Here is a 288358-nt window from a genome sequence, read left to right on the forward strand (position 1 = left end):
CTTTTTACAAAAGTCTGCATACAAATCGGTAAAAAAGGAAAAAGCTGTGACAGCTTGAAATCTGCTGTGGTTCTAATGAGATAACATTGCTGTTGTGCCTACTGTAGTGCCAATTTATGTGCTGCTGCACTTGCAATGCCACTTGTATATTTTAAAAAAGAAGTCCATTATGTTTACTGCTGCTTCATAAGAAAAAAACCATTTTGCAATAACAATATGCATTTATATATCTCCTTTAAAGTAACTATTAAAAGCCCAAGACATTTCACTGAAGCATTTAACAGATAAAATATTGATGCCAAGCCCCATTTGAAGTCTTTTCACAGTTTTTGTCAGAATGCCCCAAGTTGAGGCAGTATTCACCATAGAAAGCAACTGAGTGAGTAGCAAGATAGTTGGAATACAGAAAGATGCAAGGCGAGTGCAGAGAAAATGGCAAGTTAGTAAAAAACAGGGGATATGTGGCAGAGGATGAGTGAATAAGGAGTGAGTACAAATAGAGGGTTTGAGGGAGTAAAGCAAGATAGAATAACCTTTGACAATGAGACAATGGAAACACAAGGGGAATGAAGTGTGAGGATGGATGAAAGCTCTCTTTTGTCATCTTCATGTCTCTGGACACATGAGGACAGAGATAGTGAGTTGTTCTAGCTTAACATAAGATCAACTATTGATCTAACATCCAGTAGGCAAACTAGAAAGACATGCTTCAGCCACCATATCATCTATTATTGATTCATGATTAACACAACAGGCACGTTTTTTTCTCATCATTGTGGATGAGACCACATAATAGAATCTTTCAAACATCAAATTCGATGGGATCTATGTAGTAGGCTCAAATAATTAGACACTGAGTGGTGATATTTTTCCATGGTAAAGGAGCTGTAAGAAAATTGACTCTATGAAATTAAAAGAAAAACATAAATACTTGGGACAAATTGCAGGTTAACGTTTCCTCCCCAGGTAGATTTGATTTTACAGGGATTTTGTCATTTAGGACAGAAATTGACCACTCAGCCCCTTGAGCCTACCCTTGAGGTAACTGTTTTGCACCCCTGGGAATGAACTGTTCTAGAACATTCTGGCCTTCCTTCCCAGAAATGATTTAATTTTAATTGTTCTTGACCATTGGATTTAGTTTTGATCTTGATAGATGGTGGAGACTGGAAAAGGAATGAAAGGGCAGAAGAGGAAGAAGTTTGCTCTTTCACCACCATATGTTTTTTTTCAAACCTTGCCAAGTAGCAATGAGCAGCCCTCAGTTAAGATGTTTCTGAAGAACTATGAAAGAGTTCCAGCACATTATCAGCTCCAGTATAATGTAAGATATGCAACCCAGTCCTGGTTTTGAAAAATTTGATTGACATCTCTTTGAATTGGACATTATTATACTTATTCCAGACACTGCTATCTGATGGAATGTCCTGAGTCCCTGTGTTCTGCCACAACACTTTCAGTTCCCAATCATGACTTTTATGAATAAGCTGTTCCAATTTGATTTGCTTTAACCTGTGGATTTATAGACAAGTTTTCCATAGTTCTGCTTAGACTAAACCGGTGACTATTGGACATCAAATATCATGTTTTATTCTATTAGCTGTTACTAGAAGATTTCTTAGTTGAATTTTATCCATTATTTGCAGGCTCTGAAGTCAAAGGCAACTTGCAAAAATAAAAATAACATAAATTTGCTGCAAATCTCATCTCTTACCCATAAATACATGTTCTTTTTAATAATCTGTATGACAGAGGAAGTTAATAATGCAGTCAGAAATTTGAAAGAAAGTGACAGAAATACAGAAAAGTAACATCAAAGAAGTACAGAAACTGAACAGAGAGGAATGAAAAATATGTAAAGGGAAAGACAAATGGAAGTGATCAGAGTGGAATCATGAACATCTGTTGGGACCAGAGCGTGATGAGGTGTGGATGTGTTTTCATCGAGAATCTTCACCCTTCATTGTTCTCCAATTTTGGTATGCCTCTGATCTACGTTACTTCACAGTCTGGCAATGACTCAGTTTTAAAGTTGTTATCCTTGTTTTCAAAACTCTCATGGCCTACACTTCCCCATCTCTGTAATTCCTCCAGCCATACAACTCTCCAAGGTATTTCTGCTCCTCCAGTTCCAATCTCTTGAGAATCCCCAATTTTAACTGTTCCCATGTTGGCCACAGTGTCTTCAGCTGCCTTTGCTGTAAGCTCAGGAATTTTTTTCCCTAAACCTCTTCACCTCTTTATTCTCTCTCTCCTCCACTAATGTAATCCTCAAAACCTATCTCTTTGACCAAGGTATTGGCCACCTGCCCTAACATTTTTTAATGGTTCAGTGTCAAATTTTGCTTGATAATACTCTTGTGGAACCCCTTGGGACGTTTACTAAGTTAAGGACACTATATAAAAACAAGTTGTTGCGTTGGGTGACAGATGAAATGTTCATTGTCCAGAAACATCCCGGGCACGTTTAGCCTCTGTCACTATCAGAATTATGATTAGGAAATGGTTATTGGCTGAAAGCTATTCATGCACAATTTATGAATTTGTAAGTTATGTCACTGCACTAATAATAATGATATTGTACCAGTGTTGACAGATTCATCATTTAAGGAGACTAGATAAGTACGAGGGAGAAAAGAGTAAAGGAAATTGCTGATAGGATGAGATGAAGTAGGTTTGGGTGATGCTATGTTCTTCTATTTGTCACAAATGTACCGATCCTACAAGGGTTGGTAAAACAATAATAAGTGTTCTTTATTTGAAGGTAAGACTGTACACAACTAATGGTAACTGGAAGGCTATGTAGGCACATCCAACCTATTTGACTGCTGCTTTGTTTCGTCTTCACATCGATGGGTTTATACATTAAATCCTGTCTTGTAATGGAAAATGATAGACAGCAGCTTGAGATATGGCTCCGTAAAGATACCTGTACATCTCGTTACTCCACACCCTATTTTTCTAAATTAAATTAAAAGTTAAATTATTCTTCTAAATTAAATTTTTCTAAACTAAATTTACATCAAAAGAAAGTTATGATATATTTAAAATACTTTTATACAAAGCAAGAAATGTATAAGTTTATGAAACATATTGGCAATTTACTTAAACATCCAAGCTTAGTTTTGGTAAACTTGGTTGCACAAGACTGGTTGTCAGGAGGGGTGCTGTGTTTGGATTGTGTCTTGGGTGTCGTTGGCTAAACCACCATTTTTATTGTCCATCCCTAATTGTTCTTGAGAAGGTGGTGACAAGCTGCTTTCTTGAACCGCTGCAGTGCATGTGGTTTAGTTACACCCACAGTGCTGATGGGAAGGGAATTTCAGAATTTTGACCCAGTGACAGTGAAGGAACTGTGATCTACTTCCAAGTCAGGATGATGTGTCGTTTGGAAGGGAACTTGGTGTTCCCATGCATCTGCTGCTCTTGTCTTCCTTCGTGATAGAGATTGTGGGTTTGGAAAGTGCTGTCTAAGGAGACTTGGTCAGTTTGTGCAGTGCACCTTGTAGTACACACTGCTACCATTGTGCATGTAGTGGATGAGGTACCATTCCAGTGGGCTGCTTTATCCTGGATGGTATCAAGCTTCTTCTAGCAATAGTGTTGCTCAGTGTTACTGGTTGTGGTATCAGTCTGATTTGACATCAGTTTCATTGCACTGTCATGCCACTTGCTGTTCGTGTTTGATTGTCTTGATCTGGGCATACACTAATTATTTCTACTAGATTCAAAGTGCCATTGGTTGGATGTTTTTATTCAGTATTAAAGTTAGGTAATTTGTTGCCTAATTGTCAGTCGTGGGCATCTTTCATCTTCCCCTTAATTTTGATCAAGGCATCTCATGCTTCTAAGAGCACTGATGTGTGATCACTGAGAAGTCTTATCCACACTTGCCTTCTGAATAATAATTCTGCATTTTTTTAAAAAATTCATTCGATCAGACGTGAGGGTTGCTGGCTGCACCAGCATTTATTGCTCATCCCTAGGGCATTATTCTGGGTCTCTTGATTAATACAACTGCCTCCCCTGCAGTGGTTGGAAGTAGTTTGTGAGGTTCCTGGTTAATGATGGTGAAGTGTTCTTTACATTTCCGTTTTGTATTTATTGAATGATGATTTTAAATTCACACTCCAGTGATTGTCTGAGCACTATACACAATGATTACTGCAGCAGAAATCCACAAAAAAACTTACATTTATATATCTTTATACGGCTTTAAAAAAATTTTTAAAACTCTTGGCACCTCAGAGGAGCATATTTGAGCAAAATTTGCCATTGGGTCACATAAGGGGATGAGGACAGGTGAACAAAAGCTGGATTCAGGAGCTTCTTAAAGGATCAAAAAGAAGTAAAGAGATTCAGGAAGGAATTGGCCAAGACAGCTGAAGGCACTGTTGCCAATAGTGCTGTGGTCTCAATTACCTGCTCGTTGTTACAGAACTAACAAATAAAAACAGAACAAATTAAGTACAGCATTGGGACATAACAGTAATGATATACTTTGGAGTTTGAGAAAATAAAATTGGAGATTCTCAAGAGACCAGAATTGGAGCAGCACAGAGATCTTTGAGGATTGAAGGATCAGAGGTGATTATTCAGAGAGGGATGGGAATAAAGACAGGGAGGGATTTGAACACAAGGATAAGAATTTTTAAAATTGAGGTACTATTGGACTGGGAGCCAGCGTAAGTCAGCAAGCACAAGAGAAAAGAATGAATGGGACTTGATGTGAGTTAGGAAAGCATTGCTTTGTTAAACTAAAGTTTATGGAAGGTCAGCCAGGAGAGCATTGGAGTAGTTGAGTCTGGAGGCAACAAAAGATTGGATGAGCCTTTCGGCAGCAGATGGATTGAGACAAGGATGGAGACTGGCGATGTGGTGGAAATGGAAATAGGTGGTTTTGGTAATGCAGAGGATATAGGTTGCAAAGTTCAACTCAGGGTTAAAAACACTGTTGAGGTAGCAAATAGTTTGGTTTGGCCTGAGTCAGGGAGAGGAATGGAATCCGTGACCAGGGAGTTGGTAAAGGTGGATGAAGATAGTGGCTTTGGCGGAAATTGGAACTCAGCCAAGACCAGGACTGATGTTAGACAAGCAGAGTGATAACACCTAGGTAATGTGGAGGTGAGGGGTGGAGGTTAACGTAAAAGCCACAGATATGAAATTAATCAGAACAATTTGAGTTCTAATTTATTTAGTGCTATAATCTGAATTACCTGCTCATTTATATTGAATTAACAAGTAAAAACAAAACAAATTAAAAACGAATCAAAGTACAGATCTGCACTGGGACATCACAGTAATGACAGAGTGACATATTTAGATGGAGTCTGAGTTCCTTTGAGAAAAGAAGTTAATTAAAAAACTCAGCTGTGTGAAATTTTAAAATATTTCCATTACGTAGAACCACACCTCTCTTGACGTTCCCTGGCTTTGGGCTAGTGATTTGCATTGGCATTATAATGTAGCTGGAGTTTGTAGCACCTCCTTGTAAAAGAAAGTTTGGGGTTGCGGGTGATTCTGATATGATTTGATTTGATTTATTATTGTCACATATATTAACATACAGTGAAAAGTATTGTTTCTTGCATGCTATACAGACAAAGAATACTATATATAGAGAATGAAACAAGAGAGTGCAGAATATAGTGTTACAATCATAGCTAGGGTGTAGAGAAAGATCAACTTAATGCTAGGTAGGTCCATTCATAAGTATGATGGCAGCAGGGAAGAAGCTGTTCTTGAGTCGGTTGTGTGTGATCTCAGACTTTTCTATCTTTTTCCTGACAGAAGAAGATGGAAGAGAGAATGTCCGAGATGCGTGGTGTCCTTAATTATGCTGGCTGCTTTGCCAAGACCGCGGGAAGTGTATGTAAACAGAGTCATTGGGAGGCTGGTTTGTGTGAAGGATTCAGGACCTTTTGTAGTTTCTTGCGGTCTTGGGCAGAGCAGGAGCCATTCCAAGCTGCGATATAACCAGAAAGGATGTTTTCTACGGTGCACCTGTAAAAGTTAGTGAGAATCTTCACAGACATGCCAAATCTCCTTAGTCTTCTGAGAAAGTCGAAGTGTTAGTGGGATTTCTTAACCATAGTGTCGCATTTGGGGTGGGGGGGAACCAGGACAGGTTGTTGGTGACCTGGACACCTAAAAACTTGAAGCTTTCGACGATTTCTACTTCATCCCCATTGACGTACCCAGGGTACGTTCTCCACTACGCTTCCTGAAGTCGATGACAATCTCCTTCATTTTCTTGACATTGAGGAAGAGATTATTGTCATTGCACCAGTTCACCAGATTCTCTATCTCATTCCTGCACTCCATCTCGTCATTGTTGGAGATCCAACCTACTACGGTGGTGTTGTCAGCAAACTTGAAAATCGAGTTGGTGGGGAACTTGGCCAGACGGTTATAGGAGTATAGTAGGGGGCTGAGAACACAGTCTTGTGGGGCAGTAGTGTTGAGGATGATCCTGGAGGAGGTGTTGTTGCCTAACCTTACTGTTTTGTGGTCTGTGGGAAAGGAAGTTCAGGATTCAGTCGCGGAGGGAGCGGCCCAGGCCATGGAGTTTGGAGATGAGTTTCGTAGGAATAATGGTGTTGTAGGCTGAGCTGTAATCAATGAATAGGAGTCCAGGGTTGAGTGCAGGGTCAGGAAAATGGCGTCTGCTGTGGACCTGTTGCGACGGTGGGTGAATTGTAGTGGATTCAGGAAGTCCGGGAGGCTGGAATTGATTCATGCCATGACTAACCTTTCAAAGCACTTCATAATGATTGATTCAGAGCCAATGGCCGATAGTCATTAAAGCACGCTGCTTGGCTTTTCTTTGGTGTGGGGTCGTGGGGGAGAAAGACTTCTGTTTTTCACATAGTATTTGTGTCTGTGTCTTTCCCCTTCTCCTTGTCTGTTTCACATACATCCACCCACTGTTCTTTTTTTTATTTCCAGCCCTTTTTTTTCCTCATTTTGTGCTTTCTTTCCCCCATTTTCCTCTCTCCAATTCTCTTTTCTTTCTCCTTTTCCCTTTTACACCCTTCTCATTTTCTTTTCTCTCCCCCTGCCTTTAATCTCTCCTTCACTTATAACATGACTTGCTTTTCTTTTCCCTTCTATTTTTCTAACCCTCCCCTTTTAAATTCATAGAATTACTGCAGCACAGAAGAAGGCCATTTGGCCCATTGAGCCCACACTGACTCTCTGATAACAATCTGACCCAGCCCCTATCCCCGTAACCTCATGTATTTACCCTGCTAATTCCCCTATTACTCAAGGGTAATTTAGCATGGCCAATCAACGTAACCTCTACTTCTTTGGACAGTGGGAGGAAACTGGAGCACCCGGAGGAAACCCATGTAGACACAGGGAGAACGTGCAAACTCCACAGAGGGAGCCACCCAGGCCGGAATTGAATCTGGATCCCTGGCGTTGTGAGACATCAGTGCTAATTACTGTGCCACCATGCCCCCCTTTATTGCCCCTTTTCCTTTTTCCATTTTTCCCAGTTATCTTCTCTCCAAATTTAGGTCAGGGAATCTAGCTGTTATACTGTTTTCTAGAATTGCTTTCCACTGATTTCTCTAGTCTTGTTACACATTAGTTATTTATGTTTTGATTTAATTTACAATGACATCAAATTAGAAGACATAGAGGGTACAATCCCAACCTAATCCTGCTGATCAATCAAGCCTTGGATTTTGTCAGTGTTAATAACTCTAGTCATTATAGAATATCTCAATGGGGATTGAAATACATAATCAGATCTCCGTACAAGTAGACCAGACAGTTGTCTTTGAGGATAGGGAGTAAGTCACCCCTCTCAGTCAGGCTGATATGGAATTCCAGTCCTATATCATATGGTTACTCTTAATGTCCTCAGAGGAATCAGATTTTTTTTAATTCATTCACAGGATGTGGGCATCACTGGCTAGGCCATCATTTATTACCCATTCCTAGTTGTCCTTGAGAAGGTAGTAGTGAGCTGCCTTCTTGAACCACTGCAGTCGATGTTGTGTAAGTACAACGTCAGTGCTGTTAGGAAGGGAGTTCCAGGATTTTGATCCATTGACAATGAAGACAATGGGACCTGGGGGTCCTTGTGCACAAATAGCAAAAACTCAGTCTGCAGGTGCAGCAGGTGATCAAGAAGGCGAATGGAATGTTGGCCTTTATAGTGAGAGAGATAGAATATAAAAGCAGGGAGGTCTTGCTGCAACTGTACAGGACACTGGTGAGGCCACAACTGGAGTACTGTGTGCAGTTTTGGTCCCCTTATTTGCGAAAGGATATGTTGGCCGTGGAGGGAGTACGGAGAAGGTTCACCAGGCTGATAACCGGAGATGAGGGGGTTAGCTTATGAAGAGAGATTGAATAGACTGGGTCTGTACTCATTGGAGTTTAGAAGGCTGAGGGGGGATCTTATAGACACTTACAAGATGATGAAGGGGCTAGATAGAGTAGAGGTAGAGAGATTCTTCCTGCTTAGAAAGGAAAGCAGAACTAGAGGGCACAGCCTCAAAATAAGAGGGGGGGGAGCAGTTTAGAACAGAGTTGAGGAGGAACTTCTTCACTCAAAGGGTGATGAATCTCTGCTGTTCTCTGCCTATTGAAGTGGTGGAGGCTACCTCGTTGAATATATTTAAGTCACGGGTAGATAGATTTCTGATAGACAAGGGAATTAAGGGTTATGGGGAGAAAGTGGGAAAGTGGAACTAATCCACTTCAGATCAGCCATGATCCTATTGAATGGCGGGGCAGGCTCAAAGGGCTAGATGGCCCACTCCTGCTCCTATTTCTTATGTTCTTATTGAAGGAATAGCATTACATACCAAGTCAGGATAATATGCGGCTGGGAGGGGAACTTGAAGGTGGTGGTATTCTGTGTATCTTCTGCTCTTGTCCTTCTAGATGGTAGAGGCCATTTGGTTTGGAAGGCACTGTCGATGGAGCTTTGGTGAGTTGCTGCAATGCATCATGTATATGTAAACATGGCTGCCACAATGCATTGGTGGTGGAGGGAATAACTGTTTAAGGTGACAGATGAGTTGCCAATCAAGCAAGCTACTTTGTCTGGATGGTGCCGAGCTTCTTGTGTTGTTGAAACTGCATTCATCCAGGCAAATGGGGATTATCCCATGACACTCCTTGTGCTTTGTAGATGGCTTTGGGAAGTCGGGAAGTGAGTTACCCACAGCAGAATTCCAGGCCTTTGGCCTGTTGTTATTGCCACAGTACTTATATGGCAGGCCAATGGTAACCCTCAGCATGTTGTTATTGGGGTTTCAGCAATGTTAATGCCAGTAATCAAGGGGAGTGGGTTAAGTGATGAATGTGGTCATTGCCCACTTGTGTGGCATGAATGTAACTTGCCACTTATCAGCCGAAGCCTGAATATTGGTCTAGATCTTGCTGCATCCAGATACAGACTGATTCCATATCTGAGAAGTTGCAAATAGTTCTGAACATTGTGAAATCGTCAGCAAATATCCCCAATCTGACCTTATGTTGGACGGAAGATCATTGATGAAGATGGTTGTGCTGAGGACACCACTCTGAGGAACTCCTGTCCTGGGACAATCCTAACCATTTTCCTTTGTGCTCATGTATTCATTCATGGGATGTGTGCATTGCTGTCTGGGCTGGCATTTGTTGCCCATCCCAAATTGTCACTGAACTGAGTGGCTTGCTGGGCCATTTCATGATAGTGTTTAAGAGTCACATATAGGCTCGACTAGGTAAGGATGGCAGATTTCCTTCCCTAAAGGACATTAGTGAATTAAACGTGTTTTTAATGACTATCAACAAATGATTTACAGTCATCATTAGACCTTTAATTCCAGATTTTTTATGGAATTCAAATTTCACTATCTGCTGTGGTGAGATTTGAACCCGGAGCTCCAAAGAATTACCCTGGGTTTCTGGATTACAAGATCAGTGACAGTATTACTTGGGGTGATTTCCCTGTGATTCCCATTGACTTCAGTTTTTATCAGGCAGCTTGATGCCATGCTTACTTAAATGCTGCTTTGATGTCTAGGGGAAATGGACAATAAATACAGTCTTGAAAATATTGTCCATGTCCCGAGAACAAATGTAAATAAAGAGATGAACGTCTTTATCTCACTCCAGCAGTATCTGATCATCACTCACTCCCATCAAAATTCTTCATTCATTCTGCATTATGAAATAGAGATTAACCTTCAGAATATGTTTCAAATGCTTCAATTTTGATGACTGGAAATGTTTCTAAACTGTAGTAGTTGTGGGTTAGAGAAGATTGTAAAATCCAACCTGGGCATTTTGAAAACCTCTTTTAAGGAAGTTTTGTCTTTAGATCTAGGGAGGAATATCAACTTGCAACATAACAATTGAATTTCCCTTGTTCTGAATTACAGAGTGTTGGCAATGTAACTGGACAGAAGGGTGTTATCACACAAACAGGACCTTAGCAACAAGGGATGCTGTTTCTGTTAGACAAAGATATGAATTATTTTGAAATCAATATGAATGGATGGAGTTGAGATGCAGATCAGTATGATTTAAATGAATAGTGGAACTGGCTCAAAGGACTCAGTGGCCTACTCCTGTTCCTATAAACTATGGCTTAGAGTTAGTTGTACATTGAAATTTGAAATATATGGATTATAATTAACAAATATTTTATATGAAACAACAAAAAATGCAGTTTGTTCCATCAGGCTACTTCTATAGAACATAGAACATTACAGCGCAGAACAGGCCCTTCAGCCCACGATGTTGCGCCAACCAGTTAAAAAGCAATGACCCTCTAACCTAAACCAAACCCTTTCCATCCATAAACCTATCCACGGATCTCTTAAACGCCCCCAAACTAGGTGCATTTACAACTGCAGCAGGCAGGGCATTCCAATCCCTCACCACCCTCTGGGTAAAGAACCTACCCCTGACATCTGTCCTATAACTACCACCCCTTAATTTAAAGTTATGCCCCCTCGTGCTAGCTTTCTCCATCCGAGAAAAAAGGCTATCACTGTCCACCCTATCTAAACCTCTAATCATCTTATATGTTTCAATAAGGTCCCCTCTTAGCCGCCTTCTTTCTAACGAAAACAACCTCAAATCCCTCAGTCTCTCCTCATAGGACCTCCCCTCCATACCAGGCAACATCCTGGTAAACCTCCTCTGCACCCTCTCCAAAGCCTCCACATCCTTCCTATAATGTGGGGACCAGAACTGCACACAATACTCCAAGTGCGGCCGCACCAGAGTCTTGTACAGTTGCAACGTGACGCTGCGGCTCCTAAATTCAATCCCCCTACCAATAAACGCCAGGACACCGTATGCCTTCCGAACAACCCTATCTACTTGATTCCCAATTTTCAGGGATCTATGTACACATACACCTAGATCCCTCTGTTCGTCCACACTATTCAGAGTCCTACCGTTAGCCCTATACGCTACACATCTGTTATTCCTGCCAAAGTGAATTACCTCACACTTTTCCACATTAAACTCCATCCGCCACCTCTCGGCCCAGCTCTGCAACTTGTCCAAGTCCCCTTGTAAACTAAGACACCCTTCCTCACTATCTACCACACCTCCAACTTTGGTGTCATCAGCAAATTTACTAATCCACCCAACTGTACCCTCATCCAGATCATTTATAAAAATTACAAACAGCAGTGGCCCCAAAACAGATCCCTGAGGCACACCACTCGTAACTGAACTCCATGACGAATACTTACCATCAACCACCACCCTCTGTCTCCTATCCGCCAGCCAATTCCTGATCCAATTACCTAAATCACCCTCAATCCCATACATCTGCATTTTCTGCAGAAGCCTTCCATGGTGAACCTTATCAAACGCCTTATCAAACACATAGATGTGAAATTTTCCCTTTTAAAGATTTAATCACATAATTGAAGGAGAACATTCTTTGTCAACAAAAAACAGAAAATGCTGGAAAATCTCAGTAGGCCTGACAGCATCTCTGGAGAGAGAAGGGTCATGCAGACTCGAAATGCTGGCTCTATTCTCTCTGTAAAAAGTCTGACAACACCAGGTTTTAGTCCAACCTATTTATTTGATAATATTCTCACAAGCTTTCGAGGGGACAGCCTCTTCGTCAGGTGAATGGAGAGTTCTGGCCTCAGACAGAGCATATAAAGCACAGACAGTTTAGAGATTACTGATTACTGATTACAGTAATCTCTAAGCTGTCTGTGCTTTATATGCTCTGTCTGAGGCCAGAACTCTCCATTCACCTGACGAAGAGGCTGTCCCCTCGAAAGCTTGTGAGAATATTATCAAATAAATAGGTTGGACTAAAACCTGGTGTTGTCAGACTTTTTACTGTGTTTACGCCAGTCCAACGCCGGCATACCCACATCATGTCTATTCTCTCTCCACAGATGCTGTCAGACCTGCTGAGATTTTTCAGCATTTTTTGTTTTTGTTGCAGGTTCCAGCATCCACAGTATTTTGCTTTTATTCTTCATTAATACTCTCTCACCCCCAAAAGTGGTCCAGAATTCTATTCTCACAGCTGCATCCTGGGCTGCTGCCCTCTGATAGGCTAAAAACTTGACTGCAACTAAAAAGCAGGCACTGAGCTACTGAATCACTCAGTCCTTATGTCTCTCCACCTTTTCTGTTGCTACTCTTGCTACTAAGACACATGAATTATTGGACAATCTCACTCCATGTTTGGGATAGTATGTTCCTAGTCAGGCGCTTATCCAACTTTCTTTTGAAGAGCTTAAATGGTTTGGCAGAAAATTTATGAAAAGTTTCATTTTAAACCTGTACACAGAAGTTTGTGTTCAGGGTCTTATTTCAAGGATCATGTGTTGTTCCTGTAAGTATAAACATGGAACTATTGGAGCTTATGGCTTAATTTAAGTTCTTGCCTTCATACTTTGGTCCACTCAGATAGATAACAAATTTCTAGATTGAGGGTAAATTATGTAAAATAGGGAGGGAAATGATTTGGAGAATAATTGAGAAATTTGCTTAACTGGTCATCTTAAATTGAACAGATTTATGATTGTAATTATCTTTTCTAAATTATTTCCTTGTGTTCGCTGGGATAACTGTTGTTTAATTACTGGTAGAATAAATTCATCTTCCAGTAATGTTTGTCAGGGAAAATTGCACCATCATTTAACCTCCTCCTTTAATATTCTTGAGAAGTAATTTTATTAACAACTACGCATGCAATTATAAATTGGAGTCACAATGGTATTCTGTACCAGAAGACATTAAAGATGAATCATTTGCTGGTGATAAAAAATATGTAGGATTGATGCCTATGTTTGGAATGTTCCAACTTTGAGGAATAGTCTTGCGGGAAATTAATCAATCTGTTGTCTAGCATTCAAGAGACACTGTATATTTTGTGCATGTATATACTTGTGAGCACAATTTGTTTTGCCTACAATTCACAGGAGTAGGATCTGGCCTTTTTTTTTCTTGCTCTCTTTGCCCATTCAGTTGTCACTGAGGCCACTTGTACTCATCCACTGATCATTTCAAAAAGTGCTTCATCAGCTGTAAATTATTTTGGGCGTCCTAAAATCATGAATCCTCAATTCTCTTGTCTTCAAGAATTTTCTTGGCTGTTCCTGCAGTCTACTTCCAGCAGGAGTCTGATGCAATGGCTAAAAGTCTCACTGGAATGTGGATATGCAGATTAGCAACAGAAGATTTACTGCACAGAAGAAGGCCATTTGGCCCATCATATGAGTGTCATCTAAAAGGGAACTATCCAGCCTAATCCCAGCGTCCAGGTCTTGGTCCGTAGCCTTATAATTTATGGCACTTCAAGTGCTTATCCAAATTTCTTTTCAATGCAATAACGGTTTCTACTTCTAAGACTCTTTTAGACAGTGAGTTCAAGTGCTCTACAACCCTCTTCCTCCTCAACTCCGTTTTACCAATTTTATAATTATTTTAAATCTGTGGGCTCTGATTATTGACTTCTCTGTTAAAGGGAGTGGGCCCTTCCAATATACAAGACAATTAAATCTCTTCATAGCCTCCACTGTTCAAGAGAAAACAACCACGGCCTATCCAATCTTTCCTCAAACTGAATTTCTCAATTTTTGGAAACATCCTCGTAGATCTCCTCTGTGCCCTTTCTATTGTAACCATATCCTCCTCATAATGTAGTAACCAGAATTGTACATAGTACTCTAGCTGAGGCCTAACTAGTATTTTATACAGTTCTAATACAATTTTGTTGCTCTGAATTCAGTGCCTTGACTAATAAAGGAAAATATGCCATGTGCCTTTTTATGCATTCTTATCTCCTTGTCCTGTTATCTTCAGGGATCAGTGGGCATACAGTCCAAGGTCCCTCTATTCCTCCACATTTCTCGGTATCCTACACTTACTATGTATTTCCTTGTCTTGTTCATTCTCCCTGAATGCATTACCTTCTCAAGGGCAACTAGGGATCGATAATAAAATTTTGGCCTAGCCAGCAATGCCCACATCCCAAAAAATACTTCATACTTCTCCAGATTGAATTTTACCCACTTGACTAATCCTTTGATACCTTCCTGTTGTTTACAGCTTGCTGCCTCACCATCATCCACATGACCAATTTATGTATCATCTGCAAACTTCCTAATCATGGACCCTACTATATTCAATTCACTATCATTGATAATAAAACTAAAAGGAAGAGATCCAGTGTTAAGCCCTGCATCAGAAACAGTATTCCAGTCACAAAAACACCTGTCAACCATTACCTTTTACTTGCTGCCATTGAACAAATTTTGGATCCAACTCACCAGGGGTGTACAGATCGCTGAGGAAGGGGGGCGGTGCCAGGGGTAGGCCCTCTGTGGAGCTCCATTAGGGGGTCCCCTTATGTGTTGGGGGGATTCACTTATCCTTTAAAAATAGCGCCCTCATCTGTAGCCCTGCCCAGAATGTAATGGCAAAAGCCAAGCCTCCAGTTTTTTTTGCACAGAGTGCATTCTTTCTGGTTATATCAAAGCTTGGTATGGCTTTGCCTAAGACCGCGAGGAACTACAAAATGTCGTGAATGTAGCCCAATCCATCACGCAAACCAGCTTCCCATCCATTGACTCTGATTACACTTCCCGCTGCCTCAGGAAAGCAGCCAGCATAATTAAGGGCCCCATGCACACTGGATATTCTCCCTTCCACCTTCTTCCTTTGGGAAAAAGATACAAAAGTCTGAGCTGACATACCAACTGACTTAAGAACAGCTTCTTCCCTGCTGCTGTCAGACTTTTGAATGGACTTAGCTTGCATTAAGTTGATCTTTCTCTACACCCTAGCTATGATTGTAACACTACATTCTGCACTCTCTCGTTTCCTTCTCTATGAATAGTATGTTTTGTCTGTACAGTGCGCAAGAAACAATACTTTTCACTGTACACTAATACATGTGACAATAATAAATCAAATCAATTCAAAATCTGGAAAGAAAACTCCGCTGTGCAGCTGGAGAGTTGTATGATGGTTTTCTCACTTAGCCAGCATTCTGTGCACAGAGTGCAAAATTCTGCACATTGTATGAGCTCATCCTATGGACTACCTTTGCCAATTTTATTTCTCCAATCATTGTGAAGATTAAAGTCACTCATAGTTATTGCAGTCTTTTTTGCAAGCCCATGTGATTTCTGGATGTATACTCTGTCATACTGTGTACCTACCATGAGAGGACCTATAAAGTGCTTTGACCAGAAACTTATTTCCTTTGCTATTTCTTTTCTCCACCCAAGCTAATTCTACATGTTGATCTTCGGAACCAAGATAAATTCTCACTATTATCTTCACCTCATCAGTTATTAACAGAGCAAAACCATCTTGTTTCCTTTCAAAATGTCAAATATTCTCGACTGTTCAGGTGCCAACATTGGTCTGCAGTCATGTCTTTGTAATGTCTATCATGTAATATTCATTTATTTTTATTTGGGCTACCAATTTATCTTGTTATGAATGTTAGGGTAGTGCAGTGGTTAGCACTGCTCTTCATAGCGCCAGGGACCCAATTCTGGGCCTTGGATGACTGGCTTGGGTAAAATGCTGAGTCAGTGCAGACTCGATGGGCCAAATGCACAATGGAGATTCTGTGATTCAGTGAATGCTGTGAGCATTCAGAAAAAGAGCCTTTTTTCCCCTTTTGTTGCCTATTCTGATCTTATTTGATAATACACATTTCTGATTGAATACCCTGCCCCTACCTATCACACTCTGGTTATCATTACCCGAATCAATACTGTGCACTATTGCTTTGACATTTCTCATTAACTTTTCCGAACTCTCTCTCACATGAACCCTCGCCCAACCAGTTGATATCCTCTCTTCAAAGCCTTAGTTTAACATTTCATTCGTACACTAGTTCCAACATAATTTAAGTGAAGGCATTCCCAATGGTACACTTTCCTCTTGCTCCAGTATTCGTGCCAATGCTCCATTAATTGAAGCCCATTTCTCCCTTTGAGCTTCACATTCAATTTTTTGATCTTGTTTACCTTTTGCCAACTTGCTTATTGCTCAGGTAGAAATCCAGAGTCCATTTACCTTTGTGATTCTCATTTTTTAATTTAGCCTCAAGCTCGTCATATTCTAAGCAGAACCTCTTCCTTAGTCCTCTCTGTGTCACTGATGCCCACATGAATCACGAAAACAGGATTCCTTCCTTCTCATTCCAATTTCCTCTATTGTACTAAGGAGGTGTCTTTAATCCAGACACGAAGCAGGCAACATAGCCTCCGTAACCCAAGCTCTTAGCTCCAGCATACTGTATCTATCCCCCTAATTATAATGCCCCCTATTACAACTGCATTCCTTCTAACTCTCCCTTCCTCGCTTGAATGGCCCCCTGCACCATAGTGCCATGATTGGTTTGCTCATCCTCCCAGCTCTTGTCCACATAAGCTGCAAGAACCTTGATTGGTTGGACAATTGCAAGGGCTGAGGCTCCTCTAATGCTGCATTTTTGGATTTGTGGAGAGGGTTACTTGGCACTTTGGCTTGTCAGTTGGTCTTGTATTGTTTTTGCTTTTCTCTCACATCTTACTGAAGTGTGCAGCTGTTCTGAATGAAGTTCCTGTGTGTGTTACAGTGAGTCAGCTCCTTGAGAAGATGTATGGACCTTTGCGAACTCACCTCACACACCCACACGTTGCACTTATCAATGGAGAGAAAAAAACCCTGTATTATTTTCAGCATGCAGTAATGTCCTGAGATTGCATATGGTTTTTGTAATAGAATTTTTCTGTGATACCAAAGATGTGAGAAATTATCGATGCACACATGGAATCCCAGGGATCTTTCAGTCCAAACCACCTTCTTTCAAATCCCTCCTGTTCTACTTGTATTTCAGTCTCCTCTACTTCTATTGAAAGGAAGTTAAAGTGCCAAAGAAAAACTAGCTTAACCTGCCAGCACCTTTTGTGTCATGATGCAAGAAATTTTCACGCAGCAAGAATCCACAGACAGCAATGAGTTATTGATTAGTTTATCTGTTTGGAAGAGTGGACTGTGGGAGGAATGTTGACCAAAGCACCAGGAGAATAGTGTAAAATGGGCAATGCTGATTTAGCCATCTGTCATTCACCTCTCCTGATTTTCAGTTCCACTATAAATGACAAAAGTTCCATTATTTAGTATGTATGTCTTCTCCTTATCTTTCCTCCCAAAATGTATCACCTTGCATTTCTCCACGATAGGTTTCATCAGCTATCTACCTACACAGCACAGGTTGGCATACTAGTGGAATGTTGCAGGGATCAGTGCTGGGGCCTCGACTATTTACAAATTATATTAATGACTTGAATGAAGGGGCTGAATGTATTTGAAGTAAATTTTTGTTGATGCAAAAATAGGTAGGAAAGCAAGTTGTGAAGAGGACACAAAGAGCAGACAAAGGGATACACATAGATTAAGTGTATGGGCACAAATTTGGCAGACACATTATAATGTGGGAAAACGTGAGAAATATAAAGTCACGTTGAAGTTCAAGCTGAGAAACAAAAGCGTGTTTGCAGATATGCCCCTATTTGGACAGATAGATCCTTTTGATGCTTCTGTGGAGGATTGGACACAATACATTGAATGCTTGAGCTACTGTTTTCAGGCCATTGGGATAGAGAAGGGGAGGAAGAGAAAGGCAATCTTTCTGAGTGCGTGTGGGACCCAGGCCAACAATTTAGTAGAATTTAATACGCAGCCTCACACCACCAATTCATTCATTGAGATAGTTGAATTGGTGTAAACACCCTATCATCCAAAACCATTGGTAATATTGTAGTGATTTAACTTTAACTCAATTAGGAGAGCACCTGGGGAAACTATTGCAACCTATATTACCAGGTCAAGCTAGATGTCAGAGCACTACAATTTTGGAGCCATTCTTAATGATATGTTGTGGAACTGTTCAATCTGAGGGGTAAATAATGAGGTCACCAAAAGCAAGCTATTAGCAGAGGCAGATATAAGTTGTAAGAAGACACTGGACTGCACTGAGAAGCTCGCATAGGAGCTTCAGAGCACGCAAAATGGCACTGTTCACTAATTAGGGTGGGAAGCTGCGGTCAGCTGTGGCACCAAAAATGAATATGTAATTTTAAAACAGGAAGCAAATGCAGCCACAAATAGAGTGAGAATATTTAAAAGAGCCAATTGTTCGACATGGTACCTCACAAAAGTTAAGTCATAAGATATGAGTGCACGGTATTGGAGGTAATATATTGGCATATATAGAGAATTGGCTAGCTGCCAGGAAACAGTGAATGGGGATAATGTGTTATTTTTTAAGTTGGCCACCTGTAACTAGTGGGGTCCCACAGGGATCGGTGCTGGGACTGCAACTGTTTATAATATATATTAATAACTTGGAGGAAGAAAGTGAATGTAGTGTTAGCCAAATTTGCAGACAACACAAAAATAGGTGAAAAGGCAAATTGTGAGAGGGATGCAAACAGTTTACAAAGTGATATTGACAGGTTAAGTAATCAAAAAGTTGGCAAATGGAATAAAATGTGGGAAAGTGTGAAGTTCATTTTGGCAGGGAGAACAAAAGAACACAGTATTATTTAAATGGAAAAAAACTGCAGAAAGCTGCAACACAAAGGAACTTGGGGGTACTTGTGCACAAAACACGGAAAGCTAGCACACAGGTACAGCAGGTAATCAGAAATAGAATGCTGGCCTTGACTTCAAAGGGATTGGAGTATAAGAGTAGGGAAGTCTTGCTGCAACTGTACAAGACTGTGAGCAGTTTTAGACCTGTAATTTATGGAAAGATATTGGCCGCAATTCTCCTGAACTGGGATTAAGTGCCCATGCCAGGTTAAAGTGACCCAGCCACTTCAAAATTTGCACAGCTTACATGCAGCAGTGCGGATGTTGATCACAGGGTCTGCCTGAAATCGCCATGCCCAAGGTGCCATGCCAGGGTGTTAGTGCTAGAGAGCATTGCACTATTAGCGTTGTCAAGGTGCTTGGCCTGAAGGGAAGTTGTGTGTGAGATCTGGTAGGGGGAGGAGGGTGAGCCTGAGGGGTAAAGTGGGGTGATTGGTGGGGGGTCTGAGGCGGAAAAGGGGCTGTGTAGGGGGGTCAGGTTGGATAAACCTCATGTCTGCATTGAGGGTGGGAAGGATGCCTCTCATTGCTGAGGGGTTGGTGGTGCTTCCTTGACCCTCAGGGTCCAAGACAGCACTTGTGAGGACCTATATGAAAGCCTGCCTGCTGCATATCCTGCTGGGGAGGTGGGTGAATAGCGAGAACAATTTGACTCGGGCTGCAAGCCCACTAATTATATTTAAATCTGTGGTTTTGATCATGCATCGGGTTCCCACCTTCCATTGGCAAGAACCTGAATGGGGCCAGTAGTGCAGCCTGGGAGGGTTGCAGCAGGTTTGGCACCTGGCCAAAACCTGTTTTTCTGCTGACTCCCAATTCTCTGGGCCATTGCGATTTGTGATCAGAGCTAGCAGACCCGGAGAATCCCCCACATTATTTCATTGGAGACAGTTCAGAGCAGGTTCACAAGGATGATCCTTGGTGTAGAGGGATTGCCTTATGGGGAAAGATTAAACAAGTTGGGACTGTACTCAAGGAATTTAGAGGTGAAACACATTGAAACACATAAGATTCTTCAGGGGTTTAACAGGGTAAATGCTGAGAGGATATTTTACGTCATGGGAGAGTCTAGGACCAGAAGGGCATGGTCTGAGAATAAAGGAGTGCCAATTTAAGACTGAGATGAGGAGGAATTTCTTAAAACAGTGAGTTGTGAGTCTTTGGAACTCCTTGTCACAGATAGCTGTGGGGCAGAGTCATTGTGTATGTTCGAGGCTGAAATAGATAGATTTTTGATTAGTAAGGGAATCAAGAGTTATGGGCAAAGGGCATGAAAGTGAATGTGAGGAAAATTGGATCAGCCATGATTCGTTTGAATGGTAGAGTAGGCTCAAGGGGCCAAATGGCCTACTTCTGTTTCTATTTCTGATGGTCAGTCAATTGCCTCAGATTGAAGTAGAGTGCTACCTATGCGGGATTATCACTCCCTTGAAGCCTACAGGTATAAAGAGGCCGAATGTTTTTTTTGTCACCGGAAAAATCACCGAAGGAACTGGTGTAAAGGTAAGTCAATTTTATCCTGTAACAGAGTTAGTAATACAACGCAAGTGCAAGATATGGAAGAGTCTAGTACTAATGATCTAAATATTCATTCATTGTTCAACGTGAAAGTGGGAAAGGTAGCCCACATCACTGTGATGCCTTTGATAAACAACAGGCCCTTAAAGATGGAAGTTGATACAGGAGCTTCTACCATAGTAATAGGAGAACACATTTCGATATTTACAAGAAGGAATCGGCATTGCGTTTGAGAGGTGCCACAGCAAAACTAACTACTTACACAGGAGAAGTCATCTAGATAAAGATACTACCAAAGTACCTGTGAGCTGTCGGCAGCAGTCTGGTCAGCTCCCAGTAATAATAGTGTCAGGCCAAGGGCCAAGTCTTTTGAGTTGTGATTAGCTCAAGATAATCATGTTAAACTGGATGGAGTTTTCCAAGTGCTGGAAGAGGGACTGCAAGAGTTATTGAGGAAGTATGAGAATGTTTTTTGGGGCAGATAGGTAAAATAAGGGCTCTCCAGGTAAAGATCTATGTAGATGCAGAAACAATCTCTTTTTTTTACACACCAGTACCTTGGAGAAAAATGGACACAGTATTGAAAAGATATGAAGAACTAGTTTTCATCCAACCAGTTCAATTTACAGAGTGGGTGATAAAGCCTGACAAGATTGGCTGCACCTTTGCAGACTACAAATTGATAATTAATCAGGCTGCCAAATTAAATAAATATCCAATCCCAAAGGTTGAAGACCTGTATGCAAAGCTGTTCAGAGGTCACTCACAATAAACACACACAAAGCTTTCTTCCAATGTTCGTGCCTGCCCCTTTGATGTGTCGTCAACATGTGCTATTTTCCAGAGAACTGTGGAAAGTCTGTTGCAAGGACTGCCATGAGTTGCAGTATACCTGGATGATGTATTGATAAGTGGATCAACAGAAGCTTAGCATCTCGCTAAGCCATCGAAGTAGCCTATCTGGGGTATCATGTAGATGCACAAGGATTACACTCCATGAAAGACAAGGTCAGAGCAATCAAATACACCTGAGCTCAAGTCATTCTTCAGAATGGTGAATTACTATATAAATTTTCTATCAAGTTTGTTGACATTATTGACCCTCTTCATTATGTGCTAAAGAAACACAAGCCTTGGTTTGGGAGAATACCCCAGAAAGAAGCTTTTAACAGAGTGAAGCAACTGTTACATTCATCGATTTTATTGGTGCATTTTGACCTGTGTCAGGAATTGGTATTAGCCTTTGATGCCTCTCCATATGGTATCAGTACACTGTTGCCCATGAGATAGATAATAGATCTGAATGGCCAATAAGGTATGTCTCAAGAACCCTCTCAGAAGCCAAAAAAGGCTATGGTCAGATTAAAAAAGGAGCATCAATAGTTTTTTGTGTCAAGAAATTACATCAGTATTTGTACAGTCGGCACATTAGCATTGTTTCTGATCATAAACTGCATTTGGGTCTTTTTAAATAGGGCTAAAAAGTGTTTATGCTGTGCAAAAGAGTCTAGAGAAACAAAGCAACTTGCAGTCTGAAGATGAAATATTACTGAATGTGCTAGCCGTTGCTGGTGCTGCAAATAGATACTGGGTTACTTCACTGCTGGATTGACAGCCAGTAAAGATGAAAGTTGACACTGGATGTCGTCTTTGGGAATTCAGAGTAATTATTCCATCACCATTGAGGAGGTGAGTGTAGAAAAAGTTGCCTGAGGGCCATTGATGAATTTTGAGAAGGAACAAAATAGTGAGAAGCTATTTCCGGTGCCCTGCGTTGGATGCAGAAATAGAAATGAAGACTGGAATGTGTTCTTCATGCACTAAGTACAAAACCTGCCACCATTATTGCCACAGCATCCTTGGAAATAGCTAGAAGAGGCTTGCAATGTGTTCATGTTGACTATCCAGGAACTTTTGAAGGATGCATGTTCCTAGTCACAGTGACTGCTCATTCAAAGTAGCCAGAAATCATTACAATGAAGTCGACTTCATTAGAAAAGACGATCGAGAGGCTAGGAGAAATCTTTAGTACATTTGGATTTCCTGATCAATTAGTGACTGATAATTCATCTCTCAAGAATTTAAAAGATTCTTTTAACAGAACGGCATACAACATATTAGGTCTGCACCATACCATCCTGTTACAAATGGACTATCAGAATGTTTTGTGCAAACAATGAAACACATTAAAGACAACTAGGGAACATTAGCCAAATATCTAAACCATTTCCTACTCATGTGTAGGAATACTGCTCATTCAACGACCAAAGTTTCTCCAGCATTACTGATGAAGTGATAATTACGTTTAGCGTTCAACTTATTGAAACCTCCAAAGATGAAAGAAATCTTTCAAAAGAAACAACAAGCTAAGATTGAACAGTGGAAAAACGAAGTTAAACATTGTGTCTTCCACCAAGGACAAGAGAACTACCCTCTGAATCATAGAATCCCAAGAGTGAAGCTGAAGGCCATTCGGCCCATCAGGCCTGCACCAACAACAATCCCATTCAGGCCCCATCCCCAAAACCCCACATATTTACCCAGCTAACCCGCAAACATAAGGGGCAATTAAGCATGGCCAATCAGCCGAACCTGCACATCATTCTGCGAAGGAATTTCATAGAACATAGAACATAGAACATTACAGCGCAGAACAGGCCCTTCGGCCCACGATGTTGCGCCGACCAGTTACAAAAACAATGACCCACTAGCCTATACCAATCCCTTTTCGTCCATAAACCTATCCAGAGATCTCTTAAACGCCCCCAAACTAGACGCATTTACAACTGCAGCAGGCAGGGCATTCCAATCCCTCACCACCCGCTGGGTAAAGAACCTACCCCTGACATCCGTCCTGTAGCTACCCCCCCTTAATTTAAAGCCATGCCCCCTCGTGCTAGCTTTCTCCATCCGAGGAAAAAGGCTATCACTATCCACCCTATCTAAACCTCTAATCATCTTATATGTTTCAATAAGATCCCCTCTTAGCCGCCTTCTTTCCAACGAAAACAACCCTAGATCCCTCAGTCTCTCCTCATAGGACCTCCCCACCATACCAGGCAACATCCTAGTAAACCTCCTCTGCACCCTCTCCAACGCCTCCACATCCTTCTTGTAATGCGGGGACCAGAACTGCACACAGTACTCCAAGTGCGGCCGCACTAGAGTAGTGTACAGTTGCAACATTACACTGCGACTCCTAAATTCAATCCCCCTACCAATAAACGCCAAGACACCGTACGCCTTCTTGACAACCTTATCTACTTGATTCCCAACTTTCAGGGATCTATGTACACACACACCTAGATCCCTCTGTTCATCCACACTATTCAAAGTCCTCCCGTTAGCCCTATACTCGACACATCTGTTGCTCCTACCAAAGTGAATTACCTCACACTTCTCCGCATTAAATTCCATCCGCCACCTCTCGGCCCAGCTCTGCAACCTATCTAAGTCTCCCTGCAGACTATGACACCCTTCCTCACAATCTACCACACCTCCAACTTTGGTGTCATCAGCAAATTTACTAATCCACCCAACTATACCCTCATCCAGATCATTAATAAAAATTACAAACAACAGTGGCCCCAAAACAGATCCCTGAGGCACACCACTCGTAACTGCACTCCATGATGAATATTTACCATCCACCACCACCCTCTGTCTCCTATCTGATAGCCAATTCCTGATCCAACTTCCTAGATTACCCACAATCCCATACATCTGCATTTTCTGCAGAAGCCTACCATGGTGAACCTTATCGAACGCCTTACTAAAATCCATGTATACCACGTCAACTGCCTTACCCCCATCCACCTCTTTGGTCACCTTCTCAAAAAACTCAATAAGGTTAGTAAGGCACGACCTACCCGCTACAAAACCATGCTGACTATTTCTAATCAATTCATTACACTCCAAATAACTATAAATCCTATCCCTAATAATTTTTTCTAAAACCTTGCCCACAACAGAAGTAAGACTCACCGGTCTATAATTCCCGGCAAAGTCTCTGTTCCCCTTCTTAAACAATGGGACAACATTCGCTATCCTCCAATCCTCCGGGACTACACCAGAGACCAATGATGACCTGAAGATCTGAGCCAGAGGCTCTGCAATCACCTCTCTAGCCTCCCAGAGAATCCTAGGGTAGATCCCATCCGGACCAGGGGACTTATCTATTTTCAGCCCCTCAAGAATTTCCAGCACATCCTCTTTATCAACCGTAATACTGTCTATTTTACACCCCTGCAACCCAATGTCCTCCTCAGCTATATTCATGTCCCCCTGCGTGAACACCGAAGAGAAATATTGGTTCAATACTTCTCCAATCTCCTCCGGTTCCACACACAACTTCCCCCTGCTGTCTGTAACTGGCCCTAATCTTGCCCTGACCAACCTTCTGTTCTTGACATACCTATAGAACGCCTTAGGATTCTCCTTAATCCTATCAGCCAAAGTCTTCTCATGTCCTCTTTTAGCCCTTCTCAACTCACTCTTCAACTCCCTCCTAGCCAATCTAAAGCTAATCTAATCTAAATCCAAGGATTCTCCTTAATCCTATCAGCCAAAGTCTTCTCATGTCCTCTTTTAGCCCTTCTCAACTCACTCTTCAACTCCCTCCTAGCCAATCTAAAGCTAATCCAATCTAAATCTTTCTGCTAATTTCAGTTTTAAATGGGCAATCTCTTAATCTGAGATTATGTTCCCTCATTCTAGGCTGTCCCACAAAGGGAAACAATTTCTCAGTATCTACCCTGTCAAGCCCCCTAATATTATGTTCCAAGATCTGTGAACAGATTTAGGGTGGAGGGGCTTGGGACGAATCTGCAACAGATTGGACCCTTTCACTCTTACCTATGAACATGTCGGGTTTCACACTCCTGGTATACCAAAATCCCACTTTAGCAGAGTCAGCTGCCTTTGTAAATACACATGTACAATCCTGGCCCAACTCCATTCCTGTCCTGCAAAAGTAAAAGTGCACTGTTTGGGGGCAGGATTTATCTCTGGACTTCCACCATTTTTTGCCATGACAGAGGGCACTCCATCATGGTGAAAATCTGGACCAAAGTCTCCCAAAGTTAACATTTGAATTTAATTCAATAATGAATAATAGACAAATATAAACATTATCTGACAAAAATAGCATGAAATATCTTCGCTGATCTGTCTTCTTTGAAAGAAGATAGAAGATAGAATGAACACAACTCTCAAAAGTAGAATAAAATTGAGAAAATTCTATTAGTGGTAATTTCACATACTCGGTGATCCCTTGAAATTGAGGATGACATCTGCAGGCTTGATGATTTTGTTTTATTCATTTATGGGATGTGGGCGTCACTGGTGCGTCAGCATTTATTACCCAGCCTTAATTGCTCTTTGAACTCTGTGGCACAGGGCAATTAAGGGTCAGCCACATTGCTGTGAATCTGGAGTCATGTGTAGGCTAGACCATAGAAACTAAAAGCAGGAGTAGGCCATTGGACCCTTTGAACCTGCTCAGCCATTCATTATGATCATGGCTGATCATCAAGTTCAATGTCCTGATTCCCTTTCCCCTCATATCCCTTGATCCCTTTAGCTCCAAGAGCTATATCTGATTTCTTTTTGAAATCACACAACATTATGGCCTCAACTACTTCCTGTGGTAGTGAATTCCACACATTCATCACTCTCTGGATGAAGAAATTTCTCCGCACCTCAGTTTTAAAAGGTCCTCAAACTATGATCTCTAGTTTTGGACTTCTCCAGTTTTGGGAACATTCTTTCTGAATTTACCCTGTCTAACCCTGTTAGAGTTTTATAACTTCCTTTGAGGTGCCCTCTCTCACTCTTGTAAACTCCAATGGGTACAATCCTAATTGACATTGTCTCTTCTCATATGTCAGACCTGTCATCTGAGGAATCAGCCCGGTAAACCCTCGCTGTACTCCCTCTTATAGCAACAACATCCTTCTTCAGATAAGGACACCAAAACTGCACACAATACTCCAGGTGTGACCTCACCAATGCTATATACAATTGCAGCAAACATCCCTATCTCTATACTCAAATCCTCTTGCTGTGAAGGCCAACATTCCATTTCTTTCTTTACTGCCTGCTGTACCTGTGCACTTATTTTTAGCAACTGACACATGGGAACTCCAAGGTTTTGCTGAGTATCCACCTCTCTCGATTTACACCCATTCAAGTAATAATCTGCCTTCCTATTATTGCTACCAAAGTGGATAGCCCCTCATTTATCTACTTTATACTGCACCTGTCTGTCTAAATCACACTGAAGCATCTCTGCATCCTCCTCACAGCTCACTATCCCACCCAATTTTGTATCATCTGCAAATTTGAAGATAATACATTTCATTCCCTCTTCCAAATAATTAGTATATAATGTGAACAGTGGGGACCTAGCACAGATTCCTGTGGAACCCCATTAGTCATTGCTTGCCAATCAGAAAAAGACCCATTTATGCCAACTCTTTGTTTCCTATCTGCTAACCAGTTTTCTATCCATCTCAAGACATTACCTGCAATCCCATACGCTTTAACTTTACATAATAGTCTGTAATGTGAGACTTTGTCAAAAGCCTTCTGAAAGTCTAAATAAATCACATTCACACGTTCTCCTCACTCAACTCAACTAGTTACATTTTCAAAGAATTCCAATAGAACCGTCGAGCATGACAAAGGCGGCAGATTTCCTTCCATAAAGGACATTAGAGAACCAGATGGGTTTTTACAACAAAGAATGGTTTCATGGTCAACATTAGATTTTTAATTCCAGATTTTTATTGCATTCAAATTTCATCATTTGCCACAGTGGGATTCAGCCCAAGTTCCTGGAGCATTGCCCTGGGTCTCTGATTTACTAGTTCAGAGACGATACCCTGTGTCACTGCTCCCAAATGATCCTTCCATTGCTGACGTATGGTGTTGTCTTCCTGAGGAGCCAGAAGCTGTTCGGTGATTAGAGAGCGTATTATCTAGTCAAGTGAGATCCATAGACCATCTTGATATACTGGGAGAAGTTGAGCATGTTGTGTTGGTCTGAATCTGATGTATCTTTTCCACCCATCAGTTGTCCTTCATGTCACAAATGCAATGCTGAACCTCAGCCTTCAGTTGGTAGTATATCTGCGCACAGGTGTTTGGGTCAGCGGACTTGAGTTGCTCCTAGTGCTTCAGCAGTAGGCACTTGCTCCAGTGCAATATGCAACTTCACTTGGAGCTCTTCCAAGTCCAATGGCCTTCAGTGTTGCAACGTTCAACTTTCTCTGGGTAGCTTTTTTTAGTACTGAGGAGTCTTGGCATCTGGCAGATGTTCACCACTGAGCTCTCACTACACATACTTAGATCGTGGCATCAGCTTAGTTCAAAATTAAAACTCCTAGCACAAGATGTTCAAAGCTCCTGCAGCTTTTAAGTAAAAATATTGACAGATGGAAGTTAACTATGCTGTTGCAAAATTATCCACATTTTTGGTGGTTTTACTTTGTTTAAAACCTTACTTTAGAACATTTCAGCTACTAAGAAGAAAAACAGTGCTTTATTTGATGGTTCATTTAACTTGTCTGCTTTATTTGGCGGCATGGTAGCATAATGGTTAGCACTGCTGCCTCACCATGCCAGGGACCTGGGTTCGATTCCTGGCTTGGGTGACTGTCTGTGTGGAGTTTGCATGTTCTCCATGTCTGCGTGGGTTTCCTCCTGGTGCTCTGGTTTCCTCCTACAGTCCAAAGATGTATGGGTTAGGTGGATTGGCCATGCTAAATTGCCCCTTAGCCCCCTAGGGGACTAGCTAGGGTAAATGCATGGGATTATGGGGATAGGGCTTGGGTAGGATTGTGGTCGGTGCAGACTCAATGGGCTGAATGGTCTCCTTCTGCACTACAGGGATTCTATGATTAATAAATAATGTGTGAGAATCGTTTTCTATTTTAAAGAGCTAACTGGTGACTTAAACTGTAGTGCTCATTACATTTCCAGACAGGAAATGGGTTTTTGATAAGCGAGGGGATTAAGGGTTATGGAGAGAGGGCGGGAATGTGGAACTGAGACACGACAGATCAGCCATGATCTTACTGAATGGCGGGGCAGGCTTGAGGGGCTAGATGGCCTACTCCTGCTCCTATTTCTTATGTTCTTATGAAATGCAGGAAGAATAACAAGGGCACATAATGCTTGGATAACAAGAATCTAAATGGCATAAAGGAACAGAAAAATCTGGTGGTAGAGATGCACAAATCACTAAAAGTAGCTCCACAGGTCAATAAGGCCTAAATGTAACCAATGCACTGGAGTTAATTTCTAAATGGGCAGAATTGAAAGGGCAGGAAAATCGTGTTAGACTTGCATTGAAACTTTCTTGGACCACACTGGAGGATTGAGGATCTCCATATTATGAAGACGATATAGAGGCATTGACGAAGATTTTAAAAAATCACAAGGATTATTTCAGACTGAGAGATTGTAAAATTCAACCGGCTGGGACTCTTCTTTAGAAAAGGTAGAGTGAAAGATGACCTAATAGAGGTTTTTGAGATTATTAAGGGATTTGATAGAGAAGCCATGTCAAGGAGTTTCCACTATAAGAGTGTCAAAAACTGGAGGCCTTGAAATTATTAATTTCTTATTAATCCCATTAGCAAGTTCAGGAAAAAAAATCTTTATCCAGAGAGTGCTAAGAATGTGGAATATGCCACCACAAGTAGTAGTTGAGACAATAGCATTGATATATTTAAAGAGGACCTAGATAGGTAAATGCAAGAGAAAGAAATAGAAGATTATAGAAGAAATAGAAGTATGAGATAAAGAAGGGTAGGAAAAATGTATGGAGAGTATCAACACTGAATCGGCCATTTCAACGCTGTAGACTCGATGTACTATATGTTTGGCAGCACATTTTCCAATGGCTTTAAATAATTTATAATCTCAAATCAGTAACAAATCAAACCTCCAGTAAGAAATTAAATCAATTACAGCGAGAAATATACCAGTTAACAGTATTTGTAAAAGCAGCTGATCAAGAATGAGAACTCATGATGCAGTGACGCTGGCATTGGACTGGGGTAAACACAGTAAGAAGTCTCACAGCACCAGGTTAAAGTCCAGCCAATTTATTTGATAGTAATCCCACAAGCTTTCGGAAACGATGTTCCTTCATCAAGTGTGTGGAAGGTTCTGATCAGTGAAGGGCATATAAAATCACACACAGATTACAGAATACTGATTAGAATGCAAGTCTGGAGTTGTGAGTTGTGAGACTTCTTACCAAGAGTGAGAAACCAGGCAATGCTGCCAATTAGAAAAGTTTTGTCTTGACACTAAGGATACCCTCCATTGTGTTGTGTGGTACTTAAATTAGGTAAATTCAAAATAAATCTAGCAGCTCAAAACTGAGAATCCATGAAGTGCACTGGACCATTAGAAGTTAGAGAATTGTATTCTACCACAATTTGCAACCTCATGACCTGTCATATCCCTCATTCTGTCATTACCATCAAGCCAAGGAATGAGTCCTGGTTTAGTGAAGGCTGTAGGAAAGCATGTCAGGAGCAGTACCATGTGTTCCTAAAAATGAGATACCAACCTATGGAAGCCATTTCACAAAATTACAAGCATGTTAAATAACAGAAGCAACATCTTATCAGAAAACAAAATGATTCCACAACCAACGGATCAAATCAAAGCTCTGCAGTCCTGCCACATCCAATCAGGAAAAGTTGGCAGACAGTTGAATAACTAGTTGGAGGAAGAGGGGGCTCCACAAAACATCTTCCATCAGTGATGGAGGAGTCCAGAATGTCAGTACAAAGACAAGGTTGAAATATTTGCTGTCACCTCCAGCCAGAAGTGCAAAGTGGATGATTCATCAGAACCTCCTCCTGAGGTCTCTAGCATCACAGATGTCAGTCTGGAGCCAGTTCAATTCACTCTACATTGTATCAACAAACAATTGAAGGTACGTGATGTAACAAAGGCTATGGGTCCTGACAATATTCTGGCTATAATACTGAAGACTTCAGCTCCAGAATTAGCTGCATCCCTAACTAAGGTGTTTCAATATAGCCATCACACTGCTGAATCTTTGTATTTTCTAACCCAAAGGGCTGTGACAGTTCAATCATTCAGTGTATTCAAAGAGAGAGGTTGGTAGTTTTCTAAGTATCAAAGTATCAAGGGAAATGGAGATAGAGCTGGAAAATAGCATCGGGGCTAAAGATCAGCCATGATTGAGTTGGATGGCATGATGGGCCACATGGCCGACTGCTACTTCTATGTTCCTATCCCCCTGACAACGTAGAAAATTGCCTAGGTATGTCCTGTCAACAAAAATGGGATAAATCCAATCCGTTCAATTACTGACCCATTAGCTTACTTGATAGAAAGTGCAATCAGTGGCATTAACTCAGCAGTACTTGCTTTCCAGTGCTCAGCTTGAATTCCACCAGATGCACTTGGCTCCAGACCTCAATACAGCTTTGGTTTAAAGATGATCAAAACAGCAAAATTCCAGAGGTGAGATGAGAGCGACTATCCTTGACAGTAATGCAGCTTTTGACCAAATTATGGCATTAGCATCCTTTGCAAAATTGAAGTTAAAGGGAATGAGGGAAAAGCTCTCCATTGATTGGAGCCATGGTTGCCAGAGGCCAATCATTTCAATCCCAGGACATCGCTGCAGGAGTTCCTTCGGGTAGTATCCTAGCCCAAGCATCTTTAGCTGCTTTATCAATGATCTTTCCTCTCCCAGAATATGAGAATGGGCATATTTGCTGATGATTGCAGTGTTCTGCACCATTCATGATTCTTCAAATACTGAAGTAGTCCATGCCCACTGACTGCAAGATGTGGAAAACATTTATATGTGAGCTGATGAGTGGCAAGTAACATTCAAACCATACATGTGCCAGGGAATGACCATCTCCTGTTTTCATTCAATGCTATTATTATTCCTGAAACCTCAGGGAAGATGTCTGGAGAATTGTGGAACACACTTCACCTTCCTTGATGAGTGCAACTCCAACAACATGAGAAGCTCAACATAATCCCATCATCATCTTAAACATTCACACAGTTGCAGCAGTTTGTACCATCTGCAAGATACAGCAACTTGCCATGGTTCCTTTGACACCACTTTCTAAACCTGTGACCACTGCTGCCCAGAAATACAAGAACATCAGACACATGGGAACACCACCATCTACAACTTCCCTTCCAAGCCACCCACCATCCTGCCTTGGAATTATATCAACGTTCCTTAATTCTTACTAGGTCAAAATCCTGGTGCACCTTCCCTCACAGCACTGTGGGCATACTTACAAACTGCAATGGTTCAAGAAGGTAGCTCACAACCTCCTTGTCAAGGATAATTAGGGATGCTGGACACTCAGAAGGCTGAGACACTAGAAAAATATATGAAGTGATTTTCAGGTTTGTGAGATTTTACTGCAGTGTGTGGAATGTAAGTTGAATTAACTGTGGAAATTGGGTGCTGGATCTTGGAGTTTGTGTGAAAACATTTACAACGAAGGAAACCTGAAAAGAGAGTTGGAAAACCTGGTACTGGATTTCTTGTTAAAAGTGGGATGGAAGCTCCAGAATAGTTTGGGAATCCTAGATTTGAGTTTTAATGCAAACAATTGATGGAAAGCATTGTTTGAAAGAAGGTTTTAAAGTGTTTAGTTTGGGAAGTGGAGTTTGGAAACCCACATGTGACAATCATCTGGGGGAAATTGTGAAAGAGATCCACAAAAGATAGGTTGAGTGGCATCAGTCGTTTGGTTTCAGAGTAGATTTGATTTTGATTTGATCTGATTTATTAATGTCACATTGGTATACTGGTATACAGTGAAAGGTATTGCTTCTTGTGTGCTATACAGGCAAAGCGTACTATACATAGAAAAGGAAAGGATCAACTTAATGCGAGGTAGACCCATTCAAAAGTCTGATGGCAGCAGGGAAGAAGCTGTTCTTGAGTTGGTTGTATGTGTCCTCAGACTTTTATATCTTTTTCCTGATGGAAGAATATGGAAGAGAATGTGTCCAGGGTGTGTGGGGTTCTTGATTATGCTGGCTGCATTTCTGAGGCAGTGGGAAGTGTACACAGTGTCAGTGGATGGAAGGCTGGTTTGTGTGATGGAATGTCCTTCATTCATGACCAGTTGTAGTTTATTGCGGTCTTGGAAAGAGCAGGAGCCGTACCAAATTCTGATACAACTGGAAAGAATGCTTTCTATGGTGCATCTGTAAAAGTTAATGAGAGTCATAGCAGACATGCCAAATCTCCTTAGTCTCCTGAGAAAGTAGAGGTGTTGGTGAGCTTTCTTAACTATAGCACTGCCAGGACAGGTTTTTGGTCATCTGGACACCTAAAAACTTGAAGCTCTTGACCATTTCTACTTCATCCCCATTAATGTAGACAAGGGCATGTCATCTACTACGCTTCCTGAGATCGATGAATATCTCCTTTGTTTTGTTGACATTGAGGGAGATTATTGTTGTTGCACCAGTTCACTAGATTCTCTATCTCTTTCCTGTACTCCGTCTGGTCATTGTTTAAGATCTGACCCACTACAGTGGTGTCATCAGCAAACTTGAAAATCAAGTTGGAGGGGAATAGGTGTATAATGAGTATAGTGAGGGGCTGAGGACACAGCCTTGTAGGGCACCAGTGTTGTGGATGATCTTGGAGGAGGTGTTGTTGCCTATCCTTACTGATTGTGGTCTGTGTATTAGGAAGTTCAGGATCCAGTCGTAGAGGGAGGAGCCGAGCCTCAGGCCATGAAGTTTGAATTTTATAGGATGTTATAGTTGTAGGGTGTTATTTTTGAAAATTGTATGCATTTGTGAAACTAAGAGGGAAGTAAAAGAGTATTGTATTATAATCTAATTTTTCATAATTAAAAAGTGCTTTTTCTCTTGTTAAAAACTAACTAGTGGTCCTGCAACTCTGTTCCTCCATGTTTTCTAAAAAAAAAGGTAAAAGTCACGATCTTTGGAGCCTGGATTCCATTCTGGAATCTTTCTATCAGTGGTCACACCAATTGGGATTGTAACAAAACTTAGCCCAAGGACTATTTATCTAATTCCACTCATCTGACTTTTCCCCTTGGCCCTGCAAATGTATCCCCTGCAGTTAATTAACCAATTTTCTTTTGAAAACCACCATTAAATTTCGCTGTAACATACTTACAGACATTGCATTCCAAATCCTAACCACTCATTGGTTTAAAAAATTATTCCTATTACTTCATTTGTCAGTCACCCTGAATCAGTCTCCCTTGGTTCACAACTCTTTTGCCAATGAAAATAGTATCTCCCTATATATTTTGTCCAGACCCCTCATGTTTTTGAAAACCTCTTTCTACCGTCTCCCCTCCAAAGAGAACAGCACCAACTTTCCTTGAAATTCCAGACTTTAAAGCATAGATGTCTGATGGCATACTACCCAAACCCATATACATTTTACATTAGAGAATAGAAATGCTTCCAATGTGAAAGGCCATCAATCTATTCCACAGTTAGCTACACAGACAAGCACAAGTTTTACAAGTCAACCAATCCTTTTAGGTGTTTTGCCTTTCCCTCATGTGACAGACCAACCCTTGGTACAATAAATTGATGAAAGATTTTATAAATCACTGGGTAGGCGCCAGCTGGAGTAGTATATCCAATTCTGGGCATACACTTTAGGAAAGATGTCAAGGTTTTAGAGAGGGTACAGAGGTAGTTTACTAGATTGGGACCAAGGTTGAGGGACTCAGTTATGTGGAGAGACTGGAGAAGCTGGGGCTTAGAGCAGAGAAGGTTAAAGGAGATTGTGAAGTGTTCAAAATCAAGAGAGGTTTTGATATTGTAGGTAGGAAGAAACTGTAAATTTCCCTGGGTTTTGTGCCAATTATTTTAATTCTGTGCCCCTCATTACTAACCCTCCTACTTGTGGAGTGAAATTTAATGATATTCACATTGCTGGTCTCTGCAGTGCACAGAGTGTGGGAGATTCTAGTCTGAACTCCCACTAGAAAAGTCAGCATGAATTACTCCAGTTTTCCTGTGAATTCGACACTTAGAATTTTTTTGGGAGAGTCTCTCCCCTAGTTTTGGATTCCTTCCATAAGTGGAAACATCTTTTCTTTGTTTATTCTATTGAATCCTCTAATAGCTTTAAAGACCTCTATTTTGGCCACTCCTTAGCTTTGTCTTCTCTAGCCCCAGCCTGTTAGTCTTTGTTAATTATCTTGTGTCATGCTATTTAGTGAGACTGACTGGGTATGTCCAGTTTGGATTCCTGTCGCCTTATCTATGTCTAAATCAATATGACATCATCACTTAAGAGCCAAAGCCAAAGCTCCAACTGAGTGAAGCTCCAGTCATTGAAAGGTAAATTTATTCCTCCCACCCCACCTCCGTTTCAGTGCTGTTTCAACGCCCTGGCTTAGTTAGGTGTCAGATTATTGCAGTCGAATAATGCCCGTTATTTATATTCCCTCAGGCTTTCTCTCTGATGCCATCTGTTGATACGAAATAGCTTTGGCTTTGCTTCCGTGTAAAATCTCAGAGTAATTCAAGTGTGAATTCAACATGAGCGCGATTCAGCTAAAGCTGGCAGGTGACCTCCAGGAAATAGTGACACATCACTTGTCACATCACACCAAAATCAGTATGAGTTCCAGGAAGGGACAGTTGGCTCACCATTAATTTTCAAGATGATAACTACTCAAATGCCAGTTGGTGAAGGATGCCCGATTCCAGTTATTACCCACACCCTTGGAAGAAAATTCCTTCTTTGCTAGCATTTATTCTGAGGCTAGTGTGCCAAGCCAGGAAATTTCTGTACTCCTGCTGTGTGCCTCAGGGATGAAAATCCAGCCTATTGAGACTGTTATAACATAGAAACTGTTGTAGCCAATTTGCACAAGCTAACTCCCACAGACTGTAAAATGAGTAGACAATTTGTTTCAGTGATATTGATTAAGGGATAAGTATTGCCAGAGTAACTCCCTTACTCTTCTTCAAAATAATAGAGTGAGATCTTTTACTTCCACCTGAGAGGACAGGCAGGACCTTTGTTTATCATCTCATCCAGAAGGACATACCTTGGCAACAGTGCTTCACAGAATTGTTACTGAACAGAAAGAGGCTTTTTAGGCCATTGTGTCTGCACTGGCTCTCTGAAACACCTATTCTTTGTGTGAAAAGGTGGCTGCTGGCTTATCCTTCCTGATTTTTGAGGAAATAATGTTGTCAGGATGCTAAGAGAATTCCTTCCTTTTCTTTGAATGGATCTTGGTTATTAACTACTGGAGCTGGTAGGTGGGTCCTCAGCTTAGTTTTGCAGCCAAAGGATTATACAAGCAGTACATGCTTTATTCAGGTAAAGCACTGATGAATGGAGCTGAACCGTAACGCTCTGGCTCTATTACAAATATTGAGGACCACAAAGGGTTTGAAGTTGAAGGGAACTGTGGCCATATTCGTCTTTGGTTAGGCAATCTGTTAATATTTCTCTCATTCTCTCAACACAGGCGAAAATGAGCAAAATCCTACCCTGGCCTTTTATCAGTGAAAGAGAAATCACTTCGCAAAGGCAGCTAACTCTGTCGACCTGAGGTAAGAATTTTGTCACACTTGTTGACTTACAAAGTGCAGTGTCAAACCTACAACAATATTCTTTGCTTAGACAGTTGCAGATGACCCACAGTTAAAGTTAGAAAACCAGATTTTCGGAGTCAGGAATCACATGGGCCATTACAGGCATCACTTAATATAATTTGAAAAGAGCTGGGCAAAAGCTAAGAGTTTAGTTATGAAGAAAAATGTAATCAATTTTGATTTGATTATGTAAAGAATCCACTTTCCAAATCCTCCAGAAAAGCCATAATTTTCTCATTCTTGTACAAAGCAGAGTTTTTGTAATTTTCTTTCTCTGTGTGAAGAACTAAAAGCTGACATTATTCAAATAAAAATCTTTTGCATGAATTTCTATTTTAAAAAAAAGTACTTTCAGGCCTTTACTTATCTTTCACACAGTCTCAGATCTCCAGGTGATTCTCAGTTTTAACAGCTTATGTGGGGAAAAACTAGAGAGAAATGCTATTCAAATTTCTCCTTTCCCCCAATTCGCTCTCTGTGTCACTTTCTTAAAGATGCTAACTTATGCTGGGGAGTTGCTTTTCCAGGAGTCAGCTGCCTTCTGTCTCATACTTCCCTCAAGGGGTCATTTGTTTTCATCAACCAAGATGATGAGTGTCGCAAAATATTCCACCTGGAAGCAATGCAGCTGAACCTAATATCATGCTTGTCTGACATCGGCATACTAAGATTTCTGAACAGGGGTCATTGGATAGAGGTCGTGAAGAGGAACTCCTAGGCTTTGAACTATAGAATTATATAGACTATACAGCACAGTATCAAGCTATTCAATTCAGGTAGTTCATGCCAGTGTTTCTGCTCCACACAAGCCTCCTGTACCCTTCTTCATCCACCCTTATCAGCATATCTTGTTATTTATTTTCTCCTCATGTACTTAGCTAGCTTCCCCCCAATTTATCAATGCTTCTCATCTAAACCATTTCATGTTTCACATTCTATTTCCTGAGTAAAGAAGTTCTTTTTGAATTCGTTATTGAATTTATTAGTTAATTAATTGAACTAATTCAGCACAGAGCACGGGGATTGACTTGGACTCAGAGCAGTGTGGGCAATATTTACCAACTGAAAGCTCATAACTGGCCTTCAACAAACCATTTGAGCTGGGTTGAATGTCATCGTATTTCAAAAAGCCTTGTTAATATCTATAGTAATTTAAGGAGGCTGTTAAGACCAGACTGTTATAAAGTAACAATATGCAAGCACTTTGAATCAAATTGCTTGTCAAATCTCACTGTGACTGACTTGATCTCTCATTCCCTTTTTAATGACAGCTTTTGTCTGGGTGTAATTGTAATTTTCAACAGCAGCATGCTGCCTGACCTAAATTTCTGCCTCCTCTTTATACCTTAACACACACACATTTTAATTGCTCCAACATTGGTGACTGTGTCATCAGCTCTCTAGACCCTGAACTCTGCAATTCCCTCCTCAAACTCTCTTTATTTCTCTTTTATCCTTTTAAGATCCTCCTGGCTCTTTGACCAAGTTTTAGGTAACCTGTCATGACATTGCCTCTCATTGACTCCATGTCAAGTTTTGTTTAATAACACTCTTGTGAAGTGCCTTGATACACTTTGTTAAACTAAAGGTACTAAATAAGTTGTTTTTGTAATTGTAGTGAATCGTAGTGTCACTTTAATTGCTGAACTACGTACTGTTTTCCTTCCAACCAATCACAATCTTTAAAACGTCAACCATAACCAATCACATTGCCGAATAGGTAACCCTACAAATAAAATTTGCAACAAAATAAACACGCAAAAAAAAACACGAATAAACTATCTATCTTAGCCATTCTACTCTGTCTTTCAGTTACATCAACGTCTTTCATCTTTCCCGTTTGTAAAGTAACATGTTGGGGATGATTTTGAGACTGCACACTCCATCAGCAGGAGTGGTGGCAGAGGCTCAAAATCCAAACAGCACGATTCACACCGGCGAGTTCTGATCATACTAACCCCTCACCGATGGAGTAGTCTGGAGCATGCCATAGAATTGCAGAAAGTTCTTTTTAATATATTAGCATGTCGTTAATGGGTATTTTCTCCAGGTATTGAGGCCGCACAGAATTTTCAACTGGCGCCAGTGTGATGTCACACTGGCACCATTACAACAGGTCTACAGAAGCGTGAATCTGGCACCTTCACCTTCGAGGGGTTTCAAAGTGAGCAGTCAGGCAGCCAGCACGCTCCATGGTGTGCACAACTCGGGGCACTGGAGAGGACCCAGGGACATAGGTTCAAGCCAGGAATGGGGTGTCCCATAATCGACATTTCGGGGAGAAGTGTCAGGAGGGCTTGCTTGCACACCTGCTCTACCCTTCATATCGGAGCACCCATTGCTGTAAAAGGGTTGTGAAGACTGGTATGCAGGCAGCGTTTCCCGAGTCCTCCTTCCTGTCCATATTGCTGCTCAGGGAGTTCTCTTCAATAATGGGGCTGGCAGGAGGGAAGAGGGACATACTTCTGCCATTCTCATACTCCAGAGGGCTGAGGCACTGGGTGAGTGCACTGATAACCCCAAGCTTGGTGGCATGAACAGACAGAATAGAATGGCTAAGATAGATATTTTATTAGGTTTTGTTGTGGGAGTGTTTATTTTGTTGCAAATTTTATTTTTAGGGTTACCTAATAGAGTAGTAAGCAACTAATATCATTTGGCAATGTGATTGGTTGTGGTTGACATTTTAAAAATTGTGATTGGTTGGAAGGAAAACAGTAAATAGTTCAGCAATTAAAGCGACACTACTATTCACTATAATTACAAAAACAACTTTTTTAGTACCTTTAGTTTAACAAAGTGTATCAAGGCACTTCACAAGAGTGTTAGGAAACAAAACTTGACATGGAGTTGGTGAACAAAGTGAAATTTAATAACATACAGTCTTCACAGAATGATAGCCTTAATGCTACAGTGCCTATATTCACCTGTGCCCATTAAGTGCCTTTGGTTTCTTAATCTTCCTCACTGTCCAACTATGTCTAGATGTATCCCAGGATCCACATCTGAGGTTGAGGCGGCCTGCTAACTTCTGCATCATTTTGCCTGCAATGACGTTGGTGGGTGCTCCTTGGGGGGTGCCAGGACCTTGTGAGTCCAGGCCTGCTGTCGGGCAACACTGATGTTTAACTGGTGCCCTCCTCAGTGTCAGGGGCTGGAGGTGTGTCGCTGTCAGGGAGGGGGTTGTCATATGGGGCCAGAGACACCTGGAATCTCCTGGATGGAGGGCCCTGGGCTGTACTCCTGTCACTGCTCTTCCCCTCGAGTGGAGACTCCAGTTCTCCTCTATGGGATGGAGGGGCAGCTGGTGTGAAATCCCAAAGCACCACTGTTTTCTGGCGCAGAGACTTGTGGGGATTACCACCAGTGTCTGCACCATGCAGTTGAAGCCCTGCATCATGCAGCTCATGTGCTCAGACATGGTGAGGACATCTCCTGCCATGGAGTGCACGTCCTGCACCATTTCTCCATTGTGGACGCCACCCTCTCAGTGTTGGCCTCAGTGCCCTGCAGTGATGGCACCATCTCCTCAGAGAGAAGGCAATGGGACTTCTCCAGTTGGCCTTGCACTCTGAAGAGAGTTGCTGTCGTGCCTTCTTGAGTTTTGCAGCTCTGCCTCTGAGCTGCCATCCAGCAGCTGTGGGATGACCGGACCCAGGGGTTCATCATTGACTTGGGGCTCAGCAGAGTCTAGGCTCAGGCATTGCTCTAAGTGCTGCTTCTCTGAGATTTCCCTGCCTCCACCTGCTGTGGATCTTCAGCTAGGTCAGCCAGAAACCTGCCTACTAATTGGACCTACTGAGTTGCTGTTATCTGCGCTAATGCCAGATGTGGGTGACAGTTGTGATGCATCTTCCATGATGGGGCCAGAGATGCATCCCTCTGCACTGCTGGAGTCTGGTTGTTCCGAAAGACATGAGGATGGTCCAGCCTGTTCTGGGAGTCAGTTTGTAAGAGACATGGCATCAGTGCATTCATTACTTGGGACACACAGGGAAAAGGGTTTACTCATTTGAAACTTGAAGAATGACAGCATTTGTGCTGAGGACTGTCATGTTTGCTACCTCCACTTTAAGTTTATTTATTGGTGTCACAAGTAGGCTTACATTAGCACTACAATGAAGTTACTGTGAAAATCCCCTAGTTGCCGGCGCCTGTTCGGGTACACTGAGGGAGAATTTAGCATGGCCAGTGCATCTAATCAGCACATCTTTTGGACTGTGGGAGGAAACTGGAGCACCTGAAAGAAACCCACGTAGACATGGGGAGAATGTGCAGACTCCACACAGACAGTGACCTAAGCCAGGAATCAACCCCAGGTCCCTGGTGCTGTGAGGCACCAGTGCTAACCACTATGCCACCACGCACTTCACCAGCAGTGCAGGCACACTCTTCCTCCTCCCCAGCCATCTTGAGAGCACACTCCTTAAAACGTATGTGAGTTTACAACTCGGGCATCCCTGTGACTGGCTGTGCCCGCTGATGCCTGTTGTGCTTCAGTTTGTCCGTGTAATGACATGGATAGGGAGAGTGTAGGTGCGAGTGTGGACATTTAAGATGGTGATGAGGTGTGATGAGGTGTGGCAGACACAGTAATGACATGGATAGGGAGAGTGTAGGTGGGAGTGTGGACATTTAAGATGGTAATGAGGTGTGACAGACATGGGGCTTGGGTGGGAGCAAGAGTGTCAGGAGCTATTGGGGGAACATGGTGATTGTGGGAGGGAGTGGAGTTGGGAGCTGGTGCCTGTTGTTGGCAAATGCCAAGGTGGTTGAGAGAAGAGGTTGGGTTTTGTAAGAGGGTCCAGTGGGAGACTGAGGTGGTTCATTAACCGCAGCTGAGTGAAGAAGATCATTCATCTTCTTTCAACACTGCTCCCCAGTCCTCTTCTGCAGTGAGCTCGCGCTCACTAGGGCTGCCATTGCATTCCCTGCTGTAAACCCGTCTCTTTCTGCTCTGTGCCACTCTGTCGAGCAGTCTGGTCAGTGCCTCTCATGAAGTGAGGTGCTGGCTTCTTGCTTGCCATCCCCTGCAGTTGTTGTGGAACAAGTGCTTGGAGTGCTGACAAGTCGTTTATATGGATCTCCCCGGTGCCTGCAGCTGTTAAATCCTTACGCATGGGTGAATAAGAGGGAACACACTGCCGTGCAGCCTGAAACTTGTGGGGATAGAAATTAATATTAATGAAGCATAAGATTCAGCCTGAAAACACGACAGCATGTTGTGTACTGCATCCAACGCTCTGCTATTTTTTCAGTAGACTTTGTTCAAAGATGTGTGGGTTAGATGGATTGGCTGTACTAAATTGCCCCTTACTGTCAGGGGGACTAGCATGGGGTTATGGGGGTAGAGCCTGGATGGGATTGTGGTCAGTGCAGACCATCTTCTGCACTGTAAGATTGTATGTAACTCATCATTCTGAGGAACTATGTTCTTCCAGTGTCTCTTCATTCTCTTCTGCTGTTAGTTAAAATCATCTCCCAGTTAATTGTTTCATGTACAGTTTGTTAAAAATATTGGATAAAGTCCGGAGTGTTCTGCTGCAGCTGAGCTCTCAATTTCAGCTGTATGGTTGAACAGTGCATCATCCAGCCCCAGAGAAACATCACAGAGCACAACAGAACAGGTCAACTGGAGTGGAGAAAAGAGATTATAACTTAAATTAACGTATCAGGAAAAGCTGAGATGCCTATTGAGACAGAATGGATTAGAAGAGGTAGCAGCATAAACCAGCTTAGTACACGAGAGGGGCATCTTGCAGGAAGAGGAAATTCCAGCAATGAAGCTCTCAAAAGGAGAGAAGAAGATGGAGAAGGTCACACAGAGGGAGAACACAGGGATGGAGCTCGAGAAATAAAGGGAAGGAGCTAATTTCTCTCTTGGATTTTTTTAAGAAAACATCCGCAACATAATATTTCACAAACCTATATTAGGGATTGACTATTTAGGACTGAAATGAAGAGAAATTTCTTCAAAAGGATTGTGGATCTTTGGAATTCTTTACCCAGAGGACTGTGAATGCTCAAACAGAGATCAATATACTTTAAGGTACAAAGGGAAATAAGGGATATGAAAATAGTGCAGGACGGCTGAGTTGAAGTGGAAGATAAACCATGATCTTTATGAATGCTGGAGCAGGTTCAAAGAGCCAAATGGCCTACTCACACTCCTATTTCTTATGTTCCTCCTCCTGCTTGTTAGGTACCATGCCCTAACAGGGTATTGATGACAATGGATTTCCTTTGGATTTGTCCATTATTTAGTTTGGCAAAGTATTGCAGCAGTTTGCCTTCTGCAGTAAAGCAGAGCAGGAAGCTCTGCCACTCTTAGCACCAGCCATCAGACACAATGGAATAATTTATATGCTGATAATCAACCTGTCTGGCCACATTATAACCACATCTTCAGTGACCATCAAGTCCTGGGGTGGGACTTGAACTCAGAACTTCTGGTTCAGAGGCAAAGAGGCTATCACTGCACCACAAGACTCACTATCCTTATGTTCTTACGTTCTCATATTGTGTTCTCATTTCATAAGACCATAAGACATTGGAGCGGAAGTAGGCCACTGGGCAAAAGTGTCTACTCCGCCACTCAGTGAGATCAAGACTGATTTGATGTGATAGTCTTCAATTCCACTTTCCCGCCTAGTACCCATAACCCTTGATTTCCTGACTAAGTAAAAATCTATCTCAGCCTTGAATATATTTAACAACTCAATCTCTACAGCGCTCTGTCGTAAAGAATTCTACAGATTCACCACCATCTGAGAGAGGAAATCCCTCCTTATTTATTAGTGTCACAAGTAGGCTTATATTAATACTGCAATGAAGTTACTGTGAAAATCTCTTAGTTGCTACACTCTAGTGCCTGTTTAGCTGTACTGAGGGAGAATTTAGTATGGCCTGTGTACCTAACCAGCATGTCTTTCGGACTGTGGAAGGAAACCAAAGCACCCGGAGGAAACCCATGCAGACATGGGGAGAACATACAGACAGTGACCCTGGCCAGGAATCCAACTCAGGTCCCTGGTGCTGTGAAGCAGTAGTGTTAACCACTGTGCTATTGTGCTGTCTAATCCTCCTCATCTCTGTCTTAAATGAACAACTCCTTACTCTGAGATTATACCCTCTGGTCCTAGACTCTCCCACAGGGGGAAACAACCTCTCAGTCCAGCCCCCTGAGAATGCTGTGTGCACAGTGGAATGAATACTTGTAGTAATCAAAGCAGTTGGTTTGAAGCAGGTTATTTTAGTAATGGTGTGTATCTGCAAACCCTAACATTATCCCAAACATCAACCTCACCAACTCTAAATGTTATCCTCTCTGATTCCTGAAGGCGTTGAATCCTGCCACAATATGGTTCCACATTCTTTTCTGGTCCCTCTGCCAAGTGACCATTCTGGATAAATTTAGCAGCCAGTTTTGACCAAATAATGGATGATGTGGAATGTAGAATAGCTGAGCCCCAAATATTTTCCTTAATTTTTGGGGTGTTAGCATCAATGGCTCCACCAGCATTTATTTCCCATCTCCAGTTGAGAAGGTAATAGTGAGAAGTTAAATTGAAACCTATTCTGTCATCTCAGATTCCATGGCATTATTTTGAAACAGAACAAGGCAGTTCTTCCCAAAAACCTGGCACTAGCCAATATTTATCACTCAACCAACTTTTCCAAAATAGATTATTTCGTCATTATCATATTATTGATTGTGGAAGATACCTGTGTGCAATTTTGTCCTCTATTTCCTACATTACAGCAGTAATTACACTCAAAAGTATTTGATTGGTTGTAAAATGCCTTTGAGATGGCCTGAAGTCATGAAAGGCAAATGCAAGTATTGCTTCCTTATCCACACTTGAACTGAGATCAAGCAAATAAGCAGCGGTTGACGATTGAGCCAGAGATTGTCCTAGTTCCATTGGCTCGGTATCTTATCATGCGATGCATTTACAAACTGAGCCATTTCAGGACCCCATGTTTTATAAACAACTTATGTGTTAAGAACTTTTCTCACTGTCACTGTTCTGGGTTCTTTTTGTGCAGTGAACAGTTGACAGGCAGTTCCTGAAACAATCAGATGTTTGATAAGATTGCATCTTTTGGAACAAGATGAAATTGTGTCTCTAAGACCGTGGCAATGTCATAAGTTGTCTCTCAGGCCTTGCCCAAAACGAGTAGTAGAATATATGAAACTACACTTTCCAAATTCATTTCCTGGAATGGGGTGACACTCCTGATCTTTCCAAGCTCCAGATTTTTTGTCCTCCGTACTCCATTTTTTTCCTACTACCTTCATCAATTTAGATCAAGATTCATTGTTTTGCCATGCTTCCCCAGCCCCTTTAAAAATGGTGTAACTTTTCGCCTTTAGAGTTTAAAGCCTAAGGTTTGTGTTGCTATTTGATTGATCTGATGCTTCTCATACTTTCTGCAATCGTGATGGTGAGCCTGCACCTAACAAAAAAAAGAGTCTGTGTTGGAGGGCCAAACACTCCCAAAATAACAATTCATAACATATATAAATTATCAACCCAGTCAAGCATTATAAATAAATGTCAAATGTTTACCATGGCAACTACTCTGCAAAGTTCACCTTTCACAAGGATTATTCATTATACGAAGACGATTTAAGGTCACTGTATAATGCTCAGCACATATTTCCATTCCATCAATGGTGAATGAAGCTTCTGGCTCCGGGTGGCAAATGGCCCCACAGCCTGCTGCAGGGACTCCATCTTCCTTGATTGTAGTCTCCCACTGGGTTGGGGGAGGCACTTCAATGTTGGCAAGATACCCCTGAGGCCTCCAGAAAATGGGCAGTCGATCCTACACCTGTCTACCCGGGAAAGCTCCTCTGTGCAATGAATGTGTAAGGGAGCCACCCTGACGTGACTCCCCATTTTCTTCCCACCTCTCCTGTTCATGCTACTATCTCCAACCCCATCTTCACAAGGCCAGAAAAATTCAGCACTCTAATTTCTAATTTGGTGCATGTATTAATATTTTGGAGTCCATTTTAATTTTGAGTGCTAAACTTAGTATAATTTTATTAATTAAGTAAAAACATCATTATTCTAACCCCATTCTCAGTCTTGGGCAGTGATGTAAAATGGACAACATCAGATCAGTTCTTCGTTCTATATTTTTCTCCTGGTTTTTGTTTCAATGATAATATTCAGGGAGATGTATAACATTCAGCTGATGCAATATTATCCATTTAGCACTATTGGCCAAAGTTAAAATTATGACCATCCCCCCTCCAATCACCCAACCCCAACTCACCTATTTGGATCAGGTCCAATTACAGGAATTGTCACAAGACGTCACTTTTGCCTTTGCTCCAAGAAATGTTTTTCTTATCTCAGAAAAACAGCTACAAACAAGAAAATAAACTTCCGGACAAATAGTCAGGCACAGAACACTGCAAAAGCACATTTTGAGGAAAACAAAAAGGTTTTGAAAGCTCCTTTATAATAGCTTCCTCGGGACCAAAGACTAAATAAACACACTCAAAACTGGGACCCTCCGAAACCATCAGCTTGTTTCATTTTTTCCTGTCCCAACTTGTGCTCAATAGACATAGGAAGGAGGTAATATCTGATTGGTTACAATCTCACCCTCTATCAGGTTTTTACAGGCTCCAGTCTTATAGAAGGTAAGTCATGGCGACACTGTGCTAAGTTTGGGATTTAACAGGTTAAAGGGAAGAGAGAGGGAAATAGAGATTCACAACAACAATATGGAAATGACACATAGGGTGGAATTTTCCCCCAGAAATCTGAAGCGTTGAACACTCTGTGCAAATCAGGTGCTGTCAAGAAATTCTCATCACTGTGTGCAGGGGAGCCTAATTTCACTGGTAAAGCTGGCTGCTGAGCTTTGGGGTGCCATTACACAAGCGACTTGATCTCTCAATGCACCTCCACCAATTGCCACCCCTACAGTGTTCCCACCCCCACGCCCCCATTCACTGTCCCTACAGAGTTCCCCCCACCCCAACCCGATTACCACCCCTGCAGAGTTGATCACTATCACCATGCCCACTGATCAACCTCCCCCTGCAGAGTTTCCCCCTTCCCTCCTCCTTTGGATTTCCCACCCCCCATCTCAGGCCCCAACCCCTCAGGCCCTGTCCCTTGGCACTGCCCTGGTACTGCCAGAGTACTCAATGGTCACTGCCAAGGTGTCAAGCAGGGCACTCCCTTGGGCCCCGCTCAGCCCTGCCCTCGACCACCCAGGGGCTTCAATGACCTCCAGTCCCACCAGCGAGGCCATCATGTTTGGCTCCCAATGAGGGCCTCGACCGGTGAGGGGGTAAGTAATGATGTCATTAATATTGAAATCAGCTTCGTGCCCTTTTTGAGCACAAAGCTGATTTCACAGTCAAAATAGTACTGGTACAATCGGGACAGGTAAGAATCCAGGCACTAAGCTGATTTTTTTGCCTCATGCCTTATCTTACTGGCACGTTACATTGGTCAGTCAGTGTGGCGAGCTGGTAAGATCATACCCATGATTTATAATGCTAATTCAACAAAATGACTATTTTATATAAGTCTGATAGCCTTAGTTAGTAGTTTTGGTTGCAGGATAGACCTAGGGATTAAAGATTTTGTAATTTTAGATGGAGATCATCCATTCATCTCTAGCTCTGGACTGTGGATGTTCTCTTCCAAGGATGTCTCTTCATCTCCTACGAATTGGGGATGAAACCATGCAAGACAGAGAGGTAGATGAAAGTGTTCTGTTCTTGAACGAGATTTGATGGACAAAATGTCCCCTGATCTTGGTCATATCCTCCCAATTCTTGCCAAATATTTTCCCCCAGAGAGACTGCCTAGAGGTTTTCCCTAGCAACCCCCACTTACAACCTTTCCCTATCTGCCTGTTCCTACCCAGTGCTGCGTCCTCCTGATTCCTGCTGACAGTCTCACCTCCCTATCCCTCTCCAGAGATTTCCACCCAATGACCAACAGGGACCATTCAGACGAGATTCCTGCTACCAGCTGAATCCTCCTCCTATAATTAATCTGGCTGATCGTTGGGCTAGTTGTATAGATCTATTGAAATGAGGCACTGTCATTAAAATTCTCAGAATCTCTACAACCTCCTCCTTACATGATTTTTCACCCACTAAAGGGCTTTCCAACCTCTTCTCACAATGGAAATCAACACCTTTTTGTAACCACGTGTCAGGTTGTCGTTCATTCATCTCTAAGAATTGACCACCAAAATCTTTCTCTTTGTGTCTATCAGTCACCTTTACATATCAGATAGTCCAAACAAAAGAGATGATTGAAAGTCGCTTCTCCCTGATTGAGACTTTGTAGTGCAGTGTATTAAGATACTCTCCATTCACTCATCTCTTCCCGCTGTGTAATGAAAGGAACATCAATCTCTCATTGACCTGTGGGACTGGATATGTGATCCATGTCACAGTAAAAAGTCTGACAACACCAGGTTTTAGTCCAACCGATTTATTTGATAATAGACTCACAAGCTTTCGGGGTTAGCCCCTTCGTCAGGTGAATGGAGAGTTCTGGCCTCAGACAGAGCATATAAAGCACAGACAGTTTAGAGATTACTGATTAGAATGCGAATCCTTACACCTAACTTGCTGTTCAAGACCTGAAGTGGCCGACAATGTGAGTGGAAGGAGCACTGATCACAGGTTAAAGAGATGTGTATTGTCTCCAGACAGTACAGTAAGTGAGGTTTTGCAAACCCAGGCAAGTCACGGGGGTTACAGGTAGTGCGACATGAACCCAAGATCCCTGTTGAGACCGTCCTCATGTGTGCGGAACTTGGCTATCAATCTCTGTTCAGCGACTCTGCGCTGTCGTGTGTCGTGAAGGCTGCCTTGGAGAATGCTTACCCGAAGGTCAGAGGCGGAATGCCCGTGACCACTGAAGTGTTCGCCAACAGGGAGGTAACAGTCTTGCCTGGTGATTGTCGAGCGATTGTCGAGTCTACCTGATACGTTGCAAGAAAGGATGTCCCGAAGCATGGTACATTGGGGAGACCATGCAGACGCTACGACAACGGATGAATGAACATCGCTCGACAATCACCAGGCAAGACTGTTACCTCCCTGTTGGCGAACACTTCAGTGGTCACGGGCATTCCGCCTCTGACCTTCGGGTAAGCATTCTCCAAGGCGGCCTTCACGACACACGACAGCGCAGAGTCGCTGAGCAGAGACTGATAGCCAAGTTCCGCACACATGAGGACGGTCTCAACAGGGATCTTGGGTTCATGTCGCACTATCTGTAACCCCCGTGACTTGCCTGGGTTTGCAAAACCTCACTTACTGTACTGTCTGGAGACAATACACATCTCTTTAACCTGTGATCAGTGCTCCTTCCACTCACATTGTCAGCCACTTCAGGTCTTGAACAGCAGGTTAGGTGTAAGGATTCACATTCTAATCAGTAATCTCTAAACTGTCTGCTTTATATGCTCTGTCTGAGGCCAGAACTCTCCATTCACCTGACGAAGGGGCTAACCCCAAAAGCTCGTGAGTCTATTATCAAATAAATCGGTTGGACTAAAACCTGGTGTTGTCAGACTTTTTACTGTGTTTACGCCAGTCCAACGCCGGCATACCCACATCATGATCCATGTCAGCCAGAGGAGATAGATGAAGCTCTTCTCTGTGTTTTGGAGACTTGATTGATGTATTAGGTTGGAACTCTAATCTTTCTCTTTTGGGAGAAAAGAAACCTGGATTGTATTGTGGAATCAGGAGTTATAGCACCTGGATCCTCTTCCCTGATTCGTAGCTGACTTTTTTGAAAAGGAAAGCTTAGTAGCCTCCTTGATGGCTAGGTTGGTTAAAGTAAAGACTCTCTTCGCCATACAAACTAAGAATATCTCGGATTTATGCTGATGTCAGTTGATCCCAAATACAAAATAAGTGTGTGGGTAGGCCATTCAGCCATTTGAGCTGGTTCTGCCATTCAAATAGATTATGGCAGTTATTTTACCAGCTCACCCTGCCCAAACAGATTGTCCGACAGCTTTTCAACTTGGCCGAGAACAACACTGCAATGGCCAGGAGCGGTATTGCAGTGCTTTGCTTGGGACCGAGTCCTGGGATCCTCAAAGTTAAATCCCAGGGATTTTGGGGGCAAGAGGGTAAGGGATGCCCAGGGGGGCCAGGAGGAGAGCAATCATGATGTCAGGGGATAGGCCAAGGGGATAAAGAGATCCTATGTTCCCACATCTCAGTGGGGAGGGTACTCCAACTCTGAATGGGGCTTCAGAGTGAGGTGTCCCGTTCGAGGTGGAGAAAGTGCGAATGTCACTTTCCCATCCTTCCCGCATCCACTCCTAAAAATTGAAGCTGGGTGGAAAAAGGCCCTTAAGAGGCCATTAAGGGCCTTAACAGATAAATGAACAGGTTTCCCATTTAAGGCTCTGAGCGCCCAAGCATGAACATGAAATTGCATCTACGTTTGGGTGGGTGGGTTCTCAGGAGGGATCCATCTATTCAGTTTCAATCTGCCCGGCAAGACTCCCCTTAAATTCAGCCCCTTCTGTGCTGTAAAATTCTCAGATTCTGAAGACAAATCAATCAGCACTATCAAAATCTCTACCTAGCAGCGTTGTGGGATCATCTTCACTAGACACACTGCAATGGTGCAAGAAAACTCCTACTACCATGTTCTCAAGGAACAACAAATGATGGACAATAAAATGCCAGCTTTGGCACTGGTGCCCATGTCATGAAAATGAAAAAAGAATATTTGTGGATTGTTCATTTTCCCTTTGTATTGCCTCACAAGCAATATTTAACAGCTGTCTTTTGGCAAATATCGAAATGGACAAGAGTGGCATTGCTGGTTAGATTACTGAATTTCACTTCGTAGCTAATCTCCCAAATTAACGCCTTTCATATTGTGAGACACAAAAGCAGGGAAAAAATCCTGAACCGAACAGATTCTTGGCATTAAGAATACCAGCCTAGGTTGTCTATTTTCTGCAGAAGCCCAAGAGGCCAGTTTAGCACTCCACTGCTACCTAGGTTGTGAATTCTGATTGGCCAAATTCATGGAGATTTCATCACATGACGTCCTGCTTCAACCCCCACACTCCCACAATTGATTACACAGTATGCTCATCCTTAGTGTGTCCTGGCTTCCCATAGCCAACGGGAAAGCAAACAGACTTTTCATTACCCAATTGGGTGATCCTTGACAGTCAGACTTTCTTTTCCACATTCCCACATTTCTAAAACTAATAAACAGATATACTCAAAGGAAATGAAAAAAACATTTTTTTAAATTCCGCTATGATTTTTAGTTTTCTTATCTCCTAGAGATTAAGCTTGAGTTCCTAGAGATTCATGGCAAGTCCTTAAGAATTGGCTGCCTTACTACTACCAGGATGAGCTTGGTATCTTCCAGGTTTACCATAGTTATTGCATCAACTTACTCACAGTCACCATGGCAACACCTCAGTAGATTTCAAGCTTTTCTTTCATGTTGATCTTTCCAACTGATCCAGAATAGCTTGATTTGAACTGTAACTAGCACAGGTTTTAAAAGATTATTTTTAGATATGAATACTGCAGTTTTTCACGTGGTTTTTCTTTGCAGTTGTTGCTGGGAAATGATTTTTGACTTTCGGCAGTAAACCTCAGGCAATGAGTTTGCAGTGACTGGAAGCATTGCCATTTGACCTCGATGTTTCAAATGCTTGGACAGTGTTGATGCCACAGGGCTTTTGTTTGTTTCAACACCGAACTAAGTTGTTCCTTTTCAAGATCAGAGCATTTCAACCTAGCACCTCTCCTCACCCCAAAAAAATTGTGCCTGATGTTTTGCAAGATTAGTTTGTTTATCCAGTACCATACTTGTACATTGATCATATTTAAAATCAACAGTTTGACTTCCTGTCTTTGTCCTAATGTTAAAATTCTGATTCCTGTTTTCAAATCCATCCATAGTCTTGCCCCTCCTTGTAACCTCCTTTGCTTCTGCACTCATGCCTTCACCATGCATTGACCTTAAGCTTTTTCCTAATTCCTTCCCTAACAGTCTCCGATTTACTATTTTTCTGTATTTCTTTAAGCTGTGCCTTAAAATCTCCCTCTTCAAAGTAAAATCAAACTGACCACTGGGCATCAATCCAGGCATCAGACAAAACTGCAAAGTCCTCAACGTTGCCATTTAGGGACTTGTGCCAAAATTGGAAGAGCTGTTCCACAGCCCAGTGAAGCAACAGCCTGACATAACCATACTCACAAACTCATAGCTTACAGTCACTGTCCCAGATTCCTCCATCACCATTCCTGAGAATGCCCTGTTCACCATCAGGACAGACCCACCAGAGGTGGTGGCAGAGGGATATATACAATCAGAAAGGCATGTCTCTGGGATTCAGTGACATTAACTCCAGACTCCATGGAGTTTCATGGCATCGAGTTAAACATGGATAAGGAAATCTCTACCGATTACCACCTGCCACCTTTCTTTAACTGATGAATCACTGTTTCTGGATGTTGATCACGACAAGGAAAAAGCACTGAGGGTAGCAAGGACATTGAATGCACTCTTGGTGGGAGACTTAATGTCCACCACAAGCAGTGACTTGGTAGCACAACTACTTGGTAGAACAAGCTGACCATGATGTGAAGGACATATCTGTCAGGTTGTCACCTGTAACAGGTGGTGAGAGAACCAACAAAGAAAAATACCTTGTTCCCGTCCATCTGCTTGTTGCAGATCTGTTCATGAAAATATTTCTCAGAGTGACCACCACACAATCCTTGAGGAGAAAAAAATTCCTACCCTCATACTGAGGACATGTTCTATCCTGTTGTGTGGCACTATCACTGCACATAATGGGATAGATTCAAAACAGGTCTAGCAGTTTGATACATGAATAGGCAGGGAATTGAGGGATATGGACCACGTGGAGGCAAGAAAATATTAGATCAGAGAGACATCTGTGTCAGCACAGACTTGGTGGGCCGAAGGGCCTGTTCCTGTGCTGTCCTGTTCTTTGTTCTCTTTGTTCTCAGTTCAATATTCAGCCCCCCTGAACAGTTTGGGCCCTCAGCAGCAGCAGGATTGTATTCAACCATACTTTGTAATCTCATGGCCAAGCACATGGAAGGGTGTAGTCACAATTTTGGGGGTTTACTGTATGCCACCCAACAGCCAGCAGGAGATAGAGGAACAGATATGTCAGCAGATTTTGACAAGGTGCAAAAGTAATAGCGTTGTTGTGGTGGGACATCTTAACTTTCCCTATATTGACTGGGACTCACTTAGTGCTAGGGGTGTGGATGGGGCACAGTTTTTTAGGAGCATCTTGAAGCAATATGTAGATAGTCTAACCGGGGGGGGGGGGCTGCACTGGACCTGGTATTGGGGAATGAGCCTGGCCAGGTGGTCGATGTTTCAGTAGGGGAGCAGTTCAGGAACAGTGACTACAATTCAGTAAGCTTTAAGGTACTGATGGATAAAGATAAATGTAGTCTTCAAGTGAAAGTGCTAAATTCGGGGAAGGCTAATTACAACAATATTAGGCAGGAACTGAAGAATGTAGATTGGGGGCAGATGTTTGAGGGCAAATCCACACCTGGCATGTGGGAGGCTTTCAAGTGTAAGTTGATAGGGATTTAAGACCAACACACTCCTGTAAGGATGAAGGATAAGTATGGCAAGTTTTGGGAACTTTGGATAGGAAGAGATATTGTGAGCCTAGTCAAAAAGAAAAAGGAAACATTTGTCAAAGGCAGGAGGCTGGGGACACATGAAGCAGATGTAGAATATAAGGAAAGGAGAAAGAAACTTAAGTAAGTAGTAAGGAAGACTAAAAGGGGTCATGAAAAGTTATTGGCCAGCAGCATTAAGGAAAATTCCAAGGCTTTTTATACATATATGAAGAGCAAGAGGGTTGGCCAGGGGAGGGAAGGACAGGGGAGGCAATCTCGCCCATTTCCTGTGGCGTGGAGCCAGAGAAAATGGGCGAAGTATTAAATGAATAGTTTGTGTCAGTATTCACCAAAGAGAAGGACTTGGTGGATGATGAGTCTGGGAAAGGGTGTTAAGATAGTTTGAGTCATGTTTAGATCAAAAAGGAGGAGGTATTGGGGTTCTTGAGAAACATTAAAGTAGACAAGTCCCCAGGGCCTGATGGGATATACCACAGAATACTAAAAGAAGCAAAGAAGGAAATTGCTGGAGCCTTGAGAGAAATCTTTGTATTCTCACTGGCTACAGGGGAGGTAGCCATGATTTGGGGAACATTTCAGCAATCATGGGCATTCAGCCTCTGATCTTCGGGTAAGCACCCTCCAAGGCGGCTTTCACAATGCATGACAATGCAGAATCGCTGAAACTGACAGCCAAGTTTTGCCAACTGGGATCTTGGGTTCATGTCACACTGTCTGTAACCCCCACGACTTGCTTGGGCTTGCAAAATCTCACTAACTGACATCGCTAGCGGAGACAATACACATCTCTTTAACCTGTGCTTAACCCTCTCTCCACTCACATTGTCTGGACCTTTAAGACTTGATGACCTATAAAGACTCGCATTCCAACCATTATTTTGTAAGTTGAGTTTGTGTCTTTATGTGTCCTGTTTGTGAACAGAACTCCCACTCACCTGATAAAGGAGCAGCACTCTGAAAGCTTGTAGCTTGTGCTACCAAATAAACCTGTTGGACTTTAATCTCTTGTTGTGAGACTTCTTACTGCACAGGGGAGGTCCCAGAGGATTGGAAAATAGCCATTGTTATTCCTTTTGTTTAAGAAGTGTTGCAAGAATAATCCAGGTAATTACAGGCCAGCAAGCCTGACATTAGTGTAGGGAAATTATTGGAGAGGATTCTTCGAGACAGGATTTACTCTTGGAAATAACTGGACGTATTAGTGAGAGGCAGCATGGTTTTGTGAAGGGGTGGTCATGCCTCACTAACTTGATCAAGTTTTTTGTGGAAGTGAGGAAGATGACTGATCAGGGTAGGGCAGTGGATGTTGTCTACATGGACTTCAGTAAGGCCTTTGACAAGGTTCCTCAGGCAGACTGGTGCAGAAGTTGAAGCTGCATGGGATCAGAGGTGAGCTAGCAAGATGGATACTGAACTGGCTCGGTCATAGAAGACAGTGTGTTGCAGTGGAAGGATGCGTTTCTGAATGGAGGGCTGTGACAATTGGCGTTCTTCAGGGATCAGTGCTGGGACCTCTGCTGTTTGTAATATATATAAATGATTTGGAAGAAAATGTAACTGGTTGATTAGTAAGTTTGCGGGTGACACAAAGGTTGGTGGATTTGCGGATAGCGATGAGGACCATCAGAGGATGCAGCAAGATACTGATCGGTAAGAGACTTGGACAGAGAGATGGCAGATGGAGCTTAATCCGGACAAATGTGAGGTAATGCATTTTGAAAGACCTAATACAGATGGGAAATATGCAGTAAATGGCAGAACCCTTAAGAGTATTGATAGGCAGAGGGATCTGGGTGTACAGGTACACAGGTCACAGAAAGTGGCATCGCAGGTGGAGAAGGTAGTCAAGAAGGTATACGGCATGCTTGCCTTCATTGGCCGGGGCATTGAGTTTAAAAATTGACAAGTCGTGTTGCAGCTTTATAGAACCTTATTCAGGCCGCACTTGGAATATAGTGTTCAACTCTGGTTGCCATACCACCAGAAAGATGTGGAGGCTTTGGAGAGGGTACAGAAATGATTTACCAGGATGTTACCTGGTATGGAGGGCATTAGTTATGAGGAGAGTCAAGGGGTCATAGAGGTTTATAGCATGGAAACAGGCCTTCTGGCCCAACTTGTCCCTGCCGCCCTTTTTTTTAAAATCCCTAAGCTAATCTCAATTGCCTGTATTTGGCTCATATCCCTCTATACCCATCTTAACCATGTAACTATTTACATGCTTTTTAAAAACAAAATTGTACCCGCCTCTACTACTACCTCTGGCAGCTTGTTCCAGACACTCACTACACTCTGAACAAATTGCCCCTTTGGACACTTTTGTATCTCTCCCTTCTCATCTTAAACCTATGCCCTCTAATTTTAGATTCCTCTACCTTTGGGAAAAGATATTGATTATTGAGCTGATCTGTGCCCCTCATTATTCTATAGACCTCTATAAAATCACCCCATCAGGCTCCTACAATCCAGAGAAAAATGTCCCAGTCTATCCAGTCTCTCCTTATAATTCAATCTATCAAGTCCCGGTAGCATCCTGGTAAATCTTTTCTGCACTCTTTCTAGTTCTGTAATAGGGTGATCAGAATTGCTCACAATATTCCAAGTGTGGCCTTACCACTGCCTTGTACAACTTCAACAAGACGTTCCAACTCCTGTATTCAACGCTCTGACTGATGAAACCAAGCATGCCGAGTACCTTCTGCACCACTCTGTCCACCTGTGACTCTGCTTTCATGGAGCCCTGAACATGTACCCCTAGATCTGTTTGTTCTGTAACTCTCCTCAACGCCCTACCATTAACTGAGTAAGTCCTGCCCTGGTTCAATCTACCAAAATGCATCACCTTGCATTTGTCTAAATTAAACTCCACCTGCCATTCATTAGCCCACTGGCCAATTGATCAAACTCCCGTTGCAATTGGAAAAAACTTTCTTCACTGTCCACCACGTCACCAATCTTGGTGTCATCTGCAAACTAACTAACCATGCCTCCTATATTCTCATCCAAATCATTAATATAAATGACAAATAACAGTGGACCCAGCACTGATGCCTGAAGCACACCGCTGGTCACAGGCCTCCAGTTTAAAAAACAACCCTCTACAACCACCCTCCTACTTCTGTCAAGAAGCTAATTTTGTATCTATTTAGAAACCTCACTCTGGATCCCGTAAGATTAACCTCATGCAACAACCTACCATGCGGTACCTTGTCAAACTCTCATCTACCTTCTTGGTTACCCCTTCAAAAAACTCAGTCAAATTTGTGGGACATGATTTTGCACTCACAAAGCCACGTTGACTGTCCCTAATCAGACCTTGCGTCTCTAAATGCCTGTAGATCCTGTCTGTCAAAATACCTTCCAACAATTTACCCACCACAGATATGAGGCTCACTGGCCTGTAGTTCCCAGATTTTTCCCTGTAGCCCTTTTAAAACAAAGGGACAGCATTTGCCACTCTCCAATCTTCAGGCACCTCACCTGTGACTTTCGATGATTCAAATATGTCAGCAAGGGGACTCACAATTTCCTCCCTAGCCTCCCAGTGTCCTGGGATACACTTCATCAGGTCCCAGGGATTTATCTACCTTGATGCATTTTAAGACTTCCAGCATCTCCTTCCCTGTAATATGTACACTCCTCAAGACATCACTATTTATTTCTCCAAGTTCCCTCACATCCATGCTTTTCTCTACAGTAAATACTGTTGAGAAATATTCATTTAGGATCTCACCCGTCTCTTGTGGACTTGCACATAGATGACCCTGTTGAGCCTTAAGAGGCCCTACTCTCTCCCTAGTTACTCCTTTACCCTTTATGTATTTGTAGAAGCTCTTTGGATTCTCCTTTGCCTTATCTGCCAGAACAATCTCCTGTCCCCTTTTTGCCCATCTGATTTCTCTCTTAGCTCTACTCCTACACCCCCTATACCCTTCAAGGGATTCACTTGATCCCAGCTGCCTATGCATGTCATGTGGCTCTTTCTTCTTCTTGACCAGGGCTTCAATATCCTGAGTCATCCAGGGTTCCCTACTTCTGCCATTCTTGCCCTTTACTCTAAGAGGAATATGTTTACCCTGAACTCTTGTTAACACACTTTTGAAAGCCTGCCACTTACCAGATGTCCCTTTGACTTTCCACAGTTTCCCCCAGTTGGAGAAACTTAGTTTGTTCTCACTAGAACAATGGAGGTCGAGGGGTGACCTGACAGAAGTCTACAAGACTATGAGGGGCATGGACAGAGTGGATAGTCAGAAGCTTTTTTCCAGGGTGGAAGAGTCAATTAATAGGGGGCATATGTTTCAGGTGCGAGGGGCAAGGTTTAAAGGAGATGTAGAAGGCAAGTTTTTACACAAAGGGTGATGAGTGCTTGGAACTCGCTGCCAGGGGAGGTAGTGGACGCAGATACGATAGTGACTTTTGAGGGCATCTTGACAAATACATGAATAGGATGGGAATAGAGGGATACAGTCCCCGGAAGGGTCGGGGGTTTTAGTTCAATTGGGCAGTGTCGGTGTAGGCATGGAGGGCCGAAGGGACTGTTCCTGTGCTGTAATTTTCTTTGTTCTTTGGTCTTTTTCCCTCTCTGTGTCATTACCATCAACCCAGAGGACCTGGTTCAATGAAGAGTGTACGAGAACATTCCACGAGTAGCACTAGGCATACTTAAAGATGAGGTGCCAACTCTTGAAGGAACAGTAAATGACTTCAAGCAGTGGATCAGATGAAAGCACTGTGGTCTTGAAAGTCATGAATGGTGGAGGACAATTAGCCATGTGATAGTAAATAAACCTGTTGGACTTTAACTTGGTGTTGTGAGACTTCTTACAAATGGGAGGGCACAGTTCCACCCTAATGCTCATCCTCAAAGATGACAGAGCGTAGCACCAGTGAATTATTTCATTATTGCTTGGTTAAAATCCTGGGACTCCCTGCCTAACATCACTGTGGGTCTATGTATATCACACAGACCGCAGCAGTTCAAGGAGGTTCTCCATCTTCTCAAGGACAATTAGGGATGAACAATAAATTCAGTCCTCTCTAGCAATGCCCACATCCCCAGAAATCATAAGAAAAATGCTTTTAGTCATCCATCTTTATATCTTCGTATATGAGTTGGTGTCAGTTTTGCCTGGTTACGTTCCTGTTTTGCCAAAACATTCCCGTGAAGCACCTTGAGATGTTTCCTATACCAAAAGCATTATATAAATGTATGCCTTTGCTGTTGTTGACATTAGTAAGAGAATTGACCCAAAGTTGATGTAGGTGAATTGTTCACCATAGTGAAAAGATTTCAATCTGCATTTAATAGGCCACTTCTAAAGTGAAAATTAGTGCCCTTGTTTTAAGTTGGGCAGAATTTTTCATTCCATTACACTAAGTGTAGTGGTGAGCGTTTTTCCTGCTAGTTGCAATGACAGGGTTTTGCAGTGTATCGTATGCTTCCAAGCTAATTTAATATTCATCCATGTGAAATCCACCGAATCGCTGTGGGCAAGCTCTGATTCTCTTGCCCTTACATGATTTCATTGCTTCTTCGCACCAGGCGCCATATTTAAAGAGCATAGGAGCACAGCCTCCTTCATATCTGCAGACCAGGACTGCTCCAGGTGAGTGAAGGCCCAGAAAAATAAGAAGATCTCTGTGCCAAAATTTAATGATGTCTCCCTGGGTCTCCTGCTGGACGCCATGGAAGACTGGTGCATTTTCTTTTATTCGATGGCCACATGTCCCCCAACCTCACCACTCCAGCATGGGAGATAGTGGCAAAGACAGTCACTGCCATACAGATCACAAGGGATCCATTGTCGCTCAGTGCAAGAAGAGGATGAACGATTTAATCGATTCTGCCAATGTCAGTCCATCACTTCATTACTCTTAACTCAGAGTCAGCACATCATACATCCACATTCATCTCACACACTGCCAGTTCAAGGCACATCACCACTCACTGTGACACGCACCTTCACATCTCCATTAGACTTATGTCGCCTGGAGCTCACATCCTTAGCCTGTCACTGGCTCCACTCATCGCACATACATGCCAGGCATCCTTGGCATGCATCCTGCTCACACTTTCTCCATCTGTTTTTGTGCAGGACAAGCTTGCACAGAACAACAGAGAGAGATCTCAGACTGGATTGGAATGCCTGACAATAGGGTCCTCATTCCCTTGGCGGAGCATGTCATCGTGCTGGCAGGGAAGGACATGGACTCTGAAGAGGGCAGCATATTACCCAAGGGAGGATCCTATACCGCAGCAGCTCATCCCACTGACAATGGCACTGTGAGTGCATTGTTCTCCATTCAAGTCATCTGCTTTGCACTAGTTTTCTCTAATCTCTTTGATAGGCACCTCTGGAAATTCATCCACATGAAACCCACCAGATCGCTACAATGGAAGCCTGATGGAGATGTGAAGGTGTGTGTCACAGTGAGTGGTGATGTGCCTTGAGCTGGCAATATGTGAGATGAATGTGGATGTATGATGTGCTGACTCTGTGAATTAAGAGTAATGAAATGGTGGACTGACATTGGCAGAATCGATGAAATCATTCATCTTCTTCTTGCACTGAGTGACAGACCCCTTGTGAGCTGTGTGACAGTGACTGCCTTTGCCACTATCTCCCAAGCTGGAGTGGTGAGTTTGGTGGACTGTGGCCATCATGGGGGTACAAGACAATGCGGCAATCTTCCATGGTGTCCAGCAGGTGACCCAGGGACCCAGGCCACCAAAAAAGCCAAGCCCTTAGCTCAAGAGCCAAGGACGCATCAGGTGAGAATTCTGAAGCCAGCATGTTAGAAAACCTATCACAGCACTCACTCACACCCTCCACCAGCACAGATACACACACCTCGGTGGAATGGGCCCAAGTTCACAAACCAGTGAGCTCACCAGTGAGAGGCAGAGGCTGGGATATCAGAGGTCACTGGCATGGAGTTCTGCTGGAGGCCACGATTCTGCTGAGTCTGAGTCAGATGATGAGGTTATGGTCCTAAATCCATTGTGTGACCTGCAGCGACATTGAAGGGATGTCAGCTACACTCCTCAGATTGCAACAAATGATGCAGGAGCCCATCCATGTGCAGTTTGAGGTTATAGTGCTGGCAAGCCAAAACACTGAGGTCAACCCTGGCAGGTGGGCAGCTGCCGTTGAGACCATGATGCAGGAGCAGTGCCCTTTGTGACATCTCAGTGGCTATCTGAGAGGAGGGAAGGCCAGCTCACTCTCAGTTGAGTTGTGCCTTATCCTCAAGGAGTCAGCCAACAGCCCTTGGGCACCCATAGGAAGGAGGACCAGCGTGTGCACACCCTGGAGGCATCCACCCTCGTAACTCCCAGAGTGTACATCTGACCCCAGTCCCCACTTTCTATTCCCCCATCAGCTTCAGATGAACAGGCTAATAAGGGTGCACCTGCTCCACAGAAGGACATCCAGAGCAGGCCAGGGACCTCCAGCTCTTGGCCCTCCAGAGGATGCCCTTTGAAGTCATCACAGACAACAAGACATAGTAGTCAGCCTCCACCTCCCCTCTGGGAAACATCAAGATGTAGCAGTAGGATTAGGAAATATCAGGAATATTTGGAGCACTGCAGTGACACAGGTGTAAGCCACATGCTTGTAATGTTAACCACTATACTTAGAATACATTTCACATATACTTTTTATGATGAATTGCGTTGCTGGCAATTAGATCCCTCCCCCCACTTATAGCTAATGTCATCATCATGCACCATGGCAGCACAGTGTGTGCCATTTCAGATCCTCGGGTTGAGGTTCTGATCTGGAAAAAGGCCAAATTTGAAGAAATGAGAAAAGATCTAAAAAGCATGGATTGGGACAGGCTGTTCTCTGGCAAGGATGTGATTGGTAAGTGAGAGGCCTTCAAAGGAGAAATTTTGAGAGTGCAGAGTTTGTATGTACCTGTCAGGATTAAAGGCAAAGTAAATAAAAATAGGGAACCTTGGTTCTTGAGGGATTTTGCACATCTGATAAAGAAGAGGGAGATGTATGACATGTATAAGCAACAGGGAACAAATAAGATGAAGAAGAAGAAGAACAACACAGCACGGGAAACAGGCCCTTCGGCCCAACGAGCCCGCGCCGCCGTCCTACTATCTCAGTGACCTATTCATGATTTTAGTCTACGCCTAACGTGCGAGGATCAGGGAGGTCCAATTTAGGGACAATTTAGTACCCAATCAATCAGCCTAAAAGCACATCTTTGGGGGATGTGGGAGGAAACCGGAGCTCCCGGAGGAAACCCATGCAACCACGGGGAGAACGTGCAAACTCCCACAGACACAGGCCCAAATCCATGTGTCCGCACAGCAACAGAGATAGTCTCTGAACTGTCATGTTGCCCTCGAGATGGTCCAGTTTAAGCACACTAACGACATGAAGCAATAGGCAACTCCCGAAGCAACATCCAAGAGCAGCCCACTACAACCTGCCGCCTGCATGCCCCTTGCTGGACTTAAATGCCTGTGGAGACAAAAAAATTCATTATTAAACAGGCAAAGACTAACATTCCTGAGGCAAAACGTATTCCCAAGCCTACAATGTTCAGTAAGGCCTACTATATCCCCCTATATGTAGCCCGCTCATATGGCTGTCTAAGTGACTCTTAAACAACCCTAGCGTGCCTGCTTCCACCACCTTACTCGGCAGTGCATTCCACACCCCCACTACCCTTTGCGTGAAAAACTGCCCTCTAATATTTGTCTTATACCTAGCCCCCCTCACCCTAAGCCCGTGACCCCTCGTTCTATCCATTTCTTGTAGCGGAAAAAGCTTACCACCATTTACTCTATCTATCCCCTTCATAATCTTATAAACCTCTATTAGATCCCCCCTCAGCCGACGTCTCTCAAGGGAAAACAGCCCAAGTTCATTCAATCTTTCCTCGTAAGACAGCCCTTCCATACCAGGCAACATCCTGGTAAATCTCCTCTGCACTCTCTCCAGGATCTCTACATCCTTCCGGTAGTACGGCGACCAGAACTGGACGCAGTACTCTAAGTGAGGCCTAACCAACGTTCTATACAACTGCAACATCAGACTCCTACTCTTATATTCTATACCTCTTCCTATGAAGGCTAACATACCATACGCTTTCCTCATCACATTCTGCACCTGTACCGACACCTTCAGGGACTTGTGCACTTGCACCCCCAGGTCTCTCTGCGTATCTATACTCCGGATAGTTCTATCTTTTATCGTATAACTCCCCTCCACATTATTCCGGCCAAAGTGCATCACCTCGCATTTCTCCGGATTAAATTCCATTTGCCATCTATCTGCCCAATCTACCAGCCTGTCTATGTCCTGTTGCATTGCCAGGCACTGCTCCTCAGTACCCGCCAATCCAACCATCTTGGTGTCATCAGCAAATTTGCTGATCACACCACCTACCCCCTCTTCCAAGTCATTAATATATACCACAAATAGAAGAGGTCCAAGTACCGAGCCCTGCGGCACACCACTGGTGACAGGCCTCCAATTGGAAAAGGAGCCTTCCACTACTACTCGCTGTCTCCTCCTCCCAAGCCAGTTCTCCACCCATCTACATACCTGGCCTTGTATCCCATGAGCCTTCACCTTTTCTATCAGCCTACCATGAGGGACCTTGTCAAACGCCTTACTGAAATCCATATAGACAACATCAACGGCTTGTCCTTCGTCAACCGTTTTTGTCACCTCTTCAAAAAATTCCACTAGATTCGTAAGGCACGACCTCCCTGTAACGAAGCCATGCTGCGTATCCCTGATCAGATTGCAGCGCTCCAGATGTTCATACATCCTATCCTTGAGGATCCTCTCCATTAGCTTGCCTATAACTGAAGTCAAGCTCACCGGCCTATAATTCCCTGGGTTATCCCTCTGACCCTTCTTAAACAACGGTACTACATTTGCAATGCGCCAATCCTCTGGGACCTCACCTGTGTCCAAAGAAGAGACAAAGATTTGCGTCAGAGGCCCAGCAATTTCATCCCTCACCTCCCTTAACAGCCTGGGATAGATGCCATCAGGCCCCGGAGATTTATCCGTCTTTATACTGTCTAAAAGTCCCAACACCTCTTCCCTCGTGATGACTATATCCCTCAACGGATCCTCAAACTCCTCAAGCACAGCACCAGACATCAGGCCCCTCTCCTGCGTGAATACCGACGCAAAGTATTCATTCAGGATCTCCCCCATTCCCCCAGGCTCCAAGCATAGTTCCCCTCCTCTGTCCCTGAGAGGACCAATCTTCCCTCTAACCATCCTTTTATTTCTAACATAGGAGTAAAATGCCTTAGGATTTTCTTTAATCCTACCCGCCAAAGCCATTTCGTGGCCCCTTTTTGCCTTTCTGATGCCCCTTTTAAGTTCTCTCCTACATTCTCTGTATTCTTCTAACGCTATCTCTGTCCTCAAATGCCTCAAATCCTCAGATGCTTGAGGATTATAAAACATGCAAGAAACTACTTAAGAAGGAAATCAGGAGGGCTAAAAGAAGACATGAGGTTGCTTTGGCAATCAAGGTGAAGGGTAATTCTAAGAGCTTCTACAGGTATATTAAGAGCAAAAGGATAATAAGGGATAAAATTGGTCCTGTTGAAGATCAGAGTGGTCGGCTTTGTATGGAACCAAAATAAATGAAGGAGATATTACATGGGTTTTTTGCATCCATATTTGCTAAGGAAACTGGCTTGGAGTCTATGGAAATAAGGCAAACAAGTAGGGAGGTCATGGAACCTAGACAGATTAAAGGGGAGGAGGTCCTTGCTGAGTTGAGGCAAATCAGAGTAGATAAATCCCTAGGACCGGATGGGATATTCCTTTGGACCTTGAAGGAAACTAGTGTTGAAATTGCAGGGGCCCTGGTAGATATATTTAAAATGTCGGTATCCACGGGTGAGGTGCCAGATGATTGGAGGATAGCTCATGTTGTTCCGTTGTTTAAAAAAGGCTCAAAAAGTAATCCAGGAAATTATAGGCCGGTAAGCTTGACGTCAGTAGTAGGTAAATTATTGGAACGAGTACTAAGACATAGGATCTACAAATAGTTGGATGGACAGGGACTTATTAGGGAAAGTCAACATGGCTTTGTGCATGGTAGGTCATGTTTAACCAATCTATTAGAGTTTTTTGAGGAGGTTACCAGGAAAGTGGATGAAGGGAAGGCAGTGGACATTGTCTACATGGACTTCAGTAAGGGCTTTGACAAAGTCCCGCATGGGAGGTTAGTTAAGAAGGTTCAATCAGTACGTATACATAGAGAGGTAGTAAATTGGATTAGACATTGGCTCAATGGAAGAAGCCAGTGAGTGGTAGTGGAGGATTGCTTCTCTGACTGGAGGCCTGTGACTAGTGGTGTGCCACAGGGATCAGTGCTGGGTCCATTGTTGTTTGTCATCTATGTCAATGATCTGGATGATAATGTGGTAAATTGAACCAGTAAATTTGCTGATGATACAAAGATTGGAGGTGTAGCGGACAGTGAGGAAGGTTTTCAAAGCTTGCAGAGGGATTTGGACCAGCTAGAAAAATGGGCTGAAAAATGGCAGATGGAGTTTAATGCAGACAAGTGTGAGGTAATGCACTTTGGAAGGACAAACCAAGGTAGAACATACATGGTAAATGGTAGGACACTGAAGAGTGTCGTAGAACAGAGGGATTTGGGAATACAGATACGTAATTCCCTAAAAGTGGCGTCACAGGTAGATAGGGTTGTAAAGAGTGCTTTTGGAATATTGGCCTTTATAAATCAAAGTATTGAGTATAAGACTTGGAATGTTATGGTGAGATTGTACAAGACATTGGTGAGGCTGAATTTAGAGTATGTGTGCAGTTCTGGTCACCTAATTACGGGAAGGATATTAATAAGGTTGGAACAGTGCAGAGAAGGTTTACAAGGATGTTGCTGGGACTTGAGAAACTCAGTTATAGAGAAAGGTTGAATAGATTAGGACATTGTTCACTGGAGCGTAGAAGAATGAGGGGAGATTTGATAGAGGTGTCTAAAATTATAATGGGTATAGATAGAGTGAATTCAAGCAGGCTTTTTCCAATGAGGCTAGGGGAGAAAAAAAACTAGAGGACATGGGTTAAGGGTGAAGGGGGAAAAGTTTAAAGGGAATATTGGGGGAGGGGTCTTCACACAGAGAGTGGTGGGAGTGTGGAATGAGCTACCAGATGAAGTGGTAAATGCGGGCTCATTTTTAACATGTAAGAAAAACTTGGACAGTTACATGGATGAGAGGAGTCTGGAGGGATATGGTCTAGGTGCAGGTCAGTGGGACTAGGCAGAAAAATGGTTTGGCACAACCAAGAAGGGCCAAAAGGCCTGTTTCTGTGCTGTAGTATTCTGTCATTCTATGGTTCTATTTACAGATCATTCCTGACATCATTCTGAATGTAAAGTGTTATTGTGGGAAAATTTGGTTCATGTGCATTGCAGGTTGATGTAATATTATTTCTTGACCGTGTAAGATTGATCCTGAGACGTAACGTAGAAAAAAACATAGAAAGTAGAAGCAGGAGTAGATCATTTGGCCCGTTGAGCCTGCTCAGTATTCGTGATGATCATGGCTGATCATCTAACTCAATAGCCTGATCCTGTCTTCACCCATATCCTTTGATAACTTTTGCCCCAAGAACTACATCTAACTCCTTCTTGAAAATATACAGGGCGGAATTTCACAAGATTGTTTTCGAAGTGTCCAGCTAGTCTGAAAATGGGGAAGTTTCTGATCCATTTTTGGGCAGGTTTTCATACCCAATCTTATGCACTCTGTCTCTGAAATTTGGACTAATCTGTGTCTGGCCAGAGAGGCTGTGGGCGGGACTTAACTCACCAGACAGCCTGTAGAGGGAGGTATTGTGCATGTGCAGATCTCTGACACTGCACGTGAGCATTAACAGTACCAGGGATCTGACAGACAGAGAAAGAGCTGTCAGGCCCCTGCTACTGCAGGCAGCCTCTACTAGCTTTGCCATGTTCCCCCACAACCCCGCCCCCCCCCCCCCCCCCCCCCCCCACGCACCCCCCACCCACCCCCAACACACACACACTGCCCACGGCCTGAGGTGCAGCCCCTGCCAAACCCCTGCCACCCAGACCAATCGTGGCCCCACCGCCCAGACTGATTGTGGCCCTCCCCTCCTTCCTCCATCAATAGCATGCAGAGTGATAGCAGGTCCCCCACCTCCCCACAGGCCCTGTCCCTGTTGGTCCCCACAGGCCCTGCTCCCTCTGGCCCCACACCAAACATGCCCTGCCCCCATTGGCCTCAATGGCCTCCAGTTCACTGGCGAGGCCAACACGACGGTTCATGGGGAGCAGGTGTTTTCCTTGCTGAAGAGAATCTCTCCCAGTGAGGCCATAAAGGCAAACAAGCCCAGGCGATTGAGTGCCAGCTTCACTAAACAGATGGAAATGAACATTAGAACAAATTTCAATAAATTAATCTGCCTCCTGTCCATTTGTGGTGAGAGACTGACCCCGCCAGAAATCCGGGTGTCGTGATATCGTTCTGGTTGCATAAACTGGCACCATTCTCACTAGCTGCTTTACACCTGATTTTACAGCATTTTCCCGCCATAAAACAGGCATAAAGCAGCGGTAAAATTCCGCCCACAATGATTTGGTCTGAACTGTGGTAGCGAATTCCACAGACTGACCACTCTGGGTGAGGAAATATCTCTTCATTTGAGTCCTAAAAGGTATACCCTGTATCCTTAGGCTATGACCGTTGGTTCTGGACTCTCCCACCATCAGGAACATCCTTCCTGCGTTTACCCTGTCTCGTCCTGTTAGACTTGTATAGGTTTCTATGAGATTCCTCCATTATTCTTCTAAATTCCAACGCATTTGATCCTAACTGACTCAACCTCTCCCCATACGCCAATCCTGCCATCCCAGGAATCAGTCTGGTAAACCTTTGCTGCATCCCCTTTAAAGAAAGCACATCCTTCCTCAAATAAAGAGGCCAAAACTGCACACAATATTCCAGGTGTGGCCTCACCAAGGCCCTATGTAATTGCAGCAGACATTGCTGCCCTTATACTTGAATCCTGACACTATGAAGGCCACCATACCAATTGCCTTCTTTACTGTCTGCTGCACCTGCATAGTTACCTTCAGCAGCTAGTGTTTGAGGACACCCACGACTCATTCCATGTTCCCTTCCTCAATTTATAGCCATTTAAATAACAATCTACCCTCTTGTTTTTGCTATCAAAATGGGTAACCTCAGATTTATTCACACTATACTGTATTTGCAGTGCCTTTTCCCACACACTCGGCTTAATATCTCTGCATTCTCCTCACAGCTCACCCTCCCACCTGGCTTTGTGTCATCTTTAAATTTGGAGATATTACATTTAGGGTGGGATTTTCCAGCCATGCTCGCCCCAAGGCTGGGAAATTCCCACTCAAGGTCAACGGACCTCTGCATGATCCACAATTCCCGTGGCAGGCGGAACGGGAAAATTCCACACTTATGCCCTGATTTTACTGGCACCACAGCCCTGAAATTGGCTGGGCAAGGCTCACCGAACGGGATCCCCCATTGGCTTGGACACAATCTTACGAGCCTTGGGCAACCGCGCCAGTAAAATCAGGGCCATAGTTTCCTCATCTGAATCATTAATATTTGTTATGAATAGCTAGGGTCCAAGCACTGGCCACTGCCTGACATTCAGAAAAAGAATATTTATTCTGCCTGTTTGTTTCCTGTCTGCCAACCATTTTATCCCAAATCCCATGCACTTTAATTTTACATGCTAATCTTTTATATGGGACTTTGTCAAAAGCCTTCTGAGAGTCCAAATCAACCACATCCACTGGCTGCTACTCATCAACTCGACTTGTTATGTCCCTCAAAGAAGTCAAGTAAATTTGTTAAGCATAATTTCCCTTTCATAAATGCATGCTGACCATGTCCATTTCTACCGCTGTTTTCCCTTAGGTGCGTTGGCCATATTAAATTCTCCCTCAGTGTACCAGACAGGCACCGGAGTGTGGCAGCTAGGGAATTTTCACAGGAACTTCATTGCAGTGTTAATGTAAGCCTACTTGTGACACTAATAAATAAACTTAAACTTAAGTGCTCTGCGATTAAATCTTTGATAATAGACTGTAAAATTTTCCCCATTACCAACCTCCAACTGACTGGTCTATAATTTCCTGTTTCCTCCCTACCTTCCTTTTTAAATAGTGGAGTTACATTAGCTATCCTCCAATCTGTAGGAAGTGTTCCAGAGTTTTTAGAATTTTGGAAGATGACCATCTAAGCATTATTTCTGGGGCCAGTTTCTTAAATGTTCTGGGATGTAGATTATTAGGCTCTGGGGACTTATCAGCTCTCAATCCCATCAACTTCCCCAAAACATTTCTCTACTAATACTGATTTCCTACAATTCCTCCTTCTGGTATGATGTTTGTGTCCTCCTTTTTGAAGAGAAAACCAAATTATGTATTTAGTTGGTCAGCCATTTCTTTGTTCTTATAAATTCTCTTTTTCTGACTGTAAGAGACCTAAATTTCTCTTCACATACCTATAGAAGCTTTTACATTCGGTTTTATGTTCCCTGCAAGCTTACTCCTTTACTCTGTTTTCCCCTTCATAATCAATTCCTTTGTCCTTGGCTGAATTCCAAATTAGTCCCAGTCCTCAGGTCTGTTGTTTTTTTCTAGCCAATTTGGCCAGAAAATATGCCTCTTCCTTGGATCACTATCTCTAATTTCCCTTGTAAATCCTTGTAAGCCATGGTATGCCCATTTTTCCCATTTTACTTTTGCACCAGACAGGAATGAACAATTGTTGCAGTTTACCCATGTGTTTTTTAATTTTTGCCATTACTTATTCACTGTCATCCCCTTAAGTAATGTTGCCCAATCCATCATAGCAAACTCATGTCACATACCACTGTAGCTTCCTTTATTAAGATTCAGAACCCTAGGCTCAGAATCACTCCCTATCTTGATGAAGAATGCTATCATTTTGTGTTTGCTCATCCCCAAGAGGTCTCATATAACTAGATTTCCAATTATTCCTTTCTCATTACACAATACCCAGTCTAGGATGGCCTGTTCTCTAGTTGGCTCCTTAATTTATTCGTCCAGAAAACCATCCCAAGTACACTCCAGGAATTCCTTGTATGTTATTGTGACTAATTTGATTTGCCCAGTCTACATGCAGAGTTAAGTCACACATAATTACAGCCGTTCCTTTATCGCATGCGTTTCTAATTTCCTGTTTAACGCCATTCCCAACATCACCACCACAATTTGGGGGTCTATATAGAACTCCCACTAATGTTTTTCAGCTCAACCCATACACATCCCATAATGTCAGAGCTAATATCTTTTTTCACTATTGCATTAATCTCCTCTTTAACCAGCAATGGAACCCCACAGTTTTTTCCTTTTTGTCTGTCCTTCCTAAATATTGAGCGGCGCGGTGGCATAGTGGTTAGCACTGCTACTTCATAGCGCCAGTGACCTGGGTTTGATTCCTGCTTGGATCATTGTTTGTGTGGAGTCTGCACACTCTCCCTGTATCTGTGTGGGTTTCCTCTGGTGCTTTGGTTTCCTCCCACAGTCCGAAAGAAGTGCTAGTTAGGTGCATTGGCCGTGCTAAATTCTTCCTCAGTGCACCCGAACAGGCGCCGGAGTGTGGCGACTGGGAGATTTTCACAGTAACTTCATTGCAGTGTTAACATAAGCCTACCTGTGACACTAATAAATAAACTTCAAACTTTAAATACTGAATACCCCTGGATATTCAATTCCCATCCCTCGTCACCTTGCGACTATGTGTCCATAATCCTAACTTTATCATACCCATTTACATCTATTCATGTGATTAATTCATCCACTGTATTGCAGTTGCTCCATGCATTAAGGTGAAACCCCATATGGCTTATCCTTTTAACATTGCAGGCTGGGAGACATCAGCTGAGTCCATTTTGTGGGTTTCCCGCTGGGTGCCATGGCGTCTGCGTGTCTCCATGACAAAGATTTCCAGAGTGGAAATCTGGATTTCCATTTCATTAGCGAGCCCAGGATTGAGGTTTCCGGGCCCAGGAGCATCTCCCCCTCCCCTGCCACCCCTTCCCCTACCCCCCTCCCACACCAGGAGTGGTTGACTCCAGCGGCGTTTACGACTGCTCCCTACCAGCAGGGAACCGGCAGCCGACCCCGCTGGAGAGAAGAAAGGCCATTGAAGACCACTCCAGGAGGTTGGGGGTAAAGGGGAGTGCCCCTTGTGCAATGCCAGACTGGCAGTGCCCAATGCCGAGTAGGCCTCGACATTGCCTACTGGGCATTGGGCAGTGCCAAGGGGGTGAGGCCTTTTGGGGGGGGTCCCACTGCCACTCTGCATTAAGATCACAGGCAGAGGGAGGGAGAATGACGATCAGGGCTACCATCCAGGTTGAGGGGGAGGGATGTTGGGAGATTGGTTCTGGATGGGTGGGAGGGATGGGGAGATCAGGGCTGGCCGAGGGTGGGGTGGATGTCAGAGCTTACCTAGGGAGGTATGGAAGGCTAGCGATTGGGGAAGCGGGAGTCAGAAGGCCAGTGATTGGGAGGCTGGCAGTGCGGGCCCACTGTGCATGTGTCGATCTCCACACTTACAGCACATGCGCAGTGGCCCGCTCAGCACTATGCTGCCGACCTCTTGGGCTAGCATAGGCCTCATCCCCTGATTCTTAGAGTGAATCCCACTAGGGCACTGTGCAATACAAAGAGTATTGAAGATTTGTTCTGGAAATCATGCTGAAAAAACAGTGGGGGTTACTCCCGTTTTCACTGGAATTGGGGGCTTACAGTTTTTTTGGCGAATCCTGGCCTACTCGTCTCATTCCCACTATTTTTCAATGTGGTCATCTTTGATCCTGGTCCATGTATTCTCTGCCGAGTTCTTCTTGTTGCCCTTGCTGTCATTTAACTTGTCCTTGATTCCCCCTCCTCGACCTCATTACATACATTCCCCATCCCCTTGCCATATTAGTTTAAATTGTACCCAACCACTCTAGCAAATACCCAGCCTAGGACATTAGTCCTGGTCTTGGCCAGATGTAATGTATCCAATTTGTACAAATCCACCCTCCCCCAGGACAAGTTCCAATATCCCAGGAATCGAAAACTCTACCCCCCAGCTCCCCCTGCCACAACATAATCTTTTCAGCTGCGCATTCATCTGACATACCCTGCTATTTCTGCTCTGGCTATCACTTGGCACTGGTAGTAATCTTGAGCTCACTATTTTTCAGGTCCTATTTTTCAACTTACTTTCTAACTCCCTATCTTCTGCTTTTAGAACCTTTTTTCCTTTTTTATCAATGCAATTTGTATGTATCACTCTCCCTTTCAGAATGTTCCGTAAATGCACTGAGACAAACTGAATCCCCTATAACTATTGTACTCCCTATTTGCCTGCTTACTAGAAAAGTGAAGATCTAATGTAGAAGGAGAAATGTTTAAAGAACTAGAGACGGTCACGTAACCTGGAACTCCATGTTCTCTCTGTAATTCAGTACGAAGTCTCACAACATCAGGTTAAAGTCCAGTAGGTTTGTTTGGTAGCATGAGCTTTTGAAGCGCTGACCCTTCATCAGGTGAGTGGAGGATTTGATTCACAAATGGCATATATAGACACAAAATCAATTACAAGGTAATGATTGGAATGCGAGTCTTAACAGGTAATCAAGTCTCTACAGGTACAGACAATGAGAGTGGACCTAATAAACCTGTCAGACATTGACCTGGTGTTGTGAGACTTCTTAATGTGCCTACCCCAGTCCAATGCCAGCATCTCCACATCATCTCTGTAATTCACAAGGGTTTTCATGTTGTCAGTCTCTTAGAACTCGCATGTGCTCCAGTGTGTCAAGTACTTTCTGACTTTCTGACTGAGCATGTGGTAAGTTCATCAATAAGTATGAGGACCTTTCTGGTTCAACATCCCAAGGCTGTGTCCCTTTCAGCCACATAACGGTCCTGGCTCTCATGCTTTATCCTTGATAAAGTATTAACTTTCCACTGTTCGTTTAGTGGCCGTATGACTCTGTTGACAATGTAGGGATGCAGTTCTAGTGTGTCCCTGCACCTAAACACTACCTGTGGTCAGTGATGCTTATTGCAAATGCTGATACACTGCGCACAGTGGAGCTTTTGAGTAAGTTCTGGAAGTGCATATGTGAGCTGGACACATTGCTGAGGGAAATAATTGGATTGGAGCGAGGATGTAGTAATGCTGTTGTGTTCTCTTTTTTATCAAATAATCATAATCTTGAGGGCTTCATGATGTCTAAGCCTGCTGCAGTTTGTCAGGGACAGCCAAGATAGAGACTATCTTTGCTCAGGAGGAGGTATTGTATGGCAGGCAACCATTAGAATCTCGCCATCGTCAGGTGGGCCACATCCATAGAAAGATGAGGATGAATTCAGGCCAGTATCCCTAACTGCAAGTGCTCGATGTCCATATGATTGAGAAGAAGGAAACAAGAAGCCTGCGTAATGTCTAAATGGATCTTTGGAAACCTGCATTATGTCCTTAACAGCCTTGCCTCGAATGGTGCTGCTCAGTATGATCCTCGAGATGACACAGAAAGTGTTGTACAGTTGCTGGTGATGGATCTCCTGGAGGAGGTTTGTCACATTGAAAGCATGCAGCTACAAGCTCAGCAAAGACAGTAGAGCAGCTGCGTGATAACTGGGATGTGTGAGTGATGCTGGAAGAGGCAGCACCTTCTGACATCTGATTCCAGGACAACCTACTCCAGTTAGCATCCCACTTCTGGAAGGATCTCTTCTCCTGAGGTCTCACCATTCTTCAAAAGATCAGGACAATGTGAACGTCTTGGATAAGTATTCACAGTCAGAATGAAGTGGATGGTTGAAATAAGAGGGCTAGCAATGCTGGTATTCATGTGGGCCCATGCCAGAGGGCACATGTCCAAGAGGATAATTACTGTTTCACATCATCCTCCTCCTGCAGTCTGGTGGCTATGAAGGCCTTGTATGCAAATTGGCTCATCTGGCCCATGCTATGGACTCTTCTTTGCAGCCTCAGCTCAGAATCATTGCTGTTTATAGCATGGGAACAGGCTGTTCGGCCCAACTTGTCCATATCGTCCTTTTCTTTAAACCCCAAAGCTAATCCCAATTGCCCACATTTGGCTCATATCCCTCTATACCCATCATACCCATGTAACAGTCTAAACGCTTTTTAAAAGACAAATTGTACCCACCTCTACTACTACCTCTGGTAGTTTGTTCCAGACACTCACCACCCTCTGTGTGAAAAAATTACCCCTCTGGACCTTTTTATATTTTCCCTTTCTCTCGTTAAACCTATGCCCTCTAGTTTTAGACTCCCCTACCTTTGGGAAAAGATATTGACTACCTAGCTGATCTGTGCCCCTCATTATTTTATAGGCCTCTATAAGATACCCCTCAGCCTTCTATGCTCCAGCGAAAAAAGTCTCAGTCTCTCTAGTCTATTCTTGTAACTCAACCCATCAAGTCTCGGTAGCATCCTAGTAAAGCTCTTCTACACTCTTTCTAGTTTAATAATATCCTTTCTATAAGAGGGTGACCAGAACTGTACACAGTATTCAAAGTGTGGCCTTACCAATGTCTTGTACAACTTCAACAAGACATCTCAACTCCTGTATTCAATATTCTGGCCAATGAAACCAAGCATGCTTAATACCTTCTTCACCACTCTGTCCACCTGTGACTTCATTTTCAAGGAGCTATGAACCTGTACTCCTAGATCTCTTTGTTCTGTAACTCCCCCCAACGCCCTACCATTAACTGAATACATCCTGCCCTGGTTCAGTCTACCAAAATGCATCACCTTGCATTCATCTAAATTAAACTCCACCTGCCATTTGTCAGTCACTGGCCCAATTGATCAAGATCTCATTATAATCTGAGATCACCTTCTTCACTGTCCTCTATGCCACCAGTGTTGGTGTCATCTGCAAACATATTAACCATGCCTCCTATATTCTCATCCAAATCATTAATATAAATGACAAATAACAGTGGACCCAACACCGATCCCTGAGGCACGGCACTAGTTACAGGCCTCCAGTTTGAAAAACAACCCTCTATAACCTCTGGCTTCTGTCATCAAGAAGTCTCACGACACCAGGTTAAAGTCTAACAGGTTTATTTGGTAGTAAAAGCCACTAGCTTTTGGAGGACTGCCCCTTCATCAGATGAGTGGGAGTTCTATTCACAAACAAGGCACATGACAACACAAACTCAATCTTGGTTTCCAGGATGCGGTGTTTGCTGCAGAGCTGGCATATGAGGTGGTTGAGGAGTGTAATATGCCCTGTTTGTGAATAGAACTCCCATCACCTGATGAAGGGGCAGCGCTCTGAAAGCTACCAAATAAACCTGTTGAACTTTAACCTGGTGTTGTGAGGCCTCTTACACTGTTAACCCCAGCATTTCCACATTCTGTCATCAAGCCAATTTTGTATCCATTTAGCTACCTCACCCTGGACCCCGTGAAATTTAACCCTATGCAACAACCTACCATGCCATACCTTGTCAAAAGCCTTGCTAAAGTCCATATAGACAACATCAACTGCACTGCCCTCATCTACCTTCTTGGTTACCCTTTCAAAAAACTCAATCAAATTTGTGAGACATGATTTTCCACTTACAAAGCCATGCTGACTGTCCCTAATCAGGCTTTGCGTCTCTAAATACCTGTAGATCCTGTCTCTCAAAGTACCTTCCAACAGTTTACCCACCACAGATGTGAGGCTCACTGGCCTGTAGTTCCCAGGCTTTTCCCTGCAGCCCTTTTTAAACAAAAACACAACATTTGCCACCCTCCAATCTTCAGGCATTTCACCTGTGACTATTGATGATTGAAATATCTCTTCTAGGGGACCTGCAATTTCCTCTCTAGCCTCCCAGTGTCCTGAGATACACTTCATCAGGTCCCGGGGATTTATTTACCTTGATGCACTTCCAGCACCTCCTCCTCTGTAATGTGTACACTCCTCAAGACATCACTATTTATTTCCCCAAGTTCCCTCACATCCATGTTTTTCTCAACAGTAAATACTGATGAGAAATATTCATTTAGTATCTCACCCATCTCTTGTGGATCTGCACATAGATGATCTTGTTGAGCCTTAAGAGGCCCTACTCTCTCCCTAGTTACTCTTTTGCCCTTTATGTATTTGTAAAAGCTCTTTGGATTCTCCTTTGCCTTATCTGCCAAAACAATCTTGTGTCCTCTTTTTGCCCATCTGATTTCTCTCTTAACTCTACTCCTACACCCCTTATACTCTTCAAGGGATTCACTTGATCCCAGCTACTCATGCTTCTTTTTTTGACCAGGGCCTCAATATCCTGAGACATCCAGGGTTCCCTACTTCTATTAACCTTGCGCTTCTCTCTAAGAGGAATGTGCTTACTCTGAACCTTGGTTAACACACTTTTGAAAGCCTCCCACTTACCAGACGTCCCTTTGCCTTCCCACATACTCCCCCAAATTAACTTTTGACAGCTTCTTCAGTGTCACGGCCCACAGCCACCTTGATGTTCTCCTCATTAGAGGAGATCTTAAGCTCCTTCAACTTGGCATCTGGCACGTCCCCTCTTTGCATCGTCAGGTTGTGAGGTGCACTGAAAGCCACGTTGATCCATGAGTCCCTCTGGGAAGTGTGCACTGACAGTGACCTGCCAGATCTGTCTAGGCATTGGAATTGCACTTTTAACATACCTATGATGTACTCCACCAATACTTGGATCGCAGCATGAGCATCATTGTAGCTTCTCTCAGATATGACTTATGACTTCTGGCCGGTTTTCATCAGCCACATCCTTTGTGGATACCCTTTGACTCCAAGGAGCCAATCCTGGGCACAGTGATTTTCCTTGAAGATTTGGGGGATCAGTGATCTTCTTGAGATGTAGGAATTGTGGAGGTTTCCAGGATACCTTGCGCAAACCTGCGGGATTTGTCATCACATATTAGCTGCTTATTTAGTGAGCGTAAGTCTTTCCTATTAATGTATTGCAATTCCTGCTACCAGGGAGATCTTACAGCTACATGCGTTTAGTCGATGGCACTTTGCAGCTGTGGGAAACTAGAAATTGCTGCAAAGTCCAGTGCTGTAGCATGCTGACTTAGTTGATCTCTTACAAAGTACACTTATTGTGAGCCCAGACCTAAAGGGTACCAGCTACCTCCTGGATGCACTTACGTACAGAAGCCTGCAAGATCCCACAGAGATCCCCAGTTGAGCCTTGGAAAGAGCCACTGGCATAGAAGTTATAGGGTGGCAGTAACTTTCAGAGCGACTGGCAGTGGATGTTCTCCCAATCCTATGGTGCCAAATTCTGGAAAATGTAACATATGTGAGCCATGAGCTCCCTGGGCACATCGGAGATATCTTTGTTCATCTGCAGGAAAGATATGTGTGTCCTATACATCCTGGATCTTGAAAGATGCCTATGCACAACATCTCTAGGAGCCTCTTCCTCAGTGTGTGGAGGGAGCCCAGTGTCCCTTACTCTAGAGGGTGAAGCTCCTCCCTTTGACAAGTCTGGCACTACCATTGTCATCTCTTTCAAGCTTGCCTGCATTACTGATGCAGGTAGCAATCAATGCAGCCTCCAACTTACAGATGGCCTTCTCTTTGCAGCAGATATAAGAAAAGACATGAGTTAGCATGAGCCTCCAAAGGTTCTATTTCTTCCCATGATGACTAGTGTATACAAATACTCACCCCTTAAATCCTGCCCAGTGCAGGATGTGTTTCAAGAGTACCCTTTCCCCTCCCCTATTGATGAGGAAACTAGACTCTTTGGCAATAAATGTTTAGTCAGGAACAGATTATTTGTTGGGGGAGGGGGAACTGAACCTTCTCATGTGTGAACCTGTCAGCAGAATGATTGTAACAAGCCTGTGAAGTCTGTCCAGTCGCCTAATTGCTGTTGATTCCCTTTGTACTCTGGGGAATTTCAAAGCTGTGACCAAGGGGCTAATACAAAATGATCGATTAGTGCCACTTCTCGGTATTAATCTCATATGAGTGCCCTTCGTTGGTACCTTTCTCAATTATCCTGATTCCCTACATTATGAATAAAGAACTCACAACCTTTTTCAGCTGTGCATCTCACCACATCTTGAAATATTCATTTCTGCTGAGTAGCCCTTAACTCCCCACCACCCCGCCAGTGCAAAACATCAATTGTGCAAGAGGTCCTCAGAGAATTCATCAGCTGAGTTAATTGTCATGTATATTTTTTGCTGCTCAATCGCCTCATGTTGTAAAATGGTGGTGATAAGGTCCCAGTGTCAGTGTGAAAATACTTCCCACTGTTCTGTTGGAATGTTTCCCTCATTCCATTACCTCTCAATCCTACCACCCTAATCTTTGATCTCATTGTTATTGTGGATGTGCTTATAATCCTTTCTCCTCCCCACCTTAAGGCTCTGGCACAGTGTGGTTTATAAATCCTGATACCACCTTCTCCCAACATGAGACCTATGAAGGCCTCCGCACTACCTTTTCTCCACTTATAGAAGCCTGAAGGTGCCTCCCCGGCTTGAGTGTATCTTCTGTGGCTGATGAGCATGTCTGAGACCCTCTGGACCATGGCACATGAAGTTATGTCCATGTTTTGCGGACAGCGTCCTGGGCACAATTGATTTTGACCTGCCATACATTCCCCCTTCCTGGACTGGGACAAAAGGAGTCTCAGCTGGTTAAGCAATTTTAAGTGAAATGCAGCCTCACTTTGTCAGCCTCACATTCAGACCCCAAGTTGCAGATGTAATTCTGTCAGAAACCGTCTCTCCATTCCAGCACGTAAGATGGTCTCCCTGCAGCACCATAGACAGCTCTACTCTCCCACTTCCCCAGAATGCATGCCTTACCCGAAGCCCCTTGTCATGCTCTGGCCGCTTACCCTGTCCTGAATTGACAGGCCTCGCCCTGCAAATGACTCAGTTTTACTTCCTGCCTTTCTCCCTATTTTAAAATGCTTATCCTGATGTTCAAATCCTTCTCTGGCCAGAAATTCTGGCACCCACTGTGGCAGAGGCAGTGAGCTATTGGCTGCCAGCAGGATCTTCTGGTCCTGTCAAAGTCAATGGCAATTTGTATGACTTGTCGGCCTTGCCGCAAGGGAACCTGCCAAGGGGAAATGATATCAGCAAGATTGGAAGATCCTGCCAGCAGGAAGGGACGCAAAATCCCACCTTCTATTTTGGTAAAATATCCTCCTGCCCAAAACTCTCCAAAATCTTTGCAGTTGTCCAACTCTGAGCACTTGTTTGTATATTTCTGTACATATAATATGAGCATCCCAAGAGCGTGTTGATGAATTGCCTTCTTGCAATTTGTGTGGTGCAGTCACAGTCACAATGCTGTTAAAGACAGAGTTCCAGGATTTTGACCCACCGACAATGAAGGAACGGCAATATGGTCCCAAGTCGAGATGGTATATGACTTGGAAGGGATCTTGCAGGTGGTGGTGTTCCCATGCACCTGCTTTTTTCCAAGTTGCTGGTTGGTAAATCTTTGGTGAGTTGTTCCTGGCTCGGGTTACTGTCTGTGTGAAGTTTGCATGTTCTCCTCGTGTCTGCGTGGGTTTCCTCCGGGTGCTCCAGTTTCCTCCCACAGCCCAAAGATGTGCGGGTTAGGTTGATTAGCCCTGCTAAAATTGCCCCTTAGTGCCCTAGGATGCTTAGGTTAGAGGGATTAACGGGTAAGATGTGTAGGGATATGGGGATAGGGCCTGGGTGGGATTGCGGTCAGTGCAGACTCAATGGGCCGAAGGGCCTCTTTCTGCACTGTAGGGTTGTATGATTCTATGTTGCAATGCATCCTGTGGAGATGAGACATTGCTTCGTCTGTACATCAGTGGTGGAGGGAATGAATATTTAAGGTCATGGTGGTGAGAGCCAGTCAAGCGGGCTGCTTTGTCTCGGACAGTGTTGAGCTTCCTGATGGTTCCTGGAGCTGTACTCATCCAGGCGAGTGGAGAATATTCCATCACAGTCCTGTCTTTTGCTTTGTAGATGGTGGACAGATTTTGGGAGGGGGGTCTTTCAGGTCGACAGATTTTGGGAGTCAACAGTTGAGTTACTAGCTGCAGGCTTACCGGCCTCAGACCCACACTTGGAACTCCAGTATTTATATCACCAGTCCACCTAAGTTTCAGATCAATAGTGACCCCCATGAGTTCGATAGCGGAGGATTCAGTGATAATAATGCTGTTGAACGTCAAAGGGTGATGGTTAGATTCTCTCTTGTTGGATATGATCATTGCCTAGCATTTTGTGGCACAAATATTACTTGCTGCTTATCAGTCCAAGTCTAAAAGTTGTCTCAGATATGCTGCCTGCAAACACAGATTGCTTCAGTATCAGCAGAATTGTGAATGATATTGAACACTGCGCAATTATCCCCACTTCTATCTTTCTCTTAGCGGGAGGGTAAATTATGAAGCAGCTGAAGATTACTGGGCCAGGGACAGTAACCTCTTGCACAACCTCCACTACCATCAACCTCCCGTCATAGGTTTTAAGAAGCAAGCTAAAGATTGAGAGAGGCAGAGAGATTTAGAAAGCTAATTCTAAGTTTATGGCCATGGTAGCTGAAGGTACAGCCACCAATGGTGATGCAAAGCTATTGGAAGATGCACAAGAAGTTAAAAGACAGCCCATGTAAAATGCAAGTGCCTGAGAGGGATCAATGAGTTTAAATTCTTTATAGAATATGATTATTTTGTTCCGTATTAGATATTCTATATAGGGTAACAAATGACATGTAGTTCCAAACCCTTCAGAAACTGTGAATTTCTATTGGGTCAAACACACTCTTACTGTGCCCTTTGCCTTCTCAATTTATCAAAACACTCTGCCTCAATTTGTCAATCCTCAAGAAGCCAGAATGATTTTTACTGTAAAGCATAGCACTTTCCAGCTACAAGATTGATATGTCAATTAGGTTTGATAGGAGTTAACAGCAGTCCATGCGTCTCTTTAAGTATCTTCCTATTACATGTGTTAAAAAAATTGCCATTATTTAAAATGGTTTTTGCACAAAGGGTCATTATCTTTTGTTCTTCAACACTGGACAGGCCGATAATTGTTGCTCATCCTTAATTGCCTTTGAGAAGGGAATTGCTCTTGTCACAATGTGTCTTGTCCCTTGAACATTGATGAGAATACATCTGGAACAATATTCATCAGCATTAAGAGGTTTGGGGAAGTAATTTGTATGCAATGCTCCTGTTTCAGGCATAAAACATACAATTTAGTGATGGGATAGCCTGAACTTAGTTTGTACAGGCGTTGGACCCACTCATAAATTCAGGGGCATGTTTTATAGGTAACCAAACATTTTATAAGTTTTTAAGTTTATTTATTAGTGTCACAAGTAGGCTAACATTAACACTGCAATGACGTTACTGTGAAAATCCCCTAATCACCAAACTGCGGTGCTTGTTAGAGAATTTAGCGTGGCCAATGCACCTAACCTGCACTTCTTTCAGACTGTGGGAGGAAACTGGAGCACCTGGAGGATATCCATACAGACACGGGGAAAATGTGCAGACTCCCAGCAGACAGTGACCCAAGCTGGGAATTGAACCTGGGTCCCTGGCAGTGTGAGGCAGCAGTGCTAACCACTGTGCCACCATGCAGGTATTACGCTCCTCCAGTATTATATTAGAGGCAAAAAACCTATGTAAAGGACCCATTCTGAAAATGTGCAGGGCAGGTGGTTGCAGCAAACTGGTCTAATTTAAATGAGACCTGAAGCTCTATTCCAATTGGGCCTCAAGCCTACATGATTCTGCACATGGATTATTTCCTACCATTAGTTTCATACTGTCCTGCTGACAGTATCTAACTGATGCTTCTCTGTGTCATGTGGAGATTGATCGCTCAAAGAATCTATTTTAAAGCAGTCAAACTTGTGTAGGATTCAATTGGATTTTGTGGCTGTTGCTGTCATATGATGAGTCTTTGATCCTGATCAAACTTGAGTTTCTGCACAAAGCTGGTGGTATCAAACTGCTTAAAGATCCAAGTCTTTGATGGATTCATTCATTCATCCTTTATCAGGCCTCCAATCGTGAGGCTGTAAAATGCAGCGAGACATTCAAAAGTACATTGACTTTGGTGGAACTGGAAGATCCTGCTGACAGAACATAGAACTAGGAGCAGGAGTAAGCCGTCTGGCCCTTCGAGCCTGCTCCGCCACTCAATAAGATCATGGCTGATTTTTTTCATGGACTCAGTTCCACTTATTCGCCCACTTACGCTAATCCTTAATCCTTTTACTGTTCAAAAATCTATCTATCTTTGCCTTAAAACCATTCAACGAGATAGTCTCAACTGCTTCATTGGGCAGGGTATTCCACAGATTCACAACCTTTTAGGTGAAAAAGTTCCTCATCAACTCAGTCCTAAATCTGTTCCACATTATTTTGAGGCTCTGCCCCCAAGTTCTAGTTTCACCCGTCAGTGGAGGGACTAGAAATATCTGCCCTAAGTCTTCCGATTTTAAGACACTTATTTTCCACTCTGAGTTCCTTCACAGATTCCCACCAGTTTTCTTCTACTCCCTGTGCTGTACCACAGGACCCAGCTAATTTTCTCCCATTACTTGTGCTGTACATGCCCTACCAATTCCCTCCCAATTCCTGTGCTGTATTACTGACCACAGCCTGTTTCCTCTCTCTCTCCTTTTGAATGACATCCAGATATATTCTTTAGGACAATGAAATACTTTTGGAATGTCCAATGACTTCCTATGGGACTACATGGGATTAGGGGTAATTTATTAGTTTGGATAGATGACTGGCTGATGGACAGAAGACAGAGAGTCGGGATAAATTTTTTTTTTCTGGATGGCAAGAAGTAGTAGTGGGGTGCCACAGAGTTTGGTCCTTGGGTCCCAGCTACTTACAATCTATATTAATGACTTGGATACAGGGATAGAAGGCTCTATAGACATACTTTCAGATGACACAAAAATAAGCGGAACAGTAAGTTGCAATGAGGAAATAAGAACCTTACAAATAGGTATAGATAGGTTAGGAGATTAGACCAAAATATGGCAGATGGAGTTTAATGTTGATAAGTGTGAGGTCATGCGTTTTGGTTGCAAAAATGGGAAGGCGACTTATTGTCTAAATGGGGAGAAAATTCGGTGTGCTCCAGTGCAGAGGGATCTGGGTATCCTCGTTCATGAGTCACAGAAAATGAGCATGCAGGTACAGCAAATAATAAAAAAAGCGATGGAATGTTGGCATTTATAGCTAAAGGAATAGAATATAAAGGTAAGGCAGTATTGTTGCAACTATACAAGGTGTTGGTGAAGCTACACTTGGGATATTGTGCACAGTTTTGATCCCCGTATTTGAAGAAAGATGTAGTGGCACTGGAGAGGCCAGCAGCATAACGCTGACTGGGTCACTGCGTATGTGCCAATCTGTCAGCACCAAGATTAATGAGTGTGTGGTAGCCCCGCACTGCTAGCCTCCTGAACGCTAGCCAGCCCCATGACCCCACATCGCTGCCCCTCTGATCGCCCCACTCCCCCTCCCCACCCCACAATCGCTGGCCTCCCAGACATCCCTGGGCCATCCCATATGTCTGTCCTTCCCCCCACCCCTTCCACCAGCAGCCCTGATTGCCCCCCCACTGCAGACCTGACCTCACCCCTGGCAGGCTACAGACCCCTCCCCCTGACCTCGATGGCCAGCCCCAATTCCTGGCCTCCCTCCCTCTGCCACTGATCCCTAAGCAGGGTGGCAGCAGGAACCTTGCCCCCTTCCCCAGAGGTCCCACCCTCTACGGGCCCCATCCTCTGCCCCCACCCCTTGACACAGCCTGATGACTAGTGGGCAATGCCAAGGTGCCCCCTGAGCAGTGCCAGGGAGTCAGGCTGGCAATGCCCAGAGGGCATCCACCCTCACCCCCAACCCGCAGGATCGGGCCACCAGCTCCCCATTAGTGGGGAGCTATTATAAACCCTGCTGGAGTGAACCACTCCTGACGGGGAGGGGACAGTGGGAGGATGGTGTGTGAGGGGGATGGGGGGGACACGCTAGCAGGCCTGGAGACCTCAGTCCCAAGCCCATTCATCATATTTAAATACTGATTTAAACATTTAAAGCAGCACTACCGATTTCCAGCACGAAGCTGACAGCGCTGGAAATCCGGGGCCCGGAGGTCCTGGTGTCCAGTGGGAAGCCAATTAAATGTTCCATTTGTGTATCATGGCCTTGCTAGAGCAGTGCCGCGAGCTGGGAGAATTACCCCCAAGAAACCTGGAGTAAGAAGAGTGGACTCTGATTGCACGCATTCCTGGAGGTTTCATCACATGATCTCTTGCTTCAAACTGCTCCACCACAAACTACAGCCATTGATCATTGAACATGTCAATCCTGATGGGATTCTTCCTTGCGAGGCCAATTGAAAAGCAGACAAAATGGGCAATTCTCCCAGCCTGCTGTGCTGCTTGAGTAGTGCAAATGCTGGGAGACATCAGCGATGGCCACTTCACGGGATTCACCCTGGGCGCCATGGTCTCTGTGTGTCTTCCAGGTTAAATTGGCGCAGAGCTGATTATCTTAAGGAACATTGAATTTCTGTATGATTAGCGGGCCCGGGACACTTGCTAGCATCACCCACCTCCCGAACCACGGGAGTGGTTCCCTCCTGTAGCGTTTATGATTACTCCCCTTGAACAGGGAACAGGTGTGCAACCCTGCTGGAGGGAATAGAGGCCATAGAGGCCCCCCCATGGGAGGTCGGGTGTAAGGGGAGTTGCCCCTTGGGCAGTGCTAGCCTGGCACCCAGGCACTGTCCAGGGGGCACTGGGTAGTGCCCAGAGTGTCGGAGATTCACTCTGGCAAGTACCCTTTAAAAAAAAGTGAGAATTACTCCCATTTTCTAAGTTGGGCACCTCGAATTTTTTTGGGAGAATCCCAGCCAAATTTTTCATATCCAACTGGAGAATTCTTGACCATCTATCAAATGGCCTTTTTTATGATTTATAAAATCATAAAAAATCATAGCAAAGAAAATGAACAGTTACTTTTTCACGCCTGATGATTTTTCTCCCAAGATATTGTTCACCACAGTATCCTGGAGATTAATCATTAATTCATGGAAACCAGGCATTCCTGGGGGGTTACCCTTTGGGTTACAGATACAGAAGCAATAATTGAGTTCACATATGCCATTTAGCCACCTATTCTGAAATTTATATTTCCCCATCGTCCTTCACAATTTGCCATACATTCCCTACCCCATCCCGATCCAACCCCATTTCGGTCCCAAATTTTTAATAAAACAATTACCTCACTTCATACTCCTAAATCCTTATCTTTCAACTCATTTACCAGCTATTTGAACTCTTACCAGAGTCCAGGCAGGATCGTGCTAATCTGCCTAAGAGGAAATGCAAACTTCATCCGGGGATTTCCTCAAAGCTACACCCATTGCCCCCTCCATAACTTCACCTGAAGCACACCAGATATGTATCTTAAAGTCACCACAACTTGAACTTATACAATGCTGTTAAAACATCCCAAGTGCCTCACGAGAGTGATTATCAACCAACATATTCTGATGCACATAAGGAAGTATTAGGGCAAAGAAATAAGTTTTAAGGAGTGTCATAACAGAAGGAGAGAGAGGTAGAGAGACAGAACTTTAGTGGAGGAGTTTCGAAGTTTTGGGTTCAGACAGCTAAAGGCACAGCCACCAATGTTGGGGCAAAGATGGATGAGAGAGAAGAGTTGGAGGATTACGAAGTTATTCATTTTACTGGCGTTTCTGCAACATTATCTGAAAGGCTATGACAGAAACAATATATCAAACTGGCAAACAAGAAAAGACCTGTAGATCCCTGTAGCCCCATGCATTTATGATGCCTTGTTCATCAGGTTGCAGACTTTGCCACCGAACATGCAAAATTCCTGGCCAAAAGAAAGCAAAACCCAGGCCAATTATGGAGCAAAAAAAACTGGAAAACGCCTCCCTAAACTACTGGGGATTAAAACGGGTCAAGGAGATTGCTTGGTCCTAATTTATGTTTTCAGGGCAAAGTGAGAACTGTTCTGAGGTAGACCTGGCCCTAAGTGTTTACCTCTCTTTTGCTTTCTTCCCTACACATGTCTTCACTTGTACCACTTAACATCCTGGAATTCCATGCACAGTTTCCATTTTCTGACTAAGAATGGGTGCTGTCTCTTGCAGAGTTTTCCCTTCCTAATTTTAAACACCTTTCTCAACCTCGTATACTCTTAGACCGTCTGTTGAGCATGCAGCCAGCCAACAGCACAAGTCACACTGGGCTGCATACAGAAATCAATCCAATGAGGAGGCAACACAAAGTTTGTGTGCTGCTTGCCTCCGTTGCAAAAGGTATGGTCAGACATCATATCATGACCCCCCCCAAGTCCAAAGTTGGGTGCTGACCAATTTCTAGACCTTACTGTTTACAAAGACTAAACTCAAAGGCCCTCTCCTTTGGCATACTATTCAGCCTGAACTTTGAACCTTATGTGGTTTCTACATGTAAATTGAGGAATAGGACCCTTGGGGAAAAAACTCAGTTTTTACCCACACTTCAAATGATTAGTCATAATGCAATGACATTTTTAAAAGAAACACACACAAGAACCAAAGCACACCACCTCAGAGTTAATTATTAATATTAGATCAGGACATTAATCATTGTGCTCTCTTGTCTGTTTTAAGTAACCATATTAAGGCTACTGTAAAAAAAAGCTAACTCAGGCAAAAGATGACTAGTTAATCATAACAACAAGGACAGCACACATGCAAAAATCTAAATTAAAATTACAAATTCAGTTTGTGCAAATCCAGGTCCACTTCGAGGCAATGAAACTCCCCCTATGTCCCCAGTGATGGTGGAAACAGAGCAGGAAGGAGAATAATTTTGACTGAACAGAGGTTAACAGGCATGAAAATCAGGAGAGATATATTGTGGGTGACTTGTTCAATATTGCCTACTTTACACTGTTAACCAAAACCAAAATAAATTGAACGTTCTTTTTTCTTTAGAAAAGAGAAGGCTGAGGAGTGATCTAATACAGAGTTTTAAGATTACAAAATGTATTGATTTTGTAAATGTAGACAAGCTGCTTCCACTTACAGAGGAAAACCAAAACTGGAGAGCTTAAATATAAGATAGTCATGAATAAATCCAATAGACAATTCAGGGGGAGCTTCTTTAAATAGAGAGTGATTAACATGTGGAATGTATTATCCGAAGGAGCATTTGTTGCAATTAGGTGCAACTAAACCACATAAGCACGTGAAGGAGAAAATATTAGAAAGTTACGCTGATAATGCAAGATGAAGTGAGGTGCGAGGAGACTCATATGGAGCATAATCACTGGCACCAACTAGATGGACCCTTGGCGGGTGGGGTGAGGGGGAAATCTCTGTTCTATATTCGATGTCATTTGATGTAAAATTTCCCCCACTGTATTTGACTTCAGGCCCTCAGCACGGAGAGAACAGAATTATGTCAGGGTTCTTTTTCCTGATTGCGGTCACTTGACCCTTGCTGGAAAGTATGTGCATAGTCCATGAGAAAATTCAGAGTTTGGTTCAGGAGGGATATCCTATACTGTGATGAAATAGAATGCTGATATTCACTGTTCAGGTTGGCCATTGAAAAAGACTCATTTTAGACCTGAGAGGTGTTCATTCCCTGTAGAACCACAGAGCTGTGTACTTTTCAAATTACATTCCCAGTGAATTAAACTTCACACCTGCAGCTTACCATTCATAAAGGCATCCCTCGTACTCCAACATGAACTGGCAGCTTTATGGAGCAGAAGATAGGAATCTAAAGGACATATAGGAGTGTGGTGGGTATCATTCTCAGCCAAGCTGGTAATCAACAGTCATCTGATACATCTATTCAAACATTTCTATCCTAATGTCTTAGAATCATAAAATCATACATACAGAAGGAGGCAATTCGACCTATTGCACCTATGCTGACTCTTTGAACAAGCTATCCAATCAGTCTTATTACCTACCCTGCTCGTTTCCCATTGCCCTGCAAATTTTTAGGCTAATTGATCACACTGTACAAAGTGGGAGGCATCATCAAAGTGTGAGTCCTGATCCACGCATTCACTTTTTCCTTTGCTGTCTTCCCTGACTGAAACAAATGAGAAATTTTGCCTTGCATTAAATGCCCTTTTCCTTGTTTAGCTTTTGATAACTGTGCATTGATCTGATTTCGCAAGTATTTATTGCTAACCTCTGGTCAATATCCCTAAGGGTCTTTGTTCTCTTTGCCCACTCAGAACTCCTCTTCCCAAATGCTATACTGTTATTGAGTTTGTTTTCTCTACTTTCCTTCAGTCCTTTGCTTCTTGATTGCATTGTTTTCTTCTTTCAGTCCTATTTCCAACCTCTAGTTCCCATGCTGTTTTCTACCTTATCACATTTCAGCAAATCATATCCCTCCTTCAGGCTTTTAAGTTATGCAACCAAATGTCTTGCAGTTGTTCATATTAGTGTAAGTCTTCATTTGTGATTTATTATTCATGTGCCCATGTTTTAGTCTAATATTCTGCTACCAGCCAAATATGTCTTCAGTATATTCCTTAGAACCATTGCACCTTGTCTATTTACATTTTAAAAAGTTAATTTATAGGATATGGGCATTGCTGTCTAGACCAGCATTTATTGCCCATCCCTAGTTGCCCTTCAGGAGTTGGTGGGTGAGCTGCCCTCTCAAACCACTGCATTCCCTGGAGTATAGGTACACCCACAGTTCTTCAACCACTTACTCCTTTTGAAGAAATCACAGCCTGTCAATCAGGCTTAGAGTGAATGTCAACATTGTGGTGAGGATCAATGAAGATACTTGAGATACATTCAAGCATGAATGGAAATACAAATCAACACAGCTAACTGGAGACTAAGTAGAAATCCTTTGAACTGTCAATGGATGTCTTTTTCAAAGCACGGTATGTCGAAATTGATAGAGAGCAAAGGCTTCCAGTTTAATGGAGAGGGTTTTAAAGGTTTCAGCTTGCTAGGAAACCTCACAGTCAAAGCTGTGTGAATACATTAGGGCTGAGTACACATCTGTGGAGAATGGACCCCCCTCCAATCCCAACCCCAGATAAGATTGACATTTCCTGTCTGTCAGAGGACTTCAGAGGGGTTTTCTCACAGTTGTAGATTCTGACAGGGTGAATTCTCCATTCTTAGAATGGAGTGCTGCAGTAATTTAAAGCCTGCCAGGAGACTGGGGGCGTGGAGACTAAAGTGACCCGCCCACTTCAGAATCTGAGGTGGGAGGAAAACGACTAAGTGGGGGATCAGAGGGGTGAGGGCTGAGTGGGGGTCTGAGGTGGTAAGGGGGTTGACTGAAGCTCTGAAGGGGAAGGTGGTCTGAGTGGGGATCTGAGGGGGAAAAGGAGGTCTGAGGGGGGACTTGAATTGGGTCAGGTCTGTGTGGTGTGGAGAGGGAGGAGGATGCCTTTCTTTTGGAAAGGGGTTGGTGGCGTTCACCTGGTTAGTTTCATTGTTTCAGGGGAGGAGGGCCTCTTTCTGAGTGCTGATTGGAACACCTTTTAAAAAATGCAGGCCAATTTTAGAATAGCAGGGCTAACCAGTGGGTTAAAATGATCTTATTAGCATCTTTCAGGTGGGTGAATCCCACCCAACAGACTCTGCCAGCACCAGCAGGGAACTCTCTTGTTTTCCTAGAGACTTGTGCACTCAGTAACAATTAGGGAGAATCACAGCATCGATCAGATGACTAAAAACTTGATCACATAGATATAAATTTTAAGGAGTGTCGTAAAAAAGAAAGTGAGGAAGACATAGGGAGAATTAAGGGGGAGAATAGGGCCCTGGCAGCAGAAAGTATAGCCACCAATGGTGGAGCAACTAAAATTTGTGTGGTTCAAAATATCAGAGGGGTGCAGATTACAGAGGTAGGAAGGAATGAGGCTTTGGGGGATTTAAGGATGAAACTTTTGAAATCAAGGCATTGCTTAACCAAGAACCAGTGTAGTTTAGAGAGGACACGCACATGGTGTGAATTAGAGCACAGATAGCAGTTTAAATGACATCAAGTTTATAGAGGCCTAGCATAGATTAGAATAGCCAGGTCTAGAGGTAACAGAAGCATTGATGAGTGTTTCAACAGCACATGCTCCAGAGTAGGGGCAGAGTTGGGCAATGTTATGCAGGTGGAAATAAGTGGTTTTAGTGACGGTGCAGATATGTGGTTGGAAGCTCATTTTCATAGTCAAATATTATACCACATTTGCTAACAGCCTGGTTCAGCCTTAGGCAATTGCCAAGCAGAGGGATGGAGTCTGCTGCTAGAGAGCACAGTTTGTGGTGGGGATTGAAGCCAAGGAAGTGATTTACCTTTGGAAATTGTTATATATTTCAGTGGTTGCATGATTGCTTTAAGAGCTGGTCAAATGATTGGATGATGATGCAATTGGGGTGTTTCACAAGCTCCTACTTAGTTTTAATTTTTACTCTGTACAGGCAATAGCTCTTAAGATAAACCTTGTTGTTGTTACTTTGAATCTATATATGCAAACCACCTCTTTTTTTTTATAAAACTCACAACCAATGACATAGTTAGTATATTACTAGAATCCCAATATCAGACCTGTATAAGAGTGTCATGCCCACCCAGATCTTCAGTATACCCACCATTACCAATTTTAGGGAAGCAAATTCGTTGTTTCCTTGCTCATAAGGACAGTGGGGAGACTTTGGATATTACACAACCAGTCAGGGGATCCACAGTGATGTCGGGCTAGGAGCCTCACCAGGAAAGGTAGACACTGTGAATGCAGGCAGGGAAGTGCAAGGGTGCCTCATCATACTTGACTGTCTGCATAGATCATAAACTAAAAGGGTTTGAAGCTGATGGATCCTTGGATTTAGAAGGGAATCCTCAGCACGAGATTATTCAGTATTCAGGGACAAGGCTGTGGCCTTTCATATCCTCAGTCCTGTCATTTGGGCAAGGAACCTTTGACTCTGATGGTTTTCTTCCAGGGGCCACCTCATTTGAACTACAGCCTCAGCATCCAGTGAGAAATTCACTCAGTAAAATACGGCATTGATGCAAAATGGCCCCTAAATGGAGCATTAATTGGATTAATGGACTGCCCAACTGTGAAGAAGACAACCAACTCAGTTCTCAATATGCCTCTGAGGAACTACTTTTGAGTAACAATGCGGCTCCCCCTTTTTCCACAGCCCCCAACCCCTTGCCTCAAATTCGCCATGTGATTGGGAATATCCTACCTGACCTTTGGTTTTCCAATATCTAAATGGAGGAATTATTTGCTCATCCAAGATTGGACATTGGACAAACAGCGTAAAGAAAGTGGAGAAGTCAAAAGAAGTGACAGTATGGTAGAGCTGGGTGTCATCGGTGTACATGTGGAAACAGACGCTGTGGCCTGGATTTTCCCAACCCTTTGAAATTGACATAACGGAGCCATATCAGGATGGCTACTTGACACTGTCCCATATTTGGGGAGGGTAGATCTTCCCCAGGGTTGGACTGGGAAATATTTTACCAACATTGCAATTCATTTAAGATGACCTACTGACCGAAGGCCAGAGGTTCCACGCCCAGTGGTGGGACAGCAGGGATGAAAGACTGGAGCCCTGTCTGTTAATAGTCCTGTAGGAGGGTTTCCCCTCCAATCTGACGCCCATACTGGTTTTGGACTTCTCTGATTTACAACATTTATTCAAGCAGTCAATGGCATCTCCATGTTCAGGCACCATCGCACTCAGCTGCCTGTCTCTCCAAGTGAGGTTGCCAGTTTGACACCATTGCGGGCTTTTGATTGGACCTACAGCATTCACAATAGCATGCTGAATCAGTTGATTCGGAGACCATCTCCTGGAAAGAAGCTCTGGTGGCCATCTAACAATGTGGGCTCCCTGTTGTTCAGCTGACTAGAGGTAATGGTGTAGGAACAGGATGCAAAACCATTTCAGGTAGTAATCTGGCTATGATCAGATAGCTAGGAGAGTGGTTGGAGGAGGATACAATGACTAACTGTATCAAAGCCAACAAGCAGACTGAGAAAGATGAAAAAGGAGTTTGCCTTTGTCAGAGTCAATAGAATGTCATTTGTTGCTTTCGTTATAGCTGTTTCTTACTTTATGTTGAGTCTCATATTTCCAAGAGTCGAAGTCCGGTAGTAAGTTCGGATCGAGTTTATTGCTTCACACAAGATGGCTACCTTCCAAAGGGTGAGAGAGAGCTCTAAAAAGTCAAGCCTCATATACATATACTTATTGGTAACACCCCTTTTTTGTCCCCCATTGGCTCAGCAAAGCTGAATTACAACCTCCTGATTGGCCAATCGCTCTGTGCAATTCATGTCAGCAATTTGTATCTGCGGCTTGTGTCTGCACTAGGTGGATTACTGCACATTGGTAGCTTGGTTTTAAAAGTCAATGTGGTCAGTAGATTCAGTACCTTCCCAAACTTCAGCTGGCTGGAAACCTGATTGGAGAGATTCGAACATGCACTTCTGGGAAAAGAGGGATTTGGGAGATGACAACGTATGTAAAGACTTCGAAGATGGTCTTGAGGGACATCTGACCAATGGGAGATAGAGTCAGTATAGGGTAATAAGTAAGCAGTGGGAAGTAAGATCAAGTACAGAATGACAAATCACTAGAGGAAGATAGGAGGGAGGAAGCTTAAATTTGGTAATTTGACTCCTTACCAATTCTTAAAATGAAATTGAAATTCTTAAAATGAATAGCCAAACAGGTCATACTGTCAGCATGGTTAAGGCAGAGAGGGAGGAAGCTTACAGGATGTCAGTCTTGGAGCTTAAGAAGAATAGGAAAAGAAAATTCAAAGGAGCACTGACAGTAGAATATCAATAAAATATGACAAAATAAGAAAGACTTTGATGGAATGAGATTGACAGCCGAATTCTGAGTATTTCTGGCTGTTTTAACATTTCAGTTAAGGCAAAGAAAATCTGGAACGCTATGCTGATAATGATATCCTTTTTTTTTCACTTTCTGTCCAATTAAGGCATAGCAGAGCTCCTGTCTACCCCAGAGGTGTCCCACTGAGCCTAGCTATATTACCAGCCCAATAGTCATCTAGAGAGGGAAGAAAGGCACCATGGCCTCTGCTAAGGAATTTCCTGAATAAAAGAAAGAGTCCTATATTATTCTAGTCACAAGGTTACACAGAAGCCATCCATCGTTGGTGAGGAATGTAGCTGGTGGAGATTGGGAGTGTGTGGAAATGGCTGAGCCAGAAATGGGTTGCCAGCCAGCAGCCTATTCAAATACATTTTTAAATACATAAACATTTTTTATTTCACTAACAATGCCCGCATTTGGCCTCTCCCCTTGTTTGCTTCCTTGCACATGACTGAACCCACTTCCTTTTTTGCTCTGGGAGTCCACACCTCGCCAATATCCGCACACTAGCTGTCATTGCTAAGCACGCAACCTCCTGACTCTAGCATTTGAAGAGTGTAAAGAGATGGTGCATCAGTGAAACCAAGTTTTCCCTCATTTACCTGTACTCCATGCCAACTCAACCAGTATCCACCATGAACAGACCTCAGGAACAATACTAAGATTAAGTAAAATAAAGTTTAAGTATCTGTTATAGACTTCACTACATAAAATACATTCTCACTGATAAAAGCCCACTTAATACGTATAAATTCCATCAAATACTTAATCCCTTATAAAACAAACATTTGTACATGTAACCCCACATCAAAAACAGCTAATCTCTGAATAATATCCTTGAGCTGCCAGTCCCCCCCACAACCCCACTGTGATCATGACAGGTTACTAAAACAGCCAAGCAGTAATACTATAATGATAATCCTTCATATTATTTCAGCAAACAGCAATTTAAACTACAAGCATTGATTTTTGTAATTTAGAGATGCAGATAGGCTTTTTTTAAAATTAAAAGGCAAAGGATTGAAAAGAACCTGACAGCTTGACAGTTCTGAGTACTTTTGCTGACTTTTGTAAGCATTTACGTTTACTCTAAAACAAATTGTCAGTCACATTGCAGGATAAGGCCCTGAAAATATGGTATGTTTGAATTCTCACAACACCAGATTAAGTTCCAACAGATTTATTTGGAAGCAGAAGCTTTCGGATTTTCATTCCTTCTTCAGGTGAGTAAGGAGTTGTGTTCACAAACAGGGCATATACAGACACAAACTCAATTTACAAGATAATGATTGGAGTCCCAAGGCATGATACATTGGGGAGAGCATGCAGACACATCGACAACAGATGAATGAACTCACTCGATAGTCACCAAGCAGGAGTGTTCTCTTCCAGTTGGGGAACACTTCAGCAGTCATGGCAATTCAGTTCCTGATCTTCAGGTAAGCCTTCTCCAAGGCGGCCTTCACAACACACGACAACACAGAATCACTGAGCAGAAACTGATAGCCAAGTTCCGCACACAAGGACCTCAACCAGGATCTTGGGTTCATGTCACACTATCCGTAATCCCTACGACTTGCCTGGTCTTGCAAAATCTCATTAACTGTCCTGGCTGGAGACCACACGCACCTCTTTAAACAGTACTTGGCCCTCTCTCCACTCACGTTGTCTGCACCTTTAAGATTTCTTGTAAAGACTCGCATCCCAACCATTATCTTGTAAATTGAGTTGGTATCTTTCTATGCTCTGTTTGTGAACACAACTCCTCACTCACCTGAAGAAGGAACGAGACTCTGAAAGCTTGTGCTACCAAATAAACCTGTTGGACTTTAACCTGGTGTTGTGAAACTTATTACTGTGCTTATCCCAGTCCAACACTGGCATCTTGACATCATGTTTGAACTCAGCATTGAGTTCATCTAGACCCGCATAGTTTAGGTTTCCTCCACGTACCCTTGTTACCCAGCAGCAAAAATAGAGGGGACGATACTGTTTGAGTGGCAAAGCAGGCCAGGAGATATCAGCAGGGGTTCTGCACCTTGATTCATGACTGGAATCAGACTCACACCAGCAATCAGTAGGAGGCTAATTACAATATGGAAATTGATATTTCTATATCATTAGCGAGACTGGGATGATGTTCTCTGGGCTTGCTTATATCTCCCAGCCCACTGGGGGAGGTTCCCACCAGTGGGAATTAAAGCTGGTCCCTACAAATGGGGGCAGGGTGGTTTGGATTGGAGCTGGCCCAAGTTGGGGCGGGGGGTGGTGTGCATCGGGGAGGCTGATGATTTGGGGGTTGGAAAGCTGGCTATCAGGAGGGAGATCCTGGGAGGCAATCAGGAGGCCAGCGATTGGGGTGGAGGGGGAGGGTTAGGGGTAGGGGGCAGTGTGCATGTGTCAATCTCCCCACTGACAGATTGTCATGCACAGTGGCCTGCTCAGCATACTGATTCCAGTCTCTCAGGTGAGATTGGGCCCTGAGCACTCCCTTACCAGAGTGAATCGCGTTAGGAACTCTGTGAAAACTCCCATTTTCCCACCCATTGACATTTTGTTTGCTTTGGGGGGAGAATCACCCCCAGAATCTATGAGAAATGGAAGGGGGAATTCCAGATCCGGGGTCTTCGTGTAATTTTGGATAAAACGTAGAATCTCCAAAACTCTACAAAAATCAAGACCAGAGTGTCAATGCACCATCTCCAACTCATTCTTTCCATGGTCATCCAAAATTTGGAATCTCTCCCCCTCCTCAGCCTTCTCTTTCCACAGTATTGGAAACTTATATAGCCCACCCTAACCATGACTTCTTGATTTACTTAATCTTCCCTCCAACCTTTTGCATCCTTCATCCTTTCCTGTGTATGCCAGAAGTCCTCCCCAGGCATTTCAAAACATAAAAAATGTGAAAATAGAATTGTCTGATATTAAGTGAGGTGCTTTTTAAGAGGGAATTTACACCAAACCTGTAATGTTCAATATAAATGAAATATGTCATGACAATTCAAAGCAGTCACACTAATCTCAAGGCTGCTTGAAGAATTAACATATTTAAAGACATATTTGCATTTATATAGCACCTTATCAAATCTTTCAGCTACCGTATTTCACAAACATTGAATTAGTTTGAAATCCAGTAACTTACGTTGACAACCCTGAATGTGACATTAAGTGGTTTTGGGGGAAAGATATCGACAGACTCCTGTTACTTCTCGGGACTTAGTTCACTATTCTGTTACTTCCATAAATAATAATGAACATTCCAGCACTTTTGCCATCATCATGCCTGTTCTGACTATATCTGCATTCTCTTTGTCCACTTACATTAGACACTGACTCAAGCCACCCTAGTTGTATTCATTAGAAGTAGCACAATTTGGTAACCTTGCTACCAGTTTTAAAATTGAATCAAAGCGACAAGAAAGATTCCATATTCATGCCTGGCCATCACTGAATTGTGAGTTCTTCACTTGAGTAACTGTATGCCTTCCATAGTTTGCTTAAACAATGTTGGACTAAGGAAACAGAAGGTGAACAACAAGTAAGGATTCCATTACCGATCACTATCTGTTGGCCCCCTTCCTGGAAAGTGCAAATGTCTGGGCATTTCACAAGGATAGAATTAGACTTTGTGACATCCCTATGTTGAATAGCCTACCAACTTTTGTTTCTGGGCTCACACATAAATGGCCAGAATACCAGAGGTACTGTAACTTAGCACGCACCATATTTTATGTAGAAGATGGGAGAATACTGGAGGCACAAAAATATAAACCAAAGGATGTCACTATCTTCTTTGGTGATCACTCGCTAATGAGTATGATTGTCATGCGTTCTGTGGGTCATTGTGTGGGTGATGAGCCCAACTCTAAAGCGGCATCTCCAGCCATACGCTCGGCAGCATTTCTGGGAGATGGGATCAGTCCTTCGATTCAGGATCACTGGTATTACTTTCTCAGCATCTTTTACCGTTGGGTGTCCTTGAAGAGTTGTGTCCCTTCAATCAGGAGATTCCTCCAAGTCGGTGTCTTCTGAGCAAGGGTTTCCTTGCTATGTTGCATTTCTTGAAGTAAGCCTTCAGGGTGTCTTTGAAATGTTTCCTTTGTCCTGCTCTTGTTTGGGAGCCTTCCTTGAGCTGAGCAAAGAAGATTTGCTTTGGCATTTGGTACTGTGACATTGTAAGCACATGGCCAGCCCAGCAGAATTGGTTTTGGATGATGACGGCCTAAATACTGATGTTCTTGGCTCCTTCAAGGACGTTGTTAGTACACTTGTCCTGCCAGCTGATGCAGAGAATCGTCTCAGACAGCATTGATGTTACCTTTCCAGGTCCTTGAGGTAGTGTTTGTATGTAGTCCAATTTCTGAGCCGTATTAAAGAGTTGGGAGGATGACTGCCCTAATACACAAGGATCTTGGTGTCAGCACGAATGTCACAGTCATCAGAGATTCTTGTCCTTAGCTATCGGAAGGCGGTGCTTGCAATTGGATACAATGTTGGATTTTTGCATCGAGGTCAGCCTTTGATGAGACATGGCTCCCCAGGTAGGGGAAATGTTCTACGATTTGGAGAATTTCACCATTGGTCTTGATGGAGTGTAAGCTGGGATCTTGCCTTAGGGCAGGTTGAGACAGGACTTGAGTCTTCTTGAAGTTGAGACTGAAGTCAATTCTTCAGTATGCTTTTACGAAGGTGTGTTAAGCATAGCTTTGAAATTCCCTTCTGAGAGACTGGAGATGGCGATGTCACCTGCATACTAAAATTCCGTGAATAATGTCAATGTCAGTGTTTTCCATCCATCTTGTAAATGATGTCCACTCTACTCGGAAGCTTGTTCTTGACAAGGTGAAGGATGGTGGCAGTGAAGTTGGAGAAAATGGTGGAGTCAATGGCACATTCCTGCTTGACTCCAATCTTAACCTCACTAATTTAACAGTCTTCACATGACTGATATATTGGCAAGGTAAAAAGATCTTGAGGAGAAAGTAAAAAGGAGAGAAGGTAGATAACAAAGACCTGAGCTACTCATTTGCCTGTGTATTCTGAGGGTTGTTACAAGTTAATTGTCAAGTTATTCACACCTTAAACATGTGTTGATTAAAAATAAACTTGATCTGAATAGAGTTCAGATGTATGTTTGTGCCAGAGATTTACTGCTGACTGAGTGTCCTCTGGGTTTTGTGAGAAGATGCTGAGTGTACTGGTTTCTGCTGATAAAGAGCAGAGTTCAGTCTCTCTTATTCAATGGGGCGCATGTTAATCTAATTAACACCCATTTGGAACAAACAAATTAATTGTCCCCACAGCACCAGTTATGATGGGTTTATTAATTATTTTCTAAATATCCGTCTGAAGCAGCTTTAATCTCTTGTGGCAGGTGTGCAGGTATTTGAAAGTAATGAAAAGCCTTGAAGAACTGATATTGAAAGACTTTCCCTGGTTCTTTCTCCCTTGTGCTGTCTATCCACAGAAACCACTTCCTTTAACATCGACCTTGGGCCCAATTTTAACTGTAAATGAATAGGTTTACAGCAAGTCAAAAGTTGCACATCCTGAGGATGCATGGTGGCACAATTAAGGCTAAAGTTTAGTTTGTAGACAATTGCATACTATCTACAAGCAAGTGTTTTTGTGTGAATGGCAGCTAATTATAAGCAGGATGAGCAATGGCCAATATTGACCAGTTCTACATCTTCAATGGGTTGCTCTACAGTGTGGAAAAATGACATGCAACATAGTTCCAAAGTGAAGTTTAAGTCAAAGTTAAATATTTTCAGACAACAGATAAGTATGACATAGAAAATGAAGAAAATAAAATAATTGAAAGAAAATGTCTAGAAAGATAAAATTGAGGGGTTTGGAGTTAAAAATATTAGAATAGTATGGCAAAGAGATGAAAAGCAGAGGGGCAGGAAGTAATTTAAACAGACATTGAAGACACTTGATGGGAGTATAAAAGAAGTGTTGAGATTTGAGAAGGAAAGAGAGCTTCAAGCTTTGGAATGCCAGGTAAAAGGAGTGATTTGCTAATCCAGTATTCCCACAAGTTGTTCTCGGGTTCGAATCTCACCGCAACAGTTGGTGGAATTTTAATTCAATAAAAAAAATCTGGAATTAATAATCTACTGATGACCATGAAACCATTGTCAATTGTTGGAAAAATCCATCTGGTTTGCTAATGTCCTTCAGGGAAGGAAATCTGCCATCCTTACCTGGTTTGGCCTGCATGTGACTGCAGATCCACAGCAGTATGGTTGACTCTCAATTGCCCTCCAAGGGCAACTAGGGATGGCAATAAATGCAAGCCCGCCAGCGACGCCCATGTCCCACGTATGAATTTAAAAAAAAGGAACTGCATGCAGATTAAAATGTTGCCAATCTCTGATCCATATTGGCTTCAAGTGCAGCCTTCCTTTGGGAGAAGGGGATTGCAGAGTCACTTCTAGAACCCAATGAGACAGTCCATTACCTGTTCCAATTCCCAATAGATTTAGGGAGAGAAAGAGCCATTATCCAGTGAGCCATTCGTTTCATGGTTGTGGAATGTTCAGAATCCTCATCTCTGGTGGTATATGTATTTGAAAAAGCTTCATGTTAGTTATCAACTGCAAAGTAACATTGGGGCTTCAGGGCTCTTGGTGTTAATTTTATGAAAAAATCTTAGGCACAACGTAGTTCTTTGAGGACTGCACAAAAACAAAATATGACACACTATTATGGTCAAGACTTCCCGACTTATTCTAATTGTCTGCGGGCTTGATTCTGTGCACTGATGCCAGTTTAAACACTCAATGTGTACTGAATGTAAAATATACTATTTATAAGCTAATTTCCCATTTCACGTCATGAGTCCTCTCCTGTGAGTGAGGACTAGTTATGGTCTTTGCAATGCCTTGGTAAATAAAGAGAGGCTTCCCATGCTCAACGATTTAAATCTAACTGTTCATGGTTCAAGCAGAAGGAATATTTCAGCAAAATCTAATCTTTATTTTGGGAGGAATGATTTAGTAATTTCTTCTCATAATATACCTCTTCCTCCCTATTAGGTTATTTCCCTGGTCAAGGGGATGGATTGAAAACTAGCTCCAACTTTCTAGCAAAAGGTCCTCTGGTTCCAGTTTCAAAATGCTGGGATTGGAAACCTTTAGCAGAACAGCAGAAAGTGGGATCTTTGTCATTTAACTTATTTCAATTTATATTTATGTTTTGTTTGCAAGTGTTCCTGCTTCAAACTATTCACTGAGGATTAAAACATCCCCACATAAAGTGTTAGCTGAGCCCAAAAGATCTCAATGATTACCCTTTGAGTTGTAAAATTTTACTGATGTTGCATATTCATCAAGAGCCAATGCATCGCTAGAAACAGAAAAAAATTGAGGAGCAGGAAAAGACCAATTGATCAATCAAAACTATCCCATGCATATGGTGCCCCAGAGCAAGATTTCCCACCTCTCACTGTCCCACCCAAGTCACATAATCTTTTGAGAGAGGAAAAAAATCCAGACTAAAACTGAAAATCAAAAAGGTAAAATTATCTGTAAAATTCTTCCTTGACCCCCTCATGAGATGAGAACATCACCTTCCTAAGGCATCACTGAAGGAAATAGGAAAATAAGTGGGGTACTTTACGAAAACGAAAATCAAACCTTTTAGTGCTTGGTTTTCATCTTAAGTACATCTAGATACAATACTCAAAGCAGTCCTGTCCAAAAACATGTGGCAACACTAACCCCAGGAAGCTTTCAATCTTACCTTGTAATCTTTCCTTCACTGCAGAATTGCCACTGTTGCACTGTTTAATCACTGCAGTAATGCATAAGGGAGATGATGGCATGGAAAATCCACTTATTTATCGATTCTGTGGCAAGAAGGTGCTATTGATTTTCTGGCTAGTATAAATATTTTCAGTGACTAAACTGATAGCAAATGCATCACCACTACACCCTCACTCTCAATCATTAGGGATGCCAACTCTGGTTGGATATATTCCAGGAAATTTCATCACATGACCTCCTGCTCCCCACCTCCCAGCCCCCTGCGTGCCTGTTACAGCATCCATCCTATTTATCAACACCAATCTGAAAACAAATTCTTTATCCAATTGGATGGTCCTTGGACCTTTAATGAAACAGCCTTTTTCACCAGCAATGCTTTCTCCAGCATTTGTATAATTAATAAACAAAAACTTTCAAAGAAAATGAAAAAAAAGTAATGTTCCCATGATTGTTCTCCTGGGTTTACTGGTGACAAAGTTCTGGAGATTAATCTGCAGTTCCTGGAAACTCCAAGACAATACTAGAGGGTTGGCAACCCTAGCCCTCATGATGAATGATCCCTGCATTCAAATCTTTTGTTAAGCATTATTGCATTTAGAAATCAGATCGATGAGATTGGCCTGTGTTTTATTGGCTCACTCTTGACCTAAATTTAGAACTACAATCTTTGTTGGCACATGACAGGCTAATTGACAGCCGAGTCCAAAATCAAAGGCTGCATCAATGGAAGTTGCAGCACAGTACAGTCCGGAGATGAAGTGATAAGTGGCCGGTGCATTGGATCTTACTTTCACATTTTGATTTGTGTAGACAGGGCAGGCAGCCATTTTGAGTGATGCGGCAGCCATTTTGAGTGATACAACAGCCATTTCATTAAGTTTTTGGTGCATTTTGGAGATTTACAGCCATTTTCATTCTGATGACAAGCCATTTTAAAAGTGTGATCTTCAATTGGACAACGAAATTCAAACGGTAAGTCCAAATTTTTCTTTTAATTTTTTTGCTTCGTTTATTTTAAAGTTTGGGATTGGGATTCCACAAAATAAAAATATAACCAGTTTCACTGAGAACTCAGTTATGTTTCCTTTATGCTCCTGATTGTGTGAGAGTCATTTCTGTAGCATCATCTAGATTGTAATGCAAGTGATTATTGATCCTCAAAGCTGATGCTGCGCTCCTGATGGCTCGGTCGGTAAGCCATATGTGGAATGAAGTCATATAAACCAGGAAACCATATGATTCAACAATCTCTTGAGTAGCTGATCTCAGCAAAGGCAGAGCTTAAATTGCCACATTTAGCTTCAGCACAAATGGGAGAACGAATGGGGGAAAGAACCTTCTTAATTTTGCTGGAAGGTGAATCTGAAAAGCGTAAGTGTGAGGGCATCAGTTGAGGGTAAAATTAGGCTCACTTGGGGGTGAGGCGGGAGGAAAGAGAGACAGAAATAGTTGATCTATGAACTGTCTGTTCACTAATGAGGCCCATGTGAGGCCCTTCTCCACAACTCCTTGCAAAATCTTGCTATTTACTTATGTGGCTGGGTCCAACATCCTTCAATCTCTGCAAGCTGGATATTAGTTCCTATCAGGCAGCCTCTTGCATCCAAGGGTAAAATGGACAAAAAAGCAGGACTCAGTTAAGGTGTTCACCCTCTTTCACAAGTACCTACCCGACAGGAATGACCACCAGGTGGCATTAGAGCTAGGTAGCGCCACAGACGGGTGGCTTCCGTTGCAATGCAGATGAGCCTGGACAGTAAAAGATGGTACCAAAATGGAGTGGTTCAGAATAAGCTGCTCCATCAACAGGAGGAAGTGACTTCTTTGAATTGTGTAGTACATATTGTATATTCACTGACAAAAATATTTATCCAATTCAGATATTTTTTAATCAACCAAAACTCAAGTTGCAAGTGCCCTTCTATCAGATTGATCATGGCATGGAACTATGAAAAGGGACAGTATTGCCACAGGGAATTTATCCAGAGTGCAAATTTACTTTCTTAACTCTAGTCAGCCAAAAATGTTTGAAGGGTTGAATTCACTTAAGATAACTGGTGTTTGACCAGACTGACTCGCAAGCTCAAACTTGATTCGCAATTATTTTGTGGCAGCGATTCATTGGACTGTAACCCCATAAATCTTGAACTATATTGTATTAAAATGGAAAAGCATTTTTACTAAAATACGAATTCACATACCCTTCATTTCTTCCTTGTTGACACTGAGGTTGTGGAGCTGTTAAGTTGAGTGCCCTGGTAAGAATGACAACTGACCATTAAACCAATATGTCTGTAATAGAAGAAATCCATCCATCAGGATGAAAGATTGACAATTAAAACAAGTTTTAGTAGATACTATGTTTTTAATTCCTTGGGCAATTAATTGTTATTCAATTAATTGTTATTCAGGCAAAGATATTCCCTTTTCTGTTTTTATAATTGCTGTTACGTACGTCTCTAGCTACAGACACCTGCTGAAAATTGTTGTTAGGTATATTATGCCATTCCTGTGCTGCCAGTATAGTACCTGAGCACAGCAGCTTGATTCAGAAAGCTTCAGCTTTCAAGCAGACATTCTGCAAAGTATAGGCAGGAATTCTCTGAAACTTCTACAAGGCCCCACAGTACATTAGCAGCCTATCTTGAAAGAATGAACTTGCGTAGTTCAAGTACCTCAAACCCAAGTCATGAAATGCCTCATCAGCTGCCCTGTTTTGTTCCTTGTGTAGTGACTCAGCCGCATAGTGATTCAGTGCATGTGAAATAAATATGCCATCTAACTGATGGAGGAAGCCTGGCACCAGCTTCTGGTAGAGGTAAATGGATGATCATAATGGTGTCATCCTGTGTCTAACATGAACTTTCTATTAGATAGATATTTCTCACTCTTTCTTTCTCACACTCCCTTTCTCACTCGCCCATCATTTTCTTTGTCTTTCTCATTTAATCTTTTTTTCTGACTCACTTCCTCACTCAGTCTTTCTCACCTCTTAGTTTCTCTTTCTCACTGTCTCTACTTAAATTTTTAATTCATTTGTGGGACATGGGTATCGCTGGCAGACCAGCATTTATTGCCCACCCCTAGTTGCCCTTGGCGAGCAGCTGAGAGTCAACCACATTGCTCTGGCTCTGGAGTCACATGCAGGCCAGATCGAGTAAGGACGGCAGATTTCCTCCCCTAAAGGACATTAGTGAACTAATTAGTGGGTTTTTCCAATAATTGATGATGGTTTCATGGTCATCAATAGACTCTTAATTCCAGATATTTTTATTGAATTCAAATTCCATCAACTGCCATGGCAGGATTTGAACCCCCGTCCCCAGAACGTTAGCTGAGTTTCTGGATTAATAATCTAACAATAATACCGGTAAGCCATTGCCACTTTGATAATTCTCACTCTTCCTCCCTTTTTCTTATTCTTTTAATTACTCTACTCGCTTTCCCTTGTTTTCTGTCTCTCTCCCTCTTCCTCTTTATCTCTTCTCTGGCGCTGGCTTTCTTTCTCTCTCTCTGTACCTTTCAGTTCCACTCCAAAGTGTCAGGCTGTGACATTTCACTGATAATCATGTTGACGACCTGCTTTAAGTCACCGAACTGGATAACTTGGAACCACTTGACAAAAATGCACTTAGGTCAAATAGAGTTTGTTGCTATTCCAAGACGTCTGCCTACCTGCCTGTTATTGTGCCCATATCATTTGGTGCTGCATTTTTATCCATCGCTGTATATCCCTTCATTAGTTGTGTCTTATCTGTGTCTGTATACCTACAATAGATTTTTAGTTATTGAACTATTGAATAAAGTCCTAGTTGAGATCTCCCTTGATAGGCGTAACAGAATAAATACCTGCTAATGTATTTTTGTCAGCTGCCAATCTTTTTATACTTAGCCATTCTCTGCCTCTTCCCCTCCTCTTACCACGTGCTCATTATCTCTGTTTACATTGAGGAAGTGAAAGTTATTTTCAGTTGGTATTGACCTTAATTGCATTGTCCAAATATCCAAGCAAACATCAAGGTCTTGGAAAGGGTGCAATGGAGATTTACTAGAATGGTATCAGGAATGAAGGAGTGCAGAAGGAGGCCATTTGGCCCATTGAGCCTGCACCGACAACAATCCCACCCAGCCCTATTCCAGAAATCCCACATATATACCTTGCTGATCCCTCTGACATACACATCCCGGGATACTAAGGGGCAATACAGTATGGCCAATCAACCTAACTTGCACATCTTTGGACTGTGAGAGAAAACCTATGCAGACACGGGGAAAATGTGTAAACTCAACACAGGCAGTGACCCAAGTCAGAATCAAACACAGGTCCCTGGAACTGTGAGGCAGCAGTGATAACCACTGTGCTACTGTGTTGACAGAGAAGTCAGCTTTGTTTTGAGAACAGAGAAGTTTAAGAGGAGATTTAATGCAAGTATTCAAACTTATGAAGAACTTCAACAGACTAGTTACGGGGGAACTGTTTCCACTGGCATTAATAACCAGAGAAGACACATTTAAAATAATTGTCAGAAATGCGAGGCATTTTTTAATGAAAATTGTTTTGATCTGAAATGCAATACCTGATGTGGTAGTGGAAGCTGATTCAATCATAAATCATAAATTTCAAACTTTTACTTAAAAAGTGAAAAATTAAAGTGCTATGAGGAAAGGACAGGAGGGGTGTGACTCATTGAAGCCCTCCTTGAAAGAGCAAACACAGGCATTATATGCCAAATGACCGCCTTCTGTGTTTTATGGTTCTATGTTCTGCCTATATTTTTAAAATATATTTTTTAATTCTCCAATAATTTTTCTCCTGGGTGCTGCTTATAGCAGAGGCTGTGAGATTAATCTTCTGTTCGTGGAAATTCTGGGCCAATCTTGGAGATTGGCAACCCTAACTGCCACTGGTTCTCGAGCTCTTAAAACTTGTTAATAGAATATATTCTCAGCCATCTTCCCAAATGTCATTCCCTTTTGTTAACTATGGACTGAAGACTTGCATTAACAACTTACTGCAATTCAAGGTTGAAAGAAACTGGGAATCAATATTGTCAAGGTTTTAAGCATCAAGGTTTTATACATAGCATCATTCAATTGGTTAACATCTGCTTATTAAACCTTTACCTTAAATCCTTGGTTGGAACAGCCCCTTCATGACTTACCTTTCAGTTACCTCATTATCAGATCCTGATCACATTTGCTGTACCATGAATAGTTGATCACCGCACTGGAGAAGAGGCAAAAGCATCTTGCAGTGCCGAGAATAGAACTGAGAAGTTATAATCACCATACAAAACTAAACTGGCTGGGGTTTTTTTTCTCCAGCAAAGAGATAGATGCTTTTAACATTATGAAGAGCTTTGAAAAGGTAAATGGAGAGATGTTCCCACACCTGAGGGAGACCAAAGAGTCTTAAATATGAGATAGTTATTAAGAAATCCAATAGGGAATTCAGGAGAAATTTCTTATATAGAGAGTGGTTAGAATATGGAACTCACTACCTCACAGAGTGGTTGAGTTGTATGGCATTGATGCATTTAAGGGCAACTTGAAGGCAAACAGAATAATGGGTTATACTGATAGAATGAAGAGGGGTGGGAGCCGGTTTGTGTAACATAATGCTGGCATTTCTGTGCCATAGATGCTGTGTAATTGGGGTACAGCAGCGTAGTGGTTTGTTACTGGACTTGTAATCCTGTTGACCTGGACTAATGATCCAGAGCACAGCAGTTGGGGAGCTTAAAACTAATTTACTTAATTAAATCTGAAATTAGAAGCTTGCTTCAGCAATGGTGATCATAAAACCAGAGAATTGTTGTAAAAACCCAGTGGGTTACTAAGGTCATATAGAGAAGAAAATCTGCCATCCTTACGCAGTCTGGCCAGTATGTGGCTGCAGAGTCACTGTAATGTGGTTGACTCTTAACTGTCCTCTGAAATGAGCTAGGAAACTATTCAAATGTCACCATCATTTTTTTAAGGCTAGTTGGGGACCGACAATAGATGTTGTTCTTGCCAGTGATGCCTACATTCCAATAACGAATTTTAAAAATTAGACGTAATTTGCTGCATTGTGCTCTTCTATTAGTTCCCTAGATTGATCTCTGCTCTTCCACTGTTAGTCTGCACCCACCTCTGTCTCACCTCTGCCCCCTTGGATCAACCATCTTGAATGCTTTGGTCAATGTTCTGTCCCTCCACAGCTCCTGGGATCAGTTTCTTTGTCTCTTCTTGTCTGGCAGGTGTTTTATCCAAGCTTTCCTTACATTATCTCTTTTATCTTTATCAAGTTCAGATTAGCTCTGTGTCCATTCGCCTTGGCTAGCTCTAGCTATTAAAGCTTACTCCTATTTTCCTCTTTAGCAATACTTGGTACTGTCCTCTCTCTCTCTCCACTTTCCAGTCATCAGCTATGTCACTTTTGATCTCTATTCCAAAGTTTCTTTTGGCCTCACTTTATGCTTGAGTCCACCTTGAACAAGCTCATAGCTTCCAGCTGCGTTTCCGTTGTCATTCTTTGATCGATTGCAGATCCTCTCAGAAGGAAGTCTGCCAAATTGGATAGCTCTCCCAAAGAGTCAGCGCAGGAACAATGGGCCGAATGAGCTCAAGGACAAGTAGGAATAGGCAATAAACGCTGGCTTTACCAGTAATGTTCACATCCCATGAACAAATAAGAAAAGTTAGCTTAATGGCTTACTCCTGTGTTTTATGATTCACAGGCTAACCACCAACCAAACGTGACTACTGCCAGCATGAACAGAGCACAAAGGGAATGGTGGAAGGGGAGAATTGATAATGCATTTAAAGTTTGATGGATTTTTATTTCATTGCCAGGATAGCTGAAGATTGTAAACATCTCATAAAGTGCCCTTGTGGCTCTTTATTCAACAATGATCCTCTTATTTGTTGTATGATATTTGAATTGAGATGATGTTATAACTCAACTCATAGCTCTTACAGCTTCCATAGTGTGTGTTTTTCTAGATGAGGGATTGTAAAAGAAAACTTGCATTTACCTAACCTTTTTGCATGTCCTCAGGACACCCAGTAGTGCTTCACAATAAATTAATAGGATCGTTTACATTTCCCATGTAGAGACCTTGATTTAATGTTTGGAATTGGATGCCACCCCCACCTCCCCCAGGAAATGGGCTGGCAGAAACAGGGGCATAAAATTTGGTGACATATAGGGGAGTATCATGTCTATCACCTACCTACCTGCACTGAAATTTTACCAGAGGCAGAGAGGGTATCTTGGGCCAATTGAGGCCCATAACTGGCCAAGTAATAGCCACTTAAGAGTCACTAATATATTATCAGTGGTGGAAGTGCCCAAGTCATGTGGTGAGGCTTGCAAGTAAATCTTGGCACCTAGCTAAGGAGCTGGAGAAAGGATGCCTCCTTAAATCCAGTCATGGCTTCCTGGTCCTGCAGAGGTAGGCTCATCCCTGACTTTTCAGCTAGGGGCAGGCCCACTTTCGCTGTGAAGAATTCCAGCCAATGTGTTGAGCGTGTCTAACAAAGCATCCCCTCAGTACTGCACTGAATTGTCAGCCTAGGTAATATGCTAGGGAATAAATACATCCAACATCAAGTATTCACAGGTTAAGTAGAATACAGTTAAACTTGCATGCTCTTCCAGTTCCATCAAAAGTGATTCTCCACAGTGCATTCCCCAGCAGCAGAATGGGTGAGCCACGCAAAATGCCATATACATTGGTGGAACCAGAAGATCCTACGAGCAGCCAGTGGTGAACAACCTCACCACTGGAAAACACGCTGCAGGGGGGCTGGAAATCCCACCCAATGTGTCACGATTCAAACCTTAGAGAAACAGCCTTCCCAACCTCAGTGTATTTTATTATCCCACGTCCCATACCAGGCTTCCTGTGGCCTCTTTGTTGTATTAGTGCCAGTTCTCTATTGTGCTGTAGGCCTATAGCCACTAGAAGCTGTACTGAAATTACCCAGACTCTTTTACAAAGGGCATCCCAGTAGCCCAGGCAGGATTCAAACTGCAGGCCCAAAAGGAAAAGTTCTAACAACCAACATCCTCTGTATTGCTTTGGTTCTGTATCTTCACAGTGTTCCCTTGGAGAACACTGAAAAAGTTGATGGGTTTGCAAACTGATGCAGTCTTACAGGCCAGGATGTGAACAGTCTTTCCAGTCATGACCTTAGCCAGCCAATGGTGTGGTTAGTCCTGTAGAGCAGGAGAATCTGCACAATAAGGGGCTGTGTGTATCCAATTGTACTTCAGTTGAGATTTCAGAGTCAAAATAATAGAATGGAGTAAGGTTTAAACCCGCTGTGTTGCAGAAGAATAAAGTATCTACACTAAACCAGAGACTTGCTTTACTACAGCAGTGTGCACTTTATTTCAAATGCATTGCACACCGACTGGATAAACTTGCCAGATTATCAGTGAATTGCAGTTAGTTTTGTACTATGGGCTCAGACACGAAGAACTGGCTTGAAATTCCTTCATATTTATTTATTTTTAACTCTTTCATCATTAGAGAGTTGACATTCTCTCACCAACATTGCAGATTTCATTCCGACTCTGGCCCCAGAGTTGAAAAGGTGGAGAATGATAATAATTTTACCTATCCAACAGGGAACTGATGATTTGGATCAACCCCTTCTTCTGCCCCCATCAGATATGAGTTTTCATTGACTTTAGTGGGAAGTACAATCAAGCACAATGTAGATTGAATAGCCACCCAATCTCAATGGTTTCATGTCAGAAGGGTGAAGTAAAAATTACGTTGACAGTGTGTTAACTTATATGCTCAGAGGTGAAAGGGCAGTGTGCTGACATACTGCTTCCCCTCTATCCTTAAAAATATATTAAGCAAAATACAACGGATGCTGGCATTTGAAACACAAGCAAAGAATGCTGAAAAACCTCAGCAAGTCTGGCAGCATCTGTAGGGAGAAAAATGTTTTGAGTCTGTTTGGCTCTTCATCTAAAGAGAGGGAGAAAGGTGGTAGATATTAAATTGTAGATGTGAGAGATTGCAACAAGATATAGCAAATTTAAGAACAAAAGACAAATGACCTGGTGTGTGTGTGTGTGTGTGTGTGTGTGTGTGTGTGTGTGTGTGTGTGTGTGTGTGTGTGTGTGTGTGTGTGTGTGTGTGTGTGTGTGTGTGTAGGGGATGGGGAGTTGGATGTGTTGGAGGAGTGGACCAGAGTGTCATGGAGGGAGTGGATCCTGACAGAATGGAGAGAGGGTGAGGGAAAGCTGCGGTTTGTGGCAGCATTAAGCTGGAGTTAGCGGAAATGGCGGAGGATGATCCTTTGAATGCAGAGATAATGGCATTGAAACTGAGGATCAAAGGGACTCTATCATGGTTCTGGGAGGTAGGGGAAAGGGTAATGGCAATGGTGAGGGAAATGGTCCAAACCTGTTTGATGCCCTGTGAACCACAGTGAGGGGAAAGCCATAATTAAGGAAAAAAGCAGACATATCAATGGCACCATTTTTAAAGGTGGCATCATCAGAACAGATGCAATGGAGACGGACAAAATGGAAGATTGGGATGGCATCCATACAGGAAGCAGGGAGTTGCTGTAGTCAAGGTAACTGTGGGAATCAGTAAAGAATATTGGTGGTCAGTCTATCAGCAGAAATGGAAACAGAGAGGTCAAGGAAGGGAGGTGTTGGAGATGGACCATATGGAGGTGGGAGAGGGATGAAAATAAATATATAATTAAAAATTAGAGTTGCTCCGTGGAGGAAAAAACTGATGATCAAATCCTTAATACATTGCAATTTGCAGGGTCTTGCTGTGCATAAATTTGCTATTGTGTTTCCTACATTACAACAGTGACTACACTTCAAAAAGTACTTAATTGGATATGAAGTACTTTAGCATGTTCTGAGGTGGTGAAGGGCACTATGGAAATGTAAGCTTTTCTTTCATTCTTTCATTACTGCTTGTTGCCTTTCCGAAAGTTGCCAAATGAATTGGACAGAACTCACAGCACCATTTAAAAAGAATTCATCTATTTTTAAATAAGCTCAGCGGCGGAGGAACTTAATGAGTTTCATCTCCTGCAGGCTGGTTCGAGGGAAGCAGCTTTCCCACTGGGCTAAGATCTCTCTGGTTACATTGTCTGGCTCAGGCCCCCACAGGGGTGCAACTCAGCTAACGTACCAACACAACTTTGCAAAGTGCTCTTGACAGAAAGATATCAAAAACTGCTAAAAGAGCACAGTCCCATCTTTTGACATAGGTAACTATCAAGAGGTAGCTTGATAGCTGCTCTGAGTGGTTTAATAAAATGTATTTCTCCTTTATTTTTCTTTCTACACATATAATTTCCATCCAATTTCAAGATGAAAAGCAGGTCACACTTGAACAGCTAATTATAGTGAACTATCTCCCACAAGGAGTAGGAATGTGACAGATTGTTGAACTGTCCAGCTGCCTTCTCCTCCATCTCCACTGCTCCTCCTGCTCCCCCCCACTTCCCCATCTCCTGTCTTCCTCCTCCAACTCATATATCTTCTCATCTGTCTTCACTTCCTCTACTTTCTTGTTCTCCTCTCCACATCTTCACCCCTCCTCCTCCTTCTCCATCACCACCTCCACCTCCTGCTCTTATATTTTCTCCTGCTGCTCTTCCTATTCCTCCCCCTCTGCCACTCATTCCTCTTGTCCTCCTTTTCAACACCTCCTCTTCCTGACCCATCTGCTGAACTCCTAATGGCAAATGATTCCACAAAATATTCCCCAGCAATGCATCATGATACTAATTAGGTTCCTTTCCTTCTCTGCACCATGCAAGCTGGATATCGGAAGCTTTCTGTTGACATAAACTGTTAATTGCATTGAACTGTCACAATTTTGCTCTGCATGCTGTATGGGTTCTTTTTGTACGTCTCTCCCAATCATCTTTTCTCTATCCTTTAATTAGGAGATTTCACAGTGTTGCTTTGAACGCAGCAAACTGATTTTTTTATTTTGTAGTCTGATGGATCTGTTTTCCCATTGCCAATGATTGAAAGCTTTGATCTGCATAATCTACTGCAGCCTTTCACCCAAACATTCTCTCTTAATTATTGCAAGAGATAACATTCTTTCAATGAGCTCACGATTAAGGATCTATTAAAGGGTATTTATTTTCTTCCATATCAGCTTTCATAAGCTCAAAATCCAATGTGGTGTTCTCGGTGTAGTACCAAGGGTATCATCTTTCAGATAAGATGCTAAATCAAGACCCTGCCTGCCTTCTCAGATAGACATAAAAGATCCCAAGATTTGTTGAGGAGCATAGGAGTTCTCCCCAATGTACTAGTCAATTTTTATCACACTAAAAATACTTCATCCAGTCATTATCACATTGCTGTTTGCGCGAGCTTTCGGTGCTTAAATTAGCTGCCTTTTTGCCTACAGCAGAAACATGGCCATGATTTTGCGGTGCGTTGCACTCAGCACAGATCGCGTTGGGATGATGTGGAGTTGGAGAAACGTCTAGCTCATTTAGAGCCAGCGAGAACTCCCTTTGTCGTTCTCCCACCAAGGGCAGGAACCAGATTAGCACGTTTGAATAACCATTTAAGTATGCTTAGTCAATATCAGGCTGGATTCTCCTGGGATTCTCCAACCCTCAGGACACAGTGGGAACCTGGTGAGAATCACTACTGGTCTCTAAAAACGGAAACAAGGCGTTATGACCACACCAGAAGGCATGGAGGCCATTGAAGCCCCCAGGTGGTAGAGGACATGGCTGGACAGTGCCACCTAGCACCCAAAACACTAGGAGATAGGGACACCTGTGTAATGGTACCTCTAGTGCTTAGCAGCTGGCATCACTGGCAAGCTCTTGTTCAGGCAGTCCATTTTGAATTGGACGGTTGACTTTGAATTAGGCAGTGCAAACTGCAGAACCATCATGTTGTCCTCGTGCCATTCCTGCACAATAGCCAGAAAGTGCATGAAACAGAAAAACAACTCGAACTACAACCAGTAAACAAAAAAGATTAGGAGAGAGAAAAAGAAAATAATGCAGTTTAATCTACCCATGGAATAGCAATGCTCCAAATCCCTTACACATTAATAGCATTTGTAAAGACAGGAAGCATCAGAAAGATGACCACATTATTCCCCAGTGTGAATTGGAAGGCCATAGACGTCCTATCTGCATTTAGGCATTTTAAGCAAAAGATGGAGCTGTGCTGTTTCGATTTCTCCATCAAGGAACTGGATAAACATGCAGTGAAAATAAAAATAGCCATTGGAAATAGGCGTGATGACCAAGCCAGAAGGCACGGAGGTCATTGAAGCTCCCAGGTGGTAGGGGACATGGCTGGACAGTGCCACCTAGCACCCAATACACTGGAAAGTATAGAGGGGAAAGTGCAGTCTGCTACATTACCACGTAGCTGTCCCACGTTCCAAGATATTTGCAAGCTATGAGGTATAAAAGCACTTTGGGCTTGCCTATATAGGCAGTCTGGTTTTAGAGATGTGACCAGAGGTAAAGGGCAACCAAACAAAAGGTTTGTACAGCATATAGGCAGCAACAACAGCATGTGCCCAGAGACCCACATGAGTGCAAGACAAACCAAGGTGAAGATATAGAGTTAAAACATCTTTAGTTGGAAAATGAACAGGCTTTCCACATTGTGAATGTGACACAATGTGTGGCTGAAGTCAAATGGTTAGATGCTTTCATTACTACCAACATCATACATCCAAAGAAAAGTGGCAAACACATGCTCATAGCCAAAGTTGATACGGGATTGAGTGCAAAAATGTTGCCAGAGTCCTGAAGGATATGTATCATGATTGTTGGAATTCAATGATACAACCTATGACAGACCAACTAGCTGCATACAGTGGGGCACCCATTCATTGCATAGGTACATTAACATTGAAATGCAGCTACACAGGTCTGCATTGAAACTACAGTATTCTACCTGGTGGACACGAGAGGACCATCAGTAACAAGATTGCTGGAACTTAACATTATGATCTTACACAAGATCACTAAGACACCAATCACAGCAGAAGAGGCCAGGCATTGAATTAGTTTGTGATCTACCACAAATGTACCCAGATAGGTTTGACGCCAGAGGGAACTCAGAGGTGATGTTGTACTACACGTCAGAGAAGGTTTATTGTGCAATGTGCACAACAGGAGAAGCTAAGGAGTAAGCTGGATGACATGGGCATAACAATATTATCCTTGTGTGCATGAGTATGCTGTTAGGGACCAGATCAGATACTTCAAGATATATTGTGACGTTAGCCTAGACCCCAACTTTTTTTTTTGATTTTGGCTTTAGTGCGGGCGTTAGGTGTTTCACTCCAGGTATGATTCTATTGACTCACTAGATAGCTTTTATTAAAACAACACAGTTAGAATAGAACAAAAAGAATTAGCATAACTTTTACCAATTGAAGTATTTAAACAATGCAAGGTAAAATTCTTAACAGTTATCTATCTCTATAGTTCCAATTTAAGCAATGTCTCCACACACCAACATCCTTCTTCAGAATCAGCACAAAACATCTCGCTCACATGGATGCTAAGTTTCCAGCCTTTTTACATCCCTGAACAGAGATGTAGAAAAACACCTGTCCTCTGAATCCAGTCTCCAGAGAAAGATATAACTTCAAATAGCAGAACTTCAGAGGGGAGACCTATTTTCTGACAGATTCCAGTTTCCAGCCTTCAGAGAGAGAAAGAGCTATTTCTCTTGACTGTTCCTAAGCAGCAACCAAACTTGTTTCTCTCAGTGAGCCTTTCCTGTCAAACAACCTAATCAAGCCCCACTCTGAAAAGCCCCACGGGAAAACACTAGCACAACAAATCTGCACTAGCTCAGAGGAGAGACTGAGGGATTTGAGGTTGTTTTCGTTAGAAAGAAGGCGGCTAAGAGGGGACCTTATTGAAACATATAAGATGATTAGAGGTTTAGATAGGGTGGACAGTGATAGCCTTTTTCCTCGGATGGAGAAAGCTAGCACGAGGGGGCATAGCTTTAAATTAAGGGGTGGTAGTTATAGGACGGATGTCAGAGGTAGGTTCTTTACCCAGAGGGTGGTGAGGGATTGGAATGCCCTGCCTGCTGCAGTTGTAAATGCGCCTAGTTTGGGGGCGTTTAAGATATCCGTGGATAGGTTTATGGATGGAAAGGGATTGGTTTAGGTTAGAGGGTCATTTAGAGGCTATTTAGTTCCAAAGGTCTATCACAAGCACAATCTATTTATTTGAACATAGAGCATGGGATATTTGCTCTGATGTTCGGTACCAGTTTGGTAAACAATTCATTGACCATAAACAATTGGAAATTATTTGGCACAAGCACTGGCAAGTGCCTCACCCAGACTACAATGACTTCTAAAAAGAATACAGGGCCTCGACTTCAAAGTCTGTTACAATCCTTGGAGCAAAATGGCTATTTCAGATACACTGAGCAAGTTACCCAATCCAGCAAAGAAACTGCAGATGTCTCACTAGGTCTACAAGTAGATGGCTTGGACAGTGATATAGAAAAAGTGATCAATGTTGATCTGATGAATTTTGGTTAATACAAGTGCAATCAGCTTCAGGAGGAAACAGCAAATGACCTACAATTGAAGGCATTATGGAGGTTGTCCTGATACTATACAAGAAATGCCAGACACGCTCAGGTATTTTTGGCAGTACAGAGATGAACTAGATATTTCAAGAGGTGTAATTTTCAAGGGAAAACAGGTGTTGGTACCTGAAGCTCTTTGCTAGGCTATACTGTCTCAGTTACATCAATGGCATAAGGGAATAGAACAAGCAAGGCACTTGGCAAAGTATACTGTGTTTTGGCCAGGGATCAACAATGATATTGAGAAGTCAGTGAGGATGTGCGAAGCATGCCAGGGACGCCAGCCACATCAACAAAATGAACTTTTACAGTCTCACAAAGTTCCATCCTAGCTTGGCTTGGAATTGCAAAAGATTTATTCACTATCCATGGTAACAAAATTCTCCTAGTCGTTGACTACTTTTCCAAGTTTCCAATCGTCAGACAACTGAAGGATACCTCAAGGGCATCCATTGGAGACACAATGGTGCTGATTTTACTGGCACGCCCGCCCCGAAATCGGGATGGGTGAGGCTCACTTAACAGCATTCTCCGTTGACCTGTGGCAGACGTGCCGGTAAAATTCCAGCCCATGAGTTCAATTTTCAATTTGTTCAATGCACCTGAAGAGATCAGACAATGGGTCTCAGTACAATGGCAGACCTTTTAGGATGTGTGCTAAATGGGGCATAAACTATGTGACAGCCTCACCACATTATCCAAAATCCAATACTTGCACTTAGTGAATGGTTTACACTGTTACATTATTAATCACAAAGTGCAGGGGAGCAAAACAAGATCTCTGTATCACTATGTTACATTTAAGAGCAACACCTCAACACCTTGAAACATGGGCTTACCCCCACCCGCAGAAATCATGTTTGAAAGACAGGTTAGAACCTTGCCAAGCCATTACCTCTCCAATATCTAAGTAGTGCAGGAGAAACTTCTCAAAAAACAAGGGGAAATTAAGACAGTGTATAATCGACAAGCAGTTAAAGTGCTGCCTAGTTGGCACAAGGGACAAAAGTCATTCATCCTACCTGATAACCTGGCTACCTGCAGAAGTTCCAAAGTGTGCAATGAACCTAGATCCTATGAAGTCACAACACTGAATGCAGTGACATTAAGAAGGAACAGAAGCCAGCCAAAGAAATTCCACAACTGTATAACACCTAGTAGTCAAACTGTGTCTGGAGCACACTCAAAGATGAAATTATGGAAGACTACCATGAAAACAGGCAGCACTCCAACAATACACAAGATACCAACACCCAAATAATAAGCCGAGATCCCAGTAAGGTCATAATTTTATGAGATCCAGGAGGATTGTAGAACCACCGAGACATTATGCAGATTCTTAAACTCTTAAATTATTTTTTTGATTCATTCTTGGGATGTGGGCATCACTGGCTCAGCCAACATTTATTACCCATTCCTAATTGTCCTTGAGAAGGTGGTGATAAACTGTCTTCTTGAACTACTGCAATCACTGGGTTGTAGATATACCCCCGAGTGCTGTTAGAGAGGAAGTAGGAGGATTTTGACCCAGCAACAGTGAAGGAACCCTAATATATTTTCAAGTCAGGATGGTGGGTAGCTAGAAGGGGATTTTGCGTGGGATGGCATTCTGATGTTTCGCTAGATGGTAGTGATCATAGGTTTGGAAAGTGTGCTCTGAGAAGGCTCTTGTAAATGGTACATATTGCTGCCACTGTGCGTCAGTGATGAAGAGATTAAATGCTGTGGAAGATGTGCCAATCAAGTGGGCTGCTTTGTCCTGGATAGTATCAAACATCTTGAATGTTCATCCAGGCAAGTGGAGAGTATTACATCAGACCTTTGACTTGTGCCTTGTTGTTGATGGACAGGCTTTGGGGGATCAGAAGGGGAGTTCCTCATAACAAGATCCCTCGCTTCTGATCTACTCTTGTAGCCACAGTATTTATATAGCTAGTCCAGTTCAATTTCTGGTCAGTGGAAATCCCAGGGTGTTAGTAGTGTGGGTTAATAACAGTAATGCCATTGAATGTCAAGGGATGCTGGTTAGATTCTTTCTTGTTGGAGATGGCCATTGCCTGGTACTTAAGTGGCATGAATGTTATTTCCCACTTGTCAGCCCAGGCCTTGATATTGTCCAGGTCTTGCTCCATTTGGACACGGACTGCTTCAGTGCCTGAAAAATCGTGAATGATGCTGAACATTGGTGTTACAATCAGTGGACATCCCCATTTCTGACCTTATGATAGAGGGAAGATCATTGATGAAGCAGCTGAAGATGGTTGGGCCTAGGATAATACTTAAATCCTTAAACTCTTGAACAGCGATTTTTTTTTGTTACATATTTTCACAACTATCCTAACATATATGGGTTTCCACTCTAAATGTATGTAATATCTGGAAAAAAAGGAGTGTTGTGGTTTTATTTTAAGACAGAATATGCTAATGAGTAAGGATATAAACCATGTGACTAACGGACATTGTTTTGAGCAGCTTGCAGTTTAACTTGCAACATGATGGTGTGAAGCAGTTGCAGCTGTACTTTCCTGTTAACAACAGCTGTTGAATCTTTATTGTAAATCAATCTAGTGAGCAAATCTAGTGGGCAATCCTGTGCTATATCTTTGAATCAAAAAATTTATGTTTCATTTACCACTCCAACTGCGATTAGATCAGTTTGTATTAAGCAAACATAGAAATACAGCATATGCACTAACAAATGCTACTTCAGTGTCAGTAAGTAGCAAAGGGTCAGGTTTATGTTTGTCTGGCCCCTTTAACTGAGGTAGTAGCAGGGAACCCACTGTATCCAGCAACTTCAGTGAAGGAAAGCTGGAGTTTGTGCAGCTTCCTAATGAGTACATTCAATATTATAAAATAATGATTCTATTCTATGATAACGCATCCCTTAATCAAATGCCAGAAGCTAAAAGAATTTGTATTTATAAAGCATCTTTCATGACCATAGGGTTGTCCCAAAGTACTCCACAGTCAATTATATAGTGACAGGAGTAAACTATTCAGTCTCTCAACAGCCTATTCTAGTCAATTAAATCATGATTGATTTGTATCTTAATACTTCATGTATTGGCTTTGTTCTGTAACCATTGTACTTTCACAGTGTAATTGCTTTATAATTTGGGAAACATGGCAGACAATTTGTGCACAGTAGGGTCCAACACACAATAAGGTGATAATGACCAGATCATCTGTGTTTTAATAATATTAGTTAAGGGATAAATATTAGTCCTGTTCTTCTTTGAGAAATAGCGTCTCATTTGAAAAATGAAGGGAGAAACTTTAGTTGAAGGGTAAACATTGGCCAGGCAACAGCTACTGGAATACAGTGTCTGTTACCCCTTCTATCCAGATATGTGCCAAAAGAAGATAAAGCAGCAAGGACCATGAAGTTGGAAGTACACAGATACATATGGTAATGACTTGAGATATTGGGGCTACTGTCTCAAATGAAGAAATATTATGGTAATATAGCAGCAAGCTGGTGTAAAATGCTTGGGCATCTCTTGTGTGACTACACAAATTGCAGGTCTCTGTATTGCCAGTATGTTTCTAGTTTGCACATCTTACAATCATTAATGATGAAGTAAAAATTAAAGAACATTAGCATGATTTCATTGTGTTTGTTTTGTTTTTTGCTTATTGCTCACCTCTCTCAAGACTGACACATTGCACAGAGTGTAATGTAATGACAAGATCTCCTGATGTGTACCCAATAAAACTTGTCCCTTGCTGGATTAGGCTGACAATGCAAGAGAGCTCACTTTGCCATCAGTAGAGATACAGCTGGGAGGAGAGCAGACAGACTAATGCTTCATGTTAGACTATTTTGCCAAAATTGATTCAGAGCAAGGTTCTACTGCAACAGTATTTAATGTCTTTTAACTTCGTGGGTGCTGAGCAACAGGCTGAGTATTTCCAGTATGTATTACTTTATTTTATACCATTTTAAATTTGTCTTTTTATTTGACAAGTTAGTAATGCAAGGAGCTGTCTGAGAGTGGTTACTGAGTGATAATGGGAAAAACTAACATCAGTAGTTGGACTATCCCAGTAACAGTGAAAGAACAGTGATAAATTTCCAAGTCAGGATAGTGTTTGACTTATGGTAGAAGCTGGAGCTGTTGGTGTTCCCATAAGTTGGACTGCCTGAGTGATGATGGAGAGCAGAGGCTATCATAATAATTCACTCCCACTCATTATTATTGATTAATCGATTTTTAATATTTCACACAGTTAGAAATAAAATTAATCCAGTGTGACACTTTGAGAAGAATTTATCTGACGAACTGTACTTTTTTTTATTCATTCATGGAACGTGGGTGTTGCTGGCCAGTTGAGTCATTGAACTGACTGGCTTGCTAGACCATTTTAGAGGGCATTTAAGAGTCAACCACACTGCTGTGGATTTGGGAGTCATATGCAGGCCAGACCAGGTGAGGATGACAGATTGCTTTCCCTAAAGGACATTAGTGAACCAGATGTGATTTTACAACAATTGAGCAGTGAGTGCTCCAGTCTATATTGTCTTGGCTGGGCTAAGGAGAAGAACGTTCAGCTAGGAATCCTGTGTACAGGCCTACCTATTTGAAAAAGGATGCAATTACATTAAATACAGTTCAGGGAAGGTTCTCTCACCTCATTCCTGGGATGAAATGCTTATCTAATGAAGAACAATTGAACTGGTTGGGCCTATCTCCCTTGCAGTTTAGAGAAATGTGGGGTGATCTTATTAAAACATATGTTACAAACGGTACCTAATAGGATGGATACTAGGAGTGTATTTCCCCTTTTGGGGGAGTCTAAAATTAGGGGGACACATCTTAGGAATAAGAAGTTTCCCTTTTAATATGGTGATGAAGAGAATTTTTTTCCTGAGTCATTAGTCCATGGTATTGTCTTCTCCAGAAAGTAGAGGCTGAGTCATTGAATCTACTTAAGGTTGAGTTAGATATGTTTTTGACAGCAAGACTGTCAGGGATTATGGAGTCACACAGGAAGGTGCAGGTGAGACCAGAACCAAATCAGCCATGATATTATCGAAGGGCTGAATTACCTACTCCAACTCCTAAGCTGGAAAGTAGGCATGTGAATATTGAGCAAAAACAGATTCAGGCTGAGCAAAAATACTCGGCATAGGCTAGGCTGAGAGGCCAGACTGGGATCTGTGCCCATTGAACTGTAGCCCAGCTGAAGCTGATGCCTTCAGGAAAGGAAAGAACACCTGAGGGAGCAAAAGATTCTCAGTTTATAATACCAACTCACCAGCTGTCTCCCCTATCTAATGATACATTTTTCTGAATTATGAATACTGATAACCGAGCTTCATCACCATGTCATTGCCAGTCTCTGCTTTTGAACAACATGGATGTACACGAGTTTATTATTTTACAATGCTTAAAATAGGGAAACATTTTGGAAAAAGTACTCACACTGGACTTGTCTTCTTCTTTAAGTACTTTCTCAATGGACCATCCGCAATGCACATTTTTGTAGCTGTCTCAACAATTATATTCTCTCTCAGCAATGCCATCCATTCTCATACGCAAGCAAAATCCGGCTGCAGAGAATAGGACACCATATTTAATGGGCGCCTCAATCATAATCTGAGTAAATCTCCACCCCAGCCCTTCATGGAGGTCTCAGTGGCTTCCCTCCCCACCCTCGATTGCAGTTGGTCCATTCTGTCCGCCGCCGCCCCCCCCCCCCCCCCCCCCCCAATCACCCCCATCAATTATCGGACCCTTCATCCACATTACCTGATTACATTTTGCGCCTGAAGATTGTTCAGGAGAATTTTCTTATGACCCGCAGGAAGGAGGCTTGTTGGATCTGGTTCTGGGAAGCTAGATGGGACAATTGGATTACTATCAGTAGGAGTAGAGTGATCATATTAGCATAAGTTTTAGATCAGGCCTATCCAACACATGGCTCACTGGCCACTATTTGGCCTGCCAGGCCTTTCTAACCAGCCTGTGTTCAAAATGTCACTAAATTAGAAGATTCTTCAAGGAATTGCTCCTCCAATCATGGAATTGGCTGTTTTTGGTGAGGGTTTGGTGGCGCTTTCCTGATTAGTGTGGTTGGAAGGGGGATGGGAGGTGGCATTTAATTTTTTTTTGGAGTGGGAGCCTGTCTCTGAGCGCAGAGAAGTGGCGGCATGGTCTCCGAACAGCGAGATTGGCCAGCGGGTTGTTCGCTATGCATAAATTAGCATCCATCAGGTGGGAGAATCCCACCTGATAGACCCAGTTAACATTAACCTGGATGGTTTTTCTGTTGGTGTGGACACTTAGTCCTAATTAGGGAAAACTGCAGCCATGTTCTACTGACAAAGTCCCACATGGGACACTGATCAAGAGGCCAAGAGTCCGTGGGGTCCAGGGCAATGTGGCAAATTGGATCCAAAATTGGCTTCATGGCAGAAAGCAGAGGGTAATGGTCAAAAGCTGTTTTTGCGACTGGAAGCCTGTGTCCAGTGGTGTTTCATAAAGATCAGTCAGTGCTGGATACCTTTCTGTTTGTGTTAATGATCTAGACATGAATGTGGGGGGTATGATTAGTAAATTCATAGATGATGCAAAAATTGCTGGTATGGAATATAGCGAGGAGGAAAGCTTTAGATAGTAGGATGATATAGACGGGCAGGTCAGATGGGCAGAACAGTGGCAAATGGAATTTAAGCCTGAAAAGTGTTAGGTGATGCATTTTGAGAGGACTAACAAGGCAAGGGAATACACAATGAACAGTAGGATGCTATGAGGACTTGAGGGAAGCTGGGGTTCATGTCCAAAGACCCCTGAAGGCAGCAGGACAGGTAGATGAGGTGATTAAGAAGGCATATGCAGTACTTGCCTTTATTAGCAAAGGCGTGGAGGACAAGAGCAGAGAGGTTATGACAGAACTGTACGAAATGCTCGTTAGGCGACTTACCGAGTACTATGCAATTCTACTTGCCATACTATAGGAAGGATGTGATTGCAGTAAAGAGGGTGCAAAGGAGATTCACCAGGATGCTGCCTGGGCTGGAGCGTTTCAGCAATGAAGAGGGGTTGGTTAAACTGGGATTGTTTTTCTTAGAGCAGAGAATGCTGAGGGGGGACCTCATCAAGTTGTACAAAATTATGCGGGATTTAGGTAGACTAGATAGGAAGAAATTTTCCCCATAATAGAGGGGTCAGTAACCATGGGCACAGCTTTAAGGCAAGAAGCAGGAGAATTAGAGGGGATTTGAGGAAAAACCTTTCCACCCTGAGGGTGATGGGAATCTGGAACTCACTGTCTAAAAAGTTTTAGAAACAGGAACCCTCACATTTATGAAGCATTTAGATGAGCACTTGAAATGCCATAGCATACAAGGCTATAGACCAAGGCTAGAAAATAGGATTAGGATAGATAGGTATTTGATGGCCAGCATAGACACAGTGAGTTGAAGGACCAATGACTATGACTGGAAGAACGCCTGTCTCATTAACATCGTGACACTACGTTGTGCTAATGTGATGTTATTTTCACAAGAGCAGAGTTGGGAAGAGATCTCGTGGTGCAGTGGGTAGCATCCCTGCCTCTGCCAGAAACTCTGAATACCTGGTGGCAACATCATAGGGCTAGCAATCCACGTTAACACTCTGTTTCAAATTCCACCATGGTAGTGGGTTGAATTTAAATTCGCTGAAAAAAAAATCTGTAACTAAAAGCAAGTCTCAGTGATGGTGACACTGAAACTGTTGTCAATTGCCATAAAAACCCAGAAAACAAAGGAAAAATATCTACCACCTACATGTGATTCCAGCCCCTCACAATGTGGCTGATTCTTAACTCCCCCCTGAAATGGACATGCGAGCCACTCAGTTCTAGGCAGTTAGGAATGGATTACAAATGCTGGCCTTGCCTGCCATGCTCACAGTCCATGAAACACAAAAAATAGTAGAACAATGGCTTGATAGCAAGATGCTTTCATAACATGGCCAAATAAGTAGATTATCAACCTCTAAATCCTTCCATTATGCCTTTGGCAGGTGTTAAATGTAGGAGAGTCTTCTCGTCAACCATGCTTGATGAGGAGTGGCACTCTCCTGATGACAGGTTAGAAACCTGTTCTGGAAAAACACTTAGCATGGAAAGGGACATTGGCATGTTCTTTGTCTGCCTCGTGTCACCAGACATAGGAAGCTTCTAAGTCTAAGGAGTTGACCAGTATTCTAGCCAATCTTCCATCTTCATGTAATGCCATCTGAAGTCAGACTGATTGATCATTCATCTCATTTACTGTTTACATGACAGTGTTGCTGAAGAATTAGTTCATCCACATAATACTTTGAAAATATCTCACTGTGTCAGGCAATTTGCTGACATATTTTGACATTTTAAATGATTAATTTTGGTAGGAAGAATTAAGAGGGTCAATATAAAATATATAGCTCAATTCTTGAAGCAGATGCAGATAAAGAGAGTCCTGCTGGTTTTCAAATAAATCTTTGAAAGAAGCAGGATGTAACTAATGACACTGTTTTTTAAAAAAGCAGATAGATTGACTTTATTAAAAGAGACATAAACCATAAAAATGTAAACTACAATTACTGGCTAGTCGCCAGCCAGAGTATTGTGTCCAGTTTTGAACACTGTACTTTTTTTAGGGAAGTGTTAATGTTTTGGGGAAGGTGCAGAGGAAATCTACTGGAATAGTACCAGGGATGAGGGATTTCAGTGACTTGGAGAGAGTAGAAAACTTGTGATTATTCTCTTTAGAGCAGAAAATGTTAAGGGGCAATTCAATATCAGTGTTGAAAATATTGTGACAGAGAGTACATAGGTGTGTCTTCTTCAGTTCTATCTGTGTCTCTAAGTCAATGTGTCTCTCTTCTCTTTACCTTTCACTTCTGTATCATTTTTTTCTATGAATGTTTTTTATCTCTGAATGTTTGTGTTGATTCTCTCTTTGTGTCCCTGATTCTCTCTACGTATATGTGTGCCTTTTTCTTTATACATGAATGTGTGACTATCTGTGTCTATCTAGATACAAAAACTCACGGAATGGAAACCATTTGGCTCATCAGGTCCTCACCAGCTCTTTACAAGAGCAGTTTAGCTACTGTCTGCTCTTTCTCTATAACCTTGCAAATACTTTTTTTCATTTTTATGTTCAGCCTTTTATTCAATTCCTTTTTGAAAGTCACAATTCATTCATCCTCCACAAAATTCCCAGACAGTACATTCCAGATCCTAACCACTCAGTGGCTGGTAATGGGATTCTCCGGTCCAGCCAGCGCCGTATACCCTCTGTCCATGGGTTTCACGGTGGCATGGGAGACATCACTGGGAAATTCTATTGACAACAGCGGGACCAAAGGATCCTGCCGCTAGCGAACAACGCACTGCCTTCCACTGCTGGGAAACATATGGTTGGGAGGCTGGAGAATGTTGCCCAATATGTCAAAAAATGTTTTGTCATGTTATCTATGGTTATTTTGCAAATCACCTTGAATCCATGTCCTCTGGCTTTTGACTCTTCCACAAATGGGAAAAGCTTCTTTCTGTCTACTCTGTCTCATCCCTTCATGGTCTTGAACAATTCTATCAAATAACCACTCAACCTTCTCTTCTCTCAGGAGATCAGCTCCAGCTTCTCTAATCTATCCTTGTAACTGAAGTCCTCGTCCCTGTAACTATTCTCATAAATCTTTTCTGCATCCTTTCTAAAGCCCTAAGGCTCAGAATTGGACACAATGGGTGGCTTACAGCCTCACTCGGGCATAATTGAATCAACACAAGAATGATTGCTTTAAACCAGTAACTTTTAAACCTAAAGTGATTATGCGATGAAGCATAATCCTGGAAGAGCATGAACTTTCAATGCTATGTCACATAGGAATGACTGAGACACCTTTAAGTGTACAGATGTGTGCCTTTATATGTTGAATTGTGACAATTAGGTGAATCCAGGTTCAGTTGAATAGTGGATGCCCTAGAGGAGTATAGAAAGTGTGGGGGATACCTAAGTTAGGAGAGCGTGAAATAACACTGGTGGGTAAAATAAGGGAAAATCCCAAGATGCTTTATTAATATATTAAAGGTAAGAGTAGGTGGGGCCCATTAGGGACCAAAGTGGCAACCTGTTTGTGGAGCCGAAAGACACAGGTGAGTATTAAACTAATACGTAGCAATTTAACATAGCCAATATACCTAACTCCACATCTTTCAACTGTGGGAGGAAACCGGAGTACCTGGAGGAAATTCACACAGACACAGAGGGAATGTGCAAACTCCATATAGACAGTCACCAAAGACTGGAATTCAACCTGGATTCCTGGCGCTCTGAGGCAACAGTCTAACCACAGTGCCACTGTGCTACCATAATAGAGTATTTAAGAAGATATAAGGAACACTTGCCTTATCAGTTGTGCAATGATTATAAGATCATGGAGATTATGTTAGAACTGTACAAAACTTTGGTTAGGTCACAGCTGGAATATTGTGTGCAATTTTGGTCAACTCGCTTTAGGCAGGATATGACTACAGTAGAGAAGGTGCAGAGGAGGTTCATCAGTATGTTGTCTGGAATGGACCATTTGAGCCATGAAGAGAGGCTGGATGAGCTCTGATTGTTTTCTTTCGAGTAGAGAAGGCTGAGTGGGGACATGATTGAGGTGTATAAGATTATGAGAGATAGAGACAGGTGGATGGATGGCAAGCAGCTGTTCACTTAACTGAAGGGTCAATAATGAGGGGCATATTGTTAAGGTGAGGGGAAGGAGATTTAAAAGGGAAATGAGGAAAAGCTTTATCATGCATTTGGTGGCAGGAATCTGGAATGCACTGCCTGGGAGGGTAGTGTCATTAAGGAGGAAATTGCGAGGCATCTTGAAGGGAATTGCTTGATAGAGCAGACGCAGCACGGTTTCATTAAAGGGAAGTCGTGTCTGACAAATTTACTGGAGTTCTATGAGGATGTGTCTAGGGCGGTGGAAAGAGGAGAGCCGGTGGATGTGGTCTTTCTAGATTTTCAGAAGGCGTTTGACAAAGTACCTCACAAGAGGTTATTGCAGAAGGTCGAGGGACATGGAGTTGGGGGTAGGGTGTTAGCGTGGATAGAGGGTTGGTTGTCAAATAGGAGCCAGAGAGTGGGGGTCAACGGGTGCTATTCGGATTGGCAGATGGTGACTAGTGGAGTGCCCCAGGGGTTGGTGCTGGGGCCGCAGCTATTTACCATTTATATAGATGATCTGGAGGAGGGAACCGAGTGTAGGGTGTCGAAATTTGCTGATGACACCAAGATTGGGGGAACGGCAAATTGTGCGGAGGGTGTGGAGAGTCTGCAGAAGGATCTAGATAGGCTGGGCGAATGGGCCAGGAAATGGCAAATGGAATTTAATGTTGGCAAGTGTGAGGTGGTCCACTTTGGTAGGAAGGACTATTACTTACGGGGCGAAAAACTGCAGCAGGCGACAGTGCAGAGGGACCTCAGGGTTCTTGTGCATGAGTCGCAAAAACCCAGCTTGCAGGTGCAGCAGGTGGTCAGGAAGGCAAATGGGATGCTGGCCTTCATAGCGAGGGGGATTGAATATAAAAGTAGGGAGGTCTTGCTGCAGCTGTATAGGGCATTGGTGAGGCCGCAGCTGGAGTACTGTGTGCAGTTTTGGGCGCCGCACCTGCGCAAAGATATTTTGGCCTTGGAGGGAGTGCAGAGGAGGTTTACTAGGCTGATACCGGAGTTGAGGGGGTTGAGCTATGAGGAGAGGCTGAATAAACTGGGCTTGTACTCGTTAGAGTTTAGAAGAATGAGGGGAGATCTCATTGAGACGTATAAGATGATGAATGGGATGGATAGGATAGAGGTGGAGAGACTCTTCCCGCTCAAAAAAGACAGTAGGACTAGGGGGCACAGCCTCAAGATAAAAGGGGGGCGGTTTAGAACGGAGTTGAGGAGGAACTTCTTCACTCAAAGGGTGGTGAATCTCTGGAATTCTCTGCCCGTTGAAGTGGTGGAGGCTGCCTCGCTAAATATTTTTAAGACGCGGGTTGATGGGTTTTTGATAAGAGAGGGGATTAAGGGTTATGGGGAGAAAGCGAGAAAGTGGAACTGAGCCACGACAGATCAGCCATGATCTTATTGAATGGCGGGGCAGGCTCGAAGGGCTAGATGGCCTATTCCTGCTCTTATTTCTTATGTTCTTAGAGGTAGAAAGCCTCACAAGCTTTAAGAAGTACAAGGATGAGCACTTGAAATGTCATAACATTCAAGGCTATGGGCCAAGTGTTGTTCCAATTAGTACCATAGATATATACAGACAGATATTGCAAGGGCATAATGTGAAATAGATGGAATCTTCTTTGATTCTCATTTCTCCTCTTTCCATCACTTAACAGCTCACTCATCTTGTGTCTTTGTTGTCTATTGCTGTGTTTATCCTCCATATTGTAAAAAGGATAGAATGTCTCTGGAAAAGTTCCTAACAAGATTTACAAGCGTGATACAGAATTGAGGTTATAGCTACCAGGAAAGACTGAACAAGCTGGGAATCTTTTTTTCTAGAAAAGAGGAAGCTGAGGGGGATGAACTGATAAAGGTCTGTAAAATTTTAGAGAGGTTTGGTAGCATTCGTAGAGAAGATGTTTTCACTTGTTGGGTTGAGCCCAAAACTAGGGAGTCATAAATATAAGAAAATTACCAAAAAATTCAGGAGTTTTTTGATCCAGAGTATGATGAATATCATTCAAAGGGACACGAGATACGTTCATGGGAAGAAAGGATTAGATCATCACATGAGGTGAATGAAGGTGAAAGGAGGCTCTTATGGAGCATACATGTGGACTAGCTGAGCCAAATTGTCTTTTTTGTGGCTTTAAATTCCATGTAAATCTTTGTTTAATTTCATCCTGTTATCATTTTGTGTAATATCAATGGCAGATCTGTGGCAGATTTGCACAATGGTTTTGCAACATAGAAACCTTGCTAGTAGCATGCAAGATTCACAGTGTTGGTCCCAGCCCAGAGCCAGCACTGAATTATCATCAAAATTATCAAATAAAACTACCACTGAGGGAAGTCACTAATCACATTTATATTCATTTAGTATTTTTCAAAACACATATTCATTTGTTTTTCAATACCATTTGATTGCTTCTATATTATATTGCACAGTGAATTGAGGATTGCAGAAAAGTGGCATGTGTGTAGATATGCTGTGTGGTACAGGGCAATGACAGGTGAAGTCTTGAACTGACTTGCCTGAGCTATTTTCCTCTCCCTTGCGCATGACAATCAGGGTAGAGTCCAGTGTCATTTGGCACTGCAATCTTGGCTCTTACCAATCCATATATCTTTCCTTCTTGTCCTCAAATACAGATAAAGGTTTCCTTAAGTTTCTGGCACTGACTTGGGTCTGTTCCACCATTATTATCTTCACTTTAATCATTAATCATTTTTTGTTTCTGAAATAAATGTTGGCAAGCCTAGCTGGCCATGAAATGTTCCGAGACAAGCTCAAACCTCTACTAATTTGATGCCTCAAAGTCCCATTGCAGGGTACTCAGCGAATACTACACCATGGTAGGGTCCGTCTTTTGGATAAGTCATTAAAATAAAGTCCCAAGTGCTCCTCAGATGGATGTAAACAATCCCATTCTGAGCATTTTTCAAAGAAGAACAAAGGAGTTCTCTTGTATCTTACATCTTATATCTAGGCCAATACTTCAACTAGCATTACTGAAAGAGATAGTTTATTTGGCAATTATTTCATTGCTATTTGTGGGAGCTTGTTGTACGCAAATTGGTTGCCATGTTTCCAACATTACAACAGAAACTACATTTCAGAAGTGTTTGATTGATTGTAAAGTGCTTTGGGACTTCCTGTGGTGTGGAAGGCACCGCAGAATTTGAAAGCTTTTCCTTTGCATGGCAGGGGCAAGCATTTAAAGTTTCCTTATTAAGCATACAAATGGTAATTGTCTGCGGGCCTTAGAGAATACCTTAGCCAAGGTCTCTAACTGAAAAGGTCTGATTATAATGGAGTGATTGATAACCCTGTTTCTGTTGAATGATAACTTGTTACCCACTGCAAGGGGTTTATTACAGATGAGACAATGTGAGGCAACTCTTTAAATTGGTGATATAAATGAATAATATAGAAGCAAGTAGGTTTTATAAAATTTGAGCTCATAATGAAGACTGGAGGATTTAAATACAAAATCATTAAGTAGCAAACAAGGTGAGAGATTCATAAAAAGAAATCTAAGTTGCTGTACGGAACAAACGTCCACTGAAGTTGAGTCAGTGAACTCATCTAAGTAAAAGTCAAATGGATGTCTGGCTGGAGATGAGACTGAATGTTAAACAGATAAATTTAATCATCTATTGTTAGAAAGTTTATGGAGCAATATTCAAGACATGCCAATATTGCCTGGAGGACCTACACTATGAGTCTAATCACCTCCTTAGGAAACCCAAATGAGTTATGGAGACACTTTAATGTTGCAAATGGTGCTTGGCCCATTGAAGGGCATGGGACCAATAGACTGAGGATCATTTTCTGTTCCTCACTTGCATTTTTAATATCTGTAAGACATATAACAAAATCCTGGAAAGAAAAACTCCTGCACTTATTTCATTGTTTGTTGAATGCCCGGGAAACCAACCAATGCATGTAGTGAATTGCATTCTAAAGTGTGGTCATTCTTGAATTATGTGCTGGCTATTTTTTGTATAGTAACGTTCCACAAATGAGAGTGTAATGTTCATTTTTTCTGGTTGGTGTTGGTTGAAGAATGTATTGATCAGAACTCCATATTCTCCCTCCATTCAGAAAGAGATGGTGCATTGTTTTAACATCGCTGAATTAATGATCCAGGCTAATGTTCTGGAGGCAGCTGATGGAATTTAAGTTAAATGGTAAATCTGCAATATATAGTTGTATCAAAGAATACAGAAAATTACAGCACAGGAACAGGCCCTTCGGCCCTCCAAGCCTGCACCAACCAAGCTACCCGACTTAATTAAAACCCCCTACCCTTCCGGGGACCGTATCCCTCTATTCCCATCCTATTCATGTATTTGTCAAGACGCCCCTTAAAAGTCAGTACTGTATCTGTCTCCACTACCTCCTCTGGCAACGAGTTCCTGGCACCCACTACTCCCTGTGTAAAAAATCTGCCTTATTCATTTCCTTTAAACCATGCCCTTGCACCTTAAACCTGTGCCCCCTAATAATTGACTCTTCCATCCTGGGAAAAAGCTTCTGACTATCCACTCTGTCCATGCCTCTCATAATCTTGTAGACTTCTATCAGGTCGCCCCTCAACCTCTGTCGTTCCAGTGAGAACAAACCAAGTTTCTCCAACCTCTCCTCAAAGTTAATACCCTCCATTCCATGCAATGTCCTGGTAAATCTTTTCTGTACCCTCTCCAAAGCCTCCACATCTTTCTGGTACTGTGGCAACCAGAATTGAATACTATATTCCAAGTGCAGCCTAACTAAGGTTCTATAAAGCTGCAACACAACTTGCCAATTTTTAAACTTAATGCCCCGGCCAATGAAGGCAAACATGCCGTATGCCTTCTTGCCTATCTTCTTCACTGCATTGCCACCTTCAGTGATCTGTGTACCTGTACACCTAGATCCCTTTGCCTATCAATACTGTTAAGGGTTCTGCCATTTACTGCACATTTCCTATCTATTAGACCTTCCAAAATGCATTACCTCACATTTGTCCAGATTAAACTCCATTGGCCATCTCTCCGCCCAAGTCTCCAACTGACCTATATCCTACTGTATCCCCTGATGGTCCTCATCGCTATCCGCAAATCCACCAACCTTTGTGTTGTCCGCAACCTTACTAATCAAACCAGTTACATTTACCTCAAAATCATTTATATAACAAACAGCAAAGGTCCCAGCACTGATCCCTGAGGAACACCATTTGTCACAGCCCTCCATTCAGAAACACATCCTTCCACTGCTACCCTCTGTCTCCTTTGATTGAGCCAGTTTTGTGTCCACCTTGCCAGCTCACCTCTGATCCCACGTGACTTCACCTTCTGCACCAGTCTGCCGAGGGACTGTGTCAAAGGCCTTACTGAAGTCCACGTAGACAACATCGACTGCCCTACCTTCATCAATGATCTTCGTCACTTCGTCGATCAAGTTCGTGAGACGCCCTTCTCTACACAGAACATGTCGCCTCTCCCTAATACGTTCACTTATTTCCAAGTGCGAATAAATCCTGTCTCAAAGAATCCTCTCTAATAATTTTCTTACCACTGTCGTAAGGCTCACTGGGCTTTGGTAGCACAAGTCACTAGCTTTTGGAGTGCTGACCCTTCATCAGGTGAGTGGGAGTTCTGTTCACAAACAAAACATATAAAGACACAACTCAATTTACAAAATTTACATCACTCGCCTGATGAAGGGGTAGCGCTCCAAAAGCTAGAGACTTGTGCTACCAATTAAACCCGTTCGACTTTAACCTGGTGTTATGAGATTTCTTACTGTGTATCTCTCCTGTAGCCAGTGAGGATACAAAGATTTCTGTCAAGGCCCCAGCAATTTCCTCCCTTGCCTCTCTCAGTATTCTGGGGTATATCCCATCAGGCCCTGAGGACTTGTCTACCTTTATGTTTTCAAGAACCCTAATACCCCCTCCTTTTTGATCTCAACATGACCCAAACTACCTACACATCCTTTCCCAGACTCATCATCCCCAAGTCCTTCTCTTTGGTGAGTACTGACCCAAAGTACTCATTTAATACCTCACCCATTTCTTCTGGCTCCATGCATAGATTCCCTGTCTTGTCCTGGAGTGGGCTAGCTCTCTCCCTGGCTACCCTCTTGCTCTTTACTTATGTATAAAAAGCCTTGGGATTTTTCTTAATCCTGTTGGCCAGTGCTTTTTTGTGGCCCCTTTAGCCTCCTGACTTCTTGATTCTTACTATCTTCCTTGTATTGCACACTTGGTTTGTGTGTTCCCAGCCTCCTAGCTTTTACAAATATTTCCTTTATCTCTTAGACTCGGCTCACAATATTTCTCGTTATCCAAGGTTCCCAAAACTCGCCATACTTATTCTTCATCGTTACAGGAATGTGCCAGCCCTGAATCCCTATCAACTTACACTTGAAAGCCTCCCACATGGCAGATGTTGATTTGCCCTCAAACATCTGTCCCAATCTACATTCTACAGTTCCTGCCTAATATTGTTGTAATTAGCCTTCCCCCAGTTTAACACCTTAACTTGAGGACTACACTTACCTTTATCCATCAGTACCTTAAAGCTTACTGAATTGTGATCACTGTTCCTGAAGTGTTCTCCTACTGAAACATCGACAATCTGGCTGGGCTCATTCCCCAATACCAGGTCCAGTATGGCCCCTTCCTTCTCAGTAATGGTAGCCACGTCAACCATCATTGATAGTTGTAAAATTCCATAATGTCCTTCAGTGTCTCATCCTCAAAGAAGAAATAGCAGGACACCTAAAAAAGAACAGTTCGATCAAACAGACGCAGCACGGATTCGTGAAGGAGAAGTCGTGTTTAACGAATTTACTGGATTTTTATGAAGATGTGACTAATGTGGTAGACAGAGGGGAACCGGTGGATGTGGTGTTTTTAGGTTTCCAGAAGGCGTTCGATAAGGTGCCTCGTAAAAGGTTGCTGCAGAAGGTTAGGGTACACGGAGTTGGGGTAAAGTGTTAGCATAGATTGAGGATTGGTTATCTAACAGGAAGCAGAGAGTTGGAATGAATGGGTGCTTTTCTGGTTGGCGGTTGGTGACTATTGACGTGCCGCAGGGATTGGTGCTAGGGCCTCAACTGTTTACCATATACATAGACGATCTGGAGGAGGGGGCTGAGTGTAGGGTAACAAAATTTGCTGATGACACGAAGATGAGTGGAAAAGTGAATTGCGTGGAGGACACGGAAGTCTGCAGAGAGATCTGGATAGGCTGAGTGAGTGGGCGAGGACTTGGCAGATGGAGTATAACGTTAGCAAATGTGAGGTTATCCAGTTTGGTAGAAATAATAGTAGGAAGGAGTATTATTTAAAGGGTGAAAAGTTGCAGCATGCTACTGTGCAGAGGGACCTGGGGGTCCTTGTGCACAAATCGCAAAAACTCAGTCTGCAGGTGCAGCAGTTAATCAAGAAGGCGAATGGAATGTTGGCCTTTATCGCAAGGGGGATAGAATATAAAAGCAGGGAGGTCTTGCTGCAACTGTTCCAGGCACTGGTGAGGCCACAACTGGAGTACTGTGTGCAGTTTTGGTCCCCTTATTTGCATAAGGATATATTGGCCTTGGAGGGAGTACAGAGAAGGTTCACCAGGCTGATACCAGAGATGAGGGGGTTAGCTTATGAGGAGAGATTAAATAGACAGGGCCTGTACTCGTTGGAGTTTAGAAGGCTGAGGGGGGAATCTTATAGAGATTTACAAGATAATGAAGGGGCTAGATAGGGTAGAGGCAGAGAGATTCTTCCCACTTAGAAAGGAAACCAGAACTAGAGGGCACACCCTCAAAATAAGGGGGGGACAGGTTAGAACGGAGTTGAGGAATTTCTTAACTCAAAGGGTGGTGAATCTTTGGAATTCTCTGTCCATTGAAGTGGTGGAGGCTACCTCATTGAATATATTTAAGTCACGGGTAGATAGATTTCTGATAGACAAGAGAATTAAGGGTTATGGGGAGAAGGCGGGAAAGCGGAACTGATCCACTTCAGATCAGCCATGATCTTATTGAATGGCGGGGCAGGCTCAGTGGGCTAGATGGCCTTCTCCTGCTCTTATTTCTTACGTTCTTACCCTATGGTCTGGTGTCTCTGACAGTGCTGCAATCCTTCAGACACTGTTAGTGTAGATTATGGGTGGGATTCTCCCAAAAAAAAATTCTAAGTGTCAAATTCGTGTAAAAACTGGAGTAAATCCTGCTGTTTTTTTCAGCAGGATTTTCAAAATGAATCTCCCGCACTTTATGCAGTGCAGAGTGCACTAGTGTAAATATCACTAAAAATCAGTGGGTGGGGCCTTTTCCTGCTGGAGAGGCTGGCAGCATAGTGCTGAACAGACTGGAGATCAGTGCATGCACAGTTGCCAATACTGCCAGCCTCCCAATCACTGGCCAGCTCAACCACTGGCTAGCCCCGCGACCCTGTATCACTGTCCCACCAATCCCTCCCACATCCCGATCGCTAGCCCTCAAGATGTGTCTAGGCCAACTTCGACCATCCCTTCTCTGGCCCGCCTCGATTCCCCCCAAGTCCTAACCCCCCGGCTGCATTCCTGACCCCACCCCTCCCGATGGCCAGACCCAATCGCTGGCCTCCCTCCCTGCGGGATCTCCCCACCCCCCAGAGGCCCCGCTACATTAGGCTCCACCCCAGTAGGCCCCGCCTCCTTGGCACTGCCTGATGCCCAGTGGGCAATGCCAAGGTGCCTCCTGGCCATTGTCACCTTGCCCCTTGGGCAATGTCAGGTGGCACCCCCTTTATCCCTAACCTCCTGGGGGCCTCGATTTCTGGCGTGGAGCTGACAACGCTGGAAATTCGGTGGTCAGAGATGCGCGGAGGCTGTGGTGCTCAGCGGGAAGCCTGCGATCTGGCCTCCACTTGAGCCTCCTGGATTGCTGCACTGGGAGAATTGCCCACTATGTCTCTATATCAAGGGTAGTGAAAATCTAGGGCTCTCCCTCCAAAATGCATTTGAAGCTGGGGTCAATTGGCAATCCCAACATTTGCCCAATAAGTGTCTATCAGAGGTATTTTATGAGGGTCATAGAACCAAGATGAATAAATGCTGCTAAGATACACATCAGCCATGATCAAGGGGAAGAATAATCTACCCCCATTTCTCTGTCCCAAGTCCTTTAACCCACATTATGACTGCAATAATATTTTAATTAAACTTTTAAGATTCAGTGCTTAACATCACAATCATCAACCAGGCTAGAGGGAAGTGGAATCCATCTTATTGTTCCAATTTATGATATATTGCTGCTTAGTTAAATAATGGGTTTGGGAGAGGTTGGTATATGACAAAGTTATCTTTACAGTAAATTACACTTACTTTGTTCCTAATGGAGTCAATGCTTCACAGGTATGGTGCCAAACCTAAGGGAAAACTTTAAGCCTTGAAGCACTTTGTGGCACTTTTAACAGAGGAATACGATTCGGTATGATATCGTAGGTTGAGAAGCACTCTTGACTCTGAGTTTGAAGGATGTGTGTTCAAGACTTAAGCATTCCAGGCTGACGCCTTAAGTGAACTTCATAGACTCATAGAATCCCTACAGTGCAGAAGGAGTCTATTTGGCCCATTGAGCCTGCACCAACAACAATCCCACCCAGGCCCTATCCCCATAACCCCATATATTTACCCTGCTAACGCCCCCCAGTCTCAAGGGCAATTTACAATTGCAATCAAACTAACCTGAACATCTTTGGACTGTGGGAGGAAACTAGAGCACCCAGTGGAAACCCACACAGACATGGAGAGAACGTGCAAATTCCACACAGACAGCCATTCGAAGCCAGAATTGAACCTGGGTCCCTGGTGCTGTGAGACAGCAGTGCTAACCACTGTGCACCATGCTGCCCCCTAGTTCTGTGGGAGTGTTGCACTGTTCAAGGTTTCGGGTAGAAATCTCCCAAAAAAATTCTAAATGTTGAATTCTTGCAAAAACTGGAGTAAATCCTGCTTTTTTTTCAGCGAGACTTTCAAAATGAGTCTCCCACGCTGTGCAAGACAGAATGCACTAGCGTGAATCACACTAAAAATCAGTGGGCAGGGCCTATTCCTGCTGGAGAGGCTGGCACAATGTGTATGTGCCAATCTGTCAGTGCCGAGATCAGCGCATATGCAGTACCTCCAGATAGCTGGCCGGGACCCCACAGTGCAGCCTCTGTCGACACCCCCATGCCCCAGTCGCAGGCTTCCCAGTCCTGTCCAGGCCAGCCTTGACCACCACCATCCTGGCCTCGCCCCCCCACGGTGCCCAGCCTCGCTGGCCTTCCTCCCTCCCTCTGTCACCCAACCTAACTGCAGAGTGGCAGTGGATCCCCCACCTATCTCCTCCCAGAGGCCCTGCACCCCCTTAGGCTCCACCCTCTTGACACTCTCCAATGCCTGGTGGGTATTGCCACTTTGCCTCTTGGGCCAGGCTAGCACTGCTAAGCTGGCATGCCCAGAGGGAAACCCCAACCCTCTCACCCCTGACACTCTGGGTTCTTCCATAGCCTCCCTTCACTCCAGCGGGGTCGGGCCGCCAGCTTCCTGCAAGTGGGGAACTGTTGTAAATCACACTGGAGTGAAACATTCCTGACAGGGAAGTGAGACACTAGCGGGCCCGGAGACTTCAGTTCTTGGTCCGCTAATCAAATGCAAATTACATTGAAATTTGCATCTGCATCAATTATTTAGCTCGGCACCAATTTCTGGTGCGAAGCTGATGGCGCCAGAGATGCGTGGAGGCTGTGTCGCATGGCGGGAGGCCTGCTAATTGGTCGCTGCTTGAGTCTAAAGTTGTGCAGCGGGCTGGGAGAATCACCCCCGTCATCTTTCTGATGAGACATCATTAAACCAAAGCTCTGTCTGCTGTCTCTTAAATCATTGTTAAGGATCCAGTGGCATTATGTAGAGGAAAAACAGGTGAATTCTCCCTGGAGTCCTCGTTGATATTTATTTATCTTTCTACTAACATCACTAAAATCAGATTATCTGTTCATTATTACATTGATGTTTGTGAAACCTTGTTGTGCACACATTGGCTGCTGCATTTCCGACAACAGTGAATGCACTGTAAAACTTTAGGACATCCCAGGGCTGTGAAAAGTGCCTTCTTCCTATTATTTTTGCTTTGATTTCTCTGTTTCTCTTTCAATAAAAAGGAACACTGCATTTTAGTGACCTTTACTTTACTTTATTTTCAACATCTTTGGGGTTACAACGGACTAGAAAAACACATAAACACAGTGGCTACAAGAGCAGGTCAGAGGCTAGGAATACTGCAGCAAGTAACTCACCTCCTGACTCCCTGAAGCCTACAAGTCAGGAGTGTGATGGAATACTCCTCACTTGCCTGGATGAATGCAGTTCCAACAACACTCAAGAAGTTTGACATCATCTGCCAAAGCAGTCTGCTTGATTGGCACCACATCTACAAACATCCACTCCCTCCACCACTGATGCTCAGTAGCAGCGGTGTGTACTATCTACAAGGTGCACTGCAGCAATTCATCAAAGATCCTTAGACAGCACCTTCCAAATCCATGACCACTTCCATTTTGAAGGACAAGGGTAGCAGATACATGGGAACACCACCACCTGCAAGTTCTCCTCCAAGCCACTCACCATCCTTACTTGGAAGTATATCGCTGTTCTTTCGCAGTCACTGGGTCAAAATCCTGGAATTCCCTCCCTAACAACATTGTGGGTCAACCCACGACGCAGGGACTGCAGCAATTCAAGAAGGCGGTTTCCCGCCACCTTCTCATATCTGCCAGGTTGTCACCTGTAACAGGTGGTGAGAGAACCAACAAAGAAAAATACCTTGTTCCTGTCCATCTACTTGTTGCAGATCTGTTCATGAAAATATTGCTCAGAGTGACCACCACACAATCCTTGAGGAGAAAAAAATTCCTACCCTCTTACTGAGGACATGTTCCATCCTGTTGTGTGGCACTATCACTGCACATAATGGGATAGATTCAAAACAGGTCTAGCAGTTTGATTCATGAATAGGCAGGGAATTGAGGGATATGGACCACGTGGAGGCAAGAAAATATTAGATTAGAGAGACATCTGTGTCGGCACAGACTTGGTGGACCGAAGGGCCTGCTCCTGTGCTGTCCTGTTCTTTTTCTTCTTCTTCTCAAGGACAACTAGGGATGGGCAATAAATGCTGGCCAGCCAGCAAAGCCCATGTCCCACAAATGAATAAAAAAATCCATCAAATGTATGGAATTTAAAGTTTAAAAAAAATTCAGTAGTGCAAGAGGCACTCAGAAATCAGCTGCAACACTGAAGGTGATTGTTAATGCGAAACCGAAGTTTTCCAAACTTACTAAGTTACAATGAACTGAACACTGTTGATTTCACATACTATTGATTTGCTAGAAACACAGGGAGAACAACTAACAAGCTATAAAAGACTTTTCTCTCCAAATGCTTCTATGTGTGTTTGTCTCATGAGGGGTTTTGATTAGAGTAAATAAGTAAAAACTGTTTCTATTAGCAGGAGGGTCAGTAAAGGACACAGATTTAAGATAATTGGCAACAGAACCAGAGGAGGATATGAGAAGAATATTTTTGTAGCAAATGGTTGTGATCAGGAAACCACTGTCTGACAAGGTGGTGGAAGAAGACTCAAGGGAATTGGTTAAATTCTTGAAGGTGACATGTTTGTCAGGATATGGGGAAAGGCAACAGTGAGTCTAATTGAATAGCTTTTTCAAAGGTTCAACACATGCAAGATGGGTCAAATGGCTTCCTTTATTGCTCAGTGATTCTATGAGCTGACATCCTTTTCTGCATTTACACTTTGCTGTTAGCTTTGCGACATCTCCAAAACTCTGATTGCTACCACCTCACTTTCTTCTCTGTGCTGTTTCTTTTTCCTGAAGATGATGCTGTGTGCATTGTCTTAAAGTATGTATGTTCATATTCTGTGTACATCATCAAGACAGGATATGATGTCATCTGCCTTTGAAACAGTTGTCAAGATGTGTTGGTTCACCATAGAACATAGAACATTACAGCGCAGTACAGGCCCTTCGGCCCTCGATGTTGCACCGACCAGTGGAACCAGTCTAATGACCCTCTAACCTAAACTATTCCAGTGTTATCCATATGCCTATCCACTGACCATTTGAACGCCCTTAAAGTTGGTGAGTCCACAACTGCTGCAGGCAGGGCATTCCACGACCTTACTACCCTCTGAGTAAAGAACCTACCTCTGACATCCATCTTGTAATTACCACCCCTTAATTTATAGCTATGTCCCCTCGTGTTAGCCATCACCATCCGAGGTAAAAGGCTCTCACTGTCCACCCTGTCCAATCCTTTGATCATCTTGTATGCCTCAATCAGGTCACCTCGTAACCTTCTTCTCTCCAATGAAAATAACCTCAAGTCCCTCAGCCTTTCCTCATAAGACCTTCCCACCATACCAGGCAACATCCTGGTAAACCTCCTCTGCACCCTTTCCAATGCCTCCACATCTTTCTCATAATGCGGTGACCAGAACTGTACGCAATACTCCAAGTGCGGCCACACCAGAGTTTTGTACAGTTGTAACATGACCTCACGGCTCCGAAATTCAATCCCTCTACCAATAAAAGCTAACACACTGTACGCCTTCTTAACAACCTTATCAACCTGGGTGCCAACTTTCAGGGAGCTACGCACACGTACCCTGAGATCTCTCTGCTCATCAACACTACTAAGAGTCCTTCCATTAGCCCTATATTCTGCACTCCTGTTATTCTTACCAAAGTGAATCACCTCACACTTCTTCGTATTAAACTCCATCTGCCACCTCTCGGCCCGGCTCTGCAGCTTATCTACGTCCCTCTGCAAACTGTAACATCCATCCTCACTGTCTACAACTCCTCCAAGCAAGACATATTAGCAAGAGTCCGCTCGCAACATGTATTTCTCCTGTAGTCTTTGAATAAAGAGCTAACAATATAGTTTACAGTCCCATTTGAATGACCGATGAGTTTGTGTTTGAAGGATAGAAGGAAACACAACAGCTGATCAGAGTTCAAAGGTTTTGAGTTTTTGAGACACACCATATCCAACACAGTAGCAATATTTGAAATTTTGAAGATTCTGAAGAAGTTAGGCTCCACAGATACAGCATTGTTATGTTATCAAAGACATTTAAAGCTTCTACACATTTAAAGATCACCATGCATAGCACAGTAACACTGCATAGAATATTAAAAAGAAAACCTGCAGATTTTCGAAGTTGAGAACTTGAAGAAGCAGAGAACATTGGTCGAGCATCAGGTTCAACTTGGAACTACCAGCCATCTTCTAGAGAAGCAAAAGCTGCCAATATAGCTCCAAGAGGTGAAGCACTATCTGCAGGGAGTACTCCATTTGGAACAGTGAATAACTGTATAAAGGGGATTCTGGACCAGTAGCAATGGTTGTAGTCAATCGATTTGGATTGGGCCAGTTCAGGTCTGTTTAAAAGCAGGCTTAAAGTAAGGTTGGAAAAACCATCACAGCCTTTGCAGCATCATGGTGCTGTTCATGCTAAAACACCACTTCATGGTCAGAGCCTGAAAATGCACATGTGGGAAAACAACGGTGCCACAAATCCTCAGTGCACTGAGTTCAAAAACAGGACGTGACAAGTAAAATTACCATAGGCATCCAAATCTGCAATACATTGAAACCTTTCAAGGGGCTTGAAAGGCTAAACACCTCAGGCATATCTGAAGATGACCAGAAAACCCTAAGAAAATATAGATTGCCTTGGAAGACCAATTACACATGAAAATCAATTTCAAGATACATCAGTCGGTATTGATATCATTTAGGCAGAAACCAAAGTCTGTCGACTAATTTGTCAGTCGCTATAAGGATAAAGACAGATCTGTGACTTCTTTTAAACTAAGTTATCTGAAAAGAATTATAGAACTGGTAATAGTGTCAGCACCAATTGAAATCTTTCAATAGGACCTCCTATACAAGCCAAAATATCTTGGCATTGAAGCTTTATTAAAAAAGCAGCATAAATACAAAGTTATCCTTGCAGGCTAACAGCTGATGCAAGCACTAGGTGCAGTTTCAACTATTGGCACTGTGGCCAAGATGATGAAATTGAACAAGCCATGTGAAAGATATGGTCTTCTTCATTCACCAACAAGCTATCCAGTGTACCAGGATCACTGTAAGGCATGTGGTATTAAAGGGGATTGGCAACACCAATGCAAGAAGTCACAGCAAACCACAACCACGTAAAAACACATTGGCAGCAAAAGAGGGCTTGGCAGGCATAGAAGGAAGCATACACAAAGTCACCAACAAAGCAGACAAATTGGAAAATGATGATGACAAAGTACTTACAAAGAATGAGTAAATGTTCTGCATTGTAAACATTAAAGGTGCATTGATGCAATCACATCACTGGAACCACTGCAAATCATTAATATTGTGTGCCCTAGGAAGATTGGAAATCACACATTGAGGACCAAAATTGGCTAGTGCCAATATCCTTCCCCAAAGGATTCGTATCTCCACATTGAAATGCAACGGTACAACCGACTACAGCTAAGTTAATGTATAGAATAGATCTGCGATTCGTTGCATTTGTACAATAACACTGATATGCAACTAAATTCAATCAGCATGGTCGTCACAGATCTTTTATCTTGATGATACACAAGACTGAGATATCTCAAGCTTACCAACATACAAAGACCTTAAGCTGGTTACCATTCATGGATCAACAGGGCACCAGTGGGAATACTAATGTCAAGAATAATCACACAATCAGTCCTGAACTTGAAAACTGAAAACCCAGACCAATTTGATATAATCACTTTTAAAGATAATGCTGACTTGTACGTGAGAGGATGTAATTCTGTCAGTAGACCTGCTTGAGAGTTTTCATATCCAAGAAAAAAAGTTGTATAGGCTTTGTGCATGGATTTGTATAGATTTTGTGCATGGTGAAGAAGAATGGAATGAATAGGATATGCTGAGATCCAGGATGTCTTAACTGAAATAAAAGCAAATTACTGCAGATGCTGGAATCTGAAACAAAAACAGAAAATGCTGGAAAATCTCAGCAGATCTGACAGCATCTGTGGAGAGAGAATAGAGCTAATGTTTCAAGTCTGGATGATCACCAAATCAGAGCCTAAACATGTGGCATTCTAGCTCAACCAGAAGAAAAGAGAAATAATCTGTTAACTATTTTAGGAACAACACAACTTCAGTTCCGTATAAAGAAAGCAGAAGCACAAATTCAACAGATCCATGAATTTAAAAAAAACGAAATGCTGAACAAGAGAAGTCTGCAGCCTGCCAATCTAGGCAGCCAATATTAAATACTTTTTTCAAACTAAACTTCACCACCACTGTTGTGGATCCAGCACATGAAATCCCTTTGCCTCCACGTAAACAGTGATGCCATCTTGAAATCCATAATACCACTAAAGCAGAACGGACACGTGTAAAATTTTAAACACAGATCAAATTTCCACACTTCCAAATCAATTTGGACTATTCCAAGGCCCTGATCAATCACAAAATTAGGGACTTTGAAGGAACTGGTTCTTAAGATATAGCTTTGCTTCAGGTTCAAATAGAGTCAGAAGAACAGGTGATCAGGTGCTGTTTTATTTGGTAGGCCTCATTGCAGACAATGTTACTGCACTAGGGAATTAATGAATCATCGGCGTAATTCAAAGGTGTACTAAAATCACTCAAATTTATTTTAATCTAAGAAGCAACAAAATATTTGAAAGAACTTAATTCTATAAGGAGTTCAACAGCCAGGAGAACCTATTGATGAATTCATGGACAGGATGGCAGAAGGCTATGACTAAGGAGGTTTAAAATCAGAACTCATCATAATAGTGGCAGGAGTAGCATATGACATACTCTCTGAGCAAGCAAAGGAAGGTCTAACCCTGGAAAAAGCAATCTTAATAGTTAGACAATCAGAATTCTGTGAACAGCACAGAAATATATCAAGGGGAGAGAATAAATTGTGGTGCAGAGGCCAACCCGCAATCCAATTGGTTAAGCAACAAAGCCACAGCAACATTTTGTGTTAAGGATGCCAGTACCTGAGCTGGCTAGCAGAAATACCATGCAGCACTGTGGATCGAAATTCCTCACAGGCAAGGTCAAGATCCTGAGAGTTCAGCCCGATGCTTCCAGTGCAACAACATTGGACTCTACAGCAAGCTGTACAAGGCAAGAACTCTGAACCGCACAGAAGGCCCAAAGGTTATCCATGAAGTGGAGGCTACAAACCCAGAAGCCATATTTCTTGGGTGAGGTCAAAGATCTTGGCTTCTCACTTTGGAATGTGGACAATTCAGTCATTGACCATTTAACAAATTTTAAATTAAACCTAGGAACCAGTGTAACGGTCCTATCAAATGAAGAACCATGACTAAAAAGCCTCTGGTTTCAGACAACAGACACACCACTCCATGGGGCTGGAGGTATCCAGATTCCAGTGATAAGCATGTTTCTGGAACCATTAAGATATGGCAGCAAGCATATATTTGAGCTGAAGACTGGCATCTGTAAATGAGCAGAGTCATTTTGGTCCATTGAGTCTGCACTATCAAAACTATGTTAAATCTACACTAATCCCCTTTAAAGCACTTAGCCCACAACTGTGAATGTAATGACATTTCAAGTGTTCATTCACATACTTTTTAAAGGTTGTGAGATTTTCAACCTCTACTATTTTCCCAGGCAATGCATTCCAGATTCCCACCATCTTCTGGGATAATTTTTCCCCCCTCAAATCCCCTATAAACCTCCTGCCCCTCATCTTGAAGTTATGCCCCTTTGTTATTGAACTTTCAACTAAGAGGAACAGCTGTTTCCTATCCACCCTGTCCATATCCCTCATAATCTTGTACACCTTAATCAGGTCCTCCCCTCAGCCTTCTCTGTTCTAAAGAAAACAATCCAAACCTATACAGCCTCTCTTCAGAGCTCAAATGCTCATCCCAAGCAACATCCTGGTGAATCTCCTGTGCCCCTCTCCAGTGTAATCTCGTTCTTCCTTCAGTGAGGTGACCAGAACAGTACACATTATTCCAGCTGTGGCCTCATCAAAGTCTTGTACAGCTCTAACATAATCTCCCAATTCTAATAATCTATGCCATGACTGATAAGGCAAGTGTCCTATTTGCCTTCTTAACCACCCTATTAACCTTTCCTGCACCTTTGGGGATCTGTGGACAAGCAACCCCTTCGAAATTCCTCTGAGCTTCCTAGTGTCCTACCACTCATTGAGTACTCCCTTGGAGCCTTGTACTCCATCCAAAGTGCATCACCTTGCACTTTTCCATCTGCCACTGATCTGCCCGTCTAACCAACTCTTCTGTATTTTCATGCCATCTAAAACCTTCTTCCTCATTCTTAATCACCCTGCCAATCTTCATGTCATCCTCAAACTTATTTATCATTTCCCCACATTCTCATCTATATTATTTTTATATATAAATAAATAATCATGGACAATAAGGGACCTAACACTGATCTCTGTGGTACATCACTGGATACCGGCCTCCAGTACCACCAGCCTCTGTCTCCTACCACTAAGGCAGTTTTGAGTCAATCTTCCCAAGTTACCCTGGGTCCCATATATTTTTATCTTCTTTATCAGTCTCCCATGTGGGACCCTGTCATGCTTTGCTGAAATCCACATAAATTACATCAACTACCCTCATCTGTACATCTGATCACCTCTTTGAAAAACTCAATTAAATTTGTTAGGTATGACCTCCCTCTGCCAAAGCCATGGTGACTAAACCTTGCCTCTCCAAATGGAGATTAATTCTCCTTCAGAATTTTCTCTAGTAATTTCCCTACTGCTGACATGAGACTCACTGATCTCTAATATCCTGGTTTAACTATACCACCCTTCTTGAAAAGTGGAACCACATTAGCTATCCTTCAATCTTCTGGCACCTCTCTTGTGGCCAAAGAGAAATTAAAATTTGGGTTCAAGCCCCTATAATTTCCACCCTTGACTCCCACAGCAGCTTGTGATACAACTCATCCAGACCTGGAGATTTGTTCATTTTTAAATCCGCCAAAACCTTTAATATGTCGTCACTCCTTGTGTCAAACAATTCAAGAACCTCACAGTTCCGCTCCCAAAATTCTGTACCTATATCCTCCTACTCCCGAGTGAAGCAGATGTGAAGACAGTAGGGTGATTAACACCCTACCAATGTGCCCTAACTCCATATACAGATTGCCCACTTGGTCCCTAATGGCCCTTACTCTTTCCCTGGTCATCCTCTTTCCCTTAATATCCTTATAGAATATCTTGGGATTCTCCCTAATTTTACCAGTCAGTGATTTTTCATGCCCTCTCTTTTTTCTCCTAATTGCTTTCTTGAGATCCCCCCTGCACTTTCTATTCTCCAGTAAGGCCTCCACTGATTTTTTTTCCCCTTTGTACCTGTTAAAAGCCTCTCCTTTCTTTCTTACCGAGTCCTGAATATTCCTAGACGTCCAGGTTTCTTTGGGCTTGTTGCTCCTCTATTTCGCCTTAAATGGAACAATTTGTGACTACTCTCTTCATTTCCTTTTTGAACTCCCTCCAACGCCCCACTATAGATTTTACCACAAGAAGCTGTTACCAGTCTACTTTGGCCAGATCCTGCCTTATTTTAATAAAATCTGCCTTTCCCCAATCCAGAACCATTTTTTGAGACCACCTTTTCCATAACAAACTTAAATTGTGCTATGTTGTGATTGTCATAGAATCCCTATCGTGTAATTTTGAGGAAGTTTTGAAATCCCCTACTACCCTATTATTGTTATTTTTGCACACTTCAGTAAATTTTACATATTCCAGTGAGCCTCAGAGATGCCCGTGTAGCCCTGGACCTCCTCAAAATGGCAGAAAATGCCAAGACAACTGCTGTTGTTAATCATGCAGAACTGTAAGTTCTCAAATACTCAAACAAACAAAAATAGAATATCCTGACTGGGACATCAGCCCTGAACTGTCTTCTTTTTTTGCAAAGCAGGATTGTCCATTCTTTTTACAGGTGTCAGAAAGCCTACAATGGTTAGACTAGCTTCAATAATAAATGAAAACAGAAAATACTAGATAAACTCAGCAGATTTGGCAGCATCTGTGGAGAGAGCAATTTGCTTTTACTTAAGCATCTGCTACACCTGACTTGTGTACAGAAAGAGAATCAAGAAGAATCTCAACTTTAGAAAAAAGAGATGTTATAGAATGTCTTTAAATATGTACATCCATAATTTATATAGACCATCAGACAGGATATGATTTACCTGTCTCATGATGTATTAGCTCAAATGTGTTCTTTGACCAAGCAAAACAAACTAGCAAGACCTCTCCAGTAACCTGTACATACTACTGTAGTCTTTGAAAAAAGAACTGACAATATAGTTTATAGATCTACTTGAGTGATTGATGAGTTTGTGGTTGAAAAATAGAAGGAAACACAACAGGATAGAATGCTGTTTTTGTGTTCCTTGCTTCAACCAACTTTGGCTACATCACTGCAGTAAGCTGCTCAAACAGAGAGACTATAATGCTAGGGAGAGCAGTTGACACTTCATTGCTGGACATCCCCGGCAGAGGGCTTGACATGTTCTAGCACAGGGTTAGAAATAGATTGGTTGCTTCAAATCTTGGCTGTGGTTTCTCAGTGGAAATAGATGGCATTTGAACTCTAAGTATAAAAAGATGTCGTTGAAATGAGATCTTTTTGAGCAATTGGTTAGCAGACCTGTGGGATGTGATTTGCACCTGAGTTAGGTCTAATGGGGTGGTAGTCATTGAAATATGAGAACAGGAAGAGGCTTTTCATCCTCTTGAACTGGCTCTGCAATTCAATTTGATCATGGCTGATTTGTATTTCAACTCAATTTTCCTGCTTATTCTTCTTTTGATACATTTACCAACAAAAATCTATCAATCTATATCAAAAGTTTCAATTAACCTCGAATTATCCCAAAGACAGCCATAGCCTTTGGGAGAAAGAAGAACAGATTTCTACTGCTCTCCATGTGTAAAAGTGCTTCCAGTTTTCACTCCTAAATGGCCCGGTCCTAACTTTGTTCTTGATTCAAGGAAACAGTTTGCTTAGGACATATTTCTCGAAAATAATTCTAAGTGTGACCTCTGGCAGGAACTGCAGTGAAATTTCCCCCAGATGGGTTGACACAATTCCAATTGCAATCCACCCATACTTAGACATTTTTTTGGAGATTATGGTCCCAATCTCAGAATACAGAATCCCCCCTTCAAGTGAACGACAACCTGCTATGGGATCACCAATGGTCCTGTCCTCTTTAGACTCATCCCTTCAGGCTCTGCCCCTTGGCAGTGCTAGCCTGGCAATGTCCAGCCATGTCCTGATCACCTGGGGGCCACAATGACCTCTGAGTCCTCTGGCATGGTCATCATGCCTGGTCTCCAGTTCTGGAGGCCAGTAGTGATTCCCGTTGGTTTCACATTGTGTTGGCAGGTGGGAAAATTACAGGAGCTGGGTGAATTTGGCTTAAATCCAATCCTGAATACTTAAATTAGAATTTAAGTATACTAATCTGGCTCATGCCCAGCAAGGGCATGAACCCAATTAGGTCACTAGTCAGGGAGAATCTTAAAATGATATTTCCCCATCGCAAATCCTGTCATATCTATAATGAGATTTGCACTTGCGTGAGTGAGGCTGGAGAATTGCCTCCCCTTTATCTACTCCATTGAATCCTTTGGTCATATTAAACATTTCAGTCCTCTATGCTGAAAGGAATACAAGCCAAGATTAAACTACCTAATCCTCATAAATTACCCTCTGTGTCCTGGTATCTTTCTGGTGAATTTGTACCCTCTCAGAAGCCAACTGCCTGCAGTTTATGGCCAGCAGGAAAGCAAGGGTGCTTGCTACTGACCTCAAAGTTAGTCTTGCTAGGAGAACTAGTAATCCCTGCAACAAAAATCTCAATTCAGTCATCATGCAGTGCCTTGCAACTGATTGAAGTGTTCTTTACCAGAGCTTCCCAATGTAGCACTGATGATGTCATCAAGCTGTGCAAGCAACCAATCACATTAAATAATTTTCACAGGCACCAGACCATGTAAGAAAAAGCACTAAAATAAAAACATATTTACATAAAGCTAATTGAAGATTGGGATATATACATGGAGTAAAGATAGAATATGAAACACACTGAATAACTTTCATTAAAAGACTTAATATTAAAAAGTTTAATTTTAAAAAATGAAGTATATAATCATAATGGAGACATTTAATAACACTCCACAAATATAAAATTATTCTCTTAGGGCCAGTTGTTGTTATTCAGCAATCCTTATTACTCTCGTCACTGTTAGAAATCTAGTTACACCTGATTGAAAAAAATGTAACTTTTTATGGGGTTTGTAACAGTGATATGAGTGCAGGAAAAGAGCATTTCTGGTTGATTTCAATGATTGTTAGTTTTGAGGTGGTTTGGGGAGAAGGATGGATCGCAAAGCACAGTCTGTGGTTGGAACCCTGTGTAACAGATTGCAGCTTTAGGATTTCCATGCATATGTGCTTCGTCCTGAAGTTGGGGCCACCTTCAGAGGAGTAATGAATGCGAAAACTGACAGCTCACCATCTGTCCTCCCTAGTATATATGCTTCCTAAGCTACAATACTCAAAATTAAATGCAGTACTCCCAATAGTATACAACTGGAGCTTTACAAAACTAGCACAACTTTGTATCTTTGTAAAAATTAAAAGTTCTTTTTTAATTGGCAACACTGCATTTCTTCTGGGGCTTGAAGGGTGATTGTTTGGGAAATGTCAACTTGTGCAGTATAAGGCCCTGTTTTAGGAACTGTGGCACATCAGTTGAACAGAATGTTTTATTCTGTGCTGAATCTAACCAAGCAAAATCCTGACAAAATGCTGATCTCACTTCAATAAGCCTAAACAAAAAGGTTGCTGCACCCCTTGTACTCACTTTAAAAAAGCTTTAGAAAGGCCAAATGTTGTTCTATTTCATTCTTTATTCCATTGTTGATTTGATTTAATTTATTATTGTCAAATGTATTAGCATACAGTGAAAAGCATTGCTTCTTGCACACTATACAAACAAAGCATACTGTACATAGAGAAGGAAAGGGTGCAGGATGTAGTATTACAGCTATAGCTAGGATGTAGAGAAAGATCAACTTGATGCAAGGTAGGTCCATTCAAAAGTCTGATGGCAGCAGAGAAGAAGATATTCTTGAGTTGGTTAGTACGTCACCTCGGACTTCTGCATCTTTTTCCCGATGGAAGAAGGTGGAAGAGAGTATGTTTGGGGTGCGTGGGATCCTTGATTATGCTGGCTGCTTTTCTGAAGCAGCGTGAAGTGTAAACGGAGTCGGTGGATGGGAGGCTGGTTTGCGTGTTGGACTGGGCTTTGTTCATGACCCTTTGTAGTTTTTGTAGTCTTGGGCAGAGCAGGAGCCGTATCAAGTTGTAATACAATTAGAAAGAATGCTTTTTGTGGTGCATCTGTAAAAATTGGTGAGAGTCATAGCTGATGTGCCAAATTTCCTTAGACTCCTGAGAAAGTAGAGGCGTTGGTGAGCTTTCTTAACTTTAGTGTCGATGTGGAGGGACCAGGGCAGGTTGTTGGTGATCTGGACACCATGAAACTTGACGCTCTCAACCATTTCAGTTTCAGCACCATTGGTGTAGATAGGGGCATGTCCTCCACAATGCTTTCTTAAGTAGATGACTATCTCTTTTGTTTTGTTGACACTGAGGGAGAGATTATTGTCATCGTACCAGTTCACCACAATAGTTAAAACTGCTGCCTCATATTGCAGGGACCCAAGTTTGATTCCAACTTTGGGTGACTGTGTGGAGTCTCCCTGTGTCTGCGTGGGTTTCCTCCAGGTGCTCTGATTTCCTCCCACAGTCCAAAGCTGTGCCGGTCGGGTGGATTGACCATGCTAAATTGCCCCTTAGTATTCTAAGATGTACAGGTTAGGGGAATTAGCCGATAAATACTTGGGGTAACAGGGATAGGGCCTGTGGAATACTTTGTTAGTGAATCAGTGAAGACTCAATGAGCAAAATGGCTTCCTCCTGCACTGTAGGGTTTTATTATTTTTTACAACTTCAGGGCAATCTAAAGTGCTTTGCAGTCAATGAAGTTATTTTGAAGTGTAGTTACTGCTGTAATATATTTGATTTAATTTGATTTTATTATCACATGTATTAACATACAGTGAAAAGTGTTGTTGCGTGCTATATACACAAAACATACTGTTCGTAGAGAAGGAAATGAGAGTGTGCAGAATGCAGTGTTACAGTCATAGCTAGGGCTAAGCAAAAGATCAACTTAAATGTAATTATTGTCACCCCTTATATTCGTCAGAAGAATGATATATTTGTAGTATTTCAGCTCTTGCTCTGTTCCCCCACTCCACAAAACCTTTTCACCACCATGAAATCATAGTTTGTCTTGATGAGAATTAGTTCTGTTTCATGTGAACCTGTAATTCGTAACTGAAAAATCAATCTCATTTTATAACCAAACAGTTTGTGAATGAAGTACAAAAAAAAACAGATGAAGTTCAATCAAAAAATAAACCTTAACAGAATTGGTGAATTAAATAAAAAGAATAAAGTTTAAACTCTTCAGGGAGGCAAACTAGGCTCCATCTACAAAACCAAATCAAGTTCACTAATGAATCAATGAGACCAGGGCCCCTCAATTGAAATAACCAGATCCCCTCTACCAAACCAGACGCTCTGAGTTTTTCCACTCTGCTGTTGCAACTTCACTACCAACCTCTTTCTGATATCTTCCCAAGCAAATTCACCCTGTTGGGAATCTAAGCCCAATGAGCAATGTCATAAGGGTGCCGAGTGTTTTCAGAGCTCTAACCAACTGGGCTCAACACTTTTGGGAGGTGAGAGGGAAAGGAAACTATTTTGGAGAAAGTTGTACAGCATTCTTTAAACGAACAATCTTAAAAATATTTAAAACCTTCAAAAGCCACACATTTCTGAGCAAGCAATATGTCAGCTGTATCTTGGTGGGTAGCATTCTCACCTCTCATTCAAGAAGATTGCGTGTTCAACCCCCATCCCAGAGACTTAAACATAAAATCCAGGCTGGCAGCCAGTGTAGAAATTAGTGTATTCTACAATGTTGTGGGACATGCTACCTTTTGAATGCAATGTTCAAGGTGAAATGCTCTCTGCTTTCTCAGGTGGATATAAATAATCCCATGACGCAATTGTGAAGAAGACTAGGTGGGTTCCCCTTTGTGAGAGCTTGCTGTGCACAAGTTAGTTGCCGTGGCTGGAAAATGCTGCTGTGAAGGGTGTGCAAGTTCTTTATTTTGTCTCATTATTTCATTATTTGGAGCCACAGAAAAATAGATGAATGGGAAGGAAATTTATTGAAGGAAACACCAATGTTATATAATTTCCAGCCAATTAATTGACCTGCCCATAAATGAAGTTCCCTAACCTGAATCGTGATAAGTGTTCACATGAATCTCACAAGGGGTGATTTTACTGGCTGCTGCCCCCACAATGTTTACTTAACAGCAGTTAGGTTTCATAAGCTTAAGGAGCTCAACTTCATTTTAGCAGTAGGATAATACGTTTTATTTTGACCTCCTCTAACCCTCATGTCTTTAGAAAGCAGTGTATCACCTCACTTGTCATGACTATCAAGGAATTCATTAATAGATAAGTAAAAATCCTGCACATTTGCACCACCAAACTCCAGACATGACAACAAACAATCTTAAAATATAAGTCATCAATCTGGTGCCTGAAATATAAAATAGTGACAACTGATTTTTGATAAGCACCTACTATTACCTGGATTTTCTCTATTTAGTGCCACAGACTAAATTATCAATTAAAAGGCTTTGGATGTTGGGGCATAGTCTAAATTTTCCAGACTGAGATCAACAGATCACTGTCAAGGGATGCAGAGAAAAGGAGTGTAAGTGGAATTGAGGTACACCTCAATCATGATCGAATTAAATGATGATGCAAGTCGGAGGAACTGAATAACCTGTGCTTTCTGCTACATGCCTCAGGCTTAAGACTGCCCATCAGCAATGCCAAGTGAGATCATTTATGAGAGAGTAGTAATGGCAAGCCTACCAAAGTCTAGATGGTGACAATATTCATCTAATAACCTGAACCAAAATACATGATATACAAGGACAGCAGGTTTAATGTATGTTGTTCTGTGGCCCACTGATACCAGAGTTTTGTCATTCAAGTCCAGCTGTGCTCTTGTAAGTGAAGGAAATAATTACATAAGCAAATGTCATTTATTTTGCGTGTGTTTTCTTCTGTAATAATCGTGGTTTATTGAATGACTGCACTGTCTAGTATGGAACTCACTACCATATTGTTGGTAGTAATTATGCACTTAAAGAGAAGCGAGATAACATATGAGAGAGAAAGAGTTAAAAGGTTTTGCTGATAGTGGAAACTGAAATAAAGTGGGAGGAGGCTATGTCGAGCATAAATACCAAAAAGACCAGTTAGAGCAAATGACCTATTTCCATGCTCTGTATTTTATGCCATTCTGTGTAATTATACTTAAGCCAGGCAGGTCCCAACTCTTAATTTCCAGTGTATGCCAAATTAGTTGGTTCCAGCCACTGAGTACTGAGCAAATGCAGGATTGGCGCTTGGCTCACTGAGAGGAAAGCTGCTGGTAGCCTTGCCAGGGCCAGGGGAAATAATTTCTCCAAGTCAGTACCCTCAGTAGAGAAGGAAGTGGGTCAGTAGTATTCACATTCTGTAGATATGTCGAACAAGTAACAAAGCCATTCAGCTTAGCATCATAGAATCCCTACAATGTAGGAGATCATTCCCTCCATTGAGTCTGCACTGACTCTTCAACACAGCACCTTTTCTAGGCCCACCTCCTGCCCCATTCCCTTAACTCGACGCATTTACCCCACTAATTCACCTAACCTACACACCATAGGACACTAAGGGGCAATCTAGCATGGCTAATCCACCTGCACATCTTTGGACTGTGGGAAGAAACTGAAGCACCCAGAGGAAACACACGCAGACACGGGGAGAATCTAATTAATGCCACTCCTATGCCCCTTCCCCACTGCCCTGCAAAATTTTCATTTATGTATCTAATCTTTTGACAACTGAATCTGCTTCCAGTCTACAGGTAGCGAATTCCAAAGAACATAAGAAATAGGAGCAGGAGTAGGCCACCTAGCCCTTTGAGCCTGCCCCACCATTCAATAAGATCATGGCTGATCTGAAGTGATCAAAGCATAACAACTTGCTCTGTTTAAAAAATTCTCACCTTCCCAATTAACTTATATCTATGCCTGCTGATAACCGATCCTTTATTCCAATAGTAACAATTTCTCCTCTTGAACTCTAGCAAAATCTTCCATGATTTTAAACACCTCTATTGAATCTCCTCTTAAGTATGTCTGCTGTAAGGAGAACATTCCTAGCTTTATTAGTCTCTCCATGTAACTGAAGATCCTTAGCCCTGGTATAATTACTTTCTTGGTTTAAGAATTGCCCAGTCACAACCTCTGGCAGTCTCATGAACACAATACAATGGGCAGGATTTTGCCAGTGTGCTTGCCCCAAGACCAGAAAATCCCACCCAAGGTCAACAGACATTTGGATGGTCTGCCCCACCGCTACGATTCTTGTAGCAAGGGGGCAGGAAAATTTCACCCAATGACTAATTCCACAAGTGGCCTTACCACTGCAGTCTTAACTGATCAGTGGCTTGTGGAGATATTTACTGTGTGTCAAATTTAGCAAATGGACATACTTCTTTATATAGCACACATCCATTTATTACAAGAGAAGTTTCCTTTGCAGCATTTTGCTCATAAAGAGGGAACTAATAAAATGCTATTTATTTTTAATTGCATTAAAATCATCTAACTTGCACAAGTCATTTATCTCTGCCTGATACCTCTCACAGGTCCTGTGTTAACAAAAACAGAAAATCCAGCAATGCTGCTATCTGTTTGATTATTTTTCCATTTTCTGCACTACCCTTTTAAAACTTATTTTCTTTTAAAATTATTTACTCAGATTCATCTGTTTAGCAAAAGCTCTCAGCATTAAATTATCCAAATGCTTAGGAATTACTGACTGATGTGGTATAAAATTGTGTGACGTGCATGTGTGCTTTATAATTGTGTCTGCTATTAGTCTGTGTGAATGTAAACAAAGTGTGTGTAGAATGCTATCTAGATCTACCCAAACTACACAATAGTAACAACAACTTGTATTTATACAGCATCCTTAATGTACCATCCCAAGGCATTTACCAGAAACAGTCAGTCACATTTTAACACCAAACCATAAAAGTCAGAGTTAATTTTAAGGAGCATCCTAAAGCGAGAGCATTAGAGAGATGGAAAGGTATATGGAGGGAATTCCAGAGCTTATGGTGGGACAACTAAAGGCACAGCCACCAATGATGGAACAAAGAAAATCAGGAATGCAAGAGACCAGAATTTGAGGTTTACAGTTACCTTGGAGGATTGTGAGGCTAGTAGAGGTTACAGAGGTGGGGAGGGGGAGAGGCTATAAGCAGGTGGGTGATTTGTGCCATTAGTGTATGTCTAAGTGGTGAAGGTCAAAAAAGGAGTTGATGACCTTTCATAGGATGTTCCAAAGCATTTTACAGTCATTCAAGTACTTTTTGAAGTGCAGTCATGTAATGAAGGAAAATGTGGCAGCCAATTTTTGGACAGCAGGAATCTTGATATCAGAATTTCAAAAGGACAGAGACAAGTTAGTGGACTGGGCAGATAGGTGGCAAATGAAGTTCAATACGGAGTATTGGTAGTTTGTTTTGGTCACAAGGACATGGAGAGAATATAAAATAAAGAGTATAGTTCTAAAGGGTGTGCGGGAGAAGAGGGATCTAGGTATATATGTGCATATGTCATTGAAGGTGGCAGGACAAGTGGCAAGAGCAGTTAATAAAGCATACAGTATCCTGCCTGGGCTTTATTCATAGAGGCATAGAGTAAAGAGCAAGGAGGTTATGCTGGATTTGTATACTCAGTTGAAGTATTAAGTGCAATTCTGGGCACACTTTGAGATGGGTCTAAATTTATTAGAGACAGCACAAAAGAGGGATGAGAAACTTCACTTGATGGTAGATTAGAGAGGCTGGGACTTCTTGTTTGAAAGGAGAAGGGTAAGAGGAGATTTGATAGAGGCATTCAAAATCATGAGGGTGCTGAACAGAGTTCATAGGGAGAAACTGTTCCTGTTCTTAAAAAAATCAAGAACAAGAGGGCACAGATTTAAAGTGATTTGCAAAAGCAAATGCAATCTGAGAAAAAACTTCTTCACACCATAAGTAGCTCAGGTATAGAATGCAATGCCTGGAAAGGTGTAGAGGCAGGCTAAATCAAGTCATTCAAGAGTGAATTAGATGATTATCTGAAAATAAACAATGTCCAGGGTTATGGGTAAAAGACAGGAGAAAGGCACCCTGTCATAATGCTCATTTAGAGAACTGATGCAGACATAATGGGCCGAGTGGACTTTTTTTTACCATAACAGTTCTGTGATTCTGTTACGTGCATGTGAGAGGGCAAATGGAGCCTTGGTTTAATGTCTCCTCCAAAAGACAAGATTATCTTTGTGCAAGAGCCCAGTTAGCAAGTGACAGTAGATTGAGCTCGTGGGGAACAGACATTATACTCATTATTAAGATATTTTATCAGCTACAAAACCAAGCTCTGATTGCATTCAGAGCTTCTCCACATCCATCTCTTTCTGAGTTCTTAACTGGTCATCTTGGGCTAATAAGTAAGGTGCTAAACAAAACGAAACCTTAGTAATGACTTCGATACTTCTGAGTAGCTCACTAGTTCATTTCAGAGGGCATCAACCACATCTACTTTCCCATTCCTTTCAAAATGGCAGAGGTATTAGCCTGAAGGCCCTTTCACTGACAGACTTTGATCATTTAATTATCTTTGTAAAACAATAATTTTGGTTGCCTTTGGTTTTGTGACCGATGCTATTTAATAGCTGATATTACTGCAGTATTCTTAGGGTCATTTAAGTGCAAATGATAACCATCATTAATCAGGATCCTGCTTCTGTGCAATCCTACCCAATCACCTTTTAATGGATTATCTTATTAATTGATGAAAACCTTAAAGGAAATGTGGTAACCCACAAAGAGTTAAACACACTCGTTAAATGTTTCATGGGCAGAAAGCCTGGATTCAATTATTTTAAATTAAAAACTCAAGCACTCATTCATTTTAACGTATGCTGCCTTTTAGTTGGAACCTGATTACAAATTTATGATTTTAATTTATCACCTTAATCCTCTAGCACTGCCTCAGCCTGGCCTTGGTGAACCATCTTTCACCCAGCGTGACAAAGTGGACCAGATCACCTGATTCAGCACAGTTAAAAAAACCCTCTTTGACCAGACAATAAATCTCCCACACTATATTAAAAAAAAACTAGGCCAGGGAAACTTCACTCCAAAATCATTTTATGATTTCAAGAACTAAGAGGTTATATCTATCAGGAACAATTGAACAGGTCAGTGCTCTCTTCTAAAGAAAGATGTAGTCTGAAGAGTGACCTGATGGAGATCTTTAAAATTATGAATTGGTTTGAAAGGGTAAACATAGAGATGTTTCCACATGTAGCATGTTGAAAACTAGGGACCTTAAGTATAAAATAGTCACAAATAAATTCAATGGGAAATTTGAGGAGAAACTTCTTTATCCTAGAAGTACTTTGAATGTAGAACTTGCTACCACATTGAATAGTTGAGGCAAATAGCCTTTAAGGAGAATCTAGACATAAGAGAGAAAGGAAAAGAAGGATGTGCTGATCAGTTTAATGAAAGGACGTGGAGGAAGCTCATTTAGAACATAAACATTGGCTTAGACCAATTGGGACAAATGATCTGTTCCTTTGCTGTACTTTGTATATGATTCGATGTAGAGAAAGTAGGGGAACAATGGGACAAACTCTTCTAATCCTGTAATTTAAATATAATGGGCTGGATCCTCCAGCCTTGTGAGATAGGCTGTGGGAATCCTGATACCCACAGAATGAGACATTAGCCAAAAATCAGAATTCCCTTCAGGTGTCAAGGCAACCAGAATTCACCTGACCTGCCATGCTGGCCCCAATTGGTTTACCACTCATAACAGGCAGCAATCTGATAATTATTCAAACACATTAATTGTATTACATTAGCAAGTTTGATGGCCCATTTATCAGCCCGCTGCTATGCACCCAGCCCCCCGGCGGGCTTTGGTGATGCTAATCACAAGCAGGGATATGGCATGCTGGAGACCAAGGGTCCAAGGAAGCATCACCAAGAGGGGCATTCCCCGTTTCCCCACATTCAAGCCTTCTCCCCTAAGATCCCCCACTCAGGCCTCCTCCCCCCTCAGACCCTCACTCAGGCCTCCCATTCAGGCCACATGCCTTGTCAGTGCCAACTGTGCACTGCTCCAGCACTGACAGCCTGGCCTGATGCCTTATGCCCAGTGGCCATTTTCCCCTCTGCTGCTGCTAGGATGCAGAAAAATGCCTCTCAATGGTCCTGAGGATTGGGATGACTCAGGCTAGGGACAATGGCTTGACCTTGCCACTCTGCCCTGAGATGGGGCTCTCAAGGCTGGACTGTTGCTTCTAGTCCTAACAAACATGAAGATCACAGTTGACATGGTGATCTCAGGCGGCCCTGTGATCAGCAGCTGAATTCCTGCCTGTCAGATGTGAAAACTTTGAAGCAGCCGGATCATTTTAATCTCCATGCTTCCTGGTCACCCAGCTGGCTTCCAAATCACTGCCATACTCTTGACTCCCCAGAGCCTGTCCACTGTCTACAAGTCATAAGTCAGGTGGTAGAACCAAAAGAGAAAATGCTGGAAAATCTCAGCAGGTCTGGCAGCGTCTGTAAGGAGAGACAAGAGCTGATGTTTCATTTCCAGATGACCCTGTGTGATGGAATATTCCCCACTTGCCTGGATGAGTGAGCTGCAACAACACTCAAGAAGTTTGACACCATCCAGGACAAGGTACACTGTTTGATTGGCACAAGATCCATGCCCTCCATATTGACGCTCAGTAGCAGTAGTGTGTACTAGCTACAAGAGGCACTGCAGCAATTCACCAAAGATCCTTAGACAGCACTTTCCAAATCCATGGCCACTTCCATCTAAATGGACAAGGGAGTAGATATTTGAGAACACCAGGGCTGGGAGGTTGAGGGGGCTGAGGTGCGAGGAGGAGTTACATTTTGCATAGCTGTTACTCAGCCTAAATATATTCCCGCAGCTCAGTTTTAAAGTCTCTGAGGCATCCTAGAAAGTTGAAACCCTTGAAAGCCTCTCTACTCCATTTGAACCCTTTGATCTCTGTCAAATTTAATGTGCATTGCATTGAAATATGCCTCCGTTGATAGCTTAATGGATTTTGACTTATGTTCCAATCAGCTGTGTTTATATTCATTTATTTTTATGCTTGAATGCATCTCGCGTACCTCCAATGATCCTAATGGCAATGTTTACAAAGATTCTAAGCACTTATTCCTTTTGAAGAAACCACAGCTGTCAATCAGACTTAGAATCTTAGAATCACATACATTCTCACATACATACTCATTCATCCTCAAAAACATACTCATCCTCAAAAAGATTCCCCTGACTACATCAATGGGGATAAGGTAAAAATGGTTGAGGGCTTCAAGTTTTTAGGTGTCCAGATCACCAACCTGTCCTGATCCCCCCATGCCAACACTACAGTTAAAAAAGTCCACTGACGCCTCTACTTTTTCAGAAGACTAAGGAAACTTGGCATGTCAGCTGCAACTCTCACCAACTTTTACAGATGCACCATAGAAAGCATTCTTTCTGTTTGTATCACAGTTTGGTATGTCTCCTGCTCTGCCCAAGATCACAAGGAACTACAAAAGAAGTCTGAGCTCACGTACCAACCAACTCAAGAACAGCTTCTTCCCGGCTGTCATCATACTTTTGAATGGGCCTACCTTGCCCATTGATCTTTCTCTACACTCTAGCTATGACTGTAACACTACATTCTGCACTCTTGTTTCCTTCTCTATGAGTGATATGCTTTGTCTGTACAGCGCGCAAGAAACAATACTTTTCGCTGTATACCAATGCATGTGACAATAATAAATCAAATCAAATCAAAATACTCATCGTCTCACACAAAACCATACTCACACACACACAAATCATTACACATGCATACACACTCTTTCCTTTCACACGCCCCTATTTCTCTCTCACACTCACCACTGTCTGTCTGACACATACACATACTCATCCCTCATGCACTCACTAATCTGGCAAACACATTCTCTGACACACCCCTCTCATACATGTATACACTCACCCCATCTCATACATGTATACACTCACCCCATCTCACACATGTATACACTCACCCCATCTCGCACATGTATACACTCACCCCATCTCGCACATGTATACACTCACCCCGTCTCACACAGGTATACACTCACCCCGTCTCGCACATGTATACACTCAGCCCGTCTCGCACATGTATACACTCAGCCCGTCTCGCACACACGCTCACCCTGTTTCACACACGCTCGTTCATTCTCTCACAAATGCACACTCACCTTCACATGCACACACATTCATCCCACACACACACACACACATTCTCAGATACATACTAAGCCTCAGTCACCATCACACACACTCATCCTTACATATACACTCACACCTCTCTCCCATACTTACCCCTCTCTCATACATGCACGCTCACCCCTTTCTCTCACACACCCACACACACTCACTCCTCCCTCTCACACGCACCCTCTCCCAGATACACACACATCCTCACACACACAAACTCATCCTCACCAACACACATACTTCCTCACAGACATACACATACTTAGCCCCTCCCTCACACACTCACCACTCTCTCTCACACACTCAGCCCTCTCACGTATGCACAATCATCCCTTTCTCTTATACACACTCACACCCTTCTGTCACACATACATTTACCCTTCTTCACACAAACATTCACTCAGCCCTCTCTCTTACACAAGCACTCATCCTCTCACCCACACACTCATCCTCACAGACATGCACATACTCACCTTCCCTCCCTCACACACTCAACCCTCTCTCACATACACACTCACCCCATCTCCCTCACATTCACCCTCTCTCACACATACACTCACCCTTCTATCACACATACACAGTCACCCCTCTGTCTCACATATACACACTCTCCCTCATACACACTCACTCTCACACAAACGTACACTCATCCTCGTGCTCACACTCATCCTCACACTCAACAGATTCATTTTCACATAAATGCACACTCATCCTCGCATGCACACTCATCCTTTCACAAGCAAACATTTAACCTCGGACATACACTCATCCTCATACACACTCATCATCATGCGCACACGCTGATCCTCACACAAGCACAAACACTCATCCGCTCACAAAATTACCCCACTCTCTCACACATATACACTCACCCCTCACTCACACATACACTCACCTCTCTCACACATACACTCAGCCATATTTCTCTCTCACACACTCATCCTCAGACAAAAATACACACATGTCTTAACACACCCACTCATTCCTCTCTCACACAGATACCCCTTTCTCACACACACATTCTTACACGAATGCACACTCATCTTCCCAATCATGCACATTCATCCTCATCCAAGCATACTCATTCTCACACTCACACACTCATCCTCACAGATACAGACTCATCCTCACACACACATCCTCACACACACACTCATCCTAACTGACACACACTCATCATTTACATCCATACATCCATCCCTTTTCCCTCACACACAGGCTCACACACATGCAGCGAGCGGGATTTTTCCACCTTGCTGCACTGGTCGTTTAGCATAGCAGGGCAGGGAGTACGAGCAAGAGGTGAAAAATCATATTTGCACCTGATTCTTGCCTCTCATGATATTACTGGTGTAATCACCATGAGACCAATTTAAATATTTATTAGTTGATTTTAATATCATTAATGATCCGGGATGTAATAGTCCTACCTCACATGTGGAGGTCCTCATTGGCAAGGATCACAGATGTTCCCCACCTTCAAGAACCAAATGTGATGGCCTCATTGGTGGGACCGAAGGCCACTGGAGCCCCCTGGGTGGTCAGGGGCAGAGTAGGTAGTGCCCCTTGTATCGTACCAGCCTGGCATTGCCAGCCAGTTATCCTGGCACTGGCAGTGTCAGGGCAAGGGACCTGAGGGAGGCAGGGCCTCATTGTGGGGGGGGGGTCTGATGGGGGAGGCAGGGATTGAGGCCAGTGATCAGAAGGCCAGCGATCGAGGTTTGAGGAAGGCAATCAGACGGCTGGCAATCGGGAGCCAGCGAACAGGATGTAGGTTGACTGATTTCCACAAAATCAGTATATGGGAGATTGGGGTGCATGCCTAGTGGTCTGCAGCCTCCTTCCTGGCGTGAATAGGCTCTGCCCACTCTCCCTACTGGTGGAAGTCAGATTACGGCCTCTGTATTGTACATAAACTCATCCAACTTACCTCGCTAGAAAAACAGACAAGAAAACCGCCTGTTTTCTCACCTGTTCAACACTTGGTATTTTTCTGAGAAAATTCCGCCCATTTTCTCACACACACAGACTCATTCTCTCCTCGCAACAGCCTCTCCAAGGCATTGCCACCACCTCTCCATGCTGAAACCTCTTCTTGCCAATCGTCACTGCTTCTTGCTACCTAAATTTGCCACTGTCCCCTCCCTCAGGATTAGCCTTTACTGTTGGCTGCAGATTTTTCTGCCCAGCAACAGCAGGATGGAATATAAATCAAATGAGCCAACAAAGGAAAAGCTTGGATTCAGCACTGGATGCAGCCTATCAGCATCTAGTACTCCAGAAGGCTTGTTATGATTGGCCTAGTACATTGCTGTAATTATTTTTGAAATTGGTCAGTTGCTCCATTCAAACTTCTATTTATCACTCATGTGGCGGCTACCAGTTCCACCATTATCAACCTCCCAATGTCTCTGAGGATATTCTGGATTGAATTGCATGGTAATTGGACTCAATTCACTTCAACTTCACCCAGATTTTTAAAAAATGCTTGCGTCCAGATAAAGCCTCATTAGATTGACTCATGCACTTTACACCTGGTGAACCACCTTAAAGTGCAGTAACTGTGACTTGAAAAGCTACCCAATCCTAGCTCTGTCCCTGGAAGTCAAAGGCTGATCCAGTTTTTAAAATTTATTCTCAGAATCTTAGTAACAATGCTATTTATTTGTCATCCCTAGTTTCTCGGGTAATAGCCCTCTCCATGAACCACTACTTCTACATTGTGAAGGTGCTACCAAGTGCTATAAAGGAGGAAATTCCAGAATTCTGACTCAAGTGATGATGAATGGCTTTATATCTCCAAATTGAAATGATGTCTGTGACTTGGAGTAGAAGTTGGAGATGATGCCATTCTCATGCGTCGGCTGCTCTTGTCTGAGGAGGCAGGAGTCATGCATTTGGGAGCTAGTATCAAAGAAACACCAGATATTACTATCTAATGCATTGACTCCTACACGCTTGATTGTAATTTAAAATATTGCAAGTCGCATCAGAGCCGAAACTTAATGATCATGACAATCTAGTACAAATAATCTACCCTTTGCAAACAGTGCCAGTTGACCTCTGGCATGGACCCAATCCACTGCCTTCTCTACGCAAACTAGCTCATTATAATCTTTTAATCTTTTCTAATTTTTTTTAATTTGCTACAGCAATGTTACAGCAGCTCTCAAAGGATTGAGGATGTAATATAGATATGGCACCAGATGGCTTCAAGTATTACCAGGCAGCTCAAGTAGATTAGAAATGTCTTCACAGCCTCAAGAGTATGCAATACCCTTGAAGACACAAGTATCCTCTATTTTCATAATGTATTAACATAAAAAATATATAAAGTTTTGTTGCTTAAACTTACTTTTGGAATCTGCAAATTGTATTTCCAATGTTATCTTCCTATCTTCTAATTTTCTGTTCTGAAAATTGCTAATTTATTTCTGTTTTGATTAACAATATATTTCAATTTCTTTCTATCCATTTGGGATGACACTGAACCTGATCTCCCTGTTTTTTGTATACACATTTTCTCAGGTGGGAAAGAATGGAAAATTGAGGAAATCTCTCCACTGAACAGCCCTCATAACTTTGTCTTATGTTATTGGAAAGAAAGCACTTTTCATGACGTCAGGGTGGCCCAAAGCACCATACAGCTTAATTAAGTACTTTTTTGTAGTCACTTTGGCAATATAGGAAACGTTATACACAGCAAGGTTCCACAAACAGTGCTGTGATATTAACCCAATAATCTGTTTTTCCTTTAGTTAGTTGAGGGATAAACATGTCTAGCACACCAGAGAGAGCTTACCTGCTCTTCTTTTATGTAATAGTTATACTTCCACCTGAGAGGGCAGACTGGGCCATAGTGCAGTACTCCCTCAGCACTGCACTGAAGCATCAGCCTGAATTTTGTCCTTAAATCTCTACAGTGGGACTCAAATCTACAAAAGGCAATAGAGCTATGAATGTAGTTTGGCTGACTCCTGACTATTGGACAAATAGCCTTTGATAATTTGTCCAATATTTTTATGATTGAAAGTAAAAATTTTCAAAAGAAAATTAAAATGATACATATTGGGTGCAATTTTCCTAAAACAAACTAAGTGCACAATGGGTGGGAAAATGGGAGAAGTTCCTGCCCATTTTTTGGGCATACTTAGTTGAATTTCTGGCACTCTGTGCTTCATAGAGTCCGCCAGGGGATTCACTTAGTAAAGGGGGTGGGACCTAATCCCACCTGAGAGGCAGGCATCACAGCGCTGAGTAGGCCACTGCACATGCGCCAATCTCCCAGAAGATTGCCAGCCTCCCAGTGGCTTGCCCAACCCCCATCCCCTTTCTCCCCAGAGCCAGCCCCAACCACCCCCATCTTCCCATGGACAGCCCCAATCACCCTCTCCCTCCCCCACCAATTGCAAATATAGGGTGCACAGTGGTCCCCCACCCTTCCACTGATCTGGCCCTGCCCCACAGATGGCCACCCCTCAGGCTCCACCCCTTGACAGTGCTGATTGCTAGGCTGGCACTGCGAGGCTGGCACTGCCCAAGGGGCACCCTCACTTCTGCCCCTGACCTTCTGAGGGGGCCTCAATGGCCTCTGTCCCCACCAGCAAGGCCATCATGCCTGGTTCCCATTGATGGGGACCAGTTTTAATTCCCACTGGTGCAAACCTCCCCGCAACAGGATGGGAAACATTAATGAGTGCGGATGATATTGTCCCAGGCTCGCTAATAACATTCAAATCAGGATTTCACTATAATATTCAGCCTTGCACTGTTTCCTGGTACAAGGTTGATTATACCTTAAAAAATGTCCCTGGAGAGTCACAACCGACTGGATGCCAGTTGCAAATCCCGTTATAGCCCTCCTGCTGACATTTCCCCACCTGCTATGCTACTTGAGCAGTGCATCGGGCTGAGAAAATCGCACTCACCATATTTAAAAGGTCAACCTTCACCCATCCCATATGTCTAATTTCCTACAACCTTACAGCCCTCCAAGATTCTTATGCTCCTCCAATTCTGGCCATTTGTGCATTTCCAATTTTAATTAGTCCACCTTTTGAAGCCACACCTCAGCTGCCTAGTCACCCAAGCTCTGACATTCCCCCCTTTTGGCGACCTCTCCTAATATTAGTATCAAAATTTGTTGGATAATGCTCCTGTGAAGCAGTTTGGAATGTTTTACTACAATAGAGATGCTATAATAAAATTGTCAATATTTCTGATTTGTTCTCCTCTGGTTTCCCTGTAGCTGTGATCCAGAGATTAATCTTTAGTTCCTGGTGACTCAGGATAAACCTAGAGGATTAGCAACCCTATTTGGGGCGCAATTGACTCCCCCCCCCACCATGAGTAGCGGCAGCCTTTTCCTGCTTCTGCGCATTTCCCTAAGCATGGGTGATGTATCAGTGGAGGAAAACAGTTAAAGGGACCTGAGCCCAGCATCAGCACTGTATACCTGGGGCAAGCAAAAGACCAGTTATGCTACATTCCTAAAGGTGGCTATGCCAATGACTGTAATAAGTCTTCAGAGGCATAAGTCCCTTCACCAAAACCCCTTTATTTACAAACTCTAACAGCAGTACACAGAGTGCTAGTAGTTAGCAGTCTTTCGCCAGGGGTATCAGAGGAACTATTGAGTACAAGGCCTCAATTGGATCCTTAATCAAGGACATCTTTTTGTATCCAACCAAATAAACAAAATCAAATTAACTTGGGGACAACTCAAAAAGGGAAAAGGGTAAAAGGAGGGGAACCTCCAGAAACAAAAGACAAAGCAGAAAGGAAACTTAAAACATCAAATTAAAATGTGATTAAAGGGGTCAATAATACACCCCAGTCCCTGCAGTGCCCAGTGGGCACAGAAGGCATCAGTGATGTCCTCAGACATCGCATGCTCCCTTTCCAGGGATACTCGGCCATGAATATAGCCATGATAGAGAGGCAGACAGTCGGGTTGGACAACCTCCTTGATCACCCACTGCCCGGATCTGTAAATGGCACTGATTTACTGACAAGTTTAAAAGACAAGAGGATTCTTTGTCAAGGGATATTACTATCCTCCTTTGCTGGGTTAGAATGTTCTTATGTAAATTATGTTGAAAGTTAACTCACATTGGTGGTGAACTTCACAAATCGGGCAGGATTTTCTAGCTGCATTCGCCCTGAAATTGGAAAATCCCACCCAAAGTCAAAAGTCCTTTCCATTGTCTGCCCCTCATCTGTGACAATTCCTGTGGCGAGCAAGATGGTAAGATTTGCCCCATCATCTCTGGGAATGAACAAAGCAGTAACTTATTATGCAAAATAAGTGAAGGCTCTACATGGTTCGTATCCATGCTGTGATTAGTGCACTCATCTTACTATTCTGAATAAACAGGAATTGTACACTGTACACAGAACTAACAGCATTCTGATTTAATAGGATGAGCACTAATCCCAGTATTAGTTATATTAACTGTTGGCAGTGCTTCCTCATTCAGCCAGACTATTGTACACTGTTAGTACCACAAATACCTAGAATCCCTACCATGATTCATGCTGTCCTTTTTTTACCCATCACCCCTAGAGGGTCCATGCAGTTAGAAGGGCAAACATAGATGCTAATGCTTAACAAATGAAAATGCAGAAAGATTTTAAAAAACACCTGGAATACAGAAACAAGGTGAGTCAGCTGGATACTGCCATAACACCTTGTCATCAAAAGCCGACAGATTTGATCCTAGCTTTACTGCTTTGATAGGGAACTCAGCCTTCAGAAGGTGGGAGGAAGTGCATTCAGGGACTTCCTGGTGGTTGGTTAAGTAATTATGTTGCTAACAGTAGGTTACTCAAAAGAGCAGAGGATAGCTTAACTTTTGACTCATTCCACGTTTAATTTGAGGGCACCTAAGTCTGAAATATAAGAATATTCTATCCACCAGTTCAGTGTGCTTAAACATCCATTCTCCATCACTGGCGCAGAGTGGCAGCAGTGTACACCATATACTAGAGGCACAGCAGCAACTCACAAAACCCCCTCGACAGCATTTCCCAAACCTCTACCACCAAGAAGGACAAATTCAGCAGTTAAATGAGAAGACAGCCTCCAACATTCCTCCAAACGTTGTAAACTGTTTTGGGATATCTAATGGTCGTGAAAGATATGATATAAATGCGAGTCTTTCTTTGTTTTCAAATCACATCATCTCAAACTGGACACATTTATTGGCCTTTTCTTTACTATCTTTGGACCAAACTCCAAGAATCTCTAATATTCTGGAACCACCATCACCACACAGACTACAGCAGTTTAAGAAGGTGGTTCACCACCATCTTCTCAACTATGGATGGGCAATAAACACAGGCAATGGTTGTCACCTTGCTTATGCCCACGTCCCAAGATTGACTATAAAAACATATATACATTATCCAGAAGAGATATCATGTGCCCCTGTGATCCACCGCAATCAAGCCCTGGCCCCCAGCTATGAAGTTTTGTTGCACAGATATTAACAATGGCTTTGGAAACAGATTGTCAGGCTGTTGAACTTTCCACAATGCTTCCCTCAATCTTACAAACATAGGAATACTAGCAGGCAGGAAAAGGCACTCTACGCCATCCACTAATCCCACACCATTGTGATGGGCTTGTGCATCACAATATGTACACCTTCCACCTCACCCAGAAACCATGTTTTGCTAGGAGGGTGAGAGGCAGATTTAAAACTACAGGCTATTTTAAGAAGAATTAAAATCTAGGAAATTCCTCACAAGCCCTCTTCAGAAATCAAAGCTTGTCAAGGAGATCACTCTGGCCCTTATTAATAGCTACAAAGAGCTTCCCTTAAGTAAAAGATGAATCCAGCCAGAAACAAGATCCAGATTTGTTTGATGGACTGAATGAAATAGAATGGGCTGATTATACAGTGTCACCAACTACTAAAATGGCTAGCTTCATCCACACGGTGCAAGGTGGAGAATGTGAGGTTTCTACTGATATATAAGCAGAATTAGGCCATTCGGTCTGTTAATTCTTCTCCACCATTCAATCATGGCTGATAAGTTTCTCAACACCACTCTCCCACTTTTTGCCCGTAACTGTTGATCCCTTTACCAATCAAAAATCTATCTCTATCTTAAATGCATCCAATGACCTGGCCTCCACAGGCAATGGTGTCCATAGATTTATAATTCTCTGGGTGAAGGAATTCTTCCTCATCTCAATTCTAAAGGGTCATCCCTTTACCCTGAGACTGTGCTCTTGGGTCCTCATCTCTCCTACTAATGGAAACACCTTCCCCATGTCTGGTCTATCCATTCATTATTTTGTAAGATTCAGTGAGATCCGCCCTCATCCTTCCAAACTCCATTGAGTATAGTCCCAGAGTCCTCAGACGCTCTTCAAATGTCAAGCCTTTCATTCCTGGGATCATTCTCATGAACCTCTTCTGGACCCTCTCCAATGCCAGCACATCTTTTCTCAGATACGGGGCCCAAAATTGTTCACAATATTCGAAATGTGGCCTCACCAGAGCCTTATAAAGCCTCAGCAGTTGATCCCTGATTTTGTATTCTATTCCTCTTGAAATGAATGCTAACATTGCATTTGCTTTCCTAACAACTCAACCTGCAAGTTAACCTTAAGAGAATCCTGAACTAAGACTCCCAAGTCCCCTTGCGCTTCTGATTTCTGAATTCTGCCCCCATTTAGAAAATAATCCATGTTTCTATTCTTCCTACCAAAGCCCATAACCTCACACTTTCCCATGTTGTATTCCATCTGCCATTTCTTTGTCCACTCTCCAAGTCCTTCTACAGCTTCCCCGCTTCTTCAATACCGCCTGTATTCCACCTGTCTTTGTAACTTCTGCAAACTTAGCCACAATGTCTTCAGCTCCTTAACTAGATCATTTATGTATAGAGTGAAAAGTTATGGCACCAGCACGTACTTGCAGAATCCACTAGTCACTGGCTGCCATCCTGAAAAGCACCCCTTTATCCCCACTCTCTACCTTCTACTAGTCAGCCAAGCTTCTAGCCATACTTGCATCTAATACCATGGACACTTACCTTACTCAGCAGCCTCCTGTGCAGCATCTTGTCAAAGGCTTTCTAGAACTCCAAGTAGATAATACCTACTGGCTCTCCGTAGTCTAACCTGCTTATTACCTTCTCAAAGAACTCTAACAGATTTGTCAGGCATGACCTTCCTTGATTAAACCATGCTGACTTTGCCCTATTTTATCATGCACTTCCAAGCCTCGCCCTTAATAATGGACTCTAGAATCTTACCAACGAACTAGATCAGACTAACCGACTTATAATTTCTTGTCTTTTGCTTCCCTCCCTTCTTAAACGGGTGTTACATTAGCAATTTTCCAGTCCTCTGGGACCCTCCCTGACTCCAGTGATTCTCAAATGATCACCACTACTGCTTCCATTACCTATTCAGCTATCTCCTTCAGAACTCTGGGGTGTAGTCCATCAGGTCCAGGTGATTTATCAACCTCCAGACCTTTCAGCTTCCCTAGTACCTTCCCCTTTGTAATGGCCACCATACTCATATCTGTTCCCGGACTGTGTTGAATCTCTGTATGTTAATGGTGTCATCCACCATGAAGACTGACGCATTATACCTATACAGTTCCATTTCTTTGTTCTCATTACTACCTCTCTAGCCATCATTTTTCAGCAGCCCAATGTCCAGTCTTGCCTCTCTCTTCCCTTTATGTATCTAAAAAACTTTTATTTATAATTCTAGCTAGCTTACCCTCATATTTCAGCTTCTCCCCCTTTATTTCTTTTTTAGTTGTCCTCTGTTGGTCTTTAAAGGCTTCCAAATCGTTGGTGTCTCACTAATCTTCACTACATTGTATGCTTTTTCTTTTGCTTTAATGCTGTCTTTGACTTCCCTCGTCAGCCATGGTCGCCTCATTCAACCCTTAGTACGCTTCTTCCTGGGATGAAATTTTGCTGTCTCCCAGATTACTCCTAGAAATTCCTGCTATTGCTGTTCCACCATCTTTCCTGCTAGGATCCTTTCCCAATCAACTATGGCTAGCTCTTCCATCATGCATCTGCAGTTGCCTCTACTCAACAGCGAACCTGTTGCATCTGATTCTAGCTTCTTCCTCTCAAACTGCAGGTGAATTCCATCATATTAAGGTCACTGTCTCCCAAGGGTTCCTTCACCTTAAGCTCCCTTATCAAGTCTGCCTCATTACACATCACCAAATTCTGTTGCATAGTATGCTCCACCACAAACTGATCCAAAAAGCCATCTTGTAGACATTCCACAAATTATTTTTCTTGGGATCCACTGCCAACCTGATTTTCCCAGGCCACCTGCAGATTGAAGTTCCTCATGATCACCTTGCCTTTATTACACACCTTCTTTATCTCTTGGTGTATCTTGTATGCCACATCCTGACTACTGCTTGGAATCTGTATATGACTCCCATTATGGTCTTTTTACCTTTGCAGTTCCTCAACTCTATCGACACGGATTCTACATCTTGCATTGTTTCTTGATTTCAATTTAGTTTAATTTCTTACTAATAAGGCAACCCCACCCCTTCTGCCCATTTGCTTGTCTTTTTGATTGGATGTCTACCCTTGGATATTTAGCTCCCAGCCGCAATCCCCTTTGCAGCTATGTCTCTGTGATGCCCACAAGATCGTACTCGCCAATTTCATTCTGTGCTACCAGTTTAGTTACCTTATTTCGTATACTGCATGCATTCAAATATAACACACTCAGCCCTGCATTAACCAACCCCTTCTCATCGTCATCCCTTTATATGCTGTGCCTGAAGTTAGATTGTAAATTGTTCGAAACTCTGGAGAAGATGGTTTCAATCATTCCATGAATTTATAAACCAATTGCAATAGCACACCCAGCAAATTAGCAGGAGGCAATTAGACTCAATCAATACTTTGATTAATTTCATAATTTATATAGTCAACCATTTCTCTCCAAAGTTAATTCTTAAAAAAAAAGAAAATGAGAAGAATTACAGAGATCTGTCAGTGGCTTCTGATAAAGTCATTGATATGTCCATATCCTAACCTGCATTAAATCTAATTCATCCATTACTCCTGTATGAACTGACTTACATTGGTTCCCTGTCTGGCAGTGCCTCGACATTAAAATTTTCATCCTTGTTTTCAAGTCTAGTTGTGCTCCTTCCTATCTTTGTAATCTCCCCCAGCAACCATCTTGAGATCTCTACATTTGTTCAATCTGGTCTCTCGTGTAGCTGCAATTTTAAATATTCCATCAGTGTTGTCTGGGCCATCAACTGCCTAAACCCTAAGCTCTGGAATTCCTCCCCTAAACACCTTCCCCTCTCTATATATCCTCCTTTAAGATGCTCCCTAAAACCTAAGTCTTTGACCAAACTTTTAGTAGCCTGTTCTCGTATCTATTTAAGTGACATCCTATATGATAATGCTCCTGTGAGACACCTTGGGATGTTTTACAATAATGAAGACATGCAAGTGGTGAGAGAGCACAAAGGAAATGCTTATGGACATTGCTGTTGGACATTTTCTACTGCTGGAACTAATTCTGAAATTCTGCTGCTCTCCTCCTCACTATGCATTTGGCTATAGCCAAACCAATTCAGAAATTGATTGCAGGTGTCTTTCTGTCACTCAGTGTCGAAGAGGTCATCCTCCCATGTTCTAAACTGGGCTAATTCAAATTGATTGCAAACAGTATGCAGCAGTTACAAGTTATACTCATAAGATATACTCTTGACTCTTGGAAGAAGAAAGCCTTGCATTTATATAGTTCCCTTCATGACCTCAAGACATCCTAAAGTGCTTCAAAGTCTTTGCATGTATGAAGCGTGGTAGCCAGTTGCACACAGCAAGGTCCACAAAATCTATTTTAGGTGTTTAAAGATTAAAATTGGCCAAGCCATTGGTACGATTTTCTGTTTTTTTATAGTGCTAAGACTGAAGTGAAGCAGTACTTGATAGATCCAGAATTCTAGCAATGAATGCAAAAAGTGCAATTAATTCAACAATCAAGAAAGAAAGAATTTACAAACGTTTCATATACCTAGGATGTTCCAAAGTGGCCAGTGAAGTATTTTGAAGTGCAGTGACTATTTTCATATAGGAAACAAAGCAGCCGTTTTGTACCCAAACAGCAAATTACATGTTCTTTTTTTTAAGTGTTGTTTGAGGGATAAATATTGGTCAGGACATAAGGGAGGACTTGCTTGCTCTTCTTTAAAATAGTTTGCAGTGAACTTCTACACCCTTCCAAGAGGCAGATGGGGCCTTGGTTTTACATCGCATCCAAAAAGCAGCACCTCCAACAGCACATCACGCACTCAGTACTGCACTGGAGTTTCAGCCTAGATATGTGTTCAAGTCAGCTGAATTTAATGGCCATGGTGGTGGCCCCAGAAGAATGTGGCAATTCTGCTTCAGCCATTTTTGGGAACCCTGCCCAAATTAAATGCCTCAGTCAACTGATGGCTGTATGGGCTTCAGTATATTTAAAGGCAAAGAACCCGTCTCCAAAAATTGCCAGCTAATCAAAGGATTGACAACTCTTCAGTTCCAGCAGCACCACCCTGGAGCGGTGGTCATTGCTGCGATTGCCTGGAAGAGACATGAGGCTGCGGACTCTCCAGGGTCAGTCAGGCAGGCTCCGTGAAGCATTGTCGATATGGAGGTCAAGGTGAACATTTGCAGGAGGGTTGGCACTGCACTTATTGCCAGAGACACCCCCATGGGAACAATCATTCTACGAACATCAAACATTCTGCACCCTCTCCTTCCCTTCTCTATGCATGGTATGTTTTGTCTGTAAAGTGAGCAAGAAACAATACTTTTGACTGTATGCTGATACATGTGACAATAATTAATCAAATCACATCATGAGGGCAACCCTTCCTAACCCCCTGCCCAACTCCCAACAGATCCTCGCCACGCCCAAGACAGCATGATAGGGACCTAAGTGAGCAGTTTGGGTTGTAGGTTTCAAGGAGCATCTTAAAGGAGAAGAGGTAGAGAGAGGGAGATATTTAGGGAAGGAATTGCAGAGCTTAGGGCCTAGGCAGTTGATGGAATGGCCAACATTGATTGTATATTTAAAATTGCAGAGGTATAAGAGGGCCACTTCCATGCATGAAGGCCATCCTCTAACTTCTCTGCCCTGACTTCACCAAAGAGAAGGCAATGAGCTCTCCATCTCTCACCTTCCCATCCAATTATTACACCTGTTACAGGTATAGAGGGGAGCAAGTAAAATCCCAGCCACCAAGAGGGACTTGAACCATTCAGAAGGGAGAGTGCTACCAATTAAGACACGACAGACTTCTGGTGCAACTTATTATTTGAGTATCAGCAAGGCAATTGGTCACAGCGAAGCCAGGCCTTTACATCCCATTGTCCAGGAAGGGATAGTGAGTAACATTGTGGTTAATTGATTTTCCTCTCTGTAGCCTGTGGGTGCAGGGACTAGTTGTAACACCCTGATTCAGATCAGCTAACTCAATTTTGAAGCTGAAATTTCCTGGTCTATATCTGTATCACATAATTTTATCAATTGAGTCATCCGGAGAGCTAATTGCTGGATGTTTCAAGGCAGAGAAATAAAAATGGATATTCCTTGTGAAATAAAATTTAATATGCCATGCCGTCATTAGAAAGATGAGAACTTCACATCTGGGTCCAAAGGGCAATATTACAATTTCCCTCCAATGATGAGTTAATTGGAAATATTGGAAGGCCCCAGTAGGATAGAACTGTCTAAACCAATGCCTCCTGTTTCCTGGTATTCAAGCAGCATCAAGTTGTGGAAATCTTGTTGAAATAACAAACTTGTCAGATTTCTACAATTTCAGACTATATAAAACCACCTGCAATATCAAGCAAAGCCAAACAAAATAAATCCTGTTGTACTTCAGTTAAAAAGGCCTGATTAACTGGGGGATCAAACTCTTATAGGAAGTAATTATGATCAAAAAACGATCTCAAATCAGCCTTATTATATTGTCTTTTCTTCCCCTTCTTAGGAAAACCAAGACAAGCTGTTGAAACTATCTCAAGGAATGTCTACAGATGGGGACAGACTGCACAAAAGAATTCAAAGAGAACTGTGTGCAGAGAAAAAATGGACAAGGAAAATGTCATGAAGCAAGCAAATAACTGCACCTCAGTTTATTAATTAGCATTTTTAAAAAAGAGCATACTTTGAGCTCTGCAAAATATCTCAACTTGTTGAGCAGGTGGGTGCTATTGAAAGCTCTTTGCTCACAAACCCCGAGAGCACAAGGGGATGGCTCTGCACAGTCTTGCTCTCTGGGTCTCTCTAGCCTTGTTGATGAATGCTGCTGGAGTTCATGGCGATTGCTGGCTCATTGAAGGGGAGAAAGGATTTGTGTGGCTGGCAATTTGTAGCCAAAACCAACCCCCATATGAGTCCATTCCTCAGCACATCAACAGCACCATTGTGGACCTCCGGCTGAATGAGAACAAGATCAAAAGTGTCCAATATTCTTCGCTGAACAGATTTGGCAACCTGACAGAACTTAATCTGACCAAGAATGATATTTCCTACATCGAGGATGGTGCCTTTTCTGCACAGTACAACCTGCGTGTTTTGCAACTGGGCTTCAATAAGCTTCGGAATATCACCGAGGGAATCCTGCGGGGGCTGGGTAGGCTGGAATACCTCTATCTCCAGGCCAACCTTATTGAGGTGGTGAGTCCCAATTCTTTTTGGGAGTGTCCCAACATTATGAACATCGACCTGTCCATGAACCGGTTACAAACATTGGAAAGTTCCACCTTCCTTGGTCTTGGCAAGCTTACAACTTGCGAACTCTATGGCAACCCATTTTACTGCTCCTGTGATTTGCTGGGTTTCCTGAAATGGCTGGTGCAGTTCAACAACACCACCAGGAGCTATGATCGGATGCAGTGTGAATCCCCATCTCGTTATGCAGGCCAAGCCTTGCTGAGTCAAAGCCAGACACAGAGTGCCTACAGCTTGCTCATCTCAACTTGTGATGACAGTTTTGACCCCAAGTTCATGCCTACCCGGATGCCCCCAATCACCACCACCTCAGACAGCCCTTGTGGAGTTGACGACTGCTCCTCAGGTGATGATCCCACTCCCATTATAACCTATCATTCCCCTACCCGTGAAACCCGTGTGCCAGTGATAAAGGTAGAGCATGTTACCTACACAACTGCCACTTTGTTAGTGCAGATCCCCCAGCCTTTCAGTAAGATGTACATCCTGGTGCAGTATAACAACAGCTTTTATGCAGACATAAAGAAGTTGCAAACAGAACAAGAGGTAATTAAATTGGACAGGCTCCAGCCTCACACTTCGTACACATACTGTGTGGCATCAATCCGGAATGCCTTGAGGTACAATCAAACCTGCATCACGTTTTCTACAGGAAGCGATAAAACAAGAGGTACTGTGCCACCACCATCAACTGCCACGCACTACATTATGACTATTCTTGGCTGCCTTTTTGGGATGGTCATAGTGCTGGGGCTGGTGTATTACTGTCTACGCAAGAAGAGACAACAAGAAGAAAAGCACAAAAAGGCTGGCAGCATGACGAAGACCATCATTGAGCTGAAGTATGGGGCGGAGATGGAGGCCAGCACTGTCTCCCAGTTAGTCCAGAAACCATTGCCGCCCTGCGAAGCTGCACCAAGGATGCCTTTCCTGCCATCGTCAGGGGACACAGAGTCGCACAAGCTTCAGGAGCTGAGTGAGACACCCAAAACTGCCAAGGGCAACTATATCGAGGTGAGAACAGGCGAGCCTTCTGATCGAAGGGAGATAGAAGGAAATGGGCAGGGCCGGAGTTCTGCCACAGAGATCTCGACCATTGCCAAAGAAGTGGATAAGGTAAACCAGATCATCAATAATTGCATAGATGCACTGAAATCAGAGACTGGGCCTTTTCAAGGTGGAAAAGCTGGGGCCATGGCTTCAGTGGACCCCCAGGTGTTAATGATCACTGAACAACCCCAGGGCAAGCCTGGGTTCTTGACCCCCATTTCTAAGGAGAGTTACCATCCACTGCAGAGGCACAGCAGTATTGAAGCGACCCCCAAACGCCCCAGCACTTCCTCCAGTGGCTCTGCAAGAAGTCCCATGTCCTTCCACTCTGACACTTCAATGCCAGGGCACCCCTGTCGGTCTGAGGTCCAGTATATTGAGAAGGCATCTCCAATCGCAGTTAGCAGCCCAGCCACAGTTCCACGGGCCCAGCAGCGAAGCGAGCACCGCCACTCCTACCCTGACCGATGCCAGGGTGAGCAGCCACTGTTAGAGGGACCAAGCAGCCGCAGCAAGCCCTCCATCCTGGAGCCACTCAGTCGGCCCCGACGGGATATGGCATACTCGCAGCTCTCACCTCAATACCATAACCTAAGCTATACATCCAGCCCAGAGTACAGCAGCAAGCCGCCTCTGGGCATCTGGGAACGTTTCAGATTGCACAAAAAGAGGCACAAAGAGGGGGAGGAAGAGTTCATGGCAGCAGGACATGCTCTGAGGAAAAAGGTGCAGTTTGCCAAGGATGAGGATCTGCACGATATCCTCGATTACTGGAAGGGCGTATCCAATCAGCACAAATCTTGATTCTTCGAGATATTAAAACTAAAATTGGACCAAAAAGAACCAAGCAAACAAAAACTTTACAGCTGCTGTTTTTAACCTGACCAACTCTACTGTTCTTAAAAACTTTAGCCTCCCTCACAAGTCTGTGCACCAAAATCATCAAAACTGAACTCTAAAACCTGTACAAAGGATTTCTTTTTTTTAACAATATATATATGAGATATATACAAACATATATAAAGGACACCCAGAAGCCTTGGAATATTGGATGTTATTTATCGCATGACTCTGTCCTGTGACTGTGACTCACTGTAGTGTACATGGGGCATTGTTCGTTGTACAATGTACACTGTGACTAGACTGCCATGTAATTGTAGCTCACACACCGCTCACACCTTGCATTGTACAGTAATATTTACCAGTAAAATATCTCCCTTCTTCCCTGCAGTTCTGTACAGATAAATTTCTATATTTGCAATGATGTTTCTGAATTTTTTTGCCTGTTTGTATCAGGGTTTAATTGCGGATTTTACAAAACAGTTATTTTAGTTTCCAGTGAATGTCTGATAATTGGCCCCAGGTATTAGATAAAACTGGACTGATGAAAGAAATGGACTGAATGGTTTCTTCTGTCGCATTCTCTTTCTGTCTCATTGGTCCTAGTCATGGATTCTCTCAGAGAGAGTTAAATCTTTATTGCCAATGGGACACAGAGAGCTCATCAAATCCTTAATAGGGTCAGTCTGATTCTGTAGGTGACAGATATATTGCGCTGTAAACTTTTGTTAAACTGGTAGATCTAGGTGAAGTGCTTAAAGTACTGTGCACAGCCCTTGTCTCCCTATTTATGAAAGGGAGAAAGAATGACTGGGGGAGGTAAAAAGAGATTCACAATAAAGATCTTCTTGACTTTGCTGTCTGACGGCAGGTCCAATTCATAGTGCCATAAACTCCACCACACTTAGGGTAAAGAGGCAGATCCCAAATTCACCCCAGCCAGAAAAGGGATTGAGCCCCATGCTGTTGGCACCAATTTGATCACACTGACCATCCAATTACTGTGATCGCATGCATTTTTATATGCATGTTGTAGTCTGGAGCTAAAAATATTGATGGCAGAGGATCCAATTTTCTTTCCATCAAATGGCTGATCGAGTATCTGTCACTCTTACCACCTGCCATTGGCATTCGCTGGAAGGATTTACAAGTTGATGTTCAACTTTTTTGGCCGCATTTTAAACTCACCTTGGTTGGTCATCAAATCCTGGGGTGGGACTTGAACACAGCATTTCTAGCTCAGAACAGGGATGCTACCCATTGCGCCATAGGACCCCTTACAAGCCAGATACCAAAACTGAAATGAGATAGTTATTAAGAAAGACGGAACAATCACTTGTTTCCCTGTAGCAAAGTGAAGGCTGAAGAGATCTGACAGAGATCTTTAAAATTATCAAGCACTTTGATAGACTAAACGCGGAGAAAACATTTCTACTTGTTGGGGAGGCCAAAACTAAGGTCATAAATATAAGATAGTGATTGATTAATCCAATGGCAGAGTGGTTGGAATGTGGAACTCATCACCACATAGAGTTGTAAAGGTGAATAGCATTGCTACTATGGAAGCTACATAAATACATGAGGGAGAAAGAACTAGTTGGTAGAGTTAGCTAAAGAGGAGTGGAAGGAGCCTTGTATGAAGCAGGAGCCAGCATGGACAGTAGTGCTGAGCAACCTGTTTCTGTGCGTAAATATGTTGTAATAATTTGTTGTACACCCCACCTGACTTTACTTTGTATTCAATTTTCATTTGTCACCCGCATCAAAATTAGATCCACCCCAGTCTGCCTAGCAGTAATATATGTAGTCTTTGTACTGTAATTGGATCAGCAGATATTACCTAAGCCACAATTTCTAAGTTCCATGCCTGTATATGTATATACTGGAAAAAGCCCAAGGTATCAAAATTGCCATCAACTCTTCCTTACTCTGAGTCCGTGCAAAAGAAGAAAAAAAAAATCCTTTCATTTATGTGGTGCCTTTCACCAGCTCAGGACATTTCAAAGCATTAAGTGCTATTGAAGTGTTAGTGTGGGAAAAACAACTACCAGTTTTCACACAGCAAAGTTCCACAAAAAAGCAGAAAGAGACAATGACTAGGTAGCCCGTTTTCAGTAATGTTGATTGAGATCCATCTCAATAAGGACACCAGGGAGAACTCGGTTCTACTTGAAATGGGTGAATAGATCTCTTGGGTATGGGATGAATGAGCGTGAATGCTGCATCTTATGAATGCCTTTTCTGAACAAGGTGTTGTGTACCATTCAATTGCTCAGGCTTCTGAGTCAGAAAGTTATGGTTCTAAGCCCCACCCATGGCCTTGTTTTGGATGAGATGTTCTCATTCTTCTGTGATTCAGATGGATTTTAAACATCTAGTGGTTCAATTTAAGCAAGAACATGAGGTTTTATCAGTCTCCTGGTGAACAATCCTCCCTCAAAAAACATTGAAACAGATTAACTGGTCATTTGTCTCATTGCTAATGGTGGGATTTTACTAAACACAAAATAGAATAGTGTTTAATATAATTGGAGCAAGATTTCCTACAGACTGGAGGGCAGCTAATGTAACCCCACTATTTAAAAAGAGAAGAAGAGAGAAAAAAGGGAATTATAGGCCAGTTAGCCTAAAGTTGCTTTGGGGAAAATTCTAAAGCCTTTTATAGCAGTAGCAGAATGAGAGAGAGTCAACATGGATTTACAGAAGGGAAATCATGCTTAACTCTTTCAGGATGTAACTAGTATTGTTGGTGAGGGGGTAGCCAGTGGATAAGACTATAAGAAATAGGGGCAGGAATAGGTCTTTCGGCTCCTTGAGCCTGCTCTGCCATTCAGTAGGATCATGGCTGATCTAACATTCCTCACATCCACTTTCCCGCCCTTTTCTTGTAACCCTTGATTTGCTTACCAATCAAAAATCTATCTATCTCAGCCTTAAATATACACAAAGTCTCTGCCCACACATGTCCCTGTGGCAAGGAGTTCCAAAGACTCACAACCCTCTGACAGAAGAAATTCCTCCTCATCTCAGTCTTAAATTGGCACCCATTTATTATAAGACTATGTCCTCTGGTCCTAGGCTCTCCCATGAGGGGAAATATTCTCTCAGCATTTACCCTGTCAACTCCTTAATATACCTATATGTTTCAATGAGATCACCTCTCATTCTTCTAAATTCCAATGAGTACAGTTACATGCTGTTCAACCTTTCCTTATAAGACAATCCCTCCATATTGGGGATCTTCCTGGTGAACCTTCTCTGAACTGTCTCCAATTAAATAATATCTTTCCTAAATAATGGGAGCAAAACTGCTCATGATGTACTCCAGATGTGGTCTCATCAGTACCTTGCACAGCTGCAACAAGATACACTACTCTTATAGTCCAAATCCCTTGAAATAAGGGCCAGCGTTCTATTAGCCTTCCTGATTATTTGTTGCACTTATATGCTAGGTTCCTGTGGTTTATGCACAAGTACCCCTAAGTTCCTTTGTGTTGCAGCTTTCTGCAGTTCTTCTCCATTTAAATAATACTGTTCTTCTGTTCGCCTTTCCAAAATGAACAACTTCATGTTTTCCCCCATTTTAATCCATTTGCCAACTTTTTGCCCAGCTATTTAACCTATCAATATCTCTTTTTAAACTGTTTGTATCTCTCTCACGACTTGCCATTCTACTTATATTTGTATCCCTGAAAATTTGGCTGCAATATATTTGCTTCCTTTCTCCAAGTCATTAATATATATTGTTGCGTCGCAGCACTGATCCCTGTGAAACCCCACTGGTTTCATCAACCTGAAAGAGAACCCCTTATACCCACTTGCTATTTCATGCCTGTTGGCCAGTTCTCTATCCATGCCAATATATTACCTTCAATGACTTGAGTTATTATCTTATGACTTAACCTTTTGTGAAGTACTTTGCTGAAGGCTTTCTGGAAGTCCAAACACAACACATCTCCCCACCCACTCTAGTTGACACTTCCTCACTTTATTTGGATTTTCAGAAGATTTTCAACAAAGTCCTACATAAGAGAATAGCATGCAAAATTAAACCACATGGGGCACGGGGGATAGTGAATTGAATCAATAGAAAATTGGTTGGCAGACAGGAAACAAGAATAGGAATAAACGGGTCTTTTTCTGAATGGAAGGCAGTGACTAGTGAGGTACTGCAGGGTTCAGTGCTAGAGCCCCAGCAATTTACAATATATATTAATGATTTAGATGAGGGAACTAAATGTAATTGTCAGAATTCTACCACCATGCCCGCCACGGGAATTGGGAGTGGGCAAGGGATGGACAATGGGAAGGTTTGTTGACCTCAGGTGGGATTTTCTGGTCTCGGGTCGAGAGAGGCCATAAAACCCTGCCCAGTATCTCCAAATTTACAGATGATACAAAACTGGGTGGGAGGGTGAGCTTTGAGGAGGATGTAGAGATGCTTCAGGGTGATTTGGACAAGCTGAGTGAGTGGACAGATGCATGGCATATGTAGTGTAATGTGGATAAATGTGAGGTTACCCACTTTGGTAATGAATACAGGCAGACATTACCTGAATGGCTATAAATTGAGGAAGGGAATGAGCGATAAGACTTGGGTGTCTTCCCACACCAGCTGCTGAAGATAAGCATGCAGGTGTAGCAAGCAGTAAAGAAGACAAATGGTATGTTGGCCTTCATAACCAGAGGATTCAAGTATAGGAGCAGCAATGTCTTGCTGCAATTATACAGAGTCTTGGTGAGGTTACATTTGAAATATTGTGTGCAGTTTTGGTCTCCTTACCTGAGGAAGGATGTTCTTGCTATAGAGGAAGTGCAACGAAGGTTTACCAGACTGATTCCTGGGATGGTGGGACTGACATATGAGGAGAGATTTAGGCAATTAGCATTATATCACTGGTGTTTAAAAAAATGAGGGATCTCATAGAAACCTATAAAATTCTAACAGGACCAGACAGAGTAGATGCAAGTAGGATATTCCCGATAGCGGGGAGTCTAGAACCGGTGGTCGTAGTCTAAGAATAAGGGGCAAACCTTTTATGATTGTGATGAGGAGTAATTTCTTCACCCAGAGATGGTGAGCCTTTGGAATTCACTGCCACAGAAAGCAGCTGAGGCCAAAACATTGTATGTTTTCAAGAAGGAGTTAGATATAGGTCTTGAGTTGTCTACTTCCTGAAATCTTGAGGTGATATGGGGACAGGGCAGGATCAGGGTACTGAGTCAGATGATCAGCCATGATCATACTGAATGGTGGAGCAGGCTTGAAGGACCAAATGATCTACTCCAGCTTGTATCTTCTATGTTTCTATGTAAGCGTTGGCCATTTGACCCTTCAAGTCTGCCCTGCCGTTCCATAAGATAATATAGATCATGGCTGATCTGGTTGTGGTCTCAGTTCCTTTTTCCTAGCTACCTCCCATAATCCTTGATTCTCTTGTCTATCAAAAATATATCTAACTCAGCCTTGGGTACATGCAGTCACCTGGCATTCACAACTCTCTGGGGAAGAGAATTCCATATATTAACAACTATCTGAGAGAAAAAAGTCTCCATCTTAAAAGGGAGACTTCTTCTTAAACTGTGTCCCCTAGCTTTCCCCTCAAATGGAAACATCCTCCTGTTATCCACCCTATCGAGTCCCTTCAGGATTTTATAAATTTCAATAAGATCACCTCTCATTCTTTTAAAATCCAATGTGTAGAGGCCCAATTTATTCAACCTTTCTTTATAAAATAAGTCCTTTGTTCCAGAAATAAGTCGAGCGGACCTTCTCTGAACTGTTTCTAAACCAATTATATCCTTTTCAAAATAAGGAGACCAAAACTGTACATAGTACTCCAAATGTGGTCTCACCAATGTCCTGCAGTAAAATTTCCCTACTTTTATATTCCATTCCTCTTATAACAAACACTAACATTCAATTTGCTTTCCTAATCACTTGCTGTATCTTCATACTAACCTTTTGTGATTTGGGTACCAGAGTATCCAGATTCATTCTGCAATCTCTCTCAATTTGAATAATATAGTGCTCTTCTTGTCTACCTGCCAAAGTGGACAAATTCACATTTTCCCACATTAAACTCCAACTGCCATTTTTTTGCACATTCACTTAACCTATCTATATCCCTTTACCCCTCTCTACCTTCCCTTGACAACTGACTTATTTCTTTTCTTGGTGTCGTTGGTGAATTTAGCTATCATGCATTCTGTTCCTTCATCCAAGCCATGAACATAGATTGTAAATTGTTGAGGCCACAGCAATGATCTTTATGGGGGTTCCACTAGTTATAGTTTACCAACCTGTAAATAACCTTACTGTCTGCTTCCTGTTAGCTAACCAAATCTTCATCCACATTACCCGCTACACCATGAGCTCTTGTGTAATAATCCATGATGTGGGGTAGATCTTGACTTTGTGCATTTGTGAAAAATGAATAACTTTAATGAAAATAAAAATTAGGAGAGGATAGGTAACTTGTTTTGGACTATTGTAAAAAGAGAGGATCCACCCATGGTGTGTTCATGAGAAGCAATAAGTTACCATGTATTCAATATTGAGAAAGAAACCAACAAAAGATAGAGAGCGAAATATAAGGAAATTTGAATGAGTTAAATCAGGCAGAGAAAGAAATAGAGGGAAATTGAGGACTGGTTAAGAGAGAAATAAAGAGACAAAAAAAAGTAAGATAATTTAATGCTTTTGAAATCTCTAAGCACAATTTACTACCTGAAGGAAAGAATATCCACAGTTTAAATTGTTTATTTTTTGAACTAGAGGGTTTGATTGGCAATGCATCAACAATTATCACCTTTAAAAAGTATTTTGCGAAGGGAACTGCGTGAATTGACCAGAAAGTTTTGATATTCACAATGTATATTTTTAATTGCCTGAAATTGATAGCTGATTTTCACATTAATAATAACATGCTTGAGGGGCTGAAAATAGATAAGTCCCCTGGTCCGGATGGGATCTACCCTAGGATTCTCTGGGAGGCTAGAGAGGTGATTGCAGAGCCTCTGGCTCAGATCTTCAGGTCGTCATTGGTCTCTGGTGTAGTCCCGGAGGATTGGAGGATAGCGAATGTTGTCCCATTGTTTAAGAAGGGGAACAGAGACTTTGCCGGGAATTATAGACCGGTGAGTCTTACTTCTGTTGTGGGCAAGGTTTTAGAAAAAATTATTAGGGATAGGATTTATAGTTATTTGGAGTGTAATGAATTGATTAGAAATAGTCAGCATGGTTTTGTAGCAGGTAGGTCGTGCCTTACTAACCTTATTGAGTTTTTTGAGAAGGTGACCAAAGAGGTGGATGGGGGTAAGGCAGTTGACGTGGTATACATGGATTTTAGTAAGGCGTTCGATAAGGTTCACCATGGTAGGCTTCTGCAGAAAATGCAGATGTATGGGATTGTGGGTAATCTAGGAAGTTGGATCAGGAATTGGCTATCAGATAGGAGACAGAGGGTGGTGGTGGATGGTAAATATTCATCATGGAGTGCAGTTACGAGTGGTGTGCCTCAGGGATCTGTTTTGGGGCCACTGTTGTTTGTAATTTTTATTAATGATCTGGATGAGGGTATAGTTGGGTGGATTAGTAAATTTGCTGATGACACCAAAGTTGGAGGTGTGGTAGATTGTGAGGAAGGGTGTCATAGTCTGCAGGGAGACTTAGATAGGTTGCAGAGCTGGGCCGAGAGGTGGCGGATGGAATTTAATGCGGAGAAGTGTGAGGTAATTCACTTTGGTAGGAGCAACAGATGTGTCGAGTATAGGGCTAACGGGAGGACTTTGAATAGTGTGGATGAACAGAGGGATCTAGGTGTGTGTGTACATAGATCCCTGAAAGTTGGGAATCAAGTAGATAAGGTTGTCAAGAAGGCGTACGGTGTCTTGGCGTTTATTGGTAGGGGGATTGAATTTAGGAGTCGCAGTGTAATGTTGCAACTGTACACTACTCTAGTGCGGCCGCACTTGGAGTACTGTGTGCAGTTCTGGTCCCCGCATTACAAGAAGGATGTGGAGGCGTTGGAGAGGGTGCAGAGGAGGTTTACTAGGATGTTGCCTGGTATGGTGGGGAGGTCCTATGAGGAGAGACTGAGGGATCTAGGGTTGTTTTCGTTGGGAAGAAGGCGGCTAAGAGGGGATCTTATTGAAACATATAAGATGATTAGGGGTTTAGATAGGGTGGATAGTGATAGCCTTTTTCCTCGGATGGAGAAAGCTAGCACGAGGGGGCATGACTTTAAATTAAGGGGGGGTAGCTACAGGACGGATGTCAGGGGTAGGTTCTTTACCCAGCGGGTGGTGAGGGATTGGAATGCCCTGCCTGCTGCAGTTGTAGATGCGTCTAGTTTGGGGGCGTTTAAGAGATCTCTGGATAGGTTTATGGACGAAAAGGGATTGGTATAGGCTAGTGGGTCATTGTTTTTGTAACTGGTCGGCGCAACATCGTGGGCCGAAGGGCCTGTTCTGCGCTGTAATGTTCTATGTTCTATGTTCTATGTTCTATGTTCTATGCGTCATTACATTTCCAGCAAGAGCTAACTCTAAAGTCCTCTGACCCTATCTACAATTCAGCATATAGCCAAATGTAAAGCAACCTGTTATCCAGTCTCTCTCTCTCTCTTTCCCTTCTTTATGATACTCAATTATTAACCCAATAGCCCATTACTGCAAAGGTTGCATATTTCTAAACAGTGAACACACCTGTAGACGAGCTATAAATCTGCACCGTCATTCATTGAAGTGGGCTTTCCCAGGTTTATTGAATTAAATGAAAAACATAATGACCTCTACACAGTTGTGCACTATTTTAATAACATCAGGATGATCATCTGTTAGTGACATCATGGACTTTATGAATATTACAATACTTTGAGAATCAAAGTGCTCTGCCATTTTATGTATCCTTTTTGTTATGGATTACATAAATTGAGTAGCAGTCAACCAGAGATTTCCCTACTGTTTAAAATACATAGAAACATACATAGAAAATAGAAGCAGGAGTAGAATTGATTTGGCCTTTGGACCCTGCTCCGACATTCATTATGATCATGGCTGATCATCAAATTCAATACCTGACTCTCCCCTTAACCCCATAATCCCATGATCTCTAGCCCCAAGAGATATATCTAATTTCTTCTCAAAATCAGACAATGTTTTGGCCTCAACTGCTTGCTGTGGTAGTGAATTCCACACATTCATGACTCTCAGGGTGAAGAAGTTTCTCCTCACCTCAGTCCCAAATGACTTACCCCTTATCCTGAAACTATGATTCCTATGGGAAGTTAATACCTAGTTGGTTTTATTTGCTGGACAATTAATCCAGAAACTCAGCTAATGCTCTGGAGAACCAGGTTTGAATCCCGTCATGGCAAATGATGGAATTTGAATTCAGTAAAAAAATCTGCAATTAAGGATCTACAGATGACCACAAAACCATTGTCAATTGTCAGAAAAGCCCGCCTGGGATTCACTAATGTCCTTCAAGGAAGGAAATCTGCTGTCCTTACCTGATCTGGCCTACATGTGACTCCAGATCCACAGCAATGTTGTTGACTCTCAACTGTCCTCTAAACAAGGGCAGCTAGGGATGGGCAATAAGTGCTGACCAGCCAGTGATGCCCATGTCCCACAAATGAATAACAAAAATAGTACTTGACTCCTCCATCATCGGGAACATTTCTCCCAATCTGTGGGAATCTACACTGTCCAATCCTGTTAAAATTTTATAAGTTTCCATGAGATCCCCTCTCACTCTTCTAAACTCTAATGAATATAATCCTAACTGACTTAGTCCCTCCTCATAGGACAGTCCTACCGTTCCCAGGAATCAGCCTGGTAAACCTTTGCTGCACTCGTCTACAGCAAGAACATCCTCCGTCAGATAAAGACAACAAAACCGCACACAATATTCCAGATGTGGCCTCACCAACTCCTGATATAATTGCAGTAAAACATCCCTATTCCTATACTCAATTCCTCTTGCTATCAAGACCAACATACCATTTGCCTTCTTTACTGCCTGCTGCATCTGCACATTTACTTTCAGAGATTGATGCATGAAGACCAATGTCTCGCCGAGTATCCACCTCTCTCAATTTACACCTATTCAAGTCGTAATCTGCCTTCCTATTTTTGCTACCAAAGTGGATAACCTCACATTATCCACATTATACTGTATCTGCCACGCATATGTCCACTCACTCAGCCTGTTCAAATCACACTGAAGCATCTCTGCATCCTCCTCACAGCTCACCCTCCCACCCAACGTTGTACCATCTGCAAATTTGGAGATAATACTTTTAGTTCTCTCATCCAAATCATTAATATATAATGTGAACAGTTGGGGTCCTGGCACAAATCCCTGTGGCACCCCAATTGTCACTGCCTGCCAATCAGGAAAAGACCCATTTACTCCAACTCTTTGCTTCCTGTCTGCTAACTAGCTTTTTGTCCATCTCTAGACACTATCTGCAACCCCATGTGCTTTAACTTTACATATTAATCGACTATAAAAGACCTTGTCAAAAGCCTCCAGAAAACCTAAATAAATCACATCCACCAGTTCTCCCTGATCAACTCTACTAGTTGCATCTTCAATTCTAGTAAATTTGCCATGCGTGATTTCCCTTTCATAAATCCATGCTGGTTTTGTCTGATTATACCACTGTATTCCAAATGTTGTGCTATGAAATCCTTGATAATAGACTGCAGCAACATCTCTACGTGTTTATAGGCTCGTTAATCTATAGTTCCCTGTTACGGCTCACCTGTCGACAGTTAGAACATAAGAAACATAAGAACATAAGAAATAGGAGCAGGAGTAGGCCATCTAGCCCTTCGAGCCTGTCCCACCATTCAGTAAGATCATGGCTGATCTGAAATGGATCAGTTCCACTTTCCCGCCTGCTCTCCATAACCCTTAATTCCCTTATCCATCAGAAATCTATCTACCTGTGACTTAAACATATTCAATGTAGTCTCCACCACATCAATGGGCAGTTCCCTAATAACAGGTTTACATTAGCTAACTTACAATCTGTAGACCCCATTCCAGAGTCCAGACAATTTTGGAAAATGACCACCAATGGATCCACTATTGTATTCCTAAGTACCCTGGGATGAAGATAATCGGGCCCTGGAGGTTTATCCGACTTCAATCCCATTAATTTCCCCAAAATCATTTCTCTAACTAATACTGATTTGCTTAAGCTCCTCACTAAAACTTGTGTTCCTCAGAACATTTGGTACCTTATTCATGTCTTCCTTTGTGAAGTCAGAAGCGAAGTATGAATTTCTTTGTTCCCCATTATGAAATCCCCATTTTTGACTGTAAGAGGCCTTCATTCGTTTTTGTCAATCTTTTTCTTTTTATGTATAGAAACTTTTATAGTCAGTTTTTATGTTCCCTGCTAACTTACTTTCATACTCTATTTTCTCCTTAATTAATTCCTTGGTCTGCCTTTGCCGTGTTTTAAACTGTTCCCAATCCTCAGGTCTATTGCTTTCTATTGCTAATTTGTACGTTTCTTCTTTGAACCTAATACTATGTCTAATTTCCCTGGTAAGTCATAGTTCCCCTTCTGCTAAATAGGAATAAACAACTTTTGGAGTTCACCTATTCATTCCTTGAATGCCTGCCATTGCCTGTCTACTATCCTTCCTTTCAGCAATGTTTCCTCATCTGTTATAGCCAACCTGATGCCTCATATCATCATAAGTTACCTTTATTGAGATTCAGGTCCCTAGTTTCAGAATCAACAAACTCATTATCCATCTTGAAAGAATTCTATCATATTATGGTCACTCATCCTCAAGAGTTCGCTCACAATTCGATTGCCAATTAATTCTTTCTCATTGCACAATACCAGATTAAGGTGGCCAGTTCCCTTGTTGGTTCTTCACTATTGATCCAGAAACCCATCCCATACACACTCCAGAAATTCCTCCTCTATTATAGTATAACTAATTTGACTCACTGAATCTATATGCAGACTAAACTCGTCCATAATTACAGATGTTCATTTATCATATGCATCTCTGATTTTCTGTCTAATGTTATTCCTACTACAGTTTTGTAAATACTTATTAGAGTGGTTGGGAAGGGTGGTATGCATACCACCCCCATGAATGTTTTTACCGCTTGGTGTTTCTTAACTCAGCCTTTCCAGATTCCACATCATCTGTGCTAGTACCTTTCCTCAATATTGTATCGATATTTTCTTTACCCAACAATGCAACTCCACCCTTTTTTTCTTTCTGTCTGTCCTTCCTAAGCACTGAACAGCCCTTGTTTACTTCCCATCCTTGATCACCTTGGAGCCATGTTTCTGCAATCTCAACTAAATCATATCCCTTTACATCTATCTGTGCAACTAATTCATCCATTTTATTTCGAAAGCTTCAAGCTTTCAGGTCCAAAACCTTAAGGCTAGTTCTTTTAACATTCCTTGTGCTATTTCTACTATTTTTTACTGTGTCCTTAGCTGATTCTGGCCCAGAAATCCTAATCTGATTTCTCTGCCTATCACTTTTCTTATTCTCCTTGCTGTCTTTTTTTCTTGTGCTTGATTTTCCCTGCTCTGAATCCTTACATAAGTTTCCACCCCCTTGCCATATTAATTTAAACCCTTCCCAACCACTGTAACAAGTATCCCCCAAGGACATCAGTCACATTCCTGCCCAGGTGTAACCCATTCAGTCTGTACAGGTCCCACCTCTCCCAGAACCAGTTCCAATACCCCAGGAATCTGGAACCTCCCCATCACACCTTCTTTTCAGCCACATGTTCATCCGATACATCTTGCTGTTTCTACTCTGACTAGCCTGTGGCGCTGGTAGTAATCCTGAAAAAACTACCTTTGAGATTCTACTTTTCAACTTGTTCCCTATTTCTCTATATACTGCCTTTAGGACCTCATCCTACTTTATACGTATGTTGTTTGTACAAATGTGTACCATGACAGCTGACTGTTCACCTTCACCACTCAGAATGTCCTCTTCATTTTTCAATTATAGGATCTTTTCAAATTAATTGTCCAAGTCAAAGTGCAGATGAATCTACTTCTTTTACAAATATAGACTACTAGATAGTCATAAAATACATGACTGTAATGGAATCTCTGGATAGTGATAGCATCAGAAACCACAAGACAACGAAGTTCAAATGGGTTTCAATGTGAACATTGAGGTGTTAAATTGTTCATAGTTTCTATGAGCAATATACCAAGTACAAATCGGCTGGGACTCTTTTTTTAGAAAAAGAGAAGATTGAGGGATGACCTGATTGAGATCTTTAAAATGATGAAAATATTTGACAGTTATGGTGGAGTGAAAATGTTTCTACTTACAGAGGAGACCAGAAATAGGAGCCATAAATAAAAGTAATAAAATCTAATAAGGAATTTGATGAGAATTCAGTGTCAACACCAAAAGGAGAATTTAGGCAAATAGCATAAATGCATTTCAGAGGAGGCCAGATGAGCACAAAATTTTTAAAAGTTTATTAATGCCAAGTAAGGCTTACATTAACACTACAATGAAGTTACTGTGAAATTCCCCTAGTCGCCACAGTCCAGCGCCTGTTCAGGTCAATTCACCTAACCAGCGTGAGTTTCAAAAGGTGGGAGGAAACAGGAGCACCTGGAGGAAACCCATGCAGACATGGGGAGAAAGTGCAAACTCCACACAGACAGTGACCCAAGCCGGGAGTCAAACCCGAGTCCCTGGCGCTCAGAGCAGTAGTGCTAACCACTGCTACTGTGCCATTCCCAAGGACACAAGAAATAGATAATACACTGGGAGTTTTTGAAGAAGTCTTGGGAGGAGGCTCATGTGAAGCATAAATATCAGCATAGGAGAGACAATTGTATCAACTAGCCTGTTTCCTTGCTGTGAACCTTATCTAAATGCTCTACATATATACTTAAGAAACCTCAACTTTTACACAGAGAGTGGTGGTGCCTGGAACTCATTGCTGGGAGAGGTAGTGGAAGCGGATACATAGTGACTTTTAAGGGGCATCTTGACAAGTACATGAATGAGATGGGAATAGAGGGATACGGTCCCCAGAAGCATGGGGGTTTTAGTTAAGTCGGGCAGCATGGTCGGTGTAAGTTTGGAGGGCTGAAGGGCCTATTCCTGTCCTGTAATTTTCTTTGTTCTTTGTTAATTTTAGGCTCTACATAGCGTAATGGTGACACAGTGATTAGCACTGCTGTCTCCCAGCACCAGGGACGTAGGTTTGATTCCTGGCTTGGGTCACTCTCTGTGTGGAGTTTGCACGTTCTCCCTATAACTCCCTGTGTGGGTTTCCTCCGGGTGTTCCAGTTTCCTCCCACTCTCCAAAAGACATGCTTGTTCGGTGCATTCTCCCTCAGTGTTTCTGAACAGGCACCGGACAGTGGCGACTAGGGAATTTTCACAGTAACTTCATTGCAGTGTGAATGTAAGCCTACTTGTGATACTACTAACAATAAACTTTAAACTTTAATTGATGCCAACCAGTATTCAATCTTAAAACACTTACCATTATAATATGCAGGCTGAGGTGGTTAGCTTGGTCATTTGAACTCAACAACAACTTGTATTTACACAACACCTTTGACCTTGTAAAGGTGCTTCACAGGAGTGTTTTTCAAACAAATTTTGATATCAGACCACACAAGGGGTTATGAAGTCAGATGACCAAAAATTTGGTTAAAAATCTAGGCTTTAAGGAGAATTTCAAAAAAGGATGTTAAATAAAGATGTTAATAGTTTCATAGTCTGAAGTAAATAGATTAAACTATGGAACTTGCTTCCACAAGAATTAATTTACGCAAACAACATGGGTGCATTTAAGGATAAGCTAAACAAATACTGGAGGGAGAAAGGATAGGAAAGATATTCCATTAGGGCCAGATGAAGAGGAGTGGATGGAGATTTATACAGAGCATAAACACTGGCATAGACTTTGTGAGTTAAATGGCCTGCTTCTGATTACATAGTACCCATCATTAAATATGAGTCTCGTCCTACCCTACTTCATCAAATCTCATCAGCATTACCTTTTATTCCTTTTGTCCCTATTTGTCTATCTAGCTTTCCATTAAATGCAGCTATCCTACTCGCCTCAACCAATCCATATGGCAGTGAGCTCTGCATTCTAGCAACTTTCTGGTTAAAGCAATTTCTCTTGAACTTCAGTTTTTAAGTTTATTTATTATTGTCACAAGCAGGCTTACATTAATACTGCAGTGAAGTTACTGTGAAAATCTGCGTCACCACACTCAGGCACCTGTTCACATACACTGAGGGAGAATTTAACATGGCAATTGCACTGAATGAGCATGTCTTTTGGACTGTAGGAGGACACCGGAGTGCTCAGAGGAAACCGATGCAGACACGGGGAGAAGACGCAAACTCTGCACAGACAGAGCCAGGGATTGAACCTGGGTCCCTGGCAACAAGAGGCAGCAGTGCTAACCACTGTGCCACTGATTTATTAGTGACTATTTTATTTTTAATGTTCCCTAAAAAATTGAAACATTTTTATAAAAGCAAAATACTGTAGGTGCTAGAATTTGAAAACAAAATGAAAATGCTGGAAAATCTCAACGGGTCTGACAGCATCTGTGGAGAGAGCATGGACTTTTTTTTGTCTACCTTATGAAATCCATTCATGATCTTAAAGATTTATAATATCCAGCAATGTCTTAATTTAATATTTCTTATCTTTGTTTTCAAATCCCTCCATAGTCTTGTCCACTCTGTCTCTTCCAACTCTCCAAAATCTCCGCACCCCTCCAATTTTGATTGCTTGAGCATCCCCTTTTTTAATCACGCCATCGTTAATAGCAGTAGCACATCGGGTAACCCCCTCAAAAATCTCCTCTCTAAGGAAAACAGAAAACTACCTGTTCATCTTTCCTGATAGGTATAACTTCTCAGTTAACCTATATTATCCCAGTAAATCTATTTTATACCTTCTCCAGTGGATCCATTACTCCTTTTATAATATGCAGAAAATAACTGTTCACAGTACTTTAGGTAAGCTCTAGCCAAGGTGCTATGCAAGTTTAACATGCCTTTTAACTCTGCTTTTCAATTCTATCTTTCTAAGAATTAGCCCCAGTGCTTTGTTTGCCTTTTTATGGCCTTATTAGACTGTGTTACTACTTTCATTAATTTGAGTGTTTGTACCTCTAGGTCCCAGTGTTCGTCTACCCAATCTAGATAGTTTTCAACAAATATGTGGCTTCCTTATTCTTCCTTCAAAAGTGTATCACCTCACAAAATCTATTTAGGAATCTATTTGTCAATTACACATCTAATTTGCATCTTTATTATTATCTTCTTGTACTTTTTGAACCCACAAATTTTGGAATTGTACTTCCAATTCTAAATTCAAATCATTTATGAAATTGTGAACAACAGTGGTCAGTGCACTGATCTTTGTGGAGCATTCATTTTGTCAGTCTGTCTAACTGTTCTCTGCTACTCTATTTGCTGTTTTGTATCCAGCTTGTTATCTATTCTGTTACATGTCCCTTGACCCCACTTGTTCTGACCTTAGTGATGAGACTATTATGTGGTGCTTTATTGAAGGCCTTTTGAAAATCCAAATATATTACATCTACTATATTACCCTTGTCTACCATTTCTGTTACTTCTTCAAAGAAAACAATAAGGTTGGTCAAGTATGAACATTGCTTTTGAAATCTGTGCTGACTACTCCTTACTATTTTCTCCAAATTCTATGGGTGGGATTTTCCTGCTGCGCTTGCTCCAAATCTAGAAAATCCTGTCTGAAGTCAACAGACCTTTGCAAGGGTCTGCCCCCCACCCCCGCTACGATTTACATGGCAGGCGGAACAGGAAAGTTCCCCCATAAATGTTTTTATTTTATATATCTGAGTAAAGATTCCATTTTTTTTTCTATTACTAGCATTAAGATAATTGGAAGATTGTTCTCCAGACTTGTTCTGTTTAACTTTTTAAATGGAGGAATTATATTTACTGTCCTGCAGAGTTCTTAAACTATTTCTTTTTCTAATGCATTAATTTTTATATATGTTGTACTGCCCCTGCTATCTTTGCCCTGCAATTGTTTTAATGTGTGTGGACGCAATCAACCCGGATCAAACTTCTCCCTAAATTTGATTAGTTTATCAATTTCTGTCATATCGCAAACTTTTTCTGATCTTATCTTCTAATGTCGTGCTCAGGGCTTAAGTTGTTAATTAATTATTTGTTTCTGTATTTATCTGGTAAACGAGAGGCAAAATCATTATTTAATTTGTATGCTACTTCACTGTCATTATCTGTAACAGCACTATCATTTAAAAGAGGTTTAAAACCTGTTATTTAAAGAAATGGTTCAATATGATGGGTCAGAAAGTTGAGTATCAAAGAAACTGACCAGAAAAGATCACAAATTCAACTCCAGTTCTGTGCTGAGACTGATAACCTCACTCCAGCAGGGGCTGAACGTGCTTCAGCTAGTGCGGTAAAGGAAATCAGCTTTTGCTTACTGATTTCTATCCAAAATCTTTTTCTCCTGTTTCTTTAAGATTATGAAAGGATTCAAGATGATAGGTGCAGGGGTGACATTTCCACATATGTAAAAGTGCAAAACTATGGGTGAGAAAATGTAAGTTGGTCACTAATAAATCCAAGAAAGAATTCGAGATTCAGTTCTTTATCAAGAATGTGGTTAAGCATGTGAAACATAATATTACATGGAATGGTTGAGGTGTATAGCATGGATGCTTTTAAGAGGAAGCTAGATAAATAAATAAGGGTGAAAGGAATAAAAATGTATTTTGATAGGATGAGGTTAAGTAGGGTGGTAGGAGATTTGTGTGGAGTATACGGTCCTGCACAAACCTGTTTGGCCGAATGGTTATTTCTGTGTTCTAAATTCTATGTAATATATCATTCTTATGAATTTATTTCCCCTGCGTTGTCTCATTACCTGAAAGAGAACAAAGAATTCCCCTTGATGTTGCACAATCCTTTTGCATGAATTGCCCACATTTAAAGACTTGGTCGAAACAGGATTCACATTTTACAGTTACACTCAAACTGTATAATTGCATGTAATGGGCAAAGTGGCTGTTTACATTCCCTAATTAATGCAATTGCTGGAGTGCAGAAATTACCCATGTACAGCAGCTTAGCTCCAAGGCAAGTGCATCCCTGAAAATTGGTCCACAGTGCAAACTCAATTTAACGCTTATGTGCACAGCAAAATAACTTTGCAAATGTTAAGCATGGGAGCATAACGGGAAAAGAAATGAAGAGCTAAAGTTTCAACATTGAAGAGAGCTTGTCTTGTTTTGTTAATTTTTCTTTTGCTGTCGCAAAAATACTCAACTAAAATGAATGGAAACTGAAACTTTTCTCTGCATTTTTCTTCAAGCTTTTACTCCAGTGACATTTTGTGTTTTTATCTTGTGTACAGCATTGGCAGGGCAAAATAAGCACCTGTGGCCGGGGAGGGTGGTGGTGGGGGGTTATAGGTAAGGGTTTTTCTGTGCATTGAGTGTAGCAAAATAATAAAGTAATTGGAACAATAGAATATCACAGCACAAAGGGAGGCAATTTGTCCATCACTTCTGTGTCAACCCTTTGAAAGAGTTTCCAGTCAGTCCCAGTCATATTCAATTTTCTCACCTCCTGGTATTTATACAATTCTTTAAAATTCTTTTGGTGTCAATCATGGCTTGGTTGTGAGCACTTGTGGCTCTAAGATAGAAGCTTATGACTTGAAGATCCACCCCAGATAATTTGCATAATGTAAGTTGATTCTTAAGTACACTGACTGTCAACCGCTTGTAAATGTTCGTCTCCTCATCAGTACCTTTCGGTTGCTGGAGCTACGCAACCAACTGAACTGTGTTGTGCTTCCTAATATAGCATATTGTTCATCGAGTTATCAAAATGAAGGTTGAGGAAAACCTTTGCTGTGCTTATTCAGATTCAGATCGATGAAGCTGGGCACAGTCTAAATAGATACGCACTGTATTTGACTCCTATTAGAGAATGTGACCTCCTGATGCCCTTTTTGTGCTTCATCCATTCATGTACCATGTAACTATCCAAGATATTTTGGGATATATTCTTTCCCTTTTTCCCTTCTTTCCCCTCTGTGTTTTCCCATTTAGGTGAGCAAACTAACCAAAATGCGTACAATATTCCCAGTGCTGTTTTTTAATCAACTGGATGGAGAGACAACAGTATTCAGCTGAAAGGACATCATTTAATTCTGTTAATACCATACTGCAAAAGTGATGTTCCCTTTAACATCGCAAAACTTCAAGATATACTTTGAAGATTTCCTGGAGCTCAGTTGGTATCTCTATGGTTCAAAGAACAAAGAACAACCCAGCACGGGAAACAGGCCCTTCGGCCCAATGAGCCCGCGCTGCCATTTCAACAAAGCATTTTCCTACACCTACCCTGCCCTGTTCAGTTTGAAACTGAGTCATTACAAGCCAGGGATTCTCAGGTTCAGTTGTTGGCTTGTGTCAAGTTAACCAATTTCAATTTGGGCCATTTTAGAATCCTGCATTTAGTCTCAGCAGTCTTGGGTTGAGACAGTCAAAGGACGAAGTAGCTTTCCTGTTCTCGATTGCTAGTCCAAAAATATTTCTTGTGGAAAGTAAAGGCTGAGTGGTCACCTGATGAAGGGATTTAAAATATATGAAAGGATTTGATAGATTAGACATAGTGATGCTTCCAATTGTGGTGGAGTCGAAAACCAGGGGCTATCAACATGAGATAGTCACTAATAAATCCAATAGGGAATTCAAGAGAAATTTCTTTACACAGAAAGTTTTGAGAATGTGGAACTACTGACCAGAAGCTTTGACAAAGGCAGTTAGGGATGGGCAACAAATGCTGGCCTTGCCACCAATGTTCACATCCCAAGGAAGAGTTTTTTTGAAAAAGCAGATGACATATATACATTTAAGGAGAAGCCAGGTAAAGTAATGAAGGAGAAAACAGTATAAGAATATGTTGAAGGGATTAGATGAGGTGTGAGAGGAGGATTGTATGAAGTGTGCACACTGGCACAGAGCAGTTGAGCCACATGCCTGTTCCTGTGCTGTCCATTGTTATTCTGTGACTGCTGCTGGAAAGTTGTTGGCACAGATGTAGTCAGGACAGCACTGGGTTTGTATTTGACATCTTTCTTGGTCAAATAAAATGTCACTGGACAAAGCATAAAAGCCAAGAATTTTGCATTGCTATTGAACCTTTCAACATCTCTGGACATCCCACAGGATTTTACATCTGTTAACTATTTTTTAAAGTGTGATCACTGTTGTGATAATGGAAACATTACATCAATTTGTAAACAGCAATGAGATGATGACCAGATAATCTGTATTGTAATTTTGATTCAGCAATAAGCATTGGTCAGGTTACCTTCTTTTATTTTTTTCACAGAATGTGGACATGGCTGGAGGCCAGCATTTATTACCCATCCTAATTGCCATAGAGGAGGTATCGGTGGGCCACCTTCTTCAAGTGCTGCAGTTGATATGGTGTAGGTACACCCACATTGTTGTTAGGAATAGAGGCCGCAATTCTCCCAAAAGCGCTGAACTAGTGGGAAAACTGTTCTAGATTCCAACTGTTTTGTCAGTTCAGCTTCTCACCTGAATCTCCGCACTCTGTGCACTGCAGAGTTCTTTGTCATGAATATCATTAAAAACCCAGGGGGGTAGAGCCTATTCGTGCCGGAGTCTGACAGTTCTGAAACTCTGTGCACAGGCAGTGGACCCAATCTGTCAGACTTTCTGTTTGCTGGTCAGCCTGACCACAAGCCAGCCAGGGACCCTCCTAGTGCTTTCCCTCAAGCTGAGCACCCCAATGCACAGCCCACACACTCCCTGCAATAGCGATCCCCCCCACCTCTCTCACCCCGGCAGACCCCCCACCCCCTGGGATCAGGCCCCCCCCCTCATCTCCCAAAGACAGGTCCCTCTGGTAGACCTGCCCCCCCCCCACCCCCAATCCCCGCAGCCAATCACAATTGCAGTCCTCCATCCATCCCAGACCGGTCCTGTCGGCAGAGTGGCAGCAGGAACCCCCCATCCCCACCAATTGCATCCAGGCCCTGCCCACAGTAGGCCCCTCCCTCTTGATACTGGCCAATGCCTGATGATGCCAAGGTGCCCCCTGAGCCTGGGCACTTTATCCCTTAGGCAGCGCTGGGGGTACAGACTGGCATTACCAGGGTGCCCATGGCCAGGAGGCACCACCTCCCAACCGCCCTATCCCCCAGGGGCCCCAAATGCACCCTTCATTTTGGCAAGTCTCTCGCTAGTTCCTCGAACGTGGGGAGCTAGTGTAAATCCTGCAGGAATAAAGTACTCCTGACGGGGTGGGAGATTCAATCGGAACCTGAAAGTTCCCAATAGTCATATTGAAAACATATTTAAAATACATTTTAAAAAGAGTCAAATTACTTATCTGCCTTCCTGCCAGTTTCCAGCAAGGTCTGACTGCCGATTGTTCAGTAAAAAGTCTGACAACACCAGGTTTCAGTCCAACCGATTTATTTGATAGTAAACTCACTAGCTTTCGTCAGAAGGGGCTAACCCTGAAAGCTAGTGAGTTTACTATCAAATAAATCGGTTGGTCTGAAACCTGGTGTTGTCAGACTTTTTACTGTGTTTACCCCAGTCCAACGCCGGCACATCCACATCATGCCGATTGTTCACCAGCTCTGGGAGATGCGCAGGAGTTCCTGGCACGTGCGCAAACCCTGGAACAAGGCTGGCAACGTTCATCTCCCACCGCGACCCGCCAGAAAAGTTGCGGGTCACAATGGAAGAATCGTGGCCAAGGTTTCAGAATTTTGATCCCGTAACAATAAAAGAACAGTGGTACAATTCCACGTCAGGAAAGTATGTGGCTTGGAGAAGAACGTGCAGTGATGGTGTTTCCGTGCATTTGCTCTCTTTGTTCTTCCAGGTTGTGGAGCTGATGGGTTTGGGAGGTGCAGTCAAAGCCTTGGTGAGTTGCTGTAATTCATCCTGTAGGTGCTGCCACTGTGTGTTAGTGGTGGAGGGAATAAATGTTGAAGATGGTGATCAGGTGCCAATAAGTGGGCTGTTCTATCTTGGATTATGTCAAGCTCCTTCAGCAGAAAATAATAAAAAAAATTCTAACTGCTGAACGGATGAGAAAATGGAAGAGTTTCAGACTTGTTTTTTGGGCAAGTTTAAAAAGCAATCAAACAGCACTTAGTCAAAAAAAGTGCCAGGATGTGATTCTTGCCAGAAAGAGAGCCATGGAGCCTAATCTCACTGATGAAGCCAGCTGCTGAGCTCTAAGGGCGCCATTGTCCAGGCACTCTGATCACTCAGTGCACTAGTCCCCCCAGTCACCCCATGGACATTGTCATTGTCACCCCGCCAGACATTGTCCCCCCCCTCCCCTAGCTGATCACCACCACTGCAGAGTACCCCTATCGCTTGCCTGCCCCCTTTACTGGGCGCAAAGTCGATTTCACCTGCAAATCAGTGGCAATAAGATTGCGAGAGGTGAAACCGGCACAATCCTGATTTTTCTCCTCTTGCCTAATTTTACCTGCTCACCTCACTGATCTACTGGTGGGACGAACCAGTAAGGTTGTGGCTCTTGAGTGTTGTTGAGGCTGCATTCACCCAGGAGTGACAAGTATTCCACCACACTCCTGAATTGTCCCTTTAGTTGGTAGACAGACAGTGGGGAGTGTGTACAGGAGCTTTACTCACGGCATTTTTAAAATGTCTGCTCTCTAATGCTTCAGTCTGCTTCTCTTAGTATGTTTTTTGTTTCATTCTGTAACCATACCCTGCCTTGACTAACAGCACATGGAACTCTCTCCTGCTTTCAGTGCAGGGAGATGGAAGAGTGGGGTTAGTTTGATATCTCATTCAAAAGACAATGGACACAATCTTATGTCCTCATCCTGCCCTGTGGTTGGCAAGGTGAGGTGGTAAGATAGGGTGAGACGCGAAAAATCAGGTTCATGCCTGGTTTCTCACTTCCCCGGATCTTGCCAGCCCTTTTCTGTCGGCGGAGGGCGCAAAGTCGATTTAAATATTTACGACATGTTTAGCATAGCATGTTGAGATCGGGGAGGGAAGGGGAAGTTTGCACGGGTGGTAATCGGCGGGGGTGGGGGATGGATCCACATAGGGCGTGATCGGCATGGGAAGAGGGTGGGGAAGGGATGGGCATAGGGAGTAATTGGCAGGATCTGTCCTGATTTCTGTGGTGGGGGGAGAGACTAGTACAGAAAATAGTGATGTCCGTGAGGTGAGTTGGGGGGGTCATGAGGAGTGCAGTGGCAGGAGATCTCTCAATTCACTGGGAGATGGGGATGCCTGCTCAGAGGTGTTCCAAGAGCCAGCTTCATTGGCAAGCTTAGACGCCATTCATACTCGGCAAGGATTGATTCCTGGCTCTTATTTTGCATTGAGTGCCATAAGATTGTGATTCGCAGCTTGCCATAAAAATCCCGTTTACTCATTCATTCGGCACTTCGAATATTTTATGTAAGATTGTTCCTAGTGTTGTGTCTGTTCAAGAGTGGGGCTTGAGGCAACTCCACATTTTCCTGACTCAAAAGGAAGAGAACTATCCCCTGAGCTACAGCTGAACGTTGGCTGCTGCTTGTGGTACTCTTGGAACCAAAAGTGATTCCTATGAAGATGGGGAGTGAAAAATCAGAAAGGGCAAAAAAAACTGTAAAATTGTCTTTCATTTCATACTTGATATTCAAATCTGTAGCTGGTCTTCAGTACAATAGATTGTGCACATGCCTATATTAGCAAAGGCTGTTAAATACATTTAGTATATTTGTTAATGAACTTTTTACGTAGACCTTATTAAACTGTGCATTTAGAACACTCAAGTTAATGTCACTAGAAACTTCATATTTCATTATTTATATAAACATAACTAGACTCTTCAAGTTCTCCCAAAAAATTCTAAATACCATATTTGTGTAAAAACTAGAGTAAACCCTGCTGGTTTCTTCAGAGGGATTTTCAAAATGAATCTCCCACATTTTGAGCACTGCACAATGCACTAACGAGATTCGCATTGAAAATCAGAGAGCGGGGTCTCTTCCCACTGGAGCGGCTGGCAGCATAGTGGGTCACTGAGCATGCGCTGACCTGTCAGAGCGGAGATCAGCAAATGTGCAGTGGCCCTCCCCATTGCCAGCCTCCCAATCACTGGCTAACTCGACTGCTGGCTAGCCCCTCAACCCTGCAATGCTGCCCCTCCGATCCCCCCACCCTCCCGATCACTGGCCCTCTGGACATCTCCGCACCAATCCTCCTCCTCCCCACTCCCCCCCCCCCCCCCCCACCACTCCCACCCCCACCCCCCACTCCCAGCCCCCCTACCAGCCCGCCTTGATCTCCCCTCCTCCCCCCCATTCCAGCAGTCCCGATCTTATGATTTCCCCCCCACTACCACCGGCAGCACAGCAACCCCACTCCCACTCCCCCACAACTCCGACCATCCACATGGCCAGCCCCGATCACTGTCCATCTCCCTCTGCCTACAATCGTAAATGCAGAGTGGCAGCAGGACCCTCCCCACCCCCACCAATTGCTCCCCCAAAGGCCCTGTCCCAATAGGCCTCACCCCCTCTGACCTCACCCCCTTGGCACAGCCCGATGCCCAGTGGACACTGCCAAGGTGCCACTTGCGCAGTGCCAGGGGGCCAGGCTGGAAATGCCCAGGGGACACCCTCCCTACCCTCCGACCTCCTGCGAGGGCCTCCCTGGCCTCCCTTCACTCCAGCGGAGTCAGGCCATCAGCTCCCCCTTAAAGGGGAGCTGTTGTAAACCTCGCTGGAATGAACCACTCCTGGCCATTGTGAGGGAGAGGCTAGTGGGCCAGGAGATTTCAGTACCAAGCCCGCTAATGTTATTCAAATATGAATGTAAATATTTTAATCAGCTCCACACCAGTTCCAGGTGCAGAGCTGACGACGCCAGAAATCTGGCAGCTGCAGGTGCGCCAAGGCCATGGCGCCCAGCGGGGAGCTTGCTAAACAGCCTCCGCTTATGCCTCCCAGCCTGCTGCACTGGCCTAGCAGTGCAGCGGGCTCTGAGAACCGCTCCAAAATGTTTGAGATTGCATTCAAGCAAACAACAAAATGTTTATTTAAACCACAAACAGTTTGTCCCTATTTGTGCATTTTTGACTCATCCCAGCTATTTATCTGTTCATTTTCTTGTTATCTTTCCTAATTACGGATCTGTCACATCTCATTTCTTTCTGTCTCCATCTCTTGGTGCCCCTAGCCCTGTTGAGAGGCCAACATGCTCTCACTGCCCTCTACTGATGTTATCTTTACCAGGCTGCCAGGAGATAGCCTGCCAAATATGTGTCAGGTTAGCAGATAGCAGTCTGGCCGCTACGTCAACAAGTTATAGGTTCAAGCTTCATGCCAGCATTGTTCTATCAAAGGTGCAGTCCTTTGGATGAGATCTTTCTGCCTTTACAGTTAGATGTTCCAAGGCTCCGCTGTTGTAGTATATGACTCAGTGATATGCAGACTTAATTGTGTGTGCACAGGAGCTTTATCCATAGTAATCTGTTCTCGTATACGTATATCTGCTTCTAGGTTCAATTCTTGTTTTATTCTGTAACCACACCCTGGCTTGACTAACAGCACAGAGAACCGTTAGAAGACACATGAATCAAAAATTGACAGTTGCATAATTGAATACTGCGTCATTTGCCTTTGTAAAACTAAAAGACCTTGGGCAGTATTTCACACATGCACCTGAAAGGAAAGTCGGCCAGCAGGCCCACAGACCTATTGAGGTGATGTGGTGGCTTAGTGGTATTGTTACTAGACTAGATTCTAGGGACTTGGGTTCAAATCCCACCATGGCAGATGGTGAAATTTGAATTTAGTACAAATCTGGAATTAAAAGTCTAATGATGACCATGAAACCATTGTCGATTGTTGGAAAAACCCATCTGGTTCACTAATGTCCTATAGGGAAGGAAATCTGCCATCCTTATCTCATCTGGCTTACACGTGACTTCAGAGACACAGCAATGTGGTTAACTCTGAAAGGCCCTCTGAAATGGAGGGCAATTAGGGATGGACAATAAATGCTGACCCAGTCACTGTGTGCAGTTTTGGGCGCCGTACTTACGCAAGGATATTTTGGCCTTGGAGGGAGTGCAGAGGAGGTTTACTAGGCTGATACCAGAGTTGAGGGAGTTGAGCTATGAGGAGAGGCTGAATAAACTAGGCTTGTACTCGTTAGAGTTTAGAAGAATGAGGGGAGATCTCATTGAGACGTATAAGATGATGAATGGGATGGATAGGATAGAGGTGGAGAGACTCTTCCCGCTCAGAAAGGATAGTAGGACTAGGGGGCACAGCCTCAAGATAAAGGGGGGACGGTTTAGAACGGAGTTGAGGAGGAACTTCTTCACTCAAAGGGTGGTGAATCTCTGGAATTCTCTGCCCGTTGAAGTGGTGGAGGCTACCTCGCTAAATATTTTTAAGACGCGGGTTGATGGGTTTTTGATAAGCGAGGGGATTAAGGGTTATGGGGAGAGGGCGGGAATGTGGAACTGAGCCACGACAGATCAGCCATGATCTTATTGAATGGCGGGGCAGGCTCGAAGGGCTAGATGGCCTACTCCTGCTCCTATTTCTTATGTTCTTATGTTCAGTCAGTGATGTCCACATCCTGTAAAATGAATTTAAAAATTAAGTTTGCTATGCAGCAATAATGCACTGCTGGGAGGGGCTAAATAAGCTTCACAATGAACCATCCGCCCCCTCAGCAGACTGGCGGCCCAATTGGCCAGCAGCTCTAGCCGTCCTGTTAGTCACAAATCTCGGCCAGGACTGCATTGAGAAGCAGGAACATTAATAGCTGCTGGAGCCAGATAAGTCCTGGGTTATTAGGGTGGGGAGGGATCCTAGGAGGGGGTAGTAAGGCCAGGCTTTGGATGGAAGGTGGCAAGGAATAAAAGGGGGTTGACATCTTGTGGTGAGTGGGTCGGTATCCTCTGATGCTCACAAGGCATACCTCCAAATGATGTACCCTCCTTCTTCCCATCTTTTTCCAACTTGGCCTCAAAAAACAAACTGTCCACTTCCCCCGCTGCCCCACGCCAACTGTATTATCAAGCCAACTGCCTGAGAAAGGCTGTGTAATATTCTGGTCAATTGGCTTGGTTTCAAGGTCAATTGACTTGCAATCATTTGTTTAATTATGGCAGACAGGCTGCTAATTTCAGCATCTGTCCTCATATCGTATCATGGGGGACAGCTGGGGGATGGGCAGGATAGTGTTGGATTGGGCAGCCTTGTATTTTATGTGTACCACTATTGAAAATACTCTTGCTGGGGAAATAAAATCCAGCCCTTTACTTTAAATTCAACTATCCTAAAGAACAAACATATAGGTAATTTCTTAGAGTACATTGTGTCTATTTTCTCTAAATACAGGAAAGATCTTCGAGATATGAAGGTCGCTGATGATCTACAAACTTGAGGCTGTGGTTCTGCATGATCAATTTGCTGAGGCAGGTGATCAACATCACAGTCACTTATTGGAAAAGGAAATGTAGCATCATAATCACTGTCCTTGAAATCTTAGTCTGCTCTCTATCAAGCATTTCACATTCCACTCTGCACTGTCGCCCAAGAGAGAGTAAAAAGTCTCACAACACCATGTTAAAGTCCAACAGGTTTATTTGGTAGCACAAGCCACTAGCTTTAAGAATGCTGCTCCTTTATCAGGTAAGTGGGAGTTCTGTCCACAAACAGGACATATAAAGACACAAATTCAATTGACAAAATAATGTTACAAAATAAAAAACATTATTTTGTAAATTGAGATTGTGTCTTTATATGCCCTGTTTGTGAACAGAACTCCCACTCACCTGATGAAGGAGCAGCGCACCAAAAAGCTAGTGGATTTTGCTACCAAATAAACCTGTTGGACTTTAACCTGGTGTTGTGAGACTTCTTACTGTGTTTACCCCAGTCCAACGCTAGCATCTCCACATCATACCCAAGAGATAAGCATTGTTCCCAAACAACATTTGATCTGCCTTGGGCATGAGACAAATGATTCAAGCTTGTGGTCGTGATTTGGTTGTTTGACATGGACCCAATTTCCAACTTCAAGTTGTGCTTCCCTTATACCTGTTAGCTTATTAAAGCAGGTTTTGCTTTACCACGTTTCTTTGTGATTTCTTCCACTTTCGATCTGCCATAGTAAAGACAGCTTAAGAATGGTCAGCGGCACACACAAGTTACGACCAGTCATAAGTTTGGCCAGTGTCCTACCAGTCAGAGTCTAGTATAGATTGATATGTACCAAAAGAATTGTTCAAATGTTTTTCCTTCTGACATGTTAGCTCTCAGATTGTTCTTGATCACCCCTGAATTGTTCAACACCATTTCAGGTTGTATCACAATGTCAAGAGGTGGTGAATTCCGTATCTTGAAGGATCTCTGTAAGCTGACTGGAAACAAACTGTGGTGCTCTCTATAATGACAGTCTCCAGCAAATGCCATTTTATAAATTTTCTAAAATGTTAATGCCTGAAGTGGTGGTTGTGGAATTTGGTGTAGCAGTTTCCAGCCATTTACTATGTGGATCATGAACAACAAGCAAAAATTTTGATTGCGAGGGCAATTTGCACTTTTCCAAAAACATCTACTTGGGAATTGTTGCCATGGTTTTGTTGGCCATGAGGCCAGTTGTGGAGGTGCAGGACATGGTTTAATAGACTTTTCACAGAGTATACATGCTATGCAGTTTCTAATGAACTCTTCTCTGCAGCAGTCTATTGGTGGCCACCAGATTATTTCACATGATTGTTGTTTCATCTTAACAGCACCTTGATATCCTTCATGGGCAAGCTGACATACACAATGCATAAGAACTTTCAGGATAACCACTTACAATACAGTTGTCATCAAACAATGTCAGTTCATTGCGTACTCTGTAGTATAGGATCTATTATCCTTCCATTTCCCGAAACCACTCAATTTTTAGGTACTGGCTTACTTTCTGCAATATGCTATCTGTCACCAATTCCATCTTTGGATTTTCTCACTTAGCAAAATTCATGGGCGCTTGTGCAATCACCATGACACGTCGTCTTCAATTTTGCAAATAATTTTACTCGTACTGAATCTATCTGCGATGGTAGTGTAGCTAACTATGTCAGCATAAACTTGCGAGATACTTGACCTCAAAATTGTAATGATGAAGATGAGCTGAACATCTGTAGATGTGTGGAGGTCAATAATCAGATCCTGACGTAGTGAACAATGTAGTCAGTATTTGATGATTGGTACGTAGAGTGGAACACTATTATAGAGATATATGTGCCACCATTCAAAAGTGTAGATGCAGACTAGTGCTTCCCATTCCCCAGTAGAATATCAGTTCCTGAGGACAGAAATGAGCCATAAGCAATTGGTTGTTCATTTCCTTCAATGTACTGGTAAGACAGCGGCTCTAATTGCATTTCTGGAGATGTCTGTTGTGACATACATTTCAGCATGTGGGTTGAAATACATAAAGACTGACAGAGATACAATCCTACAGCTGTTTGCTGTAGGATTGTCCAGTCCCATTTTGCAGCCTTGTGCCATAGCTTTTGAGAAGCTCTACTATCTTTGCATATGTAGGAACGAATTTGTGATAAAAGTTGGTAGTGCTATGCCAAATTTTTCATGTTAGAAGGCATTGTGAGCATGTGAATGACTTTGATGTTGTCATATCATGGAGAGATGATGGCATAGTGCTTAAGTCGTTAAACTAGTAATCCAGAGGCCTAGGCTAATGCTTGGGTACGTAAGTTCAAATCTTCTCATAGCATCAGTTAGAATTTAAATTCAATTAATAAAATCTGGAATATGAAGTCAGTCTCAGTGAAGATGACCATGAAACTATCATTGTTTGTTGCAAAAACGCAAATGGTTCTCAAATACCCTTTAGGGTAGGAAATCTACTATCCTTACCTAGTCTGGCCTATGTGACTCCAGACCCACAGCAATATGATTGACTTTTAACAGCCATCTTAAAAGGCCTAGCAAGCCACTCAGTTCAAGAGAAATCAGAGTGGTCAACAAATGCTGGCCTTGCCAACAACACAGTGGCAGGAGGCAGAGAGTGATGGTCAAAGGTTGTTTTTGTGACTGGAAGCCTGTATGCAGTGGTATCCCTCAGGAATCGGTGTTGGTCCTTTGCAGTTTGTTGTGGACATTAATGATCTGGACGTGAATGTTGGCGATATGATCAGTAAGTTCACAGATGAATAAAAACTTACTGCGTGGTAAATGGCAAGGAGGAAAACTTTAGAATAGTGTTTCAGCTTTGAAGAAAGGCTAGTTAGGCTAGGGTTGTTTTCCTTGGCGCAGAGAAAGCTGAGGGGGAACTTGATTGAGGTGTGTGAAATTATGAAGGACATAAATAGGGTAGATAGGAAAAAAGTTTTCCCTTTAAGTAGAGGGATTAATAACCAGAGGCATAGATTTAAGATAAGGAGCAGAAGATTTCAAGGTTTGAGGAAAAATCTTTTCATGCAGAAAATACCGGGAATCTGGAACTCATTGCCTGAAATCGTGTAGAGGCTGGAACCTAACAACATTTAAGAAGCATTTAGATGAGCACTTGAAATCTCATTTGAGAAAATTGGATTAGGATAGACCCATAGTAAAATTACAGCTCAGGAGGAGGCTATTTTTCAAATCTTGTCCATGCCAGCTCAAAGACACGCAAGTGCCCTTTCTAATCCCACCTTCCTGCACCGGCCCATGTAGCACTGTCGCCAACAGCACTTAAGGTGCAGATCCGGGTACTTTTTAAAAGTGCTTAGGGTCTCTAAGTCCACCACCAGCTTGGGCAGTGAATTTCGAATACCAATACCCTTTGCATAAAAAGTTCTTCCTCATGTCCCCTCCACACCCTCACAGATCTTGAATCTATGTCCCCTGGTTCTAGAATTCCCCACCATGGGAAACGATTTTATCCTGTCTACTCTATCTCTTCCCCTCATAATTTTGTACAGATAGATGCTTGATGGCCAACATAGACATGATGAACCAAAAGGCTTTTTTTGTGCTATAAAACTTCTTTCTCTGCTGAGGGCGATCTGAACAGTTCATTATGCCAGTCGCTCACTGTGGTGAGCTGGGAAGATTGCGTGACAGGCAAAAAACTGGATTCGTGCCCGGTTTCTCCCAGGAAAGGCACGACGCTGATTTTAATATTGATGAAATGATTGAAAGATTATTAGTGAGTCTGGGATGCAATCGTCCAGGCTCACTTGCCTTAATGACCTCGGTGGTGAAGGTCCTCACTGGCGAGAATCACATATGGTCCCCAGTAACGGGGACCTGACTGATCGAAACATAGAAACTAGAAGCAGAAGTAGGCCATTCGGTCCTTTGAGCCTGCTCTGCCATTCACCTTGATTATGACTGATCATCAAATTCAATATCTTGATTCCCCCTTCCTCCCATATCCCTTGATCCCTTTAGCCCCAAGAGCTATATCTAATTTCTTCTTGAAATCAAATAATGTTTTGGCCTCAACTACATTCAGTGGTAGTGCATTCTACACATTCACCACCCTCTGGGTGAAGAAATTTCTCTTCACTTCAGTTCAAAAAGGTTTACCCCTTATCCTCAAACTAGTTCTGGACTCCCTCACCATTGGGAACATTTTTTCTGAGTGTACCCTGTCTAACCCTGTTAGAATTTTATAAGTTTCTATGAGCTTCTAAACTCCAGTGAATATAATCCTAACTGACTTAGTCTCTCCTCATATAACAGACCTGCCATCCAGGAATCAGCCATAGCGTCATAGAGGTTTACACACGGAAACAGGTCCTTCGGCCCAACTTGTCCATGCCACCCTTCCTTTTTTAAAACCCCTAAACTAATCCCAATTGCCCGCTTTTGGCCCATATCCCTCTATACCCATTGTACCCATGTAACTCTCTAAATGCTTTTTAAAAGACAAAATTGTACTCGCTTCTACTACTACCTCTGGCAGCTTGTTCCAGACACTCACCACCCTTTGTGTGAAAAATTTGCCCCTCTGGACACTTTTATACCTCTCCCCTCTCACTTAAACCCAAGCCCTCTAGTTTTATACTCCCCTACCTTTGGGAAAAGATATTGACTGTCTAGCTGATCTGTGCCCCTCATTATCTTATAGACCTCTATAAAATCACCCCTCAGCCCCCTATGCTCCAGAGAAAAAAGTCCCAGTCTATCCAGCCTCTCCTTATAACTCAATCCATTAAGTCCCAATAGCATCCTAGTAAATCTTTTCTGCAATTTTTCTAATTTAATAATATCCTTTCTAAAATAGGGTGACCAGAATTGCACACAGTATTCCAAGTCAGGCCTTACCAATGTCTTTTACAACTTCGACAAGACATTCCAACTCCTGTATTCAGTGTTTTGACTGGTGAAAACCAAGCATGCCAAATGCCTTCACCACTCTGTCCACCTTCAAGGAGCTATGAACATATACCCCTAGATCTCTTTGTTCTGTAACTCTCCCCGACACCCTACCATTAACTGAGTACGTCCTGCCCTTGTTCAATCTACCAAAATGCATCACCTCACATTTGTCTAAATTAAACTCCATCTGCCATTTGTCAGCCCATTGCCCCAATTGATCAAGCCTGGTAAACCATCGCTGTACTCCTGCTATAGCAAGGATATCCTTCCTCAGATAAGGACAGCAAAACTGCACACAATATTCCAGATGTGGCCCCTCCAACATACTATACAATTGCAGCAAAACATCCCTATCCCTATACTCAAATAATGGCCTCGCCTGTGGGAACGAAGGCCATTGAGGCACCACCCCCCCCCCCCCCCCCCCCCACCACCAAGTGGTTGGAGGCACGGACAGGCACTGTCAGCCTTACACCCTGGCACTATCTATTGGGCACCCTGGTATTGCCCACTTGGCACTCTGGTGGTGTCTACCAGGCACTGGGCAGTGATAAGGGGTGGGGCTTAAGGCAAATGGCATGGCTTGAAGGGGACAGGACGTGGAGGGGAGGCAGGGCATGTGGGCTGCGTACTCTGCATCAGGGATCACTGGGACAACAATCAGCCGGGGTGGAAACTGGTGAGTTGGGGGGGGTAGAGTCAGGAGTAGTGATCGGCTGTGAGGGAGGGGCAGTGATTGGCTATGGGAGAGGAGCACTTTCGGGGGTGGTGATCAACTGGGGGAAGGAGGGGTGGAAATTGGGGCAGGGATCAGGGGATTCATGATGGGGTGCCATGATCAGGGGGCACGATTGGGGGGCACAGTCTGGGAGGTGGGGGGTGCAATGCCTGATAATGTTTGGGAACTCGCCCAAAAAATGGGTGTGATTCTCTCCTGTTTTCACGCTTCGGCACTTAGAATTTATTTGGTAAGGTAGCCTCCTATGACCCAATGACCCACCTCCCCTAAATAAAAGCTAAAAATTTAGGTTTCACTCCAGCTGCTGTCATTCTGCATCCTAGAAAGACAATTTTGTATGTTCCAAATGTGCATTTGTTCTTGTTAAATTTCAAGTTGTGCTGTTTCAATCGAATGAGTACCGCTGATTATCGCTGATCATGTTCTATTTTGGCCCTTCCATGGAGAACGACATCATTGAGTAGGTTGAGCAATCCCTCAATGTCTGACAAAACTGAATAATCTTCTGGAATGAGCGAGGTGCTGAACCTAGTCCAGAAAACCTTCCGCAGTACTGAAACACCTTTGTGAGTAACAATGTTGTCAGATATTAGTTTTGCTTTCCTAGTGACATCTGAAGTCCCATTGCATGTCAAGCTTCTGGAAGACTGTTGTGTCATGACATGCTGCTGATAGTTTTTGAATTATGGGAAGTGAATCCTTGTCTGCAGCGACTGCTTTGTTGATCACCTTAAGATTGACACATTGTCTAATTTCCTAGTTTTTTACTTCATGCAATGACTACGTTCGATATTCAAGGGGATGAATCAGCTCACCTAATGATTCCATTTGCTTCAAGTCATTTCAAGTCCCGTGACTTTGGCACAAATTGCAACCATCTCAAATTTTGTGAAACTGCCAAAAGTGAGATGCGAGGAGCATGACAGTACTCCTTAATCTCCCCATATCTGATAAATAAGGAAGGATACCATTGTGTATATCCTGTGTCTTTCATCATGTTGGTGCATGCTCTGGTGGAGTCTTCTGATTTGAAGACAAGCTTATTTAAAATATTTATTCCCATAAAGCATCTGTCTTTGACTACATAAAATGTAAATCTATCCCAGCTGATGTTTTTGTAGCAAACAGGCACTGTGATAATTTCCAAAACCAGAATGATAGTCATTGTAAGTTTGAAGAGTGTCACAGAAGTTGGAGGAAGTTGTAGAAAATACTGGTAGGTTTGTCATTCAATATAAATACTTTCATGCCAACATCAATGAGAAGCAAACGTAATGTCTGCAATCTTGACAAAGCACTCCTTTAAATAACCTGGTGCCTTTACTGTCTGTGATGTAAAACACTCATCATACTTCACTCTCAGGATGAGACTCTTTTTTGATGAACCAGCTTTATGAAATGGTTCCACTTTGAGTATGAATTACACTTTTTCCTCAAGCGTTGCGAATCAATGGTCGCCTCCCTAATTTGGCACATTTTTGAAGGTATCTGAGCATGATGGGCTCTCTCGCAGTTCTCGCCAAACATACCATCTTATCATCATACTTTTCTTTGGCCTGAGCTATATTTCAAGAATACTTGCCACTTTATCAGACCAAGATGTGTCTTCTTGAGTGATTTGCTTGAGTATTTGCAGTCTTTCAACTCCAAGGCAAGGAACAAGTATTGTCTTCTTGTAGGTGGCAATAACATCTAGATTGTCTAGCCGTTTGGCAAGCAAGCAGGCCTTGAGTCCTGAAATTCATCATTCTTATGGCTGGGTGAATCTCCCAGCAAAGGAAGGAAAGGTGCTACTGTTGGCGTTTTAGATGTTGGCAAGATGCAAAGAAGACACACCAGATCCTTTATTCACAGGAGCTTTATTTACAGTGCTTTTAAAATGTCTGCTCTCTCATGCATCTAGTTGATTCTCATTCTAGTTTTTGTTTCACTCACACCACACATAATGACTAACAGTACAGAGAATAGTCAACAAACACACAATAAAACATTGAACGATTGAATACCACACCACAGTATTATTATACATAGTGCAGCAAGCTCCTCTTGGCATTTGACCAACACTATAATCATCTCATGGCTGCTGTGTCTTCCTATATCATATGGGTTTGGGGAGATGGTGGCATTGTGGTAATATCATCATACTGGAAGTCCAGGCTAATGCCCAGGGAGAATGTGTTCAAATTCCACAGTAGTAGATGGTGGAAGTTAAATTCAATTAATTAAGTCTGGAATTGAAAGGTGGTTTCAGTAAAAACAATCTTCCTTGCAGATGCTGGAAATGTGAGATCAAAGCAGAAGGTGCCTAAAAAAGAGAAAATGAAGTCTGTGTAGACAGAAACAGTTATTTTTTCTGGTTAATGACGTAAGTTTATTTATTAGTGCCACAAGTAGGCTTACATTAACACTGCAGTGAAGTACTGTGAAAATCCCCTAGTTGCCATACTCTGGCACTTGTTCGGGTACACTGAGGGAGAATTTAGCATGACCAGCACGTTTTTTGGACTGTGGGAAGAAACCAGAGCATCCAGAGAAAACCTACACAGACATGGGGAGAAGGTGCAAACCTCACACAATAACCCAAGCCGGTAATCAAACCCAGATTTCTGGTGCTGTGAGGCAGCAGTACTAACAACTGTGCCAGACTTGGTACCTTAATGAAGAATTCTTGTGTCTAGAGTAGATAAGGAGAAATTATAACCAGTGGTGAATAAATGAAGAACAGGGGACATAACCTGGGCCATTCAAGAACAAAATCAAGAAACAATTTTTCACACAAAGCAGAAACATGCAACTCTTTCCCCCTAAAATGTGTGGGTACTGGGGCTCAGTTAGAGTCTTCCAGACTGGGATTGATGATCTTTGTTGGGCAAGACTATCAAGCGATATAGAACAAAGTTCAGATCAGCCACCATGTAATTGAAAGGTGGAATAGCTTGGAGGTTTAATGGCTAATCCTGTTCCACAGATGAGTTTCCCAATCATATTTTCTGGCTTGATGCTAGCTATGGGTCAGTGGTTACCATTTATGCCTCTAAATTAGAAGGTTGTAGGTTGAAGTTCCATTCCAGAAAATTGAGCACAAAATTAATGCTGACACCACTGTGCTGTACTGGAGGAGTGCAGCATTGTCAAAGGTGCTATCATTGAATTGAACTTTGAACTGTGGTCCTGTCTGCTATCCATGTGGATGTAAAAGATCCTGTAGAACTATTTACAAAAAGGATGTATATCCTTGATATTTATATCTCAACAATATTTGTAAAAAATAGAAATATTTAGTTGTTGTTTGTGAGTGCTAGCTGCATGCAAATGGACTACTGTGTAACCTTTCCTGCAAATCCTCTGTAGTTATTCATTCTGAGTGATCAAGTGTAAGAACTGTACCATATTCAATAGCCTTACTTCCTGGCAATCCTACTCTCGCTGCCTGTGTCTAGCATGGTCTCTGACCAGCACAAAGTTGCAGTGTATTTACTGACCAATTTACATAATGTGGAGGTTATGTAAATTGGCTTCTGTGATTATTCATTCACAGGGTGTGGATATCACTGACAGTTATTGTTCATCCCTAATTGTCCTTGAGAAGATGGTGGTGAGTTGCCTTACTAAGTGAAGACGTATTTAAATGTAGATCATCAGATCATTAATCCCATAACGTAAACACTATGCTATCCATCCAATTTGCCAGTAGTTTAGTCTCCACTTCATGAAGGATCAGCTAATCACCAGATTACCAGACTCACCAATCACTAGCTAGCTCAGGTCATCTACCAACAGAATCTCTGGAGCCTGGGAGGTCGGAAAAAACTGCTCACTTTGCTTATGTGTCGGAATTAGAATCTTGGATTGGTAGTCAAGCAACCTTGGCCTTAAATCAACTGGAGCAACTTCCAGAAAATAAACTTTCTGCAGTAGTTCCTACAATTCATCATAACTCATGGCATTTTGTCCCTCAAACAAGAATCTCTCTATATTTTTCATTTCTAGCACTGGCTGTCAATAACCACAGCCCTGAGCTTTCAATAATATTTCAAGTTTACACTTACATTCTCCTAAGGATTCTCCATCTTATTACATCATAATTAACCCAATTCCATATATTTAAATGCAGCATGTGCCATACCCCTAAATAATGGGAACAGTGATCCAACAATGTACAATTTGCATTTATATAGAACCTATAATGTAATACAGCATCTCAAGTTGCTTTACAGGACCATCATGGAATGGTGGCACAGTGGTTAGTACTGCTGCCTCACAGCGCCAGGGATCAGGGGTTAGATTCTAGCCTTGGGTGAATGTCTGTGTGAGTTTGCATGTTCTCCCTGCGTCTGTGTGGATTTCCTCACTGAGTTCCAGTTTCATCCCACAGTCCAAAGATGTGTAGGTTATGTAAATTGGCTCTGATAAATTGCTCCTTGATGTCCAAAGATGTATAGGTTAGGTGGATTAGCCACGAAGCACAGGGTTACAGGGATAGGGCGGGCTTTGGTAAGTTGCTCTTTTGGAGAGTTAGTGCATACTTGATGGACCAAACAGCCTACTTCTGCACTGTAGGGATTCTATAGATTCCAAAATTTGACATTCCATCCTTAAGCTATCTCCTCCATTCACTGAAGTTTGAAAATAATCCAAATCCTTTTATAAATCTTGTGTCATTTCTTTCCTTCCTCTATCACCAGTCTTCATATTACAGCTTTCCTCCACTGTAAACTGAGCCAATTCAGCTCTCTCCTCCTCTTTCACAGATTTTGTACCGTTTACACTTGACAGATTATATTGATTCAAATTTCAAACATCCTTGGTGGTGCCTTGAGTGATATTTAATCGATTTTATCATTTGCTCATGGAAAATTTAGACATTCTCCATAAGCAGAGTCCTTTATAAATCACAATTTATATCTTATTATGCACCATGTACAGGCAGTGGACTCAGGTTTAATAATTAATCCCCAATCTAAGTGTATCACTCTTTAATTCCTTCTGAAACAGAATATAACATGCCATCACTCCAGTAGGTACAAGCTAAAACTTCTTGGGCAAGTTTCTTTACAAATGAAAAAGTGTAAAGAAGCACAAGATACAGCACGATTGACGTGCTGTGTTCAGAATGGTGCTTCTTACAATATCTGACAGGCAGCAGACCTTTGAAGGGCATCATTAGGTTTGTGTCCTTTGCAGAACTTCAAGGTGCAATATGGTACATGGACAACTTGAGCATCAGTTTCTCCTTGCAGTCCATGTGACTGTCAAAACCAGAGCTTGCAAGGCAATCCCACATGTCTCAAACACAGGCTAAAGGTCTTTGGAAGTCAGTTCTGTCAACCACAAAACAGAGTCCCGGTAAACAGCATAGACTGACTCATCTCCTGACTTCCCAAATTCTCTCTTATTACAAGGCACAAGTCAGGGGGGTGATGGCTAGCCCTCTGCTTAGTTCCACTGGTATAGTTCCAACAATACTCAAGAAACGCACAACTTTACCACATGAATGACAATCATAATAATGCATACATTATTCAGATTAGCATCCCACACACCACAGTAATGTCCCAGACAGCCAAATTAAGTTGCCTGAAGTTAGACCACCGTAATATCACATGAAAATAGTCGAAAAATGCATATATTCACAGACTACTGCAATATTCTGCGATTTCAGACATTACCACCACAAATAACAACATTTTCGTTTATACAGCATCTATTTTATGATTTAATCATGTCACAAGCAGGCTTACATAACACTGCAATGAAATTATGTGAAAATCTCCTCATACTCCGGCGCCTGTTGGGGTACACTGAGGGAGAATTTAGCATGGCCAATGCACGTAATCAACATGTCTTTTGGACTGTGGGAGGAAACCGGAGCACCCGGAGGAAACTCACATAGACACAGGGAGAACGTTCAGACTCCAAACAGTCACCCAAGCTGGGAATTAAACACGGGTCCCTGGCGCTGTGAGGCAGCAGTGCTAAACACTGTACCACCATTTTTAACATAGTAAAGTATTCCACGCTGCTTTAAAAAAAAATGACATTGATCCACCTAAGGTATTTGGAACGTGATCAAAGGCTTGGTCAAAGAGGTACATTTTAGGGAGTGTCTTCAAGAATGAGACAGAGGTAGAGAAGTTTAAGTGAGAAATTCCAGAATTTAGAGTATTGGAAGTTGAAGGCGTGGCTGCCAATTGTGAAACGATCAAATTGGAGAAGTGCAGAAGGTCCAAATTGGAGGACTGCAGAGATCTTGCATGATTGTACAGCTTGGGAGGTTATAGAAATAGGAAGCGGCAGGTACGTGAAAATATTTGAACATTTGGTTGAGAATTTTAAGAAGTGAACATATGCCAATAGTTCTAAACATAAGAATAAGGTTAAGCCATTCTATCCCTTGAGCCTATTAAAGAAATTCATGGCTGATCTGTGCCTTAACTCATTCACCAACCTTGGAGCTCTATCTGTTATACAATTGTCTGGCAGACAGCTATTAATTATGTAATTAAAATTATTAATTAAGATAGCATCACCTATTTTTAGTAGGAGAGAATTGCACACTTCTCCCACCATTTGCTTCTATCTGGAATGGCCTGGCTCTGCTTCCCTTGTCCTAGACTCAGAAATGATTTCCCTCTTACTACCCTATAAATTTCGAAGTCACAAATCCTCAATTCGATTACTCTTGACCACCTACAATTCAGGGAATACAAGGCTTGTTTTTGTAAAATGTTAACATACCTCAAAGTTGCTTTTGGGCTCAACCCTAGTTTTCAAGGGATTACAGTAACAAGATATGAGGGATGGATGATATGGAATAGGTTTCAAATAAGCTATCTCAGATACAATGAGAGACAACTTGACAATCCAGTGATCATTCTCACTCATCTTCTGCCGTGACAACATTATTCATTTAAATCCTGCCAAGGGTTATTGACAAGTGAGTGTAGTGGGAGTAGAGTGGAGGTGGGAGCAAGTAGGGGTGGTGGTGGGAGGGGGGTCTCTATTGCATTAAGCCATTCTAGAAGTAGACAGAGCTCAATGTGAATTAATGCCTATAAACATTAGGTTAGATGTCTAAACCCAACACATTCTCATTCATACACGTGTTCATACACACAAGCTGCATGAAAATCCCCGAGTCAGGACCTTAAAGAGTAGTGTGAATAACATAATAAAATAAATAAATCCTGCCAAATCTGGGCAAATAGTTAATTAGCCTAAAGCTAGCATATGCACTATTGTATAACAGGCATACACAGACACTTGTAATCAGCTGTCGCCTGCAAGTGTTTATTTTGTGCATATATTACAGTCTGCAATTTGAGATTGTCATGAATATGCATTTGTGGTCTAATTAAATTTACACACACAGCTCACTGAATTGTATTTGAGTTTATATGCTCTGCCATAGAACCTCCACCAGCATTGACATTGCATTAATCATATCCAGTGTTTCAGCTGTCAGGAATGGGCATTCTGGTCATGTCCTTGCATGCCTCTAGTTTTAATGGGTTCCGTTAAAGCTGCCTATACTCTTGTGAAAACACTTTCTTTTTTATGAAATCATAATTTAATACTTTTGAATGAACATTTGCCGAGACCATCTAACTTGTAAGATTTCCTCTTAGACATAAATAATACTGTTATTTTACTATTAAAGAATCAGCTGATGAATATTTTTGAACTTTGAAATTCTTACAGAGTTATTCTCAGGATTCCTGGATAAGATATAAAAATATAAATTCTGGATAAACTCGAAAGGTCTGGCAGCATTTATAGAGCGAGAACAGAGCTAACGTTTCAAATCCATATGACCCTTCTACAGAACTCAAGAAGAGTAAAAAGTAAAGAATTATATTGTGGGAGAGGTGGGAGGAGGAGTTGGGGTTGAATTGAAGGACAGGAATAGGTTGGAACAAAGGACAGATTGTTAAAGATGTCATGGACATGAGACAAAGGGGATGTTAATGGTATTATTAAGGACTGAAAAGTGCTGATAGTCGCAAAAGGTAATTATATTAAAATGTATTAATGGGAGAATAAAGATTAATGCTCAATGGGAAGGGGATGAAGGTTTGGGTCCAATAGAAGAGTAGACTTGGGTGTCATGGAGGAAGTGAACTCTATGGAATGCTGACAGGAGAGCAAGGGGAAAATGTGTTCAGCGATGGCATCATGCTGGAGTTGGCGGAAATGTCAGAGATTGATCCTTTGAATTCAGGGTTTGGTGGAGCAAAAAGTAAGGACCTGTCATGGTCCTCGGTGGGAGGAGAAAGGATTAAGAGCAGAGGTGCAGGAAATGCTGCAGGTTGAGAGCCCTACCAACCACAGTGGGAAGAAAAAGACAGACATGGGCAAAATGTTGTTTTTGAAGATGTCATCATTGGAGCAGATGCAGCAGAAATGAGAAACTGGGCCCCTCCCTCCTTTTGCTTTCTGGTTTTCAGTTCCCTCAGCTTGCCCCAGCACAACCTCACCCCATACGTTCTGCTGTCCTATCTTTTGCCACTATTAGCACTTATCAGTCCTTAATGGCACCATCAACGTGCCCCTTTGTCTTAGGTCCATGACACCTTTTTTAAGCTGTCCTTTGCTCCAACCTATCCCTATCTTTCTATTCTGCCCACCTCCTCCCCCTGCCTCTCCCATAATATAACTTTTTACATTCTATCCCTCTTCAGTTCTGTAGAAGGGTCATATAGACTTGGAACATTAATCTCTGTTTCTCTCTCCACAGGTGCTGCCAGACCTGCTGAGTTTATCCAGCATTTTCTGTTTATATTTCAGATTTCCAATATCCACGCTATTTTGTTCTTATTCCTGGATATAATAATCTCTCCACCATGTCTCATTTAACTCTTTAAAAGAGGTTATTTGGCAGTGACAACCCTTTGAAAGGAATAGCCAATTTGCCCCACCTTTTGTTCTTTTTGTATAACCCTACAATGTCTTTTACCTTTTAGTATTTATGCAATTCCTTTTGAAAGTTATTATTGAAACTGCTTCCACCACCCCTCTGGTAGTGAATTTCAAATCATTACAACTTGCTGCATGAAATACTTCCTCCTCGTTCCCCATCTATTTCTTTTAGCAATTGTCCAAATTGTCCTAAATTGCCCCTTGATTATTGATCCGCCTGCCAGGAAAAACAATTTCACTCCTGATTTTGAAGAGGTTACAAGATAATGTTTGTCTGTCGATGATTGATCTCTCTCTCCTCTATTCTTTAACCTCTCTTTCTTTTACGCTCACTCTTTTTTTATTAATATGATCATTGTGACTCGCAGCATCCTGTTTTCTTCCATCTAAGCTCCAACAATGCTACATTTTATAATGCTTATTCTATAGCAGTCAAGGCTCATTGCTCCATCTCCTGCACCAACTCATTATTTTCCACAAATTCAGAACAGAACAGAAAGAGACTTCTTTTTTGTCCTTTATCGAGCATCTGTCTGGGCTCAGTTGGTAGCAGTCTCATCTCTCAGAAGATCTTGGATTCAAGCCCTACTCTAGATATTTCACTTTAAATTCCAGGTGATAGTTCCAATAGATTTACGCACTGAGATTCTTCAGAGATACAATTTTTAGCCCAGTTCATGAAAGATTTTATGGCACGAATTAAAGATGAGCAAGTGATTTCTCCAATATTCATCACTAAAACAGATTAACTGGTGATTTACCTCATTGTTATTTGCGGGATTTTGCTGTGTGCAAATTGACTGCCATGTTTCATATGTTACAGCAGTGATTGCATCGCAAAAGTACCCAACTATCTGTAAAGAGCTTTGGGAAGTCCTAAGGACATGAATATAACTGCAATTTCTTGCTTTCCTTCTCACAAGCCACAAACTAATGCAAACGTTTTTCAGTTACCGCATCTTTTCAATTTCAGAGGCTGGCATATACTAGAACATTCCTCCTTCATTTAAATTTCTCATTATATAAAAGATTTAAAATGTGACGGGGCATATCCCTGCAGACTCAGACACTGGCAGCCGCTAACAGAAACCTGCTTCTCAGACACATATGACACTTGTTTAAGTAGATTCTCATGGAGGGTAGCTGTGCAACTCCAAGGACCTACACCAACCTTACAATTTTGACTTTGATTCAGTGTTACATCTCATTACCATCTTCATTCACACATTGCAAAGCGAAGGCTGAGAGATGGATGCTCCATGATTGCAAATTAAACCAAGGTCATGGCTGTATTTATATCTAAGATTTATCAATAATAATATTCCGTCAACATTTTATAAACTCTGCATTCTCCACTCACATTGGGGTGAATTTTACAGTCCACTGCTGGCACATTTGAAGGTTGGGAAATGGGGGGGGTGGTGGGCATGTAAAATAAAGCCGCTTGCAAGTTCACTGCTTTCCTGCCCACACCTGACCTAGCAAAGGTAATGTATCAGGCAGCCAGCCCATCATTAGGCCTATTAAAGCCCTTAAGTGGACAATTGATTGCCACTTAAAGCCTCATTCCATCTCTGGTGCAATTTTTTCAGTCTGCGGGGAAGGTGGGGGCAATGGGAAACAGCTTGGCAGTTTTCACTGGACTGGCTGCTGGTGAGCAGGAAGGTATGTACCTCCTCTGGGAGATCCCCTGTGTCCATTAGGGGCACCCAATCCCAGGATGGTACCTTCTCTTTGACCCCCCCCCCCACCAGTTTCTCTAATCTAAACCCCCCCTCCCCATCTCATTGCCATTTCCTAGCCATAGCAAGCCAAAATCCTTGGATTTATCTGAAGTCCAGGAGACATTTTCACTTCTTCCTTGGAACTGCTTGCAATCCCAGCAGTGATGGCTACTCCTCTGGCATTGCTGAGACAGAGCTGCTTGACAATCAGGAGCTCATTAGTTTTCTAGGGTGGGATTTCCTGTCCCTAAGGGATGGGAGTCCCACTCTGATACAATTAATGCCACCCAGCAATATTACCACTGCAGGGCAGCTGGATTTCCTATGGGTGACATACTAATTGACTTTTAGTTTAGGGATGTGGTTAATCTGTTCTGCGGTAGAATCATCCCAGTATTTATTTTTCTCTGACTCATGAATAGTTTTGTAAGAAAACCTACAATACCTTAATCAAGCAGAAATTATTCATGTGTGAACATTGTGGATGACAGAAGACTATCTACTAATAATGAGGAATCCTGTCTGTATATGGAGCAGAATTTTACGAGATTTTTTCACAGTGTCCAGCTAGCGTGAAAACAGGAGAGTTCCTGCTCCATTTTTTGGGTGAATTTTCATGCCGAATTTAATATGCTCAGTTTTTGAAAAAGTGGACTAGACCATTTCTAGCCTCTAGAGGCAGTGGGCATGGCTTAATTCACCAGACAACCTGCAGCTCAGATCGGAGCCACAAACTGTATTTGCAGAAAAAGCTAAAAAAAAGCAGCTCTCCTGGCAGAACCCTCCCAAGCTAGATACAGCACCTCCCCCTCCCCACCACAGACATCAGGGATGCCCCCAACATCACTGACCACCTTACCCACTGACCCCTGAACCCCCTTGCAAATGGCCCCCTCATCATCCCCCTGGCCTGATGGCTGATTGATATGACCCTCTCTCTCCTCTGCCCCCGATCATCACAGCGGCACAAATCCTCCCCCTCCCACCCAACGCTCCATCAGCACAACTGCAAGTGCTGACTTGGCTTCCCCTCCATGGTACGAGACAAACTGCATTAAATTCACTGGAATGCTCTAACGGCTGCGTGACTTGCCCAAACTGCCTGCAGCTGCTCTGCCCTAACAAGGGAAAATTCCATCAAAACGCCAAGGTTGGACAGACTGGCAGACAGTGTAGACCCTGCATGCTTCCAGCCTCTGACTCCCCAACAGCTTCCTCCTTCCCCAAGACTTTCACAGTTCTTTCCCTCTGAGAGCCACCTCCGATATCCTGCAGGGCTTGTGCCAGCAGATTTTTCATGGATCCTTCTGTCCCCACAAGAGAAGAAAGCCCATAACCGACGGGGAGGGCGAAGACAGGGGGTGGTGAACCCAAGATTCAGGTCCTCACCCCCTTTGAGGAGCAGGCACTGGAGTTTGCAGGAGAGGAAGAGATGCAGATCATTAGTGACAGCATGGTTGGGCTGGAGCACAGAAGTAAGCACCTGCCATTCCTCTACTTTATGGAGAAGTGTCAAGTAAGTTGCATGCAGCCCAGATTCCTCTCCATCCCTTGCACTTAACCTTGTGTCCTGTGTTGCAGGAAGGGACCCCGACGCCCCTGGATCATCTGGCATCGTGGCCCCCAGGGCTGCTTCCAACCATCCTGCTCCTGACAGCTCAGATTTTCCATGGAGGAAGCCAATGAAGGGACTTCTGAGGGTGATACCAGTTTGGTGTCAGCCTCCACCCCGCAAATTACCAACCCAGAGACTCTCACATCAGTGAGTCAAGTTAGTGGCAAGTCATCTATGTCACTCTTTGGTGTGCACAACACATCTGCTAATGTACATCAGGTGGAGAAGGGAATGCCCGAGATCTCTGGTACACAGGGGCCTGCCAGAGGCAAGGACTCAGCTGGCCCAAGGCTACGTGCTGGGCCTCTGCGATCACTTCTCCCTCAGCTGCTGGAGATACAGAAACACAACCAGGGAATGCAGGAGGGGCTGACGGCAACACTGGACCAATTGCGAGGCTTTTTGGAGTAGTCCCAAACCTTTCAGGCAGTCCAGCTGTTACCTGCCTTGCGTGGTTCCCAGGCCAACACTGCAAGAGTGATGTCCACGGTGGAAAGTCTGGGCAGGAAATCCTCACCATGAATGGCAGGTTCCAAGCGATGGCCGAGTCACAGCAGACCACAGCTGAGTCCCAGAGGGCCATGGCCAAGCCAGAACAGGCCACAGCTGAGGGCTTCAACAGGCTTTTCAAGATTCTGCCGCCCATGGCTGAGAGGTTCAAGAGCTTGCAGAAGATCCAGTGGGCCGATGTTGAGACACAGCAGGCTATGGCTGCAGCCTTTGAGGACGTGGCCCAGTCACAGAGGGTCATGGCTGAGAGGCTACAGAGCATGGCCCAGTCTCAGAGAGCACTTGCTGCTGTCATTGACAGGTGGTCCCAACTCAGAGGGCCATTGCAGAATGCTCAGCCACCATTGCAAGAATGCAGGTCGTCCTGCAGGACTGGCAGGGCCAGGCGATGCCGGAACTTCTGGAGCTCACTGCAGAAGCACCTCAATTCCATGGAGTGACTCACGGACCATAGGAAGTCCAAGGAAGGAGGAAGGGCTCAAGCCCATGCCGAGGCCTTCCACCCAGGAGATTGTGGCTGTGGCTACACCTTCTGACTCCCTCCTTCCTGATACTGGGGCACCTCAGGGGCAGTGGGATGAAGAGGGTGTCATGGATATGTCCCAGACACCTGGAAGCCAACCAGGGTCCTCAAGGTCCAGGCCCTCCAGAGGACAATTGCCAAGGTGGCCAGTTGCAGGCCGTGGGGCATGGTATGCACTTGGCCACCTCCACCTTTGATGTACATCCTGGGGAGACACTAAGATGCAGGGGTAGACCACATAAAGTTAAGAAATTGCAGTGGCACTAAGATGGCATGGGTGAAGGGCAACACAAGTTAGATAGAATATTTAGGCACTTTAAAGTCTCATTCACTTGTTATATTAGTACTTATTATGAAGGCATTTTTATTGGCACCAATAGATGTTATTTCACCCCACATCTGTGACTAATTTGTCTCTGATTAGCTTCTAACAGGAGTGTACTTACCCCGACGGTCGCCAGAGGGACCCTGCATGTTGGTGCCAGTGATGGAGGCCCCTCAACGCACTGCTATTGAGAAAATCAAGGCGTTCAAATAAATCATTGGCTACAACAGGTGGCATGCATTGGCAGTGACTTACAGTATCTGCCATGGCATCCCCAGAACCCATGAGCGATTCCTCATGGGGGTTTAGTGCTCCTTTTCCCACCATTCAGCCTTGGGCCCAGGTGCCAATGTGCAAGTGGAGGTAGGAGTCAAACTAGTTTGCACCAGGGCATCATCATGACCAGTCGTCATCACCCTCCCGCCTGCCGCAGAAACTTGCTAACACAGCGTGCCCAGGCCCATCACTGATGTTACAATGTTGCCGGAGATTGTAGGCTCCCCTGTGTGGGGGGAGGAGGTGGAGGGGGGGTGAATGTAACCCACGTGCAGAAGCACAGGCCTCCAATGACAAAAGCACGTGGTGGTCAGGGCCTCCTTCGCATGCCTGACCCTTGTTGCCGCAGTCCTCCAGCACCAGGGCAATGTTGCTCCTCGTTGTCGTCTTCCCTTCCTCCTCCGCTTCCTCCTCCAGCTGCTGGATGGCTTCTTCCCCAACAATGCTCAGCTGGTTGGCCTCCATGTCCCGCTCCTCCAAAAGGTCTCCTTGCTGCTGCGCCAGGTTGTATAGGGCACAGCACACGACCACAATGAAAGACGATATCAGGGGGCTATATTGGAGGGCCCCGCTGGAGCTTTTCAGGTACCTGAACTGCATTTTGAGGAGCTCTATTCACCGCTCCACTATTGAACGGCTAGCAACGTGGGCCTCATTATATCCGGTCTCTGCATCAGTCTCAAGCGTCTGCACAGGCGTTACTACCAAGTCTGAAGCGGGTACCCCATTTCCTCCACAAGCCACCCCTGCACCCCTGTCCTCAAAGACCTCCAGGACATTGGAACTCCTCTATATAAAGTTGTCATGCACGTTGCTGGGGTGTCTGGCGCAGACATGTGTAATGTTCAGCTGATGATCTCACAGTAATTGCACATTTATTGAATGGAAACCCTTTCTGTTCATGAATCTTCCTGGATCCTTCACCGGGGCCTTGAGGGTGACGGGGGCTGTCTATAACCCCCTGCACATCAGACATCCCCGCAATGGCTGTGAATCTTGCAGCACAGACTTCTTGCTGGGCCTGGTCCAGGTCAAATTTAATATACTGGCCAGCGTAGGGATACAGGGCATCCATGACCTTCTTCACATACTTGTGGATAGATGATTGTGAGATGCCACAAAGGTTCCCACTGGTGGTCTAGAAGGATCCGGTGGGGTAAAGGTTTAAGGTGGCTGTCACTTTCACAGTCACCGGGACAGAAAGATCAATCTGTTGCATCGCAAAAGCCATTTCATCGATCTGGAAGAGAGGGTAAGTGGCATTTAGGGAAGGGAAGAGGCAGATGGAGAGATTAAACAGCTCTACTCACCCCCAGCCCAGCAACATACACTTCTGATATCCCAGCCCCCAGCCCTCCAGCAACACACATCCCTATACCCCCTCACAGACCCCAAGCAACACACACTCCCCATTCCCCCTCACAGACTCCAAGTAATACAGTCCCCATACCTCCACAGATCCAAGTAACACACATCCCCCCATATCCCCCACAGACCCCAAGCAACACATACTCCCCATAACCCTCACAGACCCCAAGTAACACACACACCCCATACCCCCCACAGACCCCAAGCAACACACACTCCCCTTACTGCCCCCCCACAGACCCCAAGCAAAACACATTCCCCATACCTCTTGCAGTTCCCACCTTCCCCCACCCACAAACACACACCCAGAATCCTTGCAGTACTGGCCACAGATAATGCTCCTTGACAAATCCTGAGGTAGAGAGTATCAGCCCATCCCCCACCAGCAACAGTGCTTGCTGCTGCCTGCACTAAGACCCAGAATCAGCACTAAGGTCAGAAGTCAGCGCTCTGATCCAGGTCTGAGCTGAGAGGCTGAAATCGGACTCTGTGAACAACAGCAGCACCCCAGCCCCCACACTCTTGAAGGCCTCCCCAACCCAAAACACAACATAGCTGTCACAAAACAACCTCCCCCCCACCCCCCACCTCCCCGCCACCCCCACGACCCCCCCGCCCCCACCCCCGCCCCCGCCCTCCACCTCACCTCAAGCAGCACCAAGCAGTTTCAAAGCAGAGACTTACCTCCTCATTCACCCTCACTGCTCAAGCACCTGAATGCAATTTTTATACTTGAGGTCTTTTCTTGACTGATCCGGCTGCAGCGAACAAGGTAATTAAGGCTAGTGAGCTGGGACGATTGGGAGTGAAACTCGCTAATTACATTGTGATGAACGCAAAAAAATGCAAATTGACGTTTCGCCCAGTTTGGGCGTGGTCTTGATCACATCGATTTTTTTTCTTGGTAAAATGGGAATGGTCACGAAAACAGGTACCGTTCCCACTAGTCGCATCACGCCAGATTTTATGACTTTTTCCTGCCGCAAAATGGGCATGACGGGGCCGTAAAATTCTGCCCATAATGTCCATGTTTGCACTATCCAATGTTGTGTTATTAGAAGCAGGATTCCTAACTTTCTACCCACTCCTTAACCCAGAACTACTGACCCAATTCCTTCCTCTCCCATTTGGAATATTAAAGCTTCGGATCCCTTTCCAGAAGCTAAGCAGATGTTTCCATGCTGACAGTTCAGCCTCCAAGTGAAGAAGCACTGTTCAGCACTGCATTGTTGGAGATGGTGTTCGATGAAATGCTAAATCTGTTGACCTGTTATGGTCAAGATATGATGTGATTCACTCTATTTGAAGCACTTGAAATGTTTCTGAGAGGGGATATCAATTTGATTTAATTATCTATATATATTTTAAAGAGCACATCAAAAAAGTAGACATTCTACAATGTAAAACTTCTTTAAATAATAAGTGCCCTAAGTTCTGTTGCATCCCAGTGAAGACAACATGAAGAAAATTTTCCAAGACTGCCAATTTCCACATACACCAAAACCCAACTTCAGATTTGCCTCCACTCATCTGTTGCTGAAACACTTATCCATTACTTTGCTACCCCTAGTCCTGACTATAAAGCAGGCTCCAGGCCAGTATTCATTAACTTAACGTCACTTGAGAATTCTGCTGCCCGTGTCTTAATATATACCACGTCCCATTCATTTATCACCAACTGCTTGTTGACCTATGTTGTGACAAGGTCCAGCAATGCTTCAAATATTAAAATTCTCATCCTTGTTTTCAAATCCCTCCAAAGCTTTGTCTTTTCCTACTGCTGTCAATCCTTCTAGCCCGACAAACCTCTGAAATCTCTACACTGCTCCTATTATGTTTTCTTGAGCTGCCCCCATTCTAATCACTCCACCATTGGTGACCATGCTTTCAGCTGCCTAGAGTCTAAACAAGAATTCCCTCCTTAAATCTTTTTTTTTGTTAAGTTCACTCCTTAAAACCAATGGGGATGATCTTACCAAAGAAATTCTAATTGCCAGATGAGTGTGAAAATGGGAGAGTTTCAGATCTGTTTTTCTGGCAAATTTAAAAATGCCCCACTCAGTGCAAAAAATTATGCACAATCTGCTTCCTATCAGCAGGGGGATGGGTGGTGTCTAAGCTCACAAGAAAGCTGGCTGCTTACATCAAAGTATGCAATTGTGCTTGTGCAGATCTCTCTGTTGTGTACACCTCCCCCTCCCCAGATATCATGTAATCTCCTTTGATCGCTGGCCTCCCTAGCCGATCAGTGTCCCGACCCAATCAATCACTGCCCAAACATCCACTACCTGGCCTGGCCAGTTGCCACCTGTATCCCCCAAGCCTCCGCCCACCGATCACTGTCCAAACCCTCCAAACCAATCCCTGCTGCAGAGTGTGCAGCTCACACCACCCCCACCCAGGCCATCGCTGTTGCAGAATGCAGAGCTCCTCCACTCCCTCCCCTTTAATCCACACCCCTGAGGCACTCTGCCACCTTGGCACTGCCAGGATGGCACTATTATCTTTGAACAAATCTTCCATTGACTTCAATGCCAACAACAATTAGAAAAGAAGTAAACAGGCTGTCAATTGATAGGATATTGTGGGCCAGCAAGCAGGGAGTTTAGTGTCTGATAGATTTCTGATCGACAAATTAACTAAACAGCCAAGTTTTTGATTTACAATATAATATATTTATTACATTATAATATATTTATTATATAATATAATATATTATAATATATATATAATATAATATAATATATTTATTATAATATATTTATTATAATATATTTGTACAGAGCCATGTGAATTTCCCATTCTGTGCACTATTTTCCACATTCACATCCTTCCTGGTGGCTTGTATTACTTAAGTAGTTTGGGTGCACAAACAATCTGTTGCCAAGCATTACAGTGAGAAGTATGGTTAAAGGGAAATTTTATTCCCTTTTAATGCTGTGTGCCATTAGTTAATGCATAGAATTACATAATACACTACACAGAAATATTTTATAAGGATGAGCTGACCTATCCTGATGTTTATGCTCAATGTGAGTTTATGTCCACACTACTTAATCTAATCCTTCAGCATATCATTCTAATCCTTTCTTCCTCATACACATATCTGTGCTTAATATCTAAAAAGGAAGACTGTGCGAAGTTATCAGGAGAATACGGATGTGTGGCACTAGGTGAGCCAGCACAGACCTAATGGGCCAAATGGTCTATGCTGTAACAGCACTGTGATTCTTTGCCCTGTGGTCCTGAAACATATCTCTGCTATTTACCTTGACTATTCCCCATATGGTAGTGAGTTCCACATTCTAATAGCTCACTAGGTAAAGAGATTTATCCTGAATTATCTATTGGGTTTATTCTTAACTATCTGTTATTGATGATTTCTGGACTGCCACATCACAACTAATAAAATAAATAATGACTGTAGCAATGGGCCATGTCATAGTGTTGCAAGAGATTGATAGATGTAAGAGAGATAGGCATGGTAAATCAAGGAGGTAGTAATTAAATCACACCAAGATAGGGTTTTAAAAGACTCTGGATTGCCTGAGGCAGAAGAGACTAAGGAGGGGAAAAGTTTCTTAGTTACGAGGTCCTGCAGGACCCAAACGTTGTGAAGTTATGTCTGCTGACATGCGGATGCAGGGCCAAGGATAAATGGGATGCAATAGACTTCAATAACAGCAATTTATACTTTTATTACATTAAATGTTTCATATAACATCCCAAAATGCTTTCACAAGAGCATAATCAGACAAAATAATAATTTGGGGCTAAACTAAAACAAAACAGAAAATGTTAGAAATATTCAACAGCAGAGGCAGCATCAGCAGAGAGAGAAGAGTTATCTTTCATTAACTCAGTTCCTTCCTCTACAGATGCTGCCTGACCTTTTGAGCATTTACAGCATTTTCTGTTTTTACTTCAGATTTCCAGTGTGCATGATATTTAGCTTTTATCTTAGGGCCTAACATGGCTGAAAGTATGATTGCCATTTGGCACACACCACACTGTCAGCAGGAGCAACTTTCACTTCAGCAGTCCAAAGATATTGAGGCCAGTTAAAGCACACCAACTTGGACCCAAGCAGAGATCAACCCAACTCTAGAAAAAACTGGAGATTAAACTGGTGCATGAGACCCAGCTACATGTTGCCTTTAACAGGAAGGTCCACGTGTTGTTATACAGAGTGGGTGGGCAGGTAACCAGTGAATACAGATGTTAAGACAGAACCAGGAAGAAAATCAAGAGTGTTTTTTAAATGCAGCAACTTGTAATGATCTGGAATGCTATGAAAGGTATGAAAGCAGATTTATTAGTTACTTTCTAAAAGATTCACACTTGATGAAATTGTTGAGAAATGAGGAGAAAACATGGTGTGAGATTATTTGGATTGCTCTTTAAAAGGGCCAATACAGTCACTATCGGCTAAATGTCATCCGTCTATCCTTTATGATTCTCTAACCTGTCTATCTAGAGACCTAGAGTCTTCAATGATACGTGGTATATGGTATGAATCCATCAAAGGCAACTCAACAATGAAGAACACATGGCTGGACACCTTATGACAGATAAATAATGGGAGCAATTTCACACTTTGTGAAGAACAATAACATATGAGGTTTAACAGTTCCAGTCCCCCTCAGAGAAAGGAGCCATCATCACTCTTACATGGTCTAGACTTTAAAACTGATCCCAAATAGATTTGACCTTCTCAAAGGAATAGTAGAATACACTGAAAGTGCATATGAGAATCTGAGAAAGACAGCAAGGTTAATGTTACATTAAAGTCATAGAATGATACAGCACAGAAGGCTGTTTGAGACAGCTATGCTATTAGCCCCAATCCGTTCTTCTTTTTCTCAATGTCCTGCATTTTTTAATTTTAAATATTCCAGTTTCCTTTTGAAAGTTATTGTTGAATCCAATTCCACCAGCCTTTTAGGTGCAGCATTCTAGATCCTAACAACTTATTTTTAAAAATCCTAATCAGATTCCTCTTGTTCTTTTGCCAATTACCTTAAGCCTATGACCTCCACATACTGACCATCATGCCAATGGAAACAGCTTGTCCTTATTTACTCTATCAAAAACCCTCTTTATGACCAATCCTCTGCCTCAGACATGAGGTGGATAGCATTGGAAAAGTAAGGGGAGCAGGAAGTGAACATAGTGGTAAAATAGTATGGGAAATCCTAGCCTGTTGGTGCTGAACATGAGCAGCTGAAAGGCAGTCAGATTGGTTTGCCTGGCAAGAAATCTAAAGTAGCAAAGCAACCTGATTATAAATTATTTCAGATCATCTTCACTACATTTTTTTCTGTTCTTATTTTCCAGAAAAGCAGATGAAATTATCTAAAGAAATGTCCTGGAACTACAAAGGAATTAAAAGAGAAGCGAACATAAAGAAATCTGAAGTAGGGGAGTATCACGAATTACCTGGACAAAAAAATAACGTCACCTCAATTTGATAGCGAGACTTTCAAGTACTGTTTTGATTTAAAGACCAGAGAACAATTCAGCATTGTTTGTTGAGCAGGTGGGTGCTATTGAAAGCTCGTTGCTCACAAACCCCGAGAGCACAAGGGGATGGCTGTGCACAGTCTTGCTCTCTGGGTCTCTCTAGCCTTGTTGATGAATGCTGCTGGAATTCATGGCGATTGCTGGCTTATTGAAGGGGAGAAAGGATTTGTGTGGCTGGCAATTTGTAGCCAAAACCAACCCCCATATGAGTCCATTCCTCAGCACATCAACAGCACCATCGTGGATCTCCGGCTGAATGAGAACAAAATCAAAAGTGTCCAATATTCTTCACTGAACAGATTTGGCAACCTGACGGAACTTAATCTGACCAAAAATCAGATTTCCTACATCGAGGATGGTGCCTTTTCTGCACAGTACAACCTGCGTGTTTTGCAACTGGGATTCAATAAGCTTCGGAACATTACCGAGGGAATCCTGCGGGGGCTGGGTAGGCTGGAATACCTCTATCTCCAGGCCAACCTTATTGAGGTGGTGAGTCCCAATTCCTTTTGGGAATGTCCCAATGTAATGAACATTGACCTGTCCATGAACCGGTTACAAACATTGGAAAGTTCTACCTTCCTTGGTCTCGGCAAGCTTACAACTTGTGAACTCTATGGCAACCCATTTTACTGCTCCTGTGATTTGCTGGGCTTTCTGAAATGGCTGGTGCAGTTCAACAACACCACCAGGAGCTATGATCGGACTCAATGTACATCTCCTTCAGATTTTGCTGGGTATCTTTTGCTGAACCAGGGCCAGACCAGTTCCAAGGATGTGTTGAGTGTGCTTGCCTCCATGTGCAATGAAGAAATTTATTCGATTGATCCCAGGTTCATCTTCACACAAAAACCTTCAACTACTGCCGTGCCAGAAAGTCCCTGTGAAGCTGAAGATTGTCCATCAGGTGAAGAATCTACACCATTGATATCTTTTCAGACCCCCTTCATGAAGGTTGATGACACACCAGTAATAAAGTTAAAAGAGATCAGCTACACAACAGCAACACTGATGGTCCATATTCCATCCCCTATTAGGAAAGAAAACATATTAGTACAATATAATAACAGCATGTACACAGATATAAAGAACCTTGCCACAGAAAAGGAGGAAATTAAAATTGAAGAATTAATTCCCCACACTAACTATACATATTGTGTGACTTCCATTCATAATTCGCTGAGATACAATCAAACTTGTGTAACATTTGCCACAAGAGCTAAAACCAAAGCAAAACCATTGCCAGCCGCTTCCAATACCACTCATTACATCATGACCATTCTTGGTTGCCTCTTTGGAATAGTCATCATCTTGGGCGTGATCTATTATTGTCTGCGCAAAAAAAAGGAGGAACAAGTAAAGAACAAGAAATCAGGAAATGCCAAGAAGACTATAATTGAATTGAAATATGCCCCAGAGCTGGAGACAATCACCATCACCCAAATGGCACAGAAGCCCGTCCCACCCTCTGATATCATGTCATCCAGGATGCCTTTCCTGCCATCAACAGGAGATCTGGAAGATTACAATCTCCAGGAGGTGATCGAAAGTCCGAAACTCAGTCGAGGGAATTATATGGATGTGAGGACAGGGGAACATCCGTATCACAGAGACATCCTCGAGAGTATGTTTGGGGAGAGCCAGGATTCTGCTGCTGAGATATCGACCATAGCAAAAGAAGTGGATCAAGTGAATCTGATAATCAATAACTGCATTGATGCTCTGCAGACAGAGACTAGTTCTTTCCGAGGTCCCAATGCTAGGACCATGGCATCAGTGGAGTCCCAGGACTTTCTGGTTGCTGAACAGTCCCAAGGAAAATCTGGGTTTCTATCCCCTATTTACCGGGAAAGCTACCACCCATTGAAGAGACACAGCAGTATGGATGCAGCACCCAAATGTCCCAGCATCTCGTCCAACTGTTCCATGCGTAGCCCTAGGTCAGTGCGCTCTGAGATCTATGCTGGTCCCAGATACAAATCTGAGGCGAAATATATCGAAAGGACATCTCCCACACGCAGTGCCATCTTGACTGGAACCCCGTGTCGAATTGTAAGATCAGAAACAGGACAAATGCAACCCTACAGCGAGCACTCACACCTCTACGCTGGCTTGCACCATGGAGAGCGAAAACAGGTGAGGAGTCCAAGCCCATGTGTCCTTGAAGCTCTTCCACGATCTCGATCCAGGAGGAATCTGGCCTACACTCAGTTCTCACCGCAGTATCACAGTGTCAGTTATGCCTCCAGCCCAGAATACTCCAACAAATCCTCCAAGGGTGTCTGGGAGCGATACAAACCTCATGAGAAATGGCACAGGAAAGATGAATATCTTGCCGCAGGCTATGCGCTAAGGAAGAAAGTACAGTTTGCAACAGATGAGGACTTGCATGATATTCTAGATTACTGGAAAGGAGTTTCCAGTCAGCACAAATCTTGATTCCTCACTCTTCAAGAGTAAATTGGACCAAAAAAACCTTAAAAAGTCTGTTTTTACCCTTAAAAGAAGAATGCACCAAGAATTCTTGAAACTGAACTTTAAAACCAGTGTAAAGGATTTTTCTCTCTATATATAATATATATATATAAAATGTATATTATATATATAATAAAAGGAGAATCCTATGCCTTGGAATATTGGATATTATTTATCGCATGACTCTGTCCTGTGACTGTGACTCACTGTAGTGTACATGGGGCATTGTTCGTTGTACAATGTACACCGTGACTGGACTGTGCCGTATATTTGTAGCTCACACACTGCTCACACCTTGCATTGTACAGTAATATTTACCAGTAAAAAAATCCCCCTCCCTTCTTGCAGTTCTGTACAGATAAATTTCTATATTTGCAATGATGTTTCTGGATTTTTTTGCCTGTTTGTATCAGGTTTTAATTGCGGATTTTACAGAACAGTCTGTGTGGTTTCCAGTGATTGTCTGATAATTGGCCCTGAGCATTGGATAAAACTGGACTGGTGAAAGAAATAGACTGAATGGTTTCTTCTGTCGCATTCTCTTTCTGTCTCACTGGTCCAAACCACAGGTTCTCTCAGAGAGAGTTAAGTCTTTACTGCCAATGAAATAAAGAGAATGAAAACAAGGAAACAAATACTTGTATTTCTGTGGTGCCTGTTATGATCACAGGATATCCCGGAATATTTTATAACCAATGAATTACTTTGAAGACTGGATCTTACTGGGGAGAGGTTTGATAAGAGAATTGTCTCCCCAGTGAAAATTATTCATGTATTAATTCAGAGAATGACTTCTTCAAGCTACATAATCGTAGGATACATTACAACAACAGTCAATATTCTCATCTTTCTCACCTTCACTGATCACTTTGATTTTTCCATAAATGGTTACCTCCTCAATCACATCATCACAGATGACCTTAGATCTGTCAAGATCTGCAACTGTTTCCTTTTTCCCTTCCCTCTCAGGCAAGCCTTTCATCTAAACAAACCAACCAACCATGTGGTTCAAAAAAATTCAGCACGTATATTATTAATGTACTAATGACTCATTTGTTTAAACTTTTAAACACCCCATGGATAAAGAACACTTCGATTAATTAAAATCAGATAACATTGAATCCATTCCAGTTCGGTGCCAGACACTTATGCAACACAGAATCCTTTCAGAAGACACCAAGCCAGATGAAATTTGCCACTATTTCATGGTATTTATTTTAAACACATAATACCCACAGTTGCAGTTTCAAAGCAAAAAAAAGTTCATTTATTCTGCAATTTTGTTCCAGCAAGATGTGACCTTTTATTGCTTATTGCACGGGAGAGTGTATAGATCAGTAATAAATGGTGAAAGGTACAAAGAACAGCAAAGGGTGATAAAGCAGACAGTAAGAATTACAGTAAGGGAATGTGAGAAGAAATTTACAAAGGATATCAAAATCAACTCCAAAAAAAATCAATTATATTAGGAAAGGAAGATTGGTCAGGAGCAATGTAGGCTCCTTGAAAACTGATAATGGTGATCAAAATAAAGAAATGGTGAACATGTTGAATTAATTACTCTGCACCAGTATTTACAGTAGAGAAAAAAGTCAGCATGCTGGATACCCCAGTGAAACTAATAATGAATCGGGCAGTGACTAACCAAAATTTTAAAAAAGTAACGAAGCAAGTAACAACACTGAATAGTGACAAATCCCCAGGATCAGATGGTTTGCATCCCATGAAGTAAGTGAGCCCTAACTATAATCTTTCAAATCTCTTGATTCAGGAACCATTCCCCTTTAGATTGGAAAATTGTAAGTCACTCTGCTATTTAAGAAAGGTGAAAGAAGAAAGCCTGGAAATTACACACCGTTACCAACACCTGTTGTTGTGAAATTACTGAAGTATATGAATGGGCAGCTTAAAATGTTTCAGCTGATTAGAGAGAGCTGGCACGGATTCATAATGGAAAAGTCATGCTTGATGAAACTAATTTAATTTTTTAAAGAGCTGACCAAATGGTATTAGGGACAGATCAAAAACTGCAATGAAGTTAGAATGAAGTTATGGAATTAGATTAGACCTCAACTGTTTTTTTATTTTGGCATTAGTGTGAGGATAAAGTGTTCCATTCCAGGTGCGATCCTCTTGTCAAACTAGGAAGCTTTTATCAAAACAACTTTACTTTAACAATACAGTTTAACAATTCCAAATTAATTAGCTTAACTTTTACCAATTGAAATATTTAAATCTGACAAGATACACTTCTTAACTGCTAGCCTATATCTATTAGTTCCAATTTAAGCAATATTCCTCTCATAGACTTAAATACCTCTTCAAGATCAGTAAGCAAACACCACAAGCTTACGTGGTGTTACCTGTTAACAGTCCTCCAGCCTTTGAACAATTCTGCAGAGAGATAGAGACAGTTGTTTTCAGACACTCAAACATCACTCCACAGAGAGAGACAGCCAGACAGACTGACACCTCTTGCTTCTTTCAGGATCATGTAGAAACTGCCTGCTTTTCCCTTTAGGCTTAGCTTCTTCCTTTCACATGACTCTGCCTGTCAATCAACCTAATCAAAACCCTGCTCTAACACCCTAGGGGAAAAAAACCAAAAAATAAACAAAAATGCATCAACTCTGATTAAAAAAACACCCCATTAGCTAAGATCAATTATTATTAGCCTGCATTCTCAGCAGATGAGCTGCTTGATGCAGACAAATCGACACTGTGTAAACAGAGCTCAATTCTAAACATATCCCTTTCAAGAACCATGATAAAAATACATTTCTTAAAGGCACAGTAATATCACAATGGGCTTTCAGAAGGCATTTGATAAGGTTCCTCATTCGGGATTGTCAACTAAAATTGAAGCTTATGGAATTGAAGGCAAATTCTTGATCTGCTCAGCAATAGAAGACAGAGAGTAAGGATAATGGGCACATACTCTACTTGTACTTAACAAATTTGGGAATCCAGGTACATAATCATTAAAATGTCTTGAACGCTTATAGAAAGTAAACAAAAAAGGCTACTGCAATGCTGGTCCTTAAACAGGGGGCTTCAAACTACGGTCTGTGGGCCACATCCAGCCCATAGTGGGCTACACCTGGCCCATAGCCAGTGGGGTGGGATGGGATGCCCGCTGCCAAAAACATTGCTGCGTCTGGAACCCCGCCGCTGACTCAGGATCCGTATACGGGGACGGAAGCCACAGGCCGGACATTTGCTGCTGTTTCGTGCAGTGTCTGATAGACCTATGGGAATCCCTGCCCTCTTTACTGGCCTATTGTCCAATCAGAGCTGCCGTCCTGTGACTGACAGTTCATTAAACAAATCAGCAGTTGAGACATCTGTTATCCCATTGCCGCTCTGCATTGACTGAGTGACAGCTGCTTTATCCAATCCATAAGCCCCATCTGTCTGAAATGACGGAGAACAATGACAAAGACAGTGGCAATTCAGACCAATCGTAGAGCAATGTGCTCAGCACAACACCCAGTGTTATTGACATCTGCTGCAGCCAATTGCCATGTGCTGCTGTAATGCAATCACCAAATGCAATGAATTTAAAATTATTTGGCGCCTTTTTTAGAAAAATAACTTAATTATAAAAATAACGCCCTAACTTTAGAACCTTTTTTTCCCTTGGCCCGCGAAACTGTGTAAAGTATACGATGTGGCCCTTGTACTGAAAAGTTTGGTGATCCCTGATCTAGAGGATTGAAATGGAGGTAGCCAGACAAAAATCAGGATAAACCAGGCCCCAGAATGAGAAGTTCTGGGCACCATGTCTAAGGAAGGCTTTATTGGCTTTTGAGGAAGTTCAGTGCAGGTTCACTGATACCTGCATTTGAAGGGTTAAGTCATGAAGAGCGATTGCATAAACCATGGTTGCATTTCCTCAAATTTAGAAGATTAAGGGGTGATTTGATTGTTGTTTTCAAAAAGGTAGGGTAGAGAGAGAGAAGGGCCAAGGGACATAGTGTGTAAATTAGACCCAGACCTTTCAGCAGTGAAATTTCAAAATACTTTTACAAAGAGTAGTACATGTTTGTAACTCTCTTCTGCAAATCACAATTGTTAATGCTAAATCTGAGATTATAGATGTTTGATTACCAAAGAAATGAAGGGATTTGGGGCAAGACGGCTGTGGGGAGTTAGGTTGCAGATCATCCATGATCTCATTTAGTTGCAGAACAGATCTGAGGGGCTAAATAGCTTACTGCTTCTATGTTCCTGAATCAGAGACTAAATAGTTGCAGCTAATCCAGTAAAAAATATTGGCCATGCTGATCTAAAATGAGGAAAATATGAGCATCTATCTAAACCTCTCAGAGGAGATGCTCATCCTACACCAGAGTGCTGTCTTGCGGTGGGTTCACACTCTCAGGTCAACTGCAACAGCTCTGTAACCAATTTTAACAGATTATCAAAGTGTTCCTGGGTGAAATCTTCTTTATTTTTCATTCCTGTAGGTTCCAACATACTTAGTTTATTCTCTATACTTCTCTATTCTCTCCCCTTTGCCTAAAACTTAGAAAGAATTAGGAACATTGCATGTCAGAGCAATCTTATTCTTACATCTGTGCCCTACAAATAGGATATTACATAAGTTCCAAATTGAAAGTAAATTACTGTTGTCTCACACCTTTCCATTCTTTTCTTGTTCAGTTTCTTCCTCCCTTGCTGTGGTGAGGAAACTAGGCTGACATGATCACACCTTCTGGATCAATGAGGGTCCATTAACCAGCGTACATTAATAATAATTGGGATATATCTGCATAAGTACAGAAAGGATCATCTGGGCCAACTGGCCTACTCCTTCTAATGTATTTTATGTTCCGTTGTGAATTCATCTACCAAAGTAGATAAATATGGGTTAAACTTACAGCTCTTGATATTGCTTTCATTAAGTAAAAATCTTTTTATTGCATTACTAATTTTTGATTGGTAAATTTGCCTTCATTCCCTCCTATGGTGAAAGAACTGAGTTACTCTGGGATAGGAGTATACAGACAGACATATACATCAGCCACCTTACTCAATCATTATGAACTTCGGTGATAATATTTTGGATCCTCTCTAGCATGGGTGAGAGAGTGGTGTGGGAAGTTGGGCAGGTGGATATCTCCAAGTCCAATACGCATTCAATACCTATACACAATCATTAATTCAACATAGTCAATGCATTGTTCAAAACATCATGCATTAGCTAACTTAGCTGTGAGGAGCTTCATGTGATTGATAGGAATGTTGTGCTTGTCCTTAATGGGTAGATAGGCACAATACTTGGAACCCTCAACTACTTTATTTACAACCAAGGAATGGAAGATGGTATTGGACGTGAGAAAAACTACAAAATGATTGGAGAATTTGTATCAGTGAGAATCCTTGGGAGGACAACAACAAGGTGCATTTAAATAATGATATTAATAGTGTAAAACATCTCAAGGCATTTCACAAAACTTGACCCCAAGCCACATAAAAAGTTAATAGGACAGTTGGCCAATGCCTGGTCAAAGAGGTAATCTTTAAGGATCATCTTCAAGAAAAGAGATGTGGAAAGGTTTAGGGAGGAATTCCACAGCTTATGGCCTTAAAAACTACAAGTTTTGTGAATTTGAAGGTTTATAGATTGCACAAAGGAAGATTGATTGAAATAAATAATCTGACACTGTTAAACTCAAGGAAAGGAATAAGCTGAATTGGAGGGTTAATGGTAATGGCACTGGACTAGTAATTGAAAGACCTATGTTAATGCTCTGGGAAAACAATTTCAAATCTCACCATTGCAGCTGTTACAATTTAAATTCAATTGGTACATCTGGGATAAAGCTAGCCTCAGTAATGGTGACCATGAAACTAGTGTTGATTATTGTAAAAACCCACCCAACTCTTAACTGTCCTCTGAAGTGGGTTGGCAAGACATTTAGTTCAAAGGCAAAGAGGGATGGGCAATAAATTCTGGGTCAGTGACACCCACACTCCATGAAAGAAGGGAAAAAAAACAGGGAGGCAGTATAACAATTTTTGATTTGAATGCAGTGAAGAGGAAAATAGGGACACTGATAAGCAGTCCATAAAAATACTCTGAAATGTGGGAAAGGCTACACTGTCTTGCAGTGCGCTGGCTTCAATTCAAGTGTTCTAATAGCAATAAAACAAATGAAGCACAGCACATGTGTCACACACCAGGTTAGTAAACAGTTCCTCAGAGCGCAGTACAATGATGGAATAATTGCAGTGGGGTGTTTTATCTCCAAGACTTGTCATCGACAATTGTAACAATTAATAACTCATTCACCACATAAAAAAGCATTTGTCGTGGCTGCTACAATAAGTTCCCTCCTGGTGTAAAGCTGCCAGATGGTGTCTTTCTTTGCAGCTGTGCAGAATGAAAGGGAGCAAGAGACATTACAATAAGTGCGAGCCCAGCAAGCCTAGAGGAGAGTGGGACAAGGGAGCAGGGATCACGCAGAGATTACGAAAATAGTTCCTCCTTGTCTGACATTGTGAAGAAGTGAACCGGGAATGATAATTTGGTGTCACCCTCTACATTTAATGGGCGATTAGTTTCTCAGTTGATTCCAAACTCCACTTGAGAGTCCCCTAGCTTTGCTTCCCTCTAATTGGAGGCCCCATGGGAAGTGCACCTCAGGCTCCATAGACAGAAATAATCAGATCGTGCTCTCCATTTATTTATAATGGGGGCATGGTTTGAGACTGAACATCTGCAAGCGAAGAGCACTCGGATGGTGGGAAATATAAGGCCTCCATATGTCATGAGATGGAAAAGATAAGGTGTCGCTCCAGAGAGAAGGGAAACTGCATGAAGCAAAATAGTTATTAAAAGAAGTAAAGAACTTGCAATAATATAGTGCCTTTCCCAATATCATGATGTCCTAAAATGCTTTTCAGTCAATGAAATATCTTTGTAGTCACTGGCATAGTATAAAAAACAGTAGGTTCCACCAGCAACATTACAATGACAAAATAAGCTGTATCAGTGATGATAGTTGAGCAATAAACATTGATCAGGATGTGCAGGAGAATACTTCTACTGTTCTTCAAAATGATGCCATGAGCTGGGAGAGTAGAATTTAATATTTTATCTAAATGATTGCATGTCTGACATGCAGGACTCCCTCAGTCATGCACTAAGAGTCAGTCTAGATTATTATACTCAGGTCTCTGGAATATGTCTTGAAACAACAATCTTGTAACTCAGAAATGAGAGTGCTACGTACTGAACTGTAATTGGGAACTTTAAGATAGTGAAGTATCTGCATCACAGTTAAAGTGAGCCGTGAAAATCCATAATGTGGAGAGTCACATTTAGAGAAATATCCCTAAAGGAAAACTATAATTCTGCTCTGTTTACAGGTGGCAGAGTAAATTTGTCACCGGTATTGGTTAACGATACTAAAGTATACATTCATTATACATTCCTAATGTGGCCAAACAGGTTGAGTGTCAACCTGATAATCCTTCCAACATGTCATGACAGTAGAGCAGAAGAGATTCATGGTCAGCCATGCTTTATGTGGAATGGCGTCCTTCAAGCTTTAAGCCCCTGGTGACAAACAAGTGACCTGTTCCAGGAATAATTACCTATGAGAACAGATAAAACCCTGCCTTAACGCACCACTATGTAAAGGAAGAGAATTGGAATAGATTGCTTTCATCAGAGGAGGGGACACGGATAAAATTGCAGATATAGAACTTTCAGATGGATTATATTAGGTAGCAGATATCAAATAGACTTCTGCTAAAAGTCTTGAGACATTATGGCACATAATGAGGTCATTTGACTCATCAAGTTCATACTGGCTTTTCGTAGAGCAATATTGTCAGTCCCAATTCCCCCTCTCTATCCCCATGAGCTTCACTGTTTTATTTACCTCAGCTACCCATCCAATTTTCTTTTGCAATCATTGATTCCCCCGCTCCCATTATTCTTGTAGGCAGCAATTTCCATGTCATCATAGTCCAGCCTACAAATTTGCTATTCTTCATACATCCAGTGCTTATACCTAAAAGAGGCCAACATCTGTACCTAAAAAAAACCTAAGAGGCCAATGCTTGATGTATTTCCATCTTTAAGGAGCTATCTGGCAGAGGAATTCTTCACTGCAGATTGCATCAATAACTGCAAAGTGAAAGTAGGTAAGTCCCTGTACCAGAGAGAGCAAGGTTCAAACTCCACTCCAAACGCATGAATATAAGAAGCAAGAAGAGGATGTATAGACCACTTGGCTTCCTCCACCATTCAGTAAGATCACGATTGACCTTCAATATCAACTCTAATTTTTCTGTCTATATCCTCTTATCCTTTTGTTACCTCTATGCCAGGGTGACCAGAACAGTACCTAGTATTCCAAGTGTGGCCTTACTAATGTATTGTACAACTTCAACAAGACATCCCAACTCCTGTATTCAATGTTCTGACCAATGAAACCAAGCATGCTGAATGCTTCTTCACCACTGTCTACCTGTGGCTCCACTTTTAAGGAGCTACAAACCTGTGCCCCTAGATCTCTTTGTTCTGTAACTCTCCCCAACACCTGACCATTAACTGAGTAAGTCCTGATCTGGGTCAATCCACCAAAATGCCATCACCTAGCATTTATCTAAATTAAACTTCATCTGTCATTCATCAGCCCACTGACCCAATTGATCAAGGTCCCTTAGCTGTGTGTAAGACAATATATGGCCTTAAAGGGACTGTGAATTGAATTGTCATAGAATAATAACATCCCTACAGTGCAGTATGAGGCCACTCAGCTCATCGATCCTGCATGACACCAACCCCACCAGGCCCTATTCCCATAACCCCATGTATTTACCCTGCTCGTCCCCCCTGACATTTGAGCAATTTAGCATGGCCACATTCCAATCTTGTGTTTTGACAGTTTCTGCAACATTTTGGGATGGGAGTGCTCGTACTTCTCAAGCATAAACAAACGTATGTAGGTTTGAGGAAGGGGGTTCTGGAATGGGGTGGGGGGGGTGGCCTCAGGAAAGTAATAGGTCAGGCCTGAGACTGCATCCTGGGAGCATGGAGCTGCTGCATCTGTCCCGTCACTGCCGCTCCTAACCTCAGAAGGGGCAATAAGGATTTCCTGGGGACCTGGCCAGGGCCTAGTGGCAGCAGCTGCACAGGGTTACAGCGCACGCGCGGTTTGGAGCCACGTGTTTGCAATGAATTAAGGCGAACGGTTTAACCGAAACGGCGCGAGGTAGGCGGGTGGATAAGTCACGGGGCGGTGGAGAGGGGTGTTCCATTGTTTGTCTCGGGGGCTGGGTGGTGGATCCATCAACTGCTTGTCTCTGCCCAGACTTCCCAAAGCAAGGGGCGCTTCCCGACGGTTAATGTTTCACTTACTGTCCCTTTTACCACAGACTTTCCGTCACACGAGGTTTCTTTTTAAACTGAGCAGCAAAACTCTGGGAGAGTGTTTACTTATATTCAGTGCTGCCCCAATACAACTTCTACTTAATACTCGACAAACTGTGACAAAGAGTAATATCTCCATAACAGCGACACACAGATGCAGAAGGTTAGGTGTTGGGTTGGGGCCGAGAAGCCTTGCTGTACGTGCGAACAAAACCTTCGACTTAATGAGATTTACCGATGAAGATGGAGCCTGCAATAAACAACAGGAATATAGGTAGGCTAATTTGATATTTGGTCTACCCATTTTAAGGGCAACAACATTTTGAAAGGAAGAACAGTAATTACACCTGGATGTGCGTTATTGACATGTTAGTGTGGCAAATGTCTGGATTGATACCCCTGCAGTAGGTTGAACAGGACCTCAAGATAGCCCATACTCAATGTCTCTCCACATGCACTAACTAGAATCGTGATTGGGAACTGGAATATTTTAGGGGAATTGGAAAAGCAAAGTACAGCATGGTGCCCTAGCTGAGAACAGTTCATCCTGTATAGAGTAGATCCGCTGCTCTGTAAAGGCTCAATAACCAGGAGGAGTGCAATAATAACTGCAATTTATATCGCACATAGTAAAATATCCCACAGCCATTCACTGGAGCATCATCAGACCACATGATAAAAGTAAGCCGCAAAAGGTGGTATTTGGACAGATGACCAGATACCTGGTCAAAGAGGTAGATTTAAAGTTTAAAGTTAATTTATTAGTCACAAGTAGGCTTACATTAACACTGAACTGAAGTTACTGTGAAAATCCCCTAGTCACCACACTCTGGCACCTGTTGGGTACACTGAGGGAGAATGCAGCATAGCCAATGCATCTAACCAGCACGTCTTTCAGGCTATGGGAGGAAATTTATGCAGCCACAGGGAGAAGAGGCAGACTGCACACAGGCAGTGACCAAAGCCTGGAACCTGAGTCCCTAGTGCAGCGCTAACCACTGTGCTATCGTGCTGCTGGAGGAGGAAAAGTTGGAGAGATTTAGGGAAACAATTCCAGAACTTTGGACCTCAACAACTGAAGACAAGGAATGATTAAAATCACGATGCACAAGAGATCAGAATTGGAGGATACAGTTGAAGGGTTGTGAGGCTAGAGGACATGACAGAGCTATGGAAAGTGAAGCCATTTAAACACAAGGATGAAATCTTCTTACAGATCCAACCTAAGGAAGCTACAGCATAAATGGGTTGGAGCTGCAAAGCACAGTGCAGCAAGCTGGACTAGGCATCATACAATCATTATTACTGTGCATATTTCTAAGCATATTAGATCATCAACAACTAACTGCTGAAAGAAATAGAGATGCAACAGATTTGCAACATTGGGTTGCATCAAATCACTAATGATATTGATCTGTATCCACATCTGGTCTTATTCATGCACTGATTAACTTGACAGACACAGGTACCATTTTTCAGCTCTGCAGCTGATCTCTTCAGCTCTAAAGCCTGCTCAACAGGATGCAGATGTTATAAGTGAAAGGAGAACAACCTGTGATGACGCCTAAAGTGGTATCCCTGCCACGTCCCTAATTGGCAGCCAGTATCATATTGTTTCTTGTTTAAGAAGCTGTTTTCCCGCACACTTTATCCTTTAATAAGCTGTTTGGTCATGTACAACACTGATGGAATAAGGGGTGGTTTCAAAGTGTCATCCTTGCTGTGATCAGCTAATGGAAGGAATGAAACCTAACTGGGGCCATCTGAAATCCTACAAATAATTGTGAATCAACAGGTGTAAGAAGGAAAGAATGTAAAATAATTCCAATCACCAGGGAAAGGGTGCTGATAAATTGTTTGAATTAAAGGCTGATGAGTCCCCAGGTCTTGATGGAATTCATTCTAGGGTGTTAAAATAGATGGCTGCTGAGATAATAGTAGATATATTAATTGTAATTCACCAAAATACCCTGGATTCTGGAAAGCATCCATCAGATTGGAAAATAGCAAATTTAACTTCTTTATTCATGAAAGGGAGGACAGACAATGCTGAAGGTTCTGGCCTGTTACCTTAACATCCATCATGGAGAAAATACTGGAAATGTAATAAGCAGTCTATATTGCAGCTAGAGCACATAGACAATCTCAATGCAATTGTGCAGAGTCAATTTGGATTTATGAAAGGGAAATGATGTTTGATTAACTTGAGTAACAAGTAACGTGGATAAAGAGGAAAACGTGTATGTGGGGTATTTAGATTTCAAGAAGGCATTTGACAAAATGCCACATCAAAGATTCCTACACAGAATATGAGTTCATGGTGTAGGGAATAACGTATTAGCATTGATAGAGGATTGTTTAACTAACAAAAAGCAGAATGGTTATAAGAACATAAGAAATAGGAGCAGGAGTAGGCCATCTAGCCCTTCGAGCCTGCCCCGCCATTCAATAAGATCATGGCTGATCTGTCGTGGCTCAGTTCCACTTTCCCGCCCTCTCCCCATAACCCTTAATCCCCTCTCTTATCAAGAACCCATCAACCCGCTTCTTAAAAATATTTAGTGAGGCAGCCTCCACCACTTCAACGGGCAGAGAATTCCAGAGATTCACCACCCTTTGAGTGAAGAAGTTCCTCCTCAACTCCGTTCTAAACCGCCTCCCCTTTATCTTGAGGCTGTGCCCCCTAGTCCTACTGTCTTTTTTGAGCGGGAAGAGTCTCTCCACCTCTATCCTATCCATCCCATTCATCATCTTATACGTCTCAATGAGATCTCCCCTCATTCTTCTAAACTCTAACGAGTACAAGCCTAGTTTATTCAGCCTCTCCTCATAGCTCAATCCCCTCAACTCCGGTATCAGCCTAATTATTAATGGGTCATTTTCGGGTTGGCAAGATTTAACAAGTGGAGTGCCACAGGAATTGGTGATCAGGGCTTACTTGTTTACAATCTATATCAATAATTCAGACAACTGGATCCAATTTATGATTACTAAATTTGCTGATGACAAAGTAATGTAGGAAAGTAACTTGTAAAGAGGACACAAGTGAGTGAGCAAAATATTGCTAGATGGAGTATAACATGGGAAAATGTGAATTTGTTCATTTTGGCAGGAAGATTAGGAAAGCTACATGTTATTTAAATGGAGAAAAGTTGCAGGACTTTGATATACAGAGGGACATCTGCATTCTGGTACAGGAATCTCCAAATGTTAGTGTGCAGGTAAAGCAAATGATTAGGAAAGCAAATTGAATGTTGTCATTTATTGCAAGGGGAATGGAGTATAAAATTAGGGATGTTTTGTGACAGTTGTGCAGGGCATTGGTGAGGCAACATCTATAATACTGTGTAGTTTTTGTCTTTATTTTACAAAGGATATAAATGCATTAGAAGCAGTTCAGAAAAGGTTCACTAGAATGATATCTATCATGCTGGGATTATCTTGTGAGGAAAGATTGGACATGCTAATCTAGTATCCATTGGCATTTAGTAGGATGAGAGACGACTTATTGGGACTTTACAGGATGAATGCTGAAAGAATGTTTCCCTTTGAGGGGACTAGACAACAGGACACAGTTTAAAAATAAGGGGTCCCTCATTTAAGATGGAGATGCGGAGAACTTTTTTCTCCCAGAGGGTCATTATTGTGTGGAATTTTCTGTCTGAGAAAGCAGCAGAGGCAAGGTAACTAAATATTTTTAAAACCGAGGTAGATAGATTTTTGACTAGCAAGGGAGTCAGAGGTTATTGGGGTAGGCAGGAAATTGGAGTTGAGGCCACAATCAGATCAGCCATGATGTCACTGAATGATGGAGCAGGACTGAGGGGCCAAGTGGCCTACTCCTGCACCATGTTTGTATGCATGTATCTGTGCCTGTATAAATTTGTTGCCATGCCATACACCAAATTCATCACTTCATGCCTTATTCTAACATAAAGAAAAGAACAACCTTTGATTGGAAACTCTCGAGGGAATGCAGTGAAGATTCACCAGGCTGATTCTGGGGGTGGTGGGACTGATGTATGAGGAGAGATTGACTAGGTTAGGATTGTTTTTGTTGGAGTTCAGGCGAATGAGGGGGATCTCTTAGAGACTTATAAAACTCTAACAGGACTGGATAGGATAGATGCAGCGGCGATATTGCAGATGGTGGGGGAGTCCAGAACCATAGGTCACAGTCTGAGGATTCAGGATAAATCATTTAGGATGGAAATGAGACATTTCTTCACCCAAAGAGTGGTGAGCTTGTGGAAGTCATTACCACAGGAAGACGTTGAGGCAAAAACATTGAGTGTAATCAAGAGGCGGTTAAGTGTGGCACCTGGGGCGAAAGCAGGATTAGGCTATTTAATTGGACGATCGACCGTGATCATTAGGAATGGCGGAGCAGGCTCAAGGGCCAAATGGCCCCCTCCTGCTCCTATCTTCTATTATGTGCCAAAAACTCATCCAGGTAGATTTTAAACTGGCCTGTACCACCTCCCATGGTGCGCAATCCTAACTGTCACCATCCTCTGGGTAAAAAAGTTTTTCCACACATCACCTCTTAATGGGAGGCATGGTGGCACAGTGGTTAGTACTGTTGTTGCACAGTGCCAGGGACCTGTGTTCAATTCCAGCCTTGTGTCTGTGTTTGCATGTTCTTCCCATGCACCCATGGGTTTCCTCAGGGTGCCCTGGTTTCCTCCCACAGTCCAAAGAGATTGGGTTATGTTGATTGGCCATACTAAATTACCCCTTAGTTTCGGGGGGGGTTAAGCAGGGTAAATACTTGGGGTTACAGGGATAGAGCCTGGATAGGATTGTTGTCAGTGTAGGCTCAGTGGGCTGAATGGTCTCCTTCTGCACAGTCAGGATTCTATGAAATAAACCTCCTACTCCTCACCAAGAATTTGTATCCCCTTGTGATTATCCTCCAACTAAGGGGATCAGCTGCTCCCTGTCCATTCTTCTCCTAATCTTGTACACCTCAATCAGGTTGCCCTCAGTCTTTGCACCAGTGTAAACAACTCAAGCCTATCCAACCTCCTGTATGTTGAATGTTTCCTCCCAGGCAACATTCTGGGGTTTCACTTCCACTGCAATCACATCCTTTCTATGATGTCACAACCAGAACTGTACACAGTACTTTAGCTATGCCCTTGTAATATTACAGGCCTGTGAGGCTTACATCAGTCGTGGGGAAATTATGGAGAAGATTCTTAGGGACAGGATGTACTCACATCTGGAAGAGAATAGGTTTATTAACAATAGCATGGCTTTGTGAAGGGGAGATTGTGTCTCACAAACTTGATTGAGTTCTTTGGGGAAATGACAAAAAATTGACCAGGACAGAGCAGTGGATGTTGTATACATGGACTTTAATAAAACCTTCGATATGGTTCCTCATGGCAGGCTGATACAGATGGTGAAGTCATGCGGGATCCAAGGTGAGCTGGTAAGATGGATACAAAGCAGAGAGTAGCAGTGGAAGAGTACTTTTCTAACTGGAGGTCTGTGACAAGTGGTATTCCATAAGGATCAGTGCTGGGTCATCTGTTGTTCATAATATAAATGATTGAGGAAAATGTAGGTGGTCTGATTGGATTAAATTTTCAGGTGACACAAAAATGGGGGAGTAGCAGATAGTGAAGAGGATTGTCAGAGGATAGAGCAGGATATAAATTGGCTGAAAACCTGGGCCAAAAGATGCCAGGTGGAATTTACACCTGGACAAATGTGGAATGATGCGATTTGGAAGCTCGACTGCAGGAGGAAAGTAAACGATAAGGGGTAGATCCATCAGAAATATTGGTATACAAAGGGATCTAGGCATGCAAATCCACAGTTTCCTGAAGGTGGCAACTCAAGTGGTCAAGGTGATCAAGAAGGTGTATGGCATGCTGACCTTCATGGGTTGGGGTGTTGAGTATAGGAATTGGAAAATCAAGTTGCGGTTGTGTTAGACTTTGGTTAGGCCGCATTTGGAGTATTGTGTACAATTCTGGTCCCCAATCTACTGGAAGGATGTTGATGCATTGGAAAGAGTGCAGAAGAGATTTATCAGGATGTTGCCTAGTTTGGAGGATATGGACTATGAAGAAAGGTTGAACAAACTTGGATTGTTTTCATCGGAGCGTTGGAGGAAGAGGGGAGACCTGATAGAGGTTTACAAGATTATGACAGGCTTTGATAGACTGGATAGTTAGAGTCTTTTTCCCAGATTCGAAGAGTCAATTACTCAGAGGCATATGTTGAAAGTGAGAGGGGGAAGTTTAAAAGAGATGTAAGGGGCAAGTTTTTCAGAGGGTGATGAATGCCTGGAATACAGTGCTGGAGGAAGTGGTGGAAGCAGATTCTATAACAACATTCAAAAGTATCTGAATCGATAAATGAGTAGACAGAGAATAGAGGGATATGGACCATGGAGAGGCAAGAAAATACTAGATTAGAAAGGCAACTGTGTTGGCATGGACTTGGTGGGCCAAAGGGCCTGTTTCTGTGTTATACTGTTCTTTGTTCTCACCAAAGTTGTATGCAACTCCAGCATGACCTCTCTCTGCTTTTGTAATCTGTGGGGAAATTCTCCGGTTGTTTCCGCCAGTGGGACTCTCCTATGGATTTGGGGTGACGTCAGTGGGAAATCCCATTGACAGTGGCAGGTTGCTAGAATACCACGCCAGTGAACAGCGCGCCACCTTCCACTACTGAGAAACACAACTGGGAGGCCAAAGAATTCCCCTGCCACCAACCCCTAATGCCTTGAATGATAAAGGCTAGTGTCCCATATGCCTTTTTCACCATTGCATTAACATGCCCTTCTGTCTTCAGAGATCTATGGACAAGGACACCAAGGTTGTTATTTTTCTCAGAACTTCCTAGTGTCATGCCTCTCATTGAATACTTGCTTGTCAAATTACTTCTACCGAAGTATATCGCTTTATATTTTTCAAGTTTAAATTCCATCTGCTTGCTCATTTGACCATCTTGTCTATATCTTCCTATGGCCCAAGACATACCGGCCAATCTTCGTGTCATTCGCAAACTTACTAATCTTACCCCTTCCCCCCCGACATGGTCGTCTGTGTTGTTTATATAAATGACAAATAATGTGGTACGGTGCTGGATACTGGCTTCCATCATGAAAGCAGCCTTATATCATTACCCTCTGTTTCCTACAACTAAGGCAATTTTGAATCCACCTTATCAAATGACTCTGTATCTGTGTGTACTTGCCTTCAGGGTGGCACAGTGGTTAGCATAGCTGCTTCAGCGCCAGGAACCTGGATTCAGTTCCAGGCTTGGGTCACAGTCTGTGTGGAGTCTGCACGTTCTCCCTGTGTCTGCATGAGTTTCCTCTAGGTGCTCTGGTTTCCTCCCACAGAGTGAAAGATGCACTAGTTAGGTGCATAGGTCATGCTAAAGTCTCCCTTAGTGTACCTGAACAGGCGCTGGAATGTGGCAACTAGGGGATTTTCACAGTAACTTAATTGCGGTGTTAATGTAAGCCTACTTGTGATACTAAGAAATGAACTTTAAAACTTTGTATAAGTGTCCCATCTGGGACCTTGTTAAAGATTTTGCTGAAATCCATATAAACTACATCAATTGCACTACCCTCATCTACCTTGGTCACCTCCTCAAAAAATTCTATCAAATTTGTTAGGCATGACCTCCTTTTGACAAAGCCTTGCTGACTAACCTTGATCAAACCTTGCCCCTCTAATTGGAGATAGATTCTCTCCTTCAGAATTTTCTCCAATTGGTTCCCTACTACTGACGTGAGACTCGCTGGTCTGTACTTCCCTAGTTCATCTCTACAACCCTTCTTAAATATCGAAACCACATTAGCTGTTCTTCAGCTCTCTGGCACCCTCCCCTGTGGCCAGAGAGGAATTAAAAATTTCTACAATCTCCTCGCTTGCCTCCCATAGTGGCCTGGGACACAATTCATCTGGATCTGAAGATTTGTCCACTTTAGGCCGATGAAAATACTTTTCTTCACGTGTAGTCATGAAATAGGAGCAGGAGTAGGCCATCTAGCCCTTCGAGCCTGCCCCGCCATTCAATAAGATCATGGCTGATCTGTCGTGGCTCAGTTCCACTTTCCCGCCCTCTCCCCATTACCCTTAATCCCCTCTCTTATCAAGAACCCATCAACCCGCTTCTTAAAAATATTTAGCGAGGCAGCCTCCACCACTTCAATGGGCAGAGAATTCCAGAGATTCACCACCCTTTGAGTGAAGAAGTTCCTCCTCAACTCCGTTCTAAACCGCCTCCCCTTTATCTTGAGGCTGTGCCCCCTAGTCCTACTGTCTTTTTTGAGTGGGAAGAGTCTCTCCACCTCTATCCTATCCATCCCATTCATCATCTTATACGTCTCAATGAGATCTCCCCTCATTCTTCTAAACTCTAACGAGTACAAGCCTAGTTTATTCAGCCTCTCCTCACAGCTCAACCCCCTCAACTCCGGTATCAGCCTAGTAAACCTCCTCTGCACTCCCTCCAAGGCCAAAATATCCTTGCGCAGGTGCGGCGCCCAAAACTGCGCACAGTACTCCAGCTGCGGCCTCACCAATGCCCTATACAGCTGCAGCAAGACCTCCCTACTTTTATATTCAATCCCCCTCGCTATGAAGGCCAGCATCCCATTCGCCTTCCTGACCACCTGCTGCACCTGCAAGCTGGGTTTTTGCGACTCATGCACAGGGACCCCGAGGTCCCTCTGCACCGTCGCCTGCTGCAGTTTTTCGCCACGTAAGTAATAGTCCTTCCTACCATTCTTCCTACCAAAGTGGACCACCTCACACTTGCCAACATTAAATTCCATTTGCCATTTCCTGGCCCATTCGCCCAGCCTATCTAGATCCTTCTGCAGACTCTCCACACCCTCCGCACAATTTGCCTTTCCCCCCATCTTGGTGTCATCAGCAAATTTCGACACCCTACACTCGGTTCCCTCCTCCAGATCATCTATATAAATGGTAAATAGCTGAGGCCCCAGCACCGACCCCTGGGGCACCCCACTAGTCACCAACTGCCAATCCGAATAGCACCCATTGACCCCCACTCTCTGTCTCCTATTTGACAACCAATCCTCTATCCACGCTAACACCCTACCCCCAACTCCATGTCCCCTGACCTTCTGCAATAACCTCTTGTGAGGTACCTTGTCAAATGCCTTCTGAAAATCCAGAAAGACCACATCCACCAGCTCTCCTCTATCCACTGCCCTAGACACATCCTCATAGAACTCCAGTAAATTTGTCAGACACGACTTCCCTTTAATGAAACCGTGTTGCGTCTGCCCTATCAAGCAATTCCCTTCAAGATGCCTCGCAATTTCCTCCTTAATGACGGATTCTAACATTTTACCTACCACAGACGTTAAACTAACAAGCCTATAATTCCCCGCCTTTTGTCTGGCACCCTTCTTAAACAACGGCGTAACATTAGCCGTTTTCCAATCTTCCGGCACTTCCCCGGAATCCAGCGACGTCTGGAAAATAACCACCAAGGCATCCACTATCACCTCCGCCATTTCTTTCAGAACCCTCGGATGCATTCCATCCGGTCCTGGGGACTTGTCCACAATCAGCCCCTCCAGTCTGTCGAGCACCACCTCTCTAGTAACAGTAATGTCATTAAGACCCTCCAGTCCTACCACCTTTCCATCGCTAACACCCGGCAAATTATTCACGTCCTCCTCCGTGAAGACAGAAACAAAAAAGTTATTCAAGACCTTAGCCATATCCCCATCCCCTACCACTAGGTCCCCTTTCTCATCCTCTAAAGGACCAACGTTCACCCTAGCCAGCCTCTTCCTTTTTATATATTTATAAAAACTCTTGCTATCCTTTTTTATATTAAGTGCTAGTCCAGCTTCATAGCTTCTCCTACCCTCCTTTATCAACTTCTTTGTCAATCTTTGTTGACATTTAAACCTTTCCCAATCCTCTTCTCGCCCACTGCTCTTAGCTACTCTAAATTCCTCCGCTTTTAATTTAACACTTTCCTTCACCTCCTTTGTTATCCACGGCTTATTACCTCTCCTCCTACGGTCCTTTTTGACCATCGGAATAAATTTCTGCTGAGCACCAAGAAAGATCTCCTTAAAGATCCTCCACTGCTCCTCAGCAGACCTACCTTCCAACGCGCTCCCCCAGTCCACATTCACCAATTCTTCTCTCATCCTACCATACTCCCCTCTATTCAAACAAAGGACGCGTGTCCGGGAACCCACTTTCTCCTCCTCCATCTGCAACAGAAACTCCACCATACAATGATCACTCTCTCCAAGAGGATCCTTCACCGCAAGGTCCCTAATTCTACCCGCCTCATTACATAGCACCAGATCCAAGATAGCTCGCTCCCTCGTCGGCTCCAACACACACTGTTCAAGGAAATTATCCCAGCAGCATTCCAAGAACAACTCCTCGAGCCCACCTCGTCCAACATGGGTCGACCAATCAATATGCAGATTGAAATCCCCCATAACTACTGCCATCCCATTCCTGCACGCCGCACTTATTTGCGCGTTAACAGCCCGCCCCACCTCCAGATCATTATTCGGGGGCCTATAGATGACACCCACCAGCGTCTTCCTCCCTTTGCTGTTCCTAATCTCCACCCACAACGATTCCACTTTCTGCTCTTTGGCTCCGATATCATCCCTTGCTACCACCTTGATACTATCCTTAATCAGCAGAGCTACGCCACCCCCTCTTTCCTCCTGCCTATCCTTCCTAAACACTTGATAGCCCTGTACATTCATCTCCCAGTCCCTGTCACCTTGCAGCCACGTCTCTGTAATGGCCACCAGATCGTATCCATTTGTGTCGATCTGCGCCACCAGCTCGTCCACTTTATTCCGAATGCTTCGTGCATTCAGATAAAGCGCTTTCATCCCAGCCTTCACCTGGACCCTATTTGCCGTAACGCCACCAATTGGGACATCCTCGGCCTCTTCCCTTACCTGTACCCTATCCTTAACTTTAGACCTCGTAACGTCACCTACCCTCGCACCCTCCCCCCCCCTAATTAGTTTAAAGCCCTGTCTACAGTCCTCTTTACTCGATTCGCCAGCACTCTGGTCCCAGCACAGTTCAGACCAACCCCATCCCTCCCGAACAGGTCCCACCTACCCCAATACTGGTGCCAATGTCCCATAAATTCGAACCCATTCCTCCCACACCAATCCCTGAGCCACCCATTCACTTCCTTAATCCTGTCAACCCTACGCCCGTCTGCACTCGGTTCAGGCAGTAGCCCAGAGACGACCACCTTGTCGGTTCTACTTTTTAATTCCATTCCCAGCTTCTCATACTCCCTCCCCAGATCCTCAGTCTGCACTTTGCCTACGTCGCCGGCACCCACATGTACTACAACGACCGGGTTCTCACCCTCCCACTCCAGATTCCTCTGCAGCCCAGCTGCGACATCCTGTACCCGAGCACCAGGCAGACAACACACCCTTCTGTGCACTTTGTCATTGTGACAAAGGGCAGTGTCAATACCCTTCACCCCACTATCCCCAATCACTACTACGTTCCTTTTCCCCTTCTCTTTGCCTATGTCCTGCTGCATCACTGTACCGTGTGCAGTTTGCTCACCAACCTCACCTGCCTCGTCCTCTTCCAGAGTGGAAGCAAGTTGAGGGATAAATATTGACCAGGATGTTGGGGATAAATTCCCTACTGTTCTTTAAATTTTTTGCGTGGGATCTTTTACATCTACTTAAGAGACACGGTTTAATAAAAGCTGGTATCTTAAGCAATGCAGCATCTCTCAGCCTAGATTATGTGCCTATGATAATGGATTGCAACTAAAATTTGTTTCTGACTCAGAAGCAAAAGTGCTACCCACAAAGTCACAGGTGATGCCTACAACTCTTAATCTGAATGGAAAATGAAGGGATATTTGGTCCAGGGATCCCAGAGATAAAAGTATAATGCACTAACACGTGTGCCAATAACCAGTTAACTAAAATTAAATCATGTAGGTTCAAAAGGAAAATTAGTGAACTAAATTTATAATCTCAAATATGCTATCATTTAATATAATTACTAAATGCAGTTAGAAATACTTTAATAGAAAGTATGTAGTTGATCACAACATTGTGTTTGATCTGGTCTTAATCTGAACAGGGTGTTAATGATAATCTTGCCACTGTTCATAATCTGAGCCATGCATTTCACTGATACACTAAAACTGTAATTGTTTATATAGATCAAAAAAAAGTAAGGAAGACATTCAGCTTAATGAGGCTAACTGGGAACGGAGGAAACAGTTTCCTGTCTGTGTCGTTATTCATATATGAATTCCGGCAGCATTTCCTTTTTCCATGCTTTATGATGAAGTTAGAAGTAATTAAAGAGCAGTCATAAGAACATGAGAAATGGAATCAGGAGTAGGTCATACACCTTGTGTTTGCTCTGCCATTCAGTATGATTGATGGATGATTTTCTACCTCAACTCTGCTTTCCTGTCTTATCTCCCATCCATTGATTCTTTCCATGTCCAAACATCTATTGATCTCACTCTTGAATATACTCATCAAAGTCCTCTGCAGTAGAGACTTTAAAAGATTTGAGTGAAGAATTTTCTCCTCATGCATACACAATTCTCTAGAAAATGAGAAGCTGGTGACAGACTGCACCAGAATTACTGACTTAAAAAGCAGAATGCTGCTGAAAATCTGAAATTAAAACAAAATTTTGGGAACACACAACAGATCAGGTGGCATCTGTGGAGAGACAAAAACAAAGCTCATGTTTCAGTTTGATTACCTTTCTTTACACTAATCTAGAAAGGATACTAGGCATTTAAGAAGACAGAATATTTAATTACAGGAAGTAAAATTCAGCTGGATCTACCAAAACCATTTCTTAGATCTCAACCCAATATTTCATCTCATACCTCAATCCTTTTGCTTTCCAGAAATGCACCTAATTGCCTCTAGAACCCAATGCTTCTATTATCAAGAGAGACTTATACTTATTCCACTGTTTATTGAATGAATAAGTTTTGCTTACTTTTCCTCCTTGCTTCCAGCTTCCCAATTATTAAGTTGTCTCCTGGTATTCTGACTCCTCACAGTAGTAAATAAATTCCTCCACACAAACCACCCTTCAACAAATCTCTTCAACAAATCTCTTCAACATAGAATACTACAATGCAAAAAGGTCCATCGAGTCTATGCAAACTCTTACAAAGAGCAATCCACACCAATGCTCTTTCTCCATATCCCTGCAGTTCTTTCTCCTTCAGGTATGTATCCAGTTCCCTTTTAAAAGCAACTGCTGAATTTGTTTCCACCACCCTCTCATGCAGTACATTCCAAATCCAAACCACCCATGGTGTAAAAATTGTTTTACGGCACCAGCTTGTAAATAGGGCCCTAGTCATTTGCTTACTTTGCAAGCTTGTTGCAGAAATAGAGCTATCAAAGCTATCCTGAAGGACAATGGTTAATCTGAACAAATCATTCCAAATCATTTCTCTCTGTTTATTGCGGAAAGTCACAAGTGTGTTTCTGATCTGAAAGGTCTACTTCAAATTGCTTTGGAAAGGCAAAGTATGTCAAAAGTTTAAGCAATGGGACAAGCAAGCCATTTCAGCCGCTAATGTGCAGTGGCTAAGTGAGTAGTATTTTCCATGAACAGCATGCTGCTATCAGTCCATAAAAAATTCTGCCTTCTACACAGTGAGCAATATTGTGTATGAATTTCAGTGCCGATGTGATGCCAGATACAAAGGCTATGTGTTGCAATGATCAACTGATCAAATTAAACAGCATGTTCCTTCTGCTATTTATAAGTTTTTAAGTGTATTGTAATGTTGGAAACAAAAAGAGAAAATCAAGGAACCATAGGATGGTTACAGCACAGAAGGAGACCAGTTGGCCCTTATGTATATGCTGGCTCACTGCAAGAGCTACTCATCTTTTCCCTGTAGCCCTGCAATTTGTTTTTCTCTCAGGTAATTATTTCCCATTTGAAAGGCATGATTGAACCTGTGTCCACCGTCTACTCAGGCAGTGTATGCTTAATCGTAAACTCCTGCTGCATTAAAAAGTTTTCCATCATTTCTTTCGCCAGTCATCTTAAATCAGAGATCTCTGATTCTTGACCCTTCTTTCAATGAGCGCAGTTGCTTCTTATCTACTCTGCCTTTTCCCCTCATGACCTTGAACACTTTTACCAAACCACCTCTCGACCTTCTGTACGGAAAACAACCCCAGCTTCTCTAATCTGTCTACGTGACTGAAATCTTTTCATCATCCTGTAGATGGCTTTATTGGTCATGTTGCTGGTCATTAATTTTATGACATATGTGCAGAACTGGAATTGGCTGGTGTGAGACACTGGCTGTTTGTGAGGAATAGCCATACTAATCCAGCCACTCCAAATTTTCTCGAACCAATCCCTAACCTGTTGAAACTGTCAACCTGAAATTTCAGTTCTTTATGGCAGCAGGTTTTTGAGTCCATGGCCCAAATTTGTGTGATGGCTTTCATCACCATAGGTACTGACAGAGTTCCAGACTTGTCTGAGTGTTGTGGGATGAAGTTGAAATCACTCATCAGCAAATGATACTTTATTGCCTTTAAAATGCACCCTCCAGTGAACATAGTTTTTCTTTCCTTGATCAGATCTCTCCCTGTCCTTGGGCCTCAGAAGAACTGATCCTTGAGTACTTGGGTGGTAAGTGGTGTTTGTGGCAGTGTACAACCCACGAATATCATTCATGTCAGTGGCACATTGAGTTTCTTTTGCTTTATCTGTGGACCACATGTTGTGGTACATTGTTGTGCCTGAGCCTTTTTTTGATAAACCAGTCTCTTTTGCTCTGCGTTTGGCACTTACAATCAATTAGTTCATTGATATCATGATAATTTTCATCAATCCAATCCTGGTCTTCCTGACAGAAAATCCAAGTGCCTCCTTGCAGGCACTGATGATGATGATCTCAAACGTTGTGGACACTTCTGTTCTTGATTAAAGTTTGAAAGTTTCTTTCCCTAAGGCATTGCTGGAATTTGTCCCTTTTGTTTGGATCTTTCAGGGCAGTGATGTAGTGGGAAATTTTAAGATGCAGGAGCTCTAAGAAAATGTGTTGGTCATGTAATTTCTAAATCTACTATTACCTTGTTTTCCTAAATCATTCAAGTTCGTAAAAATCAGTAAACTATGGCTAGAATTTTCCACCTGTTCATGCCAGTGGAATCTTCTGGTTCTGCCAGTGCTGCACCCTTGCTGCAGATTTTCCAGGAGCATGGGATGAAGTCAAGGGAAAATCTGAAGACCCAGGAGGCAAAAATGACCTGCAATTCCACAGTTGGCAACTTAAAGCATAAGTTGGAAAAAAAACTCAACCAAATGTACAATCAGGCAATATGACAAGCAGAAAAGGACAAAGAATTAGCAACCTTGAAAGACCCCTTGTAAAATCAATATATAGCCATGAGAAAACAAGAGAAGCATGTCAGGATATAAATTCTCAATGTTCTGACCAGGAGTCAGCCCATGTGTAAATTTGGGACATGTATAGAGAAATTGTTACTTCATTCTTAAATGGTGGAAGTGAATTATCAAAGTTGCCAGCTCAACTGGAGGTACATACGATCACTGCAATTGGCTAATCAGTGTGAAGGCACCTCACCCTGCTGTACCAAGTACAGAACATACAGAATATTATTCTATGCTGTACTACTCCTTATCTTGCTTTCATTGGTTCTGTCCCAAAAATGAAACGTTAATTTTGTGATCCCCTTTCTCCCCTCTCTGCTTGTTGAGTTTCCAACACTGCTTTGAGCTGCTGTGTGCCTTTAAATCCAGTAAGAAGCCTCTCAACACCAGGTTAAAGTCCGACAGGTTCATTTGGTAGCACAAGCTCTCGGAGCGCTGCTCTTTCATCAGGTGAGTGAGGAGCTGTGTTTACAAACAGGGCATATATAGACACAAACTCAATTTACAAGATAATGGTTAGACTGCAAGTCTTTACAGGTAATCAAGTCTTAAAGGTACAGACAATGTGAGTGGAGAGAAGGTTAAGCACAGGTTAAAGAGGTGTGTATTGTCCCCAACCAGGGCAGTTAGTGAGACTTAGCCCAGGCAAGTCGTGGGGTTACAGATAGTGTGACATGAACCCAAGATCCCGGTTGAGGCCGTTCTCATGTGTGGAACTTGGCCATCAGTCTCTGCTCAGCGATTCTGTGTTGTGTGTCATGAAGGCCGCCTTGGAAAACGCTTACCCGAAGATCAGGGGCTGAATGCCTCTGACTGCTGAAGTGTTCCCTGACAGGTAGTGAATTCTCCTGCCGCGTGATTGTCGAGCAGTGTTCATTCATCCGTTGTCGTAGCATCTGCATGATCTCCTTAATGTGCCATGTCTCGGGACATCCTTTCCAGCAGTGTATTAGGTAGACAACGTTGGTCGAGTATGTAATGTGTACCCAGTGGATGGTGTTCTCACATGAGGTGATGGCATTAGTGTTGGCCCATCTTGCAGAGGTTGCTGTGGAAGGGATGTGTGGTGTCGTGATCACTGTTCTCTTGAAGGTAGTTTGAGGTTGTGTCGTTGTTTGAACACAAGAAGTGGGGGTGTGGATGGCCTTGGTGAGATTACATCAATGATAGATGACATCAATGATTGATGACATGTTGAAGGCTGCAGAGAAGATGTCGTAGCTTCTCTGCGGAAGTACTGGATGATGAAGGGTACTCTGTCTCATGTTTATCTTCTGAGAAGATTGGTTCGGTTTTTCGCTGTGGTGTGTCAGAACTGTCGATTGATGAGTGGAGCACCATATCCTGCTACGATGAGGGTGTCCAAGGCAGCCTTCACGACACATGACAATGCAGAATCGCTGAGCAGAAATTAATAGCCAAGTTTTGCACACGAGGATGGCCTCAACCAGGATCTTGGGTTCATGTCATAGTATCTGTAACCTCCACAACTTGCCTGGGCTTGCAAAATCTCACTAACTGTCCTGGCTGGAGACAATACACACCTCCTTTAACCTTTGCTTAACCTTCTCTCCACTCACATTGTCTGTACCTTTTAAGATTTGATTACCTGTAAAGACTCACATTCTAACCATTATTTTGTAATTTGAGTTTGTGTCTACATATGCCCTATTTGTGAACTCAGCTCCTCACTCACCTAATGCTGAACAGCGCTCCGAAGTTTGTATTACCAAATAAACCTGTTGGACTTTAACCCGGTGTTGTCAGACTTCTTATTGTGCTTACCCCAGTCCAATGCTGGCATTGCCACATCATGGTTTTTAAATCTTGCAGTAGATCCTAATTCCTTCAAAACATACCAATAATGGTCTTTAATTTCATGAAACAGACTGCTTATCTTTTTTCTGTTCTACAGTGTTTGAATGCTAATTCTAAAGTTCTCATCACAGATTTCAGAAGGCGTTTGACAAGGTACCTCACGAGAGGTTATTGCAGAAGGTAAGGGGGCATGGAGTTGGGGGTAGGGTGTTAGCGTGGATAGAGGATTGGTTGTCAAATAGGAGGCAGAGAGTGGGGGTTAATGGGTGCTATTCGGATTGGCGGTTGGTGACTAGTGGAGTGCCCCAGGGGTCGGTGCTGGGGCCTCAGCTATTTACCATTTATATAGATGATCTGGAGGAGGGAACCGAGTGTATGATGTCGAAATTTGCTGTTGACACCAAGATTGGTGGAACGGCAAGTTGTGCGGAGGGTGTGGAGAGTCTGCAGAAGGATCTAGATAGGCTGGGCGAATGGGCCAGGAACTGGCAAATGGAATTTAATGTTGGCAAGTGCAAGGTGGTCCACTTTGGTAGGAATAATGGTAGGAAGGACTATTACTTACGTGGCGAAAAACTGCAGCAGGTGACGGTGCAGAGGAACCTTGGGGTCCTTGTGCATGAGTCGCAAAAACTCAGCCTGCAGGTGCAGCAGGTGGTCAGGAAGGCGAATGGGATGCTGGCCTTTATAGCGAGGGGGATTGAATATAAAAGTAGGGAGGTCTTGCTGCAACTGTATAGGGCATTGGTGAGGTTGCAGCTGGAGTACTGTGTGCAGTTTTGGTCGCCGCACTTACGCAAGGATATTTTGGCCTTGGAGGGAGTGCAGAGGAGGTTTACTAGGCTGATACCGGAGTTGAGGGGGTTGAGCTATGAGGAGAGGCCGAATAAACTAGGCTTGTACTCGTTAGAGTTTAGAAGAATGAAGGGGAGATCTCATTGAGACGTATAAGATGATGAATGGGATGGATAGGATAGAGGTGGAGAGACTCTTCCCGCTCAGAAAGGACAGTAGGACTAGGGGGCACAGCCTCAAGAGAAAGGGGGGACGGTTTAGAACGGAGTTGAGGAGGAACTTCTTCACTCAAAGGGTGGTGAATCTCTGGAATTCTCTGCCCGTTGAAGTGGTGGAGGCTGCCTCACTAAATATTTTTAAGACGCGGGTTGATGGGTTTTTGATAAGCGAGGGGATTAAGGGTTATGGGGAGAGGGCGGGAAAGTGGAACTGAGCCACGACAGATCAGCCTGATCTTATTGAATGGCGGGGCAGGCTTGAAGGGCTAGATGGCCTACTCCTGCTCCTATTTCTTATGTTCTTATTATGTCACAAAACACTGAGATGTACCACAAGTAAAGGTATAGGATCTGCCACATATTTATTATCAAGCAAACACACACTGCAAGTGATTCTTTCATTAGTACCTGTGCATGAATATTGGATAATGACTATTCTGATAAATATAGGGCAAACTGCATTCTCAGTAGCAATCAGGTAAATCATTGTCTGCTGAAGAATACTATTGTTTTGAATGGAGAACCTGCTGAGCTGAGTTACAATGTACCAAAACAATATAATCAAACAGAACGGTTGTACCTTTCACGCAGTGGATACATCCAGCCGACCCAGAGGAGCGAAAGGCAAATGTTTGTTGAGACGTTAATATCAGGCAGTTGGAATCCTACAGCACAAAAGGAGGCCATTCAGCCTGGTGTGGCTGTGCTGGCCTTTTGAAAGAACCATCCAGTTAGTCCCCACTCCCCCTTGCTCTTTCCCTGCATATTTTCCTGTTTCAGGTATCTATCCACTTATCTTTTGAAAGTTATTCAATTTGCTTCTACCTTCCAATCTTGCAGTGCTTTGTTGATCTTAATAACTCACTGCCTGCAACATTTTCTCTTCATCTGCCCTGTGGTTCTTCTGCCAATTTACTTCAAATCTGTGTCCTCTCATTCCTGGCCCTCATGTTAACGAAAACAGTTTCTCAATCTCTACTCTCTCAAACTCTTTTATCATTTTGAATTACCTCCATTAAACTTGTCTTGAAACTGTTTGAAGGAGAATAACCTCAGCTCCTCCATCTCTCCACACAACTTGAGTTCCTCATTCACCTGCTTCTGAAGATGTTGTACCCAGAATTGAATCCGTTACTTCCACTCAGACCTAACCAACCATTTATATAGCTTTAGCAAAACTTCCTTGCTTTAGTATTTGACAACACTTAAAAATACAGGATTCTGGGTGTGTGACTTTCGGCCATAATTCAAATGTGTCATAAGAACATAAGAAGTAGGAGCAGGAGTAGGCCATCTAGCCCTTCGAGCCTGCCCCGCCATTCAATAAGATCATGGCTGATCTGTCGTGCCTCAGTTCCACTTTCCCCCCCTCTCCCCATAACCCTTAATCCCCTCGCTTATCAAAAATCCATCAACCCGCGTCTTAAAAATATTTAGCGAGGCAGCCTCCACCACTTCAATGGGCAGAGTATTCCAGAGATCCACCACCCTTTGAGTGAAGAAGTTCCTCCTCAACTCCGTTCTAAACCACCCCCCCTTTATCCTGAGGCTGTGCCCCCTAGTCCTACTGTCCTTTCTGAGCGGGAAAAGTCTCTCTACCTCTATCCTATTCATCCCATTCATCATCTTATACGTCTCAATGAGATGTCCCCTCATTCTTCTAAACTCTAACGAGTACAAGCCTAGTTTATTCAGCCTCTCCTCATAGCTCAACCCCCTCAACTCCGGCATCAGCCTAGTAAACCTCCTCTGCACTCCCTCCAAGGCCACAATATCCTTGCGTAAGTGCGGCGACCAAAACTGCACACAGTACTCCAGCTGCGGCCTCACCAATGCCCTGTACAGCTGCAGCAAGACCTCCCTACGTTTATATTCAATCCCCCTCGCTATGAAGGCCAGCATCCCATTAGCCTTCCTGACCACCTGCTGCACCTGCAGGCTGGGTTTTTGCGACTCATGCACAAGGACCCCGAGGTCCCTCTGCACCGTCGCCTGCTGCAGTTTTTCGCCACGTAAGTAATAGTCCTTCCTACCATTATTCCTACCAAAGTGGACCACCTCGCACTTGCCAACATTAAATTCCATTTGCCAGTTCCTGGCCCATTCGCCCAGCCTATCTAGATCCTTCTGCAGACTCTCCACACCCTCCGCGCAATTTGCTGTTCCACCGATCTTGGTGTCATCAGCAAATTTTGACACCATACGCTCGGTTCCCTCCTCCAGATCATCTATATAAATGGTAAATAGCTGAGGCCCCAGCACCGACCCCTGGGGCACTCCACTAGTCACCAGCCACCAATCCGAATAGCACCCATTGACCCCCACTCTCTGCCTCCTATTTGACAGCCAATCCTCTATCCACGCTAACACCCTACCCCCAACTCCACGTCCCCTTACCTTCTGCAATAAAAACTAATGCCCGAACAGGGACCTGAACCCTGGACCCTCAGATTAAAAGTCTGATGCCCTACCAACTCGCCACATTGAAAACATAAATTTGACTTACAGTGGCAACCTGCTTCCTTCCACATGGGCCCAAAAAATACCCAAATGGCACTGAGGTGTTTTGTGCCGTTTTTTCTTCTCTGCTCCCTGTTAGTTTTTCTCTCTCTCTTCTGCTTGCCTGCCGATTAGAAAATAGCTTTTTCACTTGGAATGAGGTGTTTGGGGGGGCATGTCAAGTTCATGTGTTACTGGTATGGTTATCCCTCATTAAAAGCACAGACTTTTATTAATATCAGCTGTACTTCTTTAGAATTTCATATTGGATTCAAAATATGTTTCTCCCTGAGTCCAGAGCTTCCTGTACATCCCAACATTGTCTGTACTCTATATCAGTACAATTCCAAGTTTCCTATATATCCCAACATGCCTGTATTGTATGTCAGTATTAACCCAGAGCTTCCTACACCCACTTGATTACCTTTGCCTTATGTCAATAGAATCCCAGAGCTTCTTACACCTGCTCCATTACCTGTACTCTCTGTCAGTACAATCAGAGTAATCTCAAACTGACGTGTTTGGAAATTTTGCCAGTGTACAGTATTGAGTCAGTTTCTGTTCGAATAGCAGTACAGCAGCCTGCCCCATTTGTGTCCAAACGTATGCACTGTTGCAGAAACAGGAGAATAGAAATCAGAAAATGAAGAAACAATAGCTCTTGATTTTCATGCTTTATTATGTCATCTGTGCCGCTCAATTAGATTATCTCCATGAAATCTCTTCCTGAATCCATTACTCTATTCATTTAATGCTGCATTGATTTTGTTTTTGCTTCGGTATTTGAACTCATTTATGCGTAGACTTTTTTTTTTACTTCTGTTGATTGCTTTCCATATATTTAAGGATTCATGCTGAAATTTATTAGTGCAATTATTCACTGAAGTTTTATACATTTACTGCAACATGTGACCAACGCGCTTCATTGCTTTTTATATATTTATGGATTTCTTCACATGATTAAACATCCCTGCCAGTGAAACAGCGTTTATTGCAATGAAAGAAGGTAACATTTTGCTTATGGACAAATTTGTACCTATAATACCTGTTTGTTTATGTTTCCGACTAACCCAGATGGTAAATACAGTAAGAAGTCTCACAACACCAGGTTAAAGTCCAAAAGGTTTATTTGGTAGCAAAAGCCACTAGCTTTCGGAGCACTGCCCCTTCAAGAAGGGAAGAGAAGGGACAGCACTCCAAAAGCTAGTGGCTTTTGCTACCAAATAAGCTTGTTGGACTTCAACCTGGTGTTGTGAGACTTCTTACTGTAGTTACCCCAGTCCACCACCGGCATCTCCACATCCAGAGGGTAAGTAGTCAGCTGTCACTCTGAGTAGCTCTCTTGCTTCCAAGTCAGAATGTTATGGATTCAAGACCCGCTTGAACTTAAAATCTAGTTGAGAATCCAGGATGGCATTGAGGGAACGTTGCACACTCAGAGGTGCTGTCTTTCAGATAAGCTGCTTAAACAAGATGCAGCCTGCCCTACCAGCAGATGTAAGATATTGGGCCCAATTCTACTTAGAATTTTTTTTTTTAAGTGCTGAATTGGAGGGAAAAATGGTATAAATCACAATTGATTTTTCAGTGGAATTCAGACTTGAATCTCCCACACTCTGTGCAATGCAGAGGTCACAATCGTGAATATCATTAAAAGCTCAGGCCTTTTTTATGGTCAAACCAAATAAATAAACTCAAATCAGAACAAAGCAGAAGGGGCAGCTCCCCAAAAGGAGGGGGAACAGCCCGAACAAAATCAAAGTACAGAAGAAATTTGAAAACATCAAGTTAAATTGTGATTATTAGGGTCGTTAATGCACCCCAATCTCTTCCAGCGGACGTGGAAAGTGTCACCTGTGCCCGCGGCCACTGCATTCTCCCTCTCCAGGAACACCTGGCTGCGAATATAGCCTTGGTAAAGGGGCAGACAGTCAGGATGGATCGCCCCTCAATCGCCCGCTGCCTGGACCTGTAAATGGCGCGTTTTGCAGGCCCAAGACCTGGTTCACGAGGAGGTCGCCATCCTGACTTGCCCCCCTCCGCACCAGGTCTCCATAGATCAGGAGCGTGGACTGAAGTGCAAACAAAACATTAATAAAAGGTTCTTCAGGGAAACAAAAAGGAATGCAACCTAAGACACGAAACATAGATATACTCCACACACTCCACAAAGCCACAGAAGGGACAAGCTTCGTGAGCCAGTGAATCCTCCGCCCCAGCTCCCTGATGTAATTAGGGGAAATCCCTCCATAAAGGGACCTCCGCCGCCAAACATCAACAAGGGTTGCCAAGGTGTATCCGGGTGACAGGCGAGGATGCAATAGTGGAAGGTGTGCAGCAGCAGCCCGTACAGGAAACACCTCCGCGCAGTGGAAAAAGGCTCGCAGGACATTTCTGTGAGGCGACTCATGCTGTGGGGCACCTGGCCCGGGGTGGCGGGGGGCGGAGGCTTTGGGCCAAAGGGGAGTTCCATCCAAGCAGGGGAACGCTTGGGCGAGATTCCACTGCACGCCTGTGCTACCTTGAGACCGCGTGTACTTTCGGGGCCGAGCATAACCGTCCTAAGGTCTTGGATGGCTTTGGCCACGCGCCGTATGGACACCACAACACGCTCAGCCAGCACATGGGGTCTCATCCAGCATGTCCCCTGACATCCACAGCCTCCTGCTCCGTCAGCCACCTGAGGTGGCTGGAGGAGTGGATTCCTGAGCAGCAGTTCTCGCACAAGAGCTGCTACTCCTGATGGGAGAGCTGCATCGTGAGGCGACCGTGTTCCAGACGGTAAGGAGGTCCTGGTAAAAGACGGGTAACTCCTGCAAGGAATTTGAAACATGCCCCAGATTCATATGGAGGAGCTGCATGTCATAATTGAGGCCGCGCTCTTAGCGAAAGAAATACGTTGCCAGGGCACGTCATTGTGGAGGAGGCTCAACATAGAGGTATCTCTGCAGGGTCTGGAGGCGGAAGGTCGCTATCTGAGTGCCAAGGCACACCAGACCTTTACCGCCCTCCTCAAGCGGGAGATACAGAACTGCGGCAGGGACCCAGTGCAGTCGGTTGTCCCAGAAGAAACACTGGAGAGTTCTCTGGATATTGGAGACAAAGCCAGGGGGAGGGGTCAAAGGGACCAGCCGGTACCACAGCATGGAGGCGATCAGCAGGTTTATGATAACTCGTGCCCTGTAGGACAGCGCTCGGAACAGTCTTGTCTAGCAACTCAGGCAGGTGGTGACTTTAGCCTCCAGCTCCTGCCAGTTCGCCGGCCAGGATTCTTCGGCTGGGCAGAGATGGGCCCTCAAGTGAAGGACGTTGGTCCTGCTCCAGGTGAAAGGCCTGAGCTTCTCCGGAAGGGGGTCTCCCACGGACTGATCAGAAATCCGGAGCACTTGGCCCACTTGATCCTGGTGGAGGATGCGGTGGAATACACTGCCTGGCATTCTCACATCCTCAAGTCAGCTGCGTCCGTGAACATGAGGAGCACATCATTGGCATAAGCCGACAGGACTACCCCTACGTCTGGGACATGCAGAGCCAAACCTAACAACCTCCTCCGCAAGAGGTGCAGGAATGGCTCCACATATGTAGAATACAGTTAGCTGAACAAGCGGCAGCTCTGCCGTACTTCTCTCCCAAAGCGAAGGGGCGCCATCAGGGACCTGTTAACCTTAATTAGACATGCTCTGGCGGAGTACAGTAATTGGATCCTGGCAACAAAATGCAGCCCTAATCCGAATGCCCAAAGTTACGAGTAAATACTTTTTGCTCTACTCTGTCGAACGCCTTCTCCTGATCTAATGACAAGAAGGCACTCGACAGACCAGCACTCTGAGAATGAGGTGAAGATTATCATGAGTAGAGTGGCCCGGGACTATGTAGGACTGGTCAGGGTGGATCATGTGGTCCAGTATGGATCCAAAGCGTGAAGCCATGGCCCTGGCAAAGATTTTATAATCCATGGTGAGGAGGGAGACCCGGCTCAGGAGACAGGGCCTATTCACGCTGGAGGCTGACAGTTCCAGAACTCTGTGCATGTGCAGTGGCCCCTTGGCCAGCACAGTGCTACCCTCCCAGCAGCCCCCCGGCCCCGCCCACCCACCCCCGGACCCACCCCCCTGGCCCCGCCCGCCACCCCACCCCCCCGCCCCCCCATGGCCTGCACAGCATGCCAGCCCCAACTCCCCTGCCCTCCCCAACCACTGGCTTCCCTCCAGCCCTGACATATCCTATGTGTAGAGGTGGCAGCGGGACCCTCCACCAATCGATCACCCCCTTGGCCCCACCCACAATAGACCCTGCCCCATTGGTCATATCCCTTGGCCACCCCTTGCCCCACAGGCCCTGCCCCTTGGCACTGCTTGGTGCCCAATGGGCAGTGCCAGGGTACCCCTGGGCATGGGCACTTTGCCCCTTGGGCAGTGCTAGAGGCATAGGCTGGCACTGCCAGGTGCCCATGCCCACGGAGCACCATCCCCCACTGTCTGACCCCTATGGGGCTCCGATTGCCCCCCCCCCTTCACTCAGTTGGGGGCCTCCCACTAATTCCCTGCAAGTGGGGAGCTACTCTGCACCTACAGTCCTGACTGTGCCTGCTCTCCGGCTGTGGGAGACATGCGTGCGTTGGGAATGCGTGCATGAATCCTGTGGAATGGCTGACACGCATCTCCCAACCCGACACGCCAAAAATTGTACGTGTCGTGATGGGAGAATCGGGCCCACTTGTTTGGAGCTATATTGAAAAAGAGCAGAGAAATTTAGCCTCCTCGTCAACATTTATTATTTAAGCAGGCTATCTTCTCATTATTTGTGTAACTATTGTTTCCCACATTACATCAGTGACAATGAAAGTATTTCATTGACAGCAAAGCGCTTTGGGATGACCCCAAGGTTGTAAAAGCAACATAGGAAAGCAAACTTTTTAAAATCTTTGTCTTAATCTTATATCTTTATGAAAGGAATGAATAGTAATTATTGGTTTCATGTACTTGAGCAGTTCCATGGAATGCCAAGATTTATGTGGCCATTTTCAGGTTTCTGTAGAAGAACTGCACCAGTTTTAATCTGCAGAAAGAGGATCAACAGGTGACATAATCCACGTCTTCCAAATGCTGGAAGTGGCAGATGATGCCAACATAGCCAAATAAGTGAACTTGAATCTAGAGGACGCAAACGTAAAATTGATAGCCCTCTGTCTAACTAACTAGAGAGGCTGATTTTCTTGCTCTTTGCTCCCCAGGAATACCCAAATGCAAAGGTCAGGAAAAAAACTGGGGATTAAAACTTTGGTCATTAGGGACCATTTCTGAGCAACTTCTTCTCGGCTCCTATCTATGGTATGGTGACTAACAGGCTTGATGATCTTTCCATGTTCCAGAATTTCTTATGACTGTGAACTGCATGGCAATGTTAAGGTTTTCATCTTGTTGAGTTAATTGATTTTAAGATAACTCAATAGATTTTGTTGTAAGTTAAGAAATATTTGCTTTTTTTCTGTTTACATTGGACATGAAACGAAAATTTTCTATTCTGTTTTGGGTAAGATTGTCTCATGAATTTACTACTTAATACTGCACCGAGAAACTTTCAAAATGACCCCACTCAGTTTAAGGGTGACCTGAGAGTTCAATCCATGTTCTATTCACAAAGTCCCTGACCACCCACACATACTTACAACAGTTCTCACAGGAAGGAAACATTTGAAAGATGTAACTGGATGCTGAATAATGTAAAACAAAAATTAAGCAAGGAATAATGATTAGTGACTCAAGGTACTATTTTAGTATTAGTTCTACACCTGTGCCAATGTAATCTTCTCCTGAACTTGTGACTTGCACTGAAATATTCTATAAGTGCCCTCAGCTTCTACCATAACTGAAATGAATATTTAATTATCTGCAGCCCCCTAATTGGCCATGACCCTCCATTGTGTGGATCTGTGCTGCTGCCGCACTGCCATGAAAATTGAATATTATAACTTGCATGGTGTTCAATGAGTAGCCTCTCCATGTTTTCTATTTGGGCAGTGTTTCACTTCTTGAGTTATCTGATTTCCTCACTCACTAAATATGTTCTATGCTGTCCCTTTTACAGTGTGTTGTACAATAGGAATGACCAACATTTATCTGCCTGCCACTTCCAAAAGATATCAAAATGACTGAGTTGGCAGAGTATGATCATACAATACTACAAGCACTGCCCCCTCCAACCCCCACCACCACCATGCACAAAAATCTATCCTTGGACAGACCTGAGGTGTGGGGGGAGATCTGTTTAGGAACCAATAATGTTTTTAAACTGGATAAAGGTTGAGATTTGAGACACCTGCTTTTGAAATAGGTGGCAGATGGAATTTAATCCTGACAAATGCGAGGTGATGCATTTTGGAAGGAATAATGCAGAGAGGAGCTACGTGATAAAAGGTAGACCGATGAGGAGTATAGAAATACAGAGGGACCTGGGAGTGCAGGTTCACAAGTCTATGAAGGTTGCGACACAAGTGGAGAAGGTTGTGAGGAAAGCTTATGGAATGCTAGCCTTTATAGGAAGGGGTATAGAGTATAGGAGCTGCCGTCTAATGCTTCAGTTGTATAGAACGTTAGACCGCATTTGGAGTACTGCGTCCAGTTCTGGTCACCTTACTACCGGAAGGACGTGGAGACTCTGGAGAGGGTGCAGAGGAGGTTTACCAGGATGTTGCCTGGCATGGAAGGACTGAGTTACGAGGAAAGGTTGGAGAAACTGGGATTTTTCTCCTTGGAAAGACGGAGATTGAGGGGAGACATGATAGAGGTATATAAGATACTGAAGGGAATAGATAGAGTCAATAGTGAGAGGCTGCTCCCTAGGCTGGGTACAATTACGAGAGGTCATGATCTAAGGGTGAGGGGGGAGAAGTATAATTTGGATGTGAGAGGAAGGTTCTTCATGCAGAGGGTCGTGGGGGTATGGAACGCGCTACCGAGTAGGGTGGTGGAGGCAGGAACGTTGGACTTGTTTAAGGTTTACTTAGATAAACACATGAGCGAAACAAGGATGGAGGGTTATAGTAGAGGGTATTAAATAGGGTCAGAGCCTCGGGATGACACCGGAAATGCAGACTTATATGTTAACATATTTGTCTTTTTATTCCGCAGGTGGAGGTCCACCTTGTTGTCAAACGAGGGGCATGCACACGGTGGGTCATGCATGGGCTGCTCTTGGAGGTTCCGGGAGTGGCCTAGTACTTCGTGCCGGTGTGTGTGCTTGATCCTGGACCGGTAGACGGGCACCGCAACAGCTCAGTGACTAGCACTGCTAGCTGTGCAGATACATGGATTTGGGCCTGTGTCTGTGGGAGTTTGCGCATTCTCCCTGTGGTTGCGTGGGTTTCCTCCGGGCGCTCCGGTTTCCTCCCACACACCAAAGATGTGCTCTTAGGCTGAGTGGTATACCAAATTGACACTATTCTCCCCTGAATCTGGCTAAGTTAGGGGTTCCACTCGCAGACACGCAGGGCAGGGTAGGTGTAGGAGGATGCGGTGGCGGGGGCTCGTTGGGCCGAAGGGCCTGTTTCCCGTACTGGGTTGTTCTTTGTTCTTTGAAATAAAACCACAAGATTGCACACGTTTTGAACAAACCAAAGCAAACTTATAAAAATGTTGAAAGATAAAATAATTTACAATATGTATTGTGTATTCTAACATTCAGGGTATGAGGTACATATGAATTGACAGACAAACTGTAGTTGAACACACCACACCACAGGGTAAATGACAGGCGCAACTAAGACAAAGTCCATGGATTGCTCAAGAATCCGCAGTATCACCATGCTAAATGGAACAGACTTTGAACCGATCTAGCAACTCATTGTGGGCTACCAATAGAAGTGGAAGTGTACTCCAGCATATCTCCCACTCAACCATTACCATTAAGCTAGGGGATCCACCCTGGTTCAATGGGGAGTGCAGGAGGGTATGCCAGGAGCAGTACCAGGCATACTAAAAATGAGGTGTCAACCTGGTAAAGCTACAAAACAGGACTACTAGCATGCCAAATGGCAAAAGCAGCAAATGAAAGAGCTACATGATCCTACAACTAATGGATCAAATCTAAACTCTGCATCCTTCCATATCCAGCCATGAATGGTGGTTGACAATTAAACAACTCACTGGAGGAGGCGGCTCCACAAATATCCCCATCCTAAATGATGGAGGAGCCCAGCACATCAGTGCAGAAAAGTATTTGCAACAACCTTCAGCAAGAAGTGCTGAGTGGATGATCCATCTTGGCCTCGTCTCAGATGCCAGTCTCCAGCCAATTCGATTCACGCCACGTGATATCAAGAAACGATTGAAAGCAGTGGTTACTGCAAAGGCAGTGGACCCTGATAACATTCCAGCAGTAGTACTGAAGACTTGTGCTCCAGAACATGCCATTCCCCTCACCAAGCTCTTCCAGTACAGTTACAACATTGGCATCTACCCAACAATGTGGAAAATTGCCCAGGTATGTCCTGTACACCAAAAAGCAGGACAAATCCAACCCAGCCAATTACCACCCAAACAGTCTACTCTAGATCATTAGTAAAGTGATGGAAGGGGTCATCAACAGTTCTATCAAGCAACACCAGTTCAGCAATAACCTGCTCAGTGACACCTAGTTTGAGTTTCGCCAAGGTCATTCAGTTCCTGATCTCATTACAGCCCTGGTTCAAACATGGACAAAAGAGCTGAATTCCAGAGGTGAGGTGACATTGATAGCCCTTGACATCAAGGCCGCATTCGACCGAGTGTGGCATCAAGGAGCCCTAGCAAAACTGGAATCAATGGTTATCGGGGGAAACTCTCCATTGGTTGGAGACATAACTACTACATAGGAAGATGGTTGTTGTTGTGGAGGATCAGTCATCTCAGCTCCAGGGCATCTCTGCAGGAGTCCCTCAGGGTAGTGTCCTAGCCCCAACAACCTTCAGCTGCTTCATCAATGACCTTCTTTCCATCAAAAGCTCAGAAGTGAGGATGTGCAGTCATCGATGAACAATGTTTAGCACCATTTGTGACGACTCAGATGCTGAAGCAGTACATGTTTAAATGCAACAAGATCTGGACAATATCCAGATTTGGGCTGACAAATGGCAAGTAACTTACAAGTGCCAGGCAATGACCCATCACCAATAAGAAACACTCAAGTGATAGTGTAGCCATCGCTGAATCCCCCACTGCCAACATCCTTGGGGCTACTATTGACCAGAAACGCAACTGGATTCACCACATAAACAAAGTGGCCACAAGAACCGGTCAGAGGCTAGGGATACTGCAGCGAGTAACTTGCCTTTCTGGCTCCCCAAAGCCTATCCACCATCTACAAGGCACAAGTCAGGAGTGTGATGGAATACTCCCCACTTGCTTGCATGGGTGCAGCTCCAACATCACTCAAGAAGCTTGATACCATCCAGGACATAGCAACCTACTTGATTGGCATTACATCTACAAAGATTCATTCAATCCCTCCACCACCAACGCTCAGTAGCAGCAGTGTGTATCATCTTCAAGATGCACTGCAGCGATTCACCACAGATCCTTAGACAGCTCCTTCCAAACCCATAACCACTTCCATCTAGAGGGACAAAGGCAGCAGATATATGGGAACACCACCATCTGCAAGTTCCTCTTCAAACCACTCACCATCCTGACTTGGAAATATCTTGCCGTTCCTTCACTGTCACTGGATCAAAATCCTTAACAACATTGTGGATCAACCCACAGAACATGTTCTGCAGCAATTCAAGAAGGCAGCTAACCAGCACCTTCTCAAGGGCAACTAGGGATGGGCAATAAATGCCAACCAGCCAGTGATGCTCATGTCCCACGAATGAATTTAAAAAAAATACATCTAGATGTCAGTAAACACCAAGTCAAACAATGTTGTTGAAATTCTGTGTCATGAGGGATTCCAAACTTCACTTTCAAAGATCACTCCTTGGAATTCTCCCCAAACATCACTCCCATTTGAATGGCTTTAACGTTGTCCCACCTTGCAAGGTTTCAATTTTGCCTTCCAAGGTCCCTTCTTCCTGGATTCCTGGGTCTGCACTTCATCCTGTACTCGCTGGTGTAATTTCAGCTTCTTGCTAGACACTTATCTTCACTGAGCTGGCACTGTCTCAGCATTTCTCCTCAGCTATATATGACTCCAAGAGCTTCCCCAGGTCCTCTTCAGTTACCTGGGCTTCCCCAGAGCCCCCTTGTCATCTCCTCCCAGAGTTAACAAGAAGAGTTGTTCACTGTTCTTTGACCTGAGCTGGGACTTATCAAAACACTCCCAGAAGATTCCATTCTTTTAATTAATCAGAAATCAGTGTAACAAGCATTGGATCTTCCTGTACCTTTTTAAATGTCACAATTTCCACAGACTTCTAATTTAGCACACAGATCAATGAATTTTATGACAGATCCTAATCTTAATTTCCCACTCATTCTGCTTTGCCCCCATCTTTCCATTCCTTTGAAGCCTGCTTCTATCTGTCAATGCACCTCTCGGGCAGTAGGGCAAGGGTTCAAGTCCCATTCCATAATCTAAGCTACAATTCCAGTGACATCGTGAACGAATGTTGCACTGTCAGCGGTGCCATTTTTTGGGTAAGATGCTAAACTGAGGCTTTGTCTGGTTTATTTAAAAGCTGTAAAAGATTCCATAACAAATATTTTGAAGAAGTGCAATGGAGCTCTCCCCCAGTGCCCTAGTCCATATTCTACCCTCAACCAGCATCACATTTTAAAAAAAAAGTCATTCATCTTATTACTTATGAGAGTTTGTGGTGCATAAATTGCCTATGTCCTACGTCACAACAGTGACGTCACTTTGTGCTTTATGATACTTTGGAGTTGTGAAAGAGGCTATAGAAATACTAATCTTCCATTCCTTTCTTCCCCACTGTTTTATATTTTACATAGAACAGTACAGCACAGTACAGGCCTTTTGGTCCTCAATGTTGTGCCGAGCTATGTCCAAACCCAAGATCAAGCTAACCCACTCCCTATAATTCTGGTGTGCTCCATGTGCCTATCCAATAACCGCTTGAAAGTTCCTAAAGTGTCCGACTCCACTATCACAGCAGCAGTGTATTCCACGCTCCAACCACTCTGAGTGAAGAATCTACCTCAGACATCCCTCCTATATCTCCCACATGAACCTTTATAGTTATGCCCCCTAGTAACAGCTACATCCACCCAAGGAAATAGAATGGATGTGCAGAGACTACCTATTTCCTCCACCCCCCCCCCCCCCAATCATCTTATAAACCTCTATTAAGTCGCCTCTCGTCCTCCTCCCCTCTAAAGAGAAAAGCTCCAGCTCCCTCAACCTTTCCTCATAAGACCTACCGTCCAAACCAGGCAGCATCCTGGTAAATCTCCTCTGCACTCTCTCCAATGCTTCCACATCCTTCTTATAGTGAGGTGACCAGAACTTAACACAATATTCCAAATGTGGTCTCACCAACATCCGGTATAGTTGCAGCATAACCCCACGGCTTTTAAACTCAAACCCCCTGTTAATAAAAGCTAACACGCTATAAGCCTTCTTTATGGCTCTATCCACTTGAGTGGCAACCTTCAGAGACCTGTGGACATGAACCCCAAGATCTCTTTGTTCCTCCACATTCCTCAAAATCCTGCCGTTGACCCTGTAATGCACGTTCAAGTTTGTCCTACCAAAATGAATCACCTCACACTTATCAGGGTTAAACTCTAACTGCCACTTTTTGGCCCAGCTCTGTATCCTATTAATGTCTCTTCGCAGCCTGCAAGAGCCCTCCACCTCATCCGCTACTCCACCAATCTTGGTGTCATCAGCAAATTTACTAACCCACCCCTTCAGCCCCCTCTTCCAAGTCATTGATTAAAAACCACAAATAGCAGAGGACTCAGCACTGACCCCTGTGGTACACCACTGGTAACTGACCTCCAGTCTGAAAATTTTCCTTCCACCACCACCCTCTGTCTTCTATGAGACAGCCAGTTACTTATCCAATCAGTCAAATTTCCTTCTATACTACACATCCTTATCTTCTTCATGAGCCTACCATGGGGAACCTTATCAAACGCCTTACTAAAATTCATGTATACGACATCAACTGCTCTACTTTCGTCCACACACTTAGTTACCTCCTCAAAGAATTCAATCAAATTTGTGAGGCAGGACTTACGCCTCACGAAACCGTGCTGTCTATCCCAGATTAAACTGCATTTTTCCAAATGGTCATAAATCCTATCTCTCAGGATCCTTTCCATTAACTTACTGACCACCGAAGTAAGACTAACTGGCCTATAATTACCAGGGTCATTCCTATTTCCTTTCTTGAAGAGAGGAACAACATTTGCCACTCTCCAGCCCTCTGGCACCGTCCCTGTGGACAGTGAGGACCCAAAGATCAAAGCTGAAGGCTCCGCAATCTCATCCCTTGCCTCCCAAAATATCCTTGGATGTATCCCATCTGGCCCAGGGGACTCATTGACCTGCAGGTTTTTCAAAATTGCTAGCACACCTGCCCTCAGAACATCTATCTCCTCCATTCTATCAGCCTGTATTTCACACTCACCCTCAAAAACATGGCCCCTCTCCTTAGTGAACACTGAAGGAAAGTATTCATTCAACGCCTCACCGATCTCCCCTGACTGACTCCATGCACAAGTTCCCACTATACTTGACTGGCCCTACCCTCACCCTGGTCATTCTTTTATTTCTCACATAAGAGTAAAAAGCCTTGGGGTTTTCTTTTATCTGACCTGCCAAGGACTTCTCATGCCCTCTCCTAAGCCCTTTCTTTAACTCATTCCTAGCTATCTTGTAACCCTCAAGCAACCCAACTGAACCTTGTTTTTCCATCCTTACATATGCTTCCTTTTCCCTCTTAACAAGACATTCAACCTTCTTTGTGAACCATGGTTCCCTCACTCGGCCATTTCCTCCCTGCCTACCATATTGGAACTGTGCAGATTTGCAGTGTCTTAACAATGTCTGAAGCATGCTTATAGCTGTAGCTTCCAGCAACCTCTACGCATTGTTTTTTTTTCTAAGTCCACATTAAGGCTTCCTAATCAAGCGCAGTAAACAGCAATAGTAAGTGGACTCACAATTAAATACACGGCAATTGAACACTACACCCATCCTCCAACCCCTCACTTTTTTGTTGCTTGCTCTCACTCTCGCTGTCATTTGTTGAGACCACAGATGCTTCCTCTCTGGACACAGATGGTAGGAAAGACCTTGTCTGGGGTCTGTAAAGTAACACAGAGAATATGGAGATTACTTTGGCTCTTTAAATCTGCTTGGCCTGAAGGATTGGTAAAATCCCACTTACTGATTTCTCAAATTCCAAAGCATCAAAGAATTATAACTAAATCAAGATAGAGGGGAAACTTACAAGTTACAGCTTCTGTACTTCGGTGTTTTGGAAACAGTTGGTTCATGTTTTCCCTGCTTTTCTCAGTTGATAGTTACACTATAATATTCACTGCTATGATTCACAGAGTAAACACTGCAAGGCAAAGGGTTCAGTTGATGAAGGATCCGGTGTGCCCAATTTTCAATTAAAAAAATTGAATTCTTCCTAACTGCACTCCTTATTGTACCCTTTTGCCGGAGGAGATAATTCACTCACTTTCCAGCAACAAATGTTGCTTTTGCTCTTTGATCTCTTCAAGCCATGGTTGATATTTGTCATGGTTCACCAATTTCTTCTGCAAAGAATCTGCTCCTACAAGGATTGACAGATTGGCTGATGTATGCTGATGGTGCAATTCCAATCCTGAGTCCGTCTGTTTTAACTCAAGAATACTATGTCAAGTAAAACACACCTCACTGTAGGAAATGTTAATTATGTTTATTTATTTGCATCACTCAGAGTTTTCTAATAGTGACTATGGGATGGATTTCATGCTTTCCTGCCAGTATGTTTGAGGGAGAGGAGGAATGCTTATAAAATATGAAGTGTGGCTTGCCAGCTGCCTTCCCACCTACCTGCCGCTGACCTATCTACCATTTTGTGGAGTGGTAGAAGTGTCAGTAGGCCTGCCTGCCCTTTGGTCTTTTGAGCCTAAGTAGGCCCTAAGTGACAAATTAATGGAAACTTAAGTACCTCATCCCACCCCAGTGCTATTTTACCTGCAGCAAGGGGCACACGCCAGCAGGTTTTACTGAGCAAATTTGCATTGGGCAAGAAAGATTAGGAATTCCCAAAAGAATGGAGGCAATTCCCACCACCAGCCAACAAGTCCTCAAATACCTTGGACTTAGCTTTAATCCAGCCCCCATAACCTCTTTTTCGGGGAGTACTAGTAATCTCAAAAGTGGCCAACACTTGGATCTGACCCTCCTGGGACTATGGAGCTGTCAGCTAATTGGATTGATTGGCAGCTCTCTGAGGCAAGACTTCCTTCCCAGATGGGGCTGGAACACTAGCCCCAAGTTAGTTAACATCTTTGGGCATAAAATGGCTGTGGATCAGCCGGCTTTCTTGTTGGTGGGTTCCCAGCCAACTTTTTAGCTGGAGGAATGCAGGGTACACAATGCCCCACAAAGTCAAGCCCATATTCATAAGTGTTTTATTGTCTGTGAAATACTTTGGGATGAACTGAGGTAATGAAACAATAGAAATCTAAGTTCTGCCTTGTATTCTACTGCAAAAGTTACATAAACCAAATGTCAATTTTGCAACACAGAACAGCTGCTGTATTTTTTAACCAATTTTGGATTTTACATGATTTAGAGTCATAGAGGGTTAAAGCAATGGAAACAGGCCCTTCAGCCCAACTTGTACATGTTTCCCAGATTTTAGAACATAAGAACATAAGAAATAGGAGCAGGAGTAGGCCATCTAGCCCTTCGAGCCTGCCCCGCCATTCAATAAGATCATGGCTGATCTGTCGTGGCTCAGTTCCACTTTCCCGCCCTCTCCCCATAACCCTTAATCCCCTCTCTTATCAAGAACCCATCAACCCGCTTTTTAAAAATATTTAGCGAGGCAGCCTCCACCACTTCAACGGGCAGAGAATTCCAGAGATTCACCACCCTTTGAGTGAAGAAGTTCCTCCTCAACTCCGTTCTAAACCGCCTCCCCTTTATCTTGAGGCTGTGCCCCCTAGTCCTACTGTCTTTTTTGAGCGGGAAGAGTCTCTCCACCTCTATCCTATCCATCCCATTCATCATCTTATACGTCTCAATGAGATCTCCCCTCATTCTTCTAAACTCTAACGAGTACAAGCCTAGTTTATTCAGCCTCTCCTCATAGCTCAACCCCCTCAACTCCGGTATCAGCCTAGTAAACCTCCTCTGCACTCCCTCCAGGGCCAAAATATCCTTGCGCAGGTGCGGCGCCCAAAACTGCACACAGTACTCCAGCTGCGGCCTCACCAATGCCCTATACAGCTGCAGCAAGACCTCCCTACTTTTATATTCAATCCCCCTCGCTATGAAGGCCAGCATCCCATTCGCCTTCCTGACCACCTGCTGCACCTGCAAGCTGGGTTTTTGCGACTCATGCACAAGGACCCCGAGGTCCCTCTGCACCGTCGCCTGCTGCAGTTTTTCGCCACGTAAGTAATAGTCCTTCCTACCATTCTTCCTACCAAAGTGGACCACCTCACACTTGCCAACATTAAATTCCATTTGCCATTTCCTGGCCCATTCGCCCAGCCTATCTAGATCCTTCTGCAGACTCTCCACACCCTCCGCACAATTTGCCTTTCCCCCAATCTTGGTGTCATCAGCAAATTTCGACACCCTGCACTCGGTTCCCTCCTCCAGATCATCTATATAAATGGTAAATAGCTGAGGCCCCAGCACCGACCCCTGGGGCACCCCACTAGTCACCAACCGCCAATCCGAATAGCACCCATTGACCCCCACTCTCTGCCTCCTATTTGACAACCAATCCTCTATCCACGCTAACACCCTACCCCCAACTCCATGTCCCCTGACCTTCTGCAATAACCTCTTGTGAGGTACCTTGTCAAACGCCTTCTGAAAATCCAGAAAGACCACATCCACCGGCTCTCCTCTATCCACTGCCCTAGACACATCCTCATAGAACTCCAGTAAATTTGTCAGACACGACTTCCCTTTAATGAAACCGTGTTGCGTCTGCCCTATCAAGCAATTCCCTTCAAGATGCCTCGCAATTTCCTCCTTAATGACGGATTCCAACATTTTACCTACCACAGACGTTAAACTAACCGGCCTATAATTCCCCGCCTTTTGCCTGGCACCCTTCTTAAACAACGGCGTAACATTAGCCGTTTTCCAATCTTCCGGCACTTCCCCGGAATCCAGCGACGTCTGGAAAATAACCACCAAGGCATCCACTATCACCTCCGCCATTTCTTTCAGAACCCTCGGATGCATTCCATCCGGTCCTGGGGACTTGTCCACAATCAGCCCCTCCAGTCTGTCTGTCTTTACCACTAAGCTAGTCCCAATTGCGTGCATTTCGCCTATGTCCCTCTATACCCATCTTACTTATGTAACTATCTAAATGCTTTTTAAAAGACAAAATTGTACCCACCTCTTCTACTGCCTCTGGCAGCTCATTCCAGACACCCACTGTCCTCTGAGCGAAAGAAATGCCGTCTGGACCTTTTGTATCTCTTGCCTTTCACTTTGTGCCTATGCCCTCTAGGTTTAGACTCCCTTACCTTTGGGAAAAGATATTGATTATCTAGCTGATCTGTGCCCCTCATTATTTTATAGACCTCTATAAGATCACCCCTAAGCCTCCTATGCCCCAGGGAAGAGAAGTCCCAGTCTACCCAGTCTCTCCTTAAATCTCAAGCCAACAAGTACTGGAAGCATCCTAGTAAATCTTTTCTGCACTCTTTCTAGTTTAATAATATCCTTTCCATAATAGAGTGACCAGAACTGTACACCGTATTCCAAGTGTGGCCTTACCAATGTCTTGTATAACTTCAACAAGATGTCCCAATGTTCTGACCAGTGAAACCAAGCATGCCGAATTTCATCTTCGCCACTCTGTCCACCTGTGACTCTACTTTCAAGGAGCTATGAACCTGTACTCCTAGAGAACAAAGAAATCTAACTGTCCCCAACACCCTACCGTTAGTTGATGAGATCCTATCCCAGTTCGACCTATAATGCATCAGCTCACTTTTATATAAGTTAAACTAACTCTGCCATTCATTGGTCCACCAGCCCAATTGATCAACATTCTGTTGCAATCCTAGATAACTTTCTCTACTGTCCACTATGCCACAATCTTGGTGTCATCAGCAAACTTACTAACCATGCCTCCTAAATTCTCATCCAAGTCATTTATATAAATAACAAGTAATAGTAGATCCAGCACTGATCCCTGAGGCGCACCATTGGTCACAGGCCTCCAATTTGAAAAACATCCCTCCACAACCACTCTCTGTCTTCTGTCATCAAGCCAATTTTGTATCCAATTGGCTACCTCACCCTGGATCTGGTGAGATTTGGTGTTATGGTACATCCTACCATACAGTACCTTGTCAAAGGCCTTGCTAAATTCCATGTTGACAACGTCGACTGCACTTCCCTCATCTACCTTCTTGGTTACCCCCTTCAAAAATTTTGAGTAAACAACACCTATTCTAAACTGTCCTGGATCATACTGCCTCTCATCAGCACTAACGCTTCAAGAGAAGTTAACCAGCCAATCCACAATTCACCCCAGTCTCATAAAATCATTATCCTGTGGGAGAGAGAAAATATAACACTTGCTTTCCCCCTGAGGTGAGAAATTATGGGAATTGTAACGAACCCTGTTTATCAGCCAACAGAACTAATATAAAGGCAAAATACTGCGGATGCTGGAATCTGAAACAAAAACAGAAAATACTGGAAAATCTCAGCAGATCTAACAGCATCTGTGGAGAGAGAATAGAGCCACATTTTGAGTCAGGATGACTCTTCATCAGAGCAAAGACAAAGAAAACAACTATTAAACTGATCAGAAGAATGACGGGACTGGGTCTGGGAAGGATCAGAAGAAGCAATTCAAACCTATTGCATTTGAAAAATACGTTCTTTTTTTTAAGCTGATGATTTGGCACAAGAATGGGAGGATTTATTTTAAATCCATTTTTCTGGCTGACTCAAACAGGGCTGTACTTTTAAATTTTTAAGTTCGAATGCATAGTCATTGCTGGGTATGTGTCTGCCTTATAACTTTTCAACTTCTATAAGGAAGCAAGTGGAATTTATTATGTTAGTGAAGAAGAATGGAACTCTTCCACTTTTTGCACCTGTTTCCAAAATTGTCTGTTTCCATTATGCGATATGGCAGATGAGTGAGAGGCAGAGTGTAACATCAGTGAGAGGCATGACATAGTATTTACTCTAACAATCTCTAGCGAGTTAACTTTGAGTGCTAAGGTTGCAAAAGATGCTATATAATTGCAAGTTCTTTGTTACTTTGCCCTTTTCCTTCCTCTTTCGGACATTGTTACAGAAATAACACATCACTTTTTGGAGAAAAGTGAAGAAATCTGAGGGCCACGCATGTTTAAAAAAGCCAATACATCAGCCAAGCAAAAACCGGGATGAACACCTTGGTTTAGGGGCAGGATTGAACATAGCTAGAACTAATTTCCAGTAATTTGGAAAATAATCTGGTGGCCGGCATGTGTGACTTGATGGACAATTAAGAAAAAACAGTAAAAACTTGCAGTTCTTGCTGATTCAGTCTCGCAGTGGTTAGCACTGCTGCCCCACCAGGGACCCAGGTTCGATTCCAGCCTTGGGTAACTGTGTATGGAGTTTGCATGTTTTCCCCATGTCTGCATGGGTTTCCGCCAGTCATGGGAAATTGCCGCTTAGTGTCCCAGGATGTGTAGGTTGGGGGGATTGGTGGGGTAAATGTGTGGGGTTGCAGGAAAGGGGCTTAGCTAAGATGCTCTGTCAGAAAGTCAGCCCAAACCTGATGGGCTGAATGGCCTCTTTCACTGTAGAAATTCTCTGACTATGATTCTATGAATAATGGATAGAGAGCAAATGAGAGAGTCAGAAAGGGACTGACAGAGTGAAGGAGAGAGAGACAAACAGAGGCAGATCGGGAAAGATCAAGAGACGGAGAATGATACACTGATGTAAACAGAGAGCAATTGAGAGAAAAAAAGACTATGCATTGGCATAGATGCAGCAAGAGAGAGAGATGCAGTGCCAGAAGGAGATATAGTGAGAGACAGAAAGAGAGAATGAGATAGAGAGCACACTGCAAAGACTGTGACATAGAGGCAGCTAGACAGGGAATCAAAGAGATACAGAGAGGGCTATATACTACAAGAGACACACACACACACGGACAGTGAGACAGTCAGAGAGAGCTATGTGTGGCAGATGAGAAAATGAGTGACAGAGCACCAGAGACTGATAGAGGGAGTAACTGAAATAAATTTAAAGCTTACACACTTGTCAGAATTAAAATTAGCTGCAGGGAGAAAAAGAGAATGAGAGACATTGACAGAGTGATGAAAAGAGAGCAAGTGACACTGTTGCAGAGAGAGAGGGTCACACACTTAGAGAATGTAACATTGACACATCAGGGAACTGCAGATATAACAACAATTATAAACAAGATTTACTTTGGAAACAAGAGGAAGTTGAAAAAATTATGATTTCAAAATGGCATCTCATGCATTGGTGTGTCATGATCGACCAATTTAAACAAGTATTTGGGACAAATTGAGCAGACTGTTCAATTAAATTACATCAACGCAAATGCCATATTTCCATTCAGTTCTTGGTGTTTTCTCACTTATTGATATAAACAGGAAAGTTATATAGAAATAAATAAGGACAAATACAGAGGAAAATAATATAACCATAAGGGAAAGCTGCACAATATCTGGAAACAGGCAGTTAAGCGCAAATTTATGAAGGACAGAACCAGTCTGTTGCAGTCTGAGAAGTAAAGAAATCTTCCAAATAAAAAATTTGAAGGGGGCGATCTTACCAAAAAAAATTCTAAGTGCCAAATGAGCATGAAAATGGGAGATTTTCCGGCAAAAAAATGAGGCATAGTGTGATTCTTGCCGATAGGAGGAGTGGATGGAGTCTGTTCACGCCGGGAAGCCTGCTGCTGATTGTTGGAGGTGCACGCATGCGCCCTGGTCTCCTGATGCACTATGTCAAGAGTACATAGTGCACTGGGAGATTGGCCAGGGGGTGAGTGGTAACAATCTCCACCCTGGCGATTCTCGATGCAGAGTCTGCAGCCCCCATGTGCTTCTTCCTGTTCAAGCTTCACCTTCTCCCCTTAGCCCCCACCTCGAGGGTGGGGATAGGCTGGCACTGCCCACCCCTGCCTCCGACACTGAAGTCACTGAAGCCTCTGGGCCGTACGTGCTCTTTGACGTTGAGGACCTCCACCGTCAGGGCAAATAAGCCCAGACAATTGCATCCCGGGCTCACTAAAAATATTTAAATAACCTTCCCGTGCGTAAGGCTGATTATGCCGGCAGATCAGGGCCAGTAAGATCGTGTGAAGTGAGAAACTGGGCGCAAACGTTTCTCTTTTGTTCTTACTGGCTCGCCACACCAATTGACTGATCTGACAAGCTGGTAAGATTCGTCCCCTAAGTTTCATAAACATCTAAAGATGGGAGGATTCAGTCTTTTGGGTGAGTTCAGCACTGCAGTTTTTCTGAAAGCTGGGAGCTTTGTATCCACAAAGTGGTGGGGGGAAGGGAGGAGTTTTTTAATTACTTCATGAAAGCTGGTTGCAGAGCGCTTGGTGCCACTGCACAGGTCATTCCGATCTCCTAGCGAACCAGGAGAGCTTTCCCCAACAGCACCACCTTCCCACTCCCAAGGACATTGGACCCCTAGTTCCTGCATCACCAGCGATATTGCTACCCCCCTACATCAACAGGGGTCACCGGCATCGGGACATCAGGACCTCCCCACCCCTCCTGTAGAACCACCCCTTGCATACCCATCCTGCCTGGCCATGCAATCCTCTCCCTACTAGGCCATCATACATACGCACCCCCCTACCCCCATGTCCCACGCCTTGGGCACTGCCCTCGTACACTTATGGTGCCTAACTGGACACGACGGCCCAGAGGCTTTAGTGATTTCCAATCCCAGCATCGCCATGGTGGCTTGTTCCCGCGGAAGGCAAGGGGGGGAAACAGCCATGAGGCCAGAAGAAGCTGTGGGGGAGCAGCTTTTAAGGTAAGTACCTTAAATGAGAGATCACACAACACCAGGTTATAGTCCACCAGATTATTTTTGAAATCAAAAGTTTGGAGACTTCTACTGCTCCTGCAGATACACAAACCCAACACACCTGGACATCCCAGTGAATCAGGCAATAAGACCTTATGTGAGAATCCTCAAACCCACCATACAAGGAACCCCCAGCTTCTGTCATGACACCACAGACCTGTTGCAGAAACTCAGCACCCACAGACCAGGATCAGTCCTCATCACAACGCTCGTCACAGCACTCTACACCAGCATCCGCAATGATGGTATAGTTGCAGCAGTCTTAATACTCAACACCATCAACAGCTAATCTCCAGATGCCACCATAAAAGTCATCTGCTTCATCCTTGACACAACTTCAACTTTGACAGCTAGTTTTTAATTCAGACACGCCAACATTTTCATGCACAAGCTCGAGCAAGACTGCTTTGCCACATGGGACCTCCAACCAACACTATAACCAGATCGAAAAGAGAAAATGCTGGAAAATCTCAGCAAGTCTGGCAGCATCTGAATGGAGAGAAAAGAGCTGTCAATATGACGCAGGGCATTAGAGGTATCCCAGATGTAGGTGGGTAAGAAATGGATAGAGGAGCAAGGATGGAGTCAGGATAAGAGGAAATAAGTTCGATGGGGCAGGGGCATGCTGACACAATGGGCCATTCATTTTGTAGATTTTGAGAAGTAGGTAGAAGCGGACTGTTCGGGGTTGGGAGACAATGAGGTTGGAAGCTGTGGGGGGGAAGGCATCCAGAGGAAATGAGTTTGGTAACGGTGTTGGAGATAATGGGTGTGTTCATGGTTCAGGGGAGATAGGAGGAAATATCTGAGATCTGGCACTCAGCCTCTGCGAAGTAGCACCCTGTAGTATCCTTAAAGCTACACTCAGTGCCATGCACCGCCACATGAAGACACTTGACATCTCTCTCCCTGTCCCCAATTTCATTTCATCTTCCATATCATTTTGATTTCTTAACAAAAATCTTTTCCTGTTTCTTGCCAATGTTAAGGAACGCGAGCTTCAACAATTCATCAACACTACTGGGCATCCTAGGCCCTTCCTCCAGTCTCAATCCCTCAAACCCCATCTATTCTAGCTCCGCCTTTGCCACATGTTCACCATACCTCCGACCTTCCTGTCTCTGAGGCTGCATGTGCTGTTCTCAGCAAAGGATTCAGCTTTGTAACCTTACATCCCCACTTCAATGAATTCCAGGGTCAACATGATGTTGAGCTCTTCTTTCGTTGCCTTCGTCTCCGTGGCAACTTCTTTGGGCAAAAGCCCTCCCCCGTTCCACAGATCCTTTCACGTGCCTCCAAAATTCTGCCTCCAATTGGACACCCCGGTGGGACAATTACCTGCCTTCGATCTTCTCATTGGGAACTATCGACGGGCCATTGGCCATCTTAATTTTTCTATCCCCTTCTCCAACCTCTCTACTTCTGAACTTTCTGCTTTTTGCTTCCTCAGTCCAACCCCGACTTTGTCATCAAACCTGCTGACTAAGAGGGTGCTGTTGTCGTCTGGCATACTGACCTCTACCTCGTCATCTGGTCTCGAAACGTCAGCTCGTTTCTCTCCATACAGATGCTGCCGGACCTGCTGAGATTTTCCAGCATTTTCTCTTCTGTTTTCAGCTTCCAGCATCCACAGTAATATGATTCTATACACCAGATACGTCAACAACATTCTTTTCCTTTAGACTCATGATGAGGAACCGCTGAAACGACTACATGAGGACATTAATGATTTCCATCCCACCATTAGACTCATCATGGACTACTTTTCAGAATCCGTCCCACTGGACACATCTGCATTTCCATCAAGGATGGACATCTCAGCACTTCACTGTAACCCTATAGGTAACCTCACAATGCTCCACTTCTCCAGCTTCCACCCCAAGCACATTAAAAAAGCCATCCCTATGAACAAGTCCTGAGTATACTCAGGATCTTTGAGTAAGCATTCTCCAAGGCGGCCTTCAAGATGCACAACAATGCAGAATTGCTGAGCAGAAACTGATAGTCAAATTCTGCACTCATGAGGACGGTCTTAACTGTGATTGGGTTCATGTCGTGCTACATGTAACCCCATCATATTGTCCTATGGGGGGGAAAAAATCTCCCTGACTGCCTGTTGCATCACCATACATACCTTGATTACAGATGATCCCTCTACCTAAATTAGTTTGCATAGTGTTTAACACCATTTCACGCTTTGTTTGTATTTATATCTCTACTGCAGTCTGTCGATTCTTTACTCATACCGATTATACTTAATGGCTTGCATTTGTTTATTACCACTTATGATTACTTGTAAAGACTTGTTATTCAGCCAGCCTGTGCTGTCTGTACTTACCCTTTGACACTGACTTCACCTGATGAAGGAGCAGAACTCTATAAGCTTGTAATTTCAAATAAACCTGTTCAACCCGGTGTTGTGTGGCCTCTTATCTTGTCCATCTCAGCCCAATACCGACATCTCCACATCATACCTTATGTTAAGAAGGCCACAAAGCCGTTCTCGCTGGCAAAACGGGGCTGGGAGGATATAAAAAGGATGCAGGTTTTTTTTGGCCTCCCAGCTCGCCACACCTATTGACCATGCAGACCACCCCCAGTAATTGTCTTTGAATTCATTTATATTGTTTGCTTCAGTGACTATCTTTGTTAACTTATTCCTCTAAAAATTTCATTTGCCTTTCCTTTTTTCTTCCAAACATTCAAGTTTTAACTTGCATCCTGTGTCACAGTTAGCAGTGTGTCGAACAAACCAGAAAATGCTAGAAATACCCAGCTGCTCTATTTTAATTGAGCAAGTGAGACAGGAAGTGTCATGGTCAATAATATTTGAAAAGTCATTGAGCTATGCGGTGGGGGATAATGAAAGTATGACTGAGTATCTGGAGAACTGAAGAAAAGCACTGCCAAAAAAAAGATCAGCAGAGACCTAATATATGGATTGTCAGTTTGAGCTTATGAAAGAGGAATGAAGTTAAAGCATAAAGATGTTGGGTGACGATCTGAGAATGTAACTAGCTTTAAACATCTGATGGCAGAAGATGGAAATATGGAAATTAAGCAACAGATTAGCTCCAGTTGGAGTAATTGGAAGAAGCACAGTGGAGTGATGTGTGACAGAATGATATTGCTGAAACTGAAAGGAAGAATCTACAGAACTTAAGTGAGATCAGCCTTGTTCTATAGTGCAGAAACCTAGGCAAGATCACAAGATGAACAATAACTGGATAATTAATGAGATGCAGACATTAAGAAGTGTTGAGTGATGAGAAAGGACAAGGCCAGGAACCAATATATCCAGGAGTTGGTGAAGATTGTGAGAGAAAGTAGCCAAAAAGAGATTAAAATTGTATGGTACTCTGCTGTAGAGAGAGAGAGAGGACATGTGATGTGAGGGATTGTGTTGGCACTGTGGGAAGAAGGAGGAAAGGAAAATGTAAAATTCATGTAAAATGTAAAATTCAACGTTCGTTAACATTGGTGGCATGGTAGCACAGTGTTTGGCACTGCTGCTTTACAGCTCCAGGGTTCTGGGTTCGATTCCTAGCTTGGGTCTCTGTCTGTGTGGAGTTTGCACATTCTCCTTGTGTCTGTGTGGGTTTCCTCTGGGTACTCCTGTTTCCTCCCACAGTCCAAAGATGTGCAGGTTAGGTTGATTGGCCATGCTAAAAATTGCCCCTTAGTGTCTAGGGATGCATAGGTTCGAGGGATTAGTGGGTATAATATGTAGGGATATGGGGGTAGGGCCTGGGTGGGATTGTGTTTGGTGCAGACTCGATGGGCTGAAGGGCCTCTTTCTGCACTGTAGGGCTCTATGATTCAAGTGAAAAAATGTGGTGCGAGAGAATTAAATGCAATGCAATTGGACACAGAATAGATGACTGACAGGAAAAGATGGGACTGGATGGTCAGCCAGCATTGTTGCAACCCCAAGAAAAATGGGAAAAAGTAAAGGAAGAACAAAGAAGACAATCAGCCACTCTAACAGCAACTCTACAATAGAGAAGTAGAATTGATGCTTCAGTTCAATAATTATTTCACTTTTCATAAATGCTGCTAGACCTGCTGACTATTTGTAGCATTTTCTGTTTTTATTTCAAATTCCAGCATTCACATTATTTGGCTTTTATATTGGCTTGTGGACTAACGTTCCTTATATCCTAATTCACATCAAATTCATATCCATTGTTCCTGTGCTCCCTGATGTACATTAATACCCGGTCCACTTATCACACTATTTTAAAATTTTATAACCATGTTGAAAACTCTTTGAGGGCCCATTTCCCCAAATCGCTGTGATCTCTTCCAGAAGAATAGCCCTCTGAGATATCTGCGCTCCAAGAACTCTGACTTCATCCAGTATTTCTTTTGCTTCAACATTGATGGCTGTGCCATCAAACCCCCAAATCCTACACTCTGTAATTCCCTTCATATATTTCTCCACTTTACTATCTATCTTTCTCATTCTTTAAGATGCTGCTTAGAACTGAACTTTTCTAACGAAGTATTTGGTCACTGTCCTAATATCTCCATTTTTGGCTTGGTGTTAATGTTTGTGTATGATTTCAAACCTGCGAAATGCCTTGTAGACAGTTTACTGCATTTAAGATGCTGTATAAACATAAGCTGTTGTTACTGGTTGTCAGCTCCTTTCATAATCTAGAAAATGTCAATTGCCATTGAATTTCCAAGAGCTGAGAATGATGATGGGATATGAGGAAGGTTTCATTGGAACCTTGAAAAAAGAAGAGAAAAGAATATTGGATTCTTCAGTCTCATCTAGCCAAAGCTTCCTCATGCGTAGTTCCTCGCAACCCCAAGATTCAAAACAGAAACTGGTGCAGGAATTGCTGCATTGAGAAAGTGACTGCAGTATATGGATCTGGCACCTAGTGGGTTAAGGAGGGATTGAGTACAAAACTGCCAACAAAGTGTTGTAAGAGAACACATGACCTCCCACCTGGGGGTCAATCTAGTGTTGGACAGAGCCATTCTGCACAACTAAGCATGGAGGCAGTTCCATGCTTGAACACTTTATATATGTACATAGTTTGTGTAGTTACTAA

The 288358-nt window shown here is 43.0% G+C and overlaps 2 protein-coding genes across 6 annotated transcripts; both read left to right on the forward strand.

The window, feature by feature from the left end:
* The first annotated feature begins 36147 nt into the window (after nt 1-36147).
* On the forward strand, nt 36148-175964 carry elfn1a (extracellular leucine-rich repeat and fibronectin type III domain containing 1a). Of its 2 annotated transcripts, none has more exons than XM_080206472.1 (2): nt 36148-36231; nt 172768-175964. In XM_080206472.1, exon 2 carries the CDS (start codon nt 173031-173033, stop codon nt 175362-175364), a length of 2334 nt encoding a protein of 777 aa, XP_080062598.1. In that variant the 5' UTR covers nt 36148-36231; nt 172768-173030; the 3' UTR covers nt 175365-175964. The 2 variants fall into 2 exon arrangements, with proteins under 2 accessions (XP_080062598.1, XP_080062600.1); XM_080206474.1 differs by lacking the exon at nt 36148-36231 and adding an exon at nt 100679-100726.
* Nucleotides 36148-232500, forward strand: LOC145354885 (protein ELFN1-like). 4 transcript variants are annotated; one of them, XM_080206469.1, is made up of 3 exons: nt 36148-36231; nt 220846-221026; nt 229219-232500. In XM_080206469.1, exon 3 carries the CDS (start codon nt 229471-229473, stop codon nt 231841-231843), a length of 2373 nt encoding a protein of 790 aa, XP_080062595.1. In that variant the 5' UTR covers nt 36148-36231; nt 220846-221026; nt 229219-229470; the 3' UTR covers nt 231844-232500. The 4 variants fall into 4 exon arrangements, with proteins under 4 accessions (XP_080062595.1, XP_080062594.1, XP_080062596.1 ...); XM_080206468.1 differs by lacking the exon at nt 220846-221026 and having other exon boundaries at nt 36151-36231; XM_080206470.1 differs by lacking the exons at nt 36148-36231; nt 220846-221026 and adding an exon at nt 100651-100726.
* The last annotated feature ends 55858 nt before the right edge of the window (nt 232501-288358 follow it).

Source organism: Carcharhinus amblyrhynchos, chromosome 18, assembly GCF_965287045.1.
Source record: "Carcharhinus amblyrhynchos chromosome 18, sCarAmb.v2.hapA, whole genome shotgun sequence".
In the NCBI taxonomy this organism is placed as follows: domain Eukaryota; kingdom Metazoa; phylum Chordata; class Chondrichthyes; order Carcharhiniformes; family Carcharhinidae; genus Carcharhinus; species Carcharhinus amblyrhynchos.

What these genes read in the sequence shown, in the direction of transcription:
- elfn1a (XM_080206472.1), top strand. Translation starts at nt 173,031, where the DNA reads ATGGCTCTGCACAGTCTTGCTCTCTGGGTCTCTCTAGCCTTGTTGATG.
- LOC145354885 (XM_080206469.1), top strand. Translation starts at nt 229,471, where the DNA reads ATGGCTGTGCACAGTCTTGCTCTCTGGGTCTCTCTAGCCTTGTTGATG.